A 270,728-nucleotide genomic window follows, 5' to 3' on the forward strand; every position below is an offset into this window, starting at 1 on the left:
GCTCACGCAACATCGCCGGTAAAGCCGTTCATCTGCTGGTTATCCCAGCAGATGAGTGGCTTTCAGGACGGCGTTGCATAGCGCTCCACTATGCAACGCCATCCTCCCCCCTTCGTCAGCGCTGGGCAGGGGAAAAGCCACTCAGTGTGTATGCACTGAGCGGCTTTTCCTGCAGCGATAATTTTTATCATCGCTGACCATACACGCTGGGTATAGTCACCCAGTGTTTATGGACCTTTAAACAACCAACCAACCAACCAGCTGTTGCCTGATATTTTTCAAACAGTCTGTGACATGGCAGGTAGGAGCTGAATGGCTGGTTGTTTATCACTCTCCATTTTCACACTTGGCTCAGTGTGTATGCACCCAGTGGCTCCCCCCCCCCCCCCCCCCCAGCAATGACAGCGGCCATCACTGTTTATACACGCTGGGACCTTAACTGTCAACATATATATCACCTTGGTGCCGCCAACACCAAAATGACAAAACGTGTGTACCACAGGAGATACAGACACTAGGTCAACTGCATTAGATCGAGCACTGTAGGGCGACATGAATGAAGGTCGACTTGACTGAAGGTGTACATGGGGTAAGGTCAACACTCTCATTAGGTCGACACAAGCATTAGCTCGGCATGTGGCAGGTAGACAGTCAAAAGGTCGACCTGGGGTTTTTCACTTTTTTTTTGAGCCATCCACTAGGGTGTGGTGGGAGAATATAATAATAAAATAATGATTGCTATATACACATATTGTTTTTGTGGTGCTTAAACTCAGGCAGAGATATGACTAATTAGGAAAAACAAACCTTTGTGCTTTCCTCTGTGGATTCCATCCTGGCAGTTTCTTATATCGCTCAGCAGATCAGTGATCATCCATCTTCTACCTGCCTGTGCTTGGAATAAAAGGCATAATATGTGCAGATTTATGTGTGTTTAGCTCAAAGTAAATAGCAACGGATCAATATATAGATTGCTATAATGTTTGCCAAAAATAGTACATGGTGCTAAATACCAAAGGGATGTGATGAGGGTCTTTTTTTTAAAACTGTTGTATGTATATTTATTAAAAGAGTGAAAAGCTCTATATCTAAACCAGGGCTGGGCAATTGCGGCCCTCCAGATGTTGATGAACTACACATCCCAGGATGCTTTGCATTAGTTTTGCTATATGGCCATGCTGAAACTGATGCAAGGCATGCTGGGATGTGTAGTTCATCAACATCTGGAGGGCCGCAATTGCCCAGCCCTGAATTCTAAACAGATGGTTTTGCCTTATACATGAAGGGGTCACTGACAGAAGAAAGATTCGCTGGTGTTAGCTTCACCATGCAATGAGTTATCTTTTGATATGCAGGATTAACTTTCTTACACTTCTCTGAATGTCATACTTTGGTGTCACAAAAAATAAGAAATTAGCAAGTGTCCAAATGATGACACAAACTGAAAAGCTGCTCATAAAATGGCATACTTATCAATTATTAATGAAACAGGGTCAATCGGGCCCTGAAATCTGCATTCTAATCTATGGAAAAAGTCATTTACAATAGAACACCAAAGTAATAATGGAATACATGACACTATGGGGGAAATTTACTAAGCCAAATACGGTTAAAATATTTGTTTAGTAAATACGAATATTATACTATGCCAAAAATACAACAATTTGTATTCATGGCACATTCGTTTTCGTATTTACAACTGCGAATGCATACGCCATCGACAGAATACGAATAGGAATCACCTATCAAAAGAATGGCGATTCCTAATTTACTAAGAGGCCGTATTGAAAATACGTGATTTTTCATGTTTTTTTTTTTCCAACCGAGTTGTTCATACTTTACTATCCCAGTGGACACAGAAGGAGAATATAATAGTGTCCAGCGAGACAAACGTGAGGAAGCAGTACACTAATACGGTGTCCATCTCGACCTATGTCAACATTGATACCAAAAAAAAAACACATAAAAAACCCACGTCGACATTTTCCATGTCGACATAATGCATGTTGACCATTTTAAGGGGTGTGGACCTAGACAACATCGACCAAACAATCCACACCCTGCAGAAACAGAACATGCATTGGGCAGTACGGATGGTGTAATGGTTAGCATTACTGCCTCACAGCGCTGAGGTCATGGGTTTGATTCCCACCATGGCCCTAACTGTGCAGATACATATTGTATATTCTCCCCCTGCTTGCGTGGGTTTCCTCTGGGTACTCCATTTTCCTCCCACAATCCAAAAATATACTGGTAGGTCAATTGGCTCCCAACAGGAAAAAAAATAACCCTAGAATGAATGTGTGTGTGTACATGTGGTTGGGAATATAGATTGTAAGCTCCACTGGGGTAGGAACTGTAAAGCATTGCAGAATATGTGTTCGCTATATAAATAACTGGTAATAAATAATAAATAAAAATTGTACAAATAAAACAACAGTGTTGCTCTTAAACCACAGCATCCTTGGTTAATAACTCTTGACTGACAGGTACAGCAGGTGATTATCTTTCTGCATCTTACCAGTCCAATTGCCTTGACTTACATTTCACTAGAAAATGCTTCCCCATGTCACAAATCTCCATTGTTTTACCACATTACCTACGTACTCCCTTTATCCTGTATACATTTGTCTAATAGTAGAGAAATATAGAGAACTGATAACCACAGCGCACACACTAATTCTGCCCAGGTTGACACCAGAGAAGCTTCCACCACAGAAAGCTTAAACAATATGATACATGCAAAAAATATAGTGTACCCACTGGCGAAATAGATTCAGACTTACACAATTCAAATATATTGGTAATCACAGAAACATAGGGGGAAATTTACTAAAGGAAATTTGTAAAAAAATAGGTGTATTTGTATCCAGAAATACACTCATTTTTGACATTTACTATCCTGAAAATACGGCAATTCGTATTCGTATTGATGTGCTATCAATACGAATACGAATTGCCGTATTTTCAGGATAGTAAATGTCAAAAATGAGTGTATTTCTGGATACAAATACACCTATTTTTTACAAATTTCCTTTAGTAAATTTCCCCCATAGTATCAATCTGAAAAACTCAAAAGAGAAAAAAAGACCATAGTGCAACAAGATTTGCCACTTAATTGGCTGCCGCTCCCTCACACCATGTGAGGGAGCGGCGGACATTTTTATTAGAAGACCGGTCACCGTGCTGATCCTACCTGAGGCCTTTCAATTCCAGCAGCCAGGGTGATTACCATCACTGTAGGTCGGAATACCTGAGGAAGGAGAAAAAGTAAAGACCAGTTTATATGCGCAGATATGACCTCCTATATGTGTGTGGCCTGTGTGAATTAAAACAGCAATTAAGTGGCAAATCTTGTTGCACTATGGTCTTTTTTTCTCTTTTGAGTTTTTCAGATTGATACTATGGGGGAAATTTACTAAAGGAAATTTGTAAAAAATAGGTGTATTTGTATCCAGAAATACACTCATTTTTGACATTTACTATCCTGAAAATACGGCAATTCGTATTCGTATTGATAGCACATCAATACGAATACGAATTGCCGTATTTTCAGGATAGTAAATGTCAAAAATGAGTGTATTTCTGGATACAAATACACCTATTTTTTTACAAATTTCCTTTAGTAAATTTCCCCCTATGGGGGAAATTTACTAAAGGAAATTTGTAAAAAAATAGGTGTATTTGTATCCAGAAATACACTCATTTTTGACATTTACTATCCTGAAAATACGGCAATTCGTATTCGTATTGATGTGCTATCAATACGAATACGAATTGCCGTATTTTCAGGATAGTAAATGTCAAAAATGAGTGTATTTCTGGATACAAATACACCTATTTTTTACAAATTTCCTTTAGTAAATTTCCCCCATAGTATCAATCTGAAAAACTCAAAAGAGAAAAAAAGACCATAGTGCAACAAGATTTGCCACTTAATTGGCTGCCGCTCCCTCACACCATGTGAGGGAGCGGCGGACATTTTTATTAGAAGACCGGTCACCGTGCTGATCCTACCTGAGGCCTTTCAATTCCAGCAGCCAGGGTGATTACCATCACTGTAGGTCGGAATACCTGAGGAAGGAGAAAAAGTAAAGACCAGTTTATATGCGCAGATATGACCTCCTATATGTGTGTGGCCTGTGTGAATTAAAACAGCAATTAAGTGGCAAATCTTGTTGCACTATGGTCTTTTTTCTCTTTTGAGTTTTTCAAATTGATACTCTGTTTCTGTGATTACCAATATATTTGAATTATGTAAGTCTGAATCTATTTCACCAGTGGGTACACTATATTTTTTGCATTTGTCTTATAGTGTTGGATACTATCTGGGGTTTCCTCAACAGCAGACTGTACCCCTTAAGGTGCATACACACCTGGTATCCATGTAGTCACGTATATCGATCGGCAGCCGTTGGGACCCGACGGCGTGCCAGCATCTGAAAATGCATATACACTTGCCGATGCCAATGGTAGCAGGGGGAAGCAGGGGCCCTTCTGCAGGCCTTATGGCGTCATCAACCAACAAGAAACTTTCTGCTTGCTGGGACCTCGGGCCCCCCCAGCAGCTGTGCCCGATAGCAATTGCACCCCCTGCACCCTCAATAGTTACACCACTGGTAATGATCCACTAAGTCTGTGCATGGAGCGGTTTGTAAATGACCTGCAGGAGCATGCATTGGTCGTCGGGTGCAGAATTCACACGGTGCAATAAAATGAGAGATATACTGCAGATCAGAAGGGCTAAAATGAGCACTGTGTGTATGCACCATTACACAGTCACACTTCATAGACATTTAAATCTGTGTTCTTCCACGTGTACTAAAAAGGTTGATGCAGATAGATAGTGGCACCATATGTAGGCAGTGTGGGTATAATGTTGGTGTGATTGCATCATCATGGTCCCTCCCCCGAATACACAATTCTGATACTCAAAGTGGGCAGCTCCATACATTCCACCTTTTGTTAGTTTGAAATCGTGACCTTCCCGAAAAGGGGGTGGTACTACCAAGAGAGTGGGCATGGATTCCAACAGAGAGTCAGGGCCCCTGTTTTGGTCACTGGGGGCATGCCCAGCTCTCCACTAACAGCTGAGCAGCCCCTGGTTCTCTCCCTGCACTCAACAGAAGCTGAGCGCACGCATCTCTTCAGCGATCACCGGCTCCCCAAATTGCTCCCCAACCTGCGGTACACTGCCCCCTAGCAGGACTGAGAGTGTAAACACTCTGCCTGGTGATGAGGAGAACAACGCAAGATATCAGCCTTCAGAAGAGTAGGCAAATTTGAGATAGAAATTAGATTTTCTGACTAGAGATCAGGTATATACTGTACACCATGATTATCAATCTCTCTGATGTGTAATTCAAATACATAGATAGAAACATAGAATTTGACGGCAGATAAGAACCATTTGGCCCATCTAGTCTGCCCCTTTTTTAACCCTTCAGGTAATCCCAACCCTATTTAATCCTTATTTCTTTGTAAGGATATTCATATGCATATCCCAAGCATGTTTAAATTGTTCTACTGTCTTAGCCTCTACCACCTCTGATGGGAGGCTATTCCACTTATCCACTACCCTTTCTGTGAAGTAATTCTTTCTAACATTTCCCCTGAAACTACCTCCCTCCAGTTTCAGTGCATGTCCTCGTGTTTTATTACTTCCTTTCCTTTGAAGAAAATTTCCCACCTGTACTATGTTAAAACCCTTGATATATTTGAAGATTTCTATCATGTCCTCCCTTTCCCTTCTCTGCTTCAAACTATACATGTTAAGATCTTTTAGTCTATCCAGGTAAGTTTTGTGATGTAGGCCATGCACCATTTTAGTTGCCCTTCTTTGTACACTCTCCAATGTATTTAATATCCTTCTGAAGATATCTCCAGAACTGGACACAGTATTCCAGATGAGGCCGTACCAATGACCTATACAGTGGCATTATTAACTCTTTTTTTCTGCTACTGATTCCTCTCCCTATGCAACCAAGCATCTGACTAGCCTTCCTCATTGCTTTGATACATTGCCTCCCTGCCTTTAAGTCACTTGAAATAGTGACTCCTAGATCTCTTTCCTCCTCAGTAGTTTCCATTATAGTACCCTATTGAGCCTTTGGGTTTTTGAGTCCCAAGTGCATAATTTTGCATTTTTTAGCATTAAACTGTAGTTGCCATGCTCTTGACCAATTCTCAAGTTTACTTAGATCATCAGTCATTTGATTTACCCCTCCTGGTTTGTCTACTCTGTTGCATATCTTTTTGTCATCTGCAAAAAGGCATACTTTCCCTTCAATACCATTTGCAATGTCACTAACAAAGATATTAAAGAGCACTGGTACAAGTACAGATCCCTGGGGTACTCCACTGGTAACATGTCCCTCCATAGAATGCACTCCATTTACTACAACTGTCTGTTTCCTATCCTGCAACCAGGTTCTTATCCATTTAATTGTTTTATAATCCAATCCCACACTTTCAAGTTTATTTAGCAGCCTGCAATATGGGACAGTGTCAAATGCCTTACTAAAGTCTAGATATGCCACATCTACAGCCCCCCCTCTAGATCGATACTGGAAGGCAGGTATATTTTCCCAATATATTTCTGAGCTATGGCTTTTAAAACCCCAGGACAACGCACGCCTCTGACTACCAGTAACAGCTAACTAACGCAAGTAACCCAGAGATTAAAGTAAAAAACGCAGTTAACAGTAATAATGCTAACAATAAGGAACAAATACCTGTACCACAAGACCTCAATTTAAAATAACTTATTAACAAGTTACTTTACACCTCTTATGCAACACTCCTGGCTTTGTCCCTAATGTAATGAGGAATTGGTAGGATATTTATAGATGAGGTCACAGATGAGGTCACAATAATATGTATTTTTATACTCTAATAAAATTCAGACAGACAAAAGTGTGTTTAAAACACAAATGAGTATTGGGGTGAAGAACAGGGGTTTCTGGTAATCTACAGGTGGTCTGCAGGTGCATGGAAAACTGTAAAGACAATCTGGTAATATGGTGGTTTGTGCAGTTTCCACCTCACTATATCTAAGAAGCGAGGTGGAAGTGGCGAGTGCAGGAGGTCAGTTGAATACTAAGGGCGGGCTATGAGGGCGAGCAATAGGCACTGCTCACCATCATAGCTCATAGCTCGCCTGATCGGCATTGAATTCACCCACCTGGTGGAGATAGTGACACATGGACATGCTTATTTTCATGAGAGTGAATGGAAGTGGATGCTATAATTCATCATGTTAATAAAATATATATAGTATACTGATTGATACAGTATATGTAGATGTAGCGACAGTCACAGAAAAATGTTAAAAATAGAATATCTGCCAAGACTAAATGGCTACCATAGATTAAAGTCTAAGAAGCGGACTGGTTTCAGAGACGATCAGACTGGAACCAGAGAAAATTAAACCGGACTTGAACATGTAGTGACTGAACCTGACTGGAACTGGAGATGTCTGTACCAGACTGGATCAAAGGTGACTGTACCGGACTGGAGCCAGAGAAGACTTAATCAGACTGGAACTGGTACTGGAGGTGACTGTACTGGTCTTGTCCTAGAGATGACTCTACTGGATTGGACCCAGATGGAACTGTACCAGACTGGAACCTGAACTGGCTGTATTGGACTCGAACCGAAGTTGATTGTACCGGACTGGAACTGGAGCCAACTATACCTGACTGGAACTGGAGGCGGCTGTACCAGACTGGAACTGAACGCTGCTGTACCAGACAAGAACCAAAGATAACTGTACTGGACTAGAACTGGAGGGGATTGTACTGGAATGGTACTCTCAGATTATTTTTCATGTGTCAACCTTCTTCATATTGACCTATTGCTTACGTTGACCTTTTGGTGTCAACCTAAACATTGTAGACCTATCAATCGGATACCAAGACTATAGAGTCATAGAGACGTAGTGGTGCAACTAAACGCCACAGTGCCAACATCTCCAGCTGGTCTGGTTGTTATACATCATATAGATAAATAGCACTAGTGACACCTATAAACATCTCTGCTGCTCTACTAGTTACTGACCTTAAAAATGTGTTGTTCTTACTGTATGGGTTCAATGAGGCAGCACATGCATATTAGAGTCTACAGAGTGCCTGACGCCAGTAGTGAGAAAGTAGCAAAATAACTGTATGGCTCCTTTTATGTGACAGAGAGCCATGTATTGATTCAGACTGTCACAAAGGGCAGAGTGTGTGGTGGAACACGAGACCAGAAGATTTTGTTTACATTACATTAGTCCTGGCTTCGAATTGTTTGCCAACAATCAGGGCAGTGAAAATATCAGATAGAAGCAGACAGGTATGTTTATCTGGCCAGGATTTGTAGGAGACAAAATGCAATTTGAACCGTGAAAAAAAACCATAGTGACATTTCCAATGTTGACATAAGTGCTCCCATACCATGGGACATGTTGCATACTTAAAATTGAGAAATAAAAAATAAAAAGATATGTATTTGTTCTGCTGGCTTTATCGGTAATTAGGATCTTTATGCTTTGATGGACATGGAAAATGTAAGGTTTCCATTTTAACCTTTTCTAACTAAACAGATTGGCAGACAGTATTCTGCTTGCATGACTTATTTCCCAGTACTGTATCTTTACATTTATTGATATGCGTCAGAGCTGCATATTTGTTTGTTAAGCCAAAAAATAACACTGAAAGGTTCCAAGACAACTTCTTATTGGGTTGTAAAAGTTTTATTAAATCACAATCAAATACAGTCATACCAAAATCATTTAATGTTTGTGAAACACCAGCTGGCACAGTTTTGCCCCTCACATTCTATAACAGCCTCCTTAGCATTGGACCTGGACCTCCGCAGGTCTACAAAAAATAACAAGCCACTGGATACATCAGATTGTTAGTTTCCCAGAAAGCTCTGCAGACCTCATTTGTGGTATGAAATCATGTAGTTTAGTTTCATTCTATTTTATGTAAGGAGTTTGGCTTTAGTAAATTGCGCAGTTAATAAACCACAAATCAGACAAAACTGCAATTTGCTGCTTGGTAAATGTTGCTACTCAGTTTATATGTATAGATAAAATGTAAACTGCCTCTAAATTCCATGGGGGGTATTAAATCCCGTCAGATATCTTCGATCCTTGGAAATATCCGCCATTTTCGCCTAGAATAGAGGTTATTAGCATTACATCTATTCAATGTTACTTTTTTTTCCGACTTTCGGAAACATTTTGAAAGTCGGAAATGACATTGATTGGTGAATCAGTTTCAGTTTTCGTGGAAATTCAAATTTAGTGGCTATTTCCACAAATGCAGATTTGGCTTTTCAAAGAGCCGAATCTACAGTGGCAAGTCCTTGACAAAAACAGTCAGTATTGAATAGGTCCTGGTCGATATCTAGCATTGGTAATATCTGCCAGCATTGAATACCCTTATATCTGCTTTTTGGTAAAAAAAAATCCAGCAAAATAATGTCTATTAAATAAATACACTTATTTAATGATTAATTACCAGTTTATTATGTAGTGCACACACTTCAGAAAAGTACCTGCCCCAGTGGAGCTCACAGTCTTTATTCCTTACCACATAAAAACTCTCACACTAAGGTTCATTTTCTTGAGACTTACACCCCTTTTACACCAGAGCCGCATCCTGGGTTATTGCCGCTCCAGTCCGGGGCTTGGTGTAAAAGGGGGGGCGGGGGGGGGGGAATAACCCGGGTCCTGTTACCCGTGTCCGACCCGTCAAATGTTCGGGGTCAGACACGGGGCTTCTCCGGAGTCAGGGGCTGTGTAAATGGGTAACCTGGGCCATCAGACCCAGGGACCCGTTTCCTCCAATCAGGGAGCCCCAACCTCCGGACCTCAGTGCCCTGAGGTCAGTCCGGAGTTGGGGCAGGGGCTGCGTACAGCCTCCACTGCTGTCTGCGGTACTATGCAGACAGCAGCGGAGGCTGGGAGGAGGTGAATGGATGCCTGTGTGCCAGTGGCGTAAGTTCAGATGAAGCGCACGGAGGCAGTATAGATAGTGGTGCCCCCAACCCAGTATTTGTAGCTACCATATATGCGAACAAAAACATTTTTTATGTACTGTATGTATATACATACATACATATTACACACGCACACACATTAATATATATATATATATTGCATACAATACAGCCAGTCTTATGTTTACTGACTGGCTGTGGGTTACATAGAGCAGGAGCACTCACTCGGCATCACGTCAGGTGGCTGTCCCCCTGCTGCAGAGCTAGTGTGGACAGCAATTATAATTGAACCTGCGGCACCCTGATTGACTTCCCGGAGGAGGCAGGACGTGGATCCCTGTGTGTGCGCACAGAGCAAACTCAGCGCTGCCGCTGCGTGCCGTCGCTGAGTTTGCTCTGTGCACACAGGTATCCACGTCCTTCCTCCTCCGGACAGCCAATCAGGGTGCCGCATGCTGCAGGATCAATTATCATTGGACAGCTAAGCCGTCGCTCAGCTGTCCACACTAGCTCTGCAGCAGCGGCACCACCATCTGACGGGATGCCGAGGGAGTGCAGTGTGGGAAGAGCATTGGGGCCGCAGTGACAGGAGACCTGTACAGAGCGTGGGAGTGGGGGGTTCTCCTGTCACTCGCCCCCCTGATGGCTAACGCCCGGCGGCAAAAGTCTCCATTGCCTCCGGGAGTTACGCCACTGCGGTGTGCGGCATCCATTCACCTCATGGATGGAGGCTGGGGGAGCACGGAGGCTGGGGGCAGCGAATTCACTGGCGTCGCCCACCCGGCATAATGCCGGGGGACTCCAGTGTAAAAGGGGTCCAAAAACCCGGGTGCGACAGCAGTTTTGGTGTAAAAGTGGTGTAAAAGTGGTATAAGAGGGCTATTCAATTAGCCCTGGGGTTTACCCCACTACTAATTTCTGCCAAAAACACTATGGTATGGTGGGGAAAGACTATTCCATTAAAAATTTCTATTGAAAGTCTCACATTTTTTGAACATTTGTACACTAAACAACAAACCTTTTTGTTACATTGTTGTATAGTTATTATTATCAGTTATTTATACAGCGCACATATTCCACAGCACAGTACAGAGATGATATTTGGCCATTCACATAAGTCCCTGCCCCTTGGAGCTTGCACTGTGCTTGACTGCCACATGTACACGCTCACATTCACATAAAGGCATACATCCCAAAATATAAAGCTTTAGGATCGGGACACTTGCACACGAAACTGGCCTGAAAAGGGGGTGTGACATTATGGGCCTGCCTCAGCCGCATGCCATGCCCCCATTTTTCAGCATATTATATCGCTGGTTATGGCCCCAGATCATCTGTTTCACTAAATAGATGCTGTGCGCATGCTAAACAAAGCAGCGGCAAACAGGGGGGACTTCCAACTGCCTTCCACCCACCGTGGGACACTTCCAGCCCCGGCTGGGAAACAGGACAGTCCCAAAAATAAACGGGACTGTCCCTTTAAAAATTGGAACAGGTGAGAGTTATGCATAAGGGTTCATTTAGCAAATTAACCTACCACTTTATTGTGGGAGGAAACCGGAATACCCAGAAAAAACCCACACAAGCACAGGGAGAATATACACACTCTACACAGTTTGGTCCATGGTGGGAATTCAACTCATGTACCTCAGTACTGTGAAGTAGTAATGCTAACCATTACACCATACACACCTTAGTTAGCTGGATAGTTGATCTCCGTTAAAAAATCCTCCTGGAAGGAAAGGAAACTCATATAGAGAAAGACATTTTAAAAATGTTGACAGAGAGATTTTAAATACAGCACTTTACCGATAGAAGCATATTCTAGTATTGATTTTCAGACTTTGAAATCAGCGGATCTCCAGTCTCCCGTCAGAAGCTTCGTATTGAAAGAAAAATGTAGCCCTACAAATTCTAAGCCTGCAAATCTTTAAAACTTCAAAATAAATAAATTCCTTTCTGAAACCACAAAGCAGATTAAAAGAAAACCGAGCAATTGCTATGTGAATTAGTATTTGTGATTTACACAGGCAGTGAAAAGGGTAAATTTACTAAGCTTCTCTACAAATTGACTAAGCTTCTCAATGTGTTTCATCCAGAAATTTAAAATGGCAATAACGTTTAAAGCAAAGCTTTGTATAAAAATGATCGCTGTTTTAAATTTTGTGGTTAAGCAGTTAAGCACATAGAAAATCAGTAGCTCACAAAAGCTGCAGTTTAGTAACTTTACCCCTAAATGTTTGGGCTTGTGGGCATTAACTATATTTCTTTACATACATTTATGGAAGCTGAATATAAGCAACTAGCTTTAGCTCCTAAAAACCTGTAACAAAAAATACATAAATCAGTCCATAAACAGGAAGTTGTTGTGTTACCATTCAGTACGAGCTGCAAGCAGAATACTTGGAAGCGTGAGGGACGTGATAATTGAAGAGGCAAAGTGAATGAAAATGATATGTATGTTATATTTAGAAGAAACATTGATATTCACAGGTAAAGATAAACTTGACATATCACTTGTAGCCGCAAAATCTATCAGCATATTTAATTTAGCTATTCAAAATTAATTGTTACTATGATCTTCATCCATTAAATAAAAACAAATTTTTAAAAAATTGTTATATAATACATTAACTTGTCTCTTCAATTGTGTTACCTTTCAGTTTAGTGTCAGGGACTAATTTACGATTTTGTCACTTAACTTTTTTTTTTGTTGCTTTTTTGGGTTCCGTTGCAAACTGCTGAATTTATAATAGTCAATATCAGTTTAAGATTACATCACAATTTTTTTTTTTTTTTTTTAATATGGTAGGTTTTATTAAAGCTACTGGATAACAGGATGAAAAGCGTAGTACAGTTAAACATGCCAATTGCGTTAGAGGTATGCAAAGCATAAAAAGGTTACAATAAAACACCAAACTTAGAGCCAGTGATTAGGAGGATGGGTTAGATATGAGGTGGTATAGGATCCCTGAAGGCGGGGGGAGAGCTTAGAATGGGAGAGAGAATGGACCTATGGTATAAGGGAAGAAGGGCAAGAAGGAGTGTTAGGGAGCAAGGACACATGACAGTAAGGTACAGGAACTAAGGGGGAGTAAGTGCAGTGTGGAAAGGGAAGGGCAAGGAAGGAGAAGAAAGGCAATTGAGATAAAGGGTGAATGGGGAGGGTCACACAATTATTCAAGGCCAAGGAGGGTTGTGCTGTATAATGCATACCATGGAGACCAAACTTGACCCCTGTATTAATACAAAAGGCTGGTTATAGATTTCCTTTTGGAAACATACCATATCATACTAATAAGCAAGTGATGGGAAGGAGGGTCAGGTGCTTTCTAGGCTTTTACACAACCAACATTGTTAACAGAAACCTACAGCAATTCATCATCCCAATTATTTAGGCAAATAAATAAATATGCATATACATAACATATATAACAAATATGCATTAGTTCCCCCATGCTTAAAATATACCGTATGTACAGTACTGTCACAACTGTTAAAAAAACACTTAAGGCTTAAATAATATTAGAGTGCCATTATATTGCACTTTCTGTGATTTTAAAACCCTTTAATGTTAGCCATTTTTTCTGTAGTAGAGTGGCACACTAATACTGCTTTCACATTGCAGAAATGGGTAATGACACGGTATTCTTAAATGGGACTTTAAAACGGGTCTGAGCCTTGAGACCTTTCACATTGCAGGTGAAAACCGTTTTAAAAATCATTTAATACCATTCAAACATTCAACCCGTTTAACCCCCAAGGGACACGTTTCAAGCCATTGAAATAGAGCCATTCACATTGGCTAAAAAACGGCTTTAAAATGTGTAGGACTCTGCTTTTTAACCGTGTTGAAATACCGGTTATCTTTAACCGGTAAATCAACTTTGGCACTTTCACACTGCAGCCTTAAACGTTTTAAAATGGGAAAAAAACGGCAATATACCGGTTTAAAAGTGCGATGTGAAAGGGGTATTACATTCCTAATTATTATTATTATTATCTATTATTTATATGGTGCCTCAAAGGTTCTGCAGCGCCTGACAATACATAGATGAGTAAAACACACAAGAAAATAATGATTGACAGTACAAAGCAAATTAGGACAAGTAAATGGTAAATAAAAGACAGTTGCAGCAGCAGACACTGACGCACTTATATTCTTAGAGAAGCACAAAAGTTTACATTCTAAACACTTGCTTTTTGTTTATTCTAAATATCATCACAAAGTATTTATATGGAACCACAAAGGCTCCACAGCACTGTACATTAGGGTAAAGTGAAATTCTGAGAGCAGTGAGAGTCCAGCAGGAGTACATGCTACAAGAGTAAAAGCAGAAGTGGAGCGAGCATGTCCGTGGAGTAAGAGTGCAGCATCAGTGGAATTGCTTCTAATTACTGCATACGTCTGATGTCCTTTTCCTGTTGAGAGCTCTACAATGTCTAGATAGACAGTCAATAGGTCTACCCCAAAAGCTTGGAATGCAAAAGGCCGATAGGGTCAAAAGGTCGACAGGTTTAAAATGTCAACATGAAAAAGATAGACACATGACAAGGTCAACATGAGTTTTTCATGATTTTATTTTTAACCAAAGTGTTTTTAATTAACCATCCATGTTGGCATAGAGGGAGAATATAATAGTATACCAAACATAGGGCCTTATTCTGGTTGGTGCGTATATTTCCGAATACTTTCGGATGGCGTTTTTTAGCCGTCTGCGCATGCGTGGGGAACGCTACGCGCATGTGCCATGCATGGTCTCCGTATTTGTACTCACTAATACCGTACAGAAATGTGCACCGCAATCACTCGGGAAATATGGGCGTATTATGGGCGTCATTCGGAACTACACAGGGGCGTTCTTTCAAAGTGGGCTAAACTGGGCGGAAACATGGGCGGACACGGGGGAGTGCACTTATTTTGGTAGGCGTGCATTCGGACAGCACACCGAATGCACGCGAACAAAAAGGCAAGAAATATGCGGTGTCCATAAGCAAGTATTGCTTTGCGGACACCACTCGTTCATGCGCTAGGCAATCGGAACGCCTAATCAGTACAACCAATGTCAGATGAACACAATGCAATCCACTCCTTTACTCATTACTCATTAATTACACGCTTGTCACTGCTTCAATTGGAACCATTGCAGCTTAAATGGACCATTACTAAACACACACATATATGCTGCACTTTTCACACACTTTTACACTGCAAACAATGGACACAACTTACTATCAATAATAGAAATAGACATGTCACTTCTACATGTAACTATTAAACCACACATTTGGGGGCAAAAAAAAAACATTTATTACAAGAACTTATTAAAAAAAATGGAAACCGTAACAAATTAAAAGGTACCATGGCAGGAATATAAAAAAATAATATATAATAAATACATGAATTTGTGACATACATAGCCACAGCAGAATCATTAGAAAAACATCAGGTGGCTTCACAACAAAAGTATAGCACCAACACTTCAAGTACAGCAGACAGTAATGCTAGCCGAAAGAGGCCAACAGGGGAACCAAACATGACATTCGAAACGAGGGCAAATGTGGGTACCCTCTGCACGGGATTTGACACAGGAAGCTGACACACACAGCTCAATGAAAGATTTGGAAAGACATAAGGGTGGAGATTAATGCGGACACAAGTTCATTTGCGGGCACGTTTGGCCCTGGTAGGCTCCTTGCCACGTACAGCAGCTCTTCGGCCATGGCCACGGCCACGTTCGGATGGTGGCCCAGGTGGAGCAGATGCTGGTGAGGGGGGGGGGTGGGGGGTGGTGTTCCCCCTCTGCCAGCAGGGAGTGCTGCTGGTGGGAATGCACCAGAAACGGATGACATTAGGACCCTATTGCTGGAAACTAGCTCCACCATAAGCTCATTATGGTGGAGGAGGAGGTCATTTTGCCGCAGATCGCCAGCACCTGCAGGCTTGCAGCAATTGATTGCTGGGTGGCAGCCATAGCCTGCAGGCTCCCAGCGATAGTCTGCTGGGTGCTGACCAAACCCTGCATGACCTCCTCGGTCCTACGCATCCGCTCTGATGCCAAGTCTCCCTGCTGCTGAATATGGGCAAGCACCTGCACCCACCTGTCGTATTCGGCCTCGGCCGGTGGCTGCTGCTGCTGCACATGCCTGGCACTGGTGGCAGGTGGCACAGACTCCTCAACCTCAAGAGATTCTGGACCAAGCGGTGGGGATGCTGGTGAAAGAGAAAATTACAATTACAACACATTCCATGCAAAATTAGGACCAACTACTTATGGCATGGCAAATAATTACCTTCAAGAAAAGCAGCAAAGACTTCCGCTGGGGCCTCGCTATCGATGGTGCTCACCCCCCGGACCTCCTCTACTGCAATGCAGCATTCTGCCATCTCCTCCAGGGGGGTGAGCTTCAGCCGGCCTGGCATGGGGCCAGCCCCAGAGGTGTGGCTGTGTTCCCACCGCTGGGTCAATTTCTTCTTGAGGTTGGTTTTGAAGTCGTGCCACCTGCAATCAAAGTTTGCATATTAATACATGTCACTCCTCATGTTTGCTGTAGCACCCATTGCAATCTGCAACAGATTACAACATGTGCTTCAATACACACAACTTACATTCTATTAAAATATAAAACCAACCCTTAGAAGATACATTCACACTCACCCTACAATAACTATCGATTAAATGATATGGCAAACATGTCTGTGGCTTCAAGCAACGTGACCAGCCATTGACCAACTCATCTAACATCTAATGTAAACATTACTGGTCTTGTACTGCTCAAACTGCTCTAGCACACATGAACTTGCCTCTTCTTAACGTGCTCCGTCTCACGAACTTGTGGAGCCACCGCATTAATCTCCGCCGTTATGTCCTCCCAAATCTTCCATCTCCTTGTGTGTGTCAACCTGTCCTGTGGACACTCGATCCAATCCCGTGCGCGGGGTACCAGGATGGCAAGCTCCTGCGCTTCGAATGCCATGTTTCTGCTGCTTGGTTCCTCTGTTGGCCTCTTTTGGCGACGCCCATGGCCACGGCCACCTGTCGCTGTACTTGAAGTGCTGGCCAGGCTACTCTGTTGGGAAGCCACCTGGTGTGTTCCCAATGATTCTGCTGAGGCTGAAGATGGGCCTGATGTAGATGGCCCAGCTGGCTGCTCTTCTCCCACTGGCTGGTCTGGGTTGAGGGGGACATAGCTGGTGTTGGAGTCCATGCGGGCAAACAGGTCCTGGCACACCTGCTCTTCCTCAGATTGTGAGCCAGCCATGTTTGCAACAACATTGCAGTTTTCTAGCACATCTTTATATCCTATTTCTGTAATTGGCGTACATCAGCGACATTCTGCGGAACGTACGGCAGCGTTCCGTACGGCAGCGTAGACCGTGCGGCGCATAGGCCACGCCCCTACCTGCGGAAAAAAAAACCTGGCAAACTTAGTAAGTCTGATTTAGTAGCTAATTGCAGATTTGTACTCCAATGACCAACTAAAACTGTGGTCAGACATGAAATGTATATGTGAATGTACATTTGTACTGTGCACTTGTTTGGTATGTAGTACAAATGACACTAACCATTCCATATGCAAATCCAGTCCACCACTCAGGCAATAGTAATCAGTGCTTGCATCCAAATCACATGGGAAAGGTGTCCAAATACTGGCTTGATGCTAGCTACATTTCATTCCACATCTCTAGTGTGGGCCAGTAGTAGTAGCACCATGGCCTAATATTGGGAAAAGGTCTTGCACTATTTGCTATGTTTCTGCTGTATAGCTTTCACTATAATAAAGCTGTTTAGTACCTTGTAGAGTTAGGTGTAACTGGCCAGTGATGCAGACTATTTCACCTGTTGTTTTCACCCATGTTTGGTGAATGTAATAGATTATATATAATGGGTTGCAAACTTCTTTCACCCTGTCTGTTTAGGAGATACTAAGTAATGGCATGGTCTGCTCAACTATGCAAAGGTACAGCAAGTGTTGTTTTGCGATGCAATGGGTTAGCCGTCTGTTGTGGCGCATACACGCTGTTAATGACAAAATGAACAATAAAGTTAATACCAAATATCACACTGAACAACCAATTACAGGACATGATTGCTTGAATTGTGCCATTGCTAAGATGGCGGCCTATGGTAGAGCAGCACCCTTCTCTGCCGCGGAGCTGAGGGCACTGGTCTCCGTTATGGAGACCAGGCTGGGGCGTGCGGGGCCCTTCATAACAAACCGCCAGATGCCCCAGGCGTATGCCGCTGCCCGCAGGCGCATATTCGCGCGCACCCAGGTGCGCAGGACCATCGCCCAGCTGGAGCGGCGATGGTCTGATCTGTGGCGCCGGGAGCCAGAAAAGCTCCAGCAAATAAGGGCCAGCATTGCACGATGTAAGTGTTTACACATTAAATGGCCAATTGTACATTAATGCTTCCATGACCTTTTTTTTGGCAATAAGGTAACCTGGTTGATCATGAGTTAAACATGGCATACACTATTTGTGTGGTACTTCATGTTTGACATGCTGTAATGTGGGTGTAATATGTCATTTTTTGGGATGCATGATGAATGAACAAATCATGTGCCTTATTTAACACTCTGCATTTTGATTATCCTTACAGCAGGTGACCGTGCAAGACGGGCCCGTGAGCAGGGCCAGGAGGAGGAGGCCCCTGAAGAAGTGGCGGAGGAGGAGGACACAGAAGAAGTGGCGGAGGAGGAGGCCACAGAAGAAGTGGCGGAGGAGGAGGCCACAGAAGAAGTGGCGGAGGAGGAGGCCACAGAAGTAGTGGTGGAGGAGGAGGCCACAGAAGTAGTGGCAGAGGAGGAGGCCACAGAAGTAGTGGCGGAGGAGGAGGCCGCCCAAGAAGTGGCGGAGGAGGAGGCCACAGAAGAAGTGGCCGAGGAGGAGGTGGCCTTGGAGGGATTGGACGAGGAGGAGGCATGTGAGGTGGTGGAGGAAGAAGTAATTGGTAGTTAAACATAAGGCTTCATTAATAATTGGTGGTAGTACTATTTGTTAGGTACCACTGGTGAATCTAGTGTGTTTTACTCTATTATTAATTAATAAACAAAAGTGGGTTACAACAGACACACTTAGGGGTTATAGGCCCAAGCAAAAAACGTGGAATCTGGAGGCTCACGTAGGTGATGCGTGTTTATTTATGGAGGGCCTTTCTATACTAGCAGAAATAAAATATCAATGGAGTATGGTCAGGCGTGATTTATAATGGAGTCCCAAGTGGGCAGTTCCCCTGGGCCCCCCTCTAGCCAGTTGGCCCGTGTTGTTGCCATGTATTTTGCAAAGCTATTTTGTAGGATGCATTGACTTTAGAAATTGTTTGGTGTAAGGAAGCGGATTAGTGCAGCAGTTTCACCTATCTGGCAATGTGACAATGATTCCGGAAGTAAGGGGTAGAGGGACTAGGCTAGCCTTTAAATGTGGTATCCATCCATCCATCCATGTATCCATCCATCCATCCATCCATGTATCCATCCATACATCCATGTATCCATCCATCCATCCATCCATCTATGTATCCATCCATCCATCTATGTATCCATCTATGTATCTATCTATCATGCAGTTTAGCTATTAAGCAGTGACATGCAGGTATATATGTATGGCAAAATGTGGCATGTTGTATTGGATGTAGCTTTCTAGTAGATTGGTGAGTGTTAAGGCAGGAGATTTTTATCAGTCACATATTCAGTAGTGTAAGCCAGTGTGTGTGTGTGGGCCCATTTTAATTTTTACCATTACAAACAGTATTGCCTATGTAATTGTTTGTATGTATGATTTATCATGCTGTAGGTACTTAGGATTGACTGTACAAGGTCTACCTGATTAGCATAATTAATGTTGATCCCCCTTTAACAGATGACCAGAGGCAAGAAGGCGAGGGGTTGAGAGGGGCCCTCCTCAGACTGCGCCAGCACCTTCTGCACATGGCAGAAGAGGTCCAGAATGTGTGCGACCTCCTGGTCTGAAGACCTTTTTTTTTTACTTTTGTAACATGTAAATACATTTTTCCAGTTAAAGTTAGAAGTGGTCTGTGTGTTATTGTATAATTTTACAGTATAAGTATAAATATAAGTATATAAGTACAAATAGTGGTGGTTATTTATATAAGGTGCAAAAGGGATATACAGTATATATAGATGGGTTTAGTGCATAAAAGTGTCTGAAAGTGAAGGGTAATGTAAAGATGTACATAGTGTGTTGCTTTGTATGTGTGTGTTTGGATTCAGTATTGAATCCCGGCAGTCGGGATCCCGGCGTTCAGAATCCCGACGCCGGAATCCCGACATCCGAAATGCCGACAAGGGGGGGACGTGGATCGCCCCCCCCCCCTTGCGGGCCCGGTGCCTCGCTACGCTCGGCACGCTAATTTATTCTCCCTCCAGGGGTGTCATGGACACCCCAGGAGGGAGAATGTGTCGGTATTTCGGCGGTCGGTATTTCGGCGGTCGGGATTCCGGCGTCGGGATTCTGAACGCCGGGATCCCGACCGCCGGGATTTTAACTGCATCCCGTGTGTTTGCAGGTGAAGAATAATTGATGATGTAATATGCATACAAAGAATGTGGTGAACTTAGCATGATGAAAGGGTTAATGTAAAGTGGTAGTAAAGTGTTTAATTATCAATTAGATAAATAATAGATGACCATTAAAAACAATCCCTTTTGAATGAGGTTGCCTAATTGCATAAGTGGGTCATGTTACAGATTTGGGTGTTCTGATAAGAGTGGTGATTTGTGCGTAAATACACCGCATCGGTGCGTACGGCCAGGTTCCCGTCCGTTGTAACGCGGTAAGACCGTGCTTACGCTGTAAGACCGTGCAGAATCTGTGCGTGTCCACCGCACACGCAAGGTTTGTATGTCGTCCGTACATACGCCCTCTTCTTAAACAGTGAGTCCGTCCGAATGCGGAGGCTCGGGGGGCGTTTCTACGGACGATGTCCGCACAGCGTGGCGTGCGGCCCGCTACGTAAGAATTCGGGAAAGTACGCACCGATCAGAATAAGGGCCAGAGTGAGGCAGCGAACCATGCGAGGGTACATGTAACGATAATTGGGGTACATGTCGACAGTTGTCGACACTGACACCAAAAATTGTGAAAACTTATGGCAGCATGCATCTGTAGCATTCACCCCATTAGGGTATATAATCTAAAAAGATGCATGATCTCTTTTTTTGTTTGCTTCTACACTGCTCTTCACATAAAAAAAGAAATAAACTAATTTATTAAAAATTATGCAATGCTTCACAAAAGTAGCCTATCTGTTTTTTCAGCCCAAGCGGAGAGCAGCAAGATCTCTATACACTTGTAAATAGTTGATCATTTCAGGACAACACATGCGCCAGGGCTTCAGTGCACATTTGTAGATATGTTATTGACCCTGGTTGCAATGGCATGGATACTTCAGTGGCAGTCCTAGCAAGGCCCCTGCTTATCTTTATTATCAAATGTTCTTTCCATTTTCCCTCTGCCGAATGTGGCATTCAAGATAGTAAGCTTGCGAGCAGGGCCCTCCTAACTCTATGTTGGTTTGTTTCTACCCAGTTTGTTTAATCACTGTTGTTTCCAAATATGAAGCGCAATGGAATCTGCTGCACTATATAAAAAACTGTAAATACATAAATAATTCAAGGCAAGGTGGCCATCTGCTTCTCCACCACCAGTCCTCCTCACTGATGTCTCCTGACCATGGGGTGGACTTGAGACGGAGAAGCTGGATCAGATGCTCTGCACTCACAGTGCTATTTGCAGTGGAGGAGAGCTGATGAAAGGCTCAGATTTCTGTAGGTGGCAAAACATGTTTGGCCACTCCTTGTGTAAAAAATATTGTCTTGGGGCGTGGCCTAGCAGCCATTAAGAGCAGCAGCACTGCAAATGAGCTCCGGCTAAATCTGCCCCTAAAAGCGGGACTGCAGAGTGCCACAGACGCCAGAAGGATCCCTGAGGGACCCCCAGAACCTCCCCAACCCTCCGGTGCCTGACCGCGGGTGGCCGCGGAGTCGGGAAGCCTGTTTGCAAGCTTTTGCGGATTGCGGCCTACCCGCGACAACGGAGCCGGGGCCTCGATTTTGAGGGACAGCCGGGAATCGAGCTCCGCGGCGATAAGACGCCGCCGGAGCCTCTGCAAACCCCCCAACGGACACCCAGGCATCCCCAGACACCCACCAGATGATCCATGGAGCGGAGAGGGCTGTGGTAAGTCCTGCCTGCCTGCCTGCCCTGCTCCCTTCTCCTGGCCCAGTACTCACATAAGACACAGCGGCGGCCATCTTGGTAGGGGAACTGAGGAAAAAAAAAAAAACTGCATCCCCTCCACTCAGCCCAGCTGCTGCAAACTAGCTGGGATAGCAAGTGAGCCAAGGCTCTCTATAAGTGGTGCACCCTACCACAATACCCTCCCTGGCTGGAGCTGTGGGACATTGCTCCACCAGCTAGGAACAGTGCTTCCCACTTACTTCTGTCACCCAGCTCCCAGCACCAGCAAGCCTGCAGTCTCAATGTGAATACTCCTCGCTGATACTTCTCCTATGGGTCCCTCAGTTTCAACCATCACAAACCACATAGATGGGAAGGAAATGTGATTATACATTCTCCATCCCCCCTTCCATGCAGTACATATAGCATTCTACATGTCATAAAGCTATCTTCCAGCTTCCATTGCTCAAGGCTCTCTTTGCTACAGTCGTCACCACCCTTCCTGCCATGCCATCAAAAAGGGGAGCCAAAACCCCTAAAAGGCCTGCACCTGTACGCTTCATAGAACCCGAAGCTCAGACCCAGAAATTCGCACCCACACCTCCGAGACCCTCTACTACTCCATCCAAATCCTCTAAAACTACACCTTCCAACTCCCTAACGGACATGGACATAGATCTTGACCCACAGGCCCCGCTTACAACCCAGTCTATGCTTAAAATGCTATCAGCGTTTCGCACAGACATCCTCACTGGACTGGAGACCTCAATCCAAACGCTCAGAGAGGACATAGTGGGAATAGCGGGCCGTACTGACCACTTAGAAAACAAGATGCAGGAATTAGTGACGTCCCACAACGACCTACTTACTTCACATTCTGAGCTACAAGACGAGGTCGCCTCAATGCGAGATAAAATGGCAGACCTGGAGGACAGGTCTAGAAGGAACAACCTGAAGATCCGCGGAGTGCCGGACTCTGTGGCCCCCGCCGAACTAAAGGAATACGCCACTAAACTGTTTCAAAAACTGCTCCCGACAGCTACGCCACAAGATCTGATCGTTGACCGTATCCATCGGTTGCCCAAACCTAGGGGGAACTTCACATCCACTTACCCCAGAGATGTCCTCCTTAGAATTCACTTTTACCACATTAAGGAAGAAATTCTCAAAGCAGCCAGACTGGCGGATGGGTCCGATATGCTAGGTGGCCTCCAGATATACCCAGACCTCTCGCAATTTACATTAGCAAAGAGACGTGCCTTTCACCCCATAACGTCAGCTCTAAGAGAAAATGACATCCAATACAGATGGGGATTCCCTGTAAAACTCATCATAAGATATGATTCATCTTCATTCGTGATCTCCTCCTTCGAAGCTGGAGTTAAGCTGCTGGAGGACTGGGACATCACGATCCCTGTTCCAAAACCTGCTTCATCGGCCCAAGTGCCTGTGGACTGAAAGAAATAGAAGCCCATGATACCCATTATAACTAATGGGGCCACACGGGCTGGTACCCTTGAGATAGGAGTGGGAGTCCCTACAGGTCAGCATTTTGATCCCTTCGTTTTGGGCTCCAACTCCTAGAATCACTCAGACTGCTAATGTATTCCACTATATGTGAAACTCATTATGCTACTTATCTAGATTTATACTTGATTACTTGTTTATGATATGATACGGGAACACATCACTCTCACTGTACACCAGTGCCTTCCCTATCTTTGAAGTTATATATTTGGTAGTTTGAATTATACACTGCAATTGATATAGAATGCTATACATGTTTACATCAGTTAAGCGTTATTTACTGTTTAGAATGCGTGAGGGACCTAATTAAGGTCACTCCCCTAATGTTTTTTGTTTTGTTGCCAATTTTTTTGGGCGACAAACACTCTGACCCTAGTTTTAGGGTCATTTCAGTTCTCTACTACCCCATCCCTTTCCCCTTACCCTATGTTGTTTATTGTTTTTTATGCTTCCCCACTTTTGCTTCCCTTCCTTCCTCTGAGTCCGCCGGTATGTGGGTCACCTCATTAATTATAGCTCCTCCCCTCAATTTCCAAAATGGTTAAATTTTTCTCATTAAATGTACACGGTTTGAACTCCCCGAATAAGAGGCGCCAGGCTCTAGACACCTTCCACAAGGAAAAAGCCACAGTGGTAGGCCTACAGGAGACACATTTTACTGCGCTAGCCCCACCTCCCTTTCATAATTCCCGCTATCCAGTAGGCTACTTTGCAAATGGCCCCTTCAAGAAACAAGGCGTGGCTATTCTTTTCCACAATTCAGTACAGTTTGACCTGATTTCGCAAACATCTGATAAAGATGGATGCTACTTAATTTTGGTGGGGAAACTGGAAGATAAAGTAATAACCCTAGTATCACTTTACGCCCCGAATACCAACCAGATTTCCTTCTTACGTAAATTATTCGCCATTATACAAAAGGTCCAGAAAGGCCATCTAGTGCTAATGGGAGATTTCAATATAGTCCCGGATGAGAAACTAGACAAAGCTCCACAGCCCTCAGCCACTCCCAGAACGCTTCGCACACTAAGCCCCCTAAGCCGCTTGTTGATAGAGTACGATCTATACGATGTCTGGCGAACAAAATCCCCATCGGTCAGAGATTATACCTTTTTCTCACACGTACATAATTCCTACTCCCGTATAGACCTAATCCTATTAGATAAGTGGCTACTCCAACACACCACCAAATCGTCCATACTCCCCGTAGTCTGGTCTGATCATGCGGCTGTAACATGGTCTTGGAACATCCACGACTCCAAAATACCTCCCCGCCCCTGGAGACTCCCGGAGTACTTGTTGCGATCCCCTGAGGCACGATCCACAGTTTCCGAGGCTCTACATTCATACCTAGCCACAAACTCACCACTCCACACTTCCATACCCACCCATTGGTGTGCACTAAAAGCTGTACTACGAGGCACATTTATACAAATCGGAGCTAGCCTCAAAAAACGCGCTCTACAACGGCAGGAAGACTTGGAAAAACAATTGTTACAAGTAGAATCTCTAAACAGATCCCAACCGTCCCGTCTATTAAGAAAGGAATTAGTCTCAATCCGCAATCAGATCCAAACTTTATTCCTCGACCGCATGAAATATGCCTATACTAGACTCCAGCAGAAATACTACACGCTGGGTAATAGATCTAATGCCTTCCTGGCTCACAAATTGAGAGCGCGTCGAGTTCGAAACAGAATCAAACTTATCCAAACCCCAGACGGGAGGAAACCCCTCAACCCCTCAGATATAGCAGAGGCATTCGCAGACTATTATAAAAAATTATACAACCTACATTCGGACCCTGATACGACTCAACCCACCCCCACGTTAATCTCTTCCTTCCTAGAGGACCTCCATTTCCAGTCTCTGTCCCCGGCGAACTTAGACTCCCTGAACTCCCATTGGACAGAAGAGGAAGTCAGGACGGTTATTAAATCTCTACCCCAAGGGAAGGCCCCCGGCCCTGACGGTTACACTAATTCCTTTTACAAACAATTTGCTCCAGACCTTACCCCACTCCTCACCCCATTATATCAACACGCCACAGACCACGGGTCACTGCCCGAAGAAATGCAACAGGCTCAAATCATCACTATCCATAAACAAGGTAAAGATCCCTCCCTCTGCTCCAACTATAGACCAATTGCCTTACTCAACACAGATCTAAAAATATTTTCTAAATTGATAGCGAACAGACTTGCCCCCTTTATCCCTCAGATTGTCCACCCTGACCAGGCTGGCTTTGTCAGGGGCAGGCAATCAACTGATAACACCAGACGAGTCTTCAACCTAGCCGAATATCTTGCGAACAGCAACGAAGAGGCCCTTTTTCTTTCACTTGATGCTGAGAAGGCATTTGATAGGCTGCATTGGGGCTTCCTCCGGGAAATCTTAACAAGAAATGGCTTGAAGGGCGAGATATTGTCCTCCATACTTGCCCTCTATAGCTCCCCAACGGCATCAGTCTATACGAACGGCTTCTCCTCATCTCCTTTTAAAATTTCCAATGGTACGAGACAAGGATGTCCTCTTTCTCCCCTTATGTATATATTGGCAATAGAACCCCTAGCGCTGGCCGTCCGCCAATCCCCCTCCTTCCTTGGTATACAAATTGGGACGTCTCAGCATAAACTCAGTCTATTTGCGGACGACGTCCTTTTATTTGTATCGAAACCAACAATCTCCCTTCCCGTTGTCCACGAAGTCATTACACACTACTCAGCAGCTTCATTCTATAAGCTAAATACGTCAAAAACTGAGGCTTTACCGTTTAACATGACACCAAACACACTATCCCGGCTTAAGCAGACTTACAAATACAATTGGAAATCAGACTCTATCCTTTATCTCGGCATTCAAATATCCAACTCCCTATCTAAAACTACAGAGCTTAACTTCTCACCACTTGTGGCCCAAATAGAATCATTGACAAAGAGATGGGTAGACTTAGAAATATCATGGCTAGGGAGAATAGCAGCCTTTAAAATGTCAATTCTACCAAAACTTATGTACCTGTTTCGCTCAATACCATATTTGATCCCCCAGAAAGTTATCAGCCGGATACACTCCATAATACTAAAATATATATGGAAAAAGAAGCCCCCAAGAATAGCTTATACAAGGATTGCTAAACTGAGGAAACTTGGCGGCCTAGGAGTTCCAGATTTGAAAAAATTATCAACTTTCTTGCCTAGCTACCCAAATAAGTGATTGGTCCCTACCTCAGGGTACGAAACAATGGGTTGACCTAGAGAGACTACTATACCCCTATATCCCCTTAACGGACCTACTGTGGATCCCAACTCAACAGAGACCCCTCTCACGAAATACCCCTCGGTCCATTTCCGACTCACTGAAAGCATGGGATGAGCTAGTACTCCCACCTAAGCTACTTATACTGCCTACCCGTAAACTCTCCCTACAGGTGCTCTCACATATAATCCCAGATTTGAACTTGACCTCCTGGCAATCCCTAGGCATTGACTCTATTACTGACATAGTAGATGGCACATCGATCACCCCTTTTACTTCGCTACAATCTCAATTTAAACTCCACCCCTCTGAACTCTTTTCATACACTCGGGTAGTACACTGGATAAATAGCTCCATACGATCCTCAGGGCCGATAATTCTTCCCCCACCAAATATCTTGGCCAAAATATCTTCTGGAAATTGCAAGGGCTCTATTAAATTCTGGTACACGATAGCTCAAGCAGACCCAATGAATAGCAAATCATCCTCACAATTGAAATGGGAATCTGATCTGAAATGCTCATTCACTCAGAAACAATGGGAATCAATCTTCACCTCATCACATACCATGTCCAAATGTACTAATCACACGGAAATGCATTTCAAATTGCTACATGGTCTCTATTTCACACCGGTTAAATTGCACAAGATTTGGCCTACAATATCCAACCAATGTTGGAGGAATTGCGGCCAGTTGGGAGATATTTTTCATGTGTTTTGGTCCTGCCCTAAGATCCTCCAAATATGGAAAAATGTCTTCGCCTTAGCGGCGAAAGTTTTACACCACTCGATCCCACTATCCCCTGAACTAGCACTGCTCCATATCTACCCGAACAATCTACCCAACACTTGTCATTATGTACTGGGCCATATCCTAATAGCCACCAGAGCTGCAATAGCACAAAACTGGAAAACTCCCTCCCCCCCATCTCTCACCAAAATCATTAGGAAGATCCATCATGCTTTCCAGATGGAAACCATAGGACTACCATACTCTCTTAGGGCCAATTCTCCCCTAACCAAATGGTCTAGCTGGCACAACTACTCCACCTCGAGTGAGGGAGCTAACCTTCTACTGGAAACTGATTAATATTGTGCGATTGTAAGTTATTGCTGTAATCTTCTTGTAATTTAAGAATGTTATCTCAATGTATAATTATCACTATGACGCTATGTACCTGGACTTTCCCCTCCCCTTGTTCTCCCCTCCCTCCCCTTTCTCTATTTTCTGTACCCCATCCCCTTCCGTGGTTATCGGAACAAAATTCTTAATAAAAACTATTGAAAGTAAAAATATTGTCTTTACTATAAAAAAAAACCCAAACATGTAATGTTATCTGAAGCTAGCCATTGGCAAGGGGGCGGTTACAATGTACATAAGCCACCCTTGGTATTCTGGCTGTAATTTGCTATGTTAGGGGTGGAGGATGAGAAAGCCAGGAAGGTCCATGTATCCAGCCCAACCAGATTTTGCAGAAGATGCGTAGCCTAGAATACTGTAAGTCACAGTGGGGCAGATGTATTAAACTTGGAGAAGAGATAAACTGGAGATAAAGCGGAGAAAAGGTAAAAAGAGATAAAGCACCAGCCAATCAACTCACAACTGTCTTTTTCAAACACAGCTGATTGGCTGGTGCTTTATCTCCTTTTACCTTTTCTCCGCTTTATCTCCAGTTTATCTCTTCTCCAAGCTTAATAAATCTGCCCCAGAATGTGAAAGGTGCCAAAAGAGTTGCTACACCTCTGGTTCCTCTGTGTGGCCCAGTACATGGACTGGTAGCTTTGTTTGTAGATCAGCTTGGTGGCCATGCAAGATATCTGGGGCATGTAGTTTTGATTTCTACATTTGGTTCTCTGGTTATGTAATAATTTTATTATCTATGGGGGAGCAATATAGATTGCAGGCTACCTAAAATAAATCATATAAGAAAGTAGGGTTAACAATACATTATTTTATTAACATTACATTCATTTTCAAAAGACCGATAATCACAAGAGGTGTAAATGTTTAAAAATAAGGAAAGAAGTCAGAGAAGGAAAAATATATGGAGAGACTAAACTTATTCCTAATAGAGAAGAATTTCATGGGCAAAACAAATGTTTTCTTCCTGTTTGCTTATGAGATTCTTGACATAAGGCTGTATAAAATCACAAAGCAAATTTTAATTAAATTTGAAAAACAATAGCAAACAGATAATACGGTAAGGGTCTTCTTACTGCTAATAAAATTTATATTAGTTGATATACATGTTTCCATTTACACTGTGCTATTATGGCATATTTCTGCAATGTTATATATAAATACATTAGGTTTTAAATTGCACAATAACATGAAATTAGTTAATTTCAATTTTGACATGGCGCAGAGGCAGCGACTCCCTGGAATGCAATATTACTTAGGTGGAAGAAATGGATGTACCTGTTTTCTATTGTGCATGTTTGAGAACGTAATAAGGCATATCTCAGGTGACAGAGCATGGAAATCTTATTGCCAATTATGGATGACATTTTGCATTGTGACAAGACTGAGGGCGTTTGGGGATGACAGCAAGAGGACATCATTTTAATGAAGGTCTTTTTTTGTCACATAATACTGTACTATATTATAACTATGCAATGTTCCAGAGGTCTTTTTAATTGAAACATCATCAGTTTTACATCATAATTAGGCTTGCATAGCCTTCTTGAAATAATACAATTAAGTTTTCAATAGACTATGTCAACAGCTAATGTGGATAATATTTTGTAATTTATTATATACAGTGGCAAACTTGGGATTTTTATAGGGGGGTTTCCAAATGTAATCCACAATCTCCCAGTCTGCAGCACATTGGAGTAAGTATGGGAGTCTGGGGGAGCGGTAACTGACCTGAAAATTGGTCTTTTTATACACTGGATACTGTATGGAGTACAGTATTTATATTTAACAGTACAGATGGTTTATAGTATAGGCTGTTTCAAACATTTAAAGTGGTCAGGAATTGTTTAAATATATCATAAATAAATACACAAACATAATAGAACCAGTACTGCTTTTTCTAAACTCACAATCTCCCACTTCATGGTAAGGCTCCTGTCTCTTCCTCCTGGCAGCTACTCTCTGGTCCATTGCGATGTTTGAGGGCTCAGATCCACATACATACAGTAAATGTGGTAGAAGAAGCTGGTACACTGGGCATGTGCACCAGCTCTGCTCTGTCCCTTACACTGCATGATGTGGTGGCAGCTCTATTGCTCATATTGTATACCAATGCTATTATTTTCCTAATTTAAGGAACTTGTAAAGAGGAGGGGAGTTTCCAGGCAACCAGAACCCTTACCCCTGCATTTGCCTATGATATGGTACATTTTGGGATAGTTGTAAAAAATACTCGCTACACCAAGCCATACTCCCCAGGGATGCCTCCTCCATGTTGTTCCAGGTATGGCTCATTGGGTAGACAGTATGATGGTCGACGAGCATTGAGCCGACATGCATTAAGGTCGACGTGACTGTAGGTCGATATGGGTTAGTTTGACAGGGTCATTAGTTCAACAAAAGCATTAGGGCAACATGAGTAAAGTCGACAGTGAAAAGGTCGACATGTGTTTTTTCATATTTTTTGTCTCGAATTTCAACACAGTTGACATGGACACTGAAACGTAGCACCGTGTCCCCTCACATGGGTCCCCATGCTTCGGGCACAGTGCCTCACCACACTATTTTATTCGGTACTTGTGTATTATAACGGCGCCCAATTTCATCCAAATCGCATCCGATATCGCATCCGATTTATCGGCCGATTTGATCTGCGATGCGATTTTGCGTCCGATTTGCGTCCGATTTTCGGCCATTTCCTGATGATTTGCATGTTATTCCATTCTTGCACACCCCCAGGTACTATACGATGGTATGCGATGTGATTTTCGGGAAAATGCCCCTGATTGTACAATTAAATATCGCATAGCAACGCATGCCAGCAAGTGTCATGCGATGCAATGTGATTTGCAATGTTAAATGCACCCCCATTGTTAACGCCACCCCCTCTATCAATGCCAACCCGAAGCGGATTACTTTACATGTATTCCGCGTCCCCTCGCGGGGCACGCTGCGCTCGCCACGCTTCGGGCTCGGTGGCTCGCTGCGCTCGCCACACTATCTAAAATCAACTCCACGCCGACGTGGATAGTGGGGGTATGAAAAGGTCGGAGGACGCGTACCGCCGCCCCTACGCTTCGGGTTGGCGTTGATAGTGGGGGTGGCGTTAACAATGGCGGTGCATTTAACATCAGGGTGATTGTACAATTACAAATCGAATCGCTTCACATGCATCGCATGGCATGCATCACATGCCACTATATTGCATGTGATGCACTACGATGCGGCCGATTTCGTGGGCGCCGTGATAATACACAAGTACCTTTTATTCTCCCACCATGCCCTAGTGCAGTGGTTCCCAACCTGGGGGTACTCTGCAGACCAGTTGGGGGTACTTGAAAATAATACTGGTAATGGTGGACGATGAAAAGGTCTTTTGATGGCTGAAGAAGACCCATTGCCATGGAGACAAACCATGTTGTGTCATGTGCCTGACCAGCAATCCACTGGGAGCTTCCCATGCTGCCCTCAGACATCAGCAGTCATCTGCCCAGCACTGACAAAGGTGGAGGAAGCAGCGGCATTAATTCTACCGGTGTTAGCGGGAATCCTGGAGATAATACACAACCAGTGTCTAGACACGGAAGGGCATGATTCCTGGCTGTATACTACTCCTCCGCTCCTTCTTAATATAAGGACATGCATAAGGATCCGCATACCGCTAAGTACTGTCCATATTTTAAAATGAGAGGAGGGAGTACTTATCAATGAAAAGCCTAATCAAGGGGTACGGGAGAGAAAAAAGGTTGGGAACCACTGCCTTAGTGGATGGTAGGGCGTGAAATACCGCCTGTCGGCACAAAAAGAGTGTGAAAAATCTCATGTCAACCTTCTTTTTGTTTACCTAATGATCATATCCCGTTGTTCCTACTAGCATTCTACACCACTTTTGACAGCAAAGAATGGTGCTTGCTCAGGATGGTGCTATAGGGAAGGGACTCTAAATAGAAACAGAGCAAAATGCTAATCACTCACCCTTTTACTATAGGTGGACAAAAAAAACCCACAAGGCACTGCCAATAGCCGCTGTTCCAGGGGAGAGTCAATTCCCCGATATAATCAAGCAAAAACAACAAAGGAGATGGAACTGCTCTGGGTTTCACTGAGTAACAGATCAACACATAATATAATAAACTATTTATTTTATTATGAAAATAAAATATAATATAATCATCAATGAGGGTGTTCAGCCCTGTATACAAGGCACAAATACCTCATAAAGAGAGTTCAGCTCCTAAATGTTGTGGTGTAGGTATGAATATGCCGCCTGTTATTATTGAGGGGTGAGTTCACAGTGGCTACTGCCTCAGCAAGCCTCTGCCCCCCAATTTCCCATGAGTACCTCTGAGCCCCCTTCCAATGAGCGCATCTGCTTCCTACTTCCCCATGTGCACCCAGGGCTTGACTGGCCCACTGGAGTATAGGAAAACTCCCAGTGTCTGTGGACCCACCACCTCCTTTAAGGATCAGGCACCAAATTTTGCACTAGTATTATACATATTAGTGCAAATTATACTGAACAGGACTACGTGGTGTGTTTTCTATAGTTTATTGCTGTTGTTCATCTAGCACAGTGGTGGCCAACCTGTGGCTCTTGAGCCTCATGCGGCTCTCCCCCTGCTGCCCACCACCCACCGTCCGTCCCAGTCCCCCCTGCTGCCGGTTCCCTGAATCCCTTCTCCTTCTGAAGGGAAGGAGAGTGCGCATCGCGCATCTCTCCTACCCCTTACTGTGCATCCTTGTGACAGGGCCGTCTGCCAATTAGAGCTCGCGAGCCAGCAGCCAATCAGGAGCCGGCCAGCGAGCTTTGATTGGTGGACGGCCCAGTCACAGGGAAGTGAGGGGGAAGGACACGCGCGGTGTGCTGTGCTCTCCTCCCGTCGGTGACATCACAGGACTGCAGGGGGACGCCAGACTGTCCTCTCCCTGCCTGGCAGCAGCAGCAACAACGGTGAGTGCTGCTGCTGGGAAATTTGCACTGTGGGGGCATAGCAGTTTGTGGCACTGTGGGGCATACCAGCTTTTTGGCACTGTGGGGGCATACCAGCTTTCTGGTACCATAGGGGCATACCAGCTTTCTGGCACCGTGTGGGGGGCATATGTGTATCTGGCACTATTGGGGGCATATGTATATATGGCACTGCACTATTGGAGGCATATTTGTATCACACCCACCCAAGGGGTCAAAATAGACTACGCCCCTTTTTTTGGCACATGCGCCTTCGGCGCGCGCATGATGTCGGCTCTTTAGCTTGACTACCGATATTTTTCGTCTCTTTACCTCTGACCGGTTGGCCACCCCTGATCTAGCACATTATTATGCATGCGCTTAATATTTATTTTATACACTTATAAAGAGGCAAATACGATACACTCTCTAATGGTTAGGCAAGCCTCTGTGGTAACTGGCGATAGCTAAAAGTATGGGCCTCTACCACTGCATTCTCCCAGTAGGCCCGATCCCCAGGGCTGGTAGCTGCTCATCAGAAGTAGCATGGAGATTAATCTATGACATAAAGGATTTTAGTAAAGCAAGAAAGAAAAGGCATCAGTTTAAGTGCGGGGACATCTTTCGCCAATATAAAAGTATACCTTATTATTACTTTGTCTGCGTAATACTCCTGCTTGTGAGTATTTTTTTAGATCTTTGCCATAAAATGTCTTTTCTATACTTATCCTTTTTTTGTGTGATGTACACACACCATATGACAGACCAATTGAATTTTTTTTCTTCCCCAAATGCTTTATTGAGCATTGTATGATCAATGTACCATTATTGTGACAGATTAATTGTATTCATAAATATTACCTTATATCAACTCTGTTTTGTGGGGGATTCTGGCAGCCCCAACATTCTGGGCTCCGGCGTGATGACATCATGCACCACAAGGATGGTAGAGGGGCAGGCTAGGTTTCCATAGTAACTTTGTGTACACTACCAATAATACAGAAAGCGGCTAGAAATATAAGAAAGTACAACCCAATAAGCAAGTGAGGCTGCAACAGGGAGCAATTGTTATTCAGACCTAATCGCACAGCTGCATACTCACAGGCCGGGCGGTTATCGATGGACTGCAAATGCGTACAGTTCGTAGTATGCATGCAGCCATTCTGCAATAAAATCCTAATTTTCGTTGGCTGTGTACAAGTTGTTGACAGAAAGCCATCATTTGTGGGTGGTAACCACCCGTTTTCTGTGTCAGGAAAAACATGGCATGCGCAGGGAGGGTGTGTGACGTCAGCTCCAGACGCATTCAGCGTGTTTCTATCATAGCTGCCGAGTAAGTTCTAGGCTACGCATAGACTGCACACAGTAGGGAAATCATTTGATGGTGAGTATCTTGATAATGGCTATGCAGCTATTCGCCGATCCAGCTAAATTACGCAAGTCACGCTAAGCAATTCCCAGGCTTAGACATGGCAGGATTTCACTCTGCCGGGGTGGCGGATATCCGATCACAGGGCTCTACAATTTAGCAGAGCAGCGATCAGGTCTGAATAACCCCCATAGTCTCTAATGATATTATTAATAAAGCACATGCTGAAAATGACTGAAGTGTATTACAGGACTCAGGCAACCATTTTCAGATAAAGTTAACTATAGTTATAAGAAACATGACAGTTCTCATTCAGGCCATACAGTATGGTGCATTTTGCTTCCCAATGAAACAACTTTCTATTTGTCACCGCGCCTTGCCAAGGGTGGGACTTGATCTATTAATTTATATCTCAATGGGCGGTATTCAATGAGAATACCTGCGAGGTGCAGCGAATCCTTTTTAGGATTCGCTGCACATTCGCCACGTTCCGGAGCCGTCGGGCTCCGGTATTCAACGTGTCAGGGGCTCACTGCCCCTGACTGGCGAATATGAGCTCCTGCGGCGATTGCCGCAGGGAGCCTGAGGACGGTGGCAGGCAAAGAGATGGAAGTCTCTCTGCCTGCCCCAGAACTTTGTGGGGGGTAGGTGGGCTCCCCCGGGGGTGCCAGCAGGGGACGTATATTCCCTATACCCGATCGTAACGATCGGGTGCAGTGAATATATGAATATGTAATGAGCGTCTCGGGTCCGGCGCCCCCTGCTGGCTGCTGTGTAAGTAAAAAAAATATATATATATATTTTTTTTTAATTAAAAATATATTCATGTGCTTACAGCACATGAATAAAAATAGCATGCCCCTCCTCAGAATAAAATTCCTGATTTTTTGACACCAAATGTAAAAAACAAAACACTTTATTTTAAAAGTTCACATTCCACTTCACCATAAAAAGATAGCGATTGCTACTCAGTGAATCATGGTGAAAAAAACCTTGAAATGTATTCGCCATGTGGTCATTGAATAGGGTGATTCACCGTTTTAGTCAGAAATTCCCCAAACAGCACAAATTCGCCATAAAAACATGGCGAATCAGGCTCATTGAATACCGCCCAATGTGTCCAAAGAATGACAGGCTAGTTTAAAGTACCTCACTACATGTTGTTCTACATCTTTCCCTTCTAATGTAAGGCAAATGGCAGATCAGTGTTGTGTTGCCTGATCTTTAAACCTATACGTTGTTTTGCCTATATAGGCAGTCCACACGGACACTTGATGATATGATAACAGCTCAGCAGGTTTTATAGGTCCCGTTTTCAAGTAGCGACAGGTTGTGCATCCTGTACATTTATATGATCCCGGTGCATTTGTAAGGAAATGTGCGGACAATTGTTTTCCTTATGATGTTACATCATTAGGTACCAGCTTCTATTTCTGTGACAGTTTAGAACTTGGTAGTCGTGGGGAAAAAAAAAACACTACATAGATTCAGTGGTGTAGCTAGGTTCCACGGTGCCCGGAGCAAGGGCATGTTTCACGCCCTCCCCCTCTTCCCCGCAGTCTGCAGAGAAGGCAGCAGATTATACACAGCTAAACACACATAGAAAATATTAACAATTTTTACGAGGTGGTGGAATAGAAAAAGTTACATTCCATCTTTAACCCCTTCCCGACATTTGACGTACATTTACGTCATGGCCGGGAGGTACTTCCCGACACATGGCATAAATGTACGTCATGAGTTTAAACTGTCACTGCGTCTCGAGACGCAGTGACAGAGGGACGATGTCTGCTGTCCCTGACAGCAGACATGTCCCTGCATGCCCAGGGGGGGCTGCGATGTCGCCCCCCCGTCGGCGATCGCTGTGATTGGCTGTTCAGTGTGAACAGCCATTCACAGCGTTTTCCTGTGTTACCAGCGAATCGGACGCTCGGTAACACAGGTGTCAATCACCGCCGGGCGTCAGGGGGCATGAGGGGGTCATCGGTGACGATGACACCTCACCCCACCCTCACCCCACCTGCCCCCAAGGCTGTGATTGGTCCGTGGGACCCACGGACCAATCACAGCCAAGGCGCGACATTTAAACTGACGGTGACTGCGCTGCAGACGCCATTCCGGTCTGGAATAGCGTGCAGAACGGTCACCGTGCCTGCCTGCCGTGAATACCGACCTGATCCTTGCTAATACTTACCTGATCCTTGCAAATACCTTACCTGATCACCTTATCACTGCTTGTAGCGTGCTGGACGCTTCCTGGATCTGACTTCCTGAGACTTCCTGCTGCTGCTGCAGTGTGATAGAGAGATAGAGAGATAGAGAGAGAGATAGAGAGAGATAGAGAGATAGTGACAGAGAGAGCTATATTTTGTGTCTGCTACCCCCCCTTTTTGGGGGTGCAGGGGTTTTCTATATATATATAACTGTCAGTGCTGCTGCTGCAGTGTCATACAGTGATAGATAGTGATAGATAGTGATAGATAGTGAGAGGTAGAGAGATAGAGAGATTTGTGTCTGCTACCCCCCCTTTTTGGGGGTGCAGGGGTTTTATTTTATATATATAACTGTCAGTGCTGCTGCTGCAGTGTCATAGAGTGATAGATAGTGATAGATAGTGAGAGATAGAGAGATAGAGAGAGATAGTGACAGAGAGTGTATATTTTGTGTCTGCTACCCCCCCTTTTTGGGGGTGCAGTTTTTTTTTATACATATAACTGTCAGTGCTGCTGCTGCAGTGTCCTAGAGTGATAGATAGTGAGAGATAGTGAGAGATAGAGAGATAGAGAGAGATAGTGACAGAGAGTGATAGAGAGTGTATATTTTGTGTCTGCTACCCCCCCTTTTGTGCTGATCAGTATATCTGTGCTGATCAGCAACTTTTTGGGGGCGCAGAGGTTTTTTTTTTATATATATATCTGTCAGTTGCTGCCAGTTGCACTGTCAGTTGCACCAAAGGTTGTGCACCTGCTGTCCCTCACTGGTAATCAGTGTCGCATCACTGATCACCTTTTTTTTTTTTTGTGAGTGCTGTGGGGTCTTTTTTTAATTTTTTTTTTACACACACTGATTTTGTGGGTGTCCTGTGGCCACTGTGCGCCGATCAGTGACGTACATCACTGATCAGCTTTTTCGGCACAGGGTTGATCAATTTTTTGTTTTTTTTTGATCAGATTCCTGTTGCCTTTGAGCGCTGTTCAGTGACAGACGTTACTGACCAACATCTGTGCTCAATTTTTGGCGCAGGACCTTTTTTTTTTTTTTTTAACCCCTTCAATTTTTTATTTTTAACCCCTTCATTTTTTTTTTTTTTATTGGTATAAAGTATTTTTTTTTTTCTGCACCACATACACACTACATACCCCCCGGATTGAAATAAAGTTTGTACCCCTCCCCTACACTATACACGTGTTGAAACATTTCACTACCAGTAACACAAAAATAAAAATGGCATCCCAAATGTCCTCCCAAATGTCCTCCCAGTCATCCAGGAGAATGTATTCAGTGGAGGAGGCATATGCCATGCTTGCCTCTGACTCTGACACAGGCAGTGATGCAAGCGGGGAATTTGAAGGATTCGTCTTAAGCTCCTCTTCCTCCTCTGGTGATGAGGGACCCCCTCAAAGACGCCCCCGTAGATCAGCTGAGATTCCCCCCCCAATAATTGATCTAGTATGGACCCCACCACCAGACAATTTTGAGCCCCAGGTTCCTGAGTTTTTGGCCATGCCAGGAATCCAATTTGATTCCACAGGTCTCAGAGAAATTGACTTTTTCAAATTATTTTTCTCTGATGATTTTATAAATTTAATGGTGGACCAAACTAATTTATATGCCCAGCAGTTTATTGCTCAAAACCCCACGTCATCATTTGCTAGGTGGACCCCTGTAGATGCAGTAGAGATGATGACGTTTTGGGGTCTGGTGTTTCATATGGGCATAGTAAAAAAGCCAGAAATTAGGCAATATTGGAGTACAGATGTTCTGTACAGTACTCCATTTTACCGTATGGCCATGCCCCGGACTCGATTTGAGACAATTCTTAAATTTATACATTACACCGATAATGGACAGGTGTGCTATTGGTTGGCGCTGGTCCCAGGGAACTTACTGGTGTGTTACACAAACCCAAGCTGCTGTACCTCAAGAAACAGGGGGGGGTCTGGCCCCCTGTAGTAATAGAAATTGTGGATAGGGGTTTTTTTGAGGTGGCGCTAAGGGTGTGTGTAGTGGCAAGCAATGAATATGAGAAGGTTATGGTGATAGAAAAGAGATTTATTAAAATTAACAATATGGGTGCAGTAATAGGCACAAGTGGTGATAGGGGGGGGGGGGTGCTGTATCAGCACTCTGAGATGATGTTATTGTCCCACAGCTCTCAGGGGTGCAAGGTTATGCACTGGGGTGGCAGCAACGGGTGGCTCGCCTAGCGAATTAGGCTAGCAGATGGTACATGGTGCCAGAGAACAGGGGAACAAAAAGTCAGGGGCGCAAGTGCACTGCACCTGGGTGGCGGCAAAGTGCTGGCCACCGTATGCAGGATGTGCCCAGATGGTAACAATGTCAAAGGTAGGGAAAGTCAGATTGGCAAGGTGGGAGGAATAACGTCACAGGCCGGTGGTGCGGGGGGCTGGCGTCCCGTACCGCCCGCAGTGCACCTCTAACCTGTGGTTGATGGTGAGTCCGATCCTCGTTCCTTTCTTCTCTATCCGCGATCCTGTTGCGGCTCAGGACGGCGCCGTGTCCGCACGTCCTGCCGGGCTCCACGAACTCAGCACGGGGCTCGACTTCCGGGTGTGGATGACGCGGATGACGCGATCTCCCTGTACCCAAGTCTGCAGTCCCGGCTTCTGCCGTGCGCTCTACTCCCGAAAGGGAGGAGACTTGCGGTGAACGTGTAGTAAAGAGTTCACCGCAAGTCTCCTCCCTTTCGGGAGTAGAGCGCACGGCAGAAGCCGGGACTGCAGACTTGGGTACAGGGAGATCGCGTCATCCGCGTCATCCACACCCGGAAGTCGAGCCCCGTGCTGAGTTCGTGGAGCCCGGCAGGACGTGCGGACACGGCGCCGTCCTGAGCCGCAACAGGATCGCGGATAGAGAAGAAAGGAACGAGGATCGGACTCACCATCAACCACAGGTTAGAGGTGCACTGCGGGCGGTACGGGACGCCAGCCCCCCGCACCACCGGCCTGTGACGTTATTCCTCCCACCTTGCCAATCTGACTTTCCCTACCTTTGACATTGTTACCATCTGGGCACATCCTGCATACGGTGGCCAGCACTTTGCCGCCACCCAGGTGCAGTGCACTTGCGCCCCTGACTTTTTGTTCCCCTGTTCTCTGGCACCATGTACCATCTGCTAGCCTAATTCGCTAGGCGAGCCACCCGTTGCTGCCACCCCAGTGCATAACCTTGCACCCCTGAGAGCTGTGGGACAATAACATCATCTCAGAGTGCTGATACAGCACCCCCCCCCCCCCTATCACCACTTGTGCCTATTACTGCACCCATATTGTTAATTTTAATAAATCTCTTTTCTATCACCATAACCTTCTCATATTCATTGCTTGCCACTACACACACCCTTAGCGCCACCTCAAAAAAACCCCTATCCACATTACACCGATAATGCACAGTGCCCACCCAGAGATGATCCCACCTTTGACCGGCTATTCAAAGTCAGGCCGGTCATTGATCATTTCAGTGCCAAATTTGAAGAGGTGTACATCCCTGAAAAATTTATTTGTATCGACGAGTCCCTTATACATTTTAAAGGAAGGGTTAAATTCCGCCAGTACCTTCCCAGTAAGAGGGCAAGGTATGGCATAAAAATGTATAAACTGTGTGAAAGCACCTCAGGGTACACCCACAGGTTTAGGGTTTATGAAGGGAAGGATTCAAGAATTCAACCGCCAGAATGCCCCCCCTCCCTCGTAGGTGTTAGTGGGAAAATTGTCTGGGATTTAGTGCACCCCTTCCTGGATAAAGGTTATCACCTCTATGTGGATAACTTTTACACTAGCATCCCCCTGTTTAAGGCCCTTGGTTCAAGAGGTACAGCAGCTTGCGGTACTGTGCGCAAGAACCAAAGAGGCCTCCCAAAAACGCACATTGCCCAAGTAATGAGAAGGGGTGAAAGCAGGGGAATATGCAACGAAAATATGTTGTTGGTCAAATATAAGGACAAGAGGGATGTCCTTATACTGACAACAATTCACGGAGACAGTACCACCTCCGTCCCTGTACGAGGTACCAGTACCCACACCTCCAAACCTAATTGTATCCTGGATTACAATAGGTACATGGGCGGAGTGGATCTTTCAGATCAGGTACTGAAGCCGTACAGTGCCCTGCGGAAAACAAAAATCTGGTACAAGAAGGTGGCCGTGTATATCATCCAGATGGCACTGTATAACGCTTACGTGCTATTCCGTTCTACCGGCCAGAGGGGGACATTTATGCACTTTCAAGAGGAAGTCATAAAGGGCCTAATATTTGGGAACCAGCAGGCAGAGGGCCCCAGTACTTCTAGTACTGGCCCCCGTATTGTACCAGGGCAGCATTTTCCTGATGAAATCCCCTCCACTGGAAAAAAGGGCAGGACACAAAAAAGGTGCAAAGTTTGCTATAAAAAGGGAATAAGAAAGCAAACTATTTTCCAGTGTGACACTTGCCCCGACAAACCCGGCCTATGTATAAAGGAGTGTTTTAAAATATACCACACATCTATGGAATATTAGGTTCATAATTTCACCGTGCTTCGGGGGTCTTGCTAATGCCACATAGCACCCACCATTCATTCCACCAGAATCTGAGCCGCAAAATCCAAAAATCACTCCTTCCCTTCTGAGTCCTGCCATGCACCCAACTGGTATTTTTTGGTCACATGTGAGGCATTGCCGTACTCGGGAGAAATTGGGGCACAGATTTTGGGGTGCTTTGTCTCCTTCATTCCTTGTGAAAATGAAAAATTTTGAGCCAGAACTGCATTTTTGTGTAAAAAAATGTAATTTTTCATGTTCACTGCCCAGTTTTATCAAAATTGGTGAAACCCCTGGGGGTTTGAAATGTACACTATACCCCTAGATGAATTCCCTGAGGGGTGTAGTTTGCAAAATGGGGTCACTTGTGGGGGGGTTCCACTGTATTGGTGCTTTGGGGGTCTTGCTAATGCGACATAGCACCCACCATCATTCCACCAGAATTTGTGCTGCAAAATCCAAATATCACTCCTTCCCTTCTGAGTCCTGCCACTTTTTGGTCACACATGAGGCATTGCCGTACTCGGGAGAAATTGGGGCACAGATTTTGGGGTGCTTTGTCTCCTTCATTCCTTCTGAAAATGAAAAATTTTGAGCCAGAACTGCATTTTTGTGTAAAAAAATGTAATTTTTCATTTTCACTGCCCACTTGTATCAAAATTGGTGAAACCCCTGGGGGTTTGAAATGTACACTATACCCCTAGATGAATTCCCTGAGGGGTGTAGTTTGCAAAATGGGGTGACTTGTGGGGGGGTTCCACTGTATTGGTGCAACATAGCACCCACCATTCATTCCACCAGAATCTGTGCTGCAAAATCCAAAAATCACTCCTTCCCTTCTGAGTCCTGCCATGCACCCAACTGGTATTTTTTGGTCACATGTGAGGCATTGCCGTACTCGGGAGAAATTGGGGCACAGATTTTGGGGTGCTTTTTCTCCTTCATACCTTCTGAAAATGAAAAATTTTGAGCCAGAACTGCATTTTTGTGTAAAAAATGTAATTTTTCATGTTCACTGCCCACTTGTATCAAAATTGGTGAAACCCCTGGGGGTTTGAAATGTACACTATACCCCTAGATGAATTCCCTGAGGGGTGTAGTTTGCAAAATGGGGTGACTTGTGGGGGGGTTCCACTGTATTGGTGCTTGGGGGGTCTTGCTAATGCGACATAGCACCCACCAAAATTCCACCAGAATCTGAGCTGCAAAATCCAAAAATCACTCCTTCCCTTTTGAGTCCTGCCATGCACCCAACTGGTATTTTTTGGTCACATGTGAGGCATTGCCGTACTCGGGAGAAATTGGGGCACAGATTTTGGGGTGCTTTTTCTCCTTCATACCTTCTGAAAATGAAAAATTTTGAGCCAGAACTGCATTTTTGTGTAAAAAATGTAATTTTTCATGTTCACTGCCCACTTGTATCAAAATTGGTGAAACCCCTGGGGGTTTGAAATGTACACTATACCCCTAGATGAATTCCCTGAGGGGTGTAGTTTGCAAAATGGGGTGACTTGTGGGGGGGTTCCACTGTATTGGTGCTTGGGGGGTCTTGCTAATGCGACATAGCACCCACCAAAATTCCACCAGAATCTGAGCTGCAAAATCCAAAAATCACTCCTTCCCTTCTGAGTCCTGCCATGCACCCAAATGGTATTTTTTGGTCACATGTGAGGCATTGCCGTACTCGGGAGAAATTGGGGCACAGATTTTGGGGTGCTTTGTCTCCTTCATACCTTCTGAAAATGAAAAATTTTGAGCCAGAACTGCATTTTTGTGTAAAAAAATGTAATTTTTCATTTTCACTGCCCACTTGTATCAAAATTGGTGAAACCCCTGGGGGTTTGAAATGTACACTATACCCCTAGATGAATTCCCTGAGGGGTGTACTTTGCAAAATGGGGTGACTTGTGGGGGGGTTCCACTGTATTGGTGCAACATAGCACCCACCATTCATTCCACCAAAATCTGTGCTGCAAAATCCAAAAATCACTCCTTCCGTTCTGAGTCCTGCCATGCACCCAACTGGTATTTTTTGGTCACATGTGAGGCATTTCCGTACTCGGGAGAAATTGGGGCACAGATTTTGGGGTGCTTTTTCTCCTTCATACCTTCTGAAAATGAAAAATTTTGAGCCAGAACTGCATTTTTGTGTAAAAAAATGTAATTTTTCATTTTCACTGCCCACTTGTATCAAAATTGGTGAAACCCCTGGGGGTTTGAAATGTACACTATACCCCTAGATGAATTCCCTGAGGGGTGTAGTTTTCAAAATGGGGTGACTTGTGGGGGGGTTCCACTGTATTGGTGCTTGGGGGGTCTTGCTAATGCGACATAGCACCCACCAAAATTCCACCAGAATCTGAGCTGCAAAATCCAAAAATCACTCCTTCCGTTCTGAGTCCTGCCATGCACCCAACTGGTATTTTTTGGTCACATGTGAGGCATTGCCGTACTCGGGAGAAATTGGGGCACAGATTTTGGGTTGCTTTTTCTCCTTCATACCTTCTGAAAATGAAAAATTTCGAGCCAGAACTGCATTTTTGTGTAAAAAATGTAATTTTTCATTTTCACTGCCCACTTGTATCAAAATTGGTGAAACCCCTGGGGGTTTGAAATGTACACTATACCCCTAGATGAATTCCCTGAGGGGTGTAGTTTTCAAAATGGGGTGACTTGTGGGGGGGTTCCACTGTATTGGTGCTTGGGGGGTCTTGCTAATGCGACATAGCACCCACCAAAATTCCACCAGAATCTGAGCCGCAAAATCCAAAAATCACTCCTTCCGTTCTGAGTCCTGCCATGCACCCAACTGGTATTTTTTGGTCACATGTGAGGCATTTCCGTACTCGGGAGAAATTGGGGCACATATTTTGGGGTGCTTTTTCTCCTTCATACCTTCTGAAAATGAAAAATTTTGAGCCAGAACTGCATTTTTGTGTAAAAAAATGTAATTTTTCATTTTCACTGCCCACTTGTATCAAAATTGGTGAAACCCCTGGGGGTTTGAAATGTACACTATACCCCTAGATGAATTCCCTGAGGGGTGTACTTTGCAAAATGGGGTGACTTGTGGGGGGGTTCCACTGTATTGGTGCAACATAGCACCCACCATTCATTCCACCAGAATCTGTGCTGCAAAATCCAAAAATCACTCCTTCCCTTCTGAGTCCTGCCATGCACCCAACTGGTATTTTTTGGTCACATGTGAGGCATTGCCGTACTCGGGAGAAATTGGGGCACAGATTTTGGGGTGCTTTTTCTCCTTCATACCTTCTGAAAATGAAAAATTTTGAGCCAGAACTGCATTTTTGTGTAAAAAAATGTAATTTTTCATTTTCACTGCCCACTTGTATCAAAATTGGTGAAACCCCTGGGGGTTTGAAATGTACACTATACCCCTAGATGAATTCCCTGAGGGGTGTAGTTTTCAAAATGGGGTGACTTGTGGGGGGGTTCCACTGTATTGGTGCTTTGGGGGTCTTGCTAATGCGACATAGCACCCACCAAAATTCCACCAGAATCTGAGCTGCAAAATCCAAAAATCACTCCTTCCCTTCTGAGTCCTGCCATGCACCCAACTGGTATTTTTTGGTCACATGTGAGGCATTGCCGTACTCGGGAGAAATTGGGGCACAGATTTTGGGGTGCTTTGTCTCCTTCATACCTTCTGAAAATGACAAATTTGGAGCCAGAACTGTATTTTTGTGTAAAAAAAATAATTTTTCATTTTCACTGCCCAGTTGTACCACAATTGGTGAAACCCCTGGGGGTTTGAAATGTACACTATACCCCTAGATGAATTCCCTGAGGGGTGTAGTTTGCAAAATGGGGTCACTTGTGGGGGGGTTCCTAACTTTTAGCATCTTATGGTGCCTAGAAACCTACATGGTGCCTAAAAAATAATCTCATAAAAAGGAGGCTCCAAAATCAAGTAGGTGCTCCTTCTATTATGAAGCCTGTGGTTTGGTCACCGTGCACACTAGGGCCACATATAGGATATTTATGAAAACAAAAGAATTGGGGGAATCAATTTTCAGTCACATTTCTCTAGTAAAATGTACTGTGTTCCTTAGAAAAATGTATTAAAATTGCAAATCTGCAAAAAAAAAGAAATTTTGAAATTTCACCTACACTTTGTTTTAATTCCTGTGAAACACCTAAAGGGTTAACAAACTTCCAAAATGCTGTTTTGAATACTGTGAGGGGTGCAGTTTTTGAAATGGCATCATTTATGGGGGTGTCTCACATACAAGTCCCTCAAAGTCACATCAGAACTGAACTGGTCCCTAAAAAAATCAGTGTTTGAAATTTTCTTGAAAATTTGAGAATTTGCTATTCATATTGTAAGCCTCCTAGTGTCCCAAAAAATTAAAAGGAAGTTGAAATAATGATGTCAACATAAAGTAGACATATGGTCTATGTTAGTTATTCACTATTTTGAGTGGTAAGATTATTTGTCTCACAAGCAGAAAATTTAACATTTTGCAAATCGCTAAATTTTCCATTTTTTCACGATATTTTGGTATTTTTCACAAAAAAACACAGACTGTATCGACCCAAATTTACCACTAATTTGAAGTACAATGTGTCACGAAAAAACAATCTCAAAATCACTGGGATAAGTAAAAGCAAAAAAAAGTTATCCCCACTTAAGTGAGACATGTCAGATTTGAAAAAAAGGGCTCTGTCAGGAACGCAAAAACTGGCTCTGTCAGGAAGGGGTTAACACAGTACCCTTGGTGTGAAAGGAACTTTGGTGACCTTTGCTACAAAAAGAGGACATGCCTACTGTATTACCCAGAGGATGAGCTCGCTGAGGTGACGGTCAGTAGGTGCGTACGGGCTATTCCCAGACCCTAACCCAATGCACATAGTGTGCCTCACATGTCCTATATATTGCATCTGATCACGGACCTGTGTATATATATATATATATATATATAATTACTATTACACACACCTGGCACTATAGTACAAAAAGAGAGATCCATTTAATTTTAAAACACACCCTGGTGGACTGATAACAACAGCATTATGGCTGGTGGCCGAAGTGCGGCAAGATGTGGTTCCCGCCAGCACACAGCTGCATGAGAGGTGGTGACAGCGGGCAAGGAGCAGGCTGCAGCAGCTAGCGCCAGTATGGACCGACTGAGCGGAAGCTCCTGCTCCCTGGCAGCACGCCGCGAGTAGGTGTCACATTGCAGGTACGGGGGCAGCAGACTGAGCAGCACAGGGCAGGGTGCAGCCTCACCCTAACATCGCCCCCATCACCGTATGCCACCCTGATGTAGAGATGGGTAGTCCACGTGCGAGCCGGCCCAAAGAGCCGGCTCATCCAAATGAGCCAGCTGAGCCGTGAGCTATTACAATTGAGTGGCGGCTCCTGGAGTTAGACAGTTCTTCTTTTTCCAATCACTGTCAGTGATTGGAAGAACTGTCTTGCTCCAGGAAACAGGGAGAGCCGGTGGTGGAGCAGGGAGAGGTGGTGGGAGGATCAATGACTCCTCCCACTGGCTCTCCCTGCTCATAACTCCGCTCTCCCGGCTCAGCTCTTGCGGCTCATAGTTTGCTGGCCGTTTAAAGCCTCACTGACGGCTCACAACTCTTTTTTTTTACGTTAATCATAACAATAATAATATCAGTATTATATATAAAAAAAAAATCTGTTTAGTTTTGTTACCCATGGTGCGGCATTCAGCAGAAGTGTGATATATATATACAGTATACTCTTCTGAACGCCGTGGCCACAACATGGGTAACCAAACTGAATAGATTGTTTTTAATACTGATTTTATTATTATGATTACCGCAAAGAGCCGCGAGTCGTTCCAAAGAACCGCCACTTTTCTGTGAGTGGAGCCGCTCACGGAAAAGAGCCGAGTTGCCCATCTCTACCCTGATGGCCTACCTGTTCACAACTAGCTACCGAAGCGCCATCTTCCAGGGGATTACTACGTCCAGCATGCAGAGCTTCTGTGAGTTCCAGGAGGCGGGGCTTCAAACTGAGCCAGGAGGCAGGGCTTTCCGGTAGGCACAGAGGCAGAGTGCGCGGGCGCACTCCCTGTCACTTCCAGCAGACCCCGATGCGCTTCCCAGTTCCCTGCACTGGTAGTGCGCCCCGCAGACCCCGCTGGCGTTAGCGGGCCAAGTGACAGGGTCTGCTGAGCGATAGTTACACCACTGCTCCACTGACTGATGCCGGGCACAGCAGGAAGTGGGCGAGCAGGGCAGGGGAGCCGGCGGAAGAGCTCCGGCGCCAGGTGACATGTTGGGGCATGGAGCTTGTGCTCCGCCGGCTCCACCATACCTACGCTTCTGCATAGATTGATCAGTTTTCAATATCAGCCATAGATTTTTAGGATTTTTTTTTTAATATAGACAGGCTAGCTGTTGAGAATTACTAGCAAATGGAATAATCTTACATGGACGTTCCATTTTTGGTTTAAAACGTGGTTCAAGTGTAATTGACAAGGCTTTTATTTTAGCCCCTCTGTAGGAGTTTTTCCACCATCAAGTCAATTTCCTTTTCTACTTCTGCAGTATCAATGATGATTCTTCTTGCTCTTAGAAATTATGGGAGCCATTTTTTATTCTTCTTTGATTTAGGATGTTGACTCCCTAGTTTGTATCAGCAGTCTTAAGATACAAACTAGTTTCCGAATGTGATTCTTTCCTCTTAATCAAATGCAGGGGGTTTGTTGTCCAAAAAACCTCCTCCTCTTTGCAAGTGGCTCAAATTATGACAATAGCAATTGTATAGAATACATCATTCAGTTAGGGGACAGAGTGGAGCTGCTGTGCGTGCCCAGTGGTAGCAGCTTCTTCGACAAGGTTTTCTGTGTGTGTTCATGTGGCTCTGGACAAAAGTGTAGCTACCAGTAGGAAGAGACGGGAGCCTTACCATGAGGTGGGAGAATGTGTGCATAGAAAGTCTGGTTCTATTATGTTTGTGCATTTATTTATTATGATGTTTAACCCTTTGCATGTCACGTAAATCTGGCGTGAAAATTGCAAAGCAAATATTTTTATTCAAAATAATGATCTTTAAACAATGTTTTTTTGATTTATATAACAAATATGGGCGATGCAGGCATTTTTAGCGGACATCTCTCAGAGATGTTGGCACTCGAAGGGTTAACCTTTTCCTAGACACTTATAGTATTTAAATGTTTTATACAACCTATAGTATAGACCATCTACAGTGTTGAATATTAATTACAGTATATATATATTAAAAAAAAAAATAATGTCAAAGGTTATTACTAGGTTCTTCTACCGCTCCCCCAGACTCCCACTCTTGCACCAATTTTCCAGAGTGGGAGATTGGGGACTGCATTTGGAATCTTTCACATATTTAGTAACATTTTTGCTTAAAAGAATTAGTTGGATCTTGTAGGCAATTTCCAATAAATATATTGTGATCAGACAGAGCTCAGGACCGGAATGGCCAGAGCTCACAGGGAAAATTCCAGGCAGGTGATGTACCTGTTTTATTTGCTGATCTGTAGCCCCATAGTCAGCCTGCAGCACTCATTACACTGAATTGTCCCAATTCATTCTATTATTCCTTCTCTGCAGTACATTAACTCTGCCATCCAGTGATACTCAGCATGTTATACCTCTGGTGCTGCCCATGTTGGCTAATTTCTACAACATTTTCCAGAGCCACTTTTAGTTCCCAATCTGCCCCTGACAGAGCTAATTCCTATTCTGTTTGTAAAATCAAATTGCAGCTTTGTACTAGTTTTCAGCAGACTGTTAGAAGGTTTTTATGTTTGTCTCTTTTCTAGGTATATATTGATTGAGAAACTTCTATTTCTGTACGGACAGCTCTGGATAACAAATGTAATATTTATAATATATGCAATATTCATAGCATTGTTACAGTGAAGAGTGAATATCTAGAAATCATCTCACTATTTTGCAATATTTCTTTAGGGAAAAAAGGACAGAAAACAAAAAATGGGTGCTTTTGTGTTGCACATTTTTTTAGGGTAAACAACTTATTATAAATACAGTAAAGCTGGATACACCTTAGCTGTTTTCCAACTAGCCAATTAGGCTGCTTGGAGCAAATACAGAAATATTCATAGAGAATATATTTCAAAGAAAATATAGTAAACAAAAGACTAATTACATTCAAAGTGTAATAATAAAGATTGAAATAGAATATAAAACCAAATGGGTCACTGTGTGTCTTGCTTAATTCTGTGTACACATGGTGAAATTTGACAGCAGATTTTGACTATATAGTCAAAATCGCATGCAGATTGTAACCAGATCGTATGCAGATCGCACAGGGTTTTTACCTTGCTCTCCCGATGCGCGCTCCCGTGACAGCACAAATCAAAACCCAGATAGACAGGGCAGCAATGACTATATAGTGCAGATTGTATGTATATAGTACAGAGTTAGCAAAGATTGTATAGCACTCGAATCTTAAGTCGAATAGCAAGGGAATCTCACCGTGTGTACACGCCATAACAGTATAAAGGCCCCTTACACTTGTCCACCATGTCTGAGGGACAAGTTGGACCTAATTGACTTGAGATTTATCCTATGTGCAGGAGGATCAATCTCTTGGTTAGACCCAATGCGCACGGGAACGTGCATCTGGTCCTACAGCATCAGGCACATCAGATTTTGTCAGATAAATTGCCCAAACCATCTGAATTGGGTCAAATCTAAAAAAAACTCACAAGTGTAAGGGGCCCTTTAAAGTGCAGACCAGTGCCTCATTGTATTCCTTACTGAATGGAATGTTTAAAAATTGTATCAATGTCTCCCTGTGTATTCATATTCCATATTAATTGTGTAACCCTGAAATGCTCTATCATTGGGCAATCACTGCCATATTCATGACAGACATAATATTTAAAATAATTATGATACCATTTAAAGTGACAAAAGTTATCACCTTTACCGATTAGACTTATATGTTCCATCTACATCACTAGCCTCTATACTAATATCCGGCACACCCAAGGCATAGAAGCCACTCTGAGATTTTTGCTCAGTAATCCTAAACGCACAGGTCCAGATATTTAATTATTTACACAGTTATTGGAGTTGACACTTTCTTGCAATTATTTATTTTTCTTCAGCGATTAGGCTGCACCATGGGCACCTGCATGGCACCAAAATTTGCAAAAATCTTCATGTTCAACCTTTTATTTTTTTAAATCCAGAGGTTTCCACATGAATTATGTCAGACAGTTGTTATTCAGATGACATATACTTGTTAAAGGCTGGCACTGAGCAGGCTTTTCTAAAATCAATGGAGCAAATCTACCGGAGGGACACGTCATCCATTAAATTTATATTTAAAAAAAAGTTATGATGAATTATACTATCTGTATGTAGCAGTCAAACTCAATACTGGGAAGGAATTACTGACATCTGTATAAATTAAAGAGCACCGAGAGGAATACTGCCTTACAAGCAGAGCTTTATCATCCACCATCATTAAAATGGCGTTTTCCCTATTCTGGATATGCAGTGATCCACAATATACCATATCCCAGATTGACAGTACTCTTCATTTTTGAAAAGAGGATATAACCGCAAGTCATTAAAGAATGTTAAGGATAGAGTCCCTTTCCAGATCTGAAACCCTATTGTCAGTAAATAAAAACTAAAAAAAGGACAACAAAATATTATAGAATGGTATGGACACAGGATTTCATGGCAACTATGAGAGATTTGATGAAAGCTCAAAGAAATATTTATTATTTATTTACAGTTTCTTATATAGCGCAGCAGATTCCGTTGCGCTTTACAATTGTAGACAGTGATAAAACAAACTGGGTAACAACAGACAGACTTGGGGGGCCCTGCTGCAAGCTTACAATCTATAGGGATATAGGAGGGAAACACAAGGACAGGCACCAGTAATAGTATAGCAGTCCCACCAAGTTACAAGTCTAGAAGGGAAGCTATATAATACATAAGTGCCTCAGAGGGTTATGCATGTAGAATTTAAATAGGATAGACTTGCCTGAAGAGGTGAGTTTTCAGGGAACGCTTGAAAGTTTGGAGGCTAGTGGAGAGTCTTGTTGTGCATGGAAGGACATTCCATAGGATGGGAGCAGCCCGATGAAAGTCCTGTAATAGTGAATGGGAGCTAGTGATCCGTACAGAAGAGAGACGCAGATCTTGTGTAGAGCGTAGTGGTCGAGATGGGAGATATTTTGTGATAAGTGCAGAGATATATGCTGGTGCAGTATGGTTAATAGCTTTATATGCGAGTAGAAGTGTATTATATTGAATACGGTAAGATACAGGCAACCAATGGAGGGACTGGCAGAGCGGATCAGCAGACGATGAGCGTCTTGCAAGGAAGATCAGCCTAGCAGCACCATTTAAAATGGATTGTAGTGGTGAGAGTCTGTTCTTGGGAAGACCAGTTAGGAGACTATTGCAATAAATCAATGCGGGATATAATGAGTGCATGGATAAGAGATTTAGTAGTGTCTTTTGTGAGATACGGTCGTATTCTGGATATGTTTTTTAGATGCATGTAACATGATTTGGAGACAGATTGAATGTGGGGAAGAAATGACAAGTCAGAGTCCAGAATGACCCCCTAAGCAGCGAGCTTGTGGGGTAGGGTAGATTGTCGAGTTGTCAACAGTGATGGAGATATCGGGATGGTAACTTTTCTTAGTTGGCGGGAATATAACTAATTCCGTTTTAGAAATATTGAGTTTGAGTTGGCGAGAAGACATCCAAAATGAGATGGCAGAGAGACATTCAGAGACTCGGCCCAAAACCACTGGTGACAACTCTGGGGTTGATAGATAGATTTAAGTATCATCTGCATATAAGTGATACTGAAATCCGAAAGAGCTGATTATTTTGCCAAGCGAGGAGGTATAGATTGAGAAAAGCAGAGGACCTAAGACTGAGCCTTGCGGAACTCCGACTGACAGAGGTAGTGAAGAGGAAGTAGAGTCAGAAAAGCGAACAGTGAAAGAGCGATCAGATAGGTAAGATGTGAACCAGGAAATGGCTGTACCATTAAGACCTAGGGAGTGTAGTGTTTGTAAGAGGAGAGTGTGATCCACAGTGCCTCCATTTCAAATATGGCCTATGATAACAAAGGATCATGGATTAAGAGATAGTCATACAATTTAAGGATAAAAAATGTACTCAGGTCAGTAATAGTAACACACGGTGAGATATGCACTATTTTTCTATTCGATTTTGCCTATAGAAGCAAAATCGAATAGAAAAATCGAATGGTTTTTGTACATTCGATCCAAATGCCAGCTCCCGTGTAGTGCAAATCAAATAGAAAAATAGTCTTGTCAGGCTTGTCGGTACTCCTGTAGTTTCACAGCGGCACTGTGCTGCGCTCCTTCCGGGTTTGCGGAGAATACAGTTAGCTACGCTAATAGTGCGGCCTTCCGGGTTCTCAGAGAAAACCGTTAGCTACGCTGTCAGTGGAAGCCGTCCACTCGCACTGTGCGTACATCGGTTCGCACTGTGCGTATGGACTGCTATGTAGTGAAAAGCACCCATTTTGTAGCTACTACTTGTGTAGTTTCACAGTTGCACTGTGCTGCGCTCCTTCGGGGTTCACTGAGAATACGTTAGCTCCGCTATTTGCCAATGTTCCATGTCACATACTGGCAAATGCCTCCATTTCAAACTCCACTATCCATGTCAGCCCGAAGCGCGGCGACCGCAGCGAGCGGATGCGGTACGCCCCACTATCCACGTTGGCGTGGAGTTGAATTTATAAAGTGTGACAAGCTCAGCGAGCCACCGCGCTCAAAGCGTGGTGAGCTCCGTGGAAAATGAGCCTGAAGCATGGCGAGCGGACGCGGATTACTTCACGTGTATTCCACAGCCGCTCGCCACGCTTCGGGCTTGTTTTCCGCGTCCCCTCACCTCACTTTATAAAATCAACTCCATGCCGACATGGATAGTGGGGTATGAACAGGTCGGAAGGACGCATACCCCGTCCCCTCCTGGGGCCCGCTGCACTTGCCAAGCTTCGGGCTGACGTGTATAGTGGGGGAGTTTCGGGAACACATTCACACCTGTCATGCCATCCATCTGAAACAATAATGACTACATGTGTTAACTGGCAACTGGATTTTACTAAACATAAAGAAGAAACAAGAAATACAATGTTAAATAATAGCGTAAAAGTCCCAGAAAGTTCAAAAACACTTATTCCTCCGGGACAGCAGCCCCTCCAGATGCAGCTGATGTCGACGCAGCTGCATTGTCAGCAGTTGGGACAGGAGTCAGTGCATGTAGTATGCACAGGAAAGCGTCCTCCGCCACTAGAGTTTTGCGCCATATGAATTCCTGCAAGTATCTGTCCAGGTACTGGCGTGCAGTGCCCGTCTGCCTCTTATTCCTCCACTTGCAGGAGCCCCAGAGCCTCTCGATAGTCTGGGTCCACGAAGTTCTAATAGTGGTTGACGCGCAGGTGATGGTACCCCGCCTGCTCAAGTTCTTGTGTATTGTACACACGCCAACAGTCCGAATAGATGGTGGTACCTGGCTCGATGTGTGTCTGGATGGCAGACATCAGGGTCCTGGCGTCACGGCTGGCCACTGGTGTGATGAAGCATTCACCGGTCTCACGCGATATCCCACCGAAGAGCCACCAGAAATCTTGAGGTGGCACTCACAAAACCGAATGCTTGTCAGCTCCTCAGCCCACGAAAAGGCCAGGTGACATCCGCAAAACCATTGTGCCGCCTGGAGACTGACCTTCTTCCCGCAGATTCTTATGTGGCAGCGCCACATACGCTCCTTTACGTTGAACCTCATAGGATGCCCGTTGACACAGGTCTGGGTCTCCGGCAGCAAGTGGCGGCGTTGGAAAACAGTGAAACTACACAAGTACCGGCTTGTCTTGTACAGATCTGTACTATATATTCAAACCGAATGCATTTTGCATATCATTTCATTTGATTTGCAAGCAAAATCACACCGTGTGTACCTACTATAAATCAGTATATTGCTAACAGTAACTTAATAACTTTGGCCTCAGAAATATTGACCCAGATTAGTATACATTATTTAACATTAAGAGTATGCTGTATAATACTGTAGGAGGCATGGTTGTTGAGAGAAAATGTCTGTTTTCATTGTATAGGTTGCATGACATAAAATTATTAAATTTCAGGTGATTCTTTTTCAAACCCATATACGGTTAAGAAGTTCAAGATCAAATACCCATTGTCTTGTCACTCTATGAATGTATATATCTTGCCACTGTGGTAAACATTTAAGTTGGCAAGATAGAACAGCAATTCAGGGAAAAACCCACTGCTCTGCGATTCATGCTGCACTAAATTTAGGTAGTAGCAAATAGCCTGGAGCTAGGCATTTTGCCTTAACATCACATAACAGAACTGCTTAGATACAGGATCATAGACCAACTACCTCCCTCATTACATAGATGTGATAGATCTAAAAAGCTTTTACAACTAAAATCTAAGAGGGTTTATTTATTGGACACCCTTCAAACCAAGGGTCTTAGGGGGGTATTCAATCCTGGCCCATTTGCGTCCCACCTGCCGATCGGCGCAAAGGGGGCATAGCCATGAAAACGGCAGTGGATTGTCGATCTGCGGCCGGGATCGCGACAATCCATGGCCGTTATCGTCAGAACGGGAAGAACAGCTTCTAAAGTCGGGCCTGTTATGTCGTGATCCCACTTCAATGCTGTCCCTGATGCGGAAACGGCTTGGGTTCCCGTCTCCCGCAGCACGGTAACTGATCAGTAAGATGAAGCGCCAGCTCGCCAGCAGAGGCAATCTGGCAAGCTCCGGCGCTGGCTGAGAGGCGCTCCATCTGTACATCGCACCCGGGTTGTTGCTGGGTTGATGATGTATGGAACCAGGTCGAGGGGTAGTGTGAAAGCACCACAGTTTATAATCCGGGTATTCAACCCAGGTTATAAGAAAGGTTAAATCCAGGTTGCACTCTATTTATTGAGTAACCTGGTTTTAGTGTGAAAGCACTGGACCAGAGTTTGTGATCCCGGGTCCGACCCAGCTTAGTTAAGTGAAAGGGGTATTAGTGTGCCATGGAGACCATTGTATGGAAGGTCTGGCATAGTTTGAGTCACTATAATGCTGTACTCGCAACAAGCTATAGGACCACTATAAAAGGTGAGGAGACAAACTGATATAAAGCAAGAAATGTCTTCTCTAATTTTCTGTGGGTCAGGGACCATGTATGCGAACATAGGGGGTTATTCTGATTAACTCGGAAAGGCACAATCACTCTCTAATGGACAAAACCATATGCACTTATGGGTGGGGGTGTGCTTCAAACGGATATCTATATTGCAGTGTAAAAGTAAAACAGCCAGTATTTACCCTGCACAGAAACAATAAAACACCCAAGTCTAAAGGTGGCCATACACACGCAGATTTATCTGCAGATCTGTCTGGTTGGAACAAAAACATGGTTATGGATGAGAGCAAATGACAGTTGACCATTTGCTTGGAAATGCTGGAAAACTGCCAAACTGTCAGTCATCCATAACCATGTTTTTGTTCTTACCAGCCAGATCTGAAGATAAATCTTACTAGTGTATGGGCACCTTAACTCTCTCTGCACATGTTATCAGCCCCACCTGCGGTTTTGTTCATTAGAGAGTGATTGTGCCTTTCCGAGTGAATCAGAATAACCCCCATAATGGCGTTTTCATATGGCAGTGCTTTTTCCAGGCCTCCATTATAAGCTACAGTAGGTGATCAGCACTTCCAGTCACAACAAAACAATACAGTGGAGACTACATTTCTCCGTTTCAACATTGTATAGAAAAGGAGACACGATTTTGCCATCTGCTAAAAAGTAGGAGCTATGGACAATACTTTTTTTAAACAATTGTTTTGTTTTTTTTTATTCAAAATTTTTTATTGAGATGTTTTGCATATAAACATACATCAACAACCACCCCACCCATATATAAGGGCAGTTAGGGCAACAAATGGAAATTACAAAATAAAACAGGAGCAAATACAGTGGAAGTATATGGTCATAGGTAAACAAACAGAATATACAAAATGTATGGATGCAGGCTATCTCCAAAGAAAATGATTAAGGTACTTCTTACTCCGAAGGTGCCATTCGGGAATAACCAAATATAAACCATGTAGGAAATATAGTGAAGCAGTTATGTAGATGTATGTAAACAATATCCTCCTGTTTAGTGGAAATCTTTTATAATATAAATAGCAGTGCCAAAGTTTCTATTGGTTTTAGTAAGGAGGGTACAAAAAAAAAAAAACAAGAGAAGAGGAAGAACAGAGTAGGGATACATAAAGACCTGGCATAACGGAATAACATAACGGGTGAGATTTAATAGGATGAGAGATTCAGAAAGTGAGAGATTTGGAAAGAAATCTCCAGCTATTTTAAAGCGGCAATCATTTACACTGCAAAATCTCTGAATCTCTCATCCTATTAAATCTCACCCAACATTTCATAATAAAGAGACCACTCCAATTGAAAATGGGGAAGATTCATTAAGCCTGGTGAAGATAGAAGTTGATAATGCACCAGCCTACTGTGTTTGAAAAATGACAGTTTGGAGTTGAGTTTGGATGGTGCGTTATCACCTTCTAATTGATCTCTTCACCAGGCTTAATACATCTTCCCCAATATTACTTTTTATAAATAAAGCGTGAACAAGATAACGACGGTGAACAACTTTTTCTAACTTGCAAGTTCAGTGAACATGGTTAATTCTTGTGTGATATTTGCCATTATACTGTATATGAGAGATGGGACCCAAGAAGCTATCATAAGTTCCTCCCAATACTTCCTCCTTTTCCAAGCAGAGGCACTAAGGCCCTTATTCTCGTTCACTCGCAAAGGCAAATTACTTCTCAAATGGACAAAACCATGTGCACTGCAGGGGGGGGGGGGCAGATGTAACTTGTGCATATAGAAATAGAGGTACTCTTTACCTAGAAGGGTGCCCACGATTTTGATGCGCTGCGCTTGACACACTTTCTATTCTCAACTCCACGCCGACGTGGATAGTGGGAGTATGAAAAGGTCGTAGGACGCATACCGCTGCGCTCGCCACGCTTCGGGTTGACGTTGATCGTGGGGTGGCGTTAACAATTGGGGGGGCAATTTCACACTTCAGGGTGCCTATTTGGCCTCTGTGGGCCATTTAACATTGTTCCCTATGGAAAATCGGGTCAATTGGGACATTGAACAGGAAAATCAGGTCAATTGGGACATTTAACATTGTTCCCTATGGGAAATCACGGTCATCGCGTCGGTCGCATCGCATGCGATTTTTTTAGTACATGCGATGCCCGCCCTTCTAGGTAATAGAAATAGATTTGGGTGGGGTTTTACTTCAGAGTGAGATCTATATTGCAGTGTAAAAATAAAGAAGTCAGTATTTTCCCTGCACAGGAACAAAATACCTAACCCACATTTAAATCTCTCTGCATATGTTACATCCCCCCCCCCCAGCAGTGCACATGGTTTTGTCCATGTGAGAATGAATTTGCCTTTGCGAGTGAACCAGAATAAGGGCCTATGTCTCTGCAAGCAGCTATACTGTTTGTTGTCCATACTATATTTGCAAAAACACCCATGTATTGTGTATATATATTTTTTTAAACAACCTATTAAAATAAAACCAATCAGATGATTATAGAGACAAAACTCACCCTCACATAGGAGAGAACATCCCTAAAGGTGCCCATACATGGTACAATTGCTGGGTGCGATGAGATGTGTGCTCCTGTCACACATCTCATCTCACAGCTCAAAAAGTATGTGCTGCACATACTTTTTATACTAGATCTCATCTCATTGCATTGCAAAACCTATGTGATGCAATATAGTCCAAACTGTATACAATAATTGAATAATTGTACCATGTATGGGCACCTTAAGTAGTAGAAATGCAGCAAAAGCAGCCGGATGACTCACAGACAGTTGGGATTCCGACTTACAGGGCCTATTTTCCCTCAAGGTGGTCCATGACCCCCATAGAGGGAGAGTAGAATAGGTGACAAGTGCAGCGAGCCTGCAAGGGGCTTGTATGCGCTCTCCCCCTGTCGGGCTCCTGACAGTTGGGATTCTGATGTTGGAGAAATGACCATCAGAATCCTTACTGTTGTGAGTTATACCATACCCACTGGTATGTTATGTTCTCCTGTGGAATGAGTAAGGTGCCTCCACCAAGCCTGGTAGGTATGTGCCTGTGGGCAAGAAGTGGGTACATTTACTAAAACTTCTAAAAATGAAGAGGTGTTGTTGCCCATAGCAACCAATCATATTCTATCCTTTCTATTGCATCCTAGAAAATAAAAGACGGTATGTGAATGGCAACATCATTTCTTCATTTTTAGAAGCTTTAGTCAATGTACCCCAAGGTGTCTGCAACAGCCCGTGCAGGGTATTTGCCCTTAGCTGGAGGCCTATTCATGAAAAGGTGCCTGAAACATCCTTGGCATGGTATGTGTCCTAAGTGCATGGGCTATACGGGTGCAAGGGGTACCGCTGCCCAGAGGCTTAGGGGGACCCAGAACCTGTTCATAATGTGGTCTACCAAGTGGCGTAGCTACATATGTGGCAGACCCCACGTCGGCTTGGGGGAGCGGCGCCAGCGGGGTCTGTGGTGGGTGCCACTGGCTGAACTGACAGGCGACCCAGGCAGCAGTTAGCTCTGAGCTGGTCCCGACCTGTACATATCTAATCAGCGGGGGACCCAGTGCATATCTAATGAGCGGGTCCCCGCTCATTAAATATGTACTGCGCTGGGTCCCCGCTCATTAGATATGCACAGAGCGGGACCAGCTCAACGCTCACTGCTGCCTGGGTTGCCTGTCAGCTCAGCCAGTGGCACCCGTAGTCCATCGCCTCACCCCTTCTTGGGTGGGCAGATTTCTAGCTGCGCCACTGGGTCTACCATGTTTCTAAAATTGTCTGCTAAAAAATTAGCCTCACATGGGTCTGAGAATGACTCATCACTAACAAACCTGGTCTCTGTAAAATTCCACATTAGATTCATTGCCATCGCTCCTGTTTCACTCTCACAGGCACAACTGAGCGAATCAGAAAGCCCAGCAATGGCATGGAGTAGGCTTCTACTTGTTTTCAGTCTTTGTGAAGCTGCGTAGTGATGAATTCAGCACCGAGATTAGGACTGTCACGGAAAGGGACAGTGTGTGTGCCTATTTTAAGAAACTGAAAATAAAGTTTCCTGCTTAATGACATATACCTCTCAGGTAGTAGCTGGATGGTACCTACCATGTGCGGCATAATGTGAACTGAAGGCACTGTGTGGCATGTGTACTAGCAAACTTGGCTCACTATGTGCCCCTGGAGGAGAGGGAAGGTGCCAGCAGCAGCCCTGGCACACTATGTGCCCCATTGTGAAAAAAGGGAAGGCAGCAGCCTTGACACCCTATGTATGCGTGGGTAAGAAGGAAGGTGCCCACAGCAGCCCTGGCACACTATATGTGCCCCTGGATGAGAGGCCTGAAGTGGCCCTGGCATGCTGTGTGGTGATACAGTCGCTAGGTCGACATGCATTGACACCTGAAATAGGTTGACATGGATAAACGTCGACAGGGTTGCAACACAAGCATTAGGACGACAGGCAAAAGGTTTTTCACAGTTATTTTAAACCCGACATGTGCTGACAGGCAGTATTTCACGCCCTACCATCCACTACGGTGTGGTGGGAGAATACAATAGTGTGCCAAGTGCAGAAAGGCACCGTGCCCAAAGCACGGTGAGGGGACACTGGACACTTTGACGCTGTCCATGTCAACTGTGTTAACATTAGGGGCAAACAAAACTGTTAAAAACTCATGTCAACCATACCATTGTTGACCTAATGCTTGTGTCGATCTTCCAAACCTGTTGATCGTGGCCATGCTGACCTAGTTTAGGTGTCAACCTAAGCCCTGTCAACCTTCAGTGGGCGACTCAATAATCCATACCCTGCAGCGGCCCTAGCACGCGCTACGTGCCCCTGGGTAAGAGGGAAGGCACCCGCAGCAACCCTGGCGCTGCAATGTGCCCTTGGGTGAGAGGGTAGGCGCCCGCAGCAGCCCCGGCACGCTATGTGCCCTTCGGTGAGAGAGAAGGCGCCCGCAGCAGCCCGGCTGGCAGTGCTCGGTGTGCGCGTGACGTGGGAGCGGCGCTGCCGGGAAGAGGAGGGGGATTGGGAGGAAGGAGAGCTGCCGGGGTCCCCCCTCTCCTATCAGACTGCTGTGGTTGCTGCTCTCGCAGGAACGCGGCGGCATCCGGAGCGTTGCTCTCCCGTTTCTGCCCTCTGTCGCCGGAGTGCGCGCCTCCAGCACTGCAGGTTACCCGGGAGGCAGTGTTGGGGGGGGAGGGAGGGTTTGGGGGTGAGAACAGGGGACATAAGAACCCCATGTACAGCGTGTAGTATGTTGTGGTGGTCACCGCTCCAGTGCTGCCACAGCAGCCAATCGCGTGTACACGCTGCTGCCAGACGCGTCCTGTAGTGTGGACCCTGCTTCTTGCCATCCCGCCCGCAAACCGGCTCCACGAGTGGCGGCGGAGCTTCTGCCGGAGCCAAGGCGCAGGAAGCGGCATAGAGCCGGGGCGGCTGCACCTCCAGCAGGGGTGACTCACCCACAACAAGCCGGATCCTGTACTATGAGAGATTACCTCTGGTAATTACCATCAGCGCGGCGCTGGTCTCCTCCCCTGTCCGGGCTGTGGAAGGGGCGGGCGCAGGGAGAGCGGACTGGCTTAGACGGGAGATGACGCTGCCTCCAGCGCCCCACATAAAGCATCAGCAGCAGCTCGGAGGAGGAGGAGGAAGAAGAGGGGGGAGCTGGGCAGTGTGGAACTGGCAAGAGAAGGGAAAAGTTCTATACAGAGACTTTGGAACGCCGCAGAGTTCTATAGGCAGCCCCGGGAGAGCATGGCCGCACACAGCGCCCCAATAAATCGGCCGGGGGCATTCTTTTGCTATCTAGTTTTATAATCTTTCACCTCTAGAGCTGTCTGTGAGAGGTAAGTGTTCTGGGTGTGCTCGTGTCTGCCCCACTCAGTGTCATCATTACACATGTGTACAGTAGGCTGCTGGGGAACGCACTTCATGTAATGTATGATGGGCTGCTCAGAGCATGGCGATCAAGTACATCGCTATTGGTTACAGCTAGGGCTGGATAACACCGTGGCGGTAACTCCGAGGAAACTCTTGTCATTTATAGACTGGCTTACCTCAGTATACCTATGCAATAGGTGAACTCTACTTATTGGCTGCACTGTAAATATACCCAATGCCCCCCCACACAATCTACATAGCTGTGGCTCTGCCTTTATAGTATGTGATGCGTGTTGTGCCCAAGTCCTCTTATGTCATGAATGATTGCATGATCTGTTCTGTCATATCCCCAGTACACAGTGGTGGTGACTTGCTAGACGTGTGCTCACCTCTATTGCACAAGCTCCTCTTCCATTGTTTCTTATCTGTTGAATACTATGTTGTGGGTGTGTTACCTTTTCTTTACATACTTGTGGTGAAAAACTATTTGCCTTGTTAAATGTAGCTTTGTTGTGAGCTAAGGAAGACTGCAACTGTAAATAAATTGGTAAAGATAAGGCTCCAAATGCTCCTCCTTTTTATTTTTTATTTTTTTTTATAAATAATAAAGGTCTGCATGTTAATCTAATGTTTCATCTCAGGTGTAGTTTTCCTCTCATCCTGGCCGCATATCATACTTCTCTCACTGTCTTTGTTTTTGGGATGCCTAGACATATTTGCCTAGAGATGATTGACACCAGTGTTTTTTTTTTTTTTTTTGTTTTTTTTTTGTTGTCATCACTTTTTATTTTATTTTTTTTGTCACCTGCCCTGAACATTTATATTTCCATACATGCCACGCTCTTGATATGGTGGCGATATACTGGATAAAGGGGGTTATTCTGGTTGATTCTCTCAGATGCGAATTCACATTCTTGCGAGTCAACCAGATCCCACCTTGCGAATGGTGGTACGCCTGCCGACCGTTCACACCGCATATACATTCGCACAGCATGCAAATGGATGTTTTACTTTACGAAAAGTAAGGATAGAAAGAAATCCATTTATTTTACATAAAACCTAAAATATAACATTTATTTTAGGAGTATTTGTTGTCTTAAGTCATTCCTTAATTAAACTTTTAAGTTCAGAGTAAGATAAAAGTAATTACCTGACACAGTTTCTGCTCCTGCCATTAGTTTTAAGTCCACTTACTGTTTTAAGTAGTAGTGGAAGGTCATCCCATGAGCAGTGGGATATGGCGAGCGCCTCAAACTATGTTCTGCTACTTTTTTAATAGTTTCGGGTTTATTTCTAAAAGACAAAATCCTAATTACTGTGAAAATGGGATGTTTTTTATCACCATCTTCTCAATAATGCAAAAAATTTCCAAAAATTATTACCCACCTTCCCCCTTCAAATTAATATTATTGCAAGCATTAGTCTTTGAGGGGGCAATAATACTTTAGGCTTGTTTGTCATAGACAGCTGCATAACACGTACCACAGCTGTTCTCCGATTGCTAATGTCATCTCAGGATGTGCCTTCTCTTCCCCGTTTTTCTTTCTTTAAACTTGTTAGTGAAGGGGGGAAAAAAACCCCAATATGCATTTTCCACTTGAATCCAAAACGAAACAACTTAAGCGCGGTACACACTATGCAATGCCTGCGGCTGCTGATATCATTAATTATATTGGCAGTGCTGCAGGAGAACAATATAGTATGTATACACATTGACCGATATCTTCAAGTGATGTCAGCCGCCCCGTGCTCCGTACAAGCAGTAAGCGATATTGTCAGATTGAGCTGCATGTACAGACGACGGGGGGTGGGTGTGTCATGAACAACCTGTGGCCGTGCATATAGTTAATTATATTCAATGTACACACTGAACGATATGCACACTATGGGGGGTATTCAATGTTAGGCGTGCTCCCGCAGCCATCTCCCGACGGGGGAGATGGCTGCGGGGCCCTATTCAATGCTGTCTTCCCCGACAGCATTGAACAGGGGTTTTGCGCAGAATGAGCCGACATCACAAGCTGCCGGGCTCGTTCTGCCGAGAAAAGCCGGAAATAGACGAGCTCCTGGCCGGAGCTCGTCTATTTTCGTCATCAACTCGCGGCCACGGCCCCTTCTCGCCGGCCGGGACATTGAATCCCGACTGCCGAGCTCCAGGCGAGCAGAACGGGACAGGGGCACGGCTGTCGAGCTTGTTCGACAGCCGTTCCCCTGACATTGATTACCCCCCTATATCCTTTATTGATGTTATCAATATCGTTAATATTTTGCCCAGCGTGTACCCAGCTTTAGGCTGGTATTCTATAAGCAGCTGTTAATAGGTTTGTTGGTGGCTATCCACTCAGGCACCTGAAGCATAGTCCGTGATAAGTGTTTCTCTGAGCCATGATAATGCATGAGATCGGGAACTTTTCCTGGATCCCATGTGTTCTCGCACGATAATGGGGCACTTTTTTTTTTTTTTAGGTTTTTCTAATTGCAATGAAAAGTATTAGATCATTTTCAGTTTACTTGTGTCTTAATAAATATACCCTTTAGTATTTAGAACATGTATACTTTTGGGATCAAATGTCTAATTGTCACTTGCTCCCATTCATTACCAGATTTTCATTCCAACCAACAGTTGAAGAAAAGTTGTCTGTGGAGTATAGTAAAGCTGGGGCCATACACCGGACAATGCATGGATAACATGGACTCTAGTGTCCCAGTTACTGTCATACAGTAAAGTGATCTCGCATAATGTTAATTTATTTTCTTGCCAACTTTGAGTAGCTATCCCTTTCTTTAAAAGCCATAAGGTATTTGGCAGGTGAGCTCTAAACCAGGAAAAAACACATGTTCATTTTAGCTATGATGTGTCAGTAGTTGCAAGGTTCTTGAGAGACCAGTTGTTAGTGTAGGACTTGCAGTGAATTGGGGTCCCTTGGCGATGGGCTGCAAGCTTAAATGCATTGATCAATTAATGTACTAAAACCCCATTATTTATTTATTTATTTATTTGTATATTAAGGTTAGTTTATTATTGTGAGTGTTGAGTCCCCTGTATTTATATATACTAGAGCATGTGGACATAGGCCACTGCACCTCAACCTGGAAATGGCTAGTGCTGTTTGCACCCCATTCGTAGGATAGATGGAAATAAGAATGGTAGATGTTCTTGTGTATATATAAGTGGGCTACAATTTGCGGAATATTGTCACCGGTGGCCTAACATGACGTGCTCATTGATATGACAACTTGAGGGAAATCCGATTTAGCCTCTGTGAATGACAGTGGCTAATGGATTCTCTGGGGGCAGGGCATCTAACTAGCCCCAATAGTCGCTTATTGGCTATTGGGATCTCTGAAGCATAATCCCCTGATAATCAACTGTCCGAGCAGTGATAAGAACTTATCCCAGATCCCCGTATGTTATTGGCCAAACGCTTGTAATTTTGCAGCTGATAAAAACTGCTATAGGTTTCCCCGATTTTCTTAATTTGGTACATATTGTAAAGTGCAATGGAATTTGCTGAGCTATATAAGAAACTGTAAATAAATAATATTTACACATGGGTAAGAGGACAATGTTTGGGGAACAATGTCATTGTTATTGCCGTTCCCCTGCGTGCGTGCCTGCTGGCAGCTGCTCCGTTTTTTTTTTTTTTCTGTGGACCGGCGAGCTACCATCATGTCTTCTTGCACACTCCTAGGGTAGTGATCAGAAGTATGCAAAAAGTGTCCTCTTAGGTTGCCTAAATTGCACTTTTCATGTTACCCAGTATTCTAGTGGCGTTTAGCTGTTTTAAACTGCTAAAATCTATACTTCTGGGCGCCCAAACAGTTGATCAGAATAAGAGCTACCATTTCCTTAATATCCATGCTGCAGACTTCTGCTTTACTCCTCATTTAATTGAAACTGTTTCATATTCCTGCTGGGTTTGTTTGTTTTCGATTCAGTTAGAAGCAGTTTTATGGTACTAGAAAAACAGGCGTTCAAAATAAATTTGAATCTCTTTAAATGAAATCCCCTTTTTGTTAGCGTGTGCACAAAAATCGTTATATATGTTTGAACTAGAGTTTTTATGTATGGACAAAATGAAAAATATAACCCCATATCCACATTACTAGAATTGCAGTTAATGTACTTTTCAAAATAAAATTTGACTATTAATCACATGTAAAGGACTCCCGGGGGGCTGCCGGCTGCACATCTGAACTGTAGGATCCGATGAGCATGGGAATACACATCAAATTGGATTGGGTGTCAAACCCGTTTGATTTGGCCTATTTTTTTTCAATTTATGTATCAGCCTGATCCGATGAAATCGAACAAAACCAGATTGGATCTGTGTATGGGGGACTTAAAACCTGATGGTTACTAAATAGGCCCCCTGCCGGATAATAATGGAATCTGGACCAATTTGATAAAATCAGCGACTGTTGCTGCAGATTTTAAGGGAGCGATTTAATAAAGCCAAATCTAGCCTAGTTGCAATTTAAAAATGAACCACCTCTCCCCCCTATAAAACTTGATAGTTGTACCCAAAAATAAATGCAACTTGTTTTGTTTATGTGTTTCTGGAAAGCAAACAAAGCTAGAGAATATATTTCTATAGTTTTATATATATTTTCTTGATTAGTCCAGGCTTTGACAATTATATGAACTCAAAAGGAAAAATTGTAATATATATATATATATATTACAATTTTTCCTTTTGAGTTCATATAATTGTCAAAGCCTGGACTAATCAAGAAAATGGCTGAAAGTCCACTCTTCATTTACTATTTGGCTGCAGTAATTGGATAAGAATGAGCTCTGAATATGCTGAGTGTCAAATCATAGTTGACCTTCTGTGTTTGAAGCATATTTTCTGGGTGCTCTTAAGGTAATCTCCATGACAGCAAAATATAAAGCAATGATATAGCTTTCTGCAGAAGGCTAAAATGGTTCTGTTTTGTGTAGAAAACCAACTTGAGGTAAAAAGAATTGCAGACTGTTCTGCTTTGTGCTTGTTTGTTACACTAGCTAAGTCACTAATTGGTAACCTTTAGCATGCACATTTCTCCACAGTCTGCATTTATTTGCTTGTCCCGACCTCCCTCCCCGTGCCACGGTGTGTGTGTGTGTGTGTGTGTTGGATTTTTTTTCTTCTTTGTTTTGCTTGGTAATCCAATGTCTCCTCACTTTGGATTAAAGAATGCTGGACCAATCCCCATGTTTTTGCTATGTCAGCAACATCCTCTCCCTGTTGGTCTTCTATTTATAAAAATAATAATACACAGAATTGTGAAACCCCAATTTTATATTCCTTTTTTATGCTGGTTCTGAGTAATAAGACTAGTGCCACTTCTGGTTTCAGTTTATTGGCTTTCTTTACATTTCTGTGTTTAAATATGCACAATGTAAAGTCTCGCTGATGTGACCGCTGCAGTTGACTGTCCTCCTGAAGCTCCGTACACCCTATGCAATAAAGGCAGACAATATGCACGATATCACTAATTACTGTGTAATAATGATGCATGCCTCAGTGATTCGTTAATGACCTTTCTGGTCTGTACCCGCAGTGCAATTTTGCCTATGTCGTTTATGACTAGATGCATATTGTTCAGTGTGTATGAACAATACAGATATCATTTTCATTAACTATGGGCAGTGGTAAAGCAAAAAAAAATGTTGTCCTTATTGTTTGAAATCATTCAGTGTATATGCTCTACAGCAGGCATGTCCAACGTTGGCCCTCCAGATGTTGTGAAACTACACATCCCAGCATGCTCTGCCACAGTTTTGCTATTAGAGAATACTAAAACTATTGCAAAGCATGCTGGGATGTGTAGTTTCACAACATCTGGAGGGCCAACGTTGGACATGCCTGCTCTACAGTATATTATTCATTCTGTAGCTTCAGTGATTTCAAGGGATATTGTTGATCTTGTTTGCTGCCTTTATTGCATTGCAGTGTGTGTGTGTGTGTGTGTGTGTGTGTGCAGCATGACATTTATGTGTGAATATTGTGTAAAGAATTAAGAAATTACACTTCTGAAGGGAAATTTGACCACTCCATTGTACTATATTGTCCCATCAGAACACCCATGCTCTCTAGTGGGCTATGTACTGACAACATTTAAACTATTGTGGCTGTAACGTTATTAATTATAAGGTGCCACATAATCTGCTGTGTTATACAGTGGGGGAAGTGCACATAGAGCAAAGCAGGTCTGTTGGAACACTAGGTAAAATACTGTTCATGCTATAGGAGTAATACTGTGCAGATGAACACAGTGGGAGCCGACAGACATAGTGGGGGAGGATGGGTCCTACTAATGAGCGCTCACAGACAAGGAACACTATTTAGTGCAGGTATTCCCAGCCTCGATCCTCAAGGCACACTAATGCTGTGTACACTGTGATTCTGACCAACTTTCTATTGGCGCTAGATATAGATATATAGTACGCAGATTGACAGGAGGGCCAATGCTGCTCAATGCGTTATGATCCCCGTGCCATCGCAGCGGTTGTCACATTGCACTGTGCGCACACCTTAATACTCCAGGCTGTAGTGATGTCAAGGCTTGAACACTAGATTAATTAGTACCTAAATTACTTTAACTTAACATTGGTTGGGAATGCCTGACTTTTAGAGGGAGAATTGAAATTATTACTATTATTATTTTTTTACAAATTTCTGTATTTGCTCTTTGGAACACCACTTTGTTTGTGCTGACATAACTTGCTAGACAACTAATGTGCAAGTTATGACTTAAGTGGTTTATTCCGGCATTTCATTACGTGAACATGTTTGATAGTTACTGTGAAGGGCTTTCGTGGAAGGGGGAACCTATTGTAGGACCCCCTCCTACAGTAGGTGCTGTTAAAAATATGGTCGTTAACTTTAATGCTGCTGATAATATAATAAATATCAATCTGCAATTAAACCTGCACACACTTTCAGACCAGAGCGTCTCTTGCTTTGCTTAGTTTTCAGCATTATTTGCATTGTCCAACTACGTAAATGTTTATTTGTTGGTATGCTGTACTGGTCTGCCCCGCTCTCAACATAAGATTTTCAACACACCTGTTGTTTAAGAGATCAATGCTGTCATTCCAGTTGCCAGGCTAAACATCTCCTCTCTCAAGGTTCATTTAAAATAATTGGCAACCGTTACAGTGCTGTTAGAAAGGTGCACTAATTTCAAATTTCCAATCCTTTTGCTAAATAAATGTATGTACATACTTAGAAAAGAGTTTGCAATAAGACACATCCTGCAATTGTAATAGCTTGGTTATGAAATATTGCATGGTAACGAGAAGCAGACAGCTTTAGTCACATAAGTATGAAGCAAATTGGGTGGCTAATTCCCTCTTGAGACTATTACCAGAGCCAGTAAAGTTAGTTTCTACACGTACTATTGAATCTATAAATGTGCAGTTATAAATCATTGGAGCCACTTATGACAGAAATGATCACTCTTTATAATGTTTAATGTTCTTTCATATTTGCTGAAACCTCTAACGTGAGCGGCATTCCCTTCAATTGCAGTCTCCACAGGCTTTCTAGTAGTTTGAAGCTGGAACAGCTACTGTAGCTGTGCGAGGTAAACAAACTATTTCGGCACAAAACTGTTTGATCAAAAGTCCCCACACACAATGTCTTTATGCTATTTATTCATGGCTAAATGTAATTGTCAATGAGAAATCATGCTCCTTTTTTTTTTTTTTTTTTTTTTTTACGCTTTCATCACTGCATAATTTCTTAAATATTTATTGCTGATGAACTGTGACTAGAGAAGAAATGCAGAATCTTTGTTAGAATATGTATGGTTGACCCACTTACTTTTTTTATAAGGTTCACGTTTGACTATGAGTTAATTTAGGCGTTTCAGGTCTGTGCGTTCCATTATCAAGGACAGACAATGACCTAATACAAAAATCACATTCATATACTCACCCGGAAACGCACCTACACTCACCCTACCATCAGCAGACTGCTCGCCTGACACTACCAGCCGGTGGTCGAACAGTCTTGCCGCTCCCCCAGGAACACAGTCTGCTCACTTTAGTTCCTAGGCACAGCTCCAGTGTCCACCTGCCCACGTGAGTGGGACCATGTGAACCGCTTAGCCTATTTACTTCTGGGCTGGTCAAGTGTCGGTGTAGTTGCCTGGTGACAAGGGAAACCTAAACAAAAACATTTTAAAAATATGGAAATATAGGAACATACACATAATTAGTAAACATAATAAAAAAACAAATAAGGCATTAATTCATATGTCGAGCAATTTTCTTATTAACAAAATAAATGCTGTTATCGCCAAAAGATATAATACAATCCAGGCTTTGATGTCTCCAGTGCTCTATCCCAATGCTGAATTTTGCTTGAATGTAGACAACACTAGATCCTCAAAAGGCCATTATAGGAAACCTTAGAGGCCTAAATTCTCGTTTAACCCCTTCGGCACTATGGTGTCTAACCTGCAGATCCACCTACTTTCGCACTGTAACAATAACTTGTTCCTTTTACCACACCTCATGTTAGGGGGGGGATTGTGGTCTATTATCTTGGACTCGATGCCTGCCACGCTGTGGCTCTTAGCTATGGGGCAATATTGGCAAGTATCGCTGGCTAAATGGTTGCTGAGCGACCATAATATCGTCCTTCTTTTTAGCGTGTACAGTATATCAATAAATCTCTAGGAGTGCACTCCCCCAGCCATCCCTTATTGGTTGCTGGTGTTTTTTGACTTTTCAGTGCTGTCCTGTCAGTCAAAACTGAAAAGTCACTCAGCGATACATTGCTGAGCAATAATAATCCAAAATAGCTAAGCGACCATATTGCATTGTGTGTACACACCATAACACTTGTCTGTCAAGTAAAGAAAAAGAAAGCAAACAAACCAACTAAAAACAAAGTGCATTTGTTGGACTATTGATTCATAAATTCTGCAGACTCCCTCCTCCCCACCATAATAAAATAGGCCTGCAAAGTGTCCAACTATTTCAAAACTTAGAGGCTGCCAAGCAAATTACTGGCAGGATAATATGTTCGCAATAACCACTATTTTACATTACTCAAAAAAATAAAGCTTTTATTTTTTTACTGAAACAGATGTGAAAATTAGAAGAGAGCTCAAGGGACCAGTTAATTACCATTTTAAAAAAAAAAAAAAAAAAAAAAAAAGTAACCATTGTGCTTTAGTAGAATAAAGTGTTACTTGTCCTGTCCCCCCAAAAAAAAAAGAAAGGTACTTATATGTATGTTGGGCGCCCACTATAGTTAGTATGCTCATACCCCCACTATCCATGTCGGCATGGAGTTGATTTTATATAGTGTGTCGAGCGCAGCGAAAAACTAAGCAAATAGCTTAGTGGGCACCCAACTAACATATAAGTACCGAAATAAATTTAAAAATGTCCAATTATTCCACCTTTTTTATAGTATAATATCAGTGTGCTGTTTGTGAAGACTCTAGCCATATGTGGGTTTACACTGGTAAACCCACCCCCCTGGGTAAAGTTAACTACGTTTGTAGTTGTGACGGTTTTTCCTATACATTTCTAATTAAAAATGTTTTTAATGCAAGTTAAATATCTATATGTATACATTTAAATGGCAGGCTACTAATTAACACTGAAGGGGTTAAACTCTTCCAGACCGAAGCATGTCTGTACCTGCATGAAGCAGAGACAGGCTGGCTGCGGTCAGTGCTTCCCGCACTTGCAGTGACCTCATGCCACATGTTTACTAGAAGAGCCAAGCAAATTATAGAGGGTGTCTGGGAGCCCTTTCCTGTGATCACTAGGGTCCAGTCTAGCCTGTTTAAAGTATGGAGGAGGGATGAAACTGGTCAGATCCTTCTTGTGGAGAAGCAGTGTGGTTTACTCCACATCACTCACTGCCATGCCACTAATTAACTCTCTGTGTCTCTATGTACAGCTAGTATTGCTGTATCACTCTCTCATAGAACACATTCCAGGGAGAGGTGTAACTCCTCACTTGGGCTACTGTCACACTTGACTATTGAACAGGTTGCTCTGGAATTAACACTGCAAAGCAGAATGCATCAGAGAATTGGCATGCAATCTAATCTCATTCCCAGGTACGAGTTACTACTGTTCCGGTAATGGGTATGCAGGGATTGGTATTAGACTTTTTTTATTTATATATATATATATATATATATATATATATATATATATATATATATATTTTATTACTGCAGTGCCAATGTTACACTCTTGGTCGTACATATACTGGGCATGAAAAACGTTGCCATGCTATGTGCCATTCTGGAAAGTCTTGTTGCACTGATGTTGAGAAATGCAATTGTCCCTGTCAATTGTATGTTATGCATATGATGTGTACATTTTGCATTTGGTAGTGAAGTGGTTCTCAAACGGTCTTCAGGGCTATACCCAGGTCACATTTTACAAGTCACTCGGCAGGAGCACGTATTATATCCAACGGTCACATTTTAGAAATTCACAGGTGACCTGGAAAACATGAACTGTGTGGGGTCCTGGGGACCAAGTTTTAGAACCTGTGTGCTACTGTAATCAGGCAAATTATAATGTGCAATGACTAGTGTTTTGTGTAGAAGCAGAAAGGCTACAAACTGTGTTAAGTGGGCTCCGTGATAATGCTGTGGACAGATCTGTGTCTGACGTGTATGGAGAGACCTGTAACTGGAAAGGGGTTTTCTTTGGATCTGAGGTAAATTGCTTGGCTTGTAAGGTTTGTAACTAACAGTAGTTACAAACAGTAGGTTGCTGAAGCATCGGCGGTACTGACCTCCTTGAATGGTTATTGCTGAGATTGTTTTGTTTGTTTATACATGGTCTCCAATATTACTCCCTCCCCCCCTTTGTGTTCAGCTAGATAATTCCACATGTCCTACTGGACAAATAGTAATGTACCTTAATTATAACAGATTCTGGTGACCGATCTCGCAGAATGATACCACAATTGACAATCACATATGAGGATTGTTTTATTTTACATTTTTTTTCCTATCTTTTTCTGTTCTCACAGCCCGCTTCTTGCATCACAGCTCTTCTTACTCACCTACCATCTATACCGGCATCTCTTCTCACATGCGTTCATTCATATCTGCAAACGATGACTTGCGCATGATGACATGTGGGCAACTCTCCTGTAAATAAATCAAAGCAAAGAGCACACCTATTTAATGAGCACCTGTCTTCTCTGCTTCTTAACTTTTATGTACAGTATTCAATACACTGTATACTGTATGTTCTTCCTTTTGTGTAATCCAGATCTGGGGCCTATTTGCAGCTTTGCTGCCTGAGACCATGTTAGTTTCTCGCCACGCTTCGTGTTGGCGTTCATAGTGGGGGTGCATTTAACATTGTAAGCACCCATTAGGGTGCTTATACAATAAAAAATCGTATAGGGGGGCCAAAATCGCATCGCATGTGGCTATATGGCATGCGATTCAATACAATTGCATAAGATGCCATACGATTGAAAATCGTGGGCACCGTGCTAGGAAACAAGTACCCACAACTCTTGCTATGATCATATGGCCGCTGACTGTACTTGTGGAATTGGGGTAGAACCTGATATATTAGTGGTTTTCACCAAGGATTTCCTGCCTAATATGTGAGTAGTGACACTGACTGGGTTCCTTATGTGCAGGGCTGATGGATTCTGGAGGAACTGAAGGCAGGTATTTACCTGGGTGCCCTGAGGTGTAGTGAACAGTGATTGCCAGAACCAGATGGGCAATGCAGTGCCAATTGATGAAACTCTTCAGATTGTACCGGTTCAGAATACAACTAAGGGGCAGATGTATTAAGCCTGGAGAAGAGATAAACTGGAGATAAACTAGAGATAAAGTGGAAGGAGATAACGCACCAGCCAATCAGCTGTGTTTGAAATATGACAGTTGGGAGTTGATTGGCTGGTGCATTATCTCCTTACGCTTTATCTCCAGTTTATCTCTTCACCAGGCTTAATACATCTGCCCCAATGTATGCTGGAGTTTCTAACCGTACAAACACTGAAAATAAGGATGTGAACCGAACACTTGGGCACTGGATAGTGCCAAAGGCTTCCTTTTTTAAATGGATAAGAGGGAGCGCTAATCAGACCGATAATTGCCGAACTGTAGAGAGCCAGAGCACTGCAGCCATCCTGGGAGAACCAGCACTGCCGAACCTGATATAAAAAAAAAGATCCCGTGTTGCTGCGTAATAGTTGACTATGGAACAAGCTTCTATGAAATTTTAAATCTAAAACTAACTTTGTATTGCGTTGTTCAATTTTAATATATAGGAGGAGGAAACACCCATGAAGAATCGGCTACTTAATTTGATTAGTCTTCAGAAATAGATGAACACTTAATATTTAAGGTTTTCAGGTTCTTTCAGGGGGTGTGGATCATTGGATAGACAGCAACTAGGTCAACATGGGGTTAGGTGGACAGAAGCATTACGTTAACATGGATGGTTGACAGTCAAAAAGTTGACATGGGTTTTCACTTTTTTTTTTTTTTTTTGGGTGTCCACCTAATGGTTGTCGAACTAGCGATACATCCCCTTTCAGGTCGCCTTGTACACACCTGCTTTGGGGAAAAGGATAACTCTTCATGAGACCTAATATGTGCGCTTTCAAATTAAAGGGAGAAGTTCGTTTAAGAACAGTAGCTGCAAGATTCTGACAGATTTTTAGACCAACTCGCCGCCCCCCCCCCCCCCATCTACCAGATCACAGAATTTTATTTGCAGCCACCTGAATAACTTCCTCAGGATGTAGGAAGCAAAAGTGCACAAGCGTACATAAACCTTTAAGTTGCAGCTTGGTACAACAGAAACCTCGCCCATTTATTCTACTGGTTAGATGAGAAAAGTAATCTGGGTGAGGCATACGACTATGCCTCCCCCAGCTTCCTAATCTATATTCTATATATTTATATACTTTATGTTCAACTCTCCTGTGCTCTGGAAATTAAATTCCAGTGTAAAAAGCTGCATTTAAATGCCGCCAACAACACCTTGGTCTCGCATCCAGCTGAAAGGCTGATTCACACAGTGTAACTTTTTTTTTTTTTTTTTTTCGCTGTTGTAAAGTGCATATTTGGAGAGGCAAATCATTCAGTGCCAATTTAATTCCCCATAACTGTGAGATTGATTACCTTAGACCATACTTACTTTGCAATATACCCATAAGAAGTAAGTGAGCTGTGTGCCCTCTGTAAACGCCTCTATGACTTGAATTTTGAAGCAGTGGTTGTTGTAAGCCTCCACTTCCTTAACCCTTTGCGTGCCAACGTTGCTGTAAGAGATCCTCAAATTATCCGCTAAAACTGCCAGCGTTGCTCGCAGCGACTGTTCTTTTAGTATACAGCCAAGTCAATTTAAAGTTCTACTGACTAGTGCACCCAAAAATATCACTGAGCGACGCTGGCATATTTAGTGGATATTTTGAGGATCTCACAGCAACGTTGACACTTAAAGGGTTAATACAGACTGAGCAGTTTCCCCTCTGTTCACGGAAATGGTGGCTGCTTTGTAAATAAAGGCCATTGTCGCATTGGGGTATCCTGTGATGAAATAGATATCTATCTTAAATGATTGATGTATAGCTGGATGCAAATGGGAATGATTAAAAACTGGCAATTTACGATACAATAAATCAGCAAGCTCTAACCTTTTTAATTAGAAGAAAGTTTACCACAATGCAATTTACTTATTATTATTTTTTTATTTAATGTTCCAGGCTGATAAGTTACATTTTTATCTGCGTAAAGCTCTACTGACAGAGAAATACCGCAGAGAGTCTATTACAGGCTTTACGATAAGCAAGAGCACATGTGGAGTGCAATTATTTTCCTAGAAGTGTGGTTGCGTCCCGTGCGTTTTTAGAAATTCAACATTCCCCATAATAAAATGGGTCCGCAAAGTGTCCAGCTATTTCACAATACAGAGGCTTCCAGACTAATTACCGGCAGCGTAATCTGCTCATATTGCTTTCAGTATGGTAATGTTCTCCTCGGTTTATTTTTCTACCTGAGGACCTAGTATTTCCTGATGCTTTCTGCCTGGAAATGTATTCGTTTAAGAAGCGCGTGTGTGTGTGTCTGTGTTTATTTGCTGCAGTACCTGGCTCCCCTCAGAAAGATAGATAAATTAAATGTTTCCAGTAACTAAAAATGTAGTAAAGTAAATAAAAATCAAAAATATAAAGTCCATTCTTAATGAGGAATGGTTGGTCAAGATTATATGTAACAATCCATGTGAGTAGCTCATCCACGCATGATGCATAAGGAAGCGGGTAATGAATAACCCAAAGCGTGTGCATTTTATAGCAGGACCGAGCGTGGTAGAACTATCTCCTAAATGTTCTCTCAATAAATATTTTTGCAATGGTGGATGATGTCGGGTGAGACCGATACAGAATAGTCCTTTTTCATGTTTTTTTTTTTGTACAGGGTGTGGATTATTCGATAGTGTCTAGACCAGGGGTGGCCAAACCGATCCTTGAGATCTACCAACGGTCCACATTTTCCACATCACCTAGCTGCTGCACAGCTGTAGTCATTACTAACTGTTACATTTTCAAACATTCTGCATTCATTCCTACTATAGATCCACAGGTTGCCTGGAAAACATGCACTGTTGGTAGATCTTGAGGACAAGTTTGGCCACCCCTGGTCTAGACAGACAGTCAATAGGTCTACCCCAAAAGATCAACATGCAAATTATCAACGTTAAAGGTAGAAAGATGAAAAGGTAGACATGAGGTTGTTTTTTTTTTTCATTTTATTTATATATAATTTTTTTTTTTGTTGTTCATGTCAGTGAGGTGGGGATGTGCTGCTGTTTGCTGCCGCAAATGCCTGCCTAGGAACTATGCCACTCTGCAACATGTACCCCCGTGTCTCTCCTGACTCATACACTGGATAGCAGCCTATAACTGTACTGTCTCTGCTTATATTGTTATCTACCTGGCTTTTGCAGCGACCAGTGGTGCCACTGATGGCTGTCTAGGTGCTGTGCAGCTTGGTGAATATATGTTCTCTACATCTACAATCCCCAGGGTACATCTAGTGTAGATCTGTACTGTCACTGTTTAACCTGACTGGCTGTTGCACAGCAATCCAAATCAAATTCCTAGTATACACAAGTATACCCGGCCAATAAAGTTGATTCTGATTGTTAAGCAGGGATGGTCTTTTCAGTGAGTATTGTCTTTGAATTATGGTAGAGTTTACATTTGTGGAGTGAACCAGCTGTGACAAGGTTTTTGCGATGGCTAGAAGTAGTTCAGGCATGTGATTGATGAGGAAAAAATGTGTCCAGTCGCTTAATTGATGTTTCGGTTTCCATTTCTAACGTACAATTTTATATATAGTATCGTCCCCACACATCACCCTGATGGCCGATTGTTTATGATACGAATGTTGACCGTATATCAGACCAACTTTCCTCCAACCATCTGACTAGTCGGATGGAATAAAAATCTGGCACTTAATGGGAGTAAATTTAATTTGGTCCCAAACTCTGGAAACTGACAAACTGTTGCTCACACAAGGTACCGTAGTTGAATCTGTTTGATTTAAACAATTTGACTGAATATTTTTGTCCATTTTCCTGAGTTTGAGCAACTTGCTGATTGTCATTTGCTCCCATACAGTACCAGATTTTCAGTGCAACCAACTAGTTGTATGAAAGTTGGTCTAGTGTATGGTCAGCATTGGCCTAAAACCTGCCTGGAAAACGACCTGTGTATGTTGAAAAACTCCTAAATCTTATGTGGTTTTGGCGGTGATCTCCAGCAGCATGACCAATTTTTTTAAAGATCTATAGATGACCGATATAATAATATTTTAAATGTTTTATTGTGCCACAAGCTGTCTTACTAGACCTTCCTTCTTTTTTTTTTTTTTTTTCTTCATAAATTTTTGCTTTTGTATTAGAACATTGGCAGAAAGACACTTGCATAATTTTATATTTTTGTTCTTCTTGTTTCTCTGGTTGTAGAATCATATTTGGATCTATTCCTGGGTTTTTTTTTCTCTCCCTTTGTTGGCTGGAGACTCTTCCACATCATTAGGAGGATTATTTTTACTTTTGCAGTTGAAAATTGATTTAAGACCCATGATCCCCAGGATTCTGCAAAGATCCTGCATAGAGGAAGCAGATTGTGCGGAGTCTGTGATCTGATCCGGCTTCGTCGGAGGCCTGCTTCCCATTCATCCCGGAGTACAAAGCTTTGTCATGGATCTGAGGCCGACCATACTTTTTCTGTTATGGACTTCCCTGTCGGTACTGTTTAAGGAGTTGACTGGACACCAAGTATATACAAATACATGGGCAGTTCGTATCCCAGGTGGTCCTGCAACGGCTGACTCCATAGCCGAGAAGCATGGGTTCATTAACCACGGAACGGTGAGTTGTAATGTAGCAGGAAACTGTACAGTTCATAGCTCATTCTGTATTACATGTACCTGCAATAACCATGTTCTACCAACCTTAATACATGTGCCTACAGTTTTCTCAGTAAATTAAATTTCAAAACTTGCTTACTGGCCCATAGCATTCAATGAGGCAGATGTATTAAACTTGGAGAAGCAACAGTGGAGACAAAGCACCAGCCAATCAACTGTTTCAAAATGACAGTTGGGAGTTGATCGGCTTGTGCTTTATTTCCAGGCTTAATACATCTGCCCCAATGTGAGATTTCTTACTGTACCTGATAGCTGCAGAACTACTGGATGCCCTTACATTATACTTACTACTCTGCATAGCATATTAGAGTTCTCACATTACAGGAACTTGGAATTTCCCATTTGAGTGTGTGCAAGTAAACCAGCTATTCATTACTGCAGGTTATTGGCTTTCACAATGTGCTCATTTGACACTAACGTAAGAAACCATTTTTAGAGGTTTTCTGAATGCTGCTGCTGTGTGTGCACAGGAAATGATGTGGCTCTCCTCTCAGTGGCTAGGTACGCTTTTATGTTATGGTCCATATTATATTGCAGCTGGTTTTGAGATGGGTCAGCGGAGGGGTATACGGCCATTAGGTTGACATGCATTGGGCTGACCACTGAAAGTCGACATGCCAAGGTGGACACAAACATAAGGTCAGCATGAGTTTTTATCTTAGCGAGGTACCGTGCCTGAAGCATGGCAAGAGCATGCGGTACTCTTTGACGGTGCCCATGTCCACATTCGGAACAAAAATAACCTTGAAAAACTCAAAGCAACCTAATGCTTGTATGGTCTACCCTATGACCCATACCCAGCTGAGGTATGATCAGCTGGTATCTGGTCATTAGGTCGGCATTGTCTAGGACAAGTCAAAAGGTGACCACTACTGGACAACAGGCAGGTCGGCATGACGTGTGTGTGTGTTGGTTTTTTTTTTTTATAACTTACCATCCAAGTAGAAATGGAATTAGATTATACTATGCCGAGTCATGCTCATGCGAGCTATACAAACACCCCCCAAAAATATAAAGCTCATGTCGCCCAATAGTTGTAAACCTTTTGACTGTTGTCTGAAGATTGGCAAAATAATTAAAGTTATTTTGTGGTAAAGTTTTGTACTTGAAATTGCTCAGATGTTGCCTCATGCCTATATTATGTCCATAGAATGGCTGCTTCCAAACATCGGGAAACACGTTTTGGTTTTACCAATTTATCCAAAGAGCCATTTTTGGCCGTTGTTTCTGGTTTTTGGGAGCTAATGGCTGATTGTTTGCTCCCATACATTACATTATATTATCCCATACATTATATTAACCAAATGTTTGTTCCAACCAAGATTGGACAGAAACTCAGCCTAGCGAACAGGTGAACTACTCCAGCCGTCCCACGCGTGAATGCAAGTGGATGTGTATGCTTACACATTCCAATATAGTGGGGAATTCGGTCTGGCACTCACCCAAATAGTCCTCTGACCCCTGGTGCCTATTGCAATCAATGTGGTAGCAAAACAAATGGACAAGGCTCTCTGGGGAACTTTTTTTCAGCAAACATGCATTAAGAATAACACCAACGTTTCGGGGCTTAATGCGCCCCTTTGGGTGCATTAAGGGATATATACCGTATATATAATTCTCAGACAGTCCTACAAGCAGTAGGAAAGAAAGCACTCTCCAAAGAAACTTATTTTTCTAGAAAAAAGTGATCAGAAAAACATAATCAACAAATATTGCGGTGGTACCTCCTCCGACATTTCGACCACCAACTGTGATCTTTGTCAAGGAGAATATGTACGTCCAACAATTCCAATGAAGTTCAATATGCTAATGAAGTTTAGATAGACAACAGGATGAATCCCCACGGATTGTGGCACCTAATCTGTGGGGATTCATCCTGTTGTCTATCTAAACTTCATTGGCATATTGAACTTCATTGGAATTGTTGGACGTACATATTCTCCTCGAAAAAGATCACAGTTGAAAAATAAGTTTCTTTGGCGAGTGCTTTCTTTCCTACTGCTTGTAGGACTGTCTGGTGTATATATTTGGACTCGGGTAAATAAATACCTGTTGCCCATAAAGCCCCCCCCCCCAATGTCAATGGTTGAAAGTGTGAGTGCAGGCTTTGTGGATGGCGCTTGTAGGGCGGCATTCTCTTCAAAACACCACGTCACACAATCGGAGCGTCTTCAGGTATGACGTCATCATTAGGCGCCTCGAGGGGAGACAGCGGGCGGAACAAACGCCCTGAACAGGTATTTAATCTGTGCATTTGTATTGTTCTTCCTACACCATGATAAAAGAGCCAAGGGGCTGAAACGTTGGTAACCCATTGTGGTGTTATTCTTTTGCACCGAGTGCCACCATCCCATCCTCCTCTTCTATCTATCTATCTATCTATCTCTTGGTATAATAGAATATGGCTTTGTGCGGAGAGCAGGTTTTTTCTTTTCTTTGCCGTTTGCGTGACTTCAATCCCAGATGGTTCAAAATAAGGCTTTCTGTTCTACAGCCTTTTGAGTCATCTGCAAATAGTTTCTGTTTGTTGATTTTTACAGTCATTGTGAACAAATATTCCTCTTCCATTTATTTTTACCTGGAATTTGTATGAATACATCGGATCACCTGGCTTGTTAATAGGGACTCTCTAAATTGGTTTTAAGGATTTGCTTACCCGGGGCCTGCTAGAGCCGAAATAAATAATTTTTCAACAGTATTTAACTTTAACAACATCCCCACCCCAACAGGTAATTGGCACACCACTGTACACTCTAAAAGTGCTTATATGCAAGATGACATTTTAAAAGAAATGCACAGTAATGACTAGTGATAGTGGCATTTTTGTGTTTATCATGCAGTGTGTATGCATACTTATGTGGCTTGTTAGTGATGTAGTCTGTACCTGCAGCTCAATCTGAGGCTATAGTTGCCAACCGCATATAGGCCCTTATTCAGATCTGATCGCAGTACAAAATTGTTCTCAAAAACGGGCAAAACTATGTGCACTGCAGGTGGGGCAGATGTAACCTGTATAGAGACAGTTAGATTTGTGTGTTATATTGTTTCTGTGCAAGGTAAATGCTGCAATTTAGATTTCCGTTTGAACACACCCCACCCAAATCTAACTCTGCACATGTTACATCTGCCCCACCTGCAGTGCACATGGTTTGCCCATTTTGAGAACAAATTTGTACTACGATCAGAGCTAAAGAAGGGCCATACTGTATATGGCCAGTGGCTGTATATATCTCTTGTAAAATCGCTCAGTATTTACGCACTACATAGTTTGTCCAGGAGTTCAAGGGGAATACTGAGTGACCGCCTATTGTTTAGAGTGTGTGTATATCCAGCTTTAGATACACTGCACGCGCCCCCCCCCCCCATTTTATTTTCCTAGCCACAAATGTCATGTGTTTATGGCTAAGAATATTTAATCAAGGAATCGTATTGCATTTGGAGGTTTAGTCTGCTAAGCTTGACATTGCTAAGGCGCTTAGAGAAAACTAGAAGAGCATTCTACTTTTCTTACTGCTTCATTTTCTCCTTGTACACAGAATTGTATTTTTTTTTTTTTTTTTTTATCCAACCACACGTTACTATGCCGCCTCCCCCTGCAATTTATGGTACATCCTTTCATTTGGATAAAGGCTTGGTGTGTGTGTGTGTGTGTGTGTGTGTGTGTGTGTGTGTGTGTGTGTGTGTGTGTGTTTTTTCATTTTCTTTATAAAAAAAAAAAAAAAAAAACCCGAAACATTTTCTTCAGTAAGGAAAGTGCACGTTTGGTTGATCCCTGTGATGACCCAACGTAATGATGGTGAACCGCTCTTCAGCTGTATTTCAAGTGATAAGTCTTTGTAGACCTCTGCCTTTCTCAGTGTAATTGTTCTTGTACTGTATGTGTTCAAACCCAGTGTGATGCATTGAAGATGGGTCAGGTTATAAACAGCCCTTTTAAAATGGGCTTTATTAAAGCGATTTCTGCATTTAATTGTTATTAAACCAGGTGACTTTGGCTGTATAATGGTTTGAAATCCTAATATGTAGGTGTCCTACAGTTATGCTTTGGGGTAAACCTTGCTCTAGTAATACTCATTCAGATTCCCTGTGACATGAATAGAGCGCTGGTCATCCCTGGACAGTGTAGAAATCATCTGTATGTTAATTAGCCCTAGTTGACATCAAACTGGGGGGGCAATTTTGGGATGTTTTTCTAAGTGATCTGTCTAGAGCGCTTACAAATTAAGCACAGATTGCTCTGTGTGTATGCCATCTGCATCGCTGGCTCAGATCTTTGAGCACATGCAGTCATAAGCTTGATAGATCGCCTGCATGTGCATCAAGAACACGGCGATCAAACAGATCGCCCAGCACACATCCCTAGCGCATAGCCCGTGTGTGTATACCGATGTGTGCTGAGCATTCTGCTGACCTAGATCACTTAGTCACCCCATGTGTATAGAATTTTAAGCACTTCTGAACTTCTTTGCTCTTTGTATTACAGATCAAATTTATTGATATTCAGTATTTAATTTCACTGCAGCTGTATTATGCATTTGTTACAAGTTTTTGCTTTGGTTTAACCACTTCAGTCTGTGTCCAAAAAGAAACCATTCCAAACCAAACAATAGAAGCTTGCGTGTTTCGCAACTTATGTGGAAATGTACTGTGACTGACGCTCTGAGTTTTTAAACCTGAATGGTGTCCCAGGAACACACACCTGATGAATAGGTTGTCGGAAATGGTTGCCCAGTCTCCTGGAGTGGTTGAACTTTTCCAATATCTCCAGCTCTTCCTCCAGGGGCACATGGCCTGAGATGCCTACTGTGAGCGCGGCAGGAGGCCAGGCAGATGAGCATGTGGAGTCAATTGCTGCATTCTGCAGTGTGAGAGACAGACGTGAGTCATTAGTGTAATTCTCTGCTTGGTGGTCACCACACAGTTACATCATGTTTTTGCTTACAGCCTTCTGCTTGGAGTAAGCCGTGCACTGAAAGTGTGGTTTTTTTAAATTAAATTTTTTCTCCTTGAATTATTAAAGATATCCGTCTCTTTACGCTTTAACATAACTGAAATGTTGACGTTGGTACAGTGTTTTTCTTTCTTTAAACAAATGAACCTATTTAAATGTTTAATTGATGCTTGCTTTTGCTGCCACCCACGTGCTATTGGTTTGAGGAAATCTTGGCTGCAGCTCACTAACCACAGGTTCTGGCTTTGACGGTAAAGATCATTTAAGGGTATGAAATCCAATTGGCAGCAGTTGTGACCCATATGGGAGGAGGGTGGGGGCTACAAGCCTGTATTTGGTTCATGAAAACAATCATCACTGTAGATCAATAGACTCTTTCTTATTGTTGCATTGTTTATATTACACAATACTGGATGTTCTTTACTTCTAGACCACCATGTTTGTAATCCACGCAGTTATGTGTGTTACTGCAGATTATGAAAGATTTATAATATATTCTGAAGAAATTATATAGACTTTTATGCACAAATCAAATTGTTGTTGTCACCACAATAACAAAACGCTTCTATAGTTTTGGATCCATCCAAGATGGTTATTTTAAATTTGTTCCGATATTCCGCGACGGGGGAAATATCGGAACTTGCCTATTCAATGCAGTCAAATCCGACTTTAAAAAAATATCTATGGCCTGTTTTCATTGTTTTTCCGACGACTCACGGACGATTTTTCAGGGCTTTCCGGAACTTGACTGTCGGTACACTGAATACCAACTGTCGTTACATTGAATACCAACTGTCGGGAGTCAGCAAAAATGGTTGTTGGGATGCTCTGACCATCAGAATACCGGACTGAATGCATCCCCCCTTACTTCAAAGCTGCTAGAGTTGCCATGCCGCACGTTTCCATTGGCACATGCTACCCTTTAAATTGCTTCAGACATCTACCCCGTGTCTGTTTGGAATGTCACTAGCAGTGCCTCAAAACACTAGAGTTAATTTGCCATTAAATGGCAAACTTAATATTCAGCAAACCACTCTGCTCCTGAGCCTCCATTACCTTCCTGGTTATGTTAATGTTTAAAAAAGTGGCAGACTAGATGGGCCAAGTGGTTCTTATCTGCTGTCAAATTCTATGTTTCTATGGTTGGTGTGAGGTCATGGCAACAGTCTTCATTTTCAGTAACCTTACTAGCACCAGGCACAAACTTGAAGCCATTGAGCACAAAGGGGGATATCACTATTGCGGGCCGTAGGTAAAATTCGCACGCTGGCTATCCAATTAGCCCCGATAAGCTGCCAAGAGGAGAAACAAACTGTTAAAACACAGGTTTCACTGAACCTGTGTGTTTTTCATACGACAAATGGTCTTCTTATTCATCAATCCAATAGGATAGCAGAATTTATAATTTTTTTTTTTTTTTTTTTTTTTTTTTTAAAGACCTCAGGAAAAACGATGCATAGATGTGGGTGACATGGTAATTCTTGCAATTCCCAATCTGAGAGCAAGTAGTTTAATAAATAAATATTCCTTTGAAAGTTTGATGTGTAGACTGTACTCTACATTGGTAACTCCAGGAGTAGTCTGTTTAAATGGCTTATTCTGAAGTAAATTGTGTGCAAATCTGTTTTATATAAATGTGTTTCCATTATTCAGGTTAATGGATGTGTTGGGAATTCACAGCCTACTGGGTCACCTGTACTGGTAATGCAAAGGCTAACTAACATTAACTTAATGGGGTGTATCCTTATTACTGCCATAAAGCTTCTCGGAGCCTGTTCCCTGCAGGATTTCTCTTGTTTGGTATTACTGGATATGAAGGGAGAATCCTAGTGGGTGTACTTGCAGTATTTGTCAGTCTTTAGCAGAGTTAGAGGGGCATTCATTTGAGGGTGTGGTGTTTTTTTTTTTTTTTTTTTTTTGCTAGCCCAAAAATCCTGACCTTTTTCAATGCAATTGTGGCTGTTTTTTCCGACCTATTTTGTCAATGCAGTTTATCAGGGAAACATGACTTTAAAGTCAAACCTTTTACAGACCAATATCCTGTTATAGGCGTTTCAGACCTTGAAGTATTTAGTGTTTGCAGCCCTGAGCCTGTGTTTGGGGCTATTCCAAATGTTGTAGGTGTCAGGGAAGTAACTAAGAACTTATGGTGACATTATCTGGAGCCAGTGAAAGCTCAGAGCTTGTTCTCCAGATAATGAGACAGAACGGCTTGCAGATATAGCAGATTGAATATATTTTCCTGGCACGGTCTCTTCTGTCTAACCAATCTAAATAACAATGGTCCTCACCTGGATTGGTTCTCTATTACTTTAGGGGACAGCTAGTTCCTTTTATTTTATCTGAGCAAAGTGACACTGACATTTGTGTATATATGCAAAGATTACAACATTTCTGCTCTCTCCCAATAGCTGTAAGGGACAGGTCTATGTGCTTTCATTATTTATTTTGAATTTGTTCATATGCTTCCCTTTTCTGTGAGCCAAAAAATGAGTGGAAGTTTTATAGATGATACTTTGCACTCTAAAAAGATTGTCCTGTTAATCTACATTTAATTAGCAGACTGCTAGAGGAGTTTCCACCACCTGGTGACTTGTGTTGTCCATTTTTACATGACCTCCTGCCTCTTTTAAAAATACTGTGTGCTTTTACTATTTTACTTCTTTAATTTCAAGTAACCCATTAATACCCCATTTTACGCTGCTTAGCCGTCTCAGCCCAAGATTTTGTACCTGGCTGCGCCTTTTTTACCCTCTTGTCCCTACCTGGCATAATTCCGGGTGGGTGATGTTAGGGAAGGTCTACTTGGAGTGGAGATCCTCTCCCAGCACCCGCCATTTTCATAGCTGTGAACAGGTCCTGGGTTTTATTGACCCGGGCCAAGTTGAATCTTTGCTAGCTGCCTGGGTTGAACTGCCCTGTCACTCATCCTGGGTAATTTTTCCTTTTTACACCAATATTTGAAAAGGGATATCACACCCAGTATAGTCGGGAAGTTTATTGGAGGGTATAGTTACTATAAAGGTTTTAGTGATATATGGTTCAGTCAAGTAACTGAGATACTAATTCCCTGTGCTCACATATGCCTATCCTTTTGAAGCCTGTACTGTTGGTGTGCCTTTAGGACGATGTTTGGGAAATCCTGACTATTTGGCCAGGTACAAACTGAGACTATTTTTTCCCATTGCGGTGGAGCATAGCAGATTGGCAGTGCACATGTAATGAATGAAGGAATAGTCTCTTGTTCTCTCCTTCATTTACAATAAAGGCAACCAGAAGATGTTTGAATGAGACCTGCAGGTAAACACATTAGTGGTATTCACGATTTGTAATTCCTATACTGCAAATTGTGCGGATATCACTGTAGTGTCTACTAGAGGCTATATACTTCTGGATTTGATCTCAGATTTTTTCCCTCTACAAATAACTATTTTTGCAGTCTGTGCAAACTAGCTGGAACCGTTCTATTTTAACTAAATCACTTTGTTAAAAACAAAGTACTCTGGTGCTCTGATTTTAAGCCTTTTAATGTTAAGGTGCCCACAGACGCATCAATTATCAAATGCGTTTTGTACTTTTTAAGCACAAATTGCATCAATTATTGGACGGTGTTTATGGGCTTGTGCGATGCGCGTTATCGGGAGCCCAATATTGTATGTCTAAAAAAGTACATGCTGCACGTACTTTTTAGACTACATCTGAAATTTAACATTACAAACATGGGTTCATCGCATCGCATGCATCCAAGTGCACATCGCATCGCAAGCTGGAAGAAAAATTGTATAGAACCATTGTACAGTCAAAAACGCATAGCACAGTACAATTGTAGCGTCTGTGGGCACCTTTACATTTTTGTGGCCCTTATTTCAATGTGTTACTCTTTATTATTTTTTTTATTGCAGAAAAATGCTGACAAAAATAAATAAGTTAGATTGAGCAGCTCTCACATTGTTTTTATATGCAAGAGGCATTTGTTGGGACCTGCATTTGGAGGGCATGCTTGTTCCTGTAGTGCCACAAGGAGGATTTAGGGGTCACTCCTGACTCTCAGCTTAGATTTATTGGTAAGTGCTGTGATCATGTAGCCTTAAGGCCCATATACACTTAACGATTTTCGGCTGAAAATCAATCAGTGTGTATAGGCCACCGACTGCAGATCAGCGATGATGCGCGTTCCCGCATCATCGCTGAAAAGGTCCCATGTCGGCTGGTTTGACCAGCATGTCTAGCGATGATGGCTGGTATCTGAGCCATCATCACTTAGTGTGTGTATGCCCACCTGCCGCCGGGCTGAAAGATGATAGACTTTCAGCCCGGATGACTGTCCTCTCCCCGCCCCGTTCAGCAGCAGTAGAGACAGTGGGGCAGATTTATTAAGCTTGGAGAAGAGATAAACTGGAGATAAAGCGGAGAAAAGGTCAAAGGAGATAAAGCACCAGCCAATCAGCTGTATTTGAAAAAGACAGTTGGGAGTTGATTGGCTGGTGCTTTATCTCCTTTTACCTTTTCTCCGCTTTATCTCCAGTTTATCTCTTCTCCAAGCTTAATAAATCTGCCCCAGTGTGGCTGCTGACCATTCCCTGCTCCCTCCTCCTGCTCGTCCTGTCTCACTGCAGTGCAGGGAGGAGGAGAAGAATCAGTAAGTGCCTGCCCGCCGTCCGTTACATGTCTCTCTCTCTCCCCCCCCCCCCCCCCCATCCCCCGCAGCACAAAAGTGAGTACCACTGCCACCAATGTTCATATGCCAATGCCCACTGCCACCAATGTTTTTATATATTTATATGCCCACCAATATTTGTAGATTTATATGCCCACAGCCACCAATGTTTATATTTTTATATGCCCACTGCCCACCAATGTTTATATTTTTATATGCCCACTGCCCACCAATGTTTGTATATTTAAATGCTCACTGCCCACCAATGTATTTATTTAAATGGAGAAACAGGGAATGAGGTTTTATGTGGCAGTTTGTTTTTTGTCATCAGAAGGTAACCCTTAATTACAATACAGATATTTGATTTTTGTGGACCTCGATCAAAATAATTAGATATATCCGAACTCCGTTAACAATTACTTGCCTACCCCTGTGATAAAGTGTCTGTTTTTTTTTTTTTTTTTTTTTAATCACCGGCCAATCGGCTTCTAACTGAAGCTACAGGCTTGGTTTGAAAAAAAGGACAGGTAGGATCGGATTGGCCGGTGATAAAAAAAACAGACACACTTTATCACTTCACCGAGCTTAATAAATCTACCCCTATGATCTCTGAATTACCTTTTATTATGTTGGTTTTTCAAATCTTATTACTAATGCCCTTTTGTTGTGCTGGAGGTTAAATCACCCTCCCTTGCAGCACCTGAGGTACATTACTAGTTTGATTGAGCAGCGCTTACATTGTTTTTAAAAAATAAATATGTGCAGCTTTCTGGGCAGTATTGCTTGTTTTTGCTTGTGCCTTCATGGAATATGGGAGTAAACGAGCAAGATTTCCCTGGCAAGATATTCTGCAATATATTTGTCGGCGAAGTTCTGACTGACTCTCGCTTCCAATAGAATTGTCTTCTTCATGTAATTGCAATGTCCTCCTATATAGCCTTAATATTATGAGCATTTTTAAAGTAATCTAAACTACTCCAGCTAGTTAATCTCTTCTCCAGAATTCTAGAAGCTGATCACAATGGCAGAAAACAAAATATTTAGTGTGTGTATGTCACTCTCCCACACATTCCCCCTTGGCCCCCCTCAATCGCTATTGTTGACGTCTTGCGCAGGAACATCTGGCTTTGCTTAGTGAAATAGATTTTATTTCATTATTTCAATTTTTCTGTGTTTGTGTTTCTGCAAAGCCTTTTACAAAGTCCCATTATTCTCTGAACACTGCAGCAGCCTTAAAAATGTGCAGATCCCTTGCCAATTTTCCGCAACATGTTAAAGCTGAGGAATATTTGCGAAATCCAGTTTAATCCCCAGCTGTTCCTGGAAGGAGCAGCTGTACCTGCTGTGCACAGAACAGCCTCCATGCATTGAACAAAAATTCTCTCTGCCCTTAAAAACCTTGAAATCTCCAGCCAGTTGGAAAGCTTATAAGTGTACCTGTCATCCTATGCGGAATTCAAGCAGTCATTTCATGAGCTGATAGTGTTCACCCGGTCAATTGGCACGGAATTGGTGACATTCACGGATTTCCAGTGAATTTATAGGCTGCAATTTCTAGGTTCATCCTACAAAATAAATGGCTGTACTGTGTAGCGTATTGTACAGTCAAACTAAACCGTACAGCACCTTGTGCCCTCTATGAAAACTTTTTATTTTTTTTTTTTTTCGATTCAGACATCTTTGTACTAAATAAAAGCCATTTTAGAGGACACCAGTGGAACACACAGCTGCTGGTGGGACAAATGCTATGGGAAGTCTAGGCTGGTGCCAATGTTGCTCATCTCAGGGGCGGAGGGGATGTGCTGCCAGGCATAACTGTGCGCATATTATGGTAATGCAGACAGTGCATGATTTCTGTGTGAACATATGTGGGGTGCAGCACAAAATGTCATCACCCTTGCCCCTTTTTCCCTCCATTGTGTCAGAAGGATGGAGAACCTCACCCAGCACTGTTGCCTGGAGAATCCATCTTTCTACTGAACCCTTGCAACAAGTTAGAAACCATTTAGAGTATGATATCGGTCCGTACAGAACAGCTGTTGGAAGCTCAAACTTTGCTTTGCTTAGAACATTATAGTGGTCAGGTTTCTCTGTTACAGCTAGTCGTTCAGCTGTTGCTGCCTCAGTGTTCTTTTCCTTTTATTTTATTTTTTTGAAAGAGACAAAGAAGCTTGAAGAACACAACCTTCTGTACAGCAGAGAATAGACTCTTTAATAATTGCATGTTTTGTGTCACGCTTGCTAGTACCTCTGCCCCTTTGCAGGAAAACCTTATTCTTGGCCTGGATCCTTCTACATTGATTGAAAAGGCTTTTATATTTTTTGTAGGTAAAATGCGGGTTTGTGTTTCACTGGTGACTACAATGACACGCTGCTGTCGTCGGTAGCTCTCTCAAGGTACAGAAGTACAATGGCAACAACAGGCAGGCGGGGGCCTCCATAACATTTGTCCTGGGCTTCGCACAACAGGGAAATAATAGCTGTGAAATCTAAGACTCGGACAGGATACAGGGCAGAACATGATCATAAAATCTGTATCTCGGGAGAGTTGTAGAATGAAGGCTCATTGTGTTGCTTTAGTAAGGTACATCTTTATTTATTGCACATGCTAGAAACCTTTACATTTCAGTTTATGCAAAGAAAAATACATGGTGCAGATGCACACTCCATATTATTAATCAATAATAGAGGTTCTTAGTATATTGATTGGCCAAGATATATTTGCCCACCAACCAGCTTTACGGTGACCTCATTTCTGGTGGGTCCCTAATACGAAGTTTGAATCTGGGGCGCGGAACCCCAAAAAGGTTGGCATAGGCCAGTCACCCCAGGGCAGCATACAAGTGAAAAACTAATGGTGTGTACACGCGGTCAGATGTGCCTTAAGATCCTATCCACGATCCGATCGGATCGTGGATAGAATCTTAAGGCACATCCGATTTGCATCCAATCTTGACTCTATAGTGCAGATCTGCACTATCTAGACAAGGCAGCCAAGACTTTCTGGCTTCCGATACGTGAACGCGCATCGGGATCGCAAGGGTTAAAACCCTTGCGATCTGCATCCGATGCCGATCTGATGTTGACTATATCGTCAACATCGGAAAGGAAATCGGACCGTGTGTACACAGCAGAAGGTAAAGGTGTATTAAGAAAGAAGCAGAAGCTAGAGAAATTAAAAAGTGAAGTGCTAGAAAGTCTAATATATTAGTGGAAAATAAATAGTGCTAAATAAATGCTTATGTATGACATGCAATTTAGCAACTCCCCTTCCCTGAACAAATCTTTGCATGCTTATAGACTTGCAGTTGTTTTTGAATATCCAATCATGTGACCATCTGTAATTCCAATTCAGTGTCCCAGTTATTTAAAAATTTCAAAGCATATAACCCAGATTCACCCCATATCTATGCCTAATTTTCACAGATGCATTAAAAAAAATCCATGTTTTCTGGTTAGAAACCAGTTGTGTTAATTTACCATGGTTTTTCTTCAAATTGTTCATTTTGGCCTGGTAGCTATGGTGGGAGCAAGTTTAGACTTGGTCTGGTCGAGACACTAAATTAACAAACACACGTGCTCATAATTTTTGAGAGAGAACCTGTTTTTTCATCCAGTTTGTATTTTATCATTTTCTTGTATAGGCTGAAGAGCATTCTACATATACGGTTATATACTTTGTGGGAGATGTATTATAGTGGCACATTTTGGGCTATTTTAGTGCTTCTTGCTTCACCTCTTTACCAAAGCAAAGCAGGAAGGTAGAACGCTGAAATGTATTAACATTTGATGGTTCGATGGAGTGACAACTCCCCCCTTCATTGATCACCATTAGAGCATCTTATTAGCACTTATCTTCTGTGACTCTCCTCCCAGGCTGGCTCGCTGGGCATGTGTAAAATCTCACTATTATCACGATCTCCTGAGCAGCCTGGAGACTGTGGCCAGGGACAGAGCTGACCCTGCTATGGTGGTGGGGCAATGACACTGGCAGCTGTTGAAAGTGATCGTACCACACAACAGCTTGCTGTTTTACAGAAGGCTTTTTTCCGCTATAGATAATGGCCCCGCTCACTGATCACACATCCCCACATTCATTCATGGAGGAGCAGTATCCATGCGTGTGTTGATACCACTTCCCCGTGTCTTCAGTTCCTTCATACGCCGTTCTAGAACCAGTGTACAAAGTCTACAGAAAATGTTAGTATAGTTACAAACATCCCTTTCGGACATAATTCCTGGCAAATACATATCATTCACACTACCGCAGACACTGAACATATCTGGGTCAACCACTTTCAGGGGGGGGGGGTGGAAATGTCTTGTTTTACTCACTTTCAGACCTAACCTGGGTCTTCCCCGGCATTTAGGGGGTCATTCTAGTTTACTCATAACAAAGCCGAATTTGGCCTTGTTCCAATGTTTGGGGGACTGCGCGTGGTATATTATGCAACTGTGCAGCTCCCATTTTCCAAACTGCTTCGGCGACTTGCATAGTTCGCAAGAGGTGGGGCAGACGGGACCCATAGGTACGCAGGCGGGACAAAAGCCGTCAAAGGATGTCAGCCTCCCTCCCCATCTTCGTCCCGGCGCTCACAAATAAGTCTGTTCCCACAGACTTTTATTTGTGAAGCTAGGAGAAATCATTCGCTGGTCGGTGACCATCAAATAATTTCTCCTGCAGTGGAGACATACGAGCGGATGGGTCTTTGTTACATATCCCCTCGCATGATAATGAGGGGATTCGGTGGCAGGGGGAGGGGATGTGGTGGGTGGCATCTCTGGTGCTCTGTAAGCTGCAAGCTTTGCAGCTTACAGAGAAAACCAGAATCTGGACCTTTAGTCCTTTTAAACAGGATGTCACTTGCAGTCTCCGGCTGATGAGGTCATCAGTAACTGGCTGTGTGGGGCTGCCAGTGTCTACTACTTTTTTGCATAACCAGGGTAAAAAAACCTGGGCTAAACAATTTAGACATTATTTTTTTTTTTTATTTATTTTTTTTTTTTTTTGTACAAACATAATAAGGTAACAAAGACAAAAAAAGAACAGAAAGAAAAAAGACATATACCGGTGTACAGTTTTACAACATAGTTTTTCAATGGGTACCAAGACATATGTAGTATGGTTATATGGGAACTATAAAAGCCGTCAGGAAGGTATTAAAAAAAAAAAAAAAAAGAGGAGGGAGAGTGAGCGAGAGAAGGAAGAGAAGAAAAAAGATAAAATAAAAAAAAAAAAAAAAAAAAATAAAAAAAATAAATAAAAATAAACATAACTGTGTATATGTATGTATTAGTTCATAGGTGTAGTCCGTGCAAAGTGATGCCAATCATTCTAGGATCAGTGTTCTTAACAAAAAAAAAAACAAAAAAAAAGGTACATAAAATTTATGTGTTATACTATTATCTCCTTCTAGCCATGTGTGTCGCCTTGTTACATATTTTAAATATATTTATTTATACGTACCCAAATAAGCGTTATTAAGTCGTGTGTCATACTAGACTTTTACCAATTCATATACTATTCTTTTACCCAGTGATGGCCTATTTCCACGTAAACCTCTTGTATCTCTATCCAGTTCTTACTTTCTTCTAATTCCCTATTCCCGCCTCCATAACACCCCCCCCCCCCACCCGCCCCCTCCCTCCACTTTCCTACCCTGTGTTCCCACTACCTCTATCTTTTTACTTTTACAGCTCTCCATAACCAGTACCCAACAAAGGCCATGGCTATGTATATTAATTCATTAATGTAATCTTTATATAGTTTATAAAGTGCGAAGTAGTGCCAATCCTTCTAATATCCGTGTTCACACAGAAAAAAAAAAAAAAAAAAAAAACATAACTGTGTACATGTATGTATTAATTCATAAGTGTAATCCTTATATAAGTTATAAAGTGCATCCCTAACCAGTACCCCACAAAGGGCCATGGCTGTGTATATTAGCTCATTAATGTAATCTTTGTACAGATTATAAAGTGCAAGTAATGCCGATTCTTCTAATATCCGTGTTCACACACAAAAGAAAAAAAGAGAAGAGGAAAAAAAAAAAAAAAAAAAAAAAAAAAAAGAAAAAACAGGAAAGAGCGGGAGTCCCATTCTTTATATAAGGGTCTGAGTTCATATACTTTTTAAGTTACAGTATTTCGAGTAATACCATATCGCCCATATATCAAAGAACCCATCAATAGAGTTCCTAGAGAGGTGCACAAATTTCTCATGAGCCATATTGTAATTAACTACTGCGATCCATTCTTGTAGGGTTGGCCCTTTTTTTGCCATCCAGCACTGGGCGATCACAACTTTAGCAATAGCACACAGGTTTATTAAAAGCCGCTTAAACCCCTTTGGGATATCCCTTGGCCATACCCCGAGGATTATCGATAGTGCAGAAAGGTTTTGTGATCCCAAGCCAATGTCTACCAACACATCGCATACTTCTGTCCAGAATACCTGCAATACTCTACATGCCCAGATTAGGTGCCAGAAATCGCAGTCTGGCAAGAAACATTTTGGGCAGTGTCCATTACCACTCTGCGAGAATCTTTTAATCTTATTCGGGGTTAAGTATATTTGATGTAAGATGTTCAGTTGAACTTGTTGAATTCTTAGCGAATTTGTTGCCAAGCAGGGGGCATTTAAGGCCTGTCGCCAATTTTCATCATTAAGTTCGGGAATATTAATCAGCCATCTCCGTGCAACTGCATTTGAATCATCTTTTTGGGTATTGGCCATGAGGTATTTGTAGCATTTTGATAATGTCTTGTTCTTCCCCAGTGCCCTAAGAAATTTCTTTAAAGGAGACTCTACCACTGTAACAGGATTATGCCTACGTTGTTGTGATGCAGCATTTCTCAGCTGCAAATACCTATAAAACATGTTTTTTGGCAGTGCATATTCGGATTGCAGCTGAGAATACTGTTTCAATTCCCTGCCAGTGAAAACCTGCCCAACAGAGTTTACTCCGTATTGTCCCCAGACTCTCCTTCCCTGACTTTCATTTAAGCCAGCATACGAGGGAATAGAAAAAAGAAATGTGTCGGGATCTGCACCTAAGTATTCTATCTTTTTATGAACCCATTTCCATATAAAACGCATTTGCTTAATGTAAGGGGGTAGATCTTGATATCCATTTTGCTTTAATAAAGCCTGCAATGGAGAGTGTCCGGGAAATAGAGTGTCAATGTATCCAGCTAGCTCCGCGAGGTACTCATTATCATTCAACCAATTTGAAATTTGGGCTAACTGGGATGCATAATAGTACATTTTTAGATTGGGCATCGCGAAGCCACCTTGATTCCTCTCTTTACATAGTAGAGACATTCTGATTCGTGACACTCTATTCCTCCACACAAAAGATAGGATCACTTGATTGATTTTACGAAAAGTATTTTCCTTGATAAAGATGGGAGAGTTCATTAAGACATATAAGAACTTAGGTAGAAGTACCATCTTTACCAAGTTAATACGTCCTATCAGGGTTAATGGGAGCCTCTGCCAATTTTTACACCTGCTTCTAGCAGCTTCAATGATGGGATCTATGTTAAGTTGGATAAACTCCGCTGGGTTTGCAGAGACAACTATTCCCAAGTACCTAAATTTTTTGACCTGGGGAAGGCAACAGCTATCGTTCAATCTATCATTGTTGACCCTTGCAGTGCGTGTCACTAGAAATTGTGATTTGTTATAGTTAATCGTCAACCCCGAATATAATCCAAACTCTTTCATACTGTCTATGACTACGGGCAGATGGTTAGCATAATCCGTCATTCCCACTAATAGATCGTCCGCGTATAGCGAGACGATATTGTTAGACCCTCCCTGATGTCCACCATCTAGACCCAGACCTGACCGCAGCTTACAGGCTATTGGCTCGATGGCAATTGCAAATAATAAAGGTGAAAGGGGACACCCCTGTCGGGTGCCCCTAAAGAGTGGGATCGGATCCGAGAGATAGCTATTGATTAGGACTCTAGCTGTTGGTAGCTGATATAAAAGAAATACCCAGTTGATGAACCTAGGGCCTACTCCAAAGGCTATTAACACCTGTCTTAGATACAGCCATTCAATAGAACAATTTAGACATTAGATGGGGTGCTGACTTGGTCACAGTCCTGGGAATAACCAGTTTCAATTTGAAGGGGTCTAGAGCAGGGCTGTCGACACGGTGCAGACCATTTTAGACCTAATCTGGGCCTGAGTGTTTTTTCAGCATTCCTGCAAAATCCCAAGTTTATAGGAACAGATGTGTCTGTTTGCCGCAATGCGTACTCGCAGGTACAGTATATGCATTGCTATGAAACACCAGGCTGCATGTGCACTCGCCCTTGTTTCCCCCCTTCGTTGTGAATGGGCAGACACACACACTGCTGCAATCCCACGACTTGCGTGCGCATTGTGGAAGCTAAGTAACTGGACCACCTCTGCATGTCAGAGGGTTGTAAACAATGTGTTTTGACGAAACATTCACCTACTACTTGAGATTGTGACTGATTTTTAATCATACATCTAAGAACCCAATAAGCCTCAATTTGGGTTAAAGTATAACCATATAGACATTTTATTAATGTTGATAATGAAAGCTATATAAACTGTTGGTTCAATCGGGCACCTATAGATCATAAGCTTGCAGCAGGGCCCTCTTTCCTCCATGATCACACAAACTGGGTAACAGACTTGGTCTAGAATTGAAAAGCGCAAAGGAATCTGCTGCGCTATACAAGAAACAGTAAATAAATAGAGGTTGTAAAATGGAACAGCACAACTCTTCCAGCTTGCAAGATAGAACAATGTAAATAAAGATCTTGTTTTGTAACAGGTAGGAAATCACATGGGGAGGGAGGAGAAGGAGTCTAAAAAAAAAAAAAAAATGTATATCTATATTCAGTCTTTTTATACTGCCAGTAAATCACAATTTTATGTATGTATTTTTGTTATCTGTAACACCAACCTTCCTAAGACCAGGTGTAATTCTCTCCCCACAAGTTTTGCATTGCATGCTTGCTGCTTGTTGTCTAAAATATGACTTCCTGGACATTTGCCTATTCCAATATAATATTTTCTTAATTGTTGATATAAAATCTAATAAAGCCTACCCTGCTTCCATCCATTTCAATATTGAAATACTGCAGATCACAATATTAATTTTGAGTGGTGCAGCCAGTATCTCAGACTATATAATAGTGCCCATTTTTATACAATGTGTTTTATATTGCATGGTGTTCGTACATTTGTAGAAATGAGTTTTAAAAACATGGGCACTTTTCTCTGTGGGATGCAGCTGTTTCATTTTTCTTTCAACCTAATTTTGAGATTTTCCATGTATACATAACTTTGTTAATGTGAAATGTACAGGATGCTGTCGGAAAGGTAAAAGCTCGGTAATGTGTGGAATCTAATTTCTAGCATAGCCTGCTGTTAGATGTTACTGCGTGATTATGTGGCCGAGGGAAAGACTCCCACTGATGACCTCTTGATGCCCTGTCTAGACTTTGCTTTTGGTAAAAACAGTTATTTTGTCTACTTTTTTCTTTTTTTCTTTTTATGATTTGTTAATGTTTGTAATTGCAGGTTAGGCAGTTACATTATTCCACCTGTGCTTAACTATATTCAACACAATCCTCAGTCAAGGTCACATGACGCAGGGGAAGGGTTAACTGAAGCAAAACCACTGGGTATGTGAAACTTCATGTCCTGCAACCACTGAGATCTCAAGAGCTGGCACTCTGCCTTTTTTATCTAATCACCTTTACTGTAAATGAGACATCCAGATAGGGAATGCAGATTTAAAGACCTAATGCTTATAACCATTGCTTTCTGTTCTTCTAAATATGACTATCTACATCCATAGGTGTGCTCAGCACATTTAATTAGGGGGTGCACCATCAAAGGGTTCTAGCACCACCTATTGGGTGTGTCTATAATACAGCCAATCAGTCGTGTCTGCTATTATCTATTGGCACTCTCTAAAATATAAAACGTCTGTTACCACACCATTAATATCCTGCCTAGTTCAGCTTTAATCTTCTAATTACTCTGCCAAATCTTATTGAGCTCAGGTGAAGTTGGGGTGGACAAGTTGGCCTAATGTATGGGGGCCTTTAGCTTTCACAGTACCCACACACCTGCCCCTATTAGTAATGCCACACATGCCCCTCACATTTGCACACACCTGCCCCTCTTTAGATATTCCATACACCTGCGCATCAGCCTTGAAAAATGGTGCTGATTGCAGACCCATGCCGTCACGGCGAATCGCGCCGTGGCTGTAGTGATGTGGGTGGCTTGGTGCTGCTGTATGTGTGTGTGCGGCATAGTCCTGCGGCCTTTCGCGCATGTGCCGGGCCATGCCTGCTAAGCACAGGCTGAGATTGTTGGATACTCAGGACTGCACCACATGCACACACAGCCGCCATCGGACACAGATACAGCAGCGGCGGGACAGTCATGAGCTGTTCGCGGGCCGCCTGTTACCCTCCCCTGCACTAGATTGTAAGCTTCTTGGTGCAGAGCCTTCTTTTTCACTTCAAAGTTTCTCAGCGACAGTCTATATACCCCCATCTCTTCTCTCTCTTCTACCTGCAGCCCATCTTTAGTAGTACTGTATGCCGACAACTCCTTTTTTTTGCTTCCTTACATCACTGCTATATTGTGTATGAGATATGTGGTGCTTATTGTTACCTGTTGTGTTTTATTTTTGCCTTGTTGCTAGTCTGAAATTATATAAGGAGACACCAAGGAGGACCCTGCTGGTGGCCATCTTTAATTCAGCACCACAGTGGCGTGTATGTTGCAGCATGAGTGCTTTGCTTTACAGACCAGCTTCTTCTTTCCTAGGCTTGTAAGTTATTTTGGTCACTAGTGGTGGGGACTAAGTCAGCTGTAGTCTGCAATGGAGTTCTTCTGGAATACTATCAGACAAGGCGTTTTAGTATTGCTTAAATGGGTATCTAGATAAAAGTAAATGTGTCATAAATTGTTATCTATACATTAATGGGCTGCTGGCTTTAATTTTAAAGATGATAGAAAGCAAAAATGTGGTGTGCGTTTGAAGCTGAGGTGTAACAAGATGGCTTAAATAACATAAATGTTCTGCTACTAGCAGATCGTAAAATACTACAATATAGCTTAGTGGACCTTGAGCTTTGTTACTTTTTTTTTTTTTTTTTTTTATGTGGTCCACACCATCTTTAAAGGCTGAAGACCCCCTGATCCCATGTAAAAGCACACAAATAAGCTGGGTATTCTGTATTCAATACGACGCCCCATTCCATGGATCATATTAACGTAGTACATTGTCTGTCTAGTGCATGGGTCTTCAAACTGTGGCCCTCCAGATATTGTGAAACTACATGTTCCAACATGCATTGCCACATTTTTTCCTATAAGAGCATGCCAAAACTGTCATGGCATGCTGGGACATGTAGTTCCACAACATCTGGAGCGCCACAGTTTGAAGACTCATGGTCTAGTGTGTACCTATGATACGTATGCTTTGGCATATCCCATGTCTCCTCCCCCTGGCATTGGCCAGTGTGTATGAACGTGCTGCATCCTAGTTCCCATCATCGGTAATGTCTGGACACTACACATCATTAAGTGTAACCTATTGAACTAATTGGGGTTAATGTTCCCAGACTATAGAAACTATATACTGGGGCATTGGCAAGTTACTTTGCAACTCCTTTTGTATGTGGGATTATAACCAATATACCGCAACTATATTAGTTGTGTTGGGTTTATATATTGGGCGCTCCCAAAATGATAGGATATTTTTATGGGGCTTTCATTCAATATAAAAGGTGTGGTTATTAATAATAGTTTTATGCAAGACCAGTAAAATATCTTTCTAGTCCCACCCACTATATATTTTGCCTTTTTTAAATTCTACTGCTATCGAAGCATAGTGCACGTATTTTTATGGCTGATGTAGGTTTTTCTTTTTCCAGTTTTTTATTTTAACAAATACCGGAAAAAGTCCACTTGGGTTTCTCATGGCCAAGACTGAGAGGCTTGAATTACGAACCTACAGACTGTATTTCTTTTTAGAATGCGATACAAAAGTGATCTAGAAATCAGTATGCAGCAGAGGTATCCAGGTTTGATGGATCTTAGTTGGCAGCACAATGCGGCTCATCAAATAAACTTGTCTTAAGTGTCAGTTCTACATAATGGAAAGAGATGATTTAAAGGCAGGGCTCAAAAAAAGGCGCTTTCAATTTTGACAAGCCGGTGCATGGAACTCCAATCTCCTATGCTTATTCATAGCCTAATTCTGCTTATGTTAACACTGAAGATGTGGTCTTTTTCTGTTTCTTTTGTTTAATGTCTCTGAGAAATGTTGATCTGCTACATAGTCTGATGAACACATTGTATTATCCATGAGGCAACATGTACGAAGCATATAACTGTAGGATCTATGCTAATCTAGATATGGGCTTGCATTTAAAACAAAACGACAATAACTTTTTGTAAGTTTGTATGTCATCGGTGGGTGCACGTGTAATAATACATTTTATATATGTATGTCCAGATTTGGCACTACCATATGACCCCCACCAATATTTTCAACTGCATATAGGGTAATGTAGAAAGCAGAAGGTGCAACACTCTAAAGCAGCGGTTCTCAAACTGTGGATCCCGACCTTCTCCGCATGGGGTCACGACTCTCCATGTCGTGCCCATCAGGCTGGTGACTTTTCTAATCTCAGTCAGTGATTCAAGGAGTCTGAAAAATCTGTTGAATTGTCTGTTACTTCAGACTCCTCACATCATTGTGTGCCTCCACAATGCTGCCATGTATGTGCTGCCTGCTGACTACACATATAATGTGATGACCTTCTGCAGTAACTTGCTGGGGTCCGTAATTATTTTTATTGTCTGATGGGGTCCCAGAACAAAATGGTTTGAGGTCCCCTACTCTAAAGAATTCATGAAAAGTCTGCATGATTTCAACGTTTCAGTAATTTTCGTCAGGTAATTCATACAGAGTGAAAAGAACATACATTTTGGCCCTTATTCAGATCTGATCGCAGTACAGATTTGTTCTCAAAACGTGCAAAACCATGTGCACTGCAGGTGGGGCAGATGTAACATGTGCAGAGAGAATTAGATTTGGGTGGGGTGTGCTGAAACTGAAATCTAAATTTCAGTGTAAAAATAAAGCAGCCAGTATTTACCCTGCACAGGAACAAAATAACTCGCACACATCTAACACTCTCTGTACATGTTACATATGCCCCACCTGCAGTGCACATGGTTTTGCCCATATTGAGAACAAATGTGTACTGTGATCAGATCTGAATTGGGGCCTTTATACGCCGTAATCCCAGTGATGAGGTCTGTTCTGGCTAAATGCTTTTACAAATGACTTCATTGCACCGCAGTGGAGACGCTAAGTGATGTCGTCAGGCTGTCTGCGTCTCCTGATCTATAGATGCGTCTCCTGATCTATAGATGGTTATCATAGCAACCCGAACAGCCCCTGGACACTGTGTGCAAAAAAAATAATAAACTAACAAAAGCCACAATACATAGAAATAAAGTAAATGCCTTGAAATAGCATGATTGTAAAAATATGCATGTTAGAAGGCTCTACATTTAGGTTTGTTTACATAAAGTTGCCATATGATATATATTCTCCTATTAGGGTAGATTTATTAAGCTCTGTGAACTGATCAAGTATCTGGTTTTTATCACCAGCCAATCAGCTCATATCTGTGAAGTTGCAGGCTTCTGCCTGGTACATACCAGAACGATCCTGATTGTTAGCAGATCGTGTGATGGTCGCACGATCTGTTGGAGCACACGATCTGCATCCGATCTGAGTCTTTATCCAGTTGAATGGATCTTTAACATATCCTACCTGCAGCGGGTAGAATATGTTAAACGACCAAATGACAGCAGGGACGCGCATTGGATCGGAATCTGATCTAAACATGCAAAAAAATGCCCAGTCTACATCCAATCGGTCGGAATTGGATCCAGATTGATGGGATTGAGCCCTAATCGTTCTGGTGTGTACCCTACATTAGTTTGAAAAATTACAGGTAGGAGTCGATTGGCCGGTGATAAAAACCAGACACTTTATCACTACACCAAGCTTAATCTACCCCTTAGTCCCTTTTTGATGGACAAAGTTTAATCTGGCTATCCTATTGTCTCCTCGTATGTGGTCCATCATCCTATTTTGTAAACTCCTCAGGCAATGATGGAATTCAGCAAATTGACGGGTTGCTCACTACTACCTGTAAGCAAGGCACCACGGATAACGGACTGACTGGTGGGCAGCTATGTGTTCCTACTAATTTCCTATCTGTTTTCACAAAGTACGGAAGTCCACAGGGGCATAAAATCTGATACATGACAACGTAGCGTTGCAGTTTTAGTTGGTGCCGAAATATGGATTTTCTTCCATGCATGGGAATGACAGCTTGTATCCCCTGGAATCCAGAATTGGCATGTGACACATGTACATCTGATACAACTCCAATTTACTATCATCATTTAATAAAGAGGGAGTTGGATCGGACGAGTCGAATAGGTCAGTCATCACCAGCTAGTCACGTAAGTTCTTAACTAGAGTAATACGGCATAAGACTAAAATTAGTTTCACATTTTTACCAATTGTGTTTTGAGATTTTTATTGAGCACTGGTGACCAATACAGACTTAAGATTGTTGGTAAACACAAATTAACCATTACCTTCTCAATCTGTTTGTAAATGTTCTATTTTACAGTACATTTTAACCCTAATTATGTAGAGTACCTATATCTGTACCAGACATCTGAATGCTTTAAAAGTGTCTTGCAATTTAATTGCTCACAGATTGGCCAGCTCCCACTAGCTGTTACGGTTCAATACCAGGACACTGAAGCAGTCTAAATTTAAGCTGCATTACCTTACTCTGTGTTGTGTCTGCCAAGGCTGCATAATCTGTGTTTTGATGAGAGCGGTTTTAACTTTAATTGAGGGAATTGGAATTCATGATATATTGATGTCTGTTTCTGGGGGTGTTTTTTTTTTTTTTAAGTGCCTTCACTTACACTGCAAAACTACTCCCCTCTGCAGCTTGTCAATCCGGTACCCATGTGCCTCACTTCAGGAGAGCTATGAGCTGTGTGACCACCACTTCAGACGTTGTACAGCCATATCCCTGTGCCCAAGGAAAAATATTAGTTTGCCAGCTACATTCAAATATCTTATTACAGGGGATGAGATATGACTATTTTATTTATTTAAAGTTTTAAGGTGCCCATACTCGGTTTTGCGATTAGATCTAGTACAAAAAGTATGTACAGCACATACTTTTTGTACTAGATCTCATCACAAAACCGAGATGCGATATTGTATACTATAATTGTAACGTGTATGGGCACCTTTTTACTTGTATAGCGCACACAGATTCCGTAGTGTTTTACAGAGAATATTTGATCATTCACATCCGTCCCTGCCCCAGTGGCACTTACAATCTATATTCCCTACCACATTCATTCTAGGGTTAATTTTGAACTTAATTATTCAAATAACCTACCAGTATATTTTGGATTGTGGGAGGAAACCGGATTACCCGGAGGAAAACCACACAAGCATGGGGAGAATATATAAACTCTGCACAGTTAGGGCCATGGTGGGAACCGAACCCATGACCTCAGTGCTGATTGGTTACATCTTAGTAAATTTCACCCTTTTTTACCTCTGGAATGGGTACCGAGGCTTAATTAGTTTTCAAATATACCCGATGCATTTGTTATTAAGTCTGTCATAACTTCTCCTATGCAACCTTTGCTATCTATGGTCTTATCCCTTTTACAGTATTTACACCAATATCCCCTCTAGATTGTAAATATTTTTTTTTTTTTTTTTTGCAGGCCCCTCCTGCCCCTTTTTGTTTTCTCTACACATTTGTATTAACCACACATTGTAATTATGTATTTATTTGAGGTTGTGGAATTGTTCCCCACATCTCACATTGGGGTATATTCAATGCCGTGGGTGAGCGGTGACAGCGAGCAAGGCTTCCTGCTCGCTGTCACCGCTCACCCTGTCAGTATTCAACGGACCCCCCTCATACACCAATTCCCCCTTACTCTGTTTTTTTTTGGGCGAGTGGGAATTGGCGTATGCGGCTGCAGAAGCAGCGAGACTCGCGGCTAAATACAGCGGGTTCGCTGCATTAGCCGCGGGTCTCGCTGTTTTGGGGAATTCTCGCCGTCCAGTGACGGCGAGGATTTCCCCAGAACGTTGAATAGGAGCCCGGCTGTGGAAATCAGCTGGTCGCAGGAGCATGTTCCTGCGACCAGTGATCACTACGGGGGAGAAAAACGGGAGAGCGCACCCGGCGATATATTGTCAGTGCACACTCCCATTGTGGGCAATATAGTCGCTCAGCAACCATATTGCCCGCGATATTAGACAAAATTGCCCACGTGTGAACACAGCCTTAGTGTTTAATCTTAAAATATACATGATGATCTTTACAATATCCCCAGACTACAGCCGCACAGAGCAGGACTATGAAATGTACACCTCCGCAATTACATTGTTAAATGTTGCAACACCTTTTAAACTTACTAGCTTATTATACAATGTATATGCTAAACAAATTTTATGTTTTAATTTTTAGACCAATGTCATTTTCTTGTAAAGCCTAGTGTGTTGGGGGAAGGGGAGGTAATTCTAACATGGGTCAAGAAAGGCATAGCATGCCCTAGCAGTGCTTTGTAATTTTGTGGTTCGTCTGGGAAATATCCAGACTGTTTTTTTTTTTTGTCTATTCCTTTCCTCTTGCACTCCCTTTTGGTTTTAATGCAAAGCAGTTGCTTATCAAGGCTGCCCTGCTGTTTATTCAGAGAGCTCAACTTCCATTTCCTTTTTTTTACATCTGCACCTAGGCCAATTTCCAGTAACTTACAATGGCTGTATTCCACTTTATTCTTTATTCCTTCCTTTTTGCTCTCCAGGCAAAGAGTGCAGAGCTGTACTGTAGCTGTCTGCGGAATGTGCCTTGGGCTGGAATGTTAACCCTAAACATTAATATGTTATGGATGTGCTAGGCTAGGTGATTTATGTACCGGGAATAAATCTGCCATTTTCTAGAATGTTAATGGGACCAGTTGAAGAAAGTGTGGGTAATTTTTTAGATTCCCCAAAACAAGCATTTCCTCTACCTCCCCATGGCAGCTGCACTATGGGTTCTTCCCCTCATTAGGTAGTTCTGGAAAGGAAAAAAAGACACAACACTGCCCCTATATAAGGACCGCCCCTACAGAGGCTCAGTGTCTTTTTTTCCTTTCCAGGTAGAGGAGGCTTACCCCACAATGCTGCTACCTTCCCCGCTGCCTAGTGCAGTTGGGGTTTAGGCAAAGAAGGCTACCCGCTACCCAGTGTAGTTGGGACCCCTGTCTGGTGAACCCCCCTCCGCTCAATATGGCTGGGGGTTATGAGGTGACTTCCCGAGAAATTTACCTGCCGCACGTCCGGAACACAGGAGAGTGACAGCGGGGCTCGCGCGCCATGCTGCGCAGCGTCTCTCCCCCACATGGAGCACGGGTACAGGAAACGCCGGGGGTGACGTCAGACGCGGCGTCTGGCGTCAATAGTGCATGAGGACGCGCGCGCGCGCATGCGGCGGTATTATGGGGAATGTGACATCACCAAGAGGCGCTGGGCGCGTCTCTATGACAAGCAACGCCAGGGCTTAAAATGGCGCCGCAGGCAGCCGGAAAACGCTGCTGATACTCACCAAGACAGACTGACACCGGGTAAGGCTCCAATGTTAGCTTGCTAACGGAGCACTATACTGCATTGCTATCAGGCATATTCTGATTACCTTATTTCGTGATACAGTGATTGCTATTATGGAGGAAGATAAAAAGCAGCAAGGGAAATCGGGGTAAGCCTAAAGGAAAATGAAAGGAATGCATATGGAAAGGACAGTCATTAAGTAGAGATTATGTGTTACAGGTCAGAATCAAGCAAGGATAAATTGGAGTGTAAACAGAAGCATAAAAAATTACATACATCCAGGTGCTCGGTGTGTGATACGGCCCTGTCAGAGAAATGCAAGGGCACGGTGTGTGATAGCTGCAAGAAAGCACCCATAATGAGGCCAGAACAGATGGCGGATCTAGTAGCCATGTTAAAAACCTCCCTAGCAGACACCTTTGTGACAAAGGAAGATCTGAAGAAGGGGTCGCACAAAAGACCCAGGGAACCACCTTCCGAGGACTCTGACCCAGGGGAAGGGCCCGCCGGTGATCCACAGGAGGAAGTGGAAGAAGGGGAGGTGACACAGGAGAAAGCGGAGCCGGATTTTAATCCAGATCTCCTTAACAACTTACTTACCCTAATAAACAAGTCACTCAGTATTGAGGACCCACAAGAGGAAGGGAGGTTACAAGACCTTCTCTTTAAGGATAAAAAAAGAAAGCCCAAGTCTTTTCCACTATCCAAACCACTACAAGAGATAGTGGAGGAGGAATGGAATAATCCAGATAAGAAAATAGCGGTACCGATTAGGGTTAACAAAATGTACCCATTTGATTCGGAGCAAGTGAAGAAATGGGAAACGGCTCCCAAAGTAGATTCAGCCATTGCCAGACTGGCAAGGAAAACTACCCTACCACTTGAAGACGCCAATGCGTTTAAAGACGCAATGGAAAGGAAGATGGAGATGAGCTTGCGTAAGCAGCACATTACGTCAGGGGCCTCCATTAAATCATCTTCGGCGATAGCAGTGACCTCAAGAGTACTGAGATCCTGGTGTCAGGACTTAGAGTCTGACTTATTGGATGGAGTGAAGAGGTCAGAACTCCTTAAAATAATACAGAATGTTCAAATCGCCGTCGAGTTTATATGTGACGCGTCACTGGACGCGGTCAGACTGGCAGCTAGGTCAAACGCAAATGCGGCAGTAACCAGGAGAGCTCTATGGCTCAAGTCATGGTCGGCGGACGCCCAGTCCAAAAATAAACTGGTTTCACTCCCGTTTCAAGGGGATTACCTATTCGGCAAAAACTTGGACGACATCATATCGAAGACGACAGGAGGAAAATCTACATGGCTTCCTCAAGACAGAGGGTTTAAGAAACCCCCAAACAGATCACAAAGACCCCAGTTCCAAGACTTCAAGGAAGCAAGAACATACAGGCCGGGCAGAGGGTACAGGAGACCCTGGTCCGGCGGACGGAGCTCCTTTCGTGGCCAAAGGGGCAGAGATGGACGGTTTGGATACAGACAAACCCAATGACGCCAAGCAGAAGGTAGGGGGCAGACTAAAAAAATTCCACTCAGTCTGGGCCCAATCTACCAAAGACAAGTGGGTGATGGAAGCAGTATCATCGGGATACAAAATAGAACTGTTACAAGACCCTGGAGTATGGATAGAGGAATCACCCATACCAAAAGACAGGGAAGAAAGGCGGGCGCTGGAGCAGAGCCTAAAAAACATGATAGCACAAGGAGTGGTGGTGGAGGTCCCAAAGGGACAAGAGATGACGGGTTGGCAATCAAGGTTTTTTGTGGTCAAGAAACAATCGGGAGGATTCAGGACCATTCTAGATCTGAGAAGGCTGAATGCGTACGTGGTAGCAAGAAAATTCAAGATGGAGTCTCTCAGGTCGATACTCCCGGATATAAAGAAAAACGCATTCTTGGCCACAATAGACCTCAGGGATGCCTACCTTCACATACCCATTTACTCAGAACACCAAAAATTCTTAAGATTCCGCATATCAGGCGTAACCTACCAGTTCACAGCTCTGCCATTCGGTCTGTCAACATCCCCAAGGACATTCACCAAGATCCTGGTGGTGCTGGTAGCAAAACTAAGAGAAGAAGGCATCACAGTATGGGCGTACTTGGACGATCTCTTAGTAATGGCTCGATCAGAGGATCAAGCAATAAGCCACACTCACAGGGTAATGCAATTTCTACAAGAACATGGCTGGATCATAAATCTAGACAAAAGCCAGCTTCAGCCCGCGACAGCGGTGAAATACCTGGGGGTCGTCATAGACTCAAGAGCAATGAAGGCTATGCTGACGCAGGAAAGAATAACCAAGATAAAGCAGGAAATAGACTACTTCCTAGCAAGAAGAACAGTCAGCTCAGCAGACTGCTTAAGGCTACTGGGCCTAATGTCGGCAGCCTCAGATGCGGTGAACTGGGCAAGGTTCCACACAAGAGGCATACAAAACTGCTTTCTGTCTCAGTGGAACGGAGACAGCAAGAGGACCACACAAAAGATCATACTGTCAAGAGGTGCCAAGCAAGACCTGCTCTGGTGGGGGTCAAGAGGAAGACTGGGGCAAGGCAAGTCCTTCACCACAGGAGAACAGGTGCTAATAACAACCGATGCCAGCATGGCAGGATGGGGGGCAGTATGCGAGGGGGCAACAGCCCAAGGACAGTGGTCAAGGCAAGAAGGTGCACTCCACTCGAACATCAGGGAGATGAACGCAGTGAGGGAGGCGTGTCAGTGTTTCCAATCCCAGCTATATCACAGAGACGTGATAATCAGAACAGACAACGCAGTAGTAGTAGCATACCTCAACAAGCAGGGAGGTACGAAGAGCAGGGCAATGATGACAGCAGCAGCGATGGTGCTGAACTGGGCGGAAACCTGGACGAGCAGCCTCGTGGCAGTATTTTATAGCAGGAAGAGAAAACCAGCAAGCAGATGCCCTGAGCAGAAAGCAGATAAACCCAGGGGAGTGGGAACTATCCCAAGGGGTATTCGAAAAGATAGCTCAGAGATGGGGCTATCCAAGGATAGATCTCATGGCAACCAGAAGCAACAGGAAAGTGGAGAAGTTCATATCCAGACACTGGGAAGAAGGGTCCTGGGACACGGACGCACTGACGTGTCAGTGGGGACAAGGCCTGATGTATGTGTTTCCACCCTTCCCGGTCATATCAAGGATACTGAACAAAATACAGAAGGAAAAGGCAACAGTAATAACCATTGTGCCCACATGGCCAAGGAGAGCCTGGTTTCAGAAACTAGTCAGGATGGCGGTAGCAGGGCCATGGAAACTTCCGGACCAAGAAGACCTGCTATGGCAGGGAAGATATGCGCAACATCAGCCCAGAGACTGGAACCTAGCGGCATGGTTGCTGAAACCAGAACCCTGGTAAACAGGGGCTTCTCTTCTAAAGTAGTGAAGACTTTGCTAAAAGCCAGGAAGAGCTCAACATCAGGCACATACTATAGAATCTGGAAGACATACACACAGTTCTGTATAACCCAGAGGAAGGACCATAGGGCCATACCGACAGTACTTGACTTCCTCCAGTCGGGACTGGATAAGAAGTTATCAGTTAGTACATTAAAAGTCCAGGTGTCTGCGCTAGGCGCCATTCTAGACAGGAGAATCGCAGAAGACAAGTATGTACAAAGGTTCATACAGGCATCCAAGAGGATAAGGCCAGAATTTCGTAGCCCAACCACACCATGGGATCTCAATTTAGTGCTAAATACGCTAACCGAGAGCCCCTTCGAGCCTTTGGAAGAGGTACCGGTGAAGTGGCTAACGACCAAAGTAGCATTTCTGGTGGCAGTAACATCCACAAGAAGGGTATCGGAGTTGCAGGCCCTCTGGGCAGAAGAGCCATTCCTGAACTTTTTTGAGAACAAAGTGGTCCTAAGGACGAACCCTCACTTCCTGCCCAAGGTAGTCTCATCGTTCCACATCAACCAAGAAATAGTACTACCATCTTTCTGCGCAAAACCAACTAATGAGAAAGAAAGGAGGCTTCACACGCTAGACGTGAAAAGGGCGCTAACCATTTACCTGCAAAGGGTTGAGAGCTGGAGGAGAACAAAAAGGCTCTTCGTAGTAACGGAGGGCAAGAATAAGGGGCTTGGAGCCACAAAAACTACCATCGCCAGATGGATCAAGGCATGTATAGGGGAAGCTTACAGACTAAACAACAAGGAAGTGCCACAGAGTTTAAAAGCTCACTCCACCAGAGCCATAGGATCTTCCTGGGCCAGGAAGGGAGCAGCTTCCCTAGAAGAACTTTGTAAAGCGGCATGCTGGGCATCAGCCCACACGTTTGCTAAACATTACAGTTTGGATATCGAGTCCTCCAGTGACGCAAAACTAGGCAGGAAGATATTGAGCGCAGTAATATAAGGACAAAAAAAAAAAAAAAAAACTCCCAAATAGAAGGAGAAAAGTTAGGGGACCTGCATGTAGGTGACTATAACCTACTTCAGCATCAGGTATTATTCTCTTATTCGGCCCCACCCAAAATTATTCTTTTACACTGCTATGGTATCACCCATAGTGCAGCTGCCATGGGGAGGTAGAGGAAAGTACGGATTCTTACCCGTTAATACGCTTTCCTCTACTCCACCATGGCAGCATTATTCCCTCCCTTGGGATATATGATGCAATATAAGATGTTAATTTAAAGTATTGAATACATATTAGCTGATAATCAAGACACTGAGCCTCTGTAGGGGCGGTCCTTATATAGGGGCAGTGTTGTGTCTTTTTTTCCTTTCCAGAACTACCTAATGAGGGGAAGAACCCATAGTGCAGCTGCCATGGTGGAGTAGAGGAAAGCGTATTAACGGGTAAGAATCCGTACTTTATTCCAATTTCTAAAGGACATTGCACACTTTAGGCTCTGGTTAAATATAGGGAATGTCTCTATAAAACCTGTATTATTCCTTGAAGAGCACAAACCTCAACGTTTTCTTGTCAGGCTGCATATCTGTCAGTAACGCCTACATTGAATGAAGGCTCTCGTGCATCGAGCACTTCGTGGTTTTGTTAGAAAGTTTTGGAAAAATGGAATTGTAGTTTGGGTGTGATTTGAGAGGACTGGAATGGCCCAAATTTGGAATACAGCCAAACCTATTGAGATCAGAATTGTTAACGATATTAATTTCACGTCCATGAATGTTTACATGGTACTTGTGTTATTTTTGTTTCCAACTGTTCTTGCTTCTCTTTTACAGAACTGCAGTTATTTTGGTCTTACCTGGAGAAAATGACTGCAGAGTTATGCAGGGTCTTCAGCTTGCTTCACTTACTAAAATGTGCCTAAAAATATCCGCTCAATTTAATTATCCGTTTGACATTGATGGAATCATTAGGCATGTTGGACAAAAACTGTATACGGCTGCTAACGGTGTGTGACATCTTGCCACACTAAGCCGCTGGTGAAGCAGGAAACTATTTGGTAGCCCAGACTGCTGAACGGCTGCATTTACAAAGGACAATAAATCTATACACCCCCCCCATACCATTTTATTTTGGTTCCCAGGCTGTGTAGATATAGCATACTCTGAAGTGTATGTATATTCTATGTGCTGAATAGGAAGTGTTTACATGGAACCGACATGTGCCATTTCATTAGGAAACAATTTTTTTTTTTTTTGTGTTTCTTGCCATTTTACCAGTAGAAATTGTGTAATAGCTTCTGGTGGTGTTTGCAGTTTCTGCCCATAAAAAAATAGGGTACTTGTTTCCTAGCACGGCCACAATCTTATGGATCGTGTACCTTAAGTTAAGGTACACGATCCACACGATGGACCCGATTTCCTTTGAAATCAGGTCCATTTTGCCGGCAAAGGTACAAAATCGGGGGCATCGCGTCGGTCGGGACCATTAACATTGGTCCCGACGCGACCGACGCGATGCCCCCGATTTCCCCATAGGCTTCAATGTTAAAATATTTTTTAACATTGAAATCGTGAGGATCGCGACGGTCTTGTGCCATTATAATGGCACAAGATGAGATGGACTTGATTAAGTCCATCTCACCTTTAAAAAAATGTGAAAAATGTGAAATATGCCAATATGACCCATTTCACATTATAGATGTCCCCGTCGTCACCCCACGATAGACGCCAACCCGAAGCGTGGCGAGCGCAGCGAGCCCGCGAGGGGCGGCGGTGCGCGTCCTCCGACCTTTTCATTCCCCTACTATCCACTAGGGCGTAGAGTGAGAATAGAATAGTGTGGCGAGCCACCGAGCCCGAAGCGTGGCGAGCGGACACGGATACCTTCACAGGTAAACGCGTCCCTTCGCGGGCTTCACAGGTATCCGTGAAGTCCCGACGCGATGCCCCCGATTTCCCCATAGGCTTCAATGTTAAAATATTTTTTAACATTGAAATCGTGAGGATCGCGACGGTCTTGTGCCATTATAATGGCACAAGATGAGATGGACTTGATTAAGTCCATCTCACCTTTAAAAAAATGTGAAATGGGCCAATATGACCCATTTCACATTATAGATGTCCCCGTCGTCACCCCACGATAGACGCCAACCCGAAGCGTGGCGAGCACAGCGAGCCCGCGAGGGGCGGCGGTGCGCGTCCTCCGACCTTTTCATTCCCCTACTATCCACTAGGGCGTGGAGTGAGAATAGAATAGTGTGGCGAGCCACCGAGCCCGAAGCGTGGCGAGCGGACACGGATACCTTCACAGGTAAACGCGTCCCTTCGCGGGCTTCACAGGTATCCGCGTCCCCTCGCCACGCTTCGGGCTCGGTGGCTCGCTGCGCTCGCCACACTATTCTATTCTCACTCCACGCCCTAGTGGATAGTGGGGGAATGAAAAGGTCGGAGGACGCGCACCGCCGCCCCTCGCGGGCTCGCTGCACTCGCCACGCTGTGGGGTGGGGTTGACGTCATTAAATTTGGGGGTCTAGGGAATATTTTACATTGAATCCAATGTAAAATCGGGTCCCAGGGACCCGATTTACATTTCATTCAATCAAAAAATCGGGTCGATCGCATCGCATGCGACCAAATCGACCCGATTTTTCCGACACGACCACCCCGATGTAAATCGTTGTGGCCGTGCTAGGAAACAAGTACCAAAAATAGACTTGGCCAATTACTAGGTTCCTGATTTCAGAGGCGCAGCAGTTGGTAGGTCACATGTTTTGAGCAATAATATGCAAACTGTGCATGCATAGCTCAAAATAAATCCTTACTGCACATGTGCAAACTCTGTGCAGTGGCATGCACATGTGTACAACCTTTCCATAACCTGAGACTGCTTCTGTGATCCATGGGTGGAGCTATTGGGTGAACCATAATCTGATTTTTGTGAAGGCTATCACGGTCGTGTTTTGCCGCATAGCTGCTATGTTGTTCGCAGCGCTGCAGCCAAAGCGGACATTTCTTAATAGATTCTACGGAGAATATGCGCCAGAAGGCTGCTTGACGAGTCCAATGTTGCATCGATGGTGGCGTGATCTGATCGACCAGCACACTTGAGCATTGCTCAGACATGCAAAGTGAGCCTTGTAGGGCTTGTGTAGTCTGCCGTATACTAATACACAAGAGGAATGCTTACATATATATTTGCACTTCAGAATCCGTGAGAAACTGCAGCTGTGCATGATCTGTGTGCACCAGGCTCCCTGTCTATCCAAATACACCAGTGGGGATGGTAAGATCTGACTGTAAAATAAGGGTTTTTAAAAATACCTTTTTAAACACGGCTTGAGTCAGCAGTGATGAATCCCTTTGTGTTAATTGGCAGGCATAAACACTACTTTTAAGTATGTTAAAGTTTTTGATGAAAGGTTTAGGGATAAGTTTAAATTATGAATTAGCTGCTAAGGAAAATTGAGGCGTGATTCATTCCTCCCAATATGCCAAAATAAACGCTTGTGGTGTGATATATATGCAAGTTCAACCGCTTCCCGTGTAGATGGGGTTACATTTTAGATTTGTAAGTGTTCTGCCATATTTTTTTGTAACTCTTTTTTACTTTTTGTTTTAGTGCAGAGGAACTCCAACCATACTAGTGGGAGGTTAAGGGTAAACATTAAGGATGAGATCATTGCATTTCTACAATCTGTAATTTGACAGCACTGGCAGAGCATGATTGGAGTTGTCCTATGACCACCGTTAGAAGCCACAAGTTGCTTTTCTACTTTCCAGAGATCGTAGATACAGCTATGCTAGACTCTCATCACATTGTATTTTATGAACTATTAGTGGTATCATTAAGATTATATGCCCCCACCCCCCTTTCTAATGTGGTGTTCTCATTGCTGGCAAGTCTCTCCTGCAGCTGTTGCTTCCTGGTCGCCATGGTAACAAGCTGACTGGTTTTTATGTGTTGGGTGTTTTTAGCTGAGTGTTTTTTTTTTTTTTTCTGCTTAACACTTCTAAAAGCTTTAACAAGAGATAAATCCAAGGGTGAAAAGGAGAGATAAACGTCCAGCCAATCACCTGCCAACTGCCATGTTACAGGCTGTGTTTGAAAAAAGTCAGTAAGGAGCTGATTGGCTGGACGTTTATCTCTCCTTATCACACTTGCATTTATGTCTTGTTAAGGCTTAATACATCTGCCCCAATGTCCCCTCCCCTCACCCTTATTTGATTTATTTATTTTTGTGCCAAAGGGGCCAATTCCATTGTTTGGCCACTTCAAGAAGCTGTGTAAACAAATGTCTCCCACGGTTGATGGGCACATGATTAGAGCAGCAATTTACTTTCTCCTTGGAGCACCCATTGGATGAGGCACCCGTTACAATCATTAGGCATGTGTGGCTATAAAGGTTAGTGCAAAGGGAAGTCGAACATGTGAGCACTGAGTGTTTGCAAAATAATGATCAAGGCCATTAATTCTCTTCCAGTAGGTTATTGTCAGAGAGGCAGCTGCCAAGTGTCCATTTATGATGCTTTGGAGAGGGGGGTGTTGTCATTTCAGGCAACTAATGGGAATCACCCATTTTCTGGGCATGCCAAGATTAGCATCTGTGTCATTTGATGCAGTTTCGCTGCCCATTGCCGCCCAATAAAACGCTGTATTGGTCCATTAATCAATATATAGATCACTAAGCCATTACCGTTTTCAAAATATACCATTTGAAATGACCAAGAGAATATGGCATTTCCCATTAATTTAGGCTCTTAACTTTCCAATCATGTGCCTTATTGACAAGAAATGTGGAAAACCAAAAAGTTTAACCTTTGGCACTCCAATTTTTGTTTTTGCATTTCAAACCAGTCTGATTTTAAATGTTTTTAAGTTAATTGTAATTATATATTTTTTTTAATTCAAAAATGGTCTAAAATAAGAAGATTAAAATTGTTCAATGTAAAGTGACTCCCCATTAGATCTGCTACTAGCACAAGGGCTGTGGGGCCTGACTAGACTTTGGATCTGAAAGGGTTAACATTTTTTGGTAATTTACTATAGTAATATTTTTTTTAGTTTTGGTGTAGTGTTAAGGATTAACCATGGATATTTTTGTTTTAGTAGGGATGGCACAAGTGTCTCTTCTGCTTTTGTTGTGAATGGAGATGTTATTCTTATGAACATATCTTCAGTCCTCTGTTTAAAATCTAATAATCATACAAGTTCAATGCCCAACAGCAGTTCCACACTGGGGAATGATCACATGATAGTGTCACCACAACAAAAGGCAGGGTAACTGCTGAGCTAAACAAACAATCATTGCTGCTTATAAAAGGCAATCTTGCTTATATTTGTTACTATATTATTTTCCCTGTTTGTTCACAGTATGCAAAGCTCATTCATAATGCTTCTTCACAGTGCAGCTGCAATACAATACTGCATACTGTACATTCTGGATGTCATTGTTGAAACAACCATATTCGGTTTTCCAAGCGACGAGCTTCTAAGAAATAAAAACCTTCTATAGTCAAGAGGCTACTGAAGGATTAATGTTTCACGTAAGAAAACTGGGTACTTGTGTATTATCACGGCACCCACATTTTCCATCGTAGGGCATTGTACAACCAAAAAATCGCATCACATGCGATGCGACCCGATTTTTAATCGTACAGGCACCCAGATGCCTGATTCCTATGTTAAATACCCCCCCAGACCCGATTTTTGATTGTACACCCACCCTGATGGGTAATGACTTTGTTAAATGCCCCCCCCCCCCCCCCCTGATCAACGCCAAACCGAAGCGTCCTCCGACCTTTTCATACCCTCACTATCCACGTCGGCGTGGAGTTGATTTTATATAGTGTGGCGAGCCACCGAGCCCAAAGCGTGGCAAGCGGAGGCGGATGATTTCACATATATTCCGCGGGGCTCGCCACGCTTCGGGCTCGGTGGCTCACTGCGCTCGTCACACTATATAAAATGAACTCCACGCCGACGTGGATAGTGGGGATATGAAAAGGTCGGAGAACGCGTACCGCTCGCCACGCTTCAGGGTGGCATTGATAATGGGGTGGCGTTAACAATGGGGGGGCATTTAACATAGTCATTACCCATCAGGGTGGGTATACAATTAAAAATTGGGTCTGGGGGGGCATTTAACATGGGAATAAGCCCAAATCGGGCATGATTGCTTTGCATCACATTCCATTATAATGGATTGCGATGCGATATTAAAATTGTATACTCAATCCCGGGGAAAGGCTCAAATCGGGTCCCATCGCATACCTTTAATTAGTGGCATGCCATGCGATGGGCGCTGTAATAATACACAAGTACCGAAAACTGTTTTCAAAATGTACGCATCACATTTAAATTCCAAAAGTGCATTTGGTAGTGTATAGGGACCAGTAAACTACTATGTAGCTAACTACAGTTAATAGGCTTCACTTATAAAGAAACAAGGCTTTATCACTTGCATTTTGTATTACCTCAATGCACAAGTTCTCAAACTCTGTCCTCAGGACCCCACACGGTGCTTAAGAAAACTTCACTGATACTGCACTAGGATTTGTCACTTGTAGTAATGCAGAAAGGCTAGTCCATTCGCAGCATAGATTATCTACGTGACAAATCCTATTGCAGTCTCAATGAAGATTGGTCAGAATTGAGCTATTGAAGCCATACTTTGGATCATGCTTTACCTTCATTCTAGCAAGAACCCTTGCAAATATGTTCAGTGACAATGGGCAGTATTCAATACTCCCATTTTGGTGAGAAGGCCAGTCCTTTCTCTACAAAAATGTTCCTCGTCCCACAGTGCTTTGCCCTGTTCGCCGCTTGGTCATGGCCGTTGTTCTGCGTTGCTTTCTTATGGGAAATTTGGTATACCTCCCCGTTTGTGTATTTAATGCAAAACTGTAGTACGATGCTCACATTTTTTGGGCTTGCCCCTCTGTTTTGCTCTCTGCCTTTTTTTTTATTTTATTTTTTATTTCTCCCTCGGATAGCAGGGGACACTGCAGTCATCACGTGTGGGATAGTATGGTGTACTGGAGGAGTCGGCACTTTAAGAAAATTTAAGTGTGGCTGGCTCCTCCCCCCTCTATCCCCACCCAGACCTCAGTCTTAAAAAAGTGCCCGGAGGAGTCGGTCTCCTGGGCAAGGGTCTCCTAAGGGAGATTAGGTTTTTATTTCTTTTTTTTTTTTTTTTTTTTAAACTTTATGTTAGTGGCAGGCAGACAGGACGGTCTGCCTGTGAAAAGGAACCCTGGAGAGGTACAGTCGACGCTGCACGCAGTGTTCCTCTGTTACCAAAAGACCACCAGAGCACCCGCTCTGGGGTCCCGCCGCAGCTGCACGCAGCGAGCGTTCCGGGTCCAAGGTCATGCCCCCTTCTCCAGGATCACAGAAGAGGGGGACCAGCCAGAAGTGAGCGCACTGGCTGGGGAGAGAGTGTCAGCGTCCGCAGCCATTTTAGGTCGCGCTCAGCGCTGACACGGCTGCGATGGTATCTCCCGCCCACAGATCGGCGCGGGAAGCGTCTGCATCAAGGAGGCGGAGCTTACAGGCGTCTCTCTCTCTGCAGCGGCCGCCATTGCCGGAACGCAGCTTCTCTCCACTGCTCCCGCAGTCAGACACCTACAGCCCCGGTTCACCGGCTCCTGTGCTGTCACAGCGCTTCCCCTGGGACCTCGACTGTACCGTGAGTCATCAGGGGTTATCCCCAGACACTATAGACATCGGGGGGCAGGATTGGCTCCTCTCTCCCTGTTAGCACTCAGGCCTCAGGGCTTCTCACTGTGTCCAGTGGTGCTAGAAATCACTTGTGTCTGTGGAAGGGTGTGCGTGTGAGGTGCTTAGTTCCTTGGTCAGTATGGCAGGAAGGGCTACATCAAAAGCAGCACAAAAGGTGTACTCCTGTAAGGAGTGCAAGGAGCAGTATACCCCACATATCAAAGGGGTTTCCCTGTGCGGCCCATGCTACACTAGGATTCAGTCCTCTGCAAGGGTGCAGGTTGCTGTTACTCCCAGGTCCCCTGGGTCACAGCAAAACACCCCATGTCCAGGGGATGTCTTACAGACCCTTCTCTCCAGCTTTACTGCGGAGATGGAAGCTTCCAGAAAAGACAGGGAAGTTTTTCACTCCCATCTGTCTCAGTTAACTACTTCTGAGCCTCTTTGGGCTTCATCCCTTATTCAGTCTGTGGACTCCCTAAAGCAGTCTGTGTCGGCTTACTCCCAGACCAGGCCTTCCACACCCCCGGTGAAGAGAAGGGCGGTTCAGGCCATAGTCCTGGCAGATGACCCAGAGGATTGTATCCCATTGGAAGAGGGGGAATTTCCTCCTGATCTAGATCAGGATCCCGCAGGGGATGATCTCCCAGAGGATGAGGTCCAGGGAGTGGAAGGTCTAATCAGGGAAATCCGTGATACTTTCCACATTGCTGACACATCCGCACCTCCTCAGGTGTCCATTTTTGGAAGAATCCAAAAGCAGCCCCTAACTTTTCCGGACTCAGATGAGTTAGACAACCCTCTTTTAAAAGTCTGGAAGTCTCCGGACAAAAAGTTTCAAATGTCAAAGAGATTGAGGGTCCTTTACCCCTTCTCTGATGCATCCAGAGAAAAATGGGAGACTCCTCCCACCCCAGATTTGTCCCTTTCACGCTTATCTAAGAAAACCACACTCCCTATCCCGGGAGCAGTGTCCCTGAAGGAATCTCAGGACAGACGTTTGGATAGCTCTCTCAAAAACATTTATACTAATGTAGGAGTTCTGTTGCGCCCTGCTCTGGCATCTGCGTGGGTTGCAAGAGCAATGGAAAAATGGGCCTCTGATCTGGTCTCTGGTTTAGAACAGAATACTCCCAGAGATGAACTTATTGCTTTGGCAGAATGCATCAGGGATGCGTCCTCCTACATAGGGGAGGCTGCTTCTGATATTTCCATCCTAGGAGCAAAGGCCTCAGCTTCTGCGGTGGTGGCCAGACGTTCAGTCTGGCTGCGCTCTTGGCAAGCTGAACCAGAAATCAAAAAGGCCGTGGAGGCTCTTCCCTTCGGGGGCGACATGCTTTTTGGGCCTGATCTAGACAGGCTAATCTCCCAAGCAACAGGGGGGAAGTCTGCATTTCTTCCCTCATCTGCTCCGCCTCCAAAAAGGCAGTTTGTGTCACCTACTTTTCGCTCCTTTCGAGGGAACGCAGGCTTTAGAGGTAGGTCCAGAGGAGGTTTCCCCTCCTACAGAGGCCGCCGGGGTCGTGGGGCCAGAGCAGCCCAGCCCTCAGCAGCCGCCACTGTTAGAGACACCAAGTCCACTGAGAAGTCAGTGGCATGACTGTCTCCCAGCTCACCTAGGGGATCCCGAGGTGGGCGCCAGGCTGACAGTCTTTGCAGATACCTGGAGGTCCCACTGCAAAGATGCCTGGGCTCTTCAGATTGTGACTTAGGGTTACAAGCTGGAGCTCTCTGCCCCTCCTCCAAACTTGTTTTTCCCAATAGGACTTCCAGCCTCAGAAGAGACAGCTTCAGCCCTGTGTGGGTCAATTCAATCACTCCTCTCTTCAAAGGTGATTGTCCCGGTCCCAGAGCACCAAAAGGGCACCGGGTACTATTCAAGCATCTTTGTTGTACCAAAGCCGGACGGCTCCGTCCGGCCCATTCTCAATTTAAAAAATCTGAACGAATTTGTGTTCTATCACAAGTTCAAAATGGAGTCAATTCGCTCAGTAGTGGCGTCCTTGGAGAAGGGAGAATTTCTTCTCTCCCTGGATATCAAGGACGCCTACCTACACATACCCATCTGGGAACCACATCAGAGGTTCCTCAGGTTCGCCATACAAGACAATCATTACCAGTTCAGGGGACTGCCGTTCGGCCTCTCCTCCGCCCCGAGGGTATTTACCAAGGTACTGTCTTGTATGATAACGGCGCTTCGTCTAAAAGGGGTTATCATCATACCCTATTTAGACGACCTTCTTTTAAAGTCTCCTTCTCCAGAAAAGTTGGCAGCAGACGCACTCCTAACCTGCAATTTTCTGGTACAAAACGGATGGATAATGAACTACAAGAAGTCACAACTAAATCCATCTCAAAGACTTCAGTTCTTGGGCCTGATCTTGGACACAGTTCAGGAAAGGGTATTCCTTCCGTTGGACAAGATCAGGACTCTGCAACTAAGAGTACGTCAGATTCTGCAACTACGCACAGTCTCTGCACACCTCTGTACCCGCCTGTTGGGACTGATGGTGGCCTCATTCGAGGCCCTCCCATACGGGCGTTTCCACTCCCGAACTTTTCAGGAAAATCTATTATCCCAGTGGTCGGGATCACACCTGCAGATCCACAGGAGAATCTCTGTCACAGAAAACTCGAGCATCACTTCAATGGTGGCTCCATACTCCACATCTGCTGCAAGGCCGCAGCTTCAAGACGTGCACGTGGACAATGGTGACAACAGACGCCAGCCTCCGAGGCTGGGGGGCTGTAGCGCTAAACAACAGGTTCCAGGGAAGATGGTCATCGCAGGAGGCAAAACTTCCCATAAATATTCTGGAATTACGGGCCATCAGGCTGACCCTAACACAGGGACACGATCTCCTCAGGGGACGCTCCATACGGATCCAGTCCGACAACATGACAGCGGTAGCCTATATAAATCGGCAAGGGGGCACAAAGAGCCGCGCTGCCATGAAGGAGGTTCGACCCATTTTGGAATGGGCAGAGGCTCATGCGACGGACTTCTCGGCAGTTTTCATACCAGGGGTGGAGAACTGGCAGGCGGATTATCTCAGCCGCCAGGATTTCCACCCAGGGGAGTGGGCCCTCCACCCGGAGGTGTTCAATCAGATCGCCCTCAGGTGGGGGACCCCTCAGGTAGACCTGATGGCTTCCAGACTGAACCATCAGCTACCTCTCTATTGTGCCAGGTCACTGGATCCAGCGGCGCTGGCGGTGGACGCATTGTCCATTCCGTGGCAGTACAGGCTAGTCTACATCTTTCCTCCCTTCCCTCTTCTTCCAAGAGTCCTCAAGAAGATAAAGAGGGAAGCCACAACGGTCATATTGGTGGCACCAGACTGGCCGAGAAGGTCGTGGTACTCCGACCTAAAACTACTGCTGATAGACGACCCTTGGCGTCTCCCAATGCGACCAGATCTGCTTCAACAGGGACCATTCGCTTACCAAGGCTTAAAGCATCTACATTTGACGGCCTGGCTGTTGAGGCCGACCTGCTAAAACGAAGGGGAATTCCATCATCTGTAATACCGACCATGCTTAAAGCCAGAAAAGGGGTTACATCGGCCCACTACCATAGGATATGGAAATCCTATGTCAGATGGTGTGAGTCCAAGAACTTTCCCAGAGCGGTCTTTAGTCTATCCAGACTGCTACAGTTCCTACAAGTAGGTTTGAACTCTGGCCTGCGGCTGGGCTCCTTAAAGGTGCAAATTTCTGCACTTTCCATCTTTTTCCACCGCAGATTAGCCCTCATTCCCGAGGTGCAAACCTTTCTAAAAGGGGTGCTTAGGATACAACCCCCTTTTGTTTCTCCAACGGAACCCTGGGAACTACCGCTGGTTTTGAGTTTCCTCAAGTCAGACCTTTTTGAACCCCTTATCTCGGTTGACCAAAAATACCTAATATGGAAGACGGTCATGTTGTTAGCTTTAGCCTCTGCACGTCGGGTGTCAGAGTTGGGGGCGCTATCGTGTCGGGAACCTTTCCTGATCTTTCACAAAGATAGAGCTGAATTGAGGACATGCAAGGATTTTTTTACCGAAAGTGGTGTCGTCCTTTCACGTGAACGAACCTATAGTGATTCCAGTTCTTTCAGGAGAATCAAATTTGCTAGACGTAGTCCGTGCTCTTCGGATTTATCTCAAACGTACAGCTGCTCTGAGAAAATCAGATAATCTTTTCGTCCTGTATGGAGCGGAAAAAAGAGGGTGGCCAGCTTCCAAACAGACGCTGGCCCGTTGGCTGTGCCTAACCATTAAGGAAGCTTATGTGCAGGCTCACAGACAGGTTCCGTCTGGCATTTCGGCGCACTCCACAAGGTCAGTCAGTACGTCCTGGGCCCTAGCTAGGGGAGTCTCCTTGGCTCAGGTTTGTAGGGCGGCTACCTGGGCAGGTACAAATACATTCGCACGGTTTTACAAGTTTGACACCTTCGCCTCCTCTGAGGCTTCGTTTGGAAGGGCAGTGTTGCAGGAATCCCAGTGCTCTCCCACCCGGGAGTAGTGCTTGGGTATTATTCCCACACGTGATGACTGCAGTGTCCCCTGCTATCCGAGGGAGAAATAAGGAATTTGGTACTCACCGGTAATTCCCTTTCTCCGAGGTAGCAGGGGACACTGCACACCCTCCCAGCTCTAGTTTTCCTGCCATAAAGATCATACAATTAGCCCCTGCTTCAGGGGGGTTGTCATACAGTTAATGAAACTTGCGCTTTGAATGTTTTATTAGAAGTTCTGTTACTTCTTCTGTTCTTTATGTTTCTGAATGTGTCTGTTGATACATATGTCTGTTAAAACAGTTGTTGTGTGTTGGATTCTAATCTCCATTTTCGTTATGAATGGATGTGTCCTCCTCCTGTCGGGTGCTTGCCCTATCATCTTCCTCTCGGACACGGTTTTTTAAGACTGAGGTCTGGGTGGGGATAGAGGGGGGAGGAGCCAGCCACACTTAAATTTTCTTAAAGTGCCGACTCCTCCAGTACACCATACTATCCCACACGTGATGACTGCAGTGTCCCCTGCTACCTCGGAGAAAGGGAATTACCGGTGAGTACCAAATTCCTTATTTTTAGGTGATCTGATTTTACGTACTTTTAAAAGAAATGTATTTTCTTTTCTTTTTGGTGTCTACAAATCTATTTTTTTTTTTATTATTATTTGCAGGATTTAGATTATTATTATTTTTTATGTAAAAGAACCACTGTATTCTACCCATGATTCACCTCAGTTAGTACCCATGATTCACCTCTTTTTCCTCACTCCTTCATTTGGACTTTGGCGATACACAGCTTTTCACACTTCAGCTGCTTTGGAATTGTTTTTTAAGGCTAATTTGTGTTTTTCTGCATATCTCTGCGAAATTTGAACACTGGCTACAAATGGAGCGAATAAATCCTCAGACGCCACATTCGTCAATGCTCAGGGGCAGCGAACAGCTGATATGTTGACTAAGGTGAACAGGAGGCATGGCGAGGGGTAGAAAAAATGGAGAATGCACGTCAAACGAAAAATGGAGAACACTGTGCCGTGCTCGCCGGAGCATTGAATACACACCAATGTGTTTGTATTTATTTATTTATAATCCATTATAACTTTTTCAAAGTGAATCCTATTCCTCTCCGTAATTACCTTTTTCCAATGTGTAGGAGATGATGGTGATTTCTTTTAACAGAGCTAAAATATGGCGACCAGTGCAGCAGCTTTAACTGGTAAGAACAGTAAGGATTGCCTGGCCAAGTTGGTTGCAATCCTGAATCAATGACTGGAACAAGCCATCCCAAAACACTGGGAGTACTTGGCTTTGGGGAAAAGAGGTTAACTATAAGCTATCGCTTACCCACACCCTAAGGATACTGTGAATTTTTCCATTACTCTAGCAGTCGCAAGCAGGAGAGCCTCTTGGTTACTTTTGAGTTGGGTGTCCTTCATCGTTAGGTAACCTTTTAAAAAGTATAGTGAAGCAAGGATCGCAAACACATTTCAATCTATTACACACAGTTGGTGTATAGTGTGCTTTCATTTTGGGTTCTTGACATAACCTGTAAAGTACATAAGTACTAAATGACCTGAAAAAGATATGGATAATGGCTTTAAGAGTTGGTGCACAAGACAAGCATAAAAGCCCAAAGTGTGCCTGGCACTCATTCACCTTATCGGCAGATGTTATGTGAGCTGCACCAATGCTCAGCTAATCGGCTATTACAGATCGGTGACTTCAGGCTGGCTGCACAATAAGGCATGCATCATTGATGGCACTTGAACCTTATGATTTGTATATTGTAATAGCTTACAATTTGTCTGCCTCCACCTCTGTGTGTAGAATAAGATCGCTTTAGATGTTCCTAGAGCAGTTGTCCTGATATTAATAGGCTTTTTTTCTATATAAAACTATTATGATAAAAATAATAAGTACATGAAATTTAGGGTTCTCCATAGCAAGACTATTTTCATGTAAATCACGTCGAAACAGATATTAAATATTCCATCGATGTAGGAAAGGAATAACTGAGACAGTAGCAGAAACATAAGTTGGCAGCTGATTGACTGGGCCACCATTTATCATTCATAACTCGTGATATCAAGAATGTCCTTGCTAAATCTGCACAATAACTTGGCCTTTTTGTTTAGTTCCCTGAATGTAAGGCATAACCCTCCCCGCTCCTATACCTCCATTACCTTTTTTTGCTGACCTGACTGCCTGTCTGGAAATGTAGTTTAACATCTATAATGCTGTATCCTAGAAAATTATAAATTTTTGTTTTTAAATAAATCTTTTATATCGCTGTGAAAAAATGTGTGATCATTCAGCTATAGATCATCTTTAAAGTCATACCTGTCCATCTCACTTAATAGCAGAAAATATATACCAAGACAAAGCCCAAAAAACTGTATTTTTAATAAGAAAAAAAAAATGCATTTAGGGCAAAGTAATAGTACCAAAGAGAGCGCACATATGGAAACATAGAATTTGACGGCAGATAAGAACCATTTGGCCCATCTAGTCTGCCCCTTTTTTTTACCCTTCAGGTAATCTCAACCCTTTTTTAATCCTTATTTCTTTGTAAGAATATTCATATGCCTATCCCAAGCATGTTTAAATTGTTCTACTGTCTTAGCCTCTACCACCTATATACCAGTAATTATATTTATTGATTAGGGCAAAGGAATCCAAAGCCATTAAAGTACCTGCTCTGTAACCCCAGCAACTTGCGCATTTCTGCTCGCACCTTCCCGAGGTGCAATAAGAAATCACATTAAACAGCGCCTTGGTTCTGTTCTCTGTTACAGCAAGGGATCATCTGCATTTCCTCTTAAATGGCAGGTCCAATGCAGCTATGACTAAGCCCAGAACATTAGTCCCTGTAAAGTGCATCTCTTGACGAGGGATTTTACACCATGTGGTTAATTGAATAGCTTCAGGCGTTCATACCCAGAGCTTAACATAGTCACACTGAACTGCATTGCCCTCATATAATATACATGTAACCATGAGATGAGCTAGAGGTCGTAGGTGCTCTTTGTCCAGTCTGTGGTTGACAAAGTATTCTTCTTGTTATACGGTCATTAGGTAGACACCTAATTAGGTGTCAATTAGGTCAACACAAGAAATAGATCAACATGGTTGGACGTTTGACACAAGCATTAGGTCGACACAAAACTTTCACTTTTGTGCCGACAGGCAGTATTTCATGCCCCACCATCCACTAGGGCAGGGATGGGGAATCTTTTGGCCCTCCAGCTGTTGTTGAACTATGCATCCCAGCATGCCCTGCTACAGTTCTGCTATTTGGTGATGTTAAAACTGTTGTAGGGCATGCGGGATGCGTAGTTCAACAGCTGGAGGGACGAAGGTTCCCCATCCCTGCTCTAGGGCGTGAAGGGAGAATATAATAGTGTGCCAAGTGTAGTGAGGCACCTTGCCTGTCACATGGGGAGCGTAGCGTTACACTTAGACTGTCCGTGTCGACTCTTTCAACTTTCAGGACAAAAGTCAAACTCCTGGTGACCTTTCCAACTATGTCAACCTATTTTTATGTGGCAACCTAAGCAGTGTCTACCTTTTAGTGGTTGACCTAATATTGGTCGACCCAATGACCCATACCCTTTTATACACCTTAAGTTGACCGGAACGGCAGCATACTTATTCATGTGTGCTTTTTTATGTAAACTTAACTTTTTTTTTTAAATTGGTGCTATTTGGGGCTTGTTATGTAAGACTTGTATCCCTTACTCCTTGTAGCCTAGTGCAGATATGTCCTTCTCTTTTTTTTTTTTTTTTTTTTTTTTTAGCCAAGACTAATTAGCGCGTGTCCCCTATGGTGTAATATAGCGTTCCTATGTAGCACTGACCGCGTGCTTAGACCTGTCCACATTTACGATTCTTTCACTTATCAATTTTCTTCTTGGTTTCTGTTCCCAATCTCTCCAACCTGAAAGGCATGCCAACCATGAGGGCACTCTGCTTACAGAATCCACTCATCAATCACGGCTTTAGAATTGCATTGTATTTCAGGCAGTGGAAAGGTGAAATAGGATTTTCTTGGCAGGAAAGGAAAGGGTTTTTATTTTTTTTTTATTTTTAGTGCATGTCCTTGAGTTGTTCTTACATTTTTTCCAAGAGATTCTAATTGGTAAATAATTTGTCCTATTTTTAAATACCAGATGCTGGCAATAATTTGTACACCTTTGCCCTCTATTGCTCCCCCATGCTGTTCTGTGGAATAAGTTTGTTAAATCCAGTGAAGACTGAGGAATCTGTGTACTGCTATTAACCCTGCCTAATGGCAGATTTCAGTGTAACATCTCAACCCGCATGTCATCGCACTGGGCATGATGGAGGAGAAACTGTTTTTTTTTTTTTTTTTTGAACATCCAATCTGATCCTCATTTCAGGCAGAATTACTCCGTTCCGCCTCACTGCTTTTTGCATCCAAAGGTAAATAAATAAAAAAAAGATCATTTTTTTTTTTTATTTTTTTTTACTGATGTCCGTTGCAAACTGCTTCTAGAGAAGAGAAACTCTGCTGGCATTTTTTTTCTAAAGGAAAATGATTTATCCTTCTGTCAGACCATGTTACTGGAGAGTCCAACTGTTACCCTGTGGAATCTGCGCTTTGCTTTTAATATTTTGCTTCCTACCCCAATAATATTAATTAATAAAATAATATTTATCTCATACATGTACAGTATATTACTGCTAACAGAGTAATGTTGTGAACCAGTGAAAAAAAAATCTGCAACTGTAATCTTGTGTGAGCGGTTTACCAAAGACCCTTCAATACTTGCCAAGCCAAATATGCGGAGTACACACTATTTGAAACATCAGTCATTCAATTGAGTGGCCAATATACAGTATAGAGTGTGTGTGTGTGTGTCAGCTGGTATCAACGATATGTCCATAGTCAACATCGTTCAGAAATATTGCATCAACTGTACAGCACAACCAATGGCCGATTATACCTGCATATGTGCATTATGCTGTGGGTATGACTGGACTGACATAACAACTGGGTGGTAAATGCATTGTGATGTCAGGCATAAGACATCAGGCCATAGATTGGTAAGTGCATTTATTTATCACTTATCAGATAGGTCGGCAAATCAGCCAGGCGGCCACTCCATTGACCTAGTGCAGGGGTCCTCAAACTATTTTGCTCTGGGACCCCATCAGACAATAAAACTAATGACCGGACCCCAGCAAGTTACTGCAGAAGGTCATAACATCACATGTAGTCAGCAAACAGCACATACATGGCAGCTTTGTGGAGGCACAAAATAATGGAGTCTAAAATAACAGACAATTCAACAGTTGCTTCAGACTCCTTGAATCCGTGACTGAGATTAGAAAAGTCATCAGGCTGATGGTCAACAACATGGAGTGGCGACCTACTTTGGGGTCAGGACCCACAGTTTCAGAACCGATGACCTAGTATGTACCCTGCATTAGATTTGTGTTTTGATCATGCATTTAATTTGTGTTTTTACCTTGCAGAGAAACAAACTGCTACAGGGTTGAAGTACACACAAATAGACTGTTTATCAGCGAATAGTGGTTTATACCAGCTAAAGTCCTGGTTAGTGCAGCCAAACCACAGGCTTTTTGCACATTTATTTTCGCTGCTACTAGCGATAGCAATTAAAAAATGTCTTTACTAGGCTAATGAGCACCTGAACCGAGCAACAGTTGAACTTCCCAGTTTTGCATCCCATAGTGGTAGCCACGGGGCAAACCATTAAATCGCCCCAATGGTGAAAATCCGTTTTGTTTTAAAACAAAACTCTCAAGAGTAAACTGCTCCATCCAGTCCGTAAGGCTCATTGCCACGTCCTACACTATTGTTTCAGTAGGCTTGTTTTATGTTTAAGGTTATGAACAGTTTTATAGGGCTACATATTCCTAATAGGTTTGCAGGAATCTTCAGGCTTGTGGTATGTTTTAGTTTTTGAAGAGAGAGCCTGAGAGAACTGTCAAAGTTTCTTGGCACATCACAAGGGGAAAGCTTAATTTACGCAGCATGACTAATGAGATGTTTTACATGCAGAGCTGAAGATGATTTAGTGCATGGAAAATGATGTCCCATCACCATTCTGGGCTCGTTCACACCTATCTGCTTTTCTTTGTGATTTTCACATGTTAAGAAGTGCATTAAAATAGGTAATTTAAGAGATTACTATTGCGACTATTAAATTCTACATTTTTAAACCTGGCACAGCATTTTCCTCACCTATAAGCACATGCTATCAGTATAGTCTTGGAAATGCCTCTACAAATGCATGTTGACCCCTTCTCACAGCTTGTTTGAATGAGCCCTGTAGGTGCCTGGCCAATGTTGTTAATGTGAAAGATCCTTTTCAGCACTGTAAATGGAAGTGTTGGCGTTATGCTAAATATTTTAAGTGACTCCTTTGTGACAATCTGTAAATAAACCGTTCCCTTGCAGCATTTGGCAGGCCTGGGACTGTAATTTCCAGGTCACTCCTTTTTGGGTCGATGCTTTATCCAATTGGCATTTAATACCATGAATATGATTCCCATGTAGAGCAAACCCCCCTACTACAGTAATGATCCCCAACAGCAGAGCAGTCTGCTTCACTGTATGAAGAATACAGTCTCTGAGTGCCTCTGAGACTATTCAAGGAATGCCAAAGATATGTCTCTACCCTTGTATTTTTTTTTTTTTTTTTTGTGGTGTTTTTTTATTTCATACCTTAGTGATGCGCGCACACACAATGAAGTCAAAATTGCTAGATTTAAAAAGTAGTTATGTGCACAGCCATACGATGGGGAGTGTTGCGTTCAGGTGTTAAAAACAAAACATGCGTTCATTGATCCTGAAGTTTCCGAATTTTTAATTGAACAGTGTGAGGCAAAAATCCCAGGTTGCCTCTGATCCTGGGATTGGTCACCATACAGATGAGGCAGCCGTCTGTGGCATAAAACGAGTATTAAAATTTAGTTTTCATTGTTTTAACAAAGCCTTAAAAATTCTAAATTAAGTAAACTATTTTGCAGTTTGCTATATTTCTATTCTTCACAACTAGGAGATATAGGCCAGGTGTGGACACAGTTTTAAAATCGGGGTGTAACATGTGAGTGAGGGCACCCTCTCCATTCCCAATAATTGAAAAAACATTTTTTTTTTTTTGTATATAAAGTTTTTTTTTTTTTTTTTTTATTTTGTGTTCATGTATATAGAGTTTAACATTACATTAACTAATGGATTTGGTCAGGACTATCCAATTGGCCCCAATGCACGGCTCTGGGATTATGGTTGGATGCTTCAGGCACTCAAAGCATAATACATGATAAGCAGCCATTGGTGCTGCAAGAACACATGGGATCTCGAACTTATCCCGGATCCCAAGAGTTATTGCACAATAATGGAGCACTTACAAAAAATAAAAATTATTCTAATGAATAAAAAAAAATGGCCTATAATTTGGATAGCCCGATAATGACAATCTTGTCTTAATCTAAAGTCTTAAATCATGTTAAAAGAGGGGGGGGGGCGTTGGTTAATGGGGCTAATTTGGATACCGCCCTTAAACTTTGCTACGACTAAAATTTGGCATCAAAAAAATTGTGCGAGAAGTAACAGTTTATTCACCCAAATTACACTTTTTGTTTCTTGCACAGCATATGCTCTGGTTTAGCTGGATTTGCTCTGCTAAATCCAGCACTAATATGCATGATCAGCAGGTTGAAAGAATACCACTCCCCAATCTCCCATCACTTTTAGGCATGCAGAAACAATTAAATTGTTTGCGGTGTAGAGGGAATAGTTAGACAGGAGGTTATACAATTCCCATTCAGCAGTCGTATTCTAGGAGCCGTTATTTGCATATGTAGGAGATAATGGATCATACTGTAACAGTCGTCACCCAGCATCAAACGAATGCTGTCAAATGGGATAATATTCATTATTAAGAAAAATCCCTTCTCTTGAAAGAGAAAACCTGATCAAAATGTCACTGTAGTTTGAGAAATTGCTGTGTATTTTTAGTTTAATTTTGTGCTATAAAAGCTGATAGACAACATACATAATGATAAAACTGTATATAAGCCAAATAGCATCACAACAAACATCCTGCCTAGCAGTGCTACTGCAGAACACTCATCCGTGTACTTGGTGTCCTGGGATTTTAGAGATTCAGATTGGAAATGGCAGTTTTACGCAGCAGCCAACCAGAGACCTTTTTTTTTTTTTTTTTATAGCATCCAAGCCAACCGGAAGGGCACATTTTTGCATTCTGTTTTTTCCTGTGTGTATGGATATACTGTGTGTTCTGTTAATGGAAAATGCTATATTGTAAGCTAATAAATCATTCTTGGGTTATATAACACCATATACTACGTTAGAACTATGTAAATGAGTTTATTTCTATTGACAAGTTGATTTAGCCAAATGACAAATTTCCTTGTGCAATGTTGCTTCTGATTGGAATCAATACTGTGCAAAGAATAAGTAAAGGAAAGGACATGTTTCGTTTTTGGTTGCCCTTTTAAATGATCCTGCAAGAACTAAATAATACAGTAGTTGTGGGATGAACATAATTGAAGGTAAATGAACTGCTGTTGCCAGAGATGAAATGGTAGAGAAACAGCTGTACATGGAGCAGTTACCCCATCACTAGGAGCGTGAGGAGTGATCACACATAGAGCATAGCTGCTAACAAGCACATTTAGGTAGAAATAAGTGTTGTGCTGTGTTCCCATGGAGCCACTGTACGAATGTGGATGCATTTGGCATTAAGCTAAATTGTGCTGTAAGTGCAACAAATCTTTTTTAACTGCGGAGCAAAAGATCTCTTGATTTGTTCCTCGTTTCCATCATCCCTAATCACGATCTCTAATTTCCAGCAAGATTACTATCTCCACTTTCTTTTTCATGTAAAATATGGCCACACGAACGCTGTAAATGACCCCATGAAGTTGTAGAACGCCGTCCCCGTGGTGTACTATGTGTCGAGCATGGCGTGTCAATTGCTTTTCCGTTTGGTAGTTATTCTTTTTATTGACTGAGATGTTAATTCCCTAATTACTTTCTGCATCCAAAAGCTTTAAATAATGTTACCAACTTTTTTGTCTTTGTGAAATTCATAGGCCTGTGTTCGTTCTGCTGCTAGTTAGGAACGCAGTCCTCTTCTGAATGCACTATAAAATGTTCCAGTGATGCTAGAAGATGCTTGGACAAATCTAGAGTGGGCCATTCAGATTGTCTTGTGAACCTTGTGGTCAGCTGTTTGTCTAAGTAGCCGGGGTTAAATGTGAAAAATGTTTTTAACCCTGGTTGTTTTAGAGTTCAGAGATTACTTTTGCTGTGTTTTATGGTTTACTTTATTCTATATTATGCTATAATCATAAGGGGCAATTAATTTAGGGATGTTAAAATCTCTATTCAGTAACTTTTGGATTTGTTTATTTATCGTAGCCATTTTGCTTTAATATATCCCTTTAAACACTGTAATGAGACTGCATTAAATACATGAGTTATGGTGGAGTTACTTCTGCTTTCTACTGAAATACTGCTCAACTATTGCATACGTGTCATGGGATCTAAAGATTTGTTCCCCTTTTGATATAATTGTTTTCCCATGGAATTGACTCTGCTCCTAAGGCCTCAATACACAGTTGCCATTTTTTTTTGTTTTTAATGCACATTCTGAAGAGGAGGATTAAATTGGTTTTGCTGCCCGATCTCCCATCAAAAGTGAACGGATTTTCAACACTTTCAGGTTTTAGCACCCAGATATGTCAAAAGCTAAACTTGTCTAAACAATTGGGTGTAACAACCAGGAAAATGCCATTAGGGCACCCAAGAGACATAGGGTGAAATTTAATAGAGAGATTTTTCCAGTTTTTTTTAAAAGCGGCAATAATTTACACTTCAGAATCAAACTTGTTTTGCAGTGTAAATGATTGCCACTTTAAAAAAAAAACCTGGAGATTTCTTACCAAATCTCTTGCTTTCTGAATCTCTCATCCTATTAAATTTCCCCCACAGTATTTGGTACAGCCATGCTAAAAACAATTTAATTCCCTTGTAGCTAATGTAATGTACTTTGATGTATCCAGTCTAATCCAAAAGAATACATTTTTATATACACTGCTCAAAAAATTAAAAGGAACACTTAAACAATACAATGTAACTCCACCAATCACAATTCTGTGAAATCAAACTGCCCACTTAGGAAGCAACACTGAATGACAATCAATTTCACATGCTGTTTAAAATGGAATAGACAACAGGTGGAAATTTATAGGTAATTAGCAAGACGCCCTCCATTAAAAGGAGGTTTTTTTTTTTCAGGTGGTGTCCACAGGCCACTTCTCAGCTCCTATGCTTTCTGGCTGTTTTGGTCACTTTTGAAAGCTGGTGGTGTTTTCACTCTAGTGGTAGCATGAGACTGAGACTACAACCCACACAAGTGGCTCAGGTAGTGCAGCTCACCCAGGATGGCACATCAATGCGAGCTGTGGCAAGAAGGTATGCTGTGTCGGTCAGTGTAGTGTCCAGTGCATGGAGGTGCTACCAGGAGACAGGCCAGTACATCAGGAGATGAGGAGGAGGCCGTAGGAGGGCAACAACCCAGCAGACTACCTCTGTCTTTGTGCAAGGAGGAACAGGAGGAGCACTGCCAGAGCCCTGCAAAATTACCTCCAGCAGGCCACAAAAATGTGCATGGGTCTACTCAAACAGTCAGAAACAGACTCCATGAGGGTGGTATTCGGTCCGGACAACACCCACAGGTGGGTGTTGTGCTTACAGCCCAACACTGTGCAGGACGTTTGGCATTTGCCAGAGAACACCAAGATTGGCAAATTTGCCACTGGCGCCCTGTGCTCTTCACAGATGAAAGCAGGTTCACACTGAGCACGCGACAGACATGATAGAGTCTGGGGACCCCAAGGAGAACGTTGTGCTGCCTACAACATCCTCTAGCATGACCGATTTGGCAGTGGGTCAGTAATGGGGTTGAGTGGCATTTCTTTGGGGGGGCCGCACAGTCCTCCATGTGCTAGCCAGAGGTAGCCTGACTGCCATTAGGTACTGTGATGAGATCCTCAGACCCCTTGTGAGACAATATGCTGGTGCGGTTGGCCCTGGGTTCCTCCTAATGCTAGACCTCATGTGGCTGGAGTGTCAGCAGTTCCTGGAAGACAAAGGCATTGATGCTATAGACTGGCCCGCCCGTTCCCCAGACCTGAATCCAATTGAGCACATCTGGGACATCATGTCTCTCTCCATCCACTAACGCCACATTTCACCACTTACTCTCCAGGAGTTGGCGGATGCTTTAGTCCAGGTCTTGGTGGAGATCCCTCAGGAGACCATCCGCCACCTCATCAGGAGCATGCCCAGGCATTGTAGGGAGGTCATACAGGCAAGTGGAGGCCACACACTCTACTAAGCCTCATTTTGATTTGTTTTAAGGACATTGCATCAACGTTGGATCAGCCTGTAGTGTGTTTTTCCACTTTAATTTTGTGTGACTTTCAAATCCAGACCTCCATGGGTTAATAAATTTGATTTCACTAGATAATTTTTTTGTGATTTTGTTGTCAGCACATTCCACTATGTAAAGAACAAAGTATTTAATAAGAATATTTCATTCATTCAGATCTAGGATTTGTTATGTGTTAGTGTTCCCTTTATTTTTTTTGAGCAGTGTACATCACTTGCAGAAATAGTTTATTATTTATTTTTGAACAGTTTCTTATATAGTGCAGCATATTTCGTTGCGCTTTACAAAAGGAGTGATACAACAAACTGGGCATTTACAGACAGTCAAAAGGTAGGAGGGCCCTGCTCGCAAGCTTACAATCTATAGGGAAAAAGGGATAGATACTGTATTCTTTATTGCATCGATTCCACCAGAATGCAAGGTTTTGGAATTTGATAAGTTTGCCTGAAGAGATGAGTTTTTTTTTTTTTTTTTTTTTTTTTTTTTAGGGAAGTTTGAAGCTTAATCTGTTTTGGAAGCTTAACCTTAGTACTTATTGCTGCATTAACAAATACTTTTGTATTTGCATACTATTTGGGTCATGATTTTAATGGTGTAGTTATTTGAAATCCTCATTACAGGTGTAATATTTCTCTGCACTCTGCTCTTCCATACAGCCTCTGTTATATTGACCGATTTTCTCCTGTTCCTTAATAGCGCTGCATAGGTGTTGGGCACTGTGGAATGTGGTGACTTGGCCATAGGTTTCCTGGTTATCACTATAGAGGATTATCCTCTCTAAATAAAAGTCAAGTAATAGAAATATCACCTTAAAGATCATTGCCCATTTAAAGTGTACCACATATATTTGGGTTTCTTTATATATTTTTTTTATTATTGCCTTTTTTTTTTTACTTGAGTAGGGGAATGCTTTTAATCAAACATACACCTCATTGGTGACCTTTTTAGAAGACTGCTTACAGTATTGTAATCAATTGTTTTCGCCCAATCACATTTCTGCCCATAAGGAGGTGTACGCGACCGGAAAATGCATTTAGTCCTTCATCAGCGGCATATTCCCCAGGAATGAGTCAGGAGTACCCATTACTGGGGAATATGCTGCTGATGCAGTTCTACCCATCTAACTCCTATTAACAAGAAGTGTCTTAAATTTTGTATTTACCGCAAAAACATGATTTGGTTTGATTTTAAACCCTCTATAAAACTGCAAATCTATTATTTTTATGAAGTGCAACTATCCCTATAGATTGTAAGCCTGCAAGCAGGGCCCTCCTACCTTTTGACTGTCTGTAAATAGCCAGTTTGTTGTATCACTGTCTCCTTTTGTAAAGCGCAATGGAATATGCTGCGCTATATAAGAAAATAAATAAATTGGTTTATAAAAAAAAAAAAAGCTTAATTTTGCCCTCAAGCACATATAGCATAACCAATGAAGAAAGTGACTATATACATCAGCCATGTACATCTATCCTCCAAGCAATACAAATCTCATTCTACATATTGTGTGAGCTCTGTGTAACTATGTAATGCCTATGAATGGGACTCCCAAGCACCTGCTGAATAATGATATACAGCAGGGCTATATTCAGTGTGTAACTCCCGGCATCTGCATAAGAAATAGAACCGTGGTGTCAAACTCATGGCCCTCAATCTGTTGAAGAACTATACATCTCAGCATGCCCTGACACATATTTTATATAAAATTACACCTATTTGCATAGCAGCATGATAAATAGCTGCCTAGCCTGCAGCAAGTTCTAATACTAGACTGCTAACAAAATCAAATAAATGGACTAAGGCTCAAGTTAGTGCATCAAGAGCCACCACACACAGTCTGATCCTGGACATGGGCTTCAAATGTCGTATTGAAAGTCCTTTTTATTTTTTTTATTTTTTTTGCATCTCATCTGAAATCCAAGGTCCCAGAGTCTGGAGGATGAATGGAGAGGCACACAATCCCAGGTGCTTGAAGTCTGGTGTGAGGTTTCCACAGTCTGTGTAGATTTGTGGCACATGTTATCTGCTGGTATTGGTCCACTGGACTTTAAGTCCAGAGTCAACACAGCCATTTACCAGGACATTTTAGAGCACTGCATGCTTCCTTCAGTAGACTAGCTTTATGGAGATGCGGACTTCATTTTCCAGCAGGACTTGGCCCCTGCCCACACTGCCAAAAGTACCAAAACCTGGTTCAATGAACGTGGTATTACTGTGCTGGTTTGGCCAGCAAACCTGCCTTACCTGAACCCCATAGAGTCTCTATGGGGCATTGCCAAAAGAAAAAATGAGACCTAATACAGAAGAGCTGACAGCCGCTATTGAAGCATCCTGGTCTTCCATAAAACCTCTGCAGCACCACAGGCTGATCGCATCCATGCCACACCACACCACATTGAGGCAGCAATTCATGCAAAAGCGCCCAAACCAAGCACTGAGTACATATGCATGATTTTACTTTTCATAGGGCCAACATTTCTGTATTTAAAAGCCTTTTCTATTGAGTTCATGTAAAATTTCACATTTTCTGAGATTTTGAATTTGGGGTTTTCATAAAGTGTAAGCCATAATCATCAAAATGATAACAAAGGCATACATATCTCACTTTGCATGTAATGAGTCTATATAATATATTTAGTTGAATTACTGAAATAAGTGAACTTTTGCATGATATTAGAAATTTTGAGTTTCTCCTGTATTCTGGTTTAAGTGCTATAGTTGTGGGCAGCTGAGGTGAACCCCTGAAAGCCCTACTTACTGCAGATTTCTATTGGTACACCAGATAGTTGCGAACAGAAAGCTGTTAAATGTATTCTGTGGGCTGACCCCAGCACTAAACCCGGGAGATACAGGTCCCCCTGTACAGGCTACGGATAATTGAGTTCGGAGCAATATTCCTTTTATATATTGTGATTTTAAGCTCCACTGGGCCAGGTAGTTATGAGTCATGATATCTATGTAATATCAAGCTACTTTATAAAGGTTGGGTACTTCTTATGTTTTCCAGACTCCTCATTTTTGACTGTAGGCTGTTCTCTGGAAAGCTCTGCTGCGTGTGTTCAGGCCTGAATGACCTCAATGATGCAAGAGGAAATTAGCAAGAACTGTAGTTTTTCTAGTGCAATATAATGTAATTGCTTTTTCCTGTGTAGATGATATGTATACCCCCCACCCCTTATTATATTGTATGACTGTCCTACAGTATGGATTTAAGAAAGGGATGAAGCACTCGTCTGTTTATTCGGCAGATAGGCTTCTATTTGTTCTTTTTTTTTTCCTGCTTTCAGAAGTTAAAAGTTTTTTGTTTTTTTTGGCAATAAAGTATAAGGCTGTAATCTCTCTTCAGTACTGTGAGTGCTGGTGATTGAAAGTCACAGCTGTGGGATATGCTGGGAAATAGGATGTGGCTGATATTTCATAAGGGCTGACATTGTAATACACTTAGGGGTCAGCACATATGCAGCCATGGTTTTATACTGTCTGATATGAGTTTTTTTTCCTGGGGCTGCTGTGGCATTAAGAGAAAGGAGATTGAGGTCTCAGCAAACTGATTTTAACGTGTTAATTGCCAGGTTATTTAGCTCACGTAAAATAGTACACACCAGTTTTAGATGAGAATGGTTCATATAGAAGTGCATTTACTAGCTGGCACCTTACCCATCAATGGTAATAATAATATCCGTTTGCATCTGTGTGCCAGGAGCCTGATATCAATTCTGTTTCCATCTGTAATCAGAGCTATTACATAGTAGCAGTAGTAGCTTTTATTTAGTTGGTGCCACAAGGGTTCAGCAGTGCCAAATTGAAACAAACACTGAAGGAAACATTGACTTCCAAAAGTCAATCCATGTCAAATGGTCCAGAATTAAATTATATGGTTGCTTGACTATTTTTAATTTTGTTTAAATTTGAGTGTGTTGACCCCTCCGTAAGTTCATAGTCAGAAACCACATTTACTTTTTTTAATTTAACATTAATCTGAAGATTGTGTATACTAGCATTATGTAACTCCCCAACAGCTCGGGCCAGAGTAAATGGTGCCCTCTCCAATCCTTTTGAAATAAGTGGTGGCAGCATCCTATTTCTTATCTCTGCATAAAGCTCTAGCCAGAGCGATTAGAGCCAACCAGAATATTCATGTCATAAGGGTGGAATTGACAGACTTGTGGCATACCATCTAGAAATGTTTGGGCCTACCTACAACTCCGGCATTTTATCGCTTTCCTACTGGCATGTACTGGGGGATGGAACCTGGCTCCATTTGAAAAACCGATCGCCCGATACCGGCGAATCGGGCCGAGAAATCGGCCCAAATTGGATGTGTTTGACATCCACTCCGACCCGATGCGCAGTCCTGTGTGCATCAATTTGGTTTGGAGTTGGGAAGGCGCTTTAGGAAGGGTCGCACCGGGACTGAACCCTTTCAATTCCCCAGTGCAACCCGGCATTGAGACGTGAAAGCGGTATAAATTGCCCAGAACACATCTCTGGCTCAAATCTCCCTGTGTATGCCCCATTACTGTATATATACACATGTATAAACATAAAGGGAAGTAGCTCTTTTTAAGGGCCCTACATACGCAGAGATTTGTGCCAGAGATTCATAACGGGAGATTCAGCACGAGAGATTTCCCTTAATCTGAATTTTTCAGATAATGAGCCACACACACACAGATGTGTGCCAGAGATTCATAATGGCAGATTCAGCATGAGAGATTTCAAATCTCTCACAGAAACTTCAGGGTAATAAAAAAAAGCATTCAAATGTAAATAAGGGGTTGGAATAAAGCCTGGGGGAGTGTCACCTGTCAAACTCTCTGACCTGCAGACCCATTCAAGTCTACATCAGGAAATCTCAGATCATAGTATTCCAGCTTTTACTGCAAGCAGACCTGTTTCCCAACAGCCACTGGCCATCAATGATTTTAATATTCCCCATCTGGGGAGGGGGGCATACCACTGTGCCACCAATTAATTTAGTATTCCCCATCTGGGGAGGGGGGCCATATCCACTGGCCAGCAATGTTTATTTATAAGCTGTGCCACCAGTTTTTTTTTCTATATATGGGAGGGGGGGGGGGGGTTTACATATGAACATTAGGGAGGGCAGGGGGGGGATGTGCATTGTGCCACCGTGCCATTATGCAATAAGGCCTGCATCCCCCATTCACATGCAAATAAAAACATTGATGGCACAGTGTAATCCCATCCCCCTGCCCCCCTAATGTTCATATGTAATAACCCCCCCCCCCCCCTACCATATATAGATAAAAAAAAGCTGGCGGCACAGCTTATAAATAAACATTGCTGGCCAGTGGATATAGCCCCCCTCCCCAGATGGGGAATAATAAATTCATTGGTGGCACAGTGGTTGTGGGTATGTGGGGAAGGACCCCCCCCCTCTCCTGATGGGGAATATTTATCTCATTGGTGGCACAGTGTAATCCCATCCCCCTGCCCCCCTAATGTTCATATGTAATAACCCCCCCCCTACCATATATAGATAAAAAAAAGCTGGCGGCACAGCTTATAAATAAACATTGCTGGCCAGTGGATATAGCCCCCCTCCCCAGATGGGGAATAATAAATTCATTGGTGGCACAGTGGTTGTGGGTATGTGGGGAAGGACCCCCCCCCCCTCTCCTGATGGGGAATATTTATCTCATTGGTGGCACAGTGTAATCCCATCCCCCTGCCCCCCTAATGTTCATATGTAATAACCCCCCCTACCATATATAGTTAAAAAAAAAGCTGGTGTGGGGAATATTAAATTCATTGGTGGTCAGTGGCTATGCACCCCCCCCCCCTAGCTGGGTATACATTGGTGGCGCAGTGTGGAAAAAAAATACTTACCAACTCCGGAGTCCAGCGTCGCTTCCTCTCTGTCCCGCAGCGTCCACAGTCGGCCGGCTAATCCCGAGGTGTCCGGCGCTCTGCGTCATCAGGGGATGCGGCGGTGTCCGGCGTCATGGGGGGGCGCCGGTCTCCTGCTGCTCCAGCGGCGGCCGTTGCGTCATCAGGGGATGCGGCGGTGTCCAGCGTCATGGGGGGGCGCCGGTCTCCTGCTGCTCCAGCGGCGGCCGTTGCGTCATCAGGGGCGGCGACCGGCATGTCACTGTCATGTCAAGGGGGGGCGGCGTTGTGGGACATCAGGGCGGCGTACAGCGTCGCTCAGAAGGCCCTGCTCACATCCGAGGCCACATATGAGCAGGAGCTTCTGAGCGACTGCTCTAGATTGACAGGCAGGTCCGTTCTGAATCCTGGCCAGATTCAGAACGGCGGGGGCGCGCCTGTAAATCGCTGTGTGGGCTATACACACACAGCGATTTACATGCATTTTCAGGGATTTTCTGAGTGATTTGTTAAAATCGCTCAGAAAATGCCTGAAAATTGTGCTGTGTGTGGGGCCCATGAGAATGTGAAAGTAATTGTAGTGAATACTTCTTTATCACCTGTAACCTAAATGTATATTTAGGGCATAAATTAACTCATGGCAATGTTATATGTAACACCTTGCTTTGTACCTTTTTTTTTTTTTTTTTTTTTTTTTCTTCTTTTTTTTTTAGCAAAACTCCCATTTCAAAGCTCTGTAAATTTTGCAGCTTAGAAACTATGGAGACTGGATTGGTCTGCCTTCATAGTACATCTGGGGGGTGCTAAAGACCAACAAGACTGTTGCAAGAAAACTACCAGTATATCATTTTCTGTTCTGTATAAAAATAGTTTATGCATGCAAAATATCTTCTCTATCTTTATCTTCTCCATACAAATGATGATAGAAGTCCTTTCTGCAGATAGAAGCACTTCTTTAAAAAAAAAAAAAAAAAAAAAAAATTGGTCACTTTTTTTTTTTTTTTAGAAAATAAATCAAGTGCCATAAGCCTACTATTAGCTTTCAAATAAATGCACATTTATATTAGAGGTTACCTTGCTCCCATCTATACTACTCATGTTTTTCGAAGCTTATTACCTCTAGCTGTACGTTACACATTGAGACGTGTATTTTAGGTTTTAGTGACCTCTGCTTAAACTCTTGCTGCCAATTTTACTTCTATAATGACTTTTTTTTCTTTATCAGAACTCTATATTGTATCATTTAACTCCATCAAATTTTCATTTTATTTGTGCTGTCTTATAGCTCTGTCCTTGGAGGCTCTAGTGCAATCTACTAGTTTAAACGAATGAGATCTGCCTGTATTTGCCCCCAGCTAATCAGTCAGACCTGGTGATTTTCCTGTGTTAATCCTATCTAAATCTGCCCTACATGATGAACTCCGTCTAGGATACCAAACGAGGTTTCCAATCGTTAGAAAGTTTTACAGAGAATAAGCCATGGAAATGATTGAAGATAGAAATACAGTAAAGGCTGGTTTTGGTCACAAATTGTTGCCTGAGATTTGTGTATTGCACATGTATTTTAGTGTTCCTCAATACCGCTGGCTGACTTCCTGTATCCTCATGGTCATCAGTACTGTTCATTACATATGACCGTACTGTAGACTTTCCAGACAGATAAGGTAAGTATTTTACCCCTCACCATCCCCTTCTGTGGCCACCCCAGCCCCCTTCCCCATCCCTACCGTATCCCTGTATTAGCATGTATATTTTACACTAAATTTTGACTGCATGTTCTCAAGATCTGAGCTGGTAATAGTCCTGTGCATGGCTATTGCGATGTGGTGTACACAAGGAGTGATTTGTGCTTCATTTCTAATCTAGACTGATATTTTAGCCTATTTTCTAAAGCAATCTACTTGTGTCTGCCCCTTAAAACGTTTAATATTGAATTCTGTAGAATACAGGTATCCAATGGAGGGACTAAAGGCGACCACCCACTAATGCGATATGGCATTTTATTATGCAATTCCGACACAGTGCTGCAACGGATCACATAAAAAGTGGCACACCGCATAACCTTTACCTGCGATGGGAGGTGCGTTCCCATGTGCCTTGCATCGCAGATCTCACTGGCCCTGCTAGGATTGCATAAGATACATTGGGGCAGATGTATTACACCTTAACAAGAGATAAATACAAGGGTGATAGAGAGATAAACGTCCAGCCAATCATCTGCTTACTGACTTTTTTCAAACACAGCCTGTAACATGGCAGTTATCTGGTGATTGGCTGGACGTTTATCTCTCCTTATCACCCTTGCATTTATCTCTTGTTAAGGCTTAATACATCTGCCCCATTGTATGCCAAAGGACCGAATACAATGTGTCCTATGCAATCCTGTCCCCCAGGAGCCACTGGTTGAGATCCTGGGTTATCGTATGCGAGGTACCGTATGTGATGCCTCTCACTAGTGGATGGGGCCTTAACAAACCGGATTTGCAGACTATTAACCTCTAGCGAGGAGCGTTTGCCTCGCAGCTGCATTTATTTGTAGTAGTGAGTCTTGTTGGTAAGATTAGTAAAATAATTGTAATGTTGGAGAGAATGAGAACATGGAAAAAAAATTTTTTTTTTTTTTTTTTTAGCAGTGTCTTATGTACGTTATAGTCATATTTTAAAAATGCTTTTTAAATGAATGTAACATGATTTTGAGACCTATTTTTAAATGTAGTAAACTAAGGACCAGTTGGAATCAAGGATGACACCTAGGCAGTGAGCTTGTGGGGTAGGATTGATATCTGGTTGCTAACTACTATTGGTTGGTGGAAACTGAATTAAATCTGTGTTTGAAATATTCATTTGAGGTGGCGTGATGACATCCGAGATAAAGCATCAGAAAGGAATTCAGTGACTTGTACCAAGATGCATACAGACCTTTTGCTCTTAAGGCCCCCATACATTAGGCCGACTTGTCCTAGGGACAAGTCGGACCCAATTTACCTGCGAGCCGCCCGGCAGCTCCCCGGGAGGCTCACATACAATTTGGCACTTGATGTGCCATTTTTTACATGGGATAAATCGCATGCGATTTATCCCATGTTAAAAAAAAACCGGGGAGCTGCAGGGCGGTGAGCAGTAGTGGGGGCGGGCAGCGGCAGTAGTGGGGGCGGGCAGCGGCGGCTGCGGTGGTGGGGGCGGCCAGCGGTGGTGGTGGGGGCGGCCAGCGGTGGTGGTGGGGGCGGGCGGCGGGTGCGGTGAACGCTGCTGACCTGGCCGGGCGGTGGTGGTGGGGGCGGCCAGCGGTGGTGGTGGGGGCGGGCGGCGGGTGCGGTGAACGCTGCTGACCTGGCCGGGCAGTGTACTTACTTACATAGCAGCAGCGGGGATGGGCAGCGCAGTGGCGGCTATTATATTTTGAAAATACTTGTCAAATGACCGGCCGCTCTCTGATTGGCCGGAGAGCTCTCAGCCAATCAGAGAGCGGCCGGTCATTTGACAAGTATTTTCAAAATATAATAGCCGCCACTGCGCTGCCCGTCCCCGCTGCTGCTATGTAAGTAAGTACACTGCCCGGCCAGGTCAGCAGCGTTCACCGCACCCGCCGCCCGCCCCCACCACCACCGCTGGCCGCTGCCCGCACGCACCACCGCCCGGCCAGGTCAGTCAGCCGGTGCTCAGGGACCCGCTGCCCGCCCGGTGTCTGTATGCATATGCCTGTCAGGTGGCAGGCATATGCATACAGGGAGGTCGGATGATCTTATGTGCTGACCGTCCGACCTCCCTGATCCGGTCCGATGCGCACGGGACCGCGCATCGGATCGGATCAGACATCACACACATACGATTTTGGGCCGATTTCATCCGATTATCGGCACCAAGTGCCGAAATCGGATGAAATCGGACCAAAATCGCATAGTGTATGGGGGCCTTTAGGTTTTGTAGTCTTTTTTTTTTTTTTTTTGTCCCTTGCTCTTCCAGCAGAGTCTAATAGATCTATTGATTATCCAATAACGATCATGCCTCAGAAAGATTGACCTGGCATGGCTAAATAGTGTGGAGTACTCTGTGTTGCCAAACAATCAACTTACTGTGTGAGTATGTTTGGTTTTATCTGTCAGTGCGTGGCCTATGCGAGAACACCTGTGTCCCCATAGCATATTGCATGCATTCGTCCTTCAACTACAATGTGTGATCAACCTGTGACCCTTCCCAGGAGGTGAATGGAAATACAAATAGCATGTGCAGAGGCTGATGGTATTCTGCCGTGGTACAGATTCAGAAACCATCCAGTACCAGATGTCAACAGTAATATTTCCCATCTTGCTGGAGGGGTCATTACTTACATTCCAAAGCCATCTAAGTCTATACCTTTATTTAGATTCAGCTTGAAAGGGGTTACGGCCTCTCGGAGTGTAAAGCCTCTCTGATTAAAACTAGAATGATACTGTACATTCTAAAAATAAACATCATGCGATTTTCCCATTGTCTTGTATTCACTGTGAATTCTATTCAGTGGGAGCTGCTGGAGACCAGACTGACGTTAACTGCCGCACAGAGCGCTTGATAATCTGTAGTCACTGCAATGTGTTTGGAGAGCTTTAATCTGCAAACAATTCTGTATGTTCCAGGCTAATGTATGGTTCAAGGCAAACACACGTGGACTGTGTAAATATATTAGCCTTCACAATTCAGATATTTTATTTCTCATAATATAATATATTGGGGCACAACTGCAGCCTGCCTGAAGATGTTCGGTACTTGTGTATTATCACGGCGCCCAAGATTTGTATCGTACAACATCGTATTGGTCGCATCGCATGCGATGTGATTTGATCCAATTTTTAATTGTACAGGCACCCTGATGGGTGATTATTATGCTAAACACACCCCCATTGTGAACGCCACCACCACTATGAACGCTAACCCGAAGCATGGCAAGCGCAGCGAGCCCACGAGGGCCGGCGGTACGCGTCCTCCGACCTTTTCATACCCCCACTATCCACGTCGGCGTGGAGTTGATTTTAAATAGTGTGATGGGGCTCGCTGCGCTTGCCATGCTTCGGGTTGGCGTTGATAGTGGGGGTGGCGTTAACAATGGGGGTGCATTTAACATAGTAATCACCCATCAGGGTGCTTGTACAATTTTAAAATCGCATCGCATGGCATGCGATGCAATGTTTTATTGTACAGTGCGGGTCTTTGAACCCGAAAATCTGGTCCCATTGCATACCTTAATTAGTGGTATGCGATGCGATGGGCGCCGTGATAATACACAAGTACCAGATGTTCTATGCGATCCTCCCCTTGTTCTATGCAATCCTCCCCGTAACTGAAACAACTGGTACTGTAACAGCAGAACCTTCTCAGTCATTGCGCTTTCAGACCTTCCTTTCTGCTGTTCCAATGTCTGCATTAAAAATAATTTTACAGGTGACAATAATTTTGCTGGGTTGCCTTCTTCCTTTTAGGTTAATATTTATTACCCTGGTCACTGCAGAGCATCTTACACAACATTTGTGGTGTATGCCCCTTGGAAAGCATTATGCTCATTTTCTGTGCAGCTTATTGTACATGCTTAGAAATGAGTGGAGCAATGCGTTATTCAAAGGATTGAACTGAGTTCTGCCATGATCTTGATAACCTGACAATCAAGTCTGGAGCACACTGCCTCTGACCTTCCCAGCATGCCAAGAGTGAGACACTGCCGGATTGCAATATTTAGTACAAATTGGTATTAGAGGGGTTGCACAAGTTACTTGCAGTTACAGCTTTTTTTGGTGTATTTGTACATCGTGTTTCCCTAGCCAAATTTGAGGCAAAAAAAAAAGGTTTGGTCCATATGCATGTTATCTTTGTAAACACATCACAGCTAAATGAATGCAAGCTTGCTGTAAAAGAAATTGGGCTTTTTTGGCGTTTCTATACTTTCCCATAATTGCATTGTGTCCATATTCCAAGAATAAACCACCAGTTCATGCTCACAAGTCATTTATTAACCCTTTTGAGTGCCAACATCTGTGAGAGCTGTGCAAAATAGCCAGCATTGCATAAACACACACACACACACACACACACACACACACGTATGTACGTATGTATATTTGTGTACACACTGCTGTTGCCTTGCTATTCAATCCTGTTTTTATTGGAACGGTAAGGCAAACTCATTAGATTTGGTCTATATAATACAGATCTGTACTATATATAGTCCTGCCTGCACAGTCTATTTTTCTAATCGATTTAAAAAATAGACCACATTGTACCATGTGTACAGGGCAATAAGCAACGCAAAAATAGTTCTTGCAAGATTAAAAAGCAATGGCTCTTCTGGAGCTCCAAAACTCCAGTAAAGTCCAAGAATAGCATGAAAGTCCATCCTATACATTTTGTTTGTAGGCCTTGTGGTGTTTGGGTTGGGGCCAGAAAAGTAGAAGCTGCCATCATTCAGGATTCCTGCAGCTGTATTAACATGACCAATTTGCACTTGAAGTCCGAAAAGGGTTGTCCGATTCCTCGGGAGTTCAGAAAATAAAAATGGTCACAGAATGTAGGACTATCGTTCTAAAAAAGTTTTCCACTAAATAATGAATTTCACTAATCTGTGCCATTAATACTGTAAGTATGTTGTAATACCCCACCAATGGGACCAAGTCATATGCTGGAAGTCAGTAGTTTCTGCTATACATGAAGCATATACTTGGAAGTGTGGAGTCTAATAAAGTATATGACCTCCTATAGTGGCAAATGTACTAGCCTTTGAGAATGATAAAATGGAGAGGTAAAGTACCAGTCAATTCGCTCCTGATGGACACCTTTTTAAATCACAGGAGCTGGTACTTGATCTTTCTCCAATTTATCACGATCACTAAATTATTATATTATATATTATGTCTTCCACCATAGACACTGATTGCCCCATGGTTTATACATCAAATTCTGAGTATTTATGTAATACATTACATACTGTTTTCTAATTTTACATGAGTACTTGTGGTGATTACAGTGTAAAATAACTTAATTCATTGCATATTAGTGGGCTTGAGTATTAACAAAGTATGATTTTCTGAACATTTACTAAACTTTCATCTGTTGCCGCAGTACCTTTCCTATGTTATAGAGTGTACAGACAATTGTGTATAAAGTAGATCTAACCTTTATCACATCTGCCTCACTGTATTAGTGCAATAACTTCTGATGATCCCATAAGTGAACGTGGGAGGGTAACAATATGGACGGCAGACATTGTTATATGTATTTTAAGTGTCTTTCTCTTTCTACTTTTAGATTTTTGGAGATTATTACCACTTTCATCATCGGGCTGTGGTGAAGAGGTCCTTGACACCTCATAGAACCAGGCATTTCCTGTTAAGCAGAGATCCTGAGGTAAGACTATGCTGTAACTGTTGTAAATTAGTTTATTGAGGTAAATGTAAGATTTACATAAACACTGTTTATTATTCATGTTTAATAGGTGGTTAATATAGCTGCACATGAGTCAAGCATTGGAGTAATGGCCAATTTAACACAAGTACTGTAACCAAATTGGACAATATTTGGCCTGTATTGTATTTGACCAAGCAGCTAGTATTAATGAGACCTGCTTGGCCGACACTTGGGACTATGGGCCAGATTCTGTAATGCGAAAAAAAGCAATTTTGTATCTGGAACACATCATTTCGCCATACAAGGTGATCTAGTGCATTTTATAGTATTTCTGTACAGGGTAAACACTGTAGCCCAAACAGGTTATCTTTATTTCTACACTTCAATTTAGGTTTCCGTTGGAAGACATCCCACCCAAATGTAACTGCAACATGGTTTTGCCCATTTGTATGCTTTTATTTTGCTTAGCTAACAACAAAGCTGAATGAGGTCCTATGGTCATGTATATGTTTGTGGTCATCTTCCAGCTGCATCCACTAACCTATCCGATAATGTTCATTTGTGAACGGTCAGTTATGCTTGACATAAGCGGTTCTAATAAATTATCGGCCTGATCAGATGAGCTAGCAATATATGTACTTCCGTGGCTGACCACTTGACAATTCCTCTGTTCCTTTATAGGGAAGGCATGCAGATGTGATGTAGCCATTCAATCCCGGGGTTCAGGATTGAAAAAGGCTCAGTCCTGGGATTCCTGGAATGGCGTCCATAATAATAATAATAATAATAAATCCTCCAGCACCCCCTCATATTTACTTACATGGTGGGGCAGGTGGCAGCAGTGTGGGGTTTCTGCCAGGGGTGGGCAGAAGTGGTGCAGGGGAAGGGCTGAACAGTGTGCCTTCTGACCAAGTCACGCTACGCAGAGCCGCATATTGGGTCAGGGAGCATCTGAGCAGGTGCTCAGATGCTGCAATGCATTAGACTGTGCATGCTCAGTCTAATCCCGGGCTTGAAATCCAGGTAATCTTAGGGCCAAATACTGGGATCCTGACAATTCCGTGATTGGCCACCCTTATGACCACAATAAGGGTGATGGAAACACCTATTTTTTTATTATAAGCAGCTACTCTTCCTCTCTGTTCTAAATAGATTATATTGCTTTAGATTTATTCCAGTGGTTCTCGGTCCTCAGGAACCCCCAACAGTGCACATTTTCCAGGTCATCCGGCAGGTGCACTCCAGTATTCACTGACACATTTTTAAAATACAGGTAACTAATTGTTTCACCTGTGATTCTGTATGGAGACCTGGAAAACGTGCACAGTTGGGGGGGTCCTGAAGACCGAGGTTGAGAACCACTGATTTATACAGTTGATCTATTGTAATTCTGTACTTCAACTTCTCAAAAGAGCAGAGCTATGCCCCAAACATTGTTGCTGGTTTTGGCTATGGATGTTTTTTCTACCAAAAACAATTCAAACTTCCTGTATTGGGAGTGAAACATGTCGGAGGTTATGCGCGCTGACCTGTAGGCAAATGGGCAGAACTCTATATACTGTACCTGAAGCCTTATTGCAAAGCTGTATCATTTGTGGAGTCACGGCTGGAGCCATCAATGACGGCAGCACTTCTACAGCCGCAGACCCCCCCCGTTCGCAATGCTGCAGTTGATAGTGGCAGGAGCAGACAAACTAACTGGGTGGACATCTGACCTTCTGGGACACCCACCATTAAATTTGTGTGTGAACCCAGCTTCATACACCAAAGATTTATCTGTACAATTTGGTGGGAGCAAACACTTTTTCCCGCTATATGCTGGAAAATAGATCAAATTGTTCAATTAAATTTGTTTGTTCCATTTTAACCAATTTGTCTGAATGGCCATTGTCTTTTCCAGTGTTTTGGGAGAAAATAAGCGAATTATCATATGAGCCCATACATTTCCAGATTTTTGTTCCTACCAGACAAATTGGACAGAAAATTCTTTGTGCGTGTGTACCCAGCTTAAGTGATGTGACTACCTGATACAAAAACTTTATTTTAAATACTTTTTTTTTGAAGAAGAAGAAGAATATTTTACTAGGGTGGAAGTGTAGATTGTGCAGCTTGGAGAGAACAAACAAATATTGTGATTATTTGTTTGTTACTGCTTTCAAAAGATTATTTTTGATCCGTCTTCAAAGGCATATGCTGTTTCAATTAAAATGTAAATTATTTTAATGCATATCTTTGCTAGTTCAAAATATTTCCATTGGCGGTATGTCATAGTTTTTGATTATGAAATCTCTTATTACAGTGGAGTTCCTTAATAGCCGAAGTATGAATGCTCTTGTAAAAGCAGAGCGCTCTTGTGGGAATGTGAAAGCTGTGTGGAACTTTGCCACACAGATGGCGTGAGCCTGCCGTACATGTTTAATGATCTGGTTTCAAGGATATGGGGAATGCTCCTACTCGCCCTCTCTTCCGCAGCAGGATACATACAATGAGAAGACTGGCGAAATGACATTAGCTCAGCTGCACCGTTCTCCCGTGCGAGAGGGCAGGCACGTTTTAAATATCTGTGTATGTTTCTATTCTGCAAAGCACACGCATTCTCATCCTTGCAAATACACACATGGACTTATCATGTCTGGTACACACCAGGGCGACCCGCTCACAATGTGCACCGTGAGCGGGTTCCGATCCGATAGCGACCCGCACCCGGTGAATGGTCGTTTTCAGATACTACCTGCTGCAGGTAGGATCTGAATAACGACGACTTACCCGCGGGGCCGCGCATCAGATCGGGATCGGACCAGAACCGTCAAAAAAAGGGCCCAATCTACATTCAATCGTATGGGATTGGGCCCTTGTCTTTCTGGTGTGTACCCTGCATAAGTGAACATCTGTCTGTTTGTACTTCCACATGTACCGTAAGGATATTTTCTATTAGTCTGACAATTTGTGCCCACTGACCTCATCCAAGAGGTCTTAATTCATCCGTTTATATATCCTTTTACACTTGCCAGTGCAGCATAAATGTAACATGTGTTTTTCCCTGATTAAAGCAGGCCGCTCCAATCCATTCTTGGTAAAGGAGGTGGTCCTGGTTTTGGAGGCAGCTCAGTGTTTTGTGTTTTTCCCTTTTCCTCTTCAGCGCTCGAGATTTATTTATTTTTATAAGGGATCAGCCCATATAAAGTAATGGGAGAATGTTTTTAGTCTGTAACACACTATCCTACTGGGAGTAGATAAACTGTAGGTAATCGCTTTCCTGTTTAACCCTTCTTTCCTAATGGCTACAGCAACATCTTGGATCAATTTTTCTTTATCAACCTATTGATGTAATAGACTTTCTTAGAAAAATGCAATCATCCTAAAGTAAAGGTGTTATTGATTAAACTGTTGTATGTTTAACGGAAAGCGTTTTTTGTTTGATCTGGGAGAAGCAGTCCCACAGATGCTGGTTGTTTTTTATATATGATATCATAATTGCTATAGGAATATCTGCTCTGAAGTAGAACATGTTGTTCATCTTTTTGAAGAAAGGGTTTCAGAGTATATCTTGCCATTACAACATGGGTAAAGGCTTACTGACTTCTTAAATCATAACTTCTTCTATTTTGTTTGTAGTTGACTCCTATGGTGTGCATCTACAAACAGCACGGATGATGTAATGGTTAGCATTACTGCCTCACCGCACTGAGGTCATGGGTTCGATGCCCACCATGGCTCTGACTGTGCAGAATTTGCTTGCGTGGGTGTCCTCCGGGTACTCCGGTGTGCTCCCACAATCCAAAAATATACTGGTAGGTTGATTGGCAAAAATTAACCCTATAATGTCTAAGTGTGGTAAGGAATATAGATTGTAAGCTCCACTGGGGCAGGGACTGATGTGCATTTTCAAATATTCTCTGTAAAGCCCAGAGGAATGTGTGCGCTATATAAATAGCTGGTAATAAAGTTAAATGGCAAGGGTGCAAATACTCAAAAAGGCGCTAAAATACTGAAAGGCAAGGTGAAAATTCGGCCAAGATTGAATACACCTCTATTACCCCTTTTACACCAAAAACCCTGGTCTTTGAACGCTGGAGTTTCCAGGGTCTGACCCTGCTTTATATTGCATTTACACAGCACTTCGACCTGGGTCGGACCAGGGTCTGCACCATTTACACTGGACCTGGGTCAGCCCTGCCTTGTCATTACAAATGGCCTGCAGCAGCAGCACCACATCACCCCCTGCACATCATCACCCCCCCCCCCCCCTGCAGCATCACATCAATCCCCCCCTGCACATCATCACCCCCCCTAGCAGCAGCAGCACCCCCCCCCCCACCTGTACATTATCACCCCCCTGCAACATCAAATCACACCCCCCCCCCCTGCACATCATCACCCCCCTGAAGCAGCATCAAATCACACACCCCCTGAAGCAGCATCACCCCCTGCACCTTATGACCCCCCTGCAGCATCAAATCACAGGCTGCTGAGGGGGGAGACGGAGGGGATGCTCCCCGCTGCTGTAACTCCCCCCTGCAGCCGCGGGGCCGGGAGTGGAGGCAGCGGGAATCGGCAGTGCAGGTGGGCAGGGGACATCATCACCTGTAGAATCATATCATCACCCCCCCCCCAGCGCGGGGTCCAGCCTCCAGGCAGCGGGGTCCGGCAGTGCAGGCGGGGGATCCATTCAGCGTATACGAAGTTGCCGGCGGGGTCCCCCCAGTGTATGGGAACTAGTAGCGGCAGTTCCCAGCCGCCGCAGGGACGCTCGCTGGTTACTTCCCATACGCTGGAGGGACCCCGCCGGCAACTTCGTATACGCTGAATGGATCCCCCGCCTGTACTGCCGGACCCCGCTGCCTGGAGGCTGGACCCCGCGCTGGGGGGGTGATGATATGATTCTACAGGTGATGATGTCCCCTGCCCACCTGCACTGCTGATTCCCGCTGCCTCCACTCCCGGCCCCGCGGCTGCAGGGGGGAGTTACAGCAGCGGGGAGCATCCCCTCCATCTCCCCCCCTCAGCAGCCTGACAGTTCACCCCAGGCCCTTAGCAGCCGCAGACACCCCTCTCCTCCTGCAGCAGCTGGGGACAGCTTCCCCAGCGCTGCATGCCGTGCACGGACCCGCTGCGGGTGCCTGGACCCGCAGCGGGAACATTTACACCGGCCTCTACAAGGGTCCTAACCGTGTTCTACCCAGGTCAGGACCTGGGTAGAGGACCCGTGTAAATGGACACGGCTTGACCCCATTTACACCGCCGAAGGTCCGGGTCTGACACGCCACTGACCCGGATTTTTCAGCGGTGTAAAAGGGGTATAAATCTATCCACCTTGGCTGCATAGGCCCAAATGGAGCAACAATTACTGATTATTATTGATGCAATCTAGTGGCAATAGGAAAATATTCAGTATAAAGACTTTTCTGTCTTCGATCAGTTCTTCAGGACCACCCCTTGCAACAAGATACAGGGGATAATTCAGACTTGATCGCACGACCACAAATTCACATGGCAGATGATTATTGATAGGTAGTCTATCGATGATTATCCTTACCTATGGGCTGCGATGTGCGTGACGCCCGGCAGTGATGGACTCCTGCTACTTTTTTGTGATCGACAAGAAGTAGGGTAATTGCCCATTTAATGGGACAGTGGTGAGAAAATTGCAGGCCGGCCAGAAAAGAACTGCTAGGTGTGCCGAAAGCGTTTTTAGCGGAGGCTGTGTGATGTCTGCAACAGGCCGGATATGCCGTTATTCATCACCGCACCAATTAAGTCTCTGGCTACTCTAGTCCAGTTTAAAAATCATTTGACGTGTGCGGCTTGTGAAGGGATTTGGACATGGCTGCCAGTAGATTTTCAGCCATACACCTTTCTAGTCGCACAGCAGGCACATAAATTTGCTAGGCGGGATTACATTCTAATGAGGCGGCATTTTAACTGAACGCTGGTTGCTGCCAAATTGCGGCTGTCCAATCAGGTCTGAATTACCCCCACTGCTTTGCCTTCTGCTCTTGAGTAGCTGGGAGCTATGGGCACTTCGGTGCTGCTACGTCTTTAATATTAAAGTGAGCTCCACAGGCTGGTCTGTTCATTGCATGACCTTGTATAAGCACAGCAGGTCTGTTGTAATATGGAAGAGTAACAGAAATAGACAAGTATACCTGGAAGACTATTTTGCTATAAGCAGGTATCCTTCTTGAAATGGCTGGACTCGGACAGTGGGGCAAGCGGAAAAATGCACCTTGCAGGCTCGCCACGCTGCGGGCACGGTAGCTCGCCACCTATTCTATTCTCCCTCAATGGGGGTCATGGACCCCCATGAGGGAGAATAGCTGGTGGCCGTCAGGACCCCGAGTGTCGGGGTTTTGACAACCGGGGTAATGACTGTTTGGATAACGACTGTCGGGAAACTGTCCGGCACCCCAGTAGAGAACTTGCATTAATGTTATTTGATAGTTCCTTAGCTGCCTGGACTGCTACATTGTTAAGCTGGGTACACATATATACAATCGTCGGGCCGTTCTTCCAATCTGGGGGCAAACGGCCGTTCGATTGTATAGGTGTGTACGCTGTCCCAATTGCTGCTGTGCGACCGATAAACGGCCAAAAACGCTCTTGGCCGTCCACGGTCGGTCGGTCGAAGGTTCTTTGCTGCTTAATATTTCATCCGACAGGACGGCTCCATATCGGAACAAAAGTGAAGTGTGTACGCACCTTCGATCGATATGCTTGACAGTTTGACAAAGCACGGTGGTATGCTGCATTATGAGAGACCCTGTAACCCTTTGCCTGCTGTTTTAACTAATGTGTGTTTAATGTCTCACTGCTCAACACTTTAGACGCATCACTTTAAGACATTAATCAATGTTGAAGTTTTAATAGTGTTTTATGGTGCCCTGAAAAGAGCTTCCAGCCCACTCTATTAAAACTTCAACATTGATTAATGTCTTAAAGTGATGCGTCTAAAGTGTTGAGCAGTGAGGCATTAAACAGACATTAGTTAAAACAGCAGGCAAAGGGTTACAGGGTCTCTCATATACTTCTTCTTGCGATTGTTTGGACGGGAGTACATCGGACGTCGCAAGTAAAATTGTACATATGTGTACGCGCAGAACGGTCGTATGTTTTGGACGGCCGAACGTGTATTCGGTCGATCGAACGGTCGCAAGAAAAAGGAAATTGTACATATGTGTACCCAGCTTTACTCCTTCTACAAGTATGGATTATGAATGGGCCATTTCATACTTAACACCACAGATGCCTGCAGGGACACATTATTCTCAGTAATTTCTACCCTTATAAAAGTATTGGGAAGTTGGCATGTCATTTCCTGGGCCACAATACAGATGCAGTAGAATTTCTCTCTGGGCGTTTTGTGCCTTTATACACAAGATTTTGTCATGTCTGCATATAGTTCATTTATTTTCACAAAACTGATACTAAACAGAGTATGTAGTGTAGTAGATCAAAGAACATCCCACAACCGTCCTTTTGTGACACTTCTCAATACATATCCTTAAATGAGACTAGCCGAAAGCCATGAAAAGCTCTCTGACAAACTGCTGGGTGCAGCATCTCCAAAACGAGTATTTTAGTTTCTTCATTGTACATCTAGCTAGTTGCAGTCATCTCAGCCATCATTGCGGTTTCCACCAGTGTATCAAACAGTAAGCGGAACTGTTCAACATGAATTGCTGTTTGTGGGTAATAAGAGGAGAATGGAGCAGCAATATCATGTAATGGCACAACAGTGCTAGTCCTATACCTCCTTCCTATATGGGTAGGTGCTGGGAGTTAGGGGGAATGTGTTCTTGTGTTTTAATATTCCAACCAGAATCTACACTTTTGAAGGAAAAAATAAAAATTCTGGCAAGGCCTTTTTTTTTCTGGATTGCCGTAGGAATCGGGTTTGCCAGAATTTAGAGCACCTTGTGGTTTAGAGCACTAATAGATATAGATAATTTTATATAGATCTCTATCTATATCTATTTTATCTTAATAGCATCATCTTACTAAAGTTATTTTGCAGTACTCCTTTTATAATAAGGTTGGTGCACATGGAAGCAGTTTGTCTGCCATGCAGAATTGGAAAAATGTCCCCCCCCCCCCCATCTTGTCGCAGGGTCAGTACGCTATCCTGTAGCTCCTCCTACATGTCCCCATTGAGACATGACAAGCACCCTTTCACTTGTCCTTTTTTTATGTCCTCCTCGTTCACACCATTTATTTACCATCAGACCCCTCACACATACATTGCATGCCATTGTGTATTCTCCATAAGTTATTTAAAGGCCAGCAGGCACCACCTGATGCCATTACTATTCCATTAGATTTCTCATTGTGGCCTCTTAATTGGGCAATGGAAGGATCAGATTTCCTACATGTGCTATCCTATCTTTCTCTCCATGGGCCCATTGTATGCCATCAGATTTGTGCTGAACACTCACACAAACCTGGCACACCTCATAATCTGCAGATGCAAACCTACAGTATGTAGGCCTTAATCTGGCACTGCTAGAAGACCAGATCCATACGAAACATTGTGTATTCACAAGTCAAATTTTTTTAGGGTATCCCTCCCATCATCGGGACAACACACTACATGCATAAATGTGGTGCTGATGGTGCTAAACCCCTGAAAAATGTTTGACATTTATCAGATACAGTCCTAAAACCAGTAAATCCTTTCCCTAAAGGCCCCCATACACTCATCCGAATCGGGCAAAATCGGGCCCAAATCGCATATGGAGACATTCCCTCCGACCCGATGCGCGGCCCTGTGCGCATCGGAGTCGGGAGGTCGGACGGGCTGCACATAAGATTTGCTAAATCTTATGTGCTGCCCGGAGCCGTGCTCCCCCGCAACAGGGGACCTACCAGAGCTGGGCAGAGGGATTAGGCACAGGGAGCCAGGCAGAGTAGGAAGCCTCTGCTGTCAGCGGGAGCAGGGGGGCGGCGCAGAGTACCAGGGAGCAGGGCAGGAGAAGACGCTGCAGCAGCAGCACGAATGGCGGGAGCAGCAGAGCACTTTAAAAAATTAAAATAAAAAAACCCATACAAACTCATAGGAAACCATTGATTGGCTGGGACCTCTCTCAGCCACTCGCTAATCGGCTGAGAGAGGTCTCAGCCAATCAACAATGGCTTCCTATGAGTTTGCATGGGTTTTTCTTTTTTTGAAGTGTTCTGCTGCTCCCGCGCACTGCAGCGTCTTCTCCTGCCCAGCTCCCTGGTACTCTGCGCCGCCCCCCTGCTCCCTGCCCAGCGGCTTCTTGCCCGGCTCCCTGCGCCCCCCACCCGCTCTTTGGTCGCGGGCATATCCCCGCTGCTGTCCCCCACTCCCATTGTCCCTGCAGCTCCCCCGGAGTTGCATGCGATTTATCACATGCAAAACTTGGCACATGAAGTGTGTGATCCCTCTCGGGGAGCTGCCGGGACAATCAGGTCCGACTTGTCCTTATGACAAGTCGGACTAAGAGTGTAATTGTATAATCAGGTATTCACTAAGAGAACTAAAATCTAACATTTTGTTAAATGGATTCATCCAAAAATGGATTCATCCAAAAATACTTCACCATTGATTTACACAGATCTGGCAAATATGAGTGCTACTGTTTGGTTCCTTCTGATCATTGTTATGCTGGCCATACACAAGGACAACTTTCATCCAAGTAGTTGAAAATCTGGGTGGAAGCAAATGACCATCAGAAATCTGCTCGGAAACCCAGGGAAATGGACAAAAACATTCAGACACATTGTTTAACCCCTTCCTGACAGAGCCATTTTTTTCAAATCTGACATGTTTCACTTAAGTGGGGATAACTTTTTTTTGCTTTTACTTATCCCAGTGATTTTGAGATTGTTTTCTCGTGACACATTGTACTTCAAGTTAGTGGTAAATTTGGGTCGATACAGTCTGTGTTTTTTTTTGTGAAAAATACCAAAATGTCGTGAAAAAATGGAAAATTTAGCAATTTGCAAAATGTCAAATTTTCTGCTTGTGAGACAAATAAACATACCACTCAAAATAGTTAATAACTAACAAAGACCATATGTCTACTTTATGTTGCAATCATTATTTCAACCTCCTTTTCATTTTTTTGGACACTAGGAGGCTTCAAATATGAATAGCAAATTCTCAAATTTTCAAGAAAATTTCAAACACTGATTTTTTTAGGGACCAGTTCAGTTCTGATGTGACTTTGAGGGACTTGTATGTGAGACACCCCCATAAATGATGCCATTTCAAAAACTGCACCCCTCACAGTATTCAAAACAGCATTTTGGAAGTTTGTTAACCCTTTAGGTGTTTCACAGGAATTAAAACAAAGTGTAGGTGAAATTTCAAAATTTCTTTTTTTTTGCAGAGTTTCAATTTTAATACATTTTTCTAACGAACACAGTAGATTTTACTAGAGAAATGTGACTAAAAATTGATTCCCCCAATTCTTTTGTTTTCATAAATATCCTATATGTGGCCCTAGTGTGCACGTTGACCAAACCACAGGCTTCATAATAGAAGGAGCACCTACTTGATTTTGGAGCCTCCTTTTTATGAGATTTTTTTTTAGGCACCATGTAGGTTTCTAGGCACCATAAGTGCTAAAAGTTAGGAACCTCCCCCACAAGTCACCCCATTTTGCAAACTACACCCTTCAGGGAATTCATTTAGGGGTATAGTGTACATTTCAAACCCCCAGGGGTTTCACCAATTTTGATACAACTGGGCTGTGAAAATGAAAAAATTTAATTTTTCATTTTCACAGCTCAGTTAAACCCCTGGGGGTTTGAAATGTACACTATACCCCCTGATGAATTCCCTGAAGGGTGTAGTTTGCAAAATGGGGTCACTTGTGGGGGGGGTTCCACTGTATGGGTGCTTCAGGGGTCATTCAACCAGAATCTGTGCTGCAAAATCCAAAAATCACTCCTTCCCTTCTGAGTCCTGCCATGCACCCAACTGGTATTTTTTGGTCACATGTGAGGCATTGCCATACTCGGGAGAAATTGGGGCACAGATTTTGGGGTGCTTTGTCTCCTTCATTCCTTGTGAAAATGAAAAATTTTGAGCGAGATCTGCATTTTTGTGTAAAAAAATGTAATTTTTTACACAAAAATGCAGTTCTGGCTCAAAATTTTTCATTTTCGCAAGGAATGAAGGAGACAAAGCACCCCAAAATCTGTGCCCCAATTTCTCCCCAGTACGGCAATGCCTCATATGTGACCCAAAAATACCATTTGGGTGCATGGCAGGACTCAGAAGGGAAGGAGTGATTTTTGGTGGTGGAATGAATGGTGGGTGCTATGTCGCATTAGCAAGACCCCCGAAGCACCAATACAGTGGAACCCCCCCACATGTGACCCCATTTTGGTCACCAGCTTTGGGAGGGGGGCTGGCGCTGCGGCTGGTGGGGGGTTGGGAGGGGTGCTGGCGCTGCGGCAGCCGGGTGGGTGGGAGGGAGGGGGGCTGCCGGGTGGGAGGGGGGGGGGGGGGCTGGCGATCGGTGGTGATCGGTGCTGTACTTAACAGCACCGGTCACCACCGATCACTGTGTTACCGAGCGGCTTAGCCGCCGGTAACACAGAAAACGCTGCAATTGGCTGTTCACATTTGAACAGCCAATCGCAGCGATCGCCGCGAGGGGGGATGTCTGCTGTCAGGGACAGCAGACATCTCCAAACTGTCACCGCGTCTATAGACGCGGTGACAGTTTATAAAACCATGACGTATATATACGTCTTCGGTCGGGAAGTACCTCCCGACCATGACGTATATATACGTCATATGTCGGGAATATCTGTCTGGAAGTATATATATATATATATATATATATATATATATATATATATATATATATATATATATATATATATATATATATATATATATATATATATATATATATATATATATATATATATATATATATATATATATATATATATATATATATATGTATATGTATGTATATACATATACATATATATATACACACATATATGTATATGTGTGTATATATATATGTATATATATATGTGTGTGTATATATATATATATATATATATTTCATCACATTCCATTTTATTATTTTTTGCTGCTGCTGCGGCTTGCGGGGGGGGTGGGAGGGGGGAAGCGCTGCGTGCGCTGAGGATGTTGCTGCTGGGGGAGCCTGGTGAGCCTGCTGCCCCGGAGCTGCCGGGTGGGTGGGAGGGGGGTGCTGCTCATCGGTGGTGATCGGTGCTGCACCGATCACCACCGTTTTCTGTGTTACCGAGCGGCTTAGCCGCCGGTAACACAGGAAACGCTGTGATTGGCTGTTCAGATTTGAACAGCCAATCACAGCGATCGCCGACCGGGGGGGGCACCCCTGCCCCCCCTGGGCGGCGAGGGGGGATGTCTGCTGTCAGGGACAGCAGACATCACCTAACTGTCACCGCGTCTATAGACGCAGTGACAGTTAGAAGCCATGACGTACATGTACGTCAAATGTCGGGAAGTACTTCCCGACCATGACGTACATGTACGTCAAATGTCGGGAAGGGGTTAAATCATATCCCGCTATAGACCCCTGTCTGACAAAAATTGGACATTCAGTTTCTGGATTATGGGACTAAATAAATGAATTACAATTTACATTTGCTCCCATCCAGTACCATATTTTTTTTATTCTACCCAAGCAACTACTTGGAGGAAAGTTGTTCTGATGTATAGCCAGCATTTTTCCCTTCCTTCTATAAAATGAGAATGTGTGATCAGGAAGTAAAGAACTATAGCTGGCATCTTGTGGGACAGGGAGGGCTGTGAGTTTCACATACTTCTAGAAGGCTTTATTTGGCAAGACCAAAAAAATAGCAACAAATTGGCTCCTTAACTGCTGCTTTTGTAGTAGGAACTTTCTTCCGAAATACTTCCAGAAATCTATTTCCCCTCTTCAGATAGCAGAGCTTTAAATATGGGACTTGTGTGCCTTTTTTAAAAAGCCAGAATGCCAGTCAAGTTGGCGAGCGCAGCGGTACGCGTCCTCCGACCTTTTCATACCCCCACTATCCACGTCGGCGTGGAGTTGATTTTATATAGTGTGGCGAGCCCGAAGCGTTGCAAGCGCACACGCATAACTTCACAGGTATATGCGTCCCCTCGCGGGGCTCTCTGCGCTCGCACTTCGGGTTGGCGTCAATAGTGGGGTGGCGTTAACAATGGGGCGGCATTAACCATATTTTCTAACCATATACATTGTTAACGGCACCCCACTATTGACGTCAACCCGAAGCGTGGCGAGCGTCGGCGGTACGCGTCCGCCGACCTTTTCATACCCCCACTATCCACGCCGGCGTGGAGTTGATTTTTTATATAGTGTGGCGAGCCACCGAGCCCAAAGCGTGGCGAGCGGACGCGCATAACTTCACAGGTATATGCGTCCCCTCGCGGCGCTCGCCACGCTTCAGGCTCGCCACACTATATAAAATCAACTCCACGCCGACGTGTATAGTGGGGTTATGAAAAGGTCGGAGGACGCGTAACGCCACCCCTCGCGGGCTCGCTGCGCTCGCCACGTTTCGGGTTGGCGTCAATAGTGGGGTGGCGTTAGCAATGGGGGGGGCATTAACCATACTTTCTAACCTAATATACAATGAGAAATTGGCCATATTGGCCCTTTTCCTTTTTGTTCCTATGTAAAATCGGGTTGTTCAACTTTAAAAATAATTTAACATTTTTCTCTATGGGGAAAATCGCGTTGGTCGCATCGCGGCCCATTATAATGGGCAGCGTTGGACCCGATCAACGCGATTTTATCTTTCACCGGCAAATACACTAGTGATTGACATAAAATCGGGTCCATCGCGTCGATCGCATGCCTTAAGTACCTTAAACTTAAGGCATGCGATCAACCCGATGGGCGCCATGCTAGGAAACAAGTACCCAATGGAATGTTCCAGGAAGAATATTGCTTTGCTATGGAAAGTATTAGGTTTGTGTGTTTAGCTTGTATATGGAAAATTATCTACTTGTGTTCTTGTGTTTGTCCTGCACTCCCTCCCCCCCCCCCCCAGGTTAAAAGCTTTATTACTTGCTGTATATATTCAGTCTATGGTGCTATCTTTTTATAGCCCATACAATTATCTGTCCTTTTTTATAATACACATTTTATTCAGCATTTTACACCACACAAGTGAAGACATTAGTACTGTAGATGTTTTTACGCTGGCATCCAGGAAAGCTTTGTTTATTTGGAGCTAACGCTCCTTTGTCTAAGCATACATATAGGTGACAAATGAGCGTAAGCTCCGAAACGTTAGCCACCATCTTTTAAAATACAGTTTTTGAAAGGACCCGAGTGCCGCCATTCATTTGTCACAACCTGTTAATAGGACACACAAGGAGACTGCTAATTTTAATTTGATATGCAATTAATTGTATATTGTTGAGGACGACGTGTCTACAGCACAGAACTTGTATTGGAGAAAGGTTGCAACTGCTACATTGTAGCACTTTGTATACAGATTGAGGGGCAGATTTATTAAGCTTGGTGAAGTGATAACATGTCGGTTTTTTATCACCGGCCAATCAGCTTCTAACCGAAGTTACAGCCTTGGTTTGAAAAATGACAGGTTGCACAGAGATATACAAGACAGCTCTTGTAAGACATGGCACGTCGAGAAGGGTTGTTTGATGTGACTATATAGCACTTATGTATAAGGACACATCTGTATGTAGACTCTGCCATTCATTGAGCGAACTCAAACCAGGCATTAGCCCTATTTTAACCAAATTAAACCAATTTGTGGTTTTATGCATTACGCAGAACGAATTGCTGTAGTCTTGGTGCCTGGGATGTCCTAAATGGAAATGCTGAAACACCCACATATGGATGTGAAAGCCATTGTTGTCATCTAACACTCTGTGTCCATAAAGCAAATGACTCTTCTTCCTAACAAATGTACTTTGTGTGATAGCCACACGCACTCTTGAGTCATTGCACGCCTGATGAAAAGTTAATGGTTTTTAAAATGTGGGTTTCATTTAATATGAAGTTTATCACTGTCTGTTTTGCTGAGCACAGCAATGAGAAGCTTCTCTGATCATCACAAGTCTGGGTTAGTCAGAGGGAAGCGGTCTGGGTGGGCAGCTCCTTAAATCAAAGTGGTATCCTAGAAAGTGATTGCGTTATTGGCTGAAAAGGACGCTTTTTTTTTTTTTTTTTTTTCTCATGGGTTTCTGGCTAATAGTAATACAATTTAAGGTGTCTGCTGTATATTACAATCCATATGATGATCTAGTTCAGGCATTCTCAACCACAGTCTTCAAGGCACACCAACAGTGCCAGCTTTAGTGATATCTGGGCTTCAGCACGGATGATTTAAATCAAAATTACCCAGGTACTAGTTAAATCACCTGTTCTTAAGCCTGGATATCACTAAAACCTGCGCTGTTGGTGTGCCTTGATGACCGTGGTTTGGAATGCCTGAACTAGATCATTTCTTTAAAATTGGTCCGTCCCCCCTAATTTATGGACCGCACTTTTCTTTTGCATAATGAAACTGTTAATGTACATTTTGTTTTATTGTATTACGAGTTATTTATTTAGTGCACACATATTCCACAGCGCTTTTACAGAAATGATTTGATTATTCACATCAGTCCCTGACCTGGTGGAGCTTACAATAAAGTAAACCCACGCAACCTCAGGGAGCATATACAAACTCTGCATGGTTAGGGCCATGGTGGGAATCACACCCATGACCTCAGTGCTGTGAGGCAGTAATGCTAACCATTACACCGTAGGAAAACGGTAAATTCCTTTTGTGATCTATGTATACACATGTCTAGTGTCTGTGAGTCTCCAAAACACAGAAGGTAACAGACTAGCTTTCGAAGCGTTTGCTTCGAGCGTGCTTGCTAGTTGTATAATAAGCATTTGATACAGGGCATAGTAGATTTTCTAAAGGCTGAAGTGATATTGGAATTTGTTCTGGGGCATATATGGGGGAGGATTGTCCAGTTTCATTTTTAATTTTTTTTTTTTCTCAGTTAAGATGAAAAATGATCTAAATGTTTTAGTGGAATAAGTGATTTGTTCTGGTGTACACCCAGTCATGAGTTTCTTGCTCTACCAGGCTGACTCAGTCTTTGTTTTTCATTCATACAATGCTGGGGAATGATTTACTTTACTAAGAATTTCCCAAGAGATTTGCTGCATGGAGATAATCCCCATCATCCTCTGAGAAGCCACAGGCTCAAGAGACTGTAACATAGTGGAATTTATTAACCATCTGTTCTGCTCCCCTTCCTGTATGTGGGCGTTTTACAACTGTAAACTGATGGGCAAAATGTAGAGACATGCACACAAAAATGCATATATAGTTACATACACATATGCTATTACAGCACTGCTGCAATGACCCTAAACAGCCCCTCTCCGTATGCAAGCTCCTGTGAGACTATACTAGCGTTGGGCTTCTTTTAACATTTTTCTGAAAATGGGACACGGTACTTGTGGAGTATCACGGCTCCCTCGATGGCCATCGCACGGGAAAAAATCGCATCGCATTCGATTTTTAACAGAAAAGCATCCAAATGCATTGAAATTACTATAAAACATGTGAAGCCCGCGAGGGGACACGTATACCTGTGAAGGTATCCGTGTCCGCTCGCTGCGCTCACCACACTTTCTATTCTCAACTCCACGCTGACATGGATAGTGGGGGTATGAAAAGGTCGTAGGACGCGTACCGCCGCCCCTCGTGGGTTCGCGTTGATAGTGGGGGTGGTACAGCCTCAAAAATGACATTTGGGGGCCATTGAACAGGTTTCATAATAATTTCAATGCATTCGGATGCTTTTCTGTTAAAAAACACATGCAATTTTGTAAAAAAAACCAGTAAAAACGGCAAAAATCGCATGCCACTTTATATGGCATGCGATGGGAGCCGTGATAATCCACAAGTACCTCGGACACTTGTTTGTTTGTGTGCAATGGAGTCTATGGGGGTTATTCTGGTTAACTCCTTCTGGCAAATTCCTTCTCAAATGGACAAAACCATGTGCACTGCAGGTGGGGTACTGTAGATGTAACTTGTGCAGAGAGAGTTAGATTTGGGTGGGGTTTTACTTCAAAATGAGATCTATATTGCAGTGTTAAAAATAAAGCAGCCAGTATTTACCCTGCACAGAAACAAAATAACTCACCCAAATCTAATTCTCTGCAAATTTTACATCTCCCCCCCCCCCCCCCTGCAGCGCACATGGTTTTGTCCATTTAAGAAGGAATTTGGCAGAAGGAGTGAACCAGAATAACCCCCTATATCTGTATACTAAGTGCTACATTGTAGAAAATGAAGTTCTGTATACAGATTGTCTTATGCACGTTAGTGTTCACTCTAGGATTTTTTTAGGGCAGGCTGCTGACCACCGATTAGGGCACATTTTTCAATCTGGAGGGCACATCAGAAATTACCGTTTGCAAAAAAATTTTTTTTTTAATTGCACACCACCACAATTACGCCAAGTACACATTATGGCACACACCCTAATGCCCAGTACACATTATGGCACAACCATTAGGCCCATTACATATTACAACACAAGTGCTGCTTACCGACATGCTGGTGTGAACACTGGCCCTGCCCGGTGATTGAGTTTTATCCAGCATGCTGGATATTAATCGCCGGGTGATGGCGGCATGCGGGTCCTTGAAATGCCCCTTAAATCGCCCCTTGTGTAGGGCCCCATTATGCTGCGGGATGGCTTGGTTAGGCTGCAGCAGTTTAAGCCGCCCGGATGTTGTATTTACCACTGATGATCCGTCAAAATGGCTAATCCGGCACAGTGCTGGAACTGGGTGATGATCGGTGACGTTTGTTTTCTTTGTTATTTTAAGGAAAAAAATTGTCTTGTTTTGTATACTTCCAAAATAATTAGTGAACACAAATCTGTGCCAGGCTTGTAAGGAACAATTTGCAATTATATTTTAGCTCACTGTCTCCATGGTAATAATAAAGTATGCTTTTTAGATTTGCATGTTTGATCTTCCATTTCAATTTACAGTAAGACTGCAACAACACTTTCTCGCGTGTGTTCTCTTTCTGGGTTTACTATTGCACATCGTCTGCAGTTTAACAATGCACAAAGCAGAATTTTGTCAGCATTCTGTAACTTGCTTTGAAAGGTCCCAGTGATGTGTATTTGGAATTTATTGATAACTCTGTTACATGGAACAGACCTCCTTAAATCTTCTACCTCCTGTCACACCATTGTGACTTGGCATGCCTCATGTCTGCAGTTTATTAGGCTTGTCACCACGTAACACGGGACACATTTATTGAAATCTCATCAAGGTTATATGACTCCAGTGTGCAGGAAGATTTAGAGGCCAGGCAGCTAGACACAGTTGAGTTGGTATAGTTAGTGCATCCATTTCTCTTCTTCATTGCAGTTTCTTTCATTCAAATGACTCTATAAATGGAAGTAGTTTATCTGCAGCCCTTGCACAGAACAGTGCGTTTTATCTCCCTGCAAGTGGTTTGTATTCTTTCCTCCACCCTGCCCCAACCTGGAAAAGCAATTGTTCTGGAATCTACAGTACATGCTTCCCTGAAGGAGAGACTGCTATATTGTTCTCTTTCTGAATGGGTCATTATTTTTGAAGAGACGTTCATTACTGTTGGGTATTTTAACGGATCGGTCTAGCGTTGGAAAGCCTCGGAGTTCCATGATCTCATGGTTGAATGAAAATGGTTCCATACTGTATTGTAGATGGACATGTTGCGGTAACCTTAATATATTATACACACGCTCCCTTTATTTCCTTTGGAGAGCAGATAACCCTGAATGACAATAATGGTGCTTTCAGACCACATAACTGGCTTTGACCCTGTATTTGAAAACATTTCCAAAAACGGGCCTGCCAGGTAAAACTCCCTTCACACCGCATCTCTTAAACGGTACAAGTGCAATGCCTCCGTCCATACTGCCGGGATCCCCAACGCGTCGCAGGTACCGGCTGCACGGGGGGGTTGTTAGCCCTGGGGGGGGGGGGGTTGTTAACCGGGGGGCTCCAGGAGGTGAAGCGCAGTGAATATTTAATGAGCACTCGTTAAATATTCACTGCGCTGGGTCCGCTCATTGGCTGGGTCACAAATACAGTTTCAGACCCGATTTTGATGCCAAAATACCGGGTCTGAAACTGGTAGGACCCTCCATTTTAACCGTTGTTTTTTAAAAAAAACTGCTTTTTTAAAACGGTAAAGTGGTTCTGCACCTTTTAGACCGCAAGGATTACCGTTTTAAAACTGTAAAAAATCGGCAAAATACTGTTTTTTAAGTGCAGTCTGAAAGGGGCATAAGTGGTATATTTACTATGGTGCAGGTTTTCCGAGGTGGAGATGTTGCCAATAAGATTCTGCTTATCATTTATGTAGAACAGGGGTAGGCAAGTAATTTTTAACTGAGTCCGAATATTTCAAATTATTTTGATCGAGGTCCACAAAATCAAATATCTGTTAGCATAGCAGCCATTAAAAAAACAATACTCCCATCATATATTAAAACTTACATGGAGTTGTCTGCCATGATGCCGCAGCTGCTCCTGCTGAGCCCTCTTGCTGTCACTGTGCCCTCCTGACACTGCTGCTCCCGCTGGGCCCTCACTGCTCCATTTCTGTCGCCGCTGCTCCTGCTAGGCCTTCCTGCTGCTGCACAGACAGTGCTCACCAGTTCTGAGGTAGCTTCGCCACATGGAGCCGACTGAGCTCCCTACAAGCAGCGCACAGGTGTGCGGTGATGTCACCCGTGCACCCGCCGCAATGCATTCCTGGGACCGCTATCGTTTCAGGAGTGTGTAGGCAGTCCGGATCTCTGTCCTTTGCGGTCCGGAGATGGACCCCAGTTGCCTACTACTGATCTAAATCCTTCTAGAAGTTGTTAGCCAAGATCTGATTGCGGTACTTATGTAGTATCTGGGCGTCCGATTTTGTGATTGTATGCCTTACCTTAAGGCATACAATCAGATGCGATGCGATTCGATGCGATTTTGCATAGGATTCAATGTTAAGAAGGTCCTGTTCATTTCCCCACTATCCAAGTGGGCATAGAGTTGATTTTATATAGCGTGGCGAGCGCAGCGAGCCACCGAGCCCGAAGCGTGCCCCGCGAGGGGACGCATATTTCTTAAAAAGTATTCTGTGTCCCCTCGCGGGGCTCGCTACGCTCGCCACGCTTCGGGCTCGGTGGCTCGCTACGCTCGCCACAGGTTTCTATCCAACTCCATGCCCACTTGGATAGTGGGGAAAGGAAAAGGACCCCCTTTTCCCATTGAATTCTATGTTAAAATGGACTCGGACCATTTTAACATTGAATCCTATGGAAAAATCTTGACCATCGCATCGCATACGATTTGGTCGCATGCGATGCGATCCGATTTCTAAATCAGACGCCCAGATACTACATAAGTACCCTGATTGCTATTGGTAATACCTCCAATGCTAAAAAGAGAAAATCTCTCCTTCGTAAATATACCCCTAAGTCTATATTACCCCCACTATGTTTTATTTAAATTTGAAGTATAACACTATGGGCTATGCAATGTGCCTCTGCTATTTCCGACGTGGGAAATAGCGGCGGCTCCCTATTCAATGCTGTCTTTAACGAAAGCATTGATGTGGGATCACAGCAGAACGGGCCCAACTTCAGAAGCGGTCAGGCTTGTTCTGCCGAGAACGGCCGTGGATTGTCGCAATCTCGGCCGCAGATCAACAATCCACGGCCGTTTTCGCGGCCACGCCCCCTTTGAATCCCGTCAGTCCTTATGCGGTCGATCTGACCGCAAACGGGCCAGGATCACGACTGTCGGCGGGGATCGGCAGCTGTGATCCCAGATTGCATATCCCCTATGTCAGGGGTTCCCAAACTTTTTTGAATCACGGCGCCCTAGAGCATTAAAATATTTTCAGGGCACCTCTAGGCCAAATGCTTCTTATTGAGAAATGCAGAAAAAAAAATTAAATTTTAGTGCATTGTGTTTATATGTCAGAGTTATCTGGTGAGGGACAGGATTTGCTTTGGTTTGTCCACATATATTAGGATTGTCAGCCACAAGCACTGGTTTTACCTGGCACATTGGCCATAAATAATATGAATTGATCCTGGTCCATCAACCCAAGGCACACAGTTTGGGAACCACTGCCCTATGTATTCATTGGGCTGCATTCGAATGTTTAGTAATGACTGATTTCCTGTCTAAAGTGACGAGAGATTACGGGGCGATTATTCAAATGATTTCTTTTTTCTTTTTTTTTTATCCAGCTCATTATGGTTGGGTTTAGACAGTCATAACAGCTTATTGGGTAACAGAACTGTATAATTGTTTACATTCATGTACATGAAACCGTTCATTACTTTTTTTTGGGACTTTTTGCAATTTTTTAACTTTTTCATACATTGGACCATATGTATTGAGCTTCAAAAAGTGATTAAAATGGAGAGTGATAAACAGCCAGCAAATCTGCTCCTAACTGCCATGTCACAAGCTGGGTTTGAAAAATGACAGGAAGGAGCTGGTTGTTTATCACTCTTCACTTGTTGAAGCTTGATGCATCTGGCCAAAGCTCTTAACTGTCATTTTCAAACAATGCCTATAACATGACAGGAGCTGATTGGCTAGAGGTTGTTCACTCCTTATCACCCTTGTGTTTATCTCTTTTTAAGGCTTAATGCATCTGTGTGATGTATCAAGCTTCAAAAAGTGATAACTTGGAGAGTGATAAACGGCCACCCAATCAGCTCTCCTACCTGCCTTGTCACAGGCTGGGCTTGAAAAATGACAGTTCGGAGCTGTTTGGCTGGTTGTTTATCACTCGCTCTATTTTATCACTTTTGAAGCTTGATACATCTGGCGCTATGTGTAAACAGCTGCAGAAAGAAGCAATGTCTTAATATTGCATCGCACATGTCTGTACACTTTAACTTAAGTTATCTAAAGTTGGAAATGTTTCGTTATAATTCCGGTTCAGTAGAAGTGTGACTTTCTCTTAATTTGCGCACACACCGCAAGGTGTATTATTTTGCTATAGCTTTGTCACCTCACTTCTAAATATGCAAATCCACATAATACCATTGAAGAATTGCTAAATAATATATATGTGTTGTCATTATATTCTCTGTAGAGAGATAGGTCTCATTTTAGACTTTTTTTTTCTCAATGGTAGGTACACTGGGCAGAACAGCAGGTGGCAAAGAGGAGACGAAAAAGAGATCTCTTTACAGAACCAACGGATCCCAGATTTCCTCAGCAGTGGTATCTAGTAAGTTACTTTGGAACATAATAGGTTTGTGTGCTGGGTTTTTGTTTTTAAGAAATTTTTTTCCTGTAGTATTGACAAGATTATTAGTTTTCTACAGACCATGCATCAAAATATCAAATAGATATAACCACTAGGTTGACAGTATAAAGTCGACATTGCAATGGATGACACCGCATATGGTCAACAGCAGTTTTTCTAAATTTTTTTAATATGATTGGGAACATTAAATCTTGTCTGAAGCATGGATAGCAATGCATTGGGATGCGGTACATTAATTGGGGGTCAATGCTCTAGAAGTTAAAAAAAAATAGCCACCTAAAAAAACCATCTCATATCGACCTTTTCATGTCACCCCTTTGCTTATGTCTGTGTTGTGCAAGTTTACTCTTTTTTTAGGTTCCACCTAAAGTAGATACTGTCAACCTTTTTACTGTTTACCTAATGAACCATAACCACTCTGAGATGCATTAAAAGCTCTCTAGGGGCTATTCCATTGCTTGTTTTTGTGCCTAAAATTTTTGCCCTTTGGAGCAATTCAATTGTTGCTCAGATTGGGTGCACATTACTTCTGACATGTCCAAGATCACCAAGAACAACTGCGCAAAGCAGCTAAACCCAACTAAAATACTGCCCAAAATGCAAAAAGCCTTATTCGATTGGCCAAATGGGACACTTTTTTCGCACATTTCTTCTCTGGAGTCAGCTAGCAGAAAGATTGGTTCCCCAAATGGCTGTACATTGGGCGCCATCCAGTATCAGGCACTTAAGCATTCAGTAGCAGCCAGGGATATATTAACTACATACTAACTCTGTTTTTTCTCTATCTGTGTATATGAGCCCTGTTTGGTAAACTATTTTTATTGTTTCATTTCTCAATGTTTATGAGAGACGGTGACCAGATTGAGTTACAGTATGTGCCCTAATTCACATGATCTAAATAAAGGAATATAAATCTTAAATGTTGAGTTTACACAGCCAGCAGGTATCTTCCGATTTTTTTTTTTTTTTTTTAAATGTTTCTGAACCACTGACTTTGCACTTGTTATGCCAAAAAATTGCTTATGAGAAAATATGCTTATCCCCTCTGAGACGGCAAAGCCATTCAATGCATTTTTTTATTTATTTATTTTTTTACGTTTTTCCCATTAAAATGAAATCGCTCTCTGCCTTATCCTTGGTGATTACTATGCCAACATTGTAAGCATTCCTAGGAGAACAGAAAACATCTGGCTTGCTGAGAAGTCAAGTTAAATTAGGTTAAAGGAACTGCAAAGAAGCATGCAAAGTGATATGTGAAACAAACACAATCTCCCTATTTCTGTGTGGAGACTGTTTTGTTAGCCATTTGGTGTTTCTTTCTCTATTACTCTACCATTCGACTACTTTCTCATTTCTTTTTTTTTTTTTTTTTTTATTCAATAATTTTTAAGAGTTTTTTTTACATTTTCCAAAAGAACCATATAAACAATTTCCGACCAGGACAGAATGAATAAATAACATATAGGTGCAAGCAATGTCTTGAATTGACATAGGATAGTGTATACAGAGTGTGAAGTTATAGTGGTAATGGGAGCCGATACACCCTAAGGGAAACGTGTAAGCCCGACGGCGCCATCCGGGCACACATTACAGGAGATACTGAAGCACTAAGACAGGATTATGATTAAAACGATACTACACCCCCGCAGGAGAAAAACATATCAGGAAATAATCATCTGTCGGAAATTCTATCCTAAACCCACTAATACTAACAAAGTAAACCACCCAAAAAGCCAAATCAAACCTCCCAGAAAACCCCTCAAACATATAGATGAAACGGTCCATTCTACCTAACGTATAGCAATAAAAAGGGAACTGCTGCCATACTACTGAAACATGGTGGAGTGTTTAGCATAAAACAGAAATGAAACAACATTGTGAACAAATACTATGATAAGTAGAAGTATTAAGGCATATATAAACTGAAACAGCAATTTGATGCAAATAAATTCCTAATCTGGCCATCGTTATGGAGCAAAATGGGATTACTGTAGATAAACTTAGTCTCACGCCTATAGCTGAAGCAATATCCGGAGTACATATAGTGCCATGTGTAGGAGACAACCATAGCCTTCTGTATCTTAACAAAGAGCTGAAGGCAAACTGTAACACCGTTGATGCAGACAGGGATAATATCCCAATCAGTCACAGGCACATATAGGTCAACAAAGAAGTATGAATCCATTGAAGTAACCATACCCGTATCAGGATAAGCCAAAGGAATTATAGATTTAAATGCCTCCCACGCATTTATTGTTTTGCATCTTCTGAAGTGAAATAAAGAGGATCGGTCCCCCTTCCGACCTACACACAGTATTTTATAATCCAGGATTGTAGCAGAAGAAGACAGAGGTTCCATACGTATAGGGATGTCTCCCATATCAACTATATCCCGATTACCAAGGGGACACAGGGAAGATGAGACACCTCCCCTCAAATCATCCAGCTGCCGGCATAATCTAGTAGAGGATTCATATATCTCTCGCAGGATCTGTTGTAAAAGGAAGTCCATGTTTAACCAAGCTGGTATTCGTTTAAAATGCGGCACAAAAGGCATTGGTAGAAAGCCGCAGCCAGGCTTCTAAACCGGAAAGATGACGTCTGCATGCCAAATATGTTGCCGCCGTTACCACTTACCGCAACAGGAATCCGTCAAGTATTCGTGCTGTAAAGCAATGGAGGGATGTGAACTCACTCTTACAGTATCTGGCAATAGCAGGGTTTGTGCCAATCTTCGCACAGCCCCGCCGCCCGATGGCTCCATGAACCAGGTAAGATGGCGCCGGTTCTCCCGTGCGGACCACAGCAGTAAGTCACATCAGAGACCACTAGCCGCTGTCCCCGCTAAAACAGCTCCAGCCCCCCAGTCCACTCCACCACCCGCGATCAGGGCACTGCACTCCGTGCAGGGCAGTTGGCTGCGAGCGACGGAGCCGGAGTAACAGTAGGCCGCAGCAGATGGTATTACCGGAATGGCAGATAAAGACCGCGGCAGGGGCATCAGGTGGTCAGGTAGGTGTTCTCTCAGCAGCACCCGCTTCAGAGCCATCCATTAGGTCAAAACTGGAAAATATACAGGATGGGATGCAGGAGCTCCAGGAAACTGCTGCCTGCTCTTAGCTCGTCCAAGCCACGCCCCTACTTTCTCATTTCTTACTTGTATTACTGTGTGCAAATTTATTTTGTTTAAAATTCTTTCAACCCAATTTCAAATTCGCAAGTTTTTTTTTTTTTTTTTTTTTTTATGGGCATCACCTTCAGCAAAAGAAAAGGATAAACAAAATCTTTATTGCAGTATACATTCGGGGCCATGCAGAACCTCTGTTACATCCCACGAAATTCATTAATCATGCACTCAAAGGGGTTTAAATAGCATCATTTTGAGAAAAAAGACCCTGTTCGTTTCCAGGTGAATTTCTCTTAAGAAAAAAAAGTTCAATAATGGGTTTATTGGAGGGGTAAAGGGGGTGGAGCAGGTACATATGGAGGGATAGTTGTTTGCCCCACTTAAGTGGCCAGGAGCACACCTGCACACTAAATATATAGTTGTTTTCACTCTTATAATTCTGTTTTTCTCCTTACATAACATATGGAGTGGTAAATGATGTGGTACATGTGGAGGGGTAAAGGATGTGGGGCAAGTACACATGGAGGAAGGGTAAAGGATGTGGTGCAGGTACATGTGGAGGAGGGGTAGAGGATGTGGGGCAGGTACATGTGGAGGTGTTTATTAAGTTGCAGATAAAAGTGTTTATTGCAACTTTTGGTACTTATGTAATATCTGGGCTCCCGTTTTTCTTATGAGACCGTGTCCCCTCGCGGGGCTCGCCACGCTTCGGGCACGGTGGCTCGCTGCGCTCGCCACACTATATAAAATCAACTCCATGCGTAGTTGGATAGTAGGGGTATGAAAAAATGGGGTGCATTTAACATGGGAGCCCAGATAATACATAAGTACCCAACTTTTTACTAATTTGTACAAAAATGGTAAACCTTTTTTAAATTTAGTATTTTTTTATTGAGTTTTAAAGACAAATAAAGAAACTAACAGATAGTAGTGCTATGACAGAAACCTATAACAGATGTGGCACATCTATATATAAGATATATAGGCGTTTACATACACTTTCACGCCGTTAGCCATAAGAATATGGAAAGCAAATCTCAACCAAAAATAAGTACACAATCACCCGGAGGTGCCATCCGGGCTCTTGCGGACATCCGAGTAGAAAAGGGCACAAATATGAAAGAACAGTACATGGATATGCCGTTCAATATTAACGTATTGCACCATAAAAGAAGGAGAGAAGGTTAACCGGAAAACTGTTAGTCTATTGCACTACCATCCAAAATAAAATAACTCACCATCCCCCAACCTGCAAAACCTAACAATGGTTTCATTACTTTTTCATGCAGTTCTCCCACATCACATTTTGTATAAAAAATAAATAAAAAAACAATTCTCAGGTATATGTGCTTTTTGTTTGTGTGTAAGTTTCATGCAACCAACTCTTTTGCATGCTCGCACCTTCTGGAATTGGATTGAGTGAAGTGGAGTACCTTTTACTCTTTGACAAATTGAATCTGAACTGGACTGGGTTATAGCTTGTTAACCTTCTGGGTTATGTACTGTATCTGCAGCTTTGGGGCCCTCTGGGCTATAGTGCAACAAAGATAATGTTGCCCTTGACTAATATTCTATATAATATTAAATCATTTTAGGAACTATTGTAAAATGTAATAAATTCCTAATGCATGAAGTCCCTGGCTCACGGTAAAGCTCCAGGCTTTTAGAGCCCATTGCTCAAATTCACGCTTCATAAATTGGGGTATGGATGTTAGTTTCGCTTTCTCAGCAACTTTTGTCCCTGCCTGGGCATATATTCCTATTAAATATACTATTAAATTAATGTGCAGGATGCCTCCATCAGAGTAATGGGATTAAAATATGGCCTGTTCTAGTGATCTTGGAAATTTTTTTTGAGTGTTGTTCTATTGTGGTGCGCTCTCTCCCCTTCTCTATTACCTCCACAGTGCCCAAAAAACATTTAGTTTGGTATTATGCAATAAAATTAAGAAAACTATGGATTTTTTCCAAATATGTAAGCATGATTTTCTTCCTCAGTTAGAAATGTGGTGGTTGTGAAAATATTGCTTCCTGCACTTTCAAACATGTATGTATACACCATAAAAGGCGATCTCCTACAAGTGATTGGACATCCCGGCTCAAGCAAAATGTTACGCTCTTGCAGACATGTTAGTGAAGGTGTAACACGTGTAGAGGGGTACTGATTTGATCATTTGCTGACCTATTGGCTCCCCGAACGGAGCTAAAGCATTTGAAAAACCATCACAGGCTGCTCAATCCCAGGTATGAGTGTGAGAAGCATTGCGGATATTAGGAACATCAACTGGATTTTTGTCATTTAATGCGTTGAATTGTATTTTCAGGAATGCACTTCATCCTGTAAGATCCCCAAACTGCAACTTGAGGACCAGAAAGTGCTATGCAGGGAGCTACGTAAACTTTGGTCCCCAATGCATACGGGTTTCAAATGGTTACTGTGTATGTTTCGACAGGAACACATTGTAGGGGGTCCATACGCAGATAATATGGATCTTAGGATCGTTTGGATGGTGTCATGAGAGCAAAAACTGGACAGTGGACAATGGAGTGCTGTGGAGGGATGACTCACAACTTATATTTTTTAGATCAGATGGATATGTTTGAGTTTGGCTATTGCCTGGAGAACTTCTTATGTCCGTGTACAAGTACTGCACCTACAGTAAAGCATGGAGGTCGTGGGGCTGGTTTAGCATGGTTCCAGTAGTTGCAATGCATGGTCACATTAACTCTGAGAAGCATAGAGATGCTCACTATTAACTCTGCGCTTCCTATATTGGGTGATAACCTATTAGACCCAATGCTGTTTCGGATGATAAAGCGATTAATGACAGATCACAATTACGGTGTCCAAACAGCGTCCTTTTTTTATCGCCTAATATAGACCCATGATTGGGTGAAAGCACATTGGATCAGGGAAAAGTAGAAGCAAAGTAACTACCTAGTTGGCAGCTCACTGAATTTACCCTTGCTGGTGACAGTTAGGTTGTGTTATTACTCAGTGGCAGCATGACCATAACCACAGATTTCATACTAACTTATCGGGAAGATGGCTGGATTCATAACCATTCACAATATGTAATGTTTTTGTTTTCATGACTGTAATTTGAATGTTAGTGTTGTGTTCTCTTTAAGATAAGGAAAGTACCCTACTGTAATAAGTTTACATGGAGTGCATTGGCTAAACATCCTTTGTTTTATTTTCCAGTATAATGGAAACAGACAAGATATACATGTGAAAGAAGCTTGGGAGCTGGGATACACGGGCAGAGGTGTTGTCGTCTCAATACTCGACGATGGAATTGAAAGGAACCACCCTGACTTAGAAGTGAATTATGTGAGTAGATACTGAGTCTCAACAACTTGCACAAGAGATGTCTGTTAGAGTTTAAATCCTTTTGATTTTAAATTTGCTATATGGCAACAAAACTGTTCACACGTATACAGGACACATGACTTTGCCTACAGCATTGGCACCCATCTATTCCTCCTGCCTGCTTTACTCCCCTCTCTCCATAGTTTTTTCTCTTTAGCATTGTTTCTGAATTTTCAACTGTTTGTTTTTTGTGAGCCAGGATGTGCCCTGTCTCTAGATCTATATCGTCTGGGATGGACAGAGGACAGGGTCTTGGTTTTGGACGCAGGAGACACTCCCTGTAATTAATGACTAATTAGGCTAATTGGAAACTTCTGCCAGGGTGCCAGAGCAAGGGCTGGGGGGTTTTCAAACTTGCTCTGGAGAGTACAGTATGTTTAATTTTCAAAATTACATGGCTGCAGGAAAAACCCCACACAACAAAAGTGCTTTAAATGTCCCATTGGCAATTGAATGAATTCTCCTAATAGAATTGGGAAAGGTTAATAATTTGGCAACAAACAGGTGCTGTGTGGTTAGCATTGCTACCAAACAGTGCAGGGGAATGAGTTCTGTATTGTGCAGTTTATAAGCGCTCCCTATGTTTGTGCATTTTTATATTCTCTGGGTGCTGTTTTCCTTCCACATACCAATAACATGCTAGCAGGAAATGTCGACTGGATTTCCACTGGGCGTGGACCAAATATTCTCTGTAACGCACTGTGTAATATGATGAGCCCTAAATATATGATGCTGATAATCTCCATATCTGGCCCGTTTCCATGCAGATACATGCCTTTTTGGAAAAGTTATGGCAACAAATTTTATACCTCATGCCAATGGTTTGAATGTAAACAGTATGTCTACTGTGAATTTGTAGCAGTATAAGGAGATCTAATGAGCAAGTAGATTTATTTAAAATCCTACTTTGTATTATTTGCAATAGCTATTTCTTTAGATCGATCTTGGATTACAGGTTTCCAGGCAGGCGTTCCCTGGCTAGGTGCCCACACTATTGCAATGAGTTCACTGATAACCACTGTTGTGCCCCAGATAAATATATGTGCTGTAGCCTACTGTTTATGACCTTTTTAAAGCAGGTGGAAGATATTAGTGAAATTTGTCCAGAGTTTCCGTATAAATTGTATTAAAAATGTTCTACATTTTACGGTTATTTGTGTACTTGTGGTTTACAGTAACTATTCTTCGAATATGTTACATCAGGGGGTCCTCAAACTATTTTGCTCTGGGACCCCATCAGACAAGTTGCTGCAGAAGGTCATCACATCACATGTGTAGCCAGTAGACAGCACATACATGGCAGCATTGTGGAGGCCCCAAATGATGGGAGGAGTCTGAAAAATCTGTTAAATTGTCTGTTATTTTAGACTCCTTGAATCACTGAGAATATAAAAGTCCTCAGTCTGATGGTCAGCAACATGGAGTTGTGACCCCAGGCTGAGAAGGTCGGGACCCACAGTTTGAGAACCGCTGTATTACGTGATGTTACATGTGTGGGGTTTTTTTGTATAAAGTTTTATTATGTTTTTTTTTTTTTTTTTTTTTATTAGATTTAGGAAAAATCTCCTATATTCTACTACTTAAAAAAAGCAAATTTAAAATTAGATCTGAAAATAAGTGCAGGTGATATATGCTAACTTGGGCGGATTGCTGATAATCTGCTGACATGCAGCACCCTGGTGCAAAGGCATCTAATTTTTTCATATACTGTACAGTTTAGTTAAAAGAATGTTGTTTTCCATCACATGATGACAGCGTGTATTAGGCCAAACTCATGACTGTGGCCCCCGGTGGTGCTATAATTAGTTTCTCCATGTGACAGTGTGCTCATAAGCATTTTCTACGTGGAATCATATTAGTTTAAACCGTTACAGTATGCTGATTGGTTTGTACAAAGCATTTGCTTATTGGATCAGCCAATTAAACCATCTTCATAAAGGAACAGCTAAAGTAGGAGCCATTTCTGCTCCATTCCTTATTATGAATGTGCTGTCCCCTTTGAGCTGGGTCTTCATGAACAAAGCCCCCATCTATACGTAATCCAGAACAATTGCAGTTTGGTTACGAATAAACTTATCTACAAGAGTTTTATATCTTGTTGTAGTTGATGGATGCAGTACATTCCATTTAACCTTTTCAAAATCCCAAAATGAATTTTACAGTGAATCGGTCAGTGACTGGAAGAGTTAATTGGAGTAACTGGTTTCTGCTGCAGCGCAGACTTGACGTCGGTCACAGATGTAGATGTGTGTAGACGGTGTAGGGGTTTTTTTTCCCTCTCTCCCCGGCTCATACTGTGAAATTGGTTTTATTGTTACTTTGACCTATAGTAGTAAATAGACATTTGCAGGAATTTTTATTGTAATTTATTTTCTCGGCAGCAGTGTTTAATGAACAGTTCAATAATGCATGGTTAGACATTCATCTGCTTGGTAAAAAAAAAAAAAAAGATTGATTATTGATCTCTGCCACTGTTCCAGAGAGGCAGTTGCCGCAGTGCACTTGAAATATATTAGGACGGAGCCATTAGGTTGATGAAAAACTGAATGCAGTGGGATATCTTAATTCTTCTACTTCGGCCTGCAGAAAGAAAACTGATCTGTTCTAGAGCAGATAAGGGGACATGATGTATTTGCATGTCACTTTAATTGACAGTTTCTGTAGTATGTTTTTTTTTAATGGCTTTTTTTTTTTAATTTGTATTTATTTAGGATCCCGATGCCAGCTACGATGTCAACGACCAAGATCCAGATCCACAGCCCCATTACACTCAGCTGAATGATAACAGGTGGGCAAATTCATGTCAATCGAAGGTGGACCAGAAATACTTTTTTCACAAGTTAATATTTAAAGACTAAGCTGCCGATTTCTGAAGCAGTTATGTGGCCTACACATATAGCAATTAAGTGGCATTTTCTAAGCGATCGCTCCTCTAGGGACTGTCTCCTCCAAGGCGGCGGCCATTTTTGGAGGAGTCACCGCAGACAGAATGCACATGCAGCCTGCATTGGGTTAGTGGCCGGATGCGGCGGCAGTGAAGAGTGTGGGTGTGTTGGGCATTAAGGGGTGCCTGGGCACACCCCCTGTGCACACCTATGATTCTCATTCGTTAAAAAGTGGCATTATTATGTGATTTAAAGGTAAACTATACAATTCTAGGAATGATATCGAATTTAATTTTAAATTTAAGGAGAAATTTGTAATCCGCTTAGAAAAACTAATAAAGGTTTTTTTCGGAGTATTGCGTACAATAGTGGTTCCCCTGGTAGTCCAGTCGGGAAATAATTTCCAGAGTAGATAGGACGCGTAGTGTTTAATCTGTCACTCTGCAGGAAGATTTGTCTGTACGTGAAAAAAACAAAATACACATTATCCAAGAACATGACAACTGGTTGTGCAATCAGATTATAAATAACTTCAACTACGTAAATGGAGGATATGGTTTGTTTTATATAATGCCATCATTGCACAGGGTATAATTGTCTTAATAATCAGTCACTGTCCCATTGGAGCTTACAGTGCCTATTACCGAACACACAGGCACACCAGCCAATAACCTGACAGTATCCTTTTGAAGTGTAAGAGGAAACCTGTAGTACCTGGAAAAGTCATGCAAACACACTGAGAACTTTCAAACCCCAAACAGACAGTGCCCTTGTTAAAAATTGAACTTCTCACCCCAGTACATTGAAGCAACAATGCTAATCACTGTGCCGCCATGCTGTCACATGAGGATGTGGAATTTTGGTTCTTCGTCAGAGAGCAACTACACTAAAAATCGAAAGCCTTGTACACACGGGCACTACATAATCAAAATCAATTAGAAGGTTTGCCTGAATCGACCCACGTGTACACAGCGGACAATAGCGATGTGCGGCCCAGCAGTGTCATGATCACCCAGCTGAATAGACACTGCAAGAACATTCTTACTAGACCCTGCAGTCCCTATTCGGCTGTATATGTGGGCTGCTGCTGGGTATGACCGCTGGCTTCTCCCCGGCAGCTGCTGTGAAATATCCACTACTTAAAATCCCCCAGCTGCAGCCTATGTGTACACCCCTTAAGGTTTTTTGTTATTGCATTGATGAGGGAATGCGGTGATTCAAAATAAAAATGAACATTTGGCCAGTTCTAATTTTGAATCCATTGGACATGATTTCTGAGCTTGTCAAACAGGTATCGATCATAGGGTCGACACCTCTGATGGTCGACGTAGGCTTAGGTCGACTTTCAAAAGGTCGACATGTGGTTTTTCAAGTTTTGTATCTTGAATGTCTACGTGGACACTAAAAGTGCACCGCGCTCCTACTTCGGGCACGGTGCCTTGCTATACTCTTCACACTAATTTATTCTCCCACCATGCCCTAGTGCAGTGGTTCCCAAACTGTGTGCCTAGGCACCCTGGGGGGCCTCAGGACACTTTCAGGGGTGCCTTGGGTTGGTGGACCAAGATCAATTCATAATATTTATGGTCAATGTAACAGGCAAAACCAGTGCTAGTGGCTGCCAATCATAATACATGTGGACAAACAGGAGCAAATCCTGTCCCTCACCACATAACTGTAACATATAAACACAATGCACTTAATTAAAAAAAAATCTGAATTTCTCAATAAGAAGCATTTGGCCTAGGGGTGCCTTGAAAATATTTTGATGCTCTAGGGTGCCGTGATTCAAAAAAGTTTGGGAACCACTGCCCTAGTGGATGGTAGGGTATGAAATGCCACCTATCGGCTAAAAAAAAAAAGCGAAAAAAAACCACGTGCATGTGTCGACCTAGTGACCTGTTGCCCTAAGCCCATGTCGACCTTGATGCGTGTCAACCTTCCCCTTGTCAACCTAGTGACCGTATACCTGTCAAACTACTTCATCATTGATGAACAGATAGATTTTTCTTACAAAAATAATACATTTCTGAAACCTTACATTTTAAATATGCAAAATGTATAAATCTGATTTTTACTTGAAACGTTTATTGGAAGAACACGTATACTGGAATTATGACTTGGTAATTGCCTCATATAAAAAAAAAAACAAATGATCTGTGATGCTTGAGTGATAAAAATTCATTCCTGTGACATCTAGACAGAGAATAAAGGCCGTGTATCAGTTCCGCTTGGTGACTAGTGTAGTTCCTGGGATTATAAAGCTGGATAATCTACAGCATTAAGACTCGTTGATCCTCTGTAACTACAGCAGTAGCGGATATGGGCACAATCTACAATGGGTCACACAACATTATTTAAGGTCTTCATTCCAAGCCATTAAACAAAACCTTTAGCATTGCAATTAAAAAGGAAATAGAAAAGGGTAAAGGTGATAACATTGTGGGCAGAACTGGCATGAACTGTGTGATTGCTGTGGGTGTTATGCAGTGTAGATGGCAGAGGCCTGATCTTTTACATCTGTCTAAATCTGCTAATGAGCATTGCCCTCTTTCACTTCAGCATAATCGCAAGAATAATTAGTCCCTGGTACTATGGAGTCTACATTTACACATATGTACGTACGCACATTCATGTGTATGATAATACCTGTCCTCTTCCTGACTGATGAAGTACAGCCCTTTTCTAGTTTCACCTGAGTTCACCCTTCTTCATGGGAGAGTTGAACAGTGTATGAATTGGAACTTTACCATGAAGTTCTTGCATTCTTGAGACTGTATGGCTTCTTTGTAAAACAAAAAATCAGTTGCGTTGCTTACTGTACTTGTGCCTACCATAGGCTAATGTATAATGTTAACTAGTTTTAATTTACCAGTCTTGGTTTAGTAATTAATGTCCTCTTCTGCCATATTTTCAGTTGCACAATGATTTCTATCCATTAATATATTACTATTTAAATTGTACACGGATATGATACATTAGCTTAGGGGTCGATTGGATTTGTGTAGACCCCCACACAATATATGCCACACTTATGGTAGCTCTGGACTTTGTGTTTTATGGGGTTTTGTCTTTCCTGTAGCCTTATAGGGCTGCATAGAAATATCCACAAATCCCGGGTCAGAATGGACTGCGAGGGGTTTGGGAAGAGCCATTTTAGGCAATTCGCCCCCTTCTCATTTATGTGAATTGACCACCCAGCCTCAGCCTTTGCTGTTATATTTTCGCCTGTTGCATTTTTTTTTGTGTAAATCAGCGTGTGCCTACATTGCAGCAAACAATCTCACTGTATACTTTTTTCTCGTTTTGCTCTCGATGAGGTCAATAAAATGTTGTACTTAAAGAACCTCCCTTTTTAACATGAGTTGCAGGTAACATGCAAAATATTTATGCAAATGGTTTAAAAGAACATACTAGATTTTTTTTTTCTAAGTAAATATCAGGTGACAATGGAAACACTATAGCCATATCTGTATCTCTTAAGTTATATTCTCTCCTCTCCATGTACTCTCTCTCTATAATCACTCTAATTTTATTTTAAATTGAGACTCTTCCAATTCTATTGGCAGCAAGTTAGAAGAAGAAATTAATCATCTCCTGTATCTGCGAGCAGTTGGTGCTTGTACTGTGCCAGTCTCCTGATGGAAACCAGGGATTGTGTTTCTCCTGGTGCCAGTTAACCTCATTTCTATCATCCACTTTTATTCCCACCTCTCCCATACAAGAGATACATACACAGACAATCTGTTCTGCTGCCAGTGCGTTTTCTTGTGTGTTTTTAAGTTATTTTATTTATGTGTTTTTATTTTTGGGTATTTTTCAGCTTTCAACTTGTGGCTTAGTTTTTTTTTTTTTTTTTTTAAAGGGATTTGATTACATTTTTTATATTTGTAGCACAATGTAATTAAGATATAGCGCTTATATGTAGCAGTAATACGGAGAATACTTTCTTAAACACCACCTTACCAGGGACTGATTTGATTATAATCTAGATGGGATACGGTCGGTTGGTCGACCTAAAGATGGTCGACAGTCATTAATTCGACACGACTAGGTCAACCCCTGCTTTTGGTCCCAAAACCAAACTGGATGTACAGGCCTATACTGTACTATAATCTAAAATCACTCGACAAATTTGTGAAGGTGATTTCAGTGCACAATGACGGTTTCTGACACCAGACAAGTGTCAGAATTTGCAGACAAAAATGTTTGTTTCTTTGACACTCCAGGTCTCAATGCATCAGGTGTTTCAAATTCTATGCCTGATGGGTCTATGTTCGACATGGTCGAATGGGTGCAATTTCACTCTTACCTGCTACAGCGTCTGATTCTACTCGGGTGGGATGGCCAGCATCGGAGCAGGTCACAATTCATGACACTAGCCACCATGTCAAAAATACCCACACTACTGAAGTCAAACACTCATCACTTAAATCAAGGATGGCCGTTTTGGATCAACAACTGAGTTCTTCTAACTATGGTTGCAAGCCGGCGGTGCCGTAGTAGAATAGAAAATATACTTGTCAGAAGCTCAATTATCCATCAGTATTCTGGAGCTGCGGGCAGTGTACAATGTACTATGCCATACAGGTACGGTCAGACGAAGCCACAACGTTGGCTTATATAGACCACTCAGTGGCACTCTGTGCCAAAGCCATGAGGGAGGTATCAAAAATATTGACTTGGACCGAACAACACATCCCAGCATTGTCAGCTGTGTTTATTCCCAGAATCTTCAACTGGGAGGCGGACTTCCTAAGTCACCAAGATGTTCACCCAGGAGAATGGTCCCTCCACCCAGAAGTGTTCCTACTTCTTGTGGAATGCTGGGGTCATCCTGATGTGGACCTGATGGCGTCTCACTATATTCACAAGGTAGCTGATTATGGGTCATGATCCCCAAGCATTATTCAGACTTACTGTAAATACCGTGGCCGTTTCATCTTCCATACATATTCCCTCCAGTTTCCATGCTTCTACGAGTACTTCCTAAACTCAAACATGAAGGTGGAAACCTCCATATTAGTGGCCTCTGCCTGGCCCAGTCTTCATTGGTTTCCCAACCTACATAGTCTGCCATGGCATGGCGCTTGAATCTGCCATCCTGACGCTAAAAGGGTTTTCGGACAGTGTAGTTCAAACTGATTAAGGCCTGAAAACCTGCTTCAGCGAAGATATATACTATAGAGTATGGCATACCTACTTCTCCTGGTGTGCTTCAAGACATTATAACACCACCAAGAATTTCAAGACCACAAGAATACTTTCTCTTCTCCTAAGAGGATTGGAATATGGGTCTAAAATTGGCCTCTTGGGGTTCATATCTCAGCCCTTTTCAATGTGGTTTCAAAGAAACATTGCTTATTTACCTGATATATGTATTTTTGGGTGCGGGTGCACCCTCCAGAAAGGACTAGGTGGCAATTTAACAAGAAATCAGTTATGTACATTTCTAGGGAATTGTATCTAATCCGTGATATTGTACTATTAAAGACATGTATATTTACATAGCACTAAATACATAGCATTATACAGCCATATACATAAATCATTAGACTAACCAATTAGAGCAAGTACATTACTGGAAGTAAGAAATAGGGATATAGTCATTAAGGCCCATTGGTGATAAAACTTTGAGCAGTGAGGATTTGGATTAATCTGCTCAGTTTTATCACCAATGGGTCTTAATGATGATATCCCTATTTCTTGCTTCCAGTATTGTACTTGCACTGAGACTCCGGAGTATGATCTTTTTGAAGTAAAAAACCATTGTGCATTAGTTTTGATAAATGAGGCCATTACAGTATGTGATGTATTAAATAAGATTGAGGAAGAGGTGAGATGAATATGTGTGGGAGGAAGAAAGTGACGAGGAATTTATGGAAAAATGAATGTGCAGTACTATATGGGTAATTATTGCCAGCACCATCAGGGTTTTTTTTTCACCTGCTCACGAATCGTGTATTTTGAAAAACATGCCAAAAATTGGATGATTACAGCGAAGAACATACATAAAGATAGTGATAGATGCTCAATTAGTTCAGTAGCATTTCCCAGGTGCATGAGGGAGGGGTTAATTACTGGGTAAGTAAAACAAGACATTTTTTCCTCAGCACACTGAGCAATGCTAGTAACCAATCTAGAACACTACATGATAATAGAATTCAGAGATATTGGTTACATATACCTGCGCAGGTGTATGCTATGCCCCCAAGCCGCGTCAAGGCTTCTCTGTATATTGGGGGTCCCTAGCGCTATATCTAGGTGCAGGGTGCGGCACCCCAAAAACCATCATAAGCTGGGAAGCCCAGTGCGGCATGCCAGTGATATACTAAGTGTTAATAATTAGTGATAGGAAGCCGAAGCTATATAAAAGGGAGAGATAAATGAATGTAATTAAAATAGGATAGAGATAGTGTTAGTGAGGGAAAAGTGTTAATAGAATGTAAGAGCATGCCGCACTAAAGGCACCCAGCCCATCCAGTCCAGGAGCACCGCACCCCACACCACCGTTACCCTAAATTGGGTCTACGATTAACCAGCAAGGAGCCACATGATAATGGCTCCTTACTTGATATATCCAAACTAAGAGCTACCTACCTTGGAGCAACCCCTGACTACTCCATGTGGCATATCAGGACCCACATCTCCTCCTAATATGGGCTCCCTTCTGCCTCTAACAACATACATACAGATAGTGATAGATGCTCAATTAGTTCAGTAGCATTTCCCAGGTGCATGAGGGAGGGGTTAATTACTGGGTAAGTAAAACAAGACATTTTTTCCTCAGCACACTGAGCAATGCTAGTAACCAATCTAGAACACTACATGATAATAGAATTCAGAGATATTGGTTACATATACCTGCGCAGGTGTATGCTATGCCCCCAAGCCGCGTCAAGGCTTCTCTGTATATTGGGGGTCCCTAGCGCTATATCTAGGTGCAGGGTGCGGCACCCCAAAAACCATCATAAGCTGGGAAGCCCAGTGCGGCATGCCAGTGATATACTAAGTGCTAATAATTAGTGATAGGAAGCCGAAGCTATATAAAAGGGAGAGATAAATGAATGTAATTAAAATAGGATAGAGATAGTGTTAGTGAGGGAAAAGTGTTAATAGAATGTAAGAGCATGCCGCACTAAAGGCACCCAGCCCATCCAGTCCAGGAGCACCGCACCCCACACCACCGTTACCCTAAATTGGGTCTACGATTAACCAGCAAGGAGCCACATGATAATGGCTCCTTACTTGATATATCCAAACTAAGAGCTACCTACCTTGGAGCAACCCCTGACTACTCCATGTGGCATATCAGGACCCACATCTCCTCCTAATATGGGCTCCCTTCTGCCTCTAACAACATACATACAGATAGTGATAGATGCTCAATTAGTTCAGTAGCATTTCCCAGGTGCATGAGGGAGGGGTTAATTACTGGGTAAGTAAAACAAGACATTTTTTCCTCAGCACACTGAGCAATGCTAGTAACCAATCTAGAACACTTCATGATAATAGAATTCAGAGATATTGGTTACATATACCTGCGCAGGTGTATGCTATGCCCCCAAGCCGCGTCAAGGCTTCTCTGTATATTGGGGGTCCCTAGCGCTATATCTAGGTGCAGGGTGCGGCACCCCAAAAACCATCATAAGCTGGGAAGCCCAGTGCGGCATGCCAGTGATATACTAAGTGTTAATAATTAGTGATAGGAAGCCAAAGCTATATAAAAGGGAGAGATAAATGAATGTAATTAAAATAGGATAGAGATAGTGTTAGTGAGGGAAAAGTGTTAATAGAATGTAAGAGCATGCCGCACTAAAGGCACCCAGCCCATCCAGTCCAGGAGCACCGCACCCCACACCACCGTATGGGTGCAATTTCACTCTTACCTGCTACAGCGTCTGATTCTACTCGGGTGGGATGGCCAGCATCGGAGCAGGTCACAATTCATGACACTAGCCACCATGTCAAAAATACCCACACTACTGAAGTCAAACACTCATCACTTAAATCAAGGATGGCCGTTTTGGATCAACAACTGAGTTCTTCTAACTATGGTTGCAAGCCGGCGGTGCCGTAGTAGAATAGAAAATATACTTGGCAGAAGCTCAATTATCCATCAGTATTCTGGAGCTGCGGGCAGTGTACAATGTACTATGCCATACAGGTACGGTCAGACGAAGCCACAACGTTGGCTTATATAGACCACTCAGTGGCACTCTGTGCCAAAGCCATGAGGGAGGTATCAAAAATATTGACTTGGACCGAACAACACATCCCAGCATTGTCAGCTGTGTTTATTCCCAGAATCTTCAACTGGGAGGCGGACTTCCTAAGTCACCAAGATGTTCACCCAGGAGAATGGTCCCTCCACCCAGAAGTGTTCCTACTTCTTGTGGAATGCTGGGGTCATCCTGATGTGGACCTGATGGCGTCTCACTATATTCACAAGGTAGCTGATTATGGGTCATGATCCCCAAGCATTATTCAGACTTACTGTAAATACCGTGGCCGTTTCATCTTCCATACATATTCCCTCCAGTTTCCATGCTTCTACGAGTACTTCCTAAACTCAAACATGAAGGTGGAAACCTCCATATTAGTGGCCTCTGCCTGGCCCAGTCTTCATTGGTTTCCCAACCTACATAGTCTGCCATGGCATGGCGCTTGAATCTGCCATCCTGACGCTAAAAGGGTTTTCGGACAGTGTAGTTCAAACTGATTAAGGCCTGAAAACCTGCTTCAGCGAAGATATATACTATAGAGTATGGCATACCTACTTCTCCTGGTGTGCTTCAAGACATTATAACACCACCAAGAATTTCAAGACCACAAGAATACTTTCTCTTCTCCTAAGAGGATTGGAATACGGGTCTAAAATTGGCCTCTTGGGGTTCATATCTCAGCCCTTTTCAATGTGGTTTCAAAGAAACATTGCTTATTTACCTGATATATGTATTTTTGGGTGCGGGTGCACCCTCCAGAAAGGACTAGGTGGCAATTTAACAAGAAATCAGTTATGTACATTTCTAGGGAATTGTATCTAATCCGTGATATTGTACTATTAAAGACATGTATATTTACATAGCACTAAATACATAGCATTATACAGCCATATACATAAATCATTAGACTAACCAATTAGAGCAAGTACATTACTGGAAGTAAGAAATAGGGATATAGTCATTAAGGCCCATTGGTGATAAAACTTTGAGCAGTGAGGATTTGGATTAATCTGCTCAGTTTTATCACCAATGGGTCTTAATGATGATATCCCTATTTCTTGCTTCCAGTATTGTACTTGCACTGAGACTCCGGAGTATGATCTTTTTGAAGTAAAAAACCATTGTGCATTAGTTTTGATAAATGAGGCCATTACAGTATGTGATGTATTAAATAAGATTGAGGAAGAGGTGAGATGAATATGTGTGGGAGGAAGAAAGTGACGAGGAATTTATGGAAAAATGAATGTGCAGTACTATATGGGTAATTATTGCCAGCACCATCAGGGTTTTTTTTTCACCTGCTCACGAATCGTGTATTTTGAAAAACATGCCAAAAATTGGATGATTACAGCGAAGAACATACATAAAGATAGTGATAGATGCTCAATTAGTTCAGTAGCATTTCCCAGGTGCATGAGGGAGGGGTTAATTACTGGGTAAGTAAAACAAGACATTTTTTCCTCAGCACACTGAGCAATGCTAGTAACCAATCTAGAACACTACATGATAATAGAATTCAGAGATATTGGTTACATATACCTGCGCAGGTGTATGCTATGCCCCCAAGCCGCGTCAAGGCTTCTCTGTATATTGGGGGTCCCTAGCGCTATATCTAGGTGCAGGGTGCGGCACCCCAAAAACCATCATAAGCTGGGAAGCCCAGTGCGGCATGCCAGTGATATACTAAGTGTTAATAATTAGTGATAGGAAGCCGAAGCTATATAAAAGGGAGAGATAAATGAATGTAATTAAAATAGGATAGAGATAGTGTTAGTGAGGGAAAAGTGTTAATAGAATGTAAGAGCATGCCGCACTAAAGGCACCCAGCCCATCCAGTCCAGGAGCACCGCACCCCACACCACCGTTACCCTAAATTGGGTCTACGATTAACCAGCAAGGAGCCACATGATAATGGCTCCTTACTTGATATATCCAAACTAAGAGCTACCTACCTTGGAGCAACCCCTGACTACTCCATGTGGCATATCAGGACCCACATCTCCTCCTAATATGGGCTCCCTTCTGCCTCTAACAACATACATACAGATAGTGATAGATGCTCAATTAGTTCAGTAGCATTTCCCAGGTGCATGAGGGAGGGGTTAATTACTGGGTAAGTAAAACAAGACATTTTTTCCTCAGCACACTGAGCAATGCTAGTAACCAATCTAGAACACTACATGATAATAGAATTCAGAGATATTGGTTACATATACCTGCGCAGGTGTATGCTATGCCCCCAAGCCGCGTCAAGGCTTCTCTGTATATTGGGGGTCCCTAGCGCTATATCTAGGTGCAGGGTGCGGCACCCCAAAAACCATCATAAGCTGGGAAGCCCAGTGCGGCATGCCAGTGATATACTAAGTGTTAATAATTAGTGATAGGAAGCCGAAGCTATATAAAAGGGAGAGATAAATGAATGTAATTAAAATAGTATAGAGATAGTGTTAGTGAGGGAAAAGTGTTAATAGAATGTAAGAGCATGCCGCACTAAAGGCACCCAGCCCATCCAGTCCAGGAGCACCGCACCCCACACCACCGTTACCCTATATTGGGTCTACGATTAACCAGCAAGGAGCCACATGATAATGGCTCCTTACTTGATATATCCAAACTAAGAGCTACCTACCTTGGAGCAACCCCTGACTACTCCATGTGGCATATCAGGACCCACATCTCCTCCTAATATGGGCTCCCTTCTGCCTCTAACAACATACATACAGATAGTGATAGATGCTCAATTAGTTCAGTAGCATTTCCCAGGTGCATGAGGGAGGGGTTAATTACTGGGTAAGTAAAACAAGACATTTTTTCCTCAGCACACTGAGCAATGCTAGTAACCAATCTAGAACACTTCATGATAATAGAATTCAGAGATATTGGTTACATATACCTGCGCAGGTGTATGCTATGCCCCCAAGCCGCGTCAAGGCTTCTCTGTATATTGGGGGTCCCTAGCGCTATATCTAGGTGCAGGGTGCGGCACCCCAAAAACCATCATAAGCTGGGAAGCCCAGCGCGGCATGCCAGTGATATACTAAGTGTTAATAATTAGTGATAGGAAGCCGAAGCTATATAAAAGGGAGAGATAAATGAATGTAATTAAAATAGGATAGGGATAGAGATAGTGTTAGTGAGGGAAAAGTGTTAATAGAATGTAAGAGCATGCCGCACTAAAGGCACCCAGCCCATCCAGTCCAGGAGCACCGCACCCCACACCACCGTATGGGTGCAATTTCACTCTTACCTGCTACAGCGTCTTATTCTACTCGGGTGGGATGGCCAGCATCGGAGCAGGTCACAATTCATGACACTAGCCACCATGTCAAAAATACCCACACTACTGAAGTCAAACACTCATCACTTAAATCAAGGATGGCCGTTTTGGATCAACAACTGAGTTCTTCTAACTATGGTTGCAAGCCGGCGGTGCCGTAGTAGAATAGAAAATATACTTGGCAGAAGCTCAATTATCCATCAGTATTCTGGAGCTGCGGGCAGTGTACAATGTACTATGCCATACAGGTACGGTCAGACGAAGCCACAACGTTGGCTTATATAGACCACTCAGTGGCACTCTGTGCCAAAGCCATGAGGGAGGTATCAAAAATATTGACTTGGACCGAACAACACATCCCAGCATTGTCAGCTGTGTTTATTCCCAGAATCTTCAACTGGGAGGCGGACTTCCTAAGTCACCAAGATGTTCACCCAGGAGAATGGTCCCTCCACCCAGAAGTGTTCCTACTTCTTGTGGAATGCTGGGGTCATCCTGATGTGGACCTGATGGCGTCTCACTATATTCACAAGGTAGCTGATTATGGGTCATGATCCCCAAGCATTATTCAGGCTTACTGTAAATACCGTGGCCGTTTCATCTTCCATACATATTCCCTCCAGTTTCCATGCTTCTACGAGTACTTCCTAAACTCAAACATGAAGGTGGAAACCTCCATATTAGTGGCCTCTGCCTGGCCCAGTCTTCATTGGTTTCCCAACCTACATAGTCTGCCATGGCATGGCGCTTGAATCTGCCATCCTGACGCAAAAAGGGTTTTCGGACAGTGTAGTTCAAACTGATTAAGGCCTGAAAACCTGCTTCAGCGAAGATATATACTATAGAGTATGGCATACCTACTTCTCCTGGTGTGCTTCAAGACATATCACCACCAAGAATTTCAAGACCACAAGAATACTTTCTCTTCTCCTAAGAGGATTGGAATACGGGTCTAAAATTGGCCTCTTGGGGTTCATATCTCAGCCCTTTTCAATGTGGTTTCAAAGAAACATTGCTTATTTACCTGATATATGTATTTTTGGGTGCGGGTGCACCCTCCAGAAAGGACTAGGTGGCAATTTAACAAGAAATCAGTTATGTACATTTCTAGGGAATTGTATCTAATCCGTGATATTGTACTATTAAAGACATGTATATTTACATAGCACTAAATACATAGCATTATACAGCCATATACATAAATCATTAGACTAACCAATTAGAGCAAGTACATTACTGGAAGTAAGAAATAGGGATATAGTCATTAAGGCCCATTGGTGATAAAACTTTGAGCAGTGAGGATTTGGATTAATCTGCTCAGTTTTATCACCAATGGGTCTTAATGATGATATCCCTATTTCTTGCTTCTAGTATTGTACTTGCACTGAGACTCCGGAGTATGATCTTTTTGAAGTAAAAAACCATTGTGCATTAGTTTTGATAAATGAGGCCATTACAGTATGTGATGTATTAAATAAGATTGAGGAAGAGGTGAGATGAATATGTGTGGGAGGAAGAAAGTGACGAGGAATTTATGGAAAAATGAATGTGCAGTACTATATGGGTAATTATTGCCAGCACCATCACCTGCTCACGAATCGTGTATTTTGAAAAACATGCCAAAAATTGGATGAATTACAGCGAAGAACAATTGTGGTGAAGGATTTTTCCCCCAAAACATTTATTACCACATTAATGGATTGTGGGTAATTGTATTCCCCAGTAGGGTGAGGATAAGGCGGAGAAATATGAAGCAATTTGAAAGGGCTATAGCAGGCTTGGCCAAACTATGGCCCTCCAGCTGTTGTGAAACTACAAGTCCCGTCATGCCTTGCCACAGTTTTGCTATTATGGAATCCTAAAACTATGGCAAGGCATGCTGGGATGTGTAGTTTCACAACAGCTGGAGGGCCACAGTTTGGCCATGCCTGGGCTATAGGAAATAGGATGATGGAATCTGATTATAAGGGAATTAAAAGAATATACCAAGGAAGATTCTAGAATGGTGCGCAGACTATATAGATGATTTATACCTTTTTTTTTTTTCATACAGAGATTTTGACCCAGTAATTTAAAAGTTTGGTCATCCCAGGAACTTTCTCTGTGTGAAGGGGTCCACCTAGGTAAAAAATGCTAGGGCTTTAACCCTTGTCGCGGCCAAGGTCTAGGACCCAGAAGCTTGTTAAATGCTGGCTGGCCCCGCAGATCCCTGGGTCCAGATGCTGGCCTCGGGAAGTCCTCTCTTGTGTGAAAAGGGGTACTTAGCTGGAGCAGGTGTTCAACCCGTGTTCCAAAAGTTGGGTGAAAGCCCTGGATTTTTTCTGAAAGCAGTACACTAGAGATATTGGGAGAACTGATTGGTGTGTTCTAGAAGAACCCCAAAAGCTGGAAAATACAGTAGAAATCGCATGTATGTGTTTAAAGCTCCACCCAGAGCCGGCCTTAGGCATAGGCAATTGCCTAGGGCATTTGGAATGCCTAGGCATTATGTGTGTCATGTATAAATGCATTAATAATGTGCGACATATGTGTAACAGGCATTATGTGTGTCATGTGTATAAGGACATTAATAATGTGCAACATATGTGTAATGGGCATTGTGTGTCATGTGTATAAGGGCAATAATAATGTGCTACATATGTGTAAGGGGCATTATGTGTGTCATTATGTGTATGAAGGGCATTAATAAAGGTTGGCATAATGTGTAAGGGGCATTATGGTTATAAGGACATTAATAATGTGTGTCATGTTTAAGGGACATTACTGTGTAGTATTATCAGGGGTGCAGAGAGAAAGGGGTAGGGGGTACAAATTACCCAGGCCAAAGTCTGATGGAAGGGCCCAGTGGGGGCCCCAGGCCCTCTCCCCTTAAGTGACAGCAGCAGCTGCAGCTCTTCTCCTCTGCCCAGCACACACTGCTTTGTGCTGGGTTGCAGTGTGGCCATGGAGGTGCTTAAAATACAATATTTTTTTTGAGGGTTTTTTTCTAAGGGTATAATGTGAATAATGTGAGGAGTAATGTATATAAGGTAAAGTGGTACTACTGTGTGATGTAACGTGAATAAGGGACACCATCGCATGATATAATGTGAATAAAGTTGCACTACTGTGTGGCATAATTTGAATTGGGGGTACTATTGTGTGGCCATGCCCCTTCCCAGCAAGAACACACTCCTGTTTAGGCTGCGCACCGAATATGTGCACTGTTTCTATTTAAAATATTGCGGGTAGGAGCACCAAAATGATGACTGCTATGATGAGGGTTGATGGTGCTGGGAAAGGGGAGCAGGGTCAGAGTCGGAACTAGTGGCGGTGCTAGGGGGCACCAGCCAAAATCTTGCCTAGGACGTCATTTAGGCTAGGGCCGGCTCTGGCTCCACCATCTGTAAGAAACGGTTGCAATTAATAGTACAGGTTGAGTATCCCTTATCCAAATATTCCGAAAACCATAGTCTCCAGAAAGTACTGGGGACATGATGTGTAACTGGCACTAAATATGTGCAATATTCAAATTCAGTGCCCGAGATAGTGCACAAACTTTGTTTCATGTTTTAAAACCTTGTTTCTTGCACATATAAAATATATTTGTGTTTGTGTTTATACTACATAAATGCAAGATACCTGATTCAAATATAAAAATCTTCCAAAACACGGAATCAGCCGTTATTTAAAATGCTTCTGGTCCCGAGCATACAGTAAAAATAGTACTCAACCTGTATTGTATTTTGAGATTACAATTGGGCAGTCCATTGGAATGCCCTCCCGCGCACAATTAGACTCTCATCAAGCCTCCAAACTTTCAAACGTTCCCTGAAAACTCACCTCATCAGGCAAGCCTATTAAATTTACTTACCACCCACATAACCCTCAGAGGCACTTAAGGTGCCCATACACGTTACAATTATTGTATACAATATCACATCTCATCGCATCTCGGTTTTGCGATGAGATCTAGTACAAAAAGTATGTGCAGCACATACTTTTTGTACTAGATCTCATCTCCTCTCACCGAGATGAGATGGGATATTGTATACAATAATTCTAACTTGTATGGTCACCTTAATGTATTATATAGTTTCCCTTCTGGACTTGCAACTTGGTGGGACTGCTATGCTATTACTGGTGCCGGTCCTTGTTTTTCCCTCCTATTTCCATATAGATTGTAAGCTTGCAGCAGGGCCCTCCAACCTGTGTCTGTCTGTTTTACCCAGTTTGTTCTTTCAATGTTGTCATCCGTTGTAAAGAGCAACAGAATCTGCTGCACTATGTAAAGGGGCATACACATGTAGAGATCTGTGCTAAGCAATTTTGCTGGTGTCAAGATCTCCCATGGAGAGAACACGCAGAAATTTGTGCTAAGCGATTTTGCTTAAGCAAAAAAAGGCCAGGTAGTTGTTCAGAATGAGAGATTGCGATCAGTATCTCTCATTCTGTACACACTGATTTGCAGTCATTTGCTAAGCAATCTAACTAGATTTTGACTGCATGCACTGACTTAGTTAGTAAGAGATATTTAATCTCTCTGAGCATACACACGGAGAGATCTGTGCTTACTTTCTAAGCAATCTATTCAGATTGCTTAGAAAATAGCACAAATTTGCTCCGTGTGTACGCCCCTTAAGAAACTGTAAATAAATAAAATAAATGTTAAACCATGTTCTGCAGTTTTGTTTTTATTTCTCTGCAAAGTTCCTACCTCTATAGATACTAGATTTGCAGATGTCAAATCTCATCACTTTTCAGAAATCTGTAATATAAGCAGCATAGATAACTACCTAAATGTGAAATCGGATGGAGAGTTCCTTTGATCAGATGCCTTTACAGGAAGTAAAGCGAGCAGAGGGCACATGAGAAGTGACAATAGTCTGGGAAATGACAGCAGTACAGACATGAGTACTTTTTCCAGGATTTGGTGACATTCTGAAATACCGTGGGGTTGTCATTGTTTGGATACAGTGTGCTTGTGGATGTTGCCCAATGCCTTTGCTCTAACGTCAACATTTTTCTTGTTTGTTCTTCTGTTGAAATAGAGTAGGCAGTATATTCACATTATGATTCATGCATATTTCTTTTCATAGCCCTATTTCTGTGGAGAAAAGTCTTATTACAGAGCTCTAATCTCTTGGTATGCCTTTACTCTCCCTTCAGATTTTTCATATTTATTTGTCTGTTTATTTTAATTCCACTCCTTTTCTTTGTAGTATGTTTAGGGTAGCCTGCAGTACCTTAGAACCGTCACTATTTCGTGTATGGACAGAGACTTAATGCTTTCACATCACAGAATGCCACACTCACTTCGGTTAAGGTGCCCATACACTAGTGCAATTTGAGCCTGATTTCACCCGATTCGGATGAATCGGGATGTGAAATAGGCTCAAATCGCATTTGTAGATGTCCCGTGCGCATCGGATCGGAGTTGGACCGGCTGCACATAAGATTTCCTAAATCTTATGTGCAGCCTCCAGGCGGGGGACACTGCGAGGGCAGTGACAGGCAGGGCGAGAGACAGGCAGGGGGAGATGCAGGCAGGGTCAGCAGACGGGTGACGCTGGGGAGCTGCAAGGGGAGAGCCGGGCATGGTAAGCTGACAAATAGGCAGCGGGGGGGGGGGGGGGTGCTGGTGAACCGGCGAGGGAAACTAGTGAGCTGGGTTGGAGGATCAGGGACTCTGCAAGGAAAAAAAAAACAATATTATTATTATCATTTTATTTATAAGGCGCCACAAGTGTTTTGCAGAGCCGTACAATGGAAGAGTACAGAGAGACAAAACTTGGCTCTCAGCCAATTGCTGATTGGCTGAGAGAGTGCTCAGCCAGTCACCGGCTGCCCATTCATTTGTATTGTTTTTTTTTCTTTTCTTTGCATTTGATCCGCATTTTTTAAATTTGAAATTATCTAACAAATATGAGCGATGCTTGACTTTTTTTTGCGGCTATTTTGAACATCTTTCAGATGTCACGCAAATGGATAAGTAAAATTACATTGACTTTAAGGACAAGCATAAAAGCACTAAAATCTTGAAGCCTGATTCTGGTTGGTTTTGCAGAAGCAAACTCCTTCTTTAATGGACAAAACCATGGGCACTGTAGGTGGGGGTTAAAATGATGCTGCCCATACACTTGTGAGATATTGTATACAATCCTTCGATTTCGACCTCATCTGGCCGAGAAATCGAATGATTGTATGCACAAAATGTGTACCATTCGCGTCTCACGGTCTTATGTGCTGCACATAATATTTCTCAAATGGTATATGTGGTCGAATGCTGTTTTGTGCGCATGCCATTTTTCTATATGGCAAAGTGCAATTCTTGAAGAGTTCAGATCACTTCCTGGCCTCCTCTTCTTTTTTTATTTGAACGGTGCATTCAATAAATCGCATGATCAAATGCACTATCAAATGCTGTTTTCATGTGATTTATCGAATGCTGAGCTTCAAGGGAAATCGATCCCGAGATTGCATCGAATGCAATCGCACAAGTGTATGGGCAGCATAAGATTTGGATGAGTTATTTTGTTTCTGTACAGAGTAAATACTGGCTGCCTTATTCTTACACCGCAATTTAGATTTCGGTTTGAACACACCTCACCCAAATGTAACACTCTGCATATGTTACATCTTCCCCACCTGCAGTGCACATGGTTTTTGTCCATTAAAGGAGTTTGCTTTTGCAAAACAACGTGGATCAGGCCCTTTGTTTCCAGTGATTGGGTCTAGTCCAGGGGTGGCCAAACCGGTCCTCGATATCTACCAATGGTCCAGGTTTTCCAGATCACTTAGCTGGTGCACAGCTGTAGTCGTTATTATGTCACGTTTTCAAACCTGCTCCATTCATTCCTAGTATAGATCCACAGGTTGCCTGAAAAACCTGCCTGTACTGTTGGTAGATATTGAGGACAGGTCTGGCCTCCCATGGTCTTGTCCATATACTAGCAGTGGGGTGCACCTTGTCCCATCCATACTTACCGACTTTTGTTCTCTCCTCTCCGGGAGAAGCCCGAAGAGGAGACCAGATACTGCTTGCTGCCAGTAGTGGCGGGACTTGGCTGATGTCAGCAAACCCCACCCCCATGGCACTGAAATGTGGCAATTTGCAGGTCCGCCAATTGGGGGAGGGGCTGAAATGATGCGATTGGCGTCACTTAGCCACGCCCCTTTGCCGTGGACCCGCAAAATCCCGGACTTTGTGCCACGGGTTAAGGGGTTGCAGGGGGAAAGCGGGAGACTTGCCTACCTTCCCGGAGGGCTGGGAGGGTAACACAATTTTAGGGAGCCTCCCGACCATTCCAGAAGGGTAGGCAAGTATGGTCCCATCTACTTTCAGCAATGAAAGCTTTTCTAGGTGCAATTCAACCAATATAAAACAAAAACTTTAAACACACAAGTACCACATGTAATACAGACCTTGTATTGTCCCCTCACTTGTTCTATTACTATAAACCATCCATATAGCTAACTTAAGTATTCATTTAAGCCTGGTATCTTTAAAAGCAGTGGTAATGTGGTATGGACATTGATGGAATATTTTTGCATATTTTTTTCCCTATTATCTGCCAATTATTGAACTTAGTTGCTAGTCACTTTTAAGAGGTGGCAAGGGGGGGAAGACACACCATTGCCCTGCATGGAACTAATTGTGTATAGAGGTTGTGGTTTCTGGGCAGAGAATGGCAGCTGTGTTTCCTTTCCTACATGAGTGCAAGTCCTTTTAAAGACGCTGAAATGGCATGCCAGCGTGAATTCTTTTTATATCCCTTCATAACTGTGCCATTTGTTTGTAAACTCTCACGATCGTGACCCATTCTCCTCCTGTCTTCTCTGCTCTCTCTCTCGTGTGTGTGTGTGTGTCTCTGTAACATGCCTCTTGCTTGTCTTGCTGTAAGCTTTGCTTGTTCTGAACCTTCCCTATTAGGACTTGCATAGAATGTTAGTATTATTGTTTCTTGTGTGTTCTGTATTTGCTGTTTGGACCTTTGCTTTATTGAATGTGCTATGTAATCTACTCAGTGTTCAGTTATGTGGAAATCTGCCTTTCAAGTCTTTTATAATAATAATGGCTGCACACTGTCGCTGATCCGCTTAAACTGAAGTGTGCATGCTGGGATTAAGGTGCAACGTAATCATTAATTCACTTGAACTGGTGATAATGGGGACTTTGAAGGTGGGAGACATCTGGCTTGCTGCAGGTTAGATCAGTTTCCCAAGCACACTGTAAAGGGAGTTTCACATTAGAATATTATGCATTTACTCATACAGGAGCTCGTGATTTTTAAGTGATCGTTATAATCTAAGGCCCATACTGTAACATGAGCCAAGTCCTTTATTTTGTGAAACTATTACAAGAAGTGACTTTGTTATTATCCAATATACCAAAAAGCAGGCCCCAGCGTTTTATCAAGCCCAACAGTATAATGTTGGCTCTGTAATTAATTAGACATTTTTCCGCAGTACACTGGTGAAATACTTTGGATTCCATGCCTTTTCAACCTCTTAAGAAGGCTAATTCCCATCATTATAACATATTATTTACCCCGACTGACCCCCTCAAACCTGATAGGGGCCTGTCTTCCTGTTTACAGGCTTCACATTACATCAGTACAGCTTTTGAAAATGTTCTGAACTCTGTGTGATCCAATATATGTAGCATGTAATGTTTTATAACTTATTTCATTATGAGTACTTATCCCCACATCATAGCTGTATCATGGACCTTCAGACAAGGGACTTGTCCCAAATGTAGTAGTTCAGAGCTTGCTTGCCCCTTATTTCCTTACTTTTGGAGACAGGTTTTTCCCTTTTGCAGTGACTTATTGGACTATCTCCGGCTGTTGGCTGAGTGGGCACCTCTCAGATTGCTGCCTGGTATGAAGCAGCGATAAAGGAGGAGAAGTGCCTAGAACTTTATCACTGGCCAATCAGCTCCTGTCTCTTTTTAAATCCAGCCTGTAACTTAACAGTCAGGAGCTGATTGGCCAGTGATAAAGTACCAGGCACTTTATCACTTCTCCCTTACCACTGCTTCATACATCTGCCGCAGAGTCTGCAGTTGTAAGAAGTGTCCTGCATATATGGATTCAGAAAGAGCATCCCCACCCTGACCTCATGTCATGTCCTGCTAATTTGTTCTATGTATTTTGTGTGGTTTGGCTGGAAATGACCCTACACAAACATGTCTACTGAAAAGCTTGTAGAAATCATGGGATATGGTCGCTATGTCAACAGGGCTTAGGACAACACATGAAATAGGTTGACATAAGCATTGGGTCAACAATAGGAAGGTTGACAAGTTTTTCACTTTTTTACGCATGGGGAACAGATGCGGTACACTGATACGGTGTCTATGTTGACTTAGATCGAAATTTGAGACCAGAAAAAGTGAAAACCTCATGTCAACCTGTTGACTGTCGACCTAATGCTTGTGTCGACCTAAGCCCTGTGGACCTCTCCAGGTCGACCTTCATAGTGTTGACCCAATGACCCATTCCCAAAATCAGGGGAAGTATGTAAAAGCCTGCTATGTGTGGCCATGAGTGCCCATATTTTAAAGTGACCGTTGTTTAAAGAGAGAAAACCAGGAGGTGTTTGCATTATAAGCGATTGCCACTTTAAATATATGGTCCGAAATGTCTGCACACTGCGTGCAAGCTATTAAACAGTGCCCCCTCAGGGAGGGGTATACTGACTCTAAAAGCAGCCTCTGCGCACCTGTTTCTCTTCTCTGATGCCACAGTTGTTGGAGGATGCTCCAATTATCACCTAATCTTCCTTTAGGGACTATGCTTTTGGGGCCGAGTATGCCTTTTCTCCTTTCTATTGTCTTGATGTTTTTGATCCAGTGCAGTTCGTGACTTAACTTTTACATATGGTTTTTAGCCATTTGTTTGTTTTTCCTTTTATGTTTCCATGTGTCCGTATCCTGTTATTACATGCTATTATGTATGTGTGTGTGTGTTCTTTCTTGTTCCACACAGATAGATATATTAATAAGAGCTGCTTTACAGTTTTGATTTAGTGTCTTTCCACGGACATTGTCCGCTAGTAAAATTGGTAGGTTTATAACCATGCAGGAATTTTGCAGCTACAAAAGACACACAGGAGGACTGTTTGGGAGGAGAAATCTGTGCTGCACAGTTTTATGTGAGATTGGCAACAGCCTTGTTGTGTCTGAGGCCCCATAGAATGTGCCTTTGACAGCACTTGACTTTTTATGCCATGGTGGGAAAGTGCTGACTGCTCCTGTCGCTCTGACATGATAGTATTGTTGCATATTTTACAGCTTGCACTTTCATAGCCCACTGTACACGTGCATAAAATATGGATTTAGCCTAGATCTATGTCAGAAATGCACATGATGTGTGAGTTGAGTTGACGTATGTTTAATCAGGGAATTCTCTTTTATCCAGAATGGTATGTGCCCAAATCCTACCATTTATGCACTGGCTTTAAAAACTCACAATAATCTGAACATTGTATTTATAGAAGCACTCAAGACCTAACGTGGAAATGTTCACCCTTCATAACATATGCAAATGCCAGGCATTACAGAATATGTAAATGTATGCGATTGCTGGCGCACTTTGACACCGGGATAAAAAGTGTGAATCCTATTTGAAAATCTATTTGGTCATCTATATTTTATTCTGATTTTGTCTTGTCTTGTATTGTGACACGCTATAATTCATCTGTCTGGTATGCTGCCTTGGCCATGTCAAGGTGAACGTTGTAACTGCCACTGATCCCACAGTTTCTATCTTGTGGAGACTACAGGAAAGTAAAAAGTCTCTCTTCAAGGTTTAGCATTGCCATCATCAAATGACAATGTGACCCCTGGTATCGCATCAGCCTTTTGTTATTTGTCAAATCGTAACAGTACATGATTTAGATATACATTCACTTTTTGTTTATTAGAATCTGAAGGATTGCACTGGTTTCAGTCACTGCTAAGTTTCAGCCTTCATGCTCACAGCCTGCAGAGTTAAAATAGACAGACACAGGCCCTTGGAATGGCAGCCATTCCTCTGCCAAACTCATGTACTGTTTTGTGTTTGCCTTATGGAGCTGTGGATCTTGTCTGTGCTACAAAGTGCATTAGACACAGAAGGTTAATGTTCTGCTGCACAATGCCCCACTTCATTCACCTCTCTGAAGACTCGGCCACTTAGTAAGCTTGATGTTAGGAAAGGAATCCTAGCGCATTGGCAGTAAGTTCCATCTCGTCTCACTGGGCCAGAATGGGATCCGTTACATACTGATGGCATCTGTGCAAACTCGTCAGCAAATGTGTACACTATATAGGTAGACTTAAAGAACAGTTTACTGAATATATGTTTTCCCTGTCCTGGTTGTACCATTAGGATGTGTAGTGCTTCAGCACACCCCTTTTTATATATTGTACTCTTTCTCTGTTTACTAGGTATAGAAACTATTGTCTGCTAATAAAAATTGTGTTTTATATTAGTCTGATCAACATGTTACCATATAGGTTCCATGCATGACTTTTTACTAAGTATGAATAAATGGTATATTTTAATTTATGTCTTTATATTCTAGGCATGGTACTCGGTGTGCGGGAGAAGTGGCAGCAGTGGCAAATAATGGAATTTGTGGTGTTGGAATAGCTTACAATGCCAAGATTGGAGGTAAGAGAAGTGTCTGCACTGTGATCTAAGTTCTCAGACCGAAGTTACATAGTAGGTAAGGCTGAAAAAAGACTTGCGTCCATCTAGTTCAACCTGGTATAGATATCCATTGCTGATTTGGTAGGTTCTGGTATTTTACAGACAAATTATATTTCTTATTTGTACCCATGGATGTTTTTCTCCAGTAAATGTTTGTCCAACTTTGCCTTGAACGCATTTAATGAGCCAGACGTTACCACCTCTCTGGGAAGAGAGTTCCAGAGTTTGACTGTTCTGACCGTAAAGAAATTCTTTCTACTAGCTGAATGAAATCTTTTTTCTTCTAATCTATACTCATGCTCTCGTGTCCTAGATTCCTTTCTAGTAGAAAAGAGGGTGTGTGACAGTTCCTTATATTGGCCCTTGATATACTTGTACATGTTGAGCATGTCCCCCCTTAAACGTCTCTTTTCTAATGTAAATAGTCCCAAATTGCTTAATCTCTCCCCGTAGCTTAAATTCTTCATTCCCCTAATAAGCTTTGTTGCTCGCCTTTGGACTTTTTCTAATTCTATGATGTCCTTTTTATAGTGTGGGGCCCAGAACTGCACTCCGTACTCGAGGTGAGGTCTCACCAATGCTTTATACAGTGGCATAATTACCCTTGAGTTCCTAGTTTCCATTCCCCTCTTAATACATGCCAGAATTTTGTTGGCCTTTTTTGTAGCTACATTACAATGGGCACTCCATCCCAGTTTGCTGTCTATTTGGACTCCTAGATCCTTTTCAAGTATGGAATTACCCAGTTCCTCTCCGCTAAGGTTGTAACTTGCACACTGGTTGTGTCTCCCAAGGTGCATAACCTTACATTTATCTACATTGAACCTCATCTTCCATTTTTTTGCCCACTCATCTAGAATTGCAAGATCATTTTGAAGCATGGTGACATCTTCTGATGATTTGATGACTTTGCTAAGTTTTGTATCGTCCGCAAAGATGGATACATTGCTGAGTAACCCTATCCCAATATCGTTAATAAAAATGTTAAACAAAATGGGCCCCAAAACCGAACCCTGGGGCACTCCACTTAGTACCGGTATCATATCTGATACGGCACCATTCACAACCACTCTTTGTTCTCTATTACATAGCCAATTCCCTACCCATCTGCAGATATTTTCACCCAATCCTAGGTTCTCCATTTTATTAATCAATCTCTTGTGTGGGACAGTATCAAATGCTTTAGCGAAATCTAGGGAAATCACATCTACAGCATTTCCATTATCGAGGTTTTTGCTAACCTCTTCATAGAACCCTAGTAGATTAGTTTGGCATGAACGATTTTTCACAAACCCATGTTGGTTAATACTGAGTAGACGGTGATGATCTAAATATTCCTGGATACCGTCCCTTAAAAATCCTTCAAATAGTTTACCCACAATTGATGTTAAACTAACGGGTCTGTAATTAGCGGGATCTTTCTTTTTTCCTTTTTTGAATATTGGCACTACCTCTGCTATTCTCCAATCTTTTGGTACTATACCTGACGATAGTGACTTGCTAAAGATATAATGTAGGGGGGTAGCTAGTTCATCCCTTAATTCTATTAATACCCTTGGATGAATCCCATCTGGCCCTGGTGATTTATTTGTTTTGAGTTTGCTTAGCCTCAGTATTATTTCCTTCGGCGTGAAATCCACAATGAGATCTGGCTTATTTGTCCCATTTGTGGTAAATGTTCGTTCCACAGTCTGCTCTACCTTAGCAAATACTGATGAGAAGTACTCATTTAACAGTTTTGCTTTTCCCTTGTCCTCAGTAACACTTTTTCCACTAGTATCAGTTAGTGGGCCTATGTTTTCCTTAATTAAACGTTTACTATTTATGTATTTAAAAAACTTCTTTGGGTTGGTTTTGCTTTCAGTGGTTATGCACTCTTCATATAATATTTTAGCTGCTTTGATTACCCCTTTACAAGTTTTGTTTGATTCTTTGTATTTTGCGAACGCCTCCTCATTAAAGTTATTTTTATAGAATTTAAAGGCTCTGGTTTTATTGTTGATAGCTGACCTTACTTCTTTGTCCAACCATGGTGGCTTTTTTTTGTTGAATTTACCTTTAGTTACTTTAGGAATGTATTCAATAGTTAGTGAATCAAGCACCTTTTTTATAGTATCCCACATTTCCTCTGCATTTTTTCCCTCCATAACAGTTTCCCACCCAATTCCTGTTAGGGCTTCCCTGAATAATTCAAAGTTCGCTTTTCTGAAGTTTAGTATTTTTGCAGATCCTTTTTGATGTAATTGCAGGTTTACTTTCTCTTTTCATGAGCTGCCAACATGTGATATTCATTAGTGTGGCCTGGCAAGTGTTCACAAATAATGAAGGTTCATTTTTTCTAATTGTATCTGCTTTGTGTTTTCATTGGTTGCTTTAGTAATGGTTCTTATTTATTATGTGCATGAATAAGAATTAAAAACAAAGTAACGTATAGGGACCTGTCAATTGGTATATAGTAAAACCTGCTCTGGTCAGTCAGAATCCCAGCATATTGGAGGAATGAGACCAAGTTGTTGTTGGAGTCCAGTGTTTGTATTCCCAAAGATTGCCACTGGAGGTGTCCCGTCCTGGGAAGGACTTGTTTGTTTGTGGGGATCCTCTCTAGGAAGCGTTTGCGTTTGTGGGAAGGGTACTCAGTCCTGGGGAGGATTTAAATACAAATGTGGAATCCTCAATAAAGTGCACTTGTGCTTGAATAGTAAAGTGCTCCGGGTGCTGGGAAAAAGAGAGTGTGTCAATGTCCAGATCAGTTGGCAGGTACAGGGCAAAGTAGCCAAGGCAGGTCCCAATGAATCGCCAACGCGTTTCGCTGTTACTTCAAGGACAGCTTTTTCAAGGGGAAAAAAGCTGTCCTTGAAGTAACAGCTAGATCACATTGCTAGATCACATCGAAAATGCCCCTACATCGCTATGTGTGTAGGGGCATGGCGAAAGCAAATGTGCGACAGAAAAAGAGCACAGATCGCTCTGTATGTATAAGTGATCTCATCAGAAAAGGGGCTGAAATAATGCCCCTTTATGAGCAGTATAGATGGAGAACTGTGGTGGCTTGAACGTTGTTACAAAAATAATGATCGATAAAGCAATTAAATACGGCTATAATACTGTATATTGCTACACTAATGCTGATAAGAAAAATAGAGCCTGAAGTTATAGCTACAGTATGCTTACCAGGGACTATAAATAACAATGTTAATACTCCAAAATCAGGCGCTAATTAACGTATTTAAAAACACAATATAAATGTAAATAACTAGCTGCTATATATTCAAAAATATTATAAATTTTCTATGCGGCTTGCAGCTCCCTCTTCAGCCCTGATTTGAAACCTAAAAAATAGCAGGGGAGCGCTTCTGCATAAATAGATATATTCATAATCATTTTTTTATTTTAGCATAAAAAAAACCACACAAAAAAAACCACCTTAAATTGTAAACATATGCCACAAGATAATGCCTCCAGATATAACCCCTCATTGGGGTTATATCTGGAGGCATTATCTTGTAGCATATGTTTGCAATTTCATTTTTTTATGTATGTTTTATGCTAAAATAAAAAATGATTATGAATATATCTATTTATGCAGAAGCGCTCCCCTGCTATTATTGCTATTGTTTACCAAGGACAACACTAGAGCTGGTATTTGCTATTGCCTTCCTATGACCAACTCTGTTGTAGATTACATTTACTTGCATTCTTCCCACAAAATCAGGCGCTCTGATAGAAAGTTTCAGACCAGAACTTTAATGTTATACAGTCTAACTTTCCATAGCTAGTGCATTTGTATCCCCCTGTGACTTTCCTAAACAGATGTTCCCTGACAGTTTAGTTTAGTTGGCCAATACTGGTATAACATGCATGTCCCTGCCCCCTTCATTGGCAATTTCATAAGTAATATATGTTTTAATTTCAAAATGGAAACCGTTGGTCTTCCCTACTTCACCTCTGTGTTTTTTTACATGGATTACACGTCTTTCTCGCACGCTCAGCAGGTAATGCAGGCTGCACTCCCTGTCGTGAAAACATGTACCGCTCCTCGCCCCACCACTCAGTACACCGTGCACGTGTACCGATCGACAGAGCAGAAAGGTTGCCCGCACATTAAAACTACATTGTTCTATAATCTTGTCCTAATGTGAGAGGAGGTGATTCAACTAAAAGACTTGCCAAATGTGAGATGGAAAAAATTTTCTATTATCAAACCTTGGTACCCAATGGGTTAAACAAGGATTTCGAAACCAAATGGTTTTTATAGTTTATTGTCATTTTCTTATTGTTTATTTATCAGTCCTTGTTATCCTGACGTTTACCCTTTATTCCTGAGGTTATTGCCGCACTTGATAAAATACAAGCAAAAAACGGAACTCAGGAGAGGAAAAACATGGCCGCCGTTTGAAACGCAAGTGTCACTTCCTTTGCGTTCCAAATGAAAAAGGAAGTTGAACTTGACACGCAAAATCTACTTCCGGTGGGGTCCGAAACCGGAAGTGAGTCACAGTCAGAAATACGTGATACCGGAAGTGACCTAACGGAAGATAGAAAAGGTTTTGAGCGGCAAAAGCACCAGAGACACTTTAATACACGGACTGGATTCATGTTTTTAGTGTTATGTATGTGTTTTATTTAGACGGCTAGACGATCCATGTCTGGAAATAGGATTCACTTACATTTTATGAGAGATGGTATTTAACCTGTCACCGGGCACCATGCTTTCATACCTTGAGAAAGATACCGCATGGTATCGAAACCGGTCGGATTTTAAACAGAGGGATCGCCAAAGGACTCCAACCCACCGCAGCAGTTCCAGGGACGCCTGTGGCGACTTACATCTTGCGTTTTATGTCTACAATTTCTGTGGACATAAGTCTATGGTGAGAGTCCATTTGCTGTATACCCTGTGGATGTTTTATATGTTTTTTATTAAATTTTACTGCACCATGATGGTTTCCCATCTTATCATTTGAGTACCAAGTGCCTTATGAAGTGGAAGCAGTTGGTTGCAAGGAGTGATCTCCCCCAATTTGCGCAGTTGTCTACATTTCTAGTAGACCCATCATTCTGGTACGGAGTAGGACCAGTACAGTCACATTTCAAATATTTTTAAAAAGGGATTGTTACAGAATTACACTATTTTTGTATTTTCTTTCCTTTTTTTCGGTATTCTCCATCTTGATTGAGGAGAGAAAATTGTTATACATCAAGAGCGCCCAGGGCAACAATCCCATATTCTGTCTGGTATTGTATTGTTCTATAATCGCCTTATCTTTTCAGGTGGTGCGCCATCGCGTTTCAGACAAATTTCGGCACAATTTGCAGCACTCTGATTCTTTCACGTGCCATTGCGCCAAAACTACAAGTGCCACGGAAGTGAGTGATACAGTAGCTCATTCGAAAAGGGTTTAATGCATGCATGTCCAAACTATGGCCCTCCAGCTGTTGTGGAACTATAAGTCCCATCATGCCTTACCACAGTTTTGCTATTAGGGAATGCTAAAACCTATGGCAAGGCATGCCGGGATATGTAGTTTCACAACAGCTGGAGGGCCATAGTTTGGATATGCCTGGTTCAATGCAACAACTTTTGATCTACTCGGAAAATTTTAGAAGCAGCTGCACTTTGAACACCTGAAACAGCGTCATTCCACGAAAGAAGAGCAAGGATCCAAGTCTAAATCTGCCACAAAACCGACAACCACCATTAACTTCGTCAGAGCGGAGCTACAGATATAGGGAGAAGAAAAAATTAAGAGAATCTGATCACCAGAAAAGAAGTTATGGAGCTCCAAATACTAGCGTGCAGAAAGAAAATGGTGCGCACTGCTTCTCTGCAGCCTGGTCCCTTGGGAGGGCCTACAAAATTGGCGAGTATGTCTGATATGTATTTGCGAAATCGAGACAAAGCTGATGAGACCAATTATGACCCAACCTGGGTCACAATGGACCCCCCAACACAGGCCCTTCAATGCTGTTTACTAAAGCAACCAGCAGCGTCGTCGCTCTACACTCTCGCAGACAAACCGTTCCCCAAGCTATTTCTAAACCATTCCTTTGGCCATGTGTGCGGTGTCTGCGATTGCCCAAGCGCTTGCAAAGACAGAATACAGAGCAAATGCGGAGGTTCTGGCATGCGGTACGTGTATGCAATTATTGCGACAAAAGAAATTGCCACCCATGTCCAAGGAGCTCGGCTTCAAGTATGCACCAAAAACTACTCATCTGCCACTGCTCACCGCGGTGGAAGAGCGTCTCATTTGTCCGCATCTTCCGTTTATGCAAAAATAGGCTCTTACTTTGCCCAGGCAAAACGCTTACTATGCTTGGCAATAACATCGATCTCCCATTCATGTGCAATTTGGACATACGAGCTCATCAATATGTATCCTAGTTTAGTTATCACCAGCCAATTGGACATAGGCTAGCTATTTCTGACACACAAATCCTATATTGAACTACAGTATGTGTTTCATTCATTATCTGATACCCTAACAAGACAGACCTGTAATCCATGTTTGGTAGGTGCCACAAACGGCAATCTACCAAGACCCCCCCCCCCCCACCCTTTTTTTTTTTTTCCTCAAGTGGTTTTAGGGGACACACATTTGTCACTGATGTGGAAGGAACAGATTTTAAACTTGCTCCCTGTCCATGTAGTTCTGGGTTTGTTGTTTTATTTTACTTTTGAATGGTTATTCATGTATCCCATTCTAATAAGCATTTTCTGGACTTAATGCCAGGCTTTTTTTTTTTTTTTTGGAGATCCCTATGAATCTTTGCATCATTGTGTTTACTTTACCAAGGAGAATCCTGGTACTGTAGATCCCCACATCTAGTTCAATGGCCTGCACAATATCCTTAATTGTGTGTTGTTTTGAATAATTCTTTATGGAAAATACATACAAACTCTCCATTATGTTGGATTTATAATCTTGATTTCCACTGCTTGTACCATTTAATATTGGCCTCTGCACATCTGATGTATAAATGGATATAGACTATATTATAACCTTTGCAACAGAAATATCCGCTAAATTTAGAGTTACCTGGTTACCCTGGATGGAATTTAAGGAGACTCCACTTTACTCTTCTTATCTTAATTTATAATTCCCATAATATGGTAGTTTGTTATAGGCTGTAAAGGTTCCATCATAACACCCCCCCTTCCCATGTTGTCTCTATCTGCCATCAGCCATACTAACTGTATGCTGCATTGTCTACGGGAACTGCAGGATGCTAGGTTTATGAAATAATTTGGTACTTATGTTAGTTGGGCGCCCAATATAGTAAGTACGCTCATACCCCCACTATCCATGTTGGCATGGAGTTTATTTTATATAGTGTGGCGAGCGGACGCGTAAAACAAGGCAAATAGCTTAGTGAGCTCCCAACTAACATAAGTACCAATAATTTTCCTAGGGGACCTGGACGTTCCACCTGGCCACTGTACATTACACAGCCTGGTTGCCCGAGCTTGTACTGTACTGATGGAGCCACAATGACATTTGCTGAGAAATGAGACCCACGATCGTCTCGGACGCAAGTGCGTCCCATTCTCGATGAATGGCATGGCTCCTTCAGTACTATACTGTATATCAATCCGCCACTGGATTAGTGAAGCATTATCCACCTAGCGGTGGCAATGTGTCATGCATATTGTATGGCATGCCTCTTAATGTCTTTAGCCTTGTTATGTGACGCATGGCTTGTCCAGTTTTGAAGTTTTTGAAAGGTACAATACAACATTCCTCTATAATGTAGTATTTTGTGTCTTTATCCCCACCCTTCTTTTTTATATATTGTAGCAGTCATAATCTCCTCCTATGCACAAATGCCTCTGTTTGATTTTGTGATGGTCATATTCCCTTTTTAATGAGTTTATTGATCACATCTGTCTGTATATTTCTGGCCTTGGGCAATCATTTATTATTCTTTGGAACTGGTTCTGTATTGATGAGCCCAGGATTGTTTTGTCGTTAATCAATATTAATATATTCACTGTAGTTATAAACTAGTTTTTAAGTAAGTGTGTGTGTGTGTGTGTGTGTGTGTGTGTGTGTGTGTGTGTGTGTATATTTATATGTATGCATGCTGTACTGAGGTATGTTTCTGTACCCGTCTTGAAAGACCCCTAGTGGGTCGAAACGTTGACAACTATGCCTTTATATTAAATTAAAAAGCTGAGTACATTTCACTCCAGTGCATAATTTTTTTTTCTGCCGATCTGAATGTGTGGTGATCTTCTGCAATAGTGTATCTTCTTAGCTGAGCACCCCTCTTCTCACTTCCTTAGGATGTGAGTGCGGACTTCTGGGAAGTGTATATATGTATGTATGTGTGTGTATATGTGTATATATATATATATATATATATATATATATATATATATATATATATATATTTATATATATTGTGTGTGTGTATATATTATATGTGTGTGTGTATATATTATATGTATGTGTGTGTATATATATTTATATATATATATATATATATATATATATATATATATATATATATATATATATATTATATTATATTATATATTTTTTTTTAATCTGGGAGTGGCAGCACTCTAACAGGCACGGAATATAAGCCATTGTTTCAGAACCAAGTGAGTCCATGCCCTTTCTATCTGCCATAACAGAATGCAGAACTTTTTTTTATAGACATACCTCCTTTGTTAGGTACTCCCCTCCCCATTCTACCTGAACAGATGAAGGGCTACCAGTCTTAGAAGTACAATGGATGTCCTACACAAAAGACAAGAGGGTTTCTGGCCTTAGTCGGTCATTAATGTGAAGGTTCCCCACCCCATAACTTTATATTGGATCAACTTATATTTTGGATTTGCTGGTCTTATAGAGCTTTACTTTCTAATGCCTCATTTTATATTTGTCCTGTCATTTCTTATATTAAATGGTTCATAAATCTGCCATATTTAACCATTATAACCTTTGTTCTCTTTTTATGTATCTTGCTGATAGGTGTTCGTATGCTGGATGGGGAAGTGACAGATGCGGTAGAAGCAAGATCACTTGGACTCAACCCTAACCACATCCACATCTACAGTGCCAGCTGGGGACCGGAAGACGATGGAAAGACTGTGGATGGTCCGGCCCATCTGGCAGAAGAGGCATTTTTAAGAGGGGTCAGCCAGGTAGGCTGCAAAATCAGGTCTCTTATACAATATAATATACTATGCAGGTGGTCTTTATCTAGTTAAACAGGGTTCTCATTTGTGTTTGCGTCATCTCAAACAATACACAATCAGCAGTGCGTTTCTTGCAGTCTAATTAGACCCGGAGATCATTCTACCAAAAGGTTTGGCTTACACACCACTTCCTGATCAAACCTGTTTGTTAACATCTATTTGCCTTTCTTTCAGGGTCGTAATGGTTTGGGCTCTATATACGTTTGGGCGTCTGGGAATGGAGGGAGAGAACGTGACAGCTGCAACTGTGATGGATACACAAACAGCATCTACACACTGTCCATCAGCAGCACTACCCAGCTTGGCAATGTGCCATGGTACAGCGAGGCCTGCTCATCTACACTGGCAACTACATACAGCAGTGGGAGCCAGAATGAAAAGCAGATCGTAAGTACTGTATTGTGTCCCTTTTACTCCCTTCTCATTGCAAGGACAGGAAACCATTATCTCTGCCCCTTAATTTATTTGAATAACAGAGAGCACAAACATCTCATTCCAGTGAGTGACATTTATTACCTCTTGTACAAATTCCTGCATCATTCCCACCTTGTAATTGCTGCATTAGTTTTCCATATTTCTGTGATTCTTTTTAAAAGCTGTCTGCATTTGTCGTGTCATTTTAAATAACCACTGGTATCTGTGGGACAGCGTTCCATCCCCCAGCTGCCAGCTGGACCTTCACACTGTACCAAGTGTGTTCTTTTATGTTTGCCTTGTGGCTTCCAATAAATCTGTAACTCTTCTACGTACAACCTGGACAAATTGTATTTGTTTGCTGTTCTCCCATTTCAGTACTTTTCGGGAAAATTGAAGGTATACATAAATGTATCTGTGTGTTGTCTAGTGCCCCTGCCTTTTTAAGTGTAGTGATCATGACAACCTTTTCTAAACACAGGTAGCTTAATTCTGACAAAAGTAACCCTAGTGTGTATGTGTGCAAATGTGATAGAGAACATACGTAGATTGCAAGCTCCAATGGGGCAGGACTGTGACGTGTTGCGGAATTTTCCTGTGCTATATAAACACCTGTTAATAAATGTTTTTACTGTAGTGTAGAACATCTTTTGTACACGTAGTCAGTCAAGCAGGCCCTTATGTACAGTAGTCGTTTTTTTCTGTCCTTTCCCTAACAATCCGATAAGATTATGGACTTTCTGGTCTATTTACTAAAGGGTACACATGGTGTGATTTTGACATTTTAGATAGTCCGTTGCTTAGAACTTAGATACCGACACTGTGTCAGTATCTCCTAGCATAGATGGACTGTGCAGGCAAGGTCATTTTCACTAGATCATAGACTATCATTAGTAAGACAAAATCGCTTAGTCAAAATCTCTTGTGCATCTACTCAAAATCACTTAGTCAAAATTACCCAATATCTCAGCATGTACACAGCTTAAAGGGGTGTATACACGGTTCTTCTAAGAAATTTTGACTACATCGTCAAAATCGCTTAGTAGGTTCGCCTAAATAGCCCCATGTGTACACAGCGGGCGATAGCGATGCGCGGCTCCGCAGAGTCGTTGTTGCCTGGCTAAATAGTCAGTGCAGGCAAGAATATTCTTTCTACACTGTACATTTGGCCGCGGCTCCTGGGGCTGACAGGATGCAGTCAGACGTCTCTCACGGCTTAACTACATCTTGATACACACAGGGCTCAGCCGAAATCACCCCAGGGTGTGTACATGGCTTAAGTCTTTGATGGAGATAAAGTGGATCGAGATAAAGTATAAGCCAACCAGATAATTTCATAAACGCAGCCTGTAACATGGCAGCTAGGAGAAATCAGAACATTTTGATTGCATGTAAACATATAAAATCTAAGGTGTGTGTGTGTGTGTGTGTGTGTGTGTGTGTGTGTGTGTGTGTGTGTGTGTGTGTGTGTGTGTGTGTGTGTGTGTGTGTGGAGATAAAAAATACAGTATTGTAATGAAATTAAAATTTTGTAGAAGCCTTTTGTGAAGAGTGATGTAGCAGCTGACCACAATGTAACTAGTAGCTGGCCAGCACTCATGGCTCTCATCTGCGGACTCATTAATGCAACATTCCAAGACTTCATTAGACATTCATTCTTCAGAAAAAAGTGTAATGAAGTCCTGTTATGTTTTTATAATGTATTAGTGATAATGTTTGTATGTATACATGCTGTCATCCCCAATGTTGTGAGAATATGCTGGGGCTTTAGTACCACAATATTTAGAGAGGTGTAGAGTCCATGCTTGAGCAATAGAAATCCATAGCAACCGAGCAGCAGAGACCTAGAGACTTGTTACACTCAAATGTTGTGATTTAGCAGCACACCGTGTGATCATGAATATGAATGTATTACGCATTGAGAGAGGTTCAGAATTTCTGATCTGGATATTTTTTTCCCCCCTATCAGGTAACCACTGATTTGAGGCAGAAATGTACAGACACTCACACTGGGACATCTGCATCAGCCCCTCTCGCTGCAGGAGTTATCGCTCTCGCTCTGGAAGCAAAGTATGCCATATGTGTTCTACACCTAAACTCAGATTGTATAAACATTAAATTGCCCATTCTTACTGTGCAACTTATTTAAAGCCAATACATAAAAATGCATCATATCCATTCACATGGAATTCGTGAGAATGTACAGGCTGTATTCTACTGATGTCACTGGTTCCAAGGGATTGCTAGAAGATTATATTGCTAAATGTGTTGTCACTTCTCGTGTTTAACATTCAAAATTCTTGGCCCACCTATACCTCCTCCAACTTCCTTTGTCAGAGCCCATGGTTTGCCACCTACTTCAAAGGCAAACACACACCACTTTACAAGATATATCTACATCTTTACATTCCCCAACCCCACCTTTGTACTCAAAAGTGAAGTACATTCATAATTTTAACATACAATCTGCACCCTTGCCCCTATTCCACCTCCTCCCCATTTAACCTTCCTGTCTCCACATAACCGCCTTGATCCCACTTCTTTAACTTTTCCTCTCTCCCGTGGCACATATCATCTTAAACACCAATTTATTTCATGATAAACCATCTCTCAATCCAGTCTCTATCTGACAATCTATTTATCTCCCCTTTGCTTCCAAGCTACCACCGATATCTATTTCTCTCCTCTCACGTCATTTTCGAATGTCTGCAATCAGACTTCCATCCCCAATATTCCACTGAGTCTGCACACATGAGAAATTAATTATTCCAGTTTCCGCAAATTCAAACTGTAATTTCTCTAAACGTCTTCTACCGTACTTTTTTGCAGTCTCACATGCGGCAATTCACACAATGTAATCATCCTATACTGATCATGGCAAATCAGCCTCTTCTTCCATAACCTCTCCCCTTGTGTATCTGTCTTTCTGTGATCTAAACATTTAATGTCCAAATTTTCCTAAAACTCAGCATGTCTAAATCAGAATGACCATCTTCTCACATCCCCAAAGCCTTTACTCTTTTCAGATCTCGGTCAATAACACAAATATTCCTTCTCATAAACCCACTATCTTGCTTCTATATGGATTCGTCCACTCCTTTATTCATCACACTACCGTCTCTTCCAACTGTTGCTCAAGATTAGCATACTGTATGGTCAGAATGTGCCTACACATCTAGCACCTTGACTACTGCAACCATCTGCTCTTTAGCATTCTCCTTAAGACTCATACACACTATAAGACTATATTTCCAATCTGGCTGATTGCAAATTGTTCCCAGAAATTACCAGATTCAAATCAACCATTTGCTACCAAAAGCTGTAAAATGGACAAAAGCTGCATAAATTAATTTAACCTTTTTGTCTGAAGGACCATTGTTGTCGGTTTTCCATGTTTAGGAGCAAATGGTCAATTGTGATTTGCTGTATGGACCTTAACACATCTATCCCAGCTTCAATCAATCTTAAATTCTGCATAAAGATTAATCTTCCCCTCTGACATCTCCATGTTTACTGCCCAGTTTGCAAGTACAATCAGTGGCTCTCCTCCATAATCAAATCCAAATGAATCACCCCTTGCAACAAAGCCTACAACTATACCCACCGCCTAATACCTTAACTTCTCAAAACTCTGTACTCAGGACCCCAAACATACTGTACAATTATGTTTTCTGGTCTCTACAGACTCACAAGTGAAATAATTTGTTTTACTTGTTTATCTTTAAAAATGTTGGTTTACCTGGAAAACGTGAACAGTTTTGGGTCCTAAGGACTAATGCTGGGTACACACCAAACGATTTGAATTGGATGAAAATCGGGCGATCCCATCTGTATTCAGATGAATGGATCTTATACAGATCCTACCTGCAGTCAAAATGATTTTGACCCAATCGGTCTGAATTGGATCCATATTGATGGGGTTGTACCCAAATAGTTTTGGTGTGTACCCAGCATAAGTTTGAGAACCACTGCCTAATACATCTTATATCAAACTACTGTCTTATGTTGGGTACACACCAGGACGACCCGCTCACAATGCACGATGTGAGCCGGTCGTCAGTGTTTCCTCCGACCCTCTCGCGATGGACGCGGGGGGCACAACCCGCTCACCATATGCACCGTGAGCGGGTCAGATCCGATGGCGACCCGCACCCAGGAGTATGGTCGTTCAGATCCTACCTGCTGCAGGTAGGATCTGAATAACGACCGACCGACCCACGGGACCGGTATTGGACCACACCAGGACAGAAAAGGGCCCAATCACCCAGAGCCGGTGCCACCACTAGGCAGCTCTAGGCATTTTCCTAGGGCGCCGGCACCTGGAGGGCGGCAGTTCGCCCCTCACCCCCAGCATGTGCATATAGCTGGCGGCGTTGGCATCCCTGCAGTGCTGGAGGGGGCAGGTGCTGGAGCAGGCATGGGTGTCCGTGCCGCGAGTGTACCTGCGGCGCTGTCACTGTGTATAAAGCTGCTGCTGGCGGCGGCGGGGTCCCTGCAGTGAATAGAGAATAACTAGCGCTATGCAGCAGCGCGGGAAGCGCTTCTGGGTTTGAAAACACTTGCCGCACGCTGATTGGCTGAGATTCAGCCAATCGGTGTGCGGCAAGTGTTTTCAAAATCAGAAGCGCTTCTCGCGCCGCCGCATAGCGCTAGTTATTCTCTATTCACTGCAGGGACCACGCTGCCGCCGACAGCAGCTTTATACACAGTGACAGCGCCGCAGGTACCCCCGCGGCACGGACACCCCTGCCCGCTCCAGCACTGCAGGGACGCCGACGCCGCCAGTTTTATAATACAGGTACCACCCCCCGGGCACCGGGGCGCCCCCACCCCGACTCGCCTGGGGCGCTCCGGTGCCTTGCACCAGCCCTGCAATCACCACACAATCTACATCCAATCGGTCGGAATTGGATCTAGATTGATGGGATCGGACCCTTGTCGTCCTGGTGTGTACACAGTATTACTCACTGGCTTAGCTTTACCTCTGACCTCTGCTGCAGCTCATCTATGGTAACTACCCTCACTCCCTCCAACTAGACATCTGTGCTTCTGCTGTTTGTAGCCAAGCAGACCCAGTGGCATTAAAATCTTGAATCAATCTGTGAAAAAGACAATATATTATGAGCATACTCTTCTCTCACATAGGGCGGGATGTACTAAGCAATGTTTCCACGATACATCCTGACACTGATACTATACCAATTCTCATATGTACTTTAATTACATATATGATTAATAAGACAAAGGACAGCTCTGTGTTTTGGCTCAGGCAGTCCCTCTATGCATGCATCTGATTGGGTCCTTCTCAGAGAGCAAAGCCAACAGAAACCCAGAGGCTTCAGCCAGCAAAAGCATTTCTGCTTTCACAATCTACACACACCATAATGCTAGGTACTCACTGGGCAATATTGTTAACTACATGCGCGATACAGATATCATTAATGATATATCATGCATATCGGGAGGGGGACATCTAGTGTGTACCCAGCATAACTCTTCTTGGTTCTTATGATATGCAGAAGTACTGTACTATGCAGTGGTTGGACTTGTACTGTAGCTTCACTCCTTTTTACAAACCTAATTACATTGTTTCTCAGTTACTACCCTGTTTGTAAATGATCTTAATCACATACATTGTCTCTGCTGAGAGGATCCACATTTCGTTTCCTCTATTGATTTTGCTCTTTCGATTGTATTGTAGCAGTGAACAATTATTTTATTCTTCTTCCTTTTTTTTTTTTTTTTTTTTTGCTCTTTCGATTGTATTGTAGCAGTGAACAATTATTTTATTCTTCTTCCTTTTTTTTTTTTTTTTCTTGAGTCTCTGGGTTTGATTATAGATTAAATATTTCCACATTTGTCAGTGGCATTGCCTTCTATTCAGTGCAGTCCGTTTGAGCATCCATTTAAACCTTTTGGCTGATACAAAACAAAAGCATACTTGTTTCTATGACAACAAGTGTTTAAATTGGTACGTTAAAGATCATTTTATACATTAAAGTTGATAAAACAAATGAGTGTGATATCCCAGTCCGTGCCTTGGACACTGATGTTCCTAAATAAAATTAATAGCGGAAGCCAAATATTTTGCTCTACTTCCAAGCTTTCATTGCGCCATTTCTTTTCTTCCAGTAATAACCTCACCTGGAGGGATATGCAACATCTAGTTGTACGAACATCAAACCCATCCCACCTTAACGCGAATGACTGGATAACCAATGGAGTTGGACGCAAAGGTAATCTAAAAGGCCTTGGAAAAAAGGCATTACTTTTGAATTGCCAGCCAGCAGTAGTATTCAAATGTGTGTTTTAGCTAATAATATCTGTGGCTTAACTAGAGGCTAGTTCAGCCAGTTATTGTAGCTTTTTTTTACCACTTTTAGATTCAAATGGAGCCTTTTGGTTTTAGTAAGATAAAAAATATTAGTTACGTCAGTTGCTTTTAAATGAGCTTTAATTTGACCGAAGATAAACTGTGATGCATAATGATGGCTCTGTAATTTTACAAAATCTGAGACTATTACAACACTGCTAGGGGCGCAAATGTGAAAGGTTTATGTACATAAACCATTGCCCTCTAGATCTGTAATGCCAAATAGGGAATATTTACCTTGTAATTTTTGGAAGGCACTGCCCTTTTTTGTGCTAATTTGACTGGACTATAAGTGCAGTTTCCTTTTTCTTATATATTTTTCCTTTTGTATGTGCCTTTCTTGATGTGCACCCACATAATGTAAGATTTTCATACTCCTGTCCTCCTTGTAAGGCAACATGTTTTGTGTCTTCTAGTCAGCCATTCATATGGATATGGGCTCCTGGATGCTGGTGCTATGGTAACTCTTGCTAAAAACTGGACCTCCGTGGGACCTCAGAGAAAATGTGTAATCAACATTCTCACCGAACCCAAGTGAGTAATGAAGATTTTATTCCTCTTCCATTAGAGCAGGGCTGGCCAAACCGGTCTTTAAGATCTAGCAACCGTTCCCACTTACCAGACCACCTAGTTGGCCAACCCTGCATTAGAGGATATAAGGCAAACCTTTCTGGCTATAATGGGCCATGTAATGACCCTAATGGAGAATGATGACCATTGTGCTTGCTCGTAGTCTATGTATTACTGAATGCCAAGGGTGCTTCGCATATATAGATTGTTACTGTATATATAGATTAGATAGATATATCTCGGTACTTGTGTAGTTTCACGGCGCCACCATGGCGCCGTGCTACTTCCGGGTGTACGCTCGCCACGAAATATGTCCAAAAAAGTAACTTAACTCCATGCCAACATGGATAGTTCATACCTCCACTATCCATGTTGGCATGGAGATGATTTTAAATAGCGTGGCGAGCGTAGCGAGCCACCGAGTCCTCAGCCGTGAAACTACACAAGTACCTATATCTCTAATATGGATCTACTAGTATTTGAATGGAAAGGACACGCTGTTGCATTAATATGCCTATGTTCCTTTAAAAACAATACAGTTGGCGTCTTGGGCTTTTTAAACTGCCTTCTGCACAAGGCTATCATTTTAAAGTGTACCATTTTTTAATTAATGATATGTCAAAAGATGAAATATCTGATGAATAAAAGTCAAATTTGTGAGCCATAAAACGGTCCTGTATCCTCGAGTATTTGAGATAAATGTTTTGTCTCTTGGTATCTCAGAACGCCAGCACATTTGGTGTGCGCCAGCACAACCTTAATCCAGATTGCACAGTAGTCTTCCTAATGAACACTGGCCTATTTTATGAGGTCAGAACAATCTCCATATGATGACTTAAATTATTTCCCTTATGCGGTGCTGAACACTGCAGCTTAATTGCTGCAGCCTCTGATTATGCCAGTGTATCAGAGGTGTGTCTCTGCTGGCAGTCTGATTGTAAGTACTAAGCTCTGCTCTCAGATTGTGCACATTCCATCCTGACAATTAGGAAGCGGCAAGACCTCTATTATAGTGTACGCTCTGTAAGCGGTGCCATTTCTCTCAAGTACTGGGCTTGAGCCTAGAATTGAATTAAAGACAGGTTGCTGCTGCTTTATTGCGGGTCATCTCCAAAGTTATGTTATGCATAGAGGATCGTTAATGTAAGGAAAATGTCATTTTCATCAGCTTGGCTTAGAACTGGTATCCTAGCCTTGGCAGAGTAAAGGAAGGCTCCCGTCTTCGTGTGTGGGGGGGGGGGGGGTTTGAGTTGAGAGGTATTCAGTATGATCGGCTGGAAAGCGCTTCTTTTGATTACCTGGCGACTATTCATGACCTGTGTAAACAAGTGCAATGATGTGCCAGCTCCGCGCCGGAACCTATTCTCTATTCTGTCCCCATTGCGCTCAACAAGTGAACAAGTCTTTCATTCTTTAGCATTCCTCAGACAGGAACATATATATCATTTTGTAGTCTCTGTGCAGAACACATGTAAACGGATACAGCTCCTGCTGTTACTACTAAAGTTGCTCCTCACTAAAATAATAATGCTCAGTGAGTCCTGGGAACAGACTGCGTATTACCTGGCTTTGACTCTTAGGGGGATTTAGACACACAAGCCATTCACACCTCACTGGGTCAGAGCCAGAGGCTCAACGAGGCTTCTGTCCAGCTGAGCATGAATGGAGCCCTGCAGGGGAAAACAGCTGCTGCTCTATCTTGTGCTTTACTTGTGGATGGGGTTAAGCAACCTTGTTCCAATAACCTTTCAGTGCTTATATTTATCTCTTCTGTGCTGCTGATCTGTCTGCAGTGGCCACATCTGCCCTGTAGAACCGCACAGAATGCTACAGCAGATCTAACTAATTATGTGACTAAGTTACTACTTCCATAGAGTAGAATTGTGATACCTCTGGGTAAAATGCCTTCTGTCACTGTTTATATGCAGTAGAGCCTTTTGTAGGCATGTAAAGAATACACATTGTACTACTGTAATAAAGAACAATAGGATGTTTTCGGAACACCTGGTTCTTTGGCAGACATTACACGTTGCAATCTCTGCTCCAACAGTCTCCTGGCTCACTGTGCCTCAGTATTGGCAATAGCACGATTTGGTTTGGCAAAGTAACAGAGCAGATTATCATTTCTCTGATTATATTTCCTGCGTCTTGATTAGCTTACTCCCGAGATGGATTGGTACAGAGAAGGAAGGAGTGACCTTTGACTTCACAATTGTACCCACACCCATTGTTCAGTAATTTATCATTCTTATTGTTCACTCAACCAAGTAACTTTCTAGTCCTTAACGTGTTAGAAGTTGGCACTATTGTTTCGAGATCCTTTTTATTTGTTCTATTTTAGATGAATTAATTGTGTAAAACATGTGATAAGGTTATGGGATTGGTATGAAATCCCGACGGTCGGAATCACGACACTGCGCTCGCCACGCAGCGGGCCCAGTGCCTCGATACGCTTGGCACACTAATTTAATCCCGGACAAAGTGCCAGGATTTCTGCAGCGGGATTCCGACCGCCGGGATACTAACTGCATCCCTATGGGATGGCAAGCAAGCTAAATAATGAATTCTGCAAGCAGGATCCGTAACTGGCACTATGAATGCTGTTCTTATTTCTAGGGACATAGGGAAGCGGTTAGAGGTCAGGCGGAAAGTGGAACCATGCACAGGGATGTCCAATTACATCAGCACCATGGAGCACGTTCAAGCAAGGCTAACCTTGTCCTACAACCGCAGGGGGGACCTCGCCATTTATCTGACCAGTCCTATGGGCACTCGCTCCTGTTTACTTGCACCAAGGTAAGAACATTAAGTCTCCACCTTCCTATCATTACCTGCCATGCTCTCTGGTTTTATAAGGTGCGTTTTAGAGTTGGAACATCATCAGTAGCTACAACTGGCCATTCATGTAGCTATTTGGTAGCTTTAAATTCGGTCACAGCAATTCTCCCTCCATACATGCATAATTTACAATTACAATTATCCCTCGCATACAATATTATTGTTAATTCCTGTAAAATCAAAAATGTTAATTCTATAGTTAAAGCATTTATTGTTCAATATTTGTGATTCCCTATTCAGACCCCATGATTACTCTCCAGAAGGTTTTAATGATTGGGCATTTATGTCGACACATTCTTGGGATGAGAACCCAGCTGGAGAATGGGTACTGGAGATTGAAAATGCCAGTAGCAACAATAACTATGGTAAGTTCCCCATTGAGACTGCTTTGAAGTGCTTTGTGCTTATGAAGTGGAGAGGTCAAGAGAACACTCTTTTATGTAAAATCTGTCTGTTTAAGCCTTAGCGCCTGAGTCTATTCCACTGTGGGGGGAAATGGCACCTTTTTTTTTTTTTGCTCTTCTTTAATCTGGACACTCGAACAGAAATCACAGAATACTTAAATATGGAGTCCTGATGTTGGTGCTACGCATTGTGTAATTTGCTCAACTGGTCATCATACCAGTGAATAAAATCCCTCGGTGATGTCGCTGGCTAATATTGAATAGGTAGGCTGTATTAGAATGCAATTTATTGTTGAGAGTAACCTGCAGGTGTCACCGTTGCTACTGTAGACTAGTCTGGTCACTGACTAGAAGTCCTCTATTGATGTGGGCAGTATATTAAATGTTTAAAATATATTAGGCGCTTCAGTTTCATACCACCATATATAATTTCATCACCATTTCTGAGCATCTAAAGACTTATCTAATACAGATGTGTCCTCATACACTATTACTGGTCACGCCAAACAATCCTTCTGGGCATGCCAGGTCCTGTGTAACTCTGCTTGCACTAAGCTGCCTTTTCACTTGAATATGCATCTTATAATATGCGTAATAAAGCACAAGCCTACCATCTACTAACAACCATTTTTCTAACACTGCCTGTGACATGGCAGTGAGGGACTGACTGGCTGGCACTTTCTCTGTCCACTCTATCTATCTCTAGCCAAGGCTTAGTGCATACACCCATCAGTCCCTATGCAACAACTGCTTTCTGTGACTGCACGGATTCATTTGCTCTGAATCTGCATATGAAGTCTTAAAATGCGCCGGCTGAGGGGGTTTTCTTTCGTGCAATGTTCAGCTGTACTTAGATCCGCAACTTTATTATTTATTTATTAAAAGTTATTTATATAGTGCGCACACATATTCCGCAGCACTTTACAGAGAATATTTGAACATTCACGTCAGTCCCTGCCCCAGTGGCACTTACAATCTATATTCCCTACCACATGTACATGCGCACACAGACATTCTAGGGTTAATTTGTTAGGAGCCAATTAGTCTAGCAGTATATTTTTGGATTGTGGGAGGAAACCAGAGTACCCGGAGGAAACCCATGCAAGCAAGAAGAGAATACACACACTCTACTGGTGGGAATCGAACCCATGATCTCCGTGCTCTATACATTTACCAAATTCCTGTGCTGTTAAAGTTACTTCACTCTTTGTTTCTGCTAGAACATTTAACTCTGGTTGGTTCAGCTCAGTGCTAGTTATTGTAAAATAAGGGATCCCTAGTGCTGGCTCGGGGCAGCATCTAAGCCACTTTTATATTGGCTGTCAACATTTATTCAATTTAATCACTTTGGTGGTATGGCCTGAAATTTCTCCGAGCATGCCTCTGATTAATAGGTGTGCACCAGTGGTGCCTCCAGCTGTGCACCACTGGCACACCACCACTAGGGGCACCCGCTAACACCCCCCCCCCCCCCAGGTTCCCCCAAGGATTAAATGACACCCTTATATACATGTCCAAATTTTCAGACTTTCGTTTAAGTTTTGACTGTCTAAATGTTTACTACAACCCCTGTACAGAAAGTGTTCTTTGAACCAGCATACATTAGAGGGCCCATCCTAGTATCCACGATACAATACACAAAGTATCCTAATGACAACCATACAATACCACCCTAGTGACCGCCAGTTCATTTTCTGTTTATAGAATTGTCAGCAACCACATTTTATTTAATAAGACCTTTTCTCTGAACTGTAAGATGAGCAGATCTCCTAAAATAGTACTGGGTGTATATATAACAATACTGTTGGTTATATTGTAGCGGTTAATTATAGCTTTCTACAATTGTTACCAATACAGGCGTGTTACTGTTATTGGTGATTTGCTGTTCAGTGTTTAAAACACGTGGGCAGTACGGATGGTGTATTGGTTAGCATTATTGCCTCACAGCGCTGAGATCATGGATTCAATACCCACCATGGCTCTAACTGTGCAGAGTTTGTATATTCTCCATGTGTTTGCGTGGGTTTGCTCCGGGTACTCCGGTTTCCTCCCACAATCCAAAAATATAATGGTAGGTCAATTGGCTTCCAACAAAAAATTAACCCGAGAATGTCTGTGTGTGCTTGTACATGTGATATAGATTGTAAGCTGCACTGGGGCAGGGACTGAATGTTCAGCTATACTCTGTAAAGCGCTGCAGAATATGTGTGCGCTATATAAGAAACTGCTTATAAGATGCTTCAAATCCCTATACTGCATCCTTCCAGTCTCCTTGTTAATGTATTTGTGTTGGATAAGCTGCACTATTGAGCGACTGTACTGATAAGAGATTACCAAGTATATAGTAGTGTTTATTATTACTGTCACTAATACATCTTAGACCCTCACTAAGCAGTTATTCCCCATTTACATTGCAATTGTCCATTATAACAGTCACATGCGGTTTTGTATCTCACCCTAACACTCACCTACTGAATATGATTTTATTCATAAGAGATTAGAATTTAAATTGATAACTAGGATATATATTTTAAAAATAGCCAAAATTTGCAAATAGTCTCGTAATCAGATACCAGATGTTACCAAAGATATCACTAAATGGAAAATGGAGATTTACTAAACAACCAATAGGCACGCAATGAATTCAATTGCTTCCATAAAAATACCACATTTTAATAGATAATCCATTCAAATCAAACTGTTCTTACTGCATCACATTAACATAACTGTAAATAAATAGATGTCCGCACACAAAGCCCACATTAATACTCCCCATTGATTGACTGATAATAACTACTGCATGTAGATCCCAGTGAAGCATTGTTCTTTTAGAAAGTGCTTTTAGGCAGAGACAATGTCCCTGTGTCAGTATAGCGCAATTTTCCATTCAAACCACTAATTATATAGTGGGAAATGATTGTTGAGTGATTTGAAACTGACACTTGTTGTCTAAATTGACTTCCATTTTAGCAGCAATACTTAATATATAAACTTTTATAGCACATCTGAATTCTTTTTGGAGCTGCAGATCCATCAGGCGTTGGATCTGTAGGACTGCAGAGGGTAATAGTGGCCGTGCCCCTGTACTCCCTGTCCGCACGCTGCAAAGGCTTTGCCACAGAGATAGATATGGGGGCTTAAGCAGACCTGGGGCCTTATTCTAGTTCACTCTTTCTGACAAAATCCTTCTTAGATGGACAAAACCATGTGCACTGCAGGGGGGCAGATGTAACTTGTGCAGAGAATTAGATTTGGGTGGATTTGGGTGAGTTATTTTGTTTCTGTGCAGGGTAAATACTGGCTGCTTTATTTTTACACTGCAATATAGCTCTCACTTTGAAGTAAAACCCCACCCAAATCTAATTCTCTCTGCACAAGTAATATCTGCCCCACCTGCAGTGCGCATTGTTTTGTCAGTCTAAGAAAGATTTTGTCAGAGTGAACTAGAATAAGGCCCCTGATCGCAAAGCACATATTTTAGCAAATGAACAAAGCCATGCTGCACTGCAGGTGAGGCTGATGTAACATGTGCAGCGAGAGTTAGGGCCCCCATACATCGAGGCGATTTGGTCCGATTTCGGCCGATTGCGACCAATCGGCCTGTTAAATCGGAACAAATCGCCTCTCCCTGACATGCAGTCGGGTCCGATGCGCGGTCCCGTGCGCATCGGACCCGACTAGGGCGGCTGGAAGCAGGGACGCATGCGATCCATCACAACGGATCGCATGTGTCGCTGCCGCCGGGAAGGTTCCGGCGGCTAGCACTCTGTCGGGTGTCCGTACACTGCTGCGAGACGTCGCAGGCAGTGTATGGGCACCTTTAGATTTGGGTGACTTATTTTGTTTCTGTGCAGGGCAAATACTGGCTGCTTTATTCTTAAACTGCAAGTTAGATTTAGATTTGGGTGGAATGTGTTCAAACCGAACTCTCTGCACTTACATTTGTTCCATTTGGCACACCTGCAGTGCATATGATTCTGTCCATTTACTAAAAATGTGCTTTGCGATCAGGGGCCAGATATACTAAGCCTTAAAAAGTGATCAAATCGAGAGTGATAAACCACCAACCAATCAAATCCTACCTGTCATATTTCAAACCCTGCTTATAGTACAGCAGTTAAAAGCTGGTGGTTTATCACTCAATTGTATCACTTTTCAAGCTCAGTGAATCTACCCCCCCCCCCCCCCCCCCCCCCCGAATCATACCCATAGTTTTGAAGGTGTATATGTGTTAAAGATGCAGATTAGTGGTAGGTAGTGTTTCCACCCTAACTGGTATTACTGCTTGTTATGTAGAACCGTTTCTTCAGAGGAAAGTTAGGCTGCCTGCTTCCAGTGATCTTCAACAACTAGTTTCTTCAGCAGGTTTCTGGTCTTTCTCTCAGGCTAGGTGAGGGGAACATACAGACTGGTTGCCTGGTGTGCTGCACCAGTCTTCTCAAAGACTGAACAGCCAGACCTAGCAGGTCACTAAAAAGTAGTGTCTGGAAATCTCAATAGAACACTAGACTGCAGCCAAGCCACCATAGGTTCAAAATATCAGCAGACCTTCAAATATTCACATTAAATAGCAATCCCTGGTTATCATAGTTTTTATATAAGAACAAAGCTCATTGTAGCATACTTTTTGTCATCTTATGTTATGTTCTAGTCCCTTCCATATCTTTTTGAGCCCTCCAAAACCATTTAATTGTAAACAACTGTTCTTTCATCTATATTTTTGCGTTGTTTTTTTTTTTATCACAAAATCAGGAACTTACAATTACAGCACACATGGAACAAATTTACTGGAATAAAGTTGAAAATAAATCCTTAATATTAGTGTTTCAATTCCTCTCTCGAAATGGCACGTGCATAAAAAATGTGAACCAAATGTTTCCGAAATAATGAGATCCCTTTCTGAAGTACATGGCAAGCTGTCAGCACCTTACAGTAGTCATTACATGCTCAGACCACGGATAAACTGTCACGTTCTGCCTGTTATGTAGCTTTGGTCTTGTAATCTACAGCTCATAAGACAACTGTTGAAGTGGAGCTGATCTCTTCTCTAGGTAGTTGAAGAATTCAAATTTGGAGATGCTTCAGAGATCATCCATGATCTTTCCAGATGCTGCTTTGCTGATTGAGAACAAATGCAATTGTTCCTTCCATTAAAATTAGCCATACCGTAAAGCTGCTGCAGTTGCACGCAGCACCTAAATTTGTGTATTTATTTTAACACTCTATCCAACTAGCCTTATGTAAAGCAGGAAAGGGAGTGCTTTACATAAGGCTAGTTGGATAGAGTGTTAAAATAAATACACAAATTATTTGCCTCCAAATTTAAAATGCAAGTTGCTATAGGTGGTGCCTAAAGCAATTTATTAGATAGAGTTTGAGAATCTTTGGATTTTTCTTTAATTCTCTAATCTTTACTAGAGAAATGAACCAGGTTCCCATGAGCATCACCCATTTGGCTTAAGTTACCGGAGAATACATTTTTAATAATTTCCCGACTGCCGTCTCTCTGAATGCTGGTATCTGAGGACTATTGGAAACTTTAATGAAATGTGATGTTGCCCAAGCAACTAGTAATAGAAGATTTCATTTTTTTTATGTGAAACTAAAGCAAGACATTTATATTCTTCTAGCTTGCTATAAGCAGTGTTAGTTTTATTGTGCATTCGTGTCCATCACTAACTTGCAGTATTGATTGTGATACGGCACTATCAGCAGGCAATAGCAGGGGCCTCTCACTCCCTGTGGGCCCCCCCACTGTGATCCCAGATTCCTATGTGGCCTCAAGTCTAGTTAGGTCACCAATTTGTGACCGTAGAAGCATTGAGTTGGCGTAGATTTCCTTATTGAAAGACTGCATTCTGCAATGTGAATACTAGTAACATTTTCAAATTGTGTGTGTGTGTGTGTGTGTGTGTGTGTGTGTGTGTGTGTGTGTGTGTGTGTGTGTGTGTGTGTGTGTTTGTGTGTGTGTGGAGGCAATATGTCTGTTCATATTGGACCCCTGTTTATCATTACTGGATAGGGGTTTTGTTGTGGTTGGATAATTTCCTGTCAGCTGCATGAGAATGACCACTGTAACGATATCTAACGAGGTGGCGGAATTATATTACTTTCTGCATCGGTTGCATAAATGATCATATTTGTGCAGGAGAGAAGATAAAGGGCGGGATTCAATGCCGTAGCAAGGGGTTTTTCTATGGCGAGGATGGCTTATTTTTGGCTTTATCCTCTCCATTAAACCCCATTGCCGTATTCAGTGTTTGGCCAGAACCCTCTTACTCAGAGGTCAATGAGGATCCTCTTAAACGGTGAGGTTCGCAGCAAATGCAAGTTTGCTGTATTTTGTGGGGAGCCCTGCAGTTTTAATGGCCACACTCGTGAAGGGGAGGTAGTTGAATACTCTGAGAGCGAGCAATCGGCGCTGTTCGCCATCATCGCTTGCCGTCAGGGGCATTGAATACCCCTCAATGTATGAGACTTCATCAGTGAAATTTTTTTTTATCTGGGGGAACGCGTGACTTGCACTGTGCCATTGCCATATTTATTCTGTTTCTGTCTAGCCTGATCTGACCTTTCACATTTATCACTTGCCAAGACTTTTCTAGACTACCAACTGCAATCTACTTTCACTTTGAGCTAGTGGTCAGTGGCAGTACCTCACCTCATGGAGGGGGAATAGTAGTTAGCGCTACGTCCCGACGCCTTTCCAAACCACACCTTTAAGAGGACAGCCTTTGTAATGTACTCTCACTTTCAGCTTCTAGTGGTCAACGGGTGTGTGTGTGTGTGTGTGTGTGTGTGTGTGTGTGTGTGTGTGTGTGTGTGTGTACACACACGGAGGGGGAGTAGTAAAACACAGTGAATATTGGGAAAAAGTAGTCCATAACATCCATCTTCTACCTATAATTTTGTAGAATGCAAATGGTTTCTTTAAAGTTGAATGGTTGCTATGGGCAACTTGTGTAATGATTCTCATCTTCTAGATTCAGATATTGACTACAAATGTGTATCACAGATAAAAGCCACCATCTGGACTGTATCCTATTCCAAAGCATTGAAGAAATCACCTGCAAATGTATTTTTTATTTATTCATGTGTAGATAAGCAAATTCATACAGTCTGGTTAATGGTGTCTATAAAGAAAATGGTTGCAGGAGAAATGGATGACCAAGTCTAGGTTGACAATCACTAGATCGACCACTAATGGATGATGGTGAGTAAGTAGACACCCTCTAAGTCGACACAAGCAAAAGGTTGATGTGAAAATGTTGACATGAGTGTACCACGTCCACTTGCATGGCTCGCTGCGCTTCAGGTACACAATTATGTTCCCTCTCCATGTCCACTGGGATGGTAGGAACAGGTCGGTTAAAAAAACCCCGCAAACTCCTGTTGAACTTTTTGCTTGTGTCGACCTTCTGTCAATGTCTACTTAGAGTATATCATCCAATTTTAGGCATCGACCTACTTGCTGTCAACCTACTGATTGTCGACCAGATACCAAGAAAAGACCTGCACAATTTTTGACTTGCATCTGGTTCCATTCTGAGGCGGTATTACCACATTATTACCAAGTCTCCTGAAGGACATCTGGTTACTGTCAAATATGATACTACATGGTTCTGTCCTGCAAAGAAACTTTTTTTTTTTGTTTGAGTGAGGGAGAGAGGGGAGGGCGTGCGCACAACAGCTGCTTGGTTAGGTGGGGTGTGGGTCACGGCTATTCTATAAGATTTACTTCTGATACACAATCTTCCTCAGTGAGTTAATAGTTGTAGTGTGTGTACTGTATGTATGTGTATATATAGTATAGACCAGGACAGGTCTAGCATACTGTGGTACATATAATTTTATCCTCCGCACGCGGTTCCAGTTTGCAGGTCTTGCTCCGTGCTCAGCATTCCTACATTTGTGGTGCGTGGATACGATAAGGGGGGGAAGTTATTTACAATATTTTGTCATCCGTGTGATGGATTGAATCCACTCGATTTGGCTTGTTACATTAAGCAGCCCAGCACGTGGAACAGAGTGAGCAGAGGGACCTGAGCGTTGTTATCACACAGACACAGATGGGTCACACAGCACAAGGCTCCAATTAGCTGCTTAGTATTCACATCGGCGTCCTGTCTGCTCACAAGACACCTCCCTACACCTGAATAAGAGGATTGTTAGTGACAGGAGCTGTGGTTCTGCCTCCGTACACAGTAGAAAGACAGTTTGTTTTCTTCTGTTGAATACAGACTTGTCTCTGTGTTATGCGCCATCACACTGACACATTATAAAAATAAATATGTAAAGTTTGCTGCTTGCTCTCAGGTTCATCATCGCCTTACTGGAGCCTGTAACTTCCAAACTGCAACTGAGGTCCTGTGTATTATACATATTGGCAAATACTGTGCTGCTATTAATGGGAGTCTTACAGGCCAGTGATCACAAGACACAATATGCACACTGCACTCTGTTCCCATAAATGATGTCAATGGAGAGGTGATGGAGCCATAGGGGGTTATTCAATCCCTGTCGCTATTTCCGATGGGGGAAATAGCGGCGGGCGCCTATTCAATGCTGTCTTGCCCGACAGCATTGAAGAGGCAGATCGACAGAAGGGGCCCTTTTTGTCGATTTATGGCTGTGAATTGTCACGATCACAGACGAATCTTGACAAACCACGGCCGTTTACGCAGACACCCCCCCTTGACAGTCGTGACCCGGGATTGAATACCCCCCACAGTATCCTATTTAATGAACACTTTCTTTTTTTCTATAGGGACGCTGACACAGTTTGTCCTGGTATTGTACGGTACAGCATCGGATTCTCCAAACCTCTCCACTCAAGTTGATGTTGGGGGGTGCAGGACAGTGGCCACCAGTCAGTCCTGTGTTGGTAAGTGTATTCCCTTTTACTCTTTTGTATTGTGGAATCATGAATCTTGAATTTTGTTTTCTGTAATGACATATTTAAGGTAATCAGTATATGTATCATATATTAAAGTAAAACTAAAAAGAAATACACCAGCATTTCCAGAATTGAATAACCTATAGCCGCTTAGTTAGTGTGGCCAATTAGGTGTTGGCACTGGCAGTGCCAAGGGATTGTATAACGCAAACCCTTGTCTTTACCAGGAAGCGATGCAAGGTTTTTGGGCTTCCCTTGGTCCTCACAATGCTGCCCTGTTCCTGCCTAACATGACTATCTGGGTAATAACACGGTGTAGTGAGATTAGGGGCCTAGACGCTGGCTTAGTATGTGTCTGGACAAAGGTTTTTGCTACATGCGCTGGTTCAGGGACTTATAACAAGTAAGGGACTGGTACTCAGCAAGTCTCCACTTACATAAGCAGGACCTATGAAGCCCGACACTCTAGTAGGTAATGGGGCTTCAAAATACCAGCTAGAGGAGGCCCCAGTAGCGTAACAGAGCAAGCATTTTTTTAAGAAAATAGAAATACAGCCATCTGTAGTAAATTGGCCATAGTCTTGTGATTGCTGGCTCTCCTGTGCATGTGTGACTGGTGCCTCCTGTGCATGTGTAACTGGTGCCTCTTCAGATCCTATTCTGTCCTCATCTATATGTTTTTAAAGGGGTTTAGTCAAAATCATAGCAGTCGGGATCCACGAGTATTAGTTTTAGGGTACTTGTTTCCTAGCACGGCACCCATCGTATTGCATACCATAAGGCATACGATGGGATGCAATGCGATGTTAGCCAATGTTATACAATTTATAATTGTATACCATCAAATTGTATGGCATATACAATGGTATACGATTTTAAATTGTATAAGCACCCTAATGGGTGTTTTCAATGTTAAATGTGCCCCCTATAAGATAAAAAATTGTATAAGCACCGTACTAGGTGCTTACAATGTTAAAAGCACCCCCACGCCACCCGTACTATCAACGCCAACCCGAAGAGTGGCAGCGCAGCAAGCCCGTGAGGGGCGGCGGTACGTGTCCCCCGACCTTTTCATACCCCCACTATCCACGTCGGTGTGGAGTTGTTTTTATATAGTGTAGGAAGTGCAGCGAGCCACCGAGCCCGAAGCGTGGCAAGCAGACGCGGATTACATGTGAAGTAATGCGGGGCTCGCTGTGCTCGCCACACTATATAAAATCAACTCCACACCGATGTGGATAGTGGGGGTATGAAAAGGTTGCAGGGCGCGTACCGCCGCCGCTCGCCACACTTCGGGTTAACGTCGATACTGGGGATGGCGTGGGGGTGCATTTAACATTGTAAGCACCCATTAGGGTGCTTATACAATTAAAAATCGTATAGGGGCTTATACAATTTAAAATCTCATTGCATGCCATACGCCCGCATGTGATGAAATGCCACACAACTTAATATCGTGGGCGCCGTGCTAGGAAACAAGTACCAGTTTTAGGGTTAGACACAAGATCTTCAGCATTATCAGTGTCAGGATTGCAACCACCAGTATTTCATACTTATCCCATTTTAACGAGGCTCTCCCATATTACATTCTCAAATCCCTGACGCATCGATGGTTCCAAAGACTAATTTTTGTATTGATTGCTTTTGCAAAAAAATGTAAACCATTGAGCAATCGATAGTCTGCAGTCTCATGTCTAGTGCCCTGACGAGGAGTTTGTGGTTTTGGTAGTGGAGAGATGGGAGTTTGTGCCTTTTTGACATTTGGTGATTATGACCTCTAGCTGGGCTGTGTATATTTAACCAAGTGTGTGTGTAATATGCAGCAAAATGTCCCCAGTCCGGCTACAATCCCCTTGTGTGTGTTCCTGAGCATTTGATATTCTTTGCAAGATAATAGGTTAAAAGTATAATCTTCCTCATCGTGTGTGAAAGCATATTACAGGAATTTCTCCAGAGAACATCCCATAATAGATCATTTCCATCTGAAGAGCTTTCATATCACCGGAGCACCCATCCTCCCCATCCTAATGAGGTGCTCCAGTGTAATTAAGGTGTAACGAGGGCTCGATTTCCACTAATTAAACTGTTTTCTGTGGAGTGGGTCAGGTACTAGAACTGTGTGCCACATGTTAGCATTTGGATAAATGCTGTGTTTTTGTAGTTGTTTCCTTGTTTACATCTATAGAAGTGTCTCTGAGCTCGGAATCCACTCATAGCTGCGTCCTAAGAAGTAATTGTAACTGTGCTCATTTCATTCTATGCTGAGTCTGCTGGTGAGGATCAGTCTCTGGTGAGCTGCACTAAATCCTTCACAAAATGCAGCTGTGGAAATATTACAAAGCCTCTTTAGGCATTGATAGCAGATGGCCTCCATATAAAATAATTTTAAGTCTTCAATGACCAAATCTGTTCTCCTCCCTTTTCCTATTAACTCCATGTTCTACCACTTACATTGTTTATTTGTATTATGTTTCCAAAGCCCACACCGTCCTAAAAGGGTTTTCTGCTATATATTTTTATTTGCGGTGTCCTGTTACAGCTCAGTGGGTCCTATTATACTGGACCACTATCTATAATTATATTGGAACCACGATCTACAGGTGACTGCACAACAGACAAAGCTCTCACACATTTGGTAGAATTGCGAATTCTGGGTCTTGCACATTCTCATGCCAGCTAGAACGAATTGCAATGTGCGGAACACTGCACTATAATGTGTAGTACAGTATAATATATTACAGCTGCCATGAGAGTGCAGGGAGCTTAGATCCGAGTCTTGAATAGTTTCTCACTTTTTTTATTCTATTTTGGATGGGGATGTTTTTTTTGCATGCGTTAGAGCCAAACAGTAGTATTTACTAACCTGCGCTCTAGAGATTGCCAAACATCAGATGCTGTTTGGGATTTCAGTTTGCAAAATCATAAACTTCATACGGTCTAGGTCAGGCATGTCCAAACTGTGTCCCTACAGCTGTTGTGAAACTACAACTCCCATCATGCCTTGCCACAGTTTTGCTATTAGGGAATGCTAAAACTATGGCAAGGCATGCTGGGAGGTGTAGTCTCACAACAGCTGGGGGGCCACAGTTTGGACATGCCTGGTGTAGGCCAAACTGCACATTAAAGAGCACGATATCCAACTTTCAGGCCTTTCGGATATCAAGCCTTTCAGAACAGGAAAAAAATATTAAGTTAATTCTTTTGGAGACATTTCCTTATTAATTATGGTTACAATAATTCATTAAGGAGGCAGCACGTATGTCATGATGGGGCAACATTTATAAAACTTCTGGCACTACAGGATGCACTGGAGTCCATGTACATGTAGTGCCATGAGAGTGCATTAAAAATAGTGCCCCCATCATGATAGAAGTCTGCCACATCATAAATAAATATTGCCCTCATTATAAATGAAATAGTATTGTCCTCTATAATAAAATCATACTAAAAAATCTAAAAAGAGCCTACATAATTATTTTATTATAGATGATGATATTTGGTTTATAGTGGGAGCAATAAAAATGCATTTATGATCGCTGTTGGGAAGATATATTGATTACTGAGGTCAGTGTGTGCGATGAGAGAGAGAGAGAATATGCATGTATTATTGGAAAAAAAAATTTATACAAATGGGCATGCGCAGATCTTTATCAGTACTAGTACTAGAACCTTCACACACTTTCTTCCCTTATTTTTCTGCTAGGATATATCTGAAGACTGCAAATCTGTTTATTGCCCACCTCAGTCTCCTGCTACATTTCTACAGTTTTCAGTAACCTCCCATCCATTCTTCGTTTTCAGTCTGTCTGCCTCATTGCGAGTGTTCTCTCCTCGGATCACATAGAGCGGAAGTTTGACTGCTACGCTCTAATGTTGTGGTTAAATTCCTGTCTATTGGTACTGAAGGGCTCTTTACAAGTCCATACAGGTCTTCCCAGGATAGTTCGAGAAACAGCGGTCTAAACTGATCTGTCTCCTTTAAATCTTAAACTCAGTTCTCCGGTCCCCACGCAGTTCATGTTTTCCAGGTTACCTGTAGACTTTTGAAATGTTACATTTTGGTGATACACAGTGCTCCTGCCAGGTGACCTGGAAAACATGAAATGTATAGTGTCCTGAGGATCTCATTTTAGAAGCACTCTTTTAGACAGATGGGTAACATCCTTACATTAAAATTCGGAAAACACCTTTTTTTTTTTTATAAACCTGTAAAGTGCAGGCTCTTTAGCATCTAGGCCAGGGCTGGGCAATTGCGGCCCTCCAGATGTTGAGGAACTACACACCCCAGGATGCTTTGCATTAGTTTTGCTATGTGGTCATGCTGAAACTGATGCAAGGCATGCTGGAATGTGTAATTCCTCAACATCTGGAGTGCCGCAATTGCCCAGCCCTGATCTAGGCGAACATTTGTTTCTCAACCTGAAGGTGACATTTAATTCCAGCCACTTCTCTCCATTTTGTCCTTCAATCCACTAAGATCATGTTGGATTATTAGGAATTTAATTTGCAATTCTAACTTTAAAAATGTGACCATGTATAATTTGGAACCATGGTAGTTTGTATGTGCTTGTGTGGCTGCAGTGGCGGATTCAGGGGGGGGGGCACCCGGGCACGTGCCCCCCCTGTCATTTCATTTTGTAGCTGAGGACCAGGGCTTTCCAACGAGCCCAGCCCCGTGTCTCTAGCCCCCCGGGAACCGGAGATATCGCCTGGCAAAGCTCTAACGTTTTTGCCCCATAGGATAATATGAGACCCGTCAATTCCGACCCCCGCCCAGTTCCGACGGCTGCCAGTTCCCACCCTGGCATCACAGAAGGTTGCGGTTGATCTCATTCAATTCCAAATTGCTGAGCTTTCAATATACCAGGCTGGTCCATATCGGTCAATCGGTTCCAGAGATAATGCGTGTAAACTGTTTTTTTTTTTTTTTTTTTTTATGTAATTTCATGGCTGTTCATGTTCTTTTAGGGCAGATTACTGGACCAAAATCGTTCAAAGCCCATTCAAAAGTTCTTCAATATGATACTTGTCTCATGTAAATGGGTCAGTTGGTTCCGAAGATATAGCCGGTTAAATGAGATAACTGGTTAAAGGGGGGAGGGGTGGTTTTCTCCCCCCTCACACCAGAAAATGCAGGGACTAGGCTGGTGTAAAAGGGGCCAACATGGGAATGCATTTTCTGGTGTGAAAGGGGTATTATTTCAAATAGCCGGGACCTGCAGTGCTCTGAATACAGCCAGGTTCTGCCACTGTCAGTGGCTGTCGCTTCTGCCTGGCGGCAGCTGTCCACCGTTTTCCGCGAGCATGTATTCCACCTTGTGAATGAGCATGTAATCCCACATGGCAACGAGCATGGAATCCTTGGCAATGAGCATGTAGATAAGCAGCACTTATGTAGCATAATTTTGAATAGGCATTATGGTGTTTGGCATAATACATAATGGACATAATGGTGTGTAACCGTGTAATGGACATTATGGTGTGAATGTTTAATGCGCGCCTTTGGTGGACAAAGTCCCTGTTTATGAAGCTTATTGTGAATTTTGGCTTAATCTGTGTGGCATTATGTGAATTTTGGCTCAATCCATGTGGCATTATGTGAATTTTGGCTCATTCTATTTGGCATCATGTGTAAGGGACAAGTATAATGGGGTCTAGTATTTTGTTGCATAATGTGTAGAAGTTGTATATGGTGTATACACTCAAGGACACGCCACCTGTTGAGTGGCCACACCCCCATTTCCGGAGCACACAACTACATCCTTCACTTTTGTCTCCATGGTGGGCCTGCGTACTTTAAATGCCAGGGCCTATTTTTAATCCTATTCCGACCCTCTCTCTGCCACTCTCATAGAATGTACACTGGCACCACTAACACGCCCCTCCACCCCCTAAACCATCTTTTATCATGGTGCCCCCCCTGTCATTTTATCCTGGATCCGCCCTTGTGTGGCTGTGTTGTTGAAAAGTGCCAAAAACTACAATGGTTATTGCTCGTGTAATGTAGAAATGTCTTTGGTCATGTCTAGTAGAAATGTTCTCATATCTGGCTCTGGTTTCTCCTGTCATTCTGCAGTGTGTGAAGAAGGATTTTTCCTGCATCAGAAGACCTGTGTGAAGTCCTGTCCACCTGGGTTTACATCCAGTGTCCAACGTATCCAGTACACACTTGAGAACAGTATAGAGACTCTCCTGGCCAATGTTTGTGTAGCATGCCATACTTCATGCTTTACCTGCAAGGGCATTACTGCAAATGACTGCCTCACCTGCCCTGCGCACTCACACTACAACTCGCTAGACTTATCTTGCTCACACCAGGTTCAGATTAGCAGAGAATCTCCACCATTGAAAGAGCTGGAAGAAGATACGTCTGTGGTGTCCTCGAACTTGCCCATCATTGTGGCCAGCCTCAGCTGCATCATGATAGTCATGATCTTCGTTGGTGTGTTTTTGTTCCTTCAAGTGCGTTCTGGAGTAATACTGGGCAGGAGAAAGTTGTATATGTTGGACAGTGGGATCATCTCTTATAAAGGCATCCCATCTGAAATGTGGCGTGAAGAAGGATTCTCAGAGTCTGACGTAGAAGAGTTTGATGCTCACACCGAGAGAACTGCTTTTATAAAGCAACAGAGTGCCCTTTGATGCTGATTATGGTTTTGTTGCCCCAAAAACATTGTACCATGATACAGACTCCATTTAGGTTTTCCTTCAACACTGGACCAGTCCGTATAGATACTGAAATAAATCAGCTTTGTGATTATGATTCCATCCAGGGATTTGATTAATGCCCAGGAAACCTCTAACTTTTTTTTTTTTTTTTTTTTGTCTTGTCTTTTTGTAAAATGTTTGTAGGGTTTTTTGGCTTTTTTTTCATTTTCTTACACTTACTGTTTTTCAATCACTACATATTTCCCAAGACTGTTTTAAACTTAGTGCCTACCATATCTCTGTACTCATCTCTATTTTATTCTTTTTGTCTGTAGAAGCGGTTGTCAAATAACCCTTTCAGTGTCAGAGTGAGCTAAGAGTTTTCATAATTTTAGACCGATTTGAGGTGCCTTGGAAGCATTGGAAACAAATGGCTTCACAGACAGGAATTCATTAGGTTGGTAACCATTTTACAATGATTCACTGGTAAAGTTGAAGCATAGGATTGGTAATATGAACCCGAAGGTCATGTCTCTTACACTAATAAGAAAAACTGCTTAGGGTTGGAAGAGACGCATGTCAGTCCACATGGTGTGAAACTTTAACTTCTTTCTATTGCAGATGTACACATGACTGCATTTTGAAATAACACATTTATAGATTCTTATTAAGACTCATTTTTTAGAATTTTCAAAATGGATTCTGTGTACAACACTACGTTAGAGCAGTGCACTCTGGGAACTCATGCTGTGCTTGTGTCACACCTTGTCACATACTCACAGAAACTGTGCTAAAACTTTACTTATTTTAACAATTGTAAATCTAACTTTAGAGTTAAGTTGTCAAAGTGTCTGATCTGTAAAACCCAGAGCTTCTGATCTTGGTTATGCCCCATTTTTAAAAGGGTGGTGCTTTTACTAGCAATGCATGGCTGTAAAAAGCATTGCCCTTTTAACTATTGGGTATAAACACAATTAAAGTGCCTGGTTGCTTCATTAGTAAACCCCTGAGTGAAGAAATGGAATCGCACACTTAAAGGGCACCACACAGCCCTATTAAAAAGATAAAGAGATGGAATTTATGGAAACATATTATCCAGAAAGCCCTGACACTGGAAAAAAATAAAATGTTAAGCATGACGCTTGGAGATCACAATATCCCCCTAAACTCCCTATACACCACTTACTGTTTCAGAGTTCATTTTAGTTTGGATCTTCTGATTATTATTATAATTATTTTTTTTTTGGGGTGGGGGGGGCACATCACGCCTTAAATATTTCAGTCACCTGCACTCCCTCCAGAGTAGGTCCTGTATCTGTATTACAATTTGCTTTAGTGAGCAAAATATACTGAGGTTTTAGATTTTCTGTGTTTTAATAGAAAAAAAAAGGAAAGGGTTAGAGGAACATCTGTGTAGTAGTTTAGTTTTTTTTTGGGTGCAAATGAATGAATTGGTGGTTTGCTAACCTTTCGACCTATAGTTCTCCACTGAATAATGTTACACTTTACGGGATTGGTCATGTAACCCTTGTGAAGGACACGTTACGGGATTGGTCATGTAACCCTTGTGAAGGTTTTCATAAAGATCATTCATACGCAGGCTTTCTACCATATAGGACAGTCATCTGTTTTTAGGAACATATGTATCTACCAGAGAGTCAAAATCCTAAAACCTTGGTGCTACATTGATTTTCTCTAATTAGCATAGGACAAAAAAACATTATGTATTGTAGATTATTGTGTGGTTGCTACAGCAATCAATATTGTCAGACATTCCTATCCATAGACAGAAGAAGCATCAGTGGCAGCTTCGGGCTATAAGGGAGGTTCAATATTTTATAGATTTCTTATATGATTGTCTGAATCTCGGTGTTTGAGATGGGTGTTGCTATGGTGATGACAGCATGTAATATACAGACTGTGAGCATCTGAGTTATTCTCACACAGGAGAACTGGTCAACGCCACACGTTGTACACCACTGAGCTGGGTGTCTGTAACAACAACAACTGCTTTAAACAGATTTCTTTGCTATGCATGTGCTCGGTGGACTTCCCTATTTGCTATAAAGCAGTGGTTCTCAATCTCCATCCCCAAGTACAGTGCATGTGTTCCAGCTCACCTGGCAGGTGCACTCATTATTCACTGACACATTTTAAAAGATCGCGAAAAATGATAAAACTAAGGAAATACATTTGATGTGCATTAATTTAAGCATTGCTGCTGCCTTCCATGTTACTTATTATGCATCACTATAAAACTTGTGCTTCCTGTGCTGCAAATAATGTCGCAGTCTGTATTCCCAATGTTTGTTTGTTTGTTTGTTTGTATTGAACACTAGGAGGAAACCATATTTGGTAGTGAGGTGCAGGTGGGTGGTTTTCTGTCCGTACCCCAGCATCTTATAATAAACAGTCTGTACATAAAGCATCCCTGCAGGTCTATTGCTTACACCTGCATTGTTTAGCTGTTACAAATGTAGACTGGCAATAACCCATTATCAGGAAGAGAGACTTGTAAGAAGGTCATTGGGGTATAACGGCATGATTGTAGCTAGTGCTATGCAGCCTACGGTACGTGCTCACTTATTTTAGTCTTTATTCCTGTACCCAGATAGCTAAACAATCCTGTCTAATGACTTAGAAACCACACTGAGTTGTTTTGTTAGCTCCCTTAGGGCCGACTAGTCATCTTGAAAAGAAAAAAACAATGACCAAATCCAGAGCCCTTGACATTTGTACATTTTGTCACCTCTAATTGCTTTGTTTAAACATATATAGTTTCAAATGTGAGAAAACATTGATCATTTAGGTTAATCATTGTGCTCTGAGAGAACACGCTGTGCTACTGAGGAACTGAAGGGCTTTTACCCTCCCACAGTAATATTTTATTGTAAAGGTTTTGTGCTGTTCGTTTGCTGTGGATCTGTGTGCGAGTGGACTAATTAATTTCTCACATTGGGCCTGATTCAGTATGCAAATGAGGCCAGTGCTGCAGCTGATGGGCTATCTATTGATACACCCACCTACTGCAGATCTTATTTGCTGTGGTGCGCACACCCACAACATTCATTAGTGATCAAAATATCTGTTGGAACTTGGCCGTCTGGGTCATAGGGGCTGTATCTTCTGATGCAGTCCCTGAAACTAACACACCCACTTACTCGAGTCACCCGGAAAAACTATGCGCGTTGCATTGATCCACCCGCAGTTGCAATCTATTAGTCAGCGGTTACCATCCTATAACACGTGTAGTGCCAACTACATTTCACAGTAGGTTGTCATTTGGATATTCTCTTCACCTATACACAGCCATATAGGCCGAGTAGTGCCCAATGGTATTTGGAGAGCTCACTGGCACCACATGTGATTCGTTGTGCTTCATGCTTTAATGATACAACTTGCTCCTCGTTAATTGATAGGTAAATGTTTACACCCATGTCTAATAAACAATCTGCAAAATGGCAAATTAGATCAGATGATACAAAGGGATAATCCCCAACCATGTGCTCCAATGTGTACTATGCCCCATAATGAGAACTCTGTCAGGGAAAATCTTTGTAAGTGGATTTGTTGCAGACTGGTTAATGTTGACATTATTTCATGTGGCTAATATTATCCAGACTGTAATACAACATTAAAAATAATTAACAATATTTCTGCTTAGTTAGAACAGAAATACCATAGGTTCCGTTTCTTTATGTAGAGTTGTCCTCCTGTAGTGCCACTATCAGACATTTGACCCTGGAATTTGCGAGGTCTAGAAAACCATCAGATTTTCGGGTCTCTGGTCGTGAAGCCGGGAGTTAGTTATAGGTTGTTTCCTTTCACACATCCAGAAATCCCAGATTGAGGAGCATTCACGTGCAAAACGCTGGGATATAGCTGCACAGGTGAAAGGGTTATAAATCTGCTATCTGATTCTGTGTATCCAACATTACAGGGCTGGCTGGTTGCTAATGAACATAGTTCAATGTGGCAAGAGGTTCCCTTTCCCTCCAATATTAGATAAGGGACTTGTATCTCGGTTTGCCATAATCTCTCTAATCCAGAACACCTTTGATTTACTGAGGTTTTGTGCCTGGCTAAATTCAAGTCTGCGTTTCATCTGGTTTTATTCAGCCACATAACCTGTGTAAATCATTTCTGATATGGCAGCAACAGGCTGAGTTGCGCGTTTCCTCCTGCCTGCATTGTATGGAGCTCCAAGTGTATTGTTAATATTACAAAATGCACAGTCTTATGTACTTTTCATTGGATGTTCTTGTCATCATACTTTGCTGTTTTAATACATTGCTGGCGGCAAAAATAAGGCCCCTGCTTTCACTATCTACATCCGCTTTAAGTCCCATCTAGCTGGTCAGGAAACACCTGGTCTAAATTATGATCCAGAAGGAACTGAAATATCCTGTTCTAGTGGTAGCAACCTTTGCCGAGTTCCAAGTTTTATTAACTGTTCTCACGCTGAAAAGAATTGGCACATTCTGCTTAGTGTTCACATGACACAAACTCCTTAGAGTATGCTACCCTTCGTTTCCATGGCAAATAACATCTTCACCTCAGAAAATCTGTTTCTGTAGTCTATGGAACCTGAAGTCACATTTAATCGTTTGACAGAAGAGGGGATGGTTAGTCCTAGTGTGCATTGGTGACACAGAAAAGCCTGCTACATTTTGAACAACATTTTTTTTAATGTTCGATCTTGATATTTCTGGGTGTTTTTTCTTTTACATATAATTTCAACGCCTGTTAGATACTTAAGATAACTGTTCGATATCCTGTCTTTGAGTCTGCAGGACACGCGAGAGTCTCAGATGTTGTAAATTGCATTTATCTAGAAATAAGTTATGAAATAAAATTAAGGGTGATATGACACCCCCTGAGTTTTTATATATAGCCATTAAAGAAGCCATTTTTAGGAATATTGCCTCCCTAATTATGGTTCCTGGGTGTAGTAGTAGTCCTGTGTGGTGCACAGCGGTGACGAAATAGGGTTTTTAAAATACCAAATCTGCCACTGAAAGGGTTAATTGTTTGATTAATCTGAAATTAATCTTTCTGAAAACCTGCTATAAATCCATATCTGTATTCAAAAAGAAAAGGTGTTGATTTTGTGGACACTATTCACAGGCTGCGGATAGTGATTTTATGTTTAAACTGTATGTAAACTCCTTTGTTCTCATCATGACTTGCTTTTAGCAGTATTTGATGTCTAGGTAGTTTTTTGTTTTGTTTTTAGCATCTTCATCCTGTCATAAAACACCGATTTTTAAGGAATCGTAACCCAATTACGTGCCTTCTCCCTATTTCTGCTATGATTTATTAGAAATGTCACAGCTTGTCTGCAGTTTTCAGCACCAGTCTGTGGTTCGAGGACAGCATCATCACAAAATGGTCGCTACACAAGCAATAAAATGGTGTTCTCTGCTAGGACAGTTGTGTGATGCGGGCATGCCTTTTTATAACGTTACCCTAAGAATGTCCATCACGTGTTGCATGGGGACTTACAAAGGTCTGGAGACATCCTTCAAAGGTTTCTTTTTTTCCTACAGTAATATGACACAGTTTGCAGAGCAGCTCTGCTTGTTCTGAAATGGAGTCAGATACGCTGAAGTTCTGCAGCCAGTGCTGCAATATAAGACTATTTATATAATCCTCTCTTGTAAATTGGAAAAGAATCTGCTTTCTATAGGAATTGGACACCTGTACTTAGGAATCTGAATCTTCTGTATGTGCAAATGGACAATTTATAATGTATGGAGAGAAAATAAAATGGAAAACTATTTTTGTATAATTTTTTTTGTGCACCGTACCTTTTCTTGTAATTTAAGCAATAAAATTGCTTCTGATGATTTATTTTTTTCTTATTTAATGGATGTGGATATAATGTTGACTAGAAAGATTTAAAGTTATTAAATATTCAAAAACTATGCAACTTGATTGAAGTGTCTGTGTATTATTTATTAGGGACATGTTTTTTTCCTAACCGAGGACAAGTTACAGGTACAAGTATAACACCCAATTTGGGTCATATTTACTATAACCGTACTGGAAGTAATTTATTCCAAATTATAACTGCTATATTTAAAAATAAATTATTTGTAGGGAATAACGCATTGGCATTTCAGCATGACTGTCTAAATAAAAATAATACAGTAGGACAGGCCTGGACAATCTGTGGCACTAAAACAGTTGTAAAATTACAAGTTTCAGCATGCCCTGCAACAGTTTTGCTATTGGGGAATGCTTTTACCATGGCAGGGCATGCCAGGATGTGTAGTTGGACAACAATTGAAGAGCCACAGGCTGGCCAGGACTGAAAACTATCCCAATTGGAAAGCGCAACGGAATAAGCTGCGCTATATAAGAAACTGTTAATAAATAATAATAAAATAATTGAAAAATAATTACCATGATAGGTTCTCCATTTTACAGCCGGGGGAACCACAGGTAGATTTTTGAATGGTGGCCAGCCTTCAAAAATCGAAAGACATCGCCTGCCGATTTGTGGCCCCAAACATAGTATTTATGGAGTACTGGTTAGGAAACTGCTTTTGGTGTCGACCTGTTTTGCGGGGGAAAAAAATTAGATAGAAACCCCAGGGCTTCTGCTGGCTCCCAAAGAGGAGTGTGGATGGGGAATCTGCCGATCAAAACCACACTTCAGGAGGGGAGTTGCACCTGAATTTTAAATGCAATATGTAGATTCCGTAAAAGGAAAGGCTTTAGATCAATATATTCTTTAAAGTCATTCATCCTCTTGGAAAATTATGGATGCATAATGATGGATGAAATACAAGCTAGAGAGTGTATAGTGACTTATCAACAGCAGCTGGTATGAGGGTTGTCAGTTCTCTTTAAAAGTAAAGAATACACATATGGATACACATTTAATATACTGTGTGTGTGTGTGTGTGTGTGTGTGTGTGTATATATGTGTAATCAGATTATTGCCACCATGCTTTTTGTTAAATGGTCCCTTTTGGACTAGAGGCTTCTCCAATAATTGAGAATATACAGTGTTATTAAGGCAGAGAGGGTTTTTTTTTATTCAATTTATGCACGCTCCGTTTGCAACAAATTAACATCCAAGACCTCTTCATCTCTCACAACTTCAACTTGCTGGCTATTACAGAAACCAGGCTCAGGTACAGCCTCACCTGCAGCATTGTCACATGGTGGTTTCGACTTCACTCACACCTCCAGGCCTGGTGACTGTAAAGGAGGTGGGGTAGGTATATTACTGTCCCAATTATTTACATACTCCGTTCTACCACCTGTTACTTCGCTCACATTCACATCATTTGAAATTCATTAGGATTGTTTCCCTTTCTCTCTGCATGTTGCTGCTATCTATCGCCAACTGGGCTTCCTAAACCTCAAATTATGTAAGATTTCTCTACCTGGCTTCCCCAATTCTTATCCTCTGACATCTCCACTATAATCCTGGGTGACTTTAATATTGCTATTGACCGTCCACAATCTCCACATGCTTCCAAACTCCACTCTCTAACTTCCTCTCTCGGCCTCCCCCAGTGGTCTGACTCCTCTACTCATGAGGAAGGCCACTGCCTTGACTATGTTTACACCAAGCTGTGCTCAGTCTCTGATTTTACTCCCTTCCCTCTCTGATCACAATCTCATTACCCTCTCGCTCTCCTCCATTACCCTAAGCTCACTGACACTGAAATCTACACTAACCCACAGAAATACTAATGATATTAATATTCTGCAACTATCCATCTCTCTGCAACCACAGCTCTCACTATTTTCTACATTTACCTCTCCACCTTACCAGACTCTTGAAACAGCCCTTGTTACACCCCACACAGGCTTAGATGCCAGCCATGGCACTCAAAAATAATACAACTACACAATTAGTCACATAAAGTAGAATGCCATTGTCGTAAATCTTGTAATCCGAGTGATATTTCCTCACATGTAGAACTATCCACCACTCCTACTGCAATGCTTTAGACCAGGCTTGTCCAACGTTGGCCCTCCAGATGTTGTGGAACTACACATCCCAGCATGCTTTGCAATAGTTTTAGAATTCTCTAATAGCAAAACTGTGGCAAAGCATGCTGGGATGTATAGTTTCACAACATCTGGAGGGCCAACGTTGGACATGCCTGCTTTAGACACTGCCAAACAAACATACTTCTAATCTCTCATTTCTTCTATGGCCACCAACCCTAAGCGACTTTTTATTACATTGTTAACACAAGTCTCTTCTGTACCCTCCCTCTCCTCCGCCAGCTACCATTAGTGCACAAGAACTTGCCTCCTACTTTAAGGACAAGATTGATAACATCCGAGAGGAAATGGTATGCTCTTCTGAAGCCTTTAAGCTTCCTTATTTCCCCACCTGAACTATCTGGCCCTTTCTCTTCATTTGAGCTCACACATCTCCTGTGCTTATCCCAACCTTAACTGAAATCTGCAATCTCTCTCTTGCTACTGGTACTTTTCCTTCTCTGTTCAAACATGTGATTACTCCCATTCTGAAAAAAAACCCACAATTCTGACCCTAACTCTCTCAGCTCCCGTGCATCTCAAAGCTACTCGAGAGACTTGTCTACTCTCGCTTCACACACTTTCTCGACTCTCACACCCTATTAGAGCCAGGCTTTCTCCACTGAGACAACTTACTAAAGTGGTGAATGATCTGGTCACTGCTAAGACTAAAGGCCATTCATTACTCACTACTCATACTTCTAGATCTTTCTGCTGCGTTTGCTGCGTTTGACACTGTTAATCATACTAGTCTCATACAAACACTACACTCCCTAGGTCTTAATGATAGAGCCCTCTCCTGGTTCTCATCTTACCTATCTGATAACTCTTTCAGTGTTCATTTCTCTGACTACCTACAGTACTCTTCACTACCTCTGTCAGTCAGAGTTACGAAAGGCTCAGTTTTAGGTCCTCTGCTTTTCTCAATCTATACCTCATCTCTTGGCAAACTAATCAGCTCTTTCGGATTTCAGTATCACTTGTATGCGGACGATACTCAAATCTATCTATCAACCCCAGAGTTGTCACCAGTGGTTGTGGGCCAAGTCTCTGAATGCCTCTCTGCCATCTCATCTTGGATGTTTTCAAGCCACCTCAAACTCAATATTTCCAAAACGGAATTACTTATATTCCCACCAGCCAAAAAACGTTACCATCCTGATATCTCCATAACTGTTGACAACTCGACAATCTGCCCTACCCCAGAAGCTTGTTGCCTAGGGGTCATCCTCGACTCTGAACTGTCCTCCCCCCCCCCCCCCCCCTACATTCAATCTGTTTCCAAATCATGTTACATGCATCTAAAAAGAAAATATCTAAACTATGACCGTATCTTACACAAGACACTACTAAATCTCTTATCCATGCACTCGTTATATCCCGCATTGAGAACAGACTCTCACCATTGCAATCCATCTTAAATGCTGCTGCTAGGCTGATCTTCCTAGCAAGACATTCATAGTCTGCTGATCTGCTCTGCCAGTCCCTCCATTGGTTGCCTGTATTTTACCATATGCAATATAAAATACTTCTATTCACATATAAAGCTATTACCATACTACACCAGCAGATATATCTTTACTTGTCTCAAAATATCTCCCAACTCCACCACTCTGCTCTGTACAAGATCCACGTCTCTCTTCTGCACGGATCACTAGCTCCCATGCACTATTACAGGACTTTCATCAGGCTGCTCCTACCCTATGGAATGCCCTTCCACGCACAATAAGACTCTCCACTAGCCTCCAAAATTTCAAGCTTTCCCTGAAAACTCACCTCTTCAGGCAAGCCTATCATATTTAAGTACCACAAGCATAACCCTCTGAGGCATTTTGTATTATATAGCTTTTCTCCTGGACTTGCAAAATGGTGTGACTACAGTATGCTACTGTATTACTGGTGCCTATCCTTGTTTCCCTCCCATGTCCCTATAGATTGTAAGCTTCTATGTAGGTAGGGCCCTCCTACCTCCAAGTCTGTCTGTCTGTTACCCAGTTTGTTTTATCACGGTCTACCCTTGTAAAGCGCAACGGAATCTGCTGCTCTATATAAGAAACTAAATAAATAATGAAAGTTGAGTTTTATTTTTATGTGTGTGTGTGTGTGTGTGTGCCCACCTTTTATACAACCTATTTTCCCTCTTCTATTTGCTGGATATAATTGGTTGTTCCAAGACAGCACACCTGTAGGATCTGTAAGCTCTGGGGATAGTCTGGAAGGTATGCTACTGCAACAGAATGTAAATAGTCCAAACAGAGCAAGGTCCCAATATGATGTCCAAATCACAAGGAATCTGCAAAGTGGATGCTCAGGTGGCACAGGTGAATCCTAACTGTTCAATTAGTTTCCCTGGGCTTATGCTTCCCAGGTTCCTCAGGAGCATATACCCTCAATGTCCAAGGGCTCAATTTCCTCATTTACTGGAGTAGGCCCTAGTCCAAAGGAACTATTTAGCACAAAGCATTGTGGCAATAAACTGAATAGTGGCATTTTATTTGATCTATCAATTATCTGATATAGATCTTAGGATACCAAGTATCTGTTTTACATACAGTATACTGTGGGTGAGATTTAATAGGATGAGAGATTCAGAAAGTGAGAGATTTGGTCAGAAATCTCCAGTTTTTTTAAAGTGGCAATCATTTACACTGCAAAATCAAACTGGTTTTGCATTGTAAATGATTGCCGCTTTAAAAAAAACTGGAGATTTCTCCCCAAATCTCTCACTTTCTGAATCTCTCATCCTATTAAATCTCACCCTACATGTATGTTATTTTTTTTTATATTAAATTGATATTTGGAAAAAATGGCTTAATTTTTTTTCCAGCCAGCGCTGTGTTAGACCCATATTGGTGTGGTATTTCCTTTTGCTGATCCAATTGTAAAGTGCAATGGAAAATGCTGCACTATATAAGAAACTGTTAATAAATAAATAGCAGGTCCCTTCATCTTACTGTCTACAAGGAGAATAATATGGTTCATTACATGTACCTGTGCTGAAGTCTTAAAAGCCCACGCAGTTGTGTACTCCATACAGACATTGGGCCTTATTCTAGTTCACTCTGACAAAATCCTTCTTAGATGGACAAAACCATGTGCACTGCAGGGGGGGCAGATGTAAAATGTGCAAAGAGAATTAGATTTGGGTGAGTTATTTTGTTTCTGTGCAGGGTAAATACTGACTGCTTTATTTTTACACTGCAATATAGATCTCACTTTGAAGTAAAATCCCACCCAAATCTAATTCTCTCTGCATAAGTAACATCTGCCCCACCTGCAGTGCACATGGTTTTGTCCATCTAAGAAGGAATTTGTCAGAAAGAGTGAACCAAAATAATCCCCATTGTGTGTATCCTGTGGGATTACCCTTGCTGTTTCATATCCTGTCCTCTGTCTGTTTCCATAGTTACCATATATATTCCTTTTATGAAACTGGCCTGTTTAATAGACTTGCTATAAACTTATCCTGCCTGTTGCAAAATGAGTCTGTATGATACATGTGCCTACAACAGGTTAGTTCACGGTAGCTCTTTCCACAGTGTGCTATATGCTGCCATTTCTAATCACTCGGTTTCCTTTGTTGTGGGGGCAGTCGCTCTGAATTTCCCTGGTTTTTATTTCTGCTGTCATGTGATCACAACCTTCACCAAGGTGGGCTTTCCTATTTAATAGGTTGGATGACTCATACCCCTTTCAGACAGAAAAAAAGACCCGGGAATTTCCCTGCTCTTGCCGTGTCGACCCGGGTTTTTCTTCTGTCTGAAAGGGTCAACACGGGTCTAAAGTTCCGGGTCTTCGACCCAGGTATTTACCTGGGTTTTTCCCGTGTCTGTATTCCAAAAACCCGGGTCACCGGCTGTCTGAAAGGAAACGACCCGGGTTTTTGGGATTATTACACATTGTTAGGCACTGATTGGCTCTCCTGGTGGGGTGCTGGCTGATTGGTTGTGAGGATAGGCTTCTCTGATTGGCTGGGAGGGCATGGCAATGGAGCTGGCCTCTGAGGTCATTAGGGAGCTGAAAAAAGGATAGCATGGCCCACTGGTAGAAGCAAGAGGTAAGAGCTGCTGGCAGTGAGAGGGGAGGAGGATATCGGCAAACAGATGACTGGGACAGTCAAAGATGCCACAGTGTACTCAAACATTGCAAATATACTGACAGCCATGTGAGGTAACATGTACCTTCCAGTATATAAAAACAATAAAACTAGTTTACAACATATCCTTGTGTCATGCCATGGTTAATGCAATGCAGTGAGCAGTCAACACCCACTTTTGATGACCTCATCTCTGTGTGCCTTTAAAACTGTCCTATTCTTATGACACACATAGTTTTGCAGGAAAAATCCGGCTTCTGTGTGAAAGGGGTCGACACGGGAAATACCCGGGTTTTTGCTCCTGTGTGAAAGGGGGTCAGCCCCTTGCTGCCTAGTTGTACCCGGGTTTTTGTATCCGGGAAATACCTGGGTTTTTGGGATTTTTCTGTCTGAAAGGGGTATCAGTATTACCAAGACCAAGCATTTTGTGGTCTCTACTGTTTATACTCCATGTATGACCAGTATCTCAGGAATGTGCCTGTGGCTTCTCCATGGCATCGCCATGTTCAGACTTTGTCCATGATTTCTTTCAGCATAGTCCCTGTGGTTTATCCTTGATGTTCCAGTGGCTTTGTTTATGACTTCTTTGCATAGTCCCTGTGGTTTGAGACCTCATGTATATCACCAGACCATGGCTTGCTGTAATCTTAGGTTTCTGGTACTTAACACTATATCAGGCAAGAAAAACGTACTAGGGACTGGAATCAATGTATGCCAAGCCCAAATCTCCTTGCAGAAGTCTCTGGTAAACAGACATTGCATTAGACTCTAAACTCCGGAACCTTTGGATCTAAATGTACAATTATCTTAAGATATCACTCTCTTCAGTTCTTTCTATGTTGCCTGCACTCCACAACCTCATCTACCACTGTATAAGAACACACCGCACATAGGGCCAGATGTATTAAGCTTGAAAAGTGATAAATATGGAGAGTAATAAACCACCAGCCAATCAGCACCTAACTGTCCTTTCACAGGCTGAGTTTGAAAAATTACAAAATGGAGCATGATAAACCACCAATCGGCTCATACTCATCACTTTTCAAGGCTTAGCTCGCCCAAACTGTTCTATAATGTACTGTATTTATATTTTCTTTTGGTTTTCCTTCTAAATGGATACTGCTTTGAATATATGGCTGTTTTCGGCCAACATTTGCACCTCTGGCAAAATTTGACCCTGTGGCATATATTTTTTGAATGATCACATGCCTGGGGGTAGATGTATAAAAATATAATTTTGAGTGGAAGGTAGGGGTTTAAAGTATTATTTGTAATTGTTCAATGCATTTCAAAATAAAGTTGCAGCAGTTTTACAGTGTTTGCATAAATGGGTGATTTTATCATCTGCAAACAGACAATAGTCATCATCATGAGGGTTCTCTCACCCAAAAGTCAGACCATTCCAGTTGGTTATGTGTGTGGCTTTCCCTACCATTTGTGACTACATACCCACACCAGACCTTTACTGTACTACGTAAGGTGGCCAATATCGGGATCAGCGGAATCCCGGGATTTTAGGACAAATTCATTGGGATTTCAATCTCAGGATTGGATGCTCCAATCCCAGGATTTCGGGATTGGCCGGCACAGCACTCGTCTCAACCTCAGACGATGCCCAATTGTATGGCTGCTTGCAGTGCGAAGTGATGGCAGAGGTCACTCTGCGCCGACTGATGTCATGCTGAGCAGCGCACACCGCCCACCTGCTGAGCCAGACCGCCTGCCCTACCTTCCTTCCTCCAGCCAACCCGGCCCCTTCAGCCAGCCAGCATGCCAGCCCTTCAGTCATTCAGCATGTCAGCATGCCAGCCAGCCAGCATGCCAATAAGCCAGCGCACCAACCCTTCAGCTACTGAGTGTTCTTTTGGTGAGGGTAGGTGAAAATAAATAAATATATATATATATATATATATATATATATATATATATATATATATATATATACACACACACACACATTATATTTTTTTTTTTTTTTCAGGATTTAAATTTTTCCAATCCCGGGATTGAAAAAAAAACAATTTGGGATAGGCATTCCTAGTACTATGCTCATTATTCTTTACTGTACTGTACTCATTCCTTTGGGAATTCATTTTCCGTTGGGATCCCTACTGTTGGGCCATTATCACGGACCTGGTCTTGGAATTTAGTATTATAGTGAATAGCAAACTGATGTCCACCTTATATTATCTATCTGTGACTAGTATTGCAGACTATACCTGCCTGCATTATACCATGTTTTGTTCTGTACTTCCTTTCCTGCCTTTATTTAGCAATACCTGTGTTCCACAGGTCACTGTGCTTCTATTGGCATTCTGCATCATAACAAAGCTACATTTAGAGGTTAATTGTTAAAACATCTACACTACATGAGAGCAAGTAAAGCTGGCCATACACTTGTGCATAAGTGTATGGCCGGGCAAATCGCATGTGTTATTTACAACCGATCCGATGCGCGACTCCTTGTGTATCAGATCGGAGACCCTAGATTGGATTAATATAGAAATAAATTTTATCATTGATCATTACCATTTTAGATGTTTCAGAGATGCACTTTTACAGGCTACATAATAAGGATTACCTTTAAAAAGAAAAAAATCTTACACAAGGGAAAAAAAAATTCTCTCAGGGAGGCTTTTCAGGGCTATTACTGTACCTGTGGTCAATGAAAATAATAATAGTTTACATGTTTACACACCTCCCTGGTTTTTACTATTGCTTGGTAATCTAAGCTTTAGCTGAACTACATCTGTGTACCTAGTTGGGTAATGGTGGCAATATACTTGTGCGACTTCTCTGAGGGGAGCAGAGGAAGAGGTTTTTGGTGTGGCTGTGTGCTTGTGGGTGCACTTTATAGATGCCACAGTATTAAATGAACCTATGGGGGAGTCTCAGATCAAAGCTGCAGTAAAAATGTGGGTACTCGACCACATACAAGATAAAAAAAACTGGGGAAAAAAAAACACAATACTGCGCTAAGATCCGTGATTCCTCTCCTAGAATTACCAAACAAATAATGGTTTTATAACACCACTAGGGGTCGCTCTTTGTTCATTAGATGGATGAAATACACATTTTACAAGAAAAAATGCTTTTAATTCTAACTAATAAAAATGGATAAATTAAATATACAACAATTCATCTCTAATACACAAAGTAATTAGACAGCAATTAATATTAAAGGATATTTAACACTTTTTAACTGTATATGTATTTTCCAGCCAGGTGAATCCCTGTGCAGTCTGTGTTGATGCCTTATTCCTAATAGAGAGTGTATAGCAATACGGTAAGTAGCAGCAATTAGTAATATTGGTTAGTTGATGCAAAAAGCATGAAGCAGTGTAAAGTCATTAGCTGGTAGTTGGTAACCGTTTTTATGAAAAGTTGTTAGGCAAACAACACAATGGAGCAGAGTGGTTATTCCATAATGCTTAGTAGTATAATATTGATCATTTTCATGCAAAAAATCGGGATTTCATAATTACCACTCCTTTTTCGCTGAAAATGCAGATGATGGTTTTTGTGCATCAATAGAGGGCCATCCTCTCTCACCAAAAGAGCAATAATGTCCCAGGCGGGGTTAGCACTTCCAGTTCAGCCGTTAGGGGTAAGCAATGGTGGGTAGGAGGCCGTCCACAAGCAAAGATACTGGTACCAGATCCTTTCTTTTACGCGTTTCTCTGCCTGGATGCAGTCGGCAGGCTTCCTCAGAGAGTGTGTGAGGGGAGAAGTTGCACACAATCTCACTTAACAATGTGAATTAAAGCAAAGACAAATCACTGTGTCAGGGCCAGGCTGTGTGTGTGTAGACTCCCCGAGGGGTTGCTGATATCAGCATACCTGGTAACAGCTGCGGCCTGTCTCTCCCTCTGGCCAGCTCTCAGTCTTCGGGAAGGGAAGCGGCGCTGCTGCTGGGATAGAGCTGCGAGAATGGGGGATACAGCTGATTATGTATAAACAGTTGCAAGAAAAAGTATGTGAACCCTTTTCGAATTGCCTGGATTTCTGCATAAATTGGACATAACTTGGCTCTTCATCTAAGTCACAACAGTAGACAAACACAGTCTGCTTAAACTAATACCACACATGTTCTCATTCAAAGTGCAGGGTGGACAAAGTATGTGAACCCTTGGATTTAATAACTGGTTGACCCTCTTTTGGAAACAATAACCTCAAGCAAATGTTTCCAATAGTTGCATATCAGACCTGAACAACAGTCAGGAGGAATTTTGGACCATTCCTCTTTACAAAACTGTTTCAGTTCAGCAATATTCTTGGGATGTCTGGTGTGAATCTCTCTCTTGAGGTCATGTCACAGCATCTCAATCGGGTTGAGGTCCGGACTCTGACTGGGCCAATCCAGAAGGCGCATTTTCTTCTGTTGAAGCCATTCAGTTGTTGATCTACTTCTGTGCTATAGATCGTTGTCCTGTTGCATCACCCATCTTTTGTTGAGCTTCAATTTGTGGCCAGATGGCCTTAGGTTCTCCTGAAAAATGTCTTGTTAGACTTGGGAATTAATTTTTCCATCAATGATCGTAATCTGTCCAGGCCCTGAGGCAGCAAAGCAGCCCCAAACCATGATACCCCCTCTACCATACTTCACAGCTGGGATGATGTTGGTGTGCTGTGCCTTTTATTCTCCCTTATTCTGGTTCACTCGCAAAGGCAAATCCCTTCTCAAAAGGACAAAACCATGTGCAGGGGGGGGGGGGGAGATGTAACATGTGCAGAGAGAATTAGATTTGGGTTGGGTTTTACTGTATATATTATATATTGATTATACAGTGTCAAAATAAAGCAGTCAGTATTTTCCCTGCAGAGAAACAAAACAACTCACCCAAATCTAAATCTCTCTGCACGTCACATCTGCCCCCCCCCTTCCCCCTCCCCCCCTGCAGTGCACATGGTTTTGTCCATTTGAGAAGCAATTTGGAAGGAACAGACAACACTATGGCCCTTATTCTGGTTCACTCGCAAAGGCAAGCAACTCAACATTGGTTTCATCTGTCCACAGAACATTTTGCCAGTAGTGCTGCGGAACATCCAGGTGTTCTTTTGTAAACTTAAAACATGCAGCAATGTTTTTTGTGGACAGCAGTGGCTTCCACCATGTTGTGCTCCCATGAACTCCAATTCTTGTTTAGTGTTTTAAGTATTGTAGATCCAGAAACAAAGATGTTAACATGTGCCAGAGATTTATGTAAGTCTTTACCTGGCATTCTAGGATTCTTCTTCACCTCATCAGCATTCTGTGCTGTGCTCTTGCAGTCATCTTTAGAGGACAGCCACTCCTACAGAGAGTAGCAACAGTGTTGAACTTTCTCCATTTATAGACAATTTGTCTTACCAGGGACTGATAACCATAAAGGCTTTTAGAGATACTTTTGTAACCCTTTCCAGCTTTATTTAAGTCACCAGTTCTTCAATCTTAGGTATTCTGAGAGCTCTTTTGTGCGAGGCATGGTTCACATCAGGCAATGCTTCTTGAGAATCGCAAACTCAAAATTGGTGTGTGCTTTTTATAGGGCAGGGCAGATTTAACCAACACCTCCAATCTCGTCTCATTAATTATGCTCAAGGTTGGCTAACTTCTGACTCCAATTAGCTCTTGGAGAAGTCATTAGCCTAGGGGATTCACATACTTTGTTTGTGTGGTATTAGTTTAGGCAGACTGTGTTTGTCTATTGCTGTATCTTAGATGAAGATCAGAACAAATTGTATGACCAATTTATGGAGCAATCCAGGTAATTTCAAAGGGTTCACATACTTTTTCTTGCAACTATATGCAGTACTAGCGACCCGCACCTGCTTTGCATGGATACATCACCGTTATTAGAAAAAATGTAACCATGCAAAGCAGGGGCAGGTCGCTAGTGCGTATATAGATATATCGTATATATTGTATATTGAAAAAAGTTCTGTATTAAATTATTACTGAACACAAGTGCAAGGATTGTACCCAAACAAAAACATTGTGCCATGATGGCTATTGCTTGATAATATGCCTTCTCTTTTGAGGATGAACACCCTGAAGTCTATCAATGATGAGTGCATTCAAACATGTTTTTGTGATTTTTATTAAAGGAGTGCTGTGATGCTGTTCTCTTGCCAATGCCATATGAAAGTGTCTGCTATCGAATCAGTATAGATCTTTTTTTTTTAATAAAAAGAAAACTGGTTCCTGTTCTTTTCTAAACAATTTATTTGAGCACCATGCACTCTAATATCAGTTTAAAAAAGTGTGTGCTGTGCTACTTTCCTATCTCTCACTCTATATATATATATATATATATATTTATATATAATATACACAATGCTTGCAGAGGCGGCACTCAGCGATAACCTCCAGCATTCAAACAGGTGAAAGGTGCAAGTTTAATAATGTTTCGGGGAATGTATCCCCTTCAACAGATTACATACAAGTGATGTAAAACAGTGCTTAAATAAGGTAACCATTTCGCCGTGCGCTCCGGGCACAGCATCTGGCGTCGTTTCTGCCCTCCAGCCGGTACTCTCACTTCCGGCGGATATGATGTCCCGGTGACGGGCGCCGCGTCCCTGACAATCTGAAACACAGAGTGGATGTTGTCATGGCTACGCTACTTCACAACAGTGCACAAACATATCTATGATAAAATATAGTAAAAAATACCAAACAATGTGCAAGAAGAGGGACTTAGTGGGGCAGATGTATTAAGCCTGGTGAAGAGATAAACTTATAGAATTTGAAACATAGAATTTGACGGCAGATAAGAGCCACTTGGCCCATCTAGTCTGCCCCTTTTTTTAAACATGTTACCTCAAACCATATTTGATCCTTATTTTTTTGTAAGGATATCAATATGCTTATCCCAAGCATGTTTAAATTGTACTACTGTATTTGCGTCTACCACCTCTGTTGGGAGGCTATTCCACTTATCTACTACTCTTTCTGTGAAAAAATTCTTCCTCGCATTTCCCCTGAATCTTCTTCCCTCTAGTTTCAGTGCATGTCCTCGTGTTCTGTTGCTCCTCTTCCTGTGAAGAATGTCTCCCACCTGTACCTTGTTAAAGCCCTTGATATATTTGAAAGTTTCTATCATGTCCCCCCTTTCCCTTCTCTGCTCTAAAGTATACATATTAAGATATTTTAGTCTTTCCTGGTACGTTTTGTGATGTAGGCCATGCACCATTTTAGTTGCTCTTCTTTGTACAGTCTCTAATGTATTTATATCCTTCTGGAGATATGGCCTCCAGAACTGAACACAATACTCTAGGTGAGGTCGTACCAATGACCTATACAGTGGCATTATTACTTCTTTCTTTCTACTGCTGATACCTCTCCCTATGCAACCAAGCATCTGACTTGCCTTCTTCATTGCTTTGTTACATTGCCTACCTGCTTTTAAGTCCCCTGAAATAGTGACACCTAGATCCCTCTCTTCCTCAGTAGTTTCCATTATAGTGCCATTTATACTATATTGAGTCTTTGGATTTCTGAGACCCAAGTGCATGATTTTGCATTTTTTGGCATTAAACTGTAGTTGCCATTCTCTTGACCATTTCTCTAATCTGCCTAGATCCTCAATCATTTGTTTTACCCCTCCTGGTGTGTCTACCCTGTTGCATACCTTTGTGTCATCTGCAAAAAGGCACATTTTACCCTCAATTCCATTTGCAATATCACCAATAAAGATATTAAAAAGCACCGGTCCAAGTACAGATCCCTGGGGTACTCCACTTGTAACCTTTCCCTCCTTTGACTGTACTCCGTTTACTACAATTCTCTGTTTTCTGTCCTGCAACCACGCTCTTATCCATTCAACTATCTTAGAATCCAATCCCAAGCTTTCAAGTTTATTTAACAGTCTGCGATGTGGGACAGTGTCAAAAGCTTTACTAAAGTCTAGATAAGCTACATCTACAGCCCCACCTTGATCTATTACTTTAGTCACCCAGTCAAAAAAGTCAATAAGATTTGTTTGACATGATCTTCCCCCAGTAAACCCATGCTGTTTTGGATCCTGTAAATTGCTGGTTTTGAGATATTCTACAACTCTTTGTTTTAAGAGTATTTCCATCAATTTCCCTACTACTGATGTAAGGCTCACTGGTCGATAGTTGCTTACCTCTTCCTTGCTTCCACTTTTGTGCAGTGGGACTACATTAGCTGTTTTCCAGTCCTCTGGGATTACTCCAGTAGCTAGTGACTGGTTGAATAATTCTGTTATTGGTTTTACCAGCTCCCCTTTAAGCTCTTTTAGTATCCTTGGATGTATCCCATCTGGCCCCATTGATTTATCCACTTTCAGTTTTGAGAGTTCTGTGAGGACTTTCTCCTCTGTAAATGTACTTGTCTCTCCCTCAGTTTTCTGACTATACTTGCAACTTAACTGTGGCCCCTTCCCCTCTCTTTCAGCAGTGAATACTGAGCAGAAATAATTATTAATATTATCTGCTATTACATTGTCTCCCTCAAGAAAACTTCCACTCTCTGTCTTCAGTCTAATTATTCCACTTTTTGTTTTTCTCCTTTCACTTATATACCTAAAAAAAGTTTTCCCCCCTTTACCCACTGACTGGGCCATTTTCTCTTCAGCCTGTGCTTTTGCACATCTGATTACCTTCTTAGCCTCCTTCTCTCTAACAAGATACACCTCTTTGTCCTCATTCTTCTGCGTCTGCTTAAATTTCTTAAAGGCCAACTTTTTTGCTTTCACAATACTTGCTACTTCTTTTGCAAACCACAATGGCTTTCTTTTTCTTGTGTTTTTCCTAACTCTTTTGACACAAAGTTCTGTTGCTTTTAGAATTGCACTTTTTAATTTTTCCCACTTATCCTGCACTCCTTCCAAGTTCTTCCACTCTGCCAAAGAATCCCTTACAGAGTTTCCCATCTCTACAAAATCAGCCTTCCTAAAATCTAACACCTTTGTTTTTGTGTGCGATGAGTCAGTCTCTGTCTTTATTTTGAACCATACTGCTTGATGGTCACTGGATCCCAGATTTTCACCCACATTTATGTCAGATATTCTGTCACCATTTGTAAGTATTAAGTCTAATATTGCGTCCTTACGAGTGGGCTCCCTCACCAATTGCTGGAGGGATGCTCCTTGCAAGGAATTCAGCATGTCCCTACTTCTGGTGGAACTTGCAACAGGCAGCTCCCAGTTTACATCAGGTAGATTAAAGTCTCCCATGATTATCACCTCTCCTTTTAATGCCATTTTATTGATGTCCTCTGCAATAGGCTCTTGTCTAGTTCCTCTTCCTGACCTGGTGGTCTGTAGATCACCCCTATACGAAGAATCGCCTTCTCCCCTGTTTCTATGGTCACCCAAAGGGCCTCCGTTTTTTCTTCAATACTTTGTATTAAGGTAGTCTTTATATATTTTTTCACATATATTGCAACCCCTCCTCCAATTTTTTCCCATTCTGTCCTTCCTAAATAAAGTATATCCTGGTATAGCTATGTCCCAGTCATGATTTTCATTGCACCATGTCTCTGTAATAGCCACAATATCCAGTTCATCCCTTGTCATTATTGCAATTAGTTCTGGGATTTTATTTCCTAAGCTCCTAGCATTTGCACACATAGCTCTTAAAGTTGTGTTTGTGCTTCTCCTGCTGCTAGCTATGTTCATCTTTCTGCCTATATCTATTCGGTTTTGATCGGCATTATCTTCTGTTGCAGTGGATAGGCTTTCTGTTCCATTTGCCTGCAGAGACAATACCTCTAGGTTGGGGGAGCAGATTTCTTCATTCTTATTTGGTTCACTGCCCCCCTCTGCTAGTTTAAATAGTTGCTTATGAAACTTCCAAACTTCTCACTTAATATTCTCGTTCCCCTTGAAGATGGGTGCAGGCCATCACTTTTATATAAGGCTCTGTCTTGCCAGGTAGCTTGACTTTGACCTAAATATCCAAATCTCTCCTCGCTGCACCAATTCCTTAGCCAAACATTGAAGTTTCTAATTCTCAGAGTTCTATCTTCCCCTTGGTGTACTGGCAATACTTCTGAAAAAGTTACAGTGGTTGCCACCTGTTTTAGAGCAGTTCCTAACTTTCTAAATTCATCTTTTACGGCCATGACTTCAGCATTAACCAGGTCATTGTGCCAAGGTGGACGATGACATCCACCTCCCCATCTTTTCTTGCTGCCTTTACAATTCTTAGCATGCGTTCTTTATCTCTTGGAGCAGTGGCTCCAGGTAAGCACCTTACTTGTTTCTCTACTTTAGTATCATTTCCCAGATTAACTCCTCTAATTATGGAATCTCCCAAAAGAAGTGCAGTCCTTTTTGGAGGTGAAATTTCCTGGTCCTACAGTTAGAAGAGGTAGAAGTCCTCATATCTTCCTGTTCTTTATTGCCTATGTTGGTCATACATTCCAACCCTGCAAGAGCAGCATATGAGTTTTGCAGTGTGACCACTTGGGGAATGTGTCTGATGCCCTCTGTCAGTCTCTGCCTTTCAGAGCCCACAGCAGTCCAGGCAGAATGTCTTCTGGGGGCTCTCTGAGGCAGTGGTGGTTGCAAGGACACAGACATCCTACGTAGCTCAGCATGCAGTTTAGCTATCTCCTCCTGCAGCAAAGAAAATTGTTTGCAGATTGGACAGCAGCCGAGTCTCCAGAATGTCTCCCTCAAAACAAATGCATTACATCCACTGCACTGCACCAGGCCAAACATTGTATCAGATGTATGGTAATAACAATAATAATATGTTTTGGCTTTTGTGTTCAAACTCACCTTTTTCTGTATTCTAACTCACCTGCTTCTGTTTCCAAATCACAAGTCACTTAAATATTCAAGCTTCACTTTAGTATGCAAGCTTCTCTCAATGAAAAACTGGAGATAAAGTGGAAGGAGATAACGCACCAGCCAATCAGATCCCAACTGTCATATTTCAAACACAGCTGATTGGCTGGTGCGTTAACTCTTCCAAGTTATCTCCACTTTATCTCCAGTTTATCTCTTCTCCAGGCTTAATACATCTGCCCCAGTGTCCCATATACTGTATAAGTGACTTAAAATTAAAAAATCTAAAAAAGTTCAATGGAAAACAGGGTTAATACAGCCTGCTAAGTGGGTCTTCTTATATATATCTGTCCATCAATAGACTTATACAGCTTTAAAAATCCTCTCGGGTTAGTATGCCAATTCTCCCATATCCAAACTTACACCAATACATATATTATAAACCATATTGTTATAGCCTTAAATAAAATTTATTATCCCCAGCGAGTCATTAAGACCCTTGGGGGGTAACATACAGTGTTAAGCCGGTGAATCCACCGAGCTTCAAGTTGGAGTAACTTTTTTGCTCGGTTTCCGCCCCTAATAGAAGAGGGGACATGGTCAATTATCTTATATTTTCACATGGCCATGCCATGCCTGTGTGCAGCGAGATACTGCGCAACCGGTTTCTCACCAGTGCCAGTACTTAAAGCAGCCCGTATCGCGGTACGTTGCTGTGCCATCCGTATCTTGAACTGGCACTTGGTCTTGCCTATATAATATAGGGCACATAGGCAAATGATGGCATAGACCACAAACTTGGAACTACAAGTAAGAAGCCAATGGATTTGATACCATTTTCCCATGTGAGGGTGTGCAATAGTATCACCCACTGCCAGGTAATTACACGTTGTGCATCCGAGGCAGCGGAAACACCTATTTTTTCTGCTTAAAAAATGCTGCTCGGGGGTCTGTTTAAACTTGGATACATCTGTTTTCTCTACAAGGTCTTTAATACTGCGTCCCCGGGTATAACTGGGGATGAACCTCTTATTGTGCAGAGATTTTAACTCCGGATCGGTCTCCACTATAGGCCAAAGCTGCTTTTCCTTTCTACTGGTGAAGATACTTTTATCATGGTATCGATTGACCCAAGGGAAACAGTTATCCCTTTGCCTTACAGTCTCACCAAAGAGTATATCTTAACGAGATTTAGATAGTGCTTTCTCTTTAGCTTTTCTCAAAATACTCGAAGGGTAGCCCCTTTGCAGAAATCTTTCAGTCATGACAGCTAATTGGGCCTCTGTATCTGTTTTGCTACTAGTGACCCTACATACCCGCAGAAATTATCCACCATCCACTGTTGCTTTAGGGTGAAAGCTGTTATACCTTAACAAGGTGTACCTATCTGTTGGTTTTATAAACAAACTGGTGAAAATACCTCCTTCCTTGACCTTAATAGTGAGATCTAAGTAGTTGATCTCCATAGTACTGTATTCATAGGTCAATTTGATTTTACTGGCCGATTGATTATGCATATCAATCAAACATGCCAACTGATGAACAACTGCTAGGTGCCAATGGGTCGGCGAATAAGCAATTCACCGTGCCCGCTCGCACCAAGCAGCTGAACGTGCGCATACATGTGTATGAGCATGCACGGTCACGAACCATCACAGTAAAAGGCTGTGGTTCATGGATCTCCATATAAGGGGAAGGGCTAAATTATGCCATTTCATGATGAAGTGTCACGTCATTTAGCCCCTTCCCTTTAATACAGCGTTGTGATTCCCCGTATTATTTCCCCATTCTGCCCCTTTCACTAGGATGAAATCCAGGCTACATTTCTGGGGGTGCGAGTGACTACCAGAAAAAGTCTTTAGCAACTTCAGGGAGAATAGGTAAGTTTGCTATTAAGACAAAATCCGTTCATTTCCAGTTGTAGATAACATGCTTAGCTTAACAGCTCACTTATTACCAATATGAAGGAGTGATCAGTACAGGCTTCAGTGGATTAGAAGAACAATAGTTATGGAGAGATCAGGGGCAGCTCAAGGAGCGGGCTGACAGGACTATTGCCCAGGGCACTGCGACCTGGAGGTGCATTCTTAGTCACTCCACCAGACCATGGGCCAGATTCTCTAAGCTTAAAAAGTGATAAAATGGAGAGTGATAAACAGCCAGCCAATCAGCTCCTACCTGCCATGTCAGAGACTGTGTTTGTATCACTCTCCATTTTATCACTTTTGAAGCTTAGAGAATCTGGCCCTGTTTGGGGATACAGTCACTACGTACATAGGTTGACCACTGACGGTCGACAGGTCTTAGGACGATGCCTGAAATAGGTTGACAGGGTCCATAGGCGTGCGCAGCCCGTTTTCTTAGGGGGTGCACCATTGGAGGGGCGTGGCCATCACTACCTACTGGGCGTGTCCATCATCGCCTATTATTACACATAATGCAACACACTAATGCCCAGACATAATGCCACGCACAATAATGCCCATCACAAATGTCATACACCGTAATGCCCATTACACATAATGTCAGGGCTTAAAAAAATATTAGTAAAACAGGGACAATGGGGACTGTGCGCGTCGAAGGCGAGCGCCAAAAATTGACACTGTAATGCATATTACACATCACATAGCCACCACATTCCATAATGCCCATTACACGTTACGCCTCACACCGTGATGCCCATTACACGTTACGCCTCACACCATGATGCCCATTACAGGTTACGCCTCACACCGTGATGCCCATTACACGTTACGCCTCACACCGTGATGCCCATTACAGGTTATCCCTCACACCGTGATGCCAATTACAGGTTACTCCTCACACCGTGATGCCCATTACACGTTACGCCTCACACCGTAATGCCCATTACAGGTTACGCCTCACACCGTAATGCCCATTACACGTTACGCCTCACACCGTGATGCCCATTACAGGTTACCCCTCACACCGTGATGCCCATTACACGTTACGCCTCACACCGTGATGCCCATTACACGTTACGCCTCACACCGTGATGCCCATTACAGGTTACGCCTCACACCGTGATGCCCATTACAGGTTGCGTCTTACATCGTTATGCGCACACACACACATACATACAAAGAGCCCCCCAACACATGCACAGCCCCCCTTTGCACACCCATATACACACACAGCCTGCACACATACAGATGTAGTATACACATACACAGCCCCCACACACATAGTATACATATATATAGCCCCCCCCTACAGTATGCACACAAAATATATACTATATATACATACATATACATACACACAGCCCCTCAATACACACACAGTATACATAGGCACAGATATACACAGCCCATACATATATATACACATACTTGCCGACTTTTCATCTCCCCTTTGCGGGAGACCAGGGAGAGGGCAGCTAATTAGGGGGCGTGGGAGCTCTCAAATGTAATTTGGATAGCTCCGCCCATGGACCTGCCCCATTTACGGCACAAAAATGGGGCGTGGCCATGGGCGGAGCTATCTAAATTACATTTTTAGATGGTACCGTAGCACTGTTTAAAAGAAGGAACCCTATTAAAGAAAAAATGGGAGCAGAGGGAGAGAAGCAGGAGGGAAGCACGAAGCAGCCAGCCGCTATATTACCATCTTATCTGCGGCGCTGCCTTCTGCTGCTTGTGCCGCTCCCTCTGCTGCTCCTGCTCCGATGGCTGCCCCCTGCTGCGCTGCCGCTGTAGGCAGTGTAGCCACTGCTGACAGATCCCCGGCCGCACAGCCGCGGCGTCTGCCTCGGCCCTTTGTAATTAGCACATGCGCAGTCACTTTTTTTTTTTTGCCAGATGGGCTAAAAAACCGGGAGGATACCTCACATTACCGGGAGGAAGGAGCAAAAAACGGGATACTCCCGCTAAATGCGGGAGGGTCGGCAACCCTGTATATATACACACATAGTATACATACAGGCACAGCATGCACACACACAATGTACTGTAGTATACACAGTGCCCCCTCCCACACACATAGTATACATATACACAGCCCCCCTATATATACACACACACACACACAGTATACTTACAAAAAGCTGATAAACACACACCTTTATGACATAAAAGCAGCCAGCATTATTACACCAATAAAAACACAACATTTTATACCATCCCCCAGTGGCGGATTCAGGGGGGGGGGCACCCGGGCACGTGCCCCCCCTGTCATTTCATTTTGTAGCTGAGGACCAGGGCTTTCCAACGAGCCCAGCCCCGTGTCTCTAGCCCCCCGGGAACCAGAGATATTGCCTGGCAAAGCTGTAACGTTTTTTCCCCATACGATAATATTGGACCCGTCAATTCCGACCCCCACCCGGTTCAAACGGCTGCCAGTTCCCCCCTGGCATCACAGAAGCTTGTGGTTGATCTCATTCAATTCCAAATCTCTGGGCCTTCAATATGATACCAGTCTGGTCCATATCGGTCAATCTGTTCCAGAGATATTACGTGTAAACTAATTTATTTATTTTTGAAATGTAATTTCATGGCTGTTCATGTTCTTTGAGGGCAGATTACTCTGGAACCAAACGTTCCAGTTTCACTGGACCAAAATCATTCAAAGCCCACTCAAAAGTTCTTCAATATGATACTTGTCTCATGTAAATGGATCAGTTGGTTCCGAAGATATAGCCGGTTAAATAAGATAACTGGTTAAAGGGGGGGAGGGGTGGTTGTCTCTCCCCCTCACACCAGAAAATGCAGGGACTAGGCTGGTGTAAAAGGGGCCAACCTGGGAATGCATTTTCTGCTGTGAAAGGGGTATTATTTCAAATAGCCGGGACCTGCAGTGCTCTGAATACAGCCAGGCTCTGCCACTGTCAGTGGCTATCACTTCTGCCTGGCGGCTGTCCCCCATTTACCGTGAGCATGTATTCCCCTTGGCAATGAGCATGTAATCCCACATGGCAATGAGCATGGAACCTCTGGCAATGAGCATGGAACCCTTGGCAATGAGCATGTAGATAAGCAGCACTTATGTAGCATAATTTTTAATAGGCATTATGGTGTTTGACATAATACATAATGGACATAATGGCGTGTAACTTAACGTGTAATGGACATTATGGTGTAAATGTTTAATGCGCGCCTTTGGTGGACAATGTTCCTGTTTATGAAACGTATTATGAATTTTGGCTTAATCTGTGTGGCATTATGTGAATTTTGTCTTAATCCGTGTGGCATTATGTGAATTTTGTCACAATCCGTGTGGCATTATGTGGATTTTGTCACAATCTGTGTGGCATTATGTGAATTTTGGCTCAATCCGTGTGGCATTATGTGAATTTTGACACAATCCATATGGCATTATGTTTATTCTGGCTCAATCCATATGGCATTATGTTTATTTTGGCTCAATCCATTTGGCATTATGTGAATTTTGGATCAATCCGTGTGTTATTATGTAAATTTTGGCTCAATCCGTGTGGCATTATGTGAATTTTGGCTCAATCCGTGTGTTATTATGTAAATTTTGGCTCAATCCATGTGGCATTATGTGAATTTTGACACAATCCATGTGGCACTATTTGAATTTTGGCTCAATCCATGTGGCATTATGTGAATTTTGGCTCAATCCGTGTGGCTTGATGTGAATTTTGACACAATCCATGTGGCATTATTTGAATTTTGGCTCAATCCGTGTGAAATTATGTGAATTTTGGCTCATTCCATTTGGCATCATGTGTAAGGGGCAAGTATAATGGGGTCTAGTATTTTGTTGCATAATGTATAGAAGTTGTATATGGTGTTGTACACTACACTCAAGGACATGCCCCCTGTTGAATGGCCACACCCCATTTTCCAGAGCGTGCCTTCGGCGCGCATACAACTACATCCTTCACTTTTGTCGCCATGGTGGGCCTGCGTACTTTAAATGCCAGGGCCTATTTTTAATCCCATTCCCACCCTCTCTCTGCCGCTCTCTTAGCATGTACACTGGCACCACTAACACCGCCCCTCCCCCACCTAAACCCTCTTTTATCATGGTGCCCCCCCTGTCATTTTATCCTGGATCCGCCCCTGCCATCCCCCCTCTCCCTCTAAAACAAAGTCATAGCCTGCTCATATAACATAACCCCCCCCCCCTATTCTAGCTCACCTGCAGCACATTTCATATACCAGGAAGTCCAGGCTCAGCCTCACTCTTCATCCAGCCAGCACTATTCAGTAAGGCCTGAGAGGAGCTGTCTGTGCACTTCAGCTCCCCCTACAGGCAGCCGGCTCCAGGAAAAAAAAAATGCTTTTCTGTGCTGTCGGACCTTACTGCAATCGTGCGTGCGGGGGTGCCTGTCATTAGGAGGTGCCTGGGCACCCCCTGTGCGCACGCCTATGACAGGGTCAGAGGGTTGACAGGAGCATTAGATCAACAATGGGAAGGTTGACAGTTCAAACGCTGACATTCATTTTTCAAATTTTTTTGTTTTTTTTGGAGCCGACATGTGCCGACAGGGGGTATTACATGTGCATGGTTGGAGAATATTACCATGTGCCGAGCGCAGCGAGCCATGCAAGGGGACGCAGCACACTTAGACTGTGTCCATGTCGACATTCGGGACAAAAACCATGAACAACTCATGTCGACCTTCCCATGAATGATTTTGTCGACCTTCTGACCCTGTCAACCTCAGCCATGTCGACCTTAGCCCTGTTGACCTTCAGTGATAGACCTAATGTATGTCGACCTTCATTGAGTCGGCCCTATGGCCCATTCCCACTGTGTGTATGGATCAGTACAGGGGGACCTGCTGAGAGGAGAATCTCAGCCACATTTGCAGATAAGTACGATCACAGCCAGAGGGGACACTGATGGCCGCAAGGAGACAGTAACTTGGGTATGGACTCTGGCATGTCACACTGAGATTGTGATCACGTTCTGACCATTGTACATAATATTATGTCAGTACAGTACAACCTGTAGGAATAACCCGCTAAGTAGTTTTGTATACATGTTTCCAGGGAGTTTATCACTGCTTACCTTCTGTTTAAGTTTCAACAATAAACAAAATGATTAATTACTTTGAACATAAACTGCAGCTTAAAGCTGATAGATAAATAACATTCAATGTCAGTGCAAAAGAATGGAATCATGTGCCACAAGCTGCCAGCCGCAAGGTAATTGGAAGAGGCAGGGTGACACTAGATGAGAGGTCATTTGCAGGGACACAGGTGCCGTGCTGTGTTCAGGTGATTACACTACTACAGTATTTCGTTAGTCAGGGTACACAGTGTAGTTGTAGACTGGCGGTGTTTGTGAACAATTAGATCCCTGCTGGATTCAAAACATTGATCCACTGGGCTATGATTGTTATGAAGTACATTGATCCACTGGATATGTTATGCAGTACAGGTCTGCTTACAATTGTATCAAAGACTGGTGGTGAGCGCTTCACTTTTGAGCTTATTGGACCTGCACATTGGATAGTGAAGTCAGAATGTACAATGAAAAGAGCACCGCTGCTGTTGCTGTCTATTACAGTGAGTGCTGACACTCCGATAGATATAGACTACAGCTAGATAAAGTACAGAGAGAGAATTTGTTTATTTTTTATTTATCAACCGTTTCTTATATAATAGCGCACACATATTCCATAGCGCTTTACATAGAATATTCAGTCCATGCCCCAGTGGAGCTTGCAATCTATGGGGCAGATGTATTAAGCCTTAACAAGAGATAAATGCAATGCATGTGATAAAGGGCCAGATTCTCTAAGCTTCAAAAGTGATAAAATCCAGAGTGATAAACAGCCAGCCAATCAGCTCCTACCTGCCATGTCACAGGCTGTGTTTGAAAAATGTCAGACAGGAGCTGATTGGCTGGCTGTTTATCACTCTTTATTTTATCACTTTTGAAGCTTAGAGAATCTGGCCCAAAGGCCCTTATTCTGATCGGTGCGGTTATATCCGCGTGCGTTCGGCCCCCCGATGTTTTGGGTCTGCGCATGTGCAGAGGCGTCTCTGCGCATGTGCGAGCGGGGCGTACGGCCAAATCCCGCATGATATGTGAACACTCCGAACAGGGGGTGGAGAGGGGCGTGAAGGGCTATTTGGGCTCATTACCATATGCATATGCCCCGCGTTTCATGGGCGTTCCCATGCAAACGCTGGGCGTACGTATGGTAATGCGGCCGTGACGCACGTGTATGGGGCGGACATATGACATTGCCGGATGTCAGCTGCCCGCCCAGATCTCTGCTTTTGCACGGAAAAATGTCCGTGTGGTCTGAGGTTGCGGGAGCTGGTGGAGCACTCGGTCCTGCATTCGATGGTCAGCGACCATCGAATGATGGGGGAGGTTCCCTGAGATGGAGGAGGCGTATTCCGTGAAAAATACACGTGCGGTCCGTTCGGCCAGCTTCTTACCGCATACGGACGGAGTTGGCGATCCGTATGGAAGGCGGGGTTTCGCACGCACGGTCCAGGTCGCATATTCGGCTCCGGCCGCACCGATCAGAATAAGGGCCAAAGGGCGGGATGTTGTAACATCCGCGCCCATTATCGCCGGACATCGCATTTTTAATAACGGCATATGCTATAACATATGCCGTTATTCATGCAAGGGACAGCTCTTGCGGTAAGAGCTGTCCCTTGCGATGCGGTGCCGGCGCTGGACTTCCGGGTCTGTGACCCGGGAGTCCATCTGCGCATGCGCAGACCCCGGCGCCGGCCGCAGGGCACGCTGGGAGGGATCCGTGACGGATCCCTCAAACAGCGCTGCGGTAAGAAGCCCATAGGCTTCTGCAGGGATTCGCCAGCTTTAGCTGGCGATTCCCTCCGCAGCGCTGACACTGCGGAGGCGCCATATAGCATATAGAAATGCGGTAGAAACCCCGAAAACGGGGTTTTTACCGCATTTCTGCTATATAGCATCCCGCCCATTGAGAGATAAACGTCCAGCCAATCACCTGCTAACTGCCATGTTACAGGCTGTGTTTAAAAAAGTCAGTAAGGAGCTGATTGGCTGGACATTTATCTCTCTTTATCACCCTTGCATTTATCTCTTGTTAAGGCTTAATAACTCTGCCCCAATATTCCCTACCACATGTACATGCATACACATTCAGCCCTGCAGCCCATAGGTAAAAACCGCCACTGACGGAGACTATACAAACTCCACATAGTTAGGGCCATGGTGGGATAAAGAGAATAAAGATGTACACAACTTATATAAATATTCATAAAGGTGAATAAACAACACCTAATTAATGTATAATATATTACTATGAACATTATTTATTATATTCACTAGTAGAACAGATAGCATTGTAATGCATTATTTTTGCATGTGTTACATTTATTCTAATCCAATAGCACCCTCTGTTGTCAAAATATGATAATATAATGTAGTGGAAAACGGATGCACAAATTCGTTGCAAAAATCATGGGCTCCTTTTATGTCTGAGCTAGAACTAAAAGATTATAAACTTTTTTTGTTTTTAAAGCAGAATTGTACTTTTAAATTGACAAAATGTAAATATATACAGGATATTTAATATGCTTTTATTGGAGAATTGCTTTGTTCAGGCCATACTTTAGGTGCATTCATTACTAAGAGATGTTAGTTTATTACATACAGTAGCTTATGTGTCAGCAACTTTTTAGGTGGACAGAGCTATATACTGTACAATGTGCAGACTGTCTGTACAATGGGCATTACAATGGTGGTTCCCAAACTGGGTGCTGTGGTCCACTTGCAGGGATGCCACGGATTGGTGGTCAAGAACCAAATCAAATTACATTGATGCCTTTTAATGCCGGGGACTGCAGTGCCGAACTCCGTTCTCACTGTTAAGGCTAATTCCTGGGTCAAGCAGTTCTACCAGGTAGTTTGCATTTTACCACAAGTTTTTTTGCAGTGTGAAAGGGTCAATCCGTGTCTGCATACCCAGGTCTTCAACTCGGGTAAAAAGAAAGGTTGGAAACCCGGGAATTTCGACACGGGTTGAACCGTTCACACTGAAAAAAAAAAAACTGTGTTAAAAAGCAAATTACTGGGTCGACTTGCTATTTTCACAAACAGTAACAATAAGAGACCATGGGAAAGATGTATCAAGCTTCAAAAAGTGATAAAATGGAGAGTGATAAACAGCCAATCAGTTCCCAACTGTCATGTTACAAGCTGTGTTTGAAAAATGAAAAATAGTATCTGATTGGCTGGTTTTTTTTTATCACTCTTCACTTTACTGATTATTTGAAGTTTGATACGTCTGGCCCAAAGAGGTATCTTTTGGAACTGTATCTAAAAAATGAAAAGAAGAGAGAGAAACAAAGAAACAATTGCAAAGAATATAAATACTTGAAAAAGTCGACATGAGTTTTTGTACTTTTTCATACTTTACTATCCAGATGGACTCTGATTAGGAATGGTATAGTGTGTGTGTGTGTGTACAGATGGAGCTGCCGTCAGCCGGCCTGCCCACCTGCCAGATCTCATCAGCTGGCGAGCACTGGCGCAGACTGGGGGACGGCAGGCTGGTGGACAGGAGCCACTCTGAAGAGAACGCCTCCATCTGTATGTTTTGTATGCTATGTGTGTATATATGCTGTCTGTATGCTATGTGTGTTTATGTATGATGCATGTGTGCTGTATAATTCCATGGGTGCCCCCATGTGTACCGTATAATTCTATGGGTGCCCCCATGTGTCTCATATCAGACCAGGGGTGTACGGAGGTTTCCCATATCAGTCCAGGGATGCCCACATGTGTCCCGTATCAGTCCAGGGGTGCCCCCATGTGTCCCATATCAGTCCAGGGGTGCCCGCATGTGTCCCATATCTGTCCAGGGGTGCCCCCATGTGTCCTGTATCAGTCCTGGGGTGCCCGCATGTGTGCCGTATAATTCCAGGGGTGCCCTTATGTGTCCTGTATCAAACCAGGGGAGCTGCCCTTTTTTTAAATGAAAATAATAAAGGGGTGAGCCAAGAGTGCTGTATAATTCATGGGGTGTTGCTAAGTCTGTCATATATTACTCCAGGTGTGCTGCTCTTTTTTTTAATTAAAAGAATAAAAGTTTTTATTTTTCTACTGCAGGAATGTCGCCATTTCTGCCTTATAATTCCATGTGTGCCGTATCAGTCCAGGGGTGCCGCCATCTGTGCCTTATAATTCCATGTGTGCTGTATCAGGTCAGGTGTCCTGTATTAGACATGGGGAGTTTGCCTTTTTTTAATGAAAAGAAAAAAAAGTGTTTATTTTTTAGGTACTTGTTTCCTAGCACGGCGCCCATTGTATGCCATCGCATACCACTTATTAAGGCATGCGATGGGACCCGATTTTTGG

The 270,728-nt window shown here is 42.7% G+C and overlaps 1 protein-coding gene across 1 annotated transcript; it reads left to right on the top strand.

Annotated features, from left to right (window-relative positions):
* The first annotated feature begins 60,409 nt into the window (after positions 1-60,409).
* On the top strand, positions 60,410-242,510 carry FURIN (furin, paired basic amino acid cleaving enzyme). The gene is made up of 16 exons (XM_083184108.1): positions 60,410-61,197; positions 77,214-77,621; positions 146,236-146,334; positions 168,523-168,618; positions 174,990-175,118; positions 177,869-177,945; positions 201,095-201,183; positions 210,204-210,376; positions 210,605-210,817; positions 212,814-212,914; positions 216,977-217,080; positions 217,634-217,751; positions 220,404-220,583; positions 220,866-220,990; positions 229,797-229,913; positions 236,002-242,510. The coding sequence occupies exons 2-16, from the start codon at positions 77,451-77,453 to the stop codon at positions 236,565-236,567; spliced, it is 2,358 nt and encodes a 785-aa protein (XP_083040234.1). The 5' UTR covers positions 60,410-61,197; positions 77,214-77,450; the 3' UTR covers positions 236,568-242,510.
* Positions 242,511-270,728: the final 28,218 nt, after the last annotated feature.

The sequence above is a fragment of the Crinia signifera genome, chromosome 4 (genome assembly GCF_055691185.1).
Source record: "Crinia signifera chromosome 4, ASM5569118v1, whole genome shotgun sequence".
Taxonomy (NCBI): Eukaryota; Metazoa; Chordata; class Amphibia; order Anura; family Myobatrachidae; genus Crinia; species Crinia signifera.

Coding starts and splice junctions, on each gene's coding strand:
- FURIN (XM_083184108.1), top strand. CDS start 77,451: ATGGATCTGAGGCCGACCATACTTTTTCTGTTATGGACTTCCCTGTCG. Junction 177,946..201,094: donor ACTCAGCTGAATGATAACAG/GTGGGCAAATTC, acceptor TTTATATTCTAG/GCATGGTACTCGGTGTGCGG. Junction 229,914..236,001: donor CACCAGTCAGTCCTGTGTTG/GTAAGTGTATTC, acceptor GTCATTCTGCAG/TGTGTGAAGAAGGATTTTTC.